The 219,503-nt window shown below is 44.8% G+C and overlaps 3 protein-coding genes, 3 long non-coding RNA genes and 1 pseudogene across 50 annotated transcripts; 4 read left to right on the top strand and 3 right to left on the bottom strand.

Moving 5' to 3' along the window:
- Nucleotides 1–17,032: 17,032 nt before the first annotated feature.
- Nucleotides 17,033–170,514, bottom strand: S100B (S100 calcium binding protein B). 45 transcript variants are annotated; one of them, XM_050784363.1, is made up of 4 exons: nt 170,511–170,514; nt 23,037–23,106; nt 20,351–20,489; nt 17,033–17,575 (listed from the first exon to the last, which is right to left on the bottom strand). In XM_050784363.1, exons 3-4 carry the CDS (start codon nt 20,486–20,488, stop codon nt 17,435–17,437), a joined length of 279 nt encoding a protein of 92 aa, XP_050640320.1. In that variant the 5' UTR covers nt 20,489; nt 23,037–23,106; nt 170,511–170,514; the 3' UTR covers nt 17,033–17,434. The 45 variants fall into 45 exon arrangements, with proteins under 45 accessions (XP_050640320.1, XP_050640313.1, XP_050640327.1 ...); XM_050784356.1 differs by lacking the exon at nt 170,511–170,514 and adding an exon at nt 165,059–165,062; XM_050784370.1 differs by lacking the exon at nt 170,511–170,514 and adding an exon at nt 164,549–164,552.
- Nucleotides 40,471–53,942, bottom strand: LOC126950609 (uncharacterized). Its single transcript, XR_007724226.1, has 4 exons — nt 53,789–53,942; nt 52,445–52,566; nt 44,129–44,267; nt 40,471–40,964 (listed from the first exon to the last, which is right to left on the bottom strand). It is a non-coding gene; the product is annotated as an uncharacterized LOC126950609 (long non-coding RNA).
- On the top strand, nt 53,973–84,603 carry PRMT2 (protein arginine methyltransferase 2). Its single transcript, XM_050784341.1, has 11 exons — nt 53,973–54,159; nt 55,308–55,402; nt 62,003–62,107; nt 62,778–62,960; nt 67,936–68,097; nt 69,043–69,207; nt 78,231–78,406; nt 80,327–80,456; nt 81,280–81,416; nt 83,060–83,231; nt 83,959–84,603. The coding sequence occupies exons 2-11, from the start codon at nt 55,364–55,366 to the stop codon at nt 83,989–83,991; spliced, it is 1,302 nt and encodes a 433-aa protein (XP_050640298.1). The 5' UTR covers nt 53,973–54,159; nt 55,308–55,363; the 3' UTR covers nt 83,992–84,603.
- On the bottom strand, nt 142,015–183,649 carry LOC126950951 (protein trachealess-like). Its single transcript, XM_050784863.1, has 5 exons — nt 183,397–183,649; nt 182,666–183,020; nt 168,374–168,561; nt 153,602–153,723; nt 142,015–142,368 (listed from the first exon to the last, which is right to left on the bottom strand). Exons 1-5 carry the CDS (start codon nt 183,647–183,649, stop codon nt 142,243–142,245), a joined length of 1,044 nt encoding a protein of 347 aa, XP_050640820.1. The 3' UTR covers nt 142,015–142,242.
- A 9,296-nt stretch (nt 183,650–192,945) lies between these two features.
- LOC126950607 (developmental pluripotency-associated protein 4-like) lies at nt 192,946–193,776 on the top strand (annotated as a pseudogene).
- An 11,343-nt stretch (nt 193,777–205,119) lies between these two features.
- Nucleotides 205,120–213,282, top strand: LOC126950608 (uncharacterized). Its single transcript, XR_007724225.1, has 2 exons — nt 205,120–208,075; nt 213,017–213,282. It is a non-coding gene; the product is annotated as an uncharacterized LOC126950608 (long non-coding RNA).
- Nucleotides 213,283–213,597: 315 nt separating this feature from the next.
- LOC126950611 (uncharacterized) lies at nt 213,598–215,798 on the top strand. The gene is made up of 2 exons (XR_007724228.1): nt 213,598–215,296; nt 215,500–215,798. It is a non-coding gene; the product is annotated as an uncharacterized LOC126950611 (long non-coding RNA).
- Nucleotides 215,799–219,503: the final 3,705 nt, after the last annotated feature.

Genomic DNA, 219,503 nt, shown 5'->3' with positions numbered 1-219,503 from the left:
AGATCAGTAGTGACATAAGATTTTCATAGGTATGCAAGCATTCTTGTGAACTAACTGCACATGCCAGGGATCAAGGTTGCACACTCCTTATAAGAATCTAATGCCTGATGATCTGAGGTGGGACAGTTCTATTCCAAAACCATCATCTTGTGCCCCCTGGTCTGTGGAATAATTGTCTTCCACAAAACCACTCCCTGGTGCCAAAAAGGTTGGGGACTGCTGCTCAATAAGATTATCAGCAGAGGCCGGGCGTGGTGGCTCAAGCCTGTAATCCTAGCACTTTGGGAGGCCGAGACGGGCGGATCACAAGGTCAGGAGATCGAGACCATCCTGGCTAACATGGTGAAACCCCCTCTCTACTAAAAAAATACAAAAAACTAGCTGGGAGAGGTGGCAGGTGCCTGTAGTCCCAGCTACTCGGGAGGCTGAGGCAGGAGAATGGCGTGAACCTGGGAGGCGGAGCTTGCAGTGAGCTGAGATCCAGCCACTGCACTCCAGCTTGGGCGACACAGCGAGACTCCGTCTCAAAAAAAAAAAAAAAAAAAAAAAGATTATCAGCAGATTTCTCATCAGAAACTAGGGGCCAGAAGGTAGTGGGCCAATATATTAAAAATGCTAAGAGAAAAAAAAAAGTCAACCAAGGATCCTATACCTGGCAAAGCAGCTCATCAAACGTGAAGGAGGCCGGGCGTGGTGGTTCATGCTTGTAATCCCAGCACTTGGGGAGGCCGAGGTGGGCGGATCATGAGGTCAGGAGATTGAGACCATCCTGGCTAACACGGTCAAACCCCGTCTCTACTAAAAATACAAAAAATTAGCCGGGCATGGTGGCAGGCGCCTGTAGTCCCAGCTACTCGGGAGGCTGAGGCAGGAGAATGGCGTGAACCCAGGAGGCGGAGCTTGCAGTGAGCCGAGATAGTGTCACTGCACTCTAGCCTGGGTGACAGAGCAAGACTCCATCTCACAAAAAAAAAAAAAAAAAAAGACATTAAAGTATTCTAAGATAAACAAGCTGAGGGAGTTTGTTACCCCTAGACCTGCCTTAGAAGAAATGCTAAAGGGAGTCCTGCTGGGTGAAATGAAAGGACACTAGACAGTAACCCAAATTCATCTGAAGAAATGAAGATGTCAGTGAAGGTAACAGAATGGGCAATTATAAAATCTGGTAGTATTGAAATGATGGTCCATAATTGCAGTATCTTTTTTCTACATGATGTAAGAGACTAATGTAGTTTTAGTAAATTAGTCTAAAAGCCAGAATTATTGTAACTTTGATTTGTTACTCCACATTTTGTTTTTTACATAATTTAAGAGGCTGAATTAAAGAATTACTAGTTTGGCCGGGCGCAGTGGCTCAAGCCTGTAATCCCAGCACTTTGGGAGGCTGAGACGGGTGGATCACGAGGTCAGGAGATCGAGACCATCCTGGCTAACACGGTGAAACCCCATCTCTACTAAAAAAAAATACAAAAAAACTAGCCGGGCGAGGTGGCGGGCGCCTGTAGTCCCAGCTACTCGGGAGGCTGAGGCAGGAGAATGGCGGGAACCCGGGAGGCGGAGCTTGCAGTGAGCTGAGATCCGGCCACAGTACTCCAGTCTGGGCGACAGAGCGAGACTCCGTCTCAAAAAAAAAAAAAAAAAAAAAAAAAAAGACTAGTTTATGTTTTGGGCTACACAGTTTATAAAGATTAATTTGGTGACATCAATAGGTTTGGACAGAGCTTTTAAAGGAGCTGAATTTGTTATTAACGTTAAGCTGGTAAAATTCAAGTTATAGTATTAGAACTTTGGGATGTTTAATGTAATCCCCCGGTAGCCACAAAGAAAACAGCTATAGCAGTGGTCCCCAGCCTTTTTGGCACCAGGGACCAGTTTCATGGAAGACAAATTTTCCACAGACTGGGAAGGGGGGAATGGTTTTGAGATGAAACTGTTCTACCTCAGATCATCAGGCATTAGTTAGATTGTTATAAGGAGGACAAAACCTAGATCCCACTCATGTGCAGTTCACTATAGGGTTTGTGCTCCTATAAGAATCTAATGCGGGCTGGTTGTGGTGGCTCACGCCTGTAATCCCAACACTTTGGGAGGCCAAGGCGGGTGGATCACGAGGTCAGGAGATCGAGACCATCCTGGTTAACATGGTGAAACCCTGTTTCTACTAAAAATACAAAAATTAGTCGGGCATGATGGTGGGTGCCTGTAGTCCCAGCCACTTGGGAGGCTGAGGCAGGAGAATGGTGTGAACTTGGGAGGCGGAGCTTGCAGTGAGCTGAGATTGCGCCACTGCACTCCAGCCTGGGCGGCAGAGCAAGACTCCGTCTCAAAAAAAAAAAAAAAAAAAAAAAATCTAATGTGGCCACTGATCTGACGGGAGATGGAGCTCAGGTATGCTTGCTTGCCTGCCACTCACCTCCTGCTATGAGGCCTGATTCCTAACAGACCACAGACCAATACCAGTCCATGGCCTGGGGGTTGGGAGCCCCTGAGCTGTAGAATACAGTCATGTGCACATAACATCTTAATAAACAATGAACCACTTATACAATGTTAGTCCCATAAAATTACAATGGAGCTGAAAAACTCCTGTTGCCTAGTGATGTTGTAGCCATTGTAACATCATAACAGCATGCATTACTCATGTATTTATGATAATGCTAGTATAAACATGTTACAGTGCTAGTGGTATAAAAGTTTAACACCGTTATGTACAGTACATAATACTTGATAATGTATATCTTACTAGTTTATGTACTTACTATACATTTTATTGCTACTTGACTGTACTTATTAAGAAAGTTAACTGTAAAACAGCCTCAGGCAGGCCCTTCAGGACATATTCTAGAAGAAGGCATTGTCATAGAAGATGACAGTTCCATGTGTGTTATTGCCCCTGAAGATCTTCCAGCAGGACAAGATGTAGAGGTGAAAGACAATAGCATTGATTATCCTGACCCCATCTAGGCCTAGTCTAATGAGTATGTTTATGTCTTAGTTTTATTTTTTTTATTATTATACTTTTAAGTTCTGGGGTACATGTGCAGAACATGCAGGTTTGTTACATAGGTATACACATGCCATCCTGGTTTGCTGCACCCATCAACTCATCATCTACATTAGGTATTTCTCCTGATGCTATTCCTCCCCTAGCCCCCAATCCCCCAACAGGCCCCTGTGTGTGATGTTTCCCTCCCTATGTTCATGTGTTCTCATTGTTCACCTCCCACTTATCAGTGAGAACATGTGGTGTTTGGTTTTCTGTTCTTGTGTTAGTTTGCTGAGAATGATGGTTTCCAACTTCATTCATGTCCCTGCAAAGGACACGAATTCATCCTTTTTATGGCTGTGTAGTTTTCCATGGTGTATATGTGCCACATTTTCTTTATCCAGTCTGTCACTGATGACCGTTTGGGTTGGTTCCAAGTCTTTGTTATTGTGAACAGTGCTGCAATAAACAAACGTGTGCATGTGTCTTTATAGTAGAATGATTTATAATCCTTTGGGTATCCCAATAATGGGATATATTGGGATATAATCCCATTATATCCCAATAATGGGATTGCTGGGTCAAAAGGTATTTCTGGGAGAGGAACTGCCACACTGTCTTCCACAGCGGTTGAACTAATTTACACTCCCAACAGTGTAAAAGCGTTCTTGTTTCTCCACATCCTCTCCATCATCCGTTGTTTCCTGACTTTTTAATGATTGCCATTCTAACTGGCATGAGATGGTATCTCATTGTGGTTTTAATTTGCATTTCTCTAATGACCAGTGATGATTTTTCATCAAACACTGTTCAACAAACATTTTTCATATATTTGTTGGCCACATAAATGTCTTCTTTTGAGAAGTGACTGTTGATATCCTTTGCCCACTTTTTGATGGGGTTGTTTTTTTCTTGTAAATTTGTTTAAGTTCTTTGTAGATTCTGGATATTAGCCCTTTGTCAGATGGAGAGATTGCAAAAATTTTCTCCCATTCTGTAGGTTGCCTGTTCACTCTTACGATAGTTTCTTTTGCTGTGCGGAAGCTCTTTAGTTTAATTAGATCCCATTTGTCAATTTTGGCTTTTGTTGCCATTGCTTTTGGTGTTTTAGTCATGAAGTCTTTGCCCATGCTTATGTCCTGAATGGTATTGCCTAGGTTTTCTTCTAGGGTTTTTATAGTTTTAGGTATTAGGTTTAAGTCCTTAATCCATCTTGAGTTAATTTTTGTATAAGGTGTAAGGAAGAGGTCCAGTTTCAGTTTTCTGCATATGGCTAGCCAGTTTTCCCAATACCATTTATTAAATAGAGAATCCTTGCCCCATTGCTTGTTTTTATCAAGTTTGTCAAAGATCAGATGGTTGTAGATGTGTGGGGTTACTTCTGAGGCCTCTGTTCTGTTCCATTAGTCTATACATCTGTTTTGGTACCAATGCCATGCTGTTTTGGTTACTGTAGCCTTGTAGTATAGTTTGAAGTCAGGTAGCATGATACCTCCAGCTTTGTCCTTTTTACTTAGGATTGTCTTGGCTATGCAGGCTCTTTTTGGTTCAATATGAAATTTAAAGTATTTTTTTCTAATTCTGTGAAGAAAGTCAATGGTAGCTTGATGGGGATAGCTTTGAATTTATAAATTATTTTGGGCAGTATGGCCATTTTCACGATATTGGTTCTTCCTATCCACGAACATGGAATATTTTTCCATTTGTTTGTGTCCTCTCATTCCCTTGAGCAGTGGTTTGTAGTTCTCATTGAAGAGGTCCTCCTTCACATCCCTTGTAAGTTGTATTCCTAGGTATTTCATTCTCTTAGTAGCAATTGTGAATGGGAGTTCACTCATCATTTCACTCTCTGTTTGTCTATTGATGTATAGGAATGCTCGTGATTTTTGCACATGATTTTGTATACTGAAACTTTGCTGAAGTTGCTTATCAGCATGAGATTTTGGGCTGAGATGATGTGATTTTCTAAATACACAATCATGTCATCTGCAAACAGAGACAATTTGACTTCCTTTCTTCCTATTTGAATACACTTTGTTTCTTTTCCTTGCCTGTTTGCCCTGACCAGAACTTCCAATAGTATGTTGAGTAGGAGTGGTGAGAAAGAGCATCCTTGTCTTGTGCCACTTTTCAAAGGGAAGCCTTCCTAGTTTTTGCCCATTCAGTATGATATTGGCTGTGGGATTGTCATAAATAGCTCTTATGATTTTGAGATATGGTCCATCAATACCTAGTTTATTGAGAGTTTTTAGCTTTTAATAAAGTTTAAAATGTAAAAAATAAAATTTTTAGGAAAAAAGTTTATAAAGATGTCTAAAAATGTTTTGCACAGTTGTACAATGTGTTTTAAGCTAAATGTTTTTACAAAATAGTCAAAAACTTAAAAACATTTGAAAGTTTATTAAGTTACAGTAAGCTAAGGTTAACTTATTGAAAAAAATATGTTTAGTGTAGTCTAAGTGTACAATATTTATAAAGTCTACAGTAGTGTACGGTAATGTCCTAGGCTTTCACATTCACTCACCACTCACACCCAAAATAACTTCAAGTTCTACCAGCTCAATTAATGATAAGTACTTACTATGATTTGAGTGATACCCAATGTGGCAGTATTGAGAGGTGGGGCCCTTAAGAGGTGATTGGATTAATCTATTCAAGGATTGATAGATTAATGGATTATCATGGGAATGGGGCTGATGGCTTTGTAAGAAGAGGAAGAAGGACCTGAGCAAGCATGCTTAGCATCCCCACCATATGATGCCCTGCACTACCTTGGGAGTCTGCAGAGAGTCCCTACCAGCAAGAAGACCCTGACCAGATGTGGCCCTCAACCTTGGACTTCTCAGCTGCTATAATTCTAAGAAATAAATTCATTTTTTCTTATAATTTAGCCAGTTTCAGGTATTCTGTTATAAGCAACATACAATGGACTGAGTGCCCTACACAAATGTACCGATTTTTATCTTTTATACTGTATTTTCACTGTACCTTTTCTATATTTGGACATGTGTTTAGATACACAAAGAACATTGCATTACAATTGCCTACAGTATTCTGTACAGTTACATGCTGGACAGGTTTGTAGCCCAGGAGCAATAGGCTATACCATGTAGCCTAGGTGTGTTGTAGGCTAGGTTTGTGTAGATACATATACACTCGATGATGTTGCCCCATTGATGAAATCACTTAACAACACATTTCTCAGAACATATTTCTGTTGTTAAGCAATGCATGGCTGTATGCACAAAAGGAAGTGAGAAAGAGATTTAAATGTTTCATTACCAAACAAACAAACACACACACAAAAGAAAGGCACAATACAAGAAATGAGGAAAAAGATATAAGGCATATAGAATATGAAGTGACCAAAGTCTCTCCTTATTGATAATTACTTCATATGTAAATAGATTAAATGGACAGAGATTGGCAGAATGGGGAAAAAAACAGGAGCTAACTGTATGCTGTCTACAAGAGACTCACAAAGACACAGTATTAATATATTGAGAGTGACAGGATGGAAAAAGATATTCGCTGGGCACAGTGGCTCATGTCTATAATCCCAACACTTTGGGAGGTTGAGGCAGGTGGTTTTCTTGAGCCCAGGAGTTTGAAACCAGCCTAGGCAACATGAAGAGACCACATCTCTACAAACAAACAAACAAAAAACACACACACACACACAAAACTGGGCATTTTGGCTTTCTCGGGAAGCTGAGGTGGGAATATTGCTTGAGCCTGAAGGGTGGAGACTGCAGTGCACCAAGATCACACCACTGTACTCCAGCCTGGGAGACAGAGTAAGACCCTCTCTCACAAAAAAAAAAAAAAAAAAAAAAAAAAAAAATTCCCATACGAATAGTAATCAAAAGGGGGCAGAGGTAGCTATACTAATATACTTTAAATAAAAAAGGATTACAAGAGATGATGGACATTAGTAAAATATTCAATTCAGCAAGAAGATGTAACAGTTATAAACATTGACACATATAAAGACAGATCATCAAAATATATGAAATGAAAACTGACGATTGAAGGGAGAAAGGAGAAATAGACAGTTCTGTAGTAATAGTTCAAAATGTCAGTGCCCTGCTCTGAATAATCAATAGAACAATAAGACATAAGTAAGGAAATGGAGGCTTTAAACAACACAATAAACTAACTAGATCTAACAGATATACGCAGAACATTCTACCCAACAATAAAAATAGAATACACATTCTTCTCAAGGGCACATGGAACATTTTCCAAGATAGACAACATGTTAGGCCACATATTAATAGATTTAAATAGATTTAAAAATACACAAAGTCTTTCCTTAAACCAAACTGGGATAAAGTTAAAAATCTATAACAGAAGGAAAATTGAGAAAATATACAAATCGTGAAAATTAAACACACTTTCAAACAACCAATGGATCAAAGAAGAAATAACAAGAAAAATTAGAAAATACTTGGAAATAAAAACAATATACCAAAACTTATGGGACCCAGCAAAAGCAATGCTAAAGAAGGAATTTATAGCTATAAATGCTTACATTAAAAAACAAGAAAGACCTCAAATTAACAACCTAACTTTAAACTTAAGAAACTAAAAAAGAAGACCAAACTAAACCCAAAGTTAGCAGAAGTAAGGATTAGAGCAGAAATAGATAAGAGAGACAATAGAAAAACAGAAAATCAAGAAAGCCAAAAATGGTTTCTTTGAAAAGATCAACAAAATTGACATTTTAGTTATATGAACCAAGAAAAAAAGAAGACACAGATTACTAAAATCAAATAAAATCAGAAACATTACCAATTCTACAGTAATAAAAAGCATTTAAAAATACCATGAACAATTGTATGCCAACAAATGGAAAAACCCAGAATAGACAAATTCCTAAAATCACAAAACATATCAGGACTAATCATGAAGAAATAGAAAATCTGAGTAGACCTATAGCTAGTAAGGAGATTAAGTAATAAAAGATCTATTGACAAAAACCTGATGGCTTCACTGGTGAATTCTACCAAACATTCAAATAACTAACACTAATCATTTTTAAACCTCTTCAGAAAATTGAAGATGAGGGAAAACTTTCAAACTTACTCTATGAGGCAAGCATTATCCTGATACTGGAGCCAAAGACACTACAAAAACAGAAAACTACAGTCCAAGATCCCTTCTGAACACTGATGCAAAAATCCTCAACAAAATACTAGCAAACTGACTTCAGCAGCATATTAAAAATACTACATAGCATTATAAAGTGGGGTTTACTTATGGAATGTAAGGATGATTCAATATATGAAAACAATGTAATACACCATATTAATGGAATGAAGGTGAAAAAACACATGTGATCATCTCAATGCAGCAAAGGCATTTGGAAAAATTCAGTACCCTTTAATGATTAAAGAAAAAAACAACTAGGAATAAAAGGAAACTACTTCAACATAATGAAGTCCATATATGAAAATCCACAACAAACATCATAGTAGTGAAAATCTGCAAAAGCTTTTTGTGAAAAGATCAGAAACACAGCAAGGATGACTACTTTTGTCACTTCTACTCAACACAGAACTGGAAGCTCTTAGAGCAATTAAGCAAGAAAAAAAGGATTCTAAATTGGAAAGAAATAATTAAAATGATCTCTGCCAATGATATAATCTCATATCTAGAAAGGCCTAAAGGTTCCACAAAAAAAGCACTAATAAATTTAGCAACGTAGCAGGATACAAGGTTAACACACAAAAATAAGTTGTATTTCCATACACTAACAATGAACAATTTGAAAAGGAAATCAGGAAAACAATTCCATTTACAATAGCATCAAAAATATTTAGGAATTAACCAAGGAGATGAAAGACTTATAAAATGAAAAATACAAAATATTGAATTGAAAACATCGAACAATACAAAGAAATTAAGTGGAAAGACATCCTATGTTCATGGATTGGAAGTCTTAATGTTGTTAAGATGGCAGTACTACTCAAAGCCATCTACAGATTCAAGGCAATCCCTATCCAAATTCTAATTATGGTTTTTGCAGAAAGACTTACTTATTCTAAAATTCATATAGAATCTAAAGACACTCTGAATAAACAAAGCAATTTTGAAAAAGAAAAACCTATAAGACATTTCTCCAAATAAGATATGCAAAAAGTATACACCTTTGAAAAATGAAAGCAAAATAGGGGCATTCTTAGATAAGCAAATTTTGTTGTTGGCTGACATCACCATAAACACTAAACAAAGTCCATCAGACTGAAAGCAAGTGATCCCGATGATAATTTAAAAAAATTTTTAAGTTCTGGGGTACATTTGCAGGATATGCAGGTTTGTTACATAGGTAAACATGTGCCACGATGATTTGCTGCACCTATCAATCAATCACCTAGGTATTAAGCCCAGCATGCATTAGCTATTTTTCCTAATGCTCTCCCTCCCCCAGTGTCCCCCTCAACAGGTCCCAGTGTGTGTTGTTCCCTTCTGTGTGTCTATGTGTTCATAATGTTCAGCTCCCACTTATAAGTGAGAACATGTGGTGTTTGGTTTTCTGTTCCTGCGTTAGTTTGCTGGGAATAATGGCTTCCAGCTTCATCCATGTCGCCGCAAAGAACACGATCTCATCCTTTTTATGGTTGAATAGTATTCCATGGTGTAAATGTACCACATTTTCTTTATCTAGCCTGCCATTGACAGGCATTTGGGTTGAGTCCATGCCTTTGCTATTGTGAATAGTGCTGCAATGAACATACAGGTGCATGCATCTTTGTAATAGAATAATTTATATTCCTCTGGGTATATACCCAGTAATGGGATTGCTGGGTCAAATGGTATTTCTGGGTCTAGGTCTTTGAGAAATTGCCACACTGTCTTCCACAATGATTGGACTAATTTGCATTCCCACGATTACTGTAAATGCATTCCTTTTTCTCTGCAGCCTCGCCAGCATCTGTTGTTTTTTGACTTTTTAATAGTTGCCATTCTGACTGGTGTGAGACAGTGGTATCTCATTTGTGGTTCTGACTTGCATTTCTCTAATGATCTTTTTTATTACAAAAGGATTAGACATTGAGCTTTTTTCCATATATTTGTTGACCACATGAATGTCTTCTTTTGAAAGGTGTCTGTTCATGTCCTTTGCCCACTTTTTAATGAGGTTGTTTTTTTCTTGTAAATTTGTTTTAAGTTCCTTGTAGATTCTAGATATTGGATCTTTGTCAGATGAATAGATTGCAAACATTTTCTCCCATTCTGTGGGTGGTCTGTTTGCTCTGATGATAGTTTATTTTGCTGTGCAGAGGCTCTTCAGTTTAATTAGATCCTATTTGTCAATTTTCTTTTGCTTTTGTTGCAATTGTGTTTGATGTTTTCATCATGAAATCTTCGTCCATGCCTATGTTCTGAATGGTATTGCCTAGATTTTCTTCTAGGGTTTTTATAGTTTGGGATTCTACATTTAGGTCTTTAATCCGTCTTGAGTTAATTTTTGTATAAGGTGTAAGGAAGGGGTCCAGTTTTAACTTTCTGCATATGGATAGCCAGTTCTCCCTGCAACATTTATTAAATAGGGAATCCTTTCCCCATTGCTTGTTTTTGTCATGTTTGTCGAAGATCAGATGGTTGTAGATGGGTGATCTTACTTCTGGGTTCTCTATCCTGTTCCACTGGTCTATGTGTCTGTTTTTGTACCACTACCATGCTGTTTTAGTTACTGTAGCCTTGTTGTATAGCTTGAAGTCCAGTAGCATTATGCCTCCAACTTTGTTCTTTTTGCTTAGGATTGTCTTGGCTATATGGGCTTTTTTTGGTACCATATCAATTTCAAAATAGCTTTTTTTTCTAATTATGTGAAGCATGTGAATGGTAGTTTAATGGTAATAGCATTGAATCTATAAATTACTTTGGGCACTATGGCCATTTTCACAATATTGATTCTTCCTATCCATGAGCATGGAATGATTTTCCATTTGTTTGTGTCTTCTCTGATTTCCTTGAGTAGCAGTTTGTAGTTCTCCTCAAAGAGGTCCTTCACTTCCCTTGTTAACTGCATTCCTAGGTATTTTATTCTCTTTGTAGCAATTGTGAATGGAAGTTCACTTATGATTTGGCACTCTGCCTTGTCTGTTGGTGTATAGAAATGCTTGTAACTTTTGCACATTGATTTTGTATCCTGAGACTTTGCTGAAGTTGCTTATCAGTTTAAGAAGCTTTTGGGGCTGGGCGCGGTGGCTCAAGCCTGTAATCCCAGCACTTTGGGAGGCCGAGACGGGCGGATCACGAGGTCAGGAGTTCGAGACCATCCTGGCTAACACGGTGAAACCCCGTCTCTACTAAAAAATACAAAAAACTAGCCGGGCGAGGTGGCGGGCGCCTGTAGTCCCGGCTACTCGGGAGGCTGAGGCAGGAGAATGGCGTAAAAACCCGGGAGGCAGAGCTTGCAGTGAGCTGAGATCCGGCCACTGCACTCCAGCCTGGGCGACACAGCGAGACTCCGTCTCAAAAAAAAAAAAAAAGAAGCTTTTGGAGGCTGGGCTGGTGGCTCACACCTGTAATCCCAGCACTTTAGGAGGCCAAGGCAGGCAGATCATGAGGTCAAGAGATCAAGACCATCCTGGCTAACATGGTGAAACCCTGTCTCTACTAAAAATACAAAAATTAGCCAGGCGTGGTGGTGCATGCCTGTAGTCCCAGCTACCCAGGAGGCTAAGGCAGGAGAATTGCTTGAACCTGGGAGGCGGTGGTTGCAGTGAGCCGAGATTGTGCCGCTGCACTCCAGCCTGGCAACAGAGCGAGACTCTGTCTCAAACAAACAAACAAACCTACCTTTTGGGCTGAGACAATGGGGTTTTCTGGATATAAGATCATGTCACCTGTGAACAGAGACAGTTTTACTTCCTCTCTTCCTATCCGAATATCCATTCTTTCTTTCTCTTGCCTGATTCCCTTGCCAGAACTTCCAATATTATGTTGAATAGGAGTGGTGAGAGGGGGTATCCTTGTCTTGTGCCAGTTTTCAAGGGGAATGCTTCCAGCTTTTGCTCATTCAGTATCATATTGGCTGTGGATCTATCATAAATAGCTCTTATTATTTTGAGGTATATTCCTTCAATATCCAGTTTATTGAAAGTATTAGCATAAAGGGATGTTGAATTTTATTGAAGGCCTTTTCTGTGTCTATTGATATAATCATGTGGTTTTTGTTTTTAGTTCCATTTATGTGATGAATTATGTTTATTGATTTGCATATGTAGAACCAGCCTTGCATCCCAGGGATGAAGCTACCTTGATCATGGTGGGATAAGCTTTTTGATGTGTTGCTGGATTTGGTTTGCCAGTATTTTATTGAGGATTTTTGTATGAATGTTCATCAGTCATATTGGTCTGAAGTTTTTGTTTTTTTTTTTTTTAATCTCTGCCAGGTTTTGATATCAGGATGATGCTTGTCTCATAAAATGAGTTAGGGAGGAGTCCCTCCTTTTCTATTGTTTGGAATACTTTCAGAAGAAATGGTACCAGCTCCTCTTTGTACCTCTGGTAGAATTCAGCTGTAAATTCTTCTGGTCCTCGGCTTTTTTTGGTTGGTAGGCAAGTGATTCAGTCTTGGGAGGGTCTGTGTATCCAGGAATTTATCAATTTCTGCTACATTTTCTAGTTTATGTGCATAGAGATGTTTGTAGTATTCTCTGATGGCTGTTTGTATTTCTGTGGGGTCAGTGGTGATATTCTCTTTATCATTTTCATTGTGTCCATTTGATTATTCTCACATTTCTTTATTAGTCTAGCTAGCAGTCTATCTATTTTATTATTTTTTTCCTGGATTCATTGAGTTTTTTGAAGGGTTTTTCATGTCTCTATTTCTTTCAGTTCTGCTCTCATCTGAAGGGGTGGCCTGCCCCTCCACACCTGTGGGTATATCTTGTCAGGTGGGACGAGAGACTGAGAAAAGAAATAAGACACAGAGACAAAGTATACAGAAACAACAGTGCCCCCAGGAGACTGGTACTCAGCATACCAAGGACCTGCACAATCAAAATGGAACTCAAGATTAAGAAACTCACTGAACACCACACAACTACATGGAAACTGAACAACCTGCTCCTGTATGACTCCTGGGTAAACAATAAAATTAAGGCAAAAATCAAGAACTCATTTGAAACTAATGAGAACAAACAGACAACATACCAGAATATCTGGGATGCAGCTAAAGCAGCATTAAGAGACAGTAACAGTCTGATCTTTCTTTCTTTTCCCTACACTAATCTTGGTTATTTCTTGTCTTCTGCTAGCTTTGGGGTTTGTTTGCTCTTGGTTCTCTAGTTCTTTTAGTTGTGATGTTAGGATGTCAATTTGAGATCTCCCTAGCTTTTTGAAGTGGGCATTTAGTGCTATAAATTTCCTCTTAATGCAGTGAGCTGTAGGGGGCCATGGGACCCAATATGCCCTCTGTAGTGTCCTCCACCTCCTCACCGAAGAGGAAAAGTTTGGGACTGGCCTCCTGAACTCCTGAGATGCACCTCAGGGATCTGTATTTCAAATTAGGGGTGCTGGGGTAAGGAGACATCAGAAAAGTCCTTTCTAGCCCAGCCAAGTCTGGCCTCCTTCCTGCAAGGTTTATATCCTGGGGGCTTTGGGCTATTTTCCCAAGGAGAGCGCAAGCCTCATCCTTAGCTCTCTGCTCAACATCCAGCCCTGTGTAAAAGCTCTAGGCTTGCCTCATGCTAACTTGCTTGAATAATGTGTATTTTCTGCACTCCTTCAGAGAGAGGCCGGCCGTTTTCTCCCTAAATGCAGTGAAAGGAGGTTGTGCCATTGTCGTGCCTGCCAGGTTCCGGTGGACATGGCTGTGAGGGTCATAATTAAGGGGGGTCTCAAGACGGAGAGGCCAGGCATCCCTTGTGCTCACCCACCTGGTCCCCAAGGCAGCCCAGTTCTTGGTAAACAAAAACCGCCAGGGAATATCTGGGCTCTTGTGGGACAGGGCTAGTGGAACCTACTTGGGAGTCTCAATTGTGGGCAGAAAGTAATATCTGTGTGTAGAAGTTCCCACTGGATGAAGGGCCAGTGCAACCTTCCTCTGATGCCCAAACACTTCCATCTATCTGCAATTACAAAAATCTGATTTGTGTCTGTACAAGATAAGGGTGGAATCCCTAAATTTAAGAACCCCAAAACAAAAGCAAACAAACCCAGGTGTCTCCCACAACTTCCTAACAAGAGTCTCCAAACCCTCTCCAGGGTCTTGGCTGGGGGCATGTAGGCTCAAGGGTCCCCATCTTGCCTTGGAGACCAGGATGGGGCCTCACAGGGCAGAGCTGCAGGGAACAGTCATGGGCCCATGGGGCTCACAGGGTGTCATGCTGTGGAGACAAACTGTCCATAATGGAGATACCCAAGTAGGGCCCCAGCCAGCCTGGGGGGTTTTCCTTGTTGGTTGCAAGAGAAGCAGGGTCTGGCTGAACAGGCCTGGGGCCCTGCAGAGGTGGGGAGCTGAAACAGTGGGCAAGAGAGAGCCAGAGCTTGACAGAGTGCCAGGGGAGCCCAGGATCACCCACTCTCCACTTCCCTCCTCACTGCTCCCTTTCCCCAGACAGAGGCATGGGGTCAGGAAAGCACAAAGCCCAGGGCTTGACAGCCCAATAGCCTTCCTGCTCTGTCTGTCCCCGCTGGTGGGTACAGGTGGGGTATGGCCAGATACTGCCTGGGGGCCCAAGGCCTTACCCCCCACAATCCCAATTATTAGATGATGATTCCTCCTCTTGGTAGCAGGAAAGTCTGGCAATTGTGTTGCTTGTACTTCTGGCAGGGACAACAGCCCCTGCAGAGGATGGTCCACGGGGTCCAGAGATGGTGGGTTCTCGCAGCCCAACTTCTCAACAGCACCTTCTCACTGCAAGTCAACAAATGGGGTCCTCAGCTTGGCCCCAGAGTCTCCACCCTGAGAGACCAACACTGCTGGCAGGGACAGATTTGCAAAGTGGCTGTGACCCAGAATCTTGCGGATCAAACGGACAAACTGATGGAGCACAGAAAATTCCGTGGCTGAACTGGGCCATGGAAATGGCAGCCTGGGCAACAGATTCATGAAAACAGACTCTTCACACCTTGGTCCTGCCCTTCAGGTCTGAGCGAGCTCCATGTGCTCCTGGTCAAAGCTGGGGGCGGGTTTCCCCCACCTCCTTGCCCAAGCCCATCCCCTGTCTACCTGGGGATGCTGGAGGTAGCCTTTGGGGTAGGCTGGGCCTGTGCTGGCCACCAGGCTGTGGGGACTACCACCACCCACTCATGGAACTGGAAGGTGCCTCTGGGTGAGGGTGGGTCACGCTCAGCTAGGGATTGCCAGGAGAGGAGGGTGGCATTTACAACTTGGAGCTAACGGCATTTCATTGGAGGAGACCCCCCGAGACCCCCTTTGGATGGTGGAGGAGCCCCCCTGTGCTCAGAAGCTGCCCTGGGAGTCCCTGAGGGATGGGGCTGGAGCCAAGCTCCTTGGAGGGCCAATGTTCTCCCTGTCTGGTTTGGAAGCAGAGTAGGCTTCTGGGGACTTAGTCACCTTGGGATTCTTGGATCAATGTGGGCAGAGGAGGCTCTGGAAGGGCCGATTCAACTTTCGCCTGAGGCAGCAGAGCATCCTCTGGGGAGGAATGCAGGTGGCAGGCGGGGATCTGCATCAAGGGCAGCCCAGAGCTGCCCCCCGGCAGCAGCGCCCCTCCTGCCCCCCAGCTCACCGTCGCACCCTGGGCCTCTCAAGCTTGGCCTCCTGCCCCCCAGCTCACCGTCGCACCCTGGGCCTCTCAAGCTTGGCCTCCTGCTCCCCAGCCTGGAGCACGCACCAGGACCAGCCTTGCAGGGCCCAGCGCAAAACGAAAACATCACCCCTTGGCCAAAAGTAACCAAGAATTTTCAGACGGTGAGAGCTGAGCGAGAAGTGAGCACCTGGCCCTGGGGACTCCCCATGTGGCAGGAAGAAGTGGCCTCGCTGGGACCCCTCTGGCCGCTCCCAGGCCCCTCTCACCACCCCATCTCTCGGGCATCACAGCTGTGGTTCCTGCCTCTGCCCCACCCAGCCTCGGGCCCTGTGAGCCTCTGGGCCTCCCACACTGCCTGGGACAGGCCAGACTTCCTGTTTTACCCACGACTGTTCTGAGGGCACAGAGGGACGCTGAGGAGCGTGACGTTTCTGAGATGGAGGCCACCGACCGGGGAGCACAGTGAACACCCGTAATGGGGCTGGTGGCCCAGGTGCATCATGGACAGGCACGTGACTGCCCCGGACCATTGGCAGCTCCCCTTCCCGGTGATTGGCTTAGGGAAGAGCACGTGACTCAACCCACCGGAAATCCCCTGTGGAGTGGCCGGAAGCCCCTGGGGAAGCCTCCCTGTCGCGGGGGCACTGGGGATCCACGTTCGTTGCTTGCGTTCCCTTTCGATGGCGCTGGGGCGCTGTTGCTGCGCTTTTTTTTTTTTTCCTGAGACGGAGTCTCGCTCTGTCGCCCAGGCTGGAGTGCAGTGGCGTGATCTCGGCTCACTGCAAGCTCCGCCTCCGGGTTCAAGCGATTCTCCTGCCTCAGCCTCCCGAGTAGCTGGGACTACAGGCTCCCGGCACCACACCTGGCTAATTTTTGTATTTTTAGTAGAGACGGGGTTTCACCCTGTTGGTCAGGCTGGCCTCCAACTCCTGACCTTGCGATCCGCCTGCCTCGGCCTCCCAAGCTGTGCTCTTTTTATTGAACGCAGGCCCTCTTGGTGGCTCAGAGCCCCCTGTAGTGCCCTCGGAAGCCGCATGTGCTGGAGGCACATTGGAGGCGAGGATCCTGCAGCTGCGACTTGAGTCTCATGGGGCACGGAAGCGGCTGGAGCCCCCAGAGCTGGCTCGGGTTCCAAGTTCTGACCGAGTTGCTTTTTCCAGGAGGGCTGCCAGCATTGAATGTTCACCTGGTGGTCAGGCGCATCCCGGGAAGCAGGCCGAGGCCACCACGCCCTTGCAGGGTCACACCAGCCAACCAGGTGTTACCTGCATGGATGAGGAACGCGTTTAAAGAACAGCAGTGTTTTCCAATGATGCTGGATAAGGCTTTGTTTTTTAAAGGTAACGGATGCTTTAAGGGTGCCCCAGGGTAATTTCTGTAGCCAGGGTTCCCTCCGGGTTAGGGTCTACACGGCCATGGCGGGCTGCACAGTGCACGCTTTATCACTGAGAACTGACTCCTAAGTGACTGTTAACAAGAGTCCATGGGGCCAGTCAGCTTACACACAGGCCTAATATAGCAGAAAGAATGATGCAGGCTGTTAAAACAGCCTTTGGAAAGAGGTTTTCAATTTTTCACTCACAAAGCAAATCAAGCTTCCTAATTAGCTACAACACGGCTGGAAAGCTCAGCTCCTACTAGGCCGCAAGCCCTTGCTGTCTGCTTTCTTGTGTGACCATCTCTGTTACGGGAACGGCTTGGCTGTTTTCTAATCTCACTCGTGTTCAAAGAACTCGTGGCAGGCAGTGGTAACCATGGCAACAAAGGCCATAAATTCCTGGAAGTCGCATTCGCCATCTCCATCACTGTCCAGTGTTTCCATAACTTTGTCCACAACCTCTTGCTCTTTGATTTCCTAAGAGAGATAAAAGAAGTTGCCAACCTTGTTTTTAAATGGAATTGTGGACCATCAAAACATGATTAAAAGTTGAGTGACTCTGATAATTTGTGTCTGCAGTAAGCTGAGAACATCAAATGCAAAATATCAGGAAAGATGTCTCATGTGACCAGGGGGCTGTTGTCCAAGTAGACGTCTCTGGGGGTCAGTGTCTGGCCCTGGGCTACTGGAAAAGGCTGAATGGAACAGCCAAGAGGTGAAAAACTGTAGGTTGTTATCTTACTTAAAATACCTGAAAAAAATAAAAATAAAAATAAATAAAAAGAATATCGTCTAGATCAGCCCTAGCAAATGTCTTGAAATAAAAATAAACTTTTGGCCCTCCTAAACTTTTCATGGGTTCTGTGTGTGGAAGTCCCTGTCTTAAAGACTTCCAGTGGAACGCAATGTTTTGAAAGTCGTCTTTGTTGCTGAAGTAACTCTTGGGAACGTCCTAGATTTGTTAACCCTGTATTCTTCTTCCCACTCGAATTGCTTTCTAGGTGTCATGAAACTTTTTCCTGACAGTTCTGCCTGACATTGGAGCTGAATGAATGGCGTGGCTATTAAGTGATGTACAAAGCCTCAGAGGAACAACCACAGTGCAGGGCTACAGATGTAGTGAGAAATATTTGGGTATTGAACACTGATGAAGAGCAGAGTAACAATTCCCCGGGACAGGAAGGCTTGGCCTGAAGAAGTCAAGTGTGATGTATAACAGCCACCTTGGCTATAAGACACACAGGGGCCGGACGTGGTGGCTCACACCTGTAATCCCAGCACTTTGGGAAGCTGAGGCAGGAGGATCACTTGAGCCCAGGAAGTTTGAGACCAGCCTGGGCAACACAGGGAGACTCCATCTCTACAAAGAAAAAAAAAACAATTATCTGGGTGTGGTCCATATGCCCATATTCCCAGCTACTCAGGAGGCTGAGGCGGGAGGATTGCTTGAGCCTGGGAGGTTGAGGCTGCAGTGAGCCAAGATTGCACCATTGCACTCCAGCCTGGGTGACTGAGCAAGACCTTATCTGAAAAACTAAATAAACAAAACATACAGAAGATTGTAACTCCACGGGGGTAGGGGTGGGGAGGCACCTGTGGATGGGCAGGAGCAGGGCACTAACTTCAGTTACATTATAGATCTGCTTCTGAACTGAAATTACCTTGATAAAACTAGGGAGCAAATGTTCGTGATGCCTTGAAATGCTTATCATGAATTATTTATCATTTACAAATTGAGATTCCCACATGCTAAGCTTTTTCTATGTATAAAAATAATTAATAATAGCTACTATTAGTTGAGCTTTCACTATATGTTAAGCACTTAAGCACTGTCCCGTTTCATCCTCACAACAGCCCTTGTTCAGAAGAACCTGGGACTTTCAGTTCAAGTCAGAAGGCATGATTGGTGGAACTAGAAAACTGCGTCTGTGAGTGGGACTGCTGTCACTCTGTGGACTTGAATGCCTGAGAAAACCAGTCCTGGAATCAGACGTGGGGATGCCCCCTGCAAGCTTGCAGGCCTGTCTGCTCCACTCTGAACCATTCACAGTGGTGCGGTGTTTGGTGGAAGTGCGGACAGGAGAACCAGCCAGCCCCCATCCCCCTGCCCTGAAAACATGGACTGCTGGGCTGCTGGAGCCCAGGGCTTGCTGTCTTGCACTGAGAGGGTTGGCCAGCTTAGGAGGGCAGCTCCCCATTCCCATGCAGCAGAGCCCTGCTCTAGTATTTACGCTGGAATCAGGACTTGGTGAGACACTAGTGCACTGGCTCATTTTCTGGTCATTTCTCCCTTTTGTGATTGCTCATATCGGTGACCCAGGAAGCCCTTCATTGCATCTCACACGTGCACACCACCAGTGCTTCACTCTGGCTCAAGGCATGCCTCAAGCCAGCCTTGGTTCTAAGAGAGCATCAGGTACCAGGGGGATCACAGTTCACTTCCATGAGGGCATGAGGTGGGCAGTAAAGACAGGTGGGTCTGATCCAAGGACAGCGGAGAGAGTGGGTAAGAAAATGAGTCCTAATGCAAGGGTCTGGACATACTTCCACCACAAGCCACAGCAGGAACTGCCTGAAGAACAGGGCTTGCCAGGAACCCTCATACAGCTTCCAAAAGTAGGGGCCCCAACTAAAGACAGTTCCTCACCAACATATGTTACTCCACGGAGCCTCCTGCAAAGCCCCAGGGCTTCCAAGAATGTGTACAGACCCCTGTCACGCCCTCAGTTAAGCCAGTCATGGTCATTCATCCATGTGCCAGGGTGGGTGCCCCAGAGCAGAAGCCATGACTGTCATGCCTGCATATCTCACAGTTCTTAATTAGTGCTCAGTGTTTACTGAGTGAAAGTCTGGCATGTCTTATCTCCATAGTAAATACTAAACATCTAGCTAAGCCAAAATACATCCTTTTCCTAAAAACTTTCCCAAAGCTTATTTTTAACAGTTTCCTTTTATGTTCACTTTGGCCCATGGTAAGTAATGAGTCCAGCATTATTTGGGAAGCTTTGGCCTTTGGGACCTTGATGCACCGATTGTACACAAGATGGTTGATAAGGACATGAAAACAAGGGGCCTATATGAGCCAGTCCCACACTGAAGGTTCCGTTACTCAAACAAGTTTGCAGAAGCAGCCCAGGAGTCCTGGAAGGAAACTGAAATCACCTTCAGTGCAGCTGAGAAGATAAAGCCAGTGTACCGGTGGCTTTTTAAGAGGAGATGGAGAAGGTGTCAAGTGTAAAAAGCAAGACTCACCTCTAAGAAATGGGAAAGCTCATTGTTGATGAGCTCCTTCAGTTCGGATTTCTTCAGCTTGTGCTTGTCTCCCTCCCTTCCAGAATATTGGTGGAAAACGTCGATGAGGGCCACCATGGCTTTCTCCAGCTCAGACATCCTAGGGGCTCGCAAAGGAAAGATGCCTTCTCATCTATACCTCATCATAAAACATTTCACAGGTTATCAATACAGACCGCAACCCAGACAAGGGGGATGGACTGGCCCTGGCACTCTTTTCAAGCTCAGAACAGCAGGCATGACCTGGAGGGGCATTCTGGGAATTTGTACCTTTATCAATCCTTCCGCCTGCCTCTTAGACAGATGTGAGCCTTCTCTGTCTCTGTGGGCCACAGGGATATATTCCCATGCCCTCTGGCTTCTGGTTGGGTTGGTCCAACAGGGAATCTTTAGCAAAAATACAGACGCAGAGCAGCAAAGGAATTCACGGGTTAAATTTCTGCTTCCTCCCCACAGGGTCCCTCTCTGTTCTTGTAAGGCTCCAAGATGAGGTGGTAGAGTGCAGGTGAGCAAACCATCGACTACAAGCTGTTAAAATCAATCTGAAAGTGAGACAGTGACTAGGAGCAAAATAAGACAAAAATCAAGAGCATTCCTATATTCTATCAATAAAGAAATAGAAAATCCAGTGCGAAATATCCTATTCATATAGAAATAGCATGTGATCTAAGACTAAGTTTAGGAAGAAAAATGCAGGTCCTTCCAAGAGATTCGGAGGAACATAAAATGTAGGAAGTTTTTCCTTTAAATTCATATGTAAATTTAAATCATTTTTAATAAAAATGATGGAATTTTTTTTGGATGTGTGACATGACAAAAACAGCTGTAAAATTCATCTGGAAAAATAAATATGGTAGAATTGCCACAATCTTTTTGAAGAATAACAGTGAAAGTTATTTGATCTACCAGGAAAAAAAATGTATCCTAAGTTTAACTGATTAAATGCGTGTGGTTCTGTGGCAGGGAGGGACAGAATCCAGCAGGAAGCTGAGCTGCTGAGCCTGCATTCTACCTCCAGTGCAGGGAAAGGTTGGTGACTGGGACGGGGCAGGAATAGGTGTTTCTCTGCAGCTGTCAAAGTAAGAGCCCTCCGACCTCCCTCACAGCAAGTACCTTACGCCACAGCCTGCAAACCAAGGAAATATCTCATCAGTCTGGGAATGAGGCGCCTTCTACAAAGGATGCCTTGTCAGTTGTCTCACAAAACAGATGGGCAGGCCGAGAAATTTACCAGCTTTTGGCCTTGAGTTCTAATCATCAAATAAGAACATTTGCACTGTTATAATTAAAAATAAATTAATAAATAGTGTTGAAAAATCATTCCCATGTTGAATATATGACTTACATCTTAAAAATAATTTGGAATTAGATGTTAAAAATTTTATTTATTTCTGATGCTCCAAAGGAAACAGGATTGAAGATTTTTTTGTGCTGGCCAGATCTTTGCTAAAGGCATTCTATTAATAATCAGTGTACTTTATTTTGTTCTTGAGTCCCTAAAAATTTGGTAATTCATAAATAGAACAGTTAAGATGGATTAAAATCTTTAACATTTCATGCTTTTCTTATTCTTTGCACTCAAGTTTTCAATTATTGATATATGTGTGTGTATTTTTTTTGAACAAAACAAAACAAGACACTTTTACATCATTCTGATGCTCCTCAAAGTCCATGATGATTTGGGGAAAAGGAGGTTAAATTGTTTTTCTATGAACTATGACTAACGAGATTATTACAAAGGAAAGGCATAAAACATGTATTCCATATATTAGAACACTAATAGAAACCACTAGAAAATATGGTTTTCTTCATAACCACGCTACAAATCAATTAAAAAATTCTTGTTAAATTTTTCCCTTTGACTTAATAAATAGTTGATGGTTTATAGTTTATCTTTTAAGAGAAATGGAAATAAATATCTGTTTATTTCTCACATTCTGTGAATGTCCTACATTAATCTTTTAATATTGAGAACAAGAGAACATTTGAACTTTAACTCCTTAGAAAGACACGTTACCTAGCGTGTGAGGATCCCTCTAGGGGTTCGACCTCCCTAAGAAACTGTGAGACTGAAGAAAGTTAAAACCCACCAAAACCCCAATTTCTTTGACCCAATTTATTTGTAACTGTTACGTAATTTCTGAGTGGCGTCCTGGGGCTGTTGTCACCCTGGCACTTCAAACTGAGGGAAACTGGAAAACTGAAGAGTTACTTACCCAGGGCGGTGGAAAAAATAACAAGGAGAAAAGGGGTTTATTTAGGATATGGACTAAACTAGCATTAGGTTCTCCATCATTTCCAGCTGCAGTGGGAAGCAAAATCTTTACTCTTCAAGTAGTTACAGGAGAGGTAGTATTTGTAGCACCACTGGGAAAATGTCAGCAATCACTTCTGGGCCGAGACCTGAGGTTTCTCTGATTTATGAAAAATACCTCTAGCTGCCTAGGGCTGATGCAGTCAGGTGTCCACAAAGAAGCAATAATGTAGAGATTAAAACACATCATCCTATTGACACTTCTGAAGTGCTGCCAATTGTCCTAAAGGGGGTTTTTAAGCTACCATTTAGTTTCTACCCCTCCATTCCCTTCCACCCAAACGAAAACAACCATTTCTTCCTGAGCGTCCTCTTGGCCTGGCTCTTTCTCACCTCTTCCTTGTCTCACCCCTTCCTGGTCTCCTTGCTGCAGGCCTCGTCTCTGCTGCGGGTCCTGGGCGGCAGGTCTAGTGGGCAGAGGCAGCCTCTTATTCCGTCTGCCCAGGGAGGACGGATGAACCCTGGTGCAGCCCACTGCAGGCCATGGCAGCCAATGGGGGCCGAGGGCGGGGGTGGCAGGGCTGCCAGGCCTGCACACAGGGCTGCATTGACCAAGCAGCCCTGGGGACTTGCTGGGAGCCAGGATTGCACATGGGCTGAGGAAGAGAAAAGGGCCTGTAGGGCAGGAAGTGGGGAGTCAGCTTTTTGTGTGATTTATTTATTACATGAATATTGATGTTCCCCTAAAGGCAAGGTTGGGGGTAGGGAGAGGAGAGAGACTTGGATTAATTGATTCAAACAAAGCAAATGTGCAGCCAAGAACAAGCAGCTTGCAAGTACAGGCTGAGCGTAGGAGATTAAGTGGCCTGCAAGCTGGTTTCTAATGGAGAGGCCCCTGGAGCTTCTCTCCTCTGCCAGCCTCCACGTCTGGCCCCACCGGGCGTGAGGTTCTGTGGACGGTAGTGCTTGTCTGTGGTCGGCCCTGGGCTCAACGGGGCTGCCTCAGAGAAGCTGCTGAACCCAGTGTCTGCAGGGACTAAAAAGGGTGGTACTTTTAGGGGAAAACATGATGTGTGGATTGTATCCCAAGGCCTTTCCCTCCATCCCAGGGTAGAAGGTCACAGACTGTCAGAGTTGGACAATGCCTTAGAGATGTCCTGTTCGAATGCTGTTTTACAGAGGCGTGTGGACGGTGTACCCCTTGCTGAAGGCTCCAGCCAGCCTGAAGAAGGAGAAGTCCAGCTGTCCCCTCAACTTGTCGACCTGAGCCTCTGAACACGGGGGCCAGTTTGTGGGTTCTTCCTCACAAGAGTGAGGAAGTAGGTGTTCCTTCTGACAAATTACACAAAAGCATTTTGTTTGTAGAGCCCAAACTCTACAAACGTGTCCATGGTCCCCAACCGATGCCTGACCCAGCATCAGGTCCTTCTCCCAACCCAGTTTCGAAGTGGCCGTGAAAGGGTTTCCCACGAGATATCTGCGTACACGGCTGTTTTGCTGTCATTGCTTTATCTAGGAAGTTCTCTACCATTCAGGATCTATAAGTGTGCCCTGGAAATAGCACAGGGCCGAGAGCTGTGGTCTTGCGTGGGTCAGCCTGCCCCAGGCTCCTGTGAGGAACGGCCTGAGCCGGTTGGTTGGCCCTCACTTCCTCTTAAGCTTCACCACCCCTGGCTGTGGTCTCTGCTGAAGGATCCGCACAGGCTTGCTCTGTGAAGCACAGAGCTTGCCCAGGCCCAAGGAAGGCACAACTGTGCTCTGTGCCCCTTCCTCGCTCAGATGTTGGAGGGACCATTCCGGTAAGTGCTGACCACTTCCCCAGAGTGGCAGCCTGAACTCTGGATTCACCCTTCAGTAGCCATAGAAAACGCTCCAGCCTGCTCCTGCAGGGGTTAAAAACAGTTTGAAACCCACTCATGCAATGACCGTACACCTGTGCCTGGGACACTGCGTTCAGCAGGAGGGCCCAGGTGGGCCTGCCCTCAGCACACTGCAGCTTCCTGGGATGGCAAGTGCTGGGCAGTGGGTCCACCCTGTTCCCAGGTCTTGGGAGCAGGCTGAGAGAGAGGATCTGCCACAGGAAGGAGAGGGACTTCCAAGCACTCTGGGGCCCCAGGATGGTACTGTCTGCCCAGGCTCCCCGGGAGCGCGTGGACACAACCTCACCAGCTTCCCACAGACGCCTACAATTTCTGGGTCTGAATCTTGGCTCCACCATTTAACAGTGGTTTGACTTTGGATAAATTACTAAGCCTTTCTGTGAAAGGGGTGACCATAGTCACCTTGGCAGGATTGTTCTGCGTGTTTTTCCCTGACCTTCACACGTCCAGATCACCCTGGCTTACTCGTCCTGACCCCTCAGTTTTGATCTTATCTGTGACTCGCACATTCACCCACCCCCTGCAGCTATATTCCACAGGAAGACCCTTCACTGAGTAATGCGAAATGCATTATTGAGTGAGTGGAACACCTGAAAAGTTCCATGGTCTATAGCCTACATATGACCATATGGATTGCTGGACTAGACCTCTGATTTCAGTGGGATGATAATATTTCAGAGTAGCAGGCTCAGACAAGGTGGGCATGTCAGCCATAAACAGCAGAAGGAACACACCAGTAATCAAAACGCCTTGGTCCACAGAGATTTTTGGCAGTGGTCAATTGCTCACGGTGTTCCTCAGAATGAAGAGATGGACAGTTGCTAGAGCGGTCTTTAATCCACACAACAGGAAGACCTCTAGGTCTGGTCACCAAAATACCTACCTTGAATCACCACAGTGGAGATCATGGGCTCTCTCCAAGTTTCCAGACCTAAGTTGGGTCAGACCTAGGGCATCTTGATTGAAGGGAAAAGCCAAGGCCACTTGAGAAAGAATCTGTGCTAGCGAGAAAGAATACCACAAACCCTCCTCCACACCTGTTCTGAAGTGCCCTGCAGCCATCAACTAATGAAAAGGAAATAACCTAGATGTCTCAGGGATTGCCTCCTTTGACATGAATTCCTGGGAACCAAAAATGTCACTGTGGCTCACCAGTCAAACTAGGAACTTGTGATGGTCGGGTCTTCACTTGATAGAGGTTCTAACTTGAGACCGACTCGCAGGGGGCCCAGTTGGTACACTATTCTCCCTATAGTTAGTTTTTCAGTTCCTGGTTGTATAATTGAAACAAACATACACTAGCTAAATCCCCTCACTCACTCTCTTATGTATGAGATGAGGACCATGATGGTAGGAGAAGTTTGGTGAAAGTCCCAGAACTTCCCCTTCTTATCCAGAAATAGTGAATCCCTGGAAGAGCTTTGGAGATTAATGCCACCCTTAAAGAGCTGAAATAAGCAGGCGCTGTGACACTTCGTTCAAACTCATTTAACTGGCCACTTTGACCTGTGCAAAACTCATACTGTTACCAGAAAAAGGGGTCTCGATCCAGACCTAAAGAGGGTGTTCCTGGATCTCACGCAGGAAGGAATTCAAGGTGAGTTGCAGAGTGAAGTGAGAAGAGAGTTTATTGAAAGCTCTTACATTCCATTACAGAGTAGGGCATTCTCAGAAAGCAAGCAGAGGAATTCACTGTCTTTAAGTTTTTCTTATATAGAGGTTTTGTCTATAAAGATTCAACTCAGCTGTGACTATATGCGGGCGAGCAGACAGCATGGCAAAATTATTATTCTATTGATCCAAAGAAAACTATCCTTAAGATTTTAGCGTGTGCATACATTAAAACATAACTCTTGTTATCTTGAAAGCGTACATTGTTTGGGTATTGGGATGTCTGCAATCTCCGTTGTGTCCTTGGAGGTATCGTTCAGCTGTTTCCTCAGCTATAAACATCTTAGGTCTGTGGGTTTTGACTGCAAGAAATGTGCCTTGTTAGTCTCAAGGTGGAGCTGAACTTAAAGTGGCATTACTCTGACTCTCCTAGGCGCCTGCTTCTCCAACAATATGGATTATGAAGAATGTGGACCATTGCAAATGTAATCAGCTGGTGACTTCACTTACAACTGCTGTGCCAGATGAGAAATCTCTACTGAGAAAATCAACATATTCCCTGGCACTTTGCATGCAGCTACTGATCTTACTAATGCTTTTTTTCTCAAACCAATTTGCAAGAACCACCAGAAGCAGTTTACCTTTACCTGACAGGGTGAACGGTATACACTCACAGTGTTGCCTGAAGGACATGCCAGTTCTTCTGTTCTATGCAATAATATTTTCTCCAGAGATCTAGTCATCTGGTCAGTTCACAAAACATTACACTGGTCCACTAATATTCACAATATTATGCTTATTGAATCTGATAAACAGGAAGTAGCAAAGGTGGGAGATAATCTCCACAAAATGTAGGGGCCCTCCACCTCAGTGAAGTTTCTAGCAGGTTCAGAGGTGTGGAGTATGTTGAAATATCCCCTCCAAGTGAAAAACAAGTTGATATATTTTGCACTGCCTCCTGTAGAAAAGAAACACGATATATATTTGGGCTTTGGGGATTTTAGATACGACATATATTATATTTGCATGTGCTACTTTCAGCCTATGAGGCTGGAAGTTTCAAATGGGGGTCAGAGAAAGTTTAGGCTGTCATGGAAGCTGCTTTACCACTTCACTCGTAGGATTCGGTAGATCCAGTGATATTTGAAGTGCCTGTGGCACACTGAAATGCAGTGTGGACCATCTGACAAGCATCCACAGGAGAATTGCAGCACAGAACTCTGGGATTTTGGAGTAAGTCTATGTCCTCTTCGGCAGCTAACTGATCTCATTTTGAGAATCAGCATCTGGCTTGCTACTGGGCCATAACCATGGGACATCAGGAGACCACGCAGCCTAAGTGCTATCTGATCTACCTGGCCATAAAGTTGGGTGTGGGTGTAACAGCAACGTAGCATCACATGGAAATGATGTATGAAGCTGATCTGAGGCAAATCTGAAGGTGCAAAATGTGGCATGAGTAAGTGACTCAGACTCCTTTGACACCAACTCCTGTTACATTGCCTCCACTGTCTCAATCCATGTCTATGGCCTCCTGGGTTGTACCTTATAGCCAGTTGATTATGGAAGAAAAAAGCTCACGACTGGTTTACAGATGGGCATGATATGTTGGTACCACCCTGGACTGGACAGCTGCAGCACTTCAACCACAATCAAGGATTATCTTGAAGGACAGTGGTGAAGGGAAATCCTTTCAGAGGGCAGAACTTACACTTGGTTGCCCACTATGTTTGGAGTGAGAAGTGGCTGAAAGTATGGATCAGTATTAATTCATCAGCAGTTGCTAATGGTTTGATTGGTTGGCAACTTCAAAGGAACAGGACTGGAAAAATGGTGACAAGGAAGGCTGTGAAAAAGAGCCATGTGATGGACCTCCCTGAAGGGGCTTACATTCCTGCTTCTAGTGGGACATGTTTTGCTTTGTCTCCTACTTCACAGCCCATCATGGTGCTTGTGCATGTGTATATCTGGTGGTGCTCTGTTCCAGTCACTTGTACAGAGACGGCAGCCCTGGGTGACCTTGCAGCCTGGGCTGGGCCTGTAGCTGACCACTGCACACTCCAGACCTTCAGCTACCCAGCTCCTTCTGCATGTCCACCCACCGGCCTCAGCTTGCCTGTGCCCTAGGGTGTTGTTTCCTGCTGCACTGTCCAGGCTCACGTCCACAACTGGACCCTGACACCTTTAGTGCACCCAACCCCCAGCCTTGGCTCACCTGTGCTCTACAGGATTGTTTCAAGAACTGTAAATGCTCTGAGATTTTATTCTGCTCACGAGCCAAAATGTAGACCATTATAGATGCTGGCAGAAGACATGAGGTTTGTGGGTCAGAGATTACTCATGGCAAAATTAGTAGCCAGAGTTTCATGTTCATGTTGGTTTCCCGTTGCCCCATTTTGTCCCTTTGTCCCTCCACGATGATGCAGATGAGCCTAGATGAAGGTGTGCACATGCCATGAGTTGTGCTACAGTCGGCAACACTGAGCTTAGGGACTTGTGGATTTCATAGAGAGTGGTGATGAGACTTCTCTTTGTCCTTATTTCTTGGTATTTCTCACTGCAAAAACAACTCTAAGAAGTGACCTGGGTAAATTGCTGTAAGGGCTTTGCATTCCTGGCTTACATAGCAACAGCCTGCAGGGATACTCTGCGCCATGGCAGTTGCCTATCCCAACCAGTGTTTTCCTGCTGCCTCACAATTGTGGACCAGCCCTGGCCTGGGCAACCAGCAAACTTTTCCCACAAAGTATGAACCCTGGCCTTGGGGAGGGTGGTCCCTCTTCTGAGTGTGCCTTCCTCGGTTGTTCTCTCTCAAGCCCAAGGTACCCTTTAGATTTCTCTTTGTAGTTATTGTCCTATCATAGTTTTATCATTGTTTATATTGAACTTTCCTGTTTAAATTACTGTGTGGTTTCTGTCTCTTGATTGCACCCAGACTGATGTATCAACTAACAAGAAAAATAAAAAGTTTGATAAAATTTTGAAATCTTTTGTCAGTCTAAAATTATTTTTAAAAAATTAAATAATTTAAAAAATAAAAATAAAAAAAGTAAATAAATGTATGATCATATAAAAAAAATTAAAAATCCTGGTCAGGCACAGTGGCTCACGCCTGTAATCCCAGCACTTTGGGAGGCTGAGGCAGGCAGATCACGAGGTCAGGATATCGAGACCATCCTGGCTAACACAGTGAAACCCCGTCTCTACTAAAAACTACAAAAAATTAGCCGGGCATGGTGGTGGGCGCCTGTAGTCCCAGCTGCTTGGGAGGCTGATGCAGGAGAATGGTGTCAACTTGGGAGGTGGAGCTTGCAGTGAGCTAAGATCATGCCACTGCACTCCAGCCTGGGCGATAGAGCAAGACTCTGTCTCAAAAAAACAAAAACAAAAACAAAAAAAACCCATAATACATGGAAAGAGTAAAGGTAGAAGGGACAAAATAAAACAATAACACTGATGCATAATCAATAGTTATTTGTTTATTCTGCTTATTTTGGATTTAATTTGCTCATTTTGTAGTTTCCTACAGTAGAAGCTAAGATTATTGATTTTATATTTTTCTTATTTTCTAACACATGCATTCAGTGCTGTCAGTTCCGCTTTGAGCATGGCTTTTGCTGCATCCCTCAAATTTTGTTAAGTTGTGTTTTCCTTTTTACTTAGTTCAAAATATTTTAAAATTTATCTTCAGATTTCTTCTTTGACCCATATATTATTTAGAAGTGTATTGTTTAATCTCCAAATATTTTGGGATTTTCAGTTATCTTTCTGTTATTGATTTTTGTTATTGATTTCTAGTTTAATTCCATTGTGGTCTCAGAGCATATGTTTTATAATTTTTATTCTTTTAAATCTCTTAAGGTATGTTTTATGGCCCAGAATGTGTATCTTGGTGAGTGTTCCACGTGAGCTTGAAAAGAATGTATTTTCTACTGTTGTTAGGTGATGTAACCTGTAGCTGTCCATCATATTCAGTTGATTGATGATGCTGAGTTCAATTATATTTTATTGATTTTACATCTGCTGGATCTGTTCATTTCTGATAGAAGGTTGCTGAAATTTTTAACTATAATAATGGATTCACCTATTTTTTCTTGCAGTTTTATCAGTTTTCCCTTGTGTATATTGGCTCTCTCTTATTAATGCATACAGGTTAAAATTTGTTATGTCCTCTTGTAGTATTGACCGCTTTGTCATTATGTAATGCCCCTCTTTATCCATGATAACTTTCTTTGCTCTGAAATCTGCTTTGTCTGACATTAATATAGCAACTGTCACTTTTTTGGATTCGTGTTAGCATGGTGTATCTTTCTCCATCTGTTTGCTATTAAATTATATGTTTCTTTATATTTAAATTGGGTTTTTTGTAGACAATATATAGTTTGGCCTTATTTTTGATCCACTGTGATAATCCCTATGGTTTAATTGGGGTGTTTAGATAATTGTTGTTCAAAGTAATTATTGATATAATTGAATTAATATCTACCACATTTTTCTGTTTTCTATTTGATGCCCTTGGTCTTGTTTTTGTCTTCCACACTTTCTGCCTTTTGAGGTTTTAAGTGAGCGTTTTATGATTCAATTTTTCTTCTTTCTTAGCATATCAATTAGTACTTCTTAAAAATATTTTTAAGGGTTGCCTTAGAGTGTGTAATGTATGTTTACAGGTAATCCAAGTACATTATCAAATTACACTATATCACTTCTTGGATAGTGCAAGAACCTTATAATAACAAAAATGAGATTTACCATCACTTATTCATTCTCTGGTGCTCTTCCTTTCTTCATATAGACATGAGTTTCTTTTTTAAAAAACGTTTAAGTTCAGGGGTATATATGTGGATTTATTATATAGGTAAACTTGTGTCATGGGGGTTTGTTGTACAGATTATTTTGTCATCCAGGTATTAAGCCTAGTAACCATTCATTATTTTTCCTGATTGTCTCCCTCCTCTCACCCTCTACCCTCCAGTAAGCCCCAGTGTCTGTTGTTCCCCTCTATGTGTCCGTGTGTTCTCAACATTTAGCTTCCATTTATAAGTGAGAGTATGTGGTATTTGGTTTTCTGTTCCTGCATTAGTTTGCTTACGATAGTTTCCCTATGTTCCTGCAAAGGACATGTTCTTAGTATTTTTTATGCTTGCATATTTCATGGTGTATATGTACCACATTTTCTTTATCGAGTCTACCCCGATGGGCATTTAGGTTGACTCCATGCCTTTGCTATTGTGAATAGTGCTGTAATGAACATACACATGCATGTGTCATTATGATAGAATGATTTATATTCGTTTGAGTATAGACCCAGTAACAGGATTGCTGGGTTGAATGGTAATTCTGTTTTTATGTCTCTAAGGAATCACCACACTGTTTTCCACAATGGTTGAACTAATTTACATTCCCCCCAACAGTGTACAAGCATTCCTTTTTCTCCGTAACCTTGGCAGCACCTGTTGTTTTTTGACTTTTGTTTTGTTTTGTTTTTTGAGACGGAATCTCTTTCTGTCACCCAGGCTGGAGTGCAGTGACTCAATCTTGGCTCACTGCAACCTCCACCTCTTGAGTTCAAGCAATTCTCCTGCCTCAGCCTCTTGAGTAGCTGGGATTACAGGCACATGCCACCACATCAGGCTAATTTTTGTATTTGTTTAATAGAGATGGGGTTTCACCATGTTGGCCAGGCTGGTCTTGATCTCCTAGCTCAGGTGATCTGCCTACCTCAGTCTCCCAAAGTGCTGGGATTACAGGTGCAAGCCACTGTGCCTGGCCATTTTTTGACTTTTTAATAGCCATTCTGACTGATGGGAGATGGTATCTCACTGTGGTTTTGATTTGCATTTCTCTAACAATCAGTGATGCTGAGTTTTTTTCTTTTTTTTTTTTTTCATATGCTTGTTGGCCACATGTATGTCTTCTTTTGCAAAGTGTCTGTTCATGTCCTTTACCCACTTTTTTTTTTTTTTGAGACGGAGTCTCGCTCTGTCGCCCAGGCTGGAGTGTAGTGGCCGGATCTCAGCTCACTGCAAGCTCCGCCTCCCGGGTTCACGCCATTCTCCTGCCTCAGCCTCCCGAGTAGCTGGGACTACAGGCGCCGGCCACCACGCCCGGCTAGTTTTTTTTTTGTATTTTTTAGTAGAGACGGGGTTTCACCGTGTTAGCCAGGATGGTCTCGATCTCCTGACCTCGTGATCCACCCGTCTCGGCCTCCCAAAGTGCTGGGATTACAGGCTTGAGCCACCGCGCCCGGCCCCTTTACCCACTTTTTAATGGGATTGGGTGGTGGTGTTGTTGTTTTCTTTTCTTTTTTTTTTTTCCTGTAGATTTGTTTCCTTATAGATTCCTTATAGATGCTGGATATCAGATCTTTGTTAGAGGCATGGTTTGTGAAATTTTTCTCCCATTCTGTTTACTTTGTTGATAGTTTTGTGTGTGTGTGTGTGCTGTGTAGAAGCTCTTTAGTTTAATTAAATAGATTACATTTGTCAATTTTTGCTTTTGCCGCAATTGCTTTTGGAGTCTTTTTCATGAAATATTTGCCCATTCCTATGTCCTTAAAGGTATTACCTAGGTTGTCTTCCAGGGTTTTTATAGTTTTGGATTTTACATTTAAGTATTTCTGTATGTTGATTGTTGTTCACAAACAGGGTTAGTCTGACTTCCTCTCTTTCTATTTAGATGCCCTTTATTTCTTTCTTTTGCCTGACTGCTTTGCCTGGGACTTCCAATACTATTTTGAATAGGAGTGGTGAGAAAGGGCATTCTTGTCTTGTGCCAGTTTTCAAGGGGAGTGCTTCCAGCTTTTGCCCATTTAGTATGATGTTGGTTGTGGGTTTGTCATAGATGGCTTTTATTATTTTGAGGTATGTTCCTTCAATATCTAGTTTATTGAGAGTTTTTAACATGAAATGGTGTTGAATTTTTATCAAGAGTCTTTTCTTCACCTATTGAGATGATCATGTGGTTTTTGTCTTCAGTTCTGTTTGTTTGATAAATCACATTTATTGATTTGCATATGTTCATCTAACTTTGCATCCCAGGGATAAAGCCTCCTTGATCATGGTGGGTAAGTTTTTTGATGTGCTGCTGGATTCAGTTTGCTAGTATTTTGTTGAGGATTTTTGCATCAATGTTCATCAAGGATTTTGGCCTAAAGTTTTTTTTTTTCTTGTTATGTCTCTGCCAGATTTTGGTATTATGATGATACTGGCCTCATGGAATGAGTTAGGGAGGAGTCCCCCTCCTGAATTTTTTGGAATAGATTCAGCAGGAATGGTACTAGCTCTTCTTTGTACATCTGGTAGAATACAGCTGTGAATCCATCTGGTCCTGGATTTTTTTGGTTGGTAGCCTATTTATTTCTGATTCAATTTCAGAGCTTGTTATTGATCTGTTCAGGGAATCAATTTCTTCCTGGTTCAGTCTTGGGAGGGTATATGTATCCAGGAATTTATCCATTTCTTCCAGATTTTCTAGTTTGCATATAGGTGTTCATAATATTCTCTGATGGTTATTTGCACTTCTGTGGGGTTAGTGGTAATATCTCTTTTGTCATTTCTAATTGTGTTTATTTGGATCTTCTTCTTTTCTTCTTTATTAGTCTAGCTAGTGGTCTATCTTATCAATTTTTTCAAAAAACCAACCCCTGGATTTTTTTATCTTTTGAATGGTTTTTTGTGTCTCAGTCTCCTTCAGTTCAGCTCTGATTTTGGTTATTTCTTGTCTTCTGCTAATTTTGGGATGGATTTGCTCTTGGTTCTCTAGTTCTTTTAGTTGTGATGTTAGGTTGTTTGACCGAGAGCTTTCTAACTTTTTGATGTGGACATTTATTGCTAAAAATTTCCCTCTTAACACTGCCTTAGCTGTGTCCAAGATATTCTGGTATGTTGTATCTTTGTTTTTATTAGTTTCAAAGAACTTCTTGATTTCTGCCTTAATTTCATTATTTACCCAAAGGTCATTCAGGAGCAGGTTATTCAATTTTCATATAATTGTATGGTTTTGAGCAATTTTCTTTCTTTCTTTTTCTTTTTTTCAGATGACGTCTCAGTCTGTCACCCAGGCTGGAGTGCAGAGAGGCAATCTGCAACTTCCACCTTTTGGGTTCAAGCAGTCTTCCCACTTCAGCCTCCTGAGTAGCTGGGATTACAGGCATGTGCCACCATACGTGGCTCATTTTTGTATTTTTAGTGGAGACAGGGTTTCACCATGTTGGACAGGCTGGTCTCAAACTCCTGACCTCAAGTGCTCCACCCGCCTTGGCTTCCCAAAGTGCTGAGATTACAGGCGTAAGCCACCACGCTTGGCCTTGAGCAATTTTCTTGTGCTGTGGTCCAAGAGAGTGGTTGTTGTGATTTTAGTTCTTTTGCACTCGCTGAAGAGTGTTTTATGTCTCATTCTGTGGTTGATTTTAGAGTATGTGCATGTGATGATGACAAGAATGTATATTCTGTTGCTTTAGGGTGGAGAGTTCTGTAGATGTCTATCAGGTCCATTTACTCCAGTGCTGAGTTTAGGTCCTGAATATCTTTGGTAATTTTCTGCCTCAATGATCTGTCTAGTATTGTCAGCAGGGTGTTGAAGTCTCCCACTATTATTGTGTGGGAGTATAAGTCTCTTTGAAGTGCTCTAAGAACTTGTTTTATGAATCTGGGTGCTCCTGTGTTTGGTATATATATACACACACATATATACACACACACATATTATGTATATACTTAGGATAGTTAGGTCTTCTTGTTGAATTGAATCCTTTACCATTTTGTATGCCCTTCTTTGTCTTTTTTTATTTTTGTTGGTTTAAAGTCTTTTTTGCCTGAAATTAGGATTGCAACTCCTACTTTTTTTGGTTTTCCACTTGCTTGGTAGATTTTTACCCATCCCTTTATTTTGAGCCTGTGGGTGTCATTGAATGTGAGATGGGTTTCTTGATGACAGCATACTATTGGGTCTTGGTTCTTTATTGAGCTTGTCACTCTGAGTCCTTTAATTGGGGGCATTTTGCCCTTTTACATTCAGGGTTAGTATTATTATGTGTGGATTTGATCCTGTCATCATGATGTTAGCTTAGACCTGAGTTTCTAAAATATCATTTTCTTTTTCTCTGGAGAACTTCTTTTAACATTTCTTCATATCTATTAGCAACAATTTTTGTTTGTCTCAGAAAGTCTATTTCTCCTTTACTTTTGAAGGATAGTTTTGCAGAGCACAGAATTCTATGTTGGTGGGTGTATTAGTCTGTTCTTACACTGCTAATAAAGACATACCTGAGAGTGGGTAAATTATAAAGGAAAGAGGTTTAATTGACGCACAGTTTAGCATGGCTGGGGAGGCCTCAGGAAACTTACAACCATGGCAGAAGGGGAAGCAAACACATTCTTCTTCACATGGTGGCAGCAAGGAGAAGTGCCAAACAAAAGAGGAAAAAGCCCCTTATAAAACCATCAGATCTCATGAGAACTCACTGTCATGAGAACAGCAGCATGGAGGTAACCGCCCCCTATGATTTAATTACCTCACACCAGGTCCTTCCCATGACACATGGGGATTACAATTCAAGATGAGATGTGGGTGGGAACATAGCCAAACCATATCAGAGGGTTTATTTTCACAACACTTTAAATATAACCATGTGTCATGTAACAACATTTTGGTCAATGACATTGCATATGCAATGGTAGTCTCATAGATTATAATGGAATGAAAAATTTCTATTGCCTAGTGATGTTGTAGCCATCATAACATTGTAGAGCAATGCATTACTCATGTGTCTGTGGTTATAGTGGTGTAAACAAACCTACTGTGCTACAAGTCACATAAAAGTATAGTACATTAAATTATGTACGATACCTAATACTTGACAACTATCATAAATGACCATCTTACTGGTTTATGTATTTACTATACAATAACATTGTATTGTTATTTTAGACGGTACTCTTTCTATAATGTATGTATATTCACACACACCCATATATGTGTGTGTGTGTGTGTGTGTATATATATATATATATGTAAAGTTAGTTAACAGTTAGTTACCAGTAAAATAGCCTTGAGCAGGTCCTTTGGGACATATTCTAGAAGAAGGTGCTGCAGAGAATGACAGCTCCATATGTCTTATTGCCCTTGAAGACATTCCAGTGGGGAAAGATGCGATGTAGAGGTGGAAGACAGTGCTATTGATAGTTTTGACCTGTGTAGGCTTAGGCTAATGTGTGTGTGTTTCAGTTAAAAAAAAAAAAAAAAAAAAAAAAGGAAAAAATTTAAAAATTGTTAAAAATAGAAATAAGCTTATAGATTAAGGATATAAAGAAAGAAAATATTTTTGTATAGCTGTACAATGTGTTTGTATTTTAAGCTAACTATTATTACAAATAAGTCATGAGAAAAAAGTTTATAAAGTAAACAAGTTATGGTAAGCTAAGTTTAATTTATTATTGAAGAAATAATAATATTTTTGGTTTTTTTGTTTGTTTGTTTTTTGAGATGGAGTCTTGCTCAGTTGCCCAGGCTGGAGTGCGGTGGTGCAATATCTTGGCTCACTACAACCTCCACCTCCTGGGTTCAAGTGATTCTCCTGCCTCAGCCTCCCAAGCAGCTGGGATTACAGGTGTGTGCCACCACACCCAGCTAATTTTTGTATTTTTAGTAGAGACAGTGTTTCACCATGTTGACCAGGCTGGTCTCAAACTCCTGACCTCAAGTGATCTGCCCACCTCAGCCTCCCAAAGTGCTGGGATTATAGACGTGAGCCACCATGCCTGGGAAGAATATTTTAAAATAAATTTAATGTATGACTGGATGCAGAGGCTCAAGCTTCTAATCCTAGCACTTTGGGAGGCCAAGGCAGGAGGATTGCTTGAGGCCAAGAGTTCAAGAACAGTCTGGGCAATCCAGTGAGACCCTATCTCTAAAATAAATAAATAAATAAATAAATAAATAAATAAATAAATTTAGCGTAGCCTAAGTGTACAGTGCTTATAAGCCTACAGTAGACTACAGTGATGCTTATAAGTCTGCAGTAGAATACGGTAATGCTTGTAAGTACTACTACTCTAGTAATACTACTACATTAGTAGTACTACTACACTAGAGTACATTAATACTTATAAGTCTGCAGTAGAGTATAGTAATGCCCTGGGCATTCACATTCACTCACCAGTCAAGCACTAACTCACCCAGAACAACTTCCAGTTCTGCAAACTCCATTCATCATAAATGCCCCATATGGGTGTACCGTTTAAAATCCTTTATACCATATGTTTACTGTACCGTTTCTATGGTTAGATGTAAAAATACTTACTATTGTGTTTCATTGCCTACAATATACAGTAGTAACATATTGGACAAGTTTGTAGCCTAGAAGCAATAGGCTGTATCATACAGCTTAGGTGGATACTAGGCTATACCAGCTAGGTTTGTGTAACTGTATGATGTTCGCATAAGGACAAAATTGCCTAATAAAACATTTCTCAGTATGTATCCCCAACATTAAGTGATATATGACTATATTTCATTCCATCTTCTTCTTGCTTGCATAGTTTTTGAGGAGAAGTTAGATGTAATTTTTATCATGCTTCTCTATGGTAAGGTGTTTATTTTCTCTGGTTTCTTTTGAGATTTTTTCCTTTATGATTTTCCGAAGCTTGAATATGATATGTTTAGTTCTAGGGGGGAACGGGCATTTATTCTATTTGTGTTCTCTGAGCTTCCTGGATCTGTGATTTGGTATCTCACATTAATCTTGGGGAAATTCTCAGTCATTATTGCTTCGCATATTGCGTCTGTTCCTTTCTCTCTTTCTTCTCCTTTTGTTCTCATTATGTGTATGTTACACCTTTTGTAGCTATCCCATTGTTATAGGATATTATGTTCTGCTTTTCCTCCCCAGCTTTTATTCTCTTTGTTTTTTAGTTTTGGAAGTTTTTATTGTCATGTTCTCAAGCTCTCAGAGATTTTTTCCTCAGCCATGAGTCTACCAATGACTCCATCAAAGGGATTCTTCATTTCTGTTACAATGGTTTTCAAACTCTAGCATTTATGTTTGATTATTTCTTAGAATTTCCATCTTTCTGCTTTTGTTGCCCATCCACTCTTGCATGCCATCTGCTTTTTCTGTTACATCCCTTAACATACTACTCGTAGCTTTTCAAAATTCCTGGTTTGATAATTTCAGCATTCCTGCCATATCTGATCTGCTTGTGATGCTTTTTTAGGCTCTTCAAACTAGTTTTTGTCTTTTAGTGTACCTTGTAATGTTTTTTGAAGGCTGGAAATGAAGTCTGCCTAGAAGGAACTGCTGTCAAAAGACCTTTAGTGATGTGGTGGTAGGTGTGGGGGAGGGAAAGCATTCTACAATCCTACGAGTAGGTCTAGGTCTGTGGTGACCCTGCCCCCCTGAATTGTGACCTTCACAAATGCTCCTCTATCCTGTAGGTGGGACAGGATGACTGCAGGCGGCTGGAATTGTGTATTTCCTTTCACCTGCATGGAAGTCTGGAGCCACCTGGAGTTGGTAGGTCAGGCTCTGATGTAACCTAGCCAGTTTGGCTGGGATAAAACAGACTCCTGAGGACAGACATTGTTAAGGACAAAATGCCCTATCTCAAGATGGTTCCTTTTTTCTTCCCCCTGCCGAAGCACAAGGGAATTTTTCTCCAATAATCACTGTGAGGACCTGGTCAAGCTCCTGGAGGTAAAATTCACAAAAGTGTAGGGGCCCTCAGGACGGGGGTCCTCTTGGAGTTTTTGTCCCTCAGACTTGCAGCACTAAGCCTCCAGCAATTTTTCAGGTTTTCCTACCCTGGCACTGGAGGTTTCTGCTGGAGATAAGTTGTGATTCTCTCTACCCACTTGTCTGTCTCTCCAATGTTGGGAACAATAGTTTGTCCTGTAACCTCACTTCTCTACTGGATCTAACTTCTCTAGTGGATTAATTTTTCAGTTTGTTCAGCTTTTTACTTGCTGTTAGAATGGAGCAAAGATTTCTTAGCTCCTTATATGTTGAACTGGAAACAAAAAATGAGTACTTTCTGAAGATAAAAAATCCCCAAAGTAATATAATATCACAAATGTCACTAGTCCACCTGCAAAAAAATATGTACCACCTGTTCCTCCCAATAATAAAAAAGCTTAAGGAGACAACAAGGGTGCCAAGAGGCAGCTGGTTGCTGGAGAGCAATCACCACGGTGTTTCCCCGGAGAGTGAGAACATGCACTCTTTGGCTTGGGAAGAAAGGTGCCATTGTGAGCAACGCTGCCATGACTCTGTGGCCAAGAGCCATCACTTGACTAGTGGTCATGGCATTGTGGAGAGCTGCCTGGCATTGCAGCCTGTGAAACTTTGGAGATAATTGGGAGGGGGTGGAGGGGGTGATGGAGGCTCAAGGCCCATGGTGTCTAGTCTACTACACCTTGAATGCCAAAGGCACCCATGTGGTTCACCCTCTGTCTAGTCTGCAGATGGAGGGAAATGGGTTGATGTGGCTCCAGGTTCCCAGATGACGACCTGCCATGACAGGAAGGGGCTCTCCTTCCCAAGCAACAGTGCTGCCTGCCCAGGACAGAGCATGAAGGAGCTTGTGGGTCAACAGGGACCTCTATTTGAATGTATAAATCTTCTGTTAAGATCTTCTTCAGTCGCTTGGATGTCCCTTCTCCCTTCATCCATTCAGCAGACTCTTGGCTCCAATCAACTAGGCAGCCAGCCCCGGGCCTTGCTGGGGCTGGTCAGGGGGTGGGAAGAGGTCATTCCAGAAAGGCCTGGGCAGCAACATTGTTTTCTCCCACAAAGGACGGTGCCATCCGCCACCAAGCCACTCACGAGGCTGATTCCAGTGACTGATGGCCACAGGCAGAAAAGGAGGCTTGTGTTCTGAAGGAATGCGAAGAAGAGACAAAAAGCTTCTGTTGTAGCAAATGCAAGTATTGATGCAATGAGAACTCACTGCCTTTCCTGTTCTAAAGAATGCCACTCCCAGCCAGCAGGCAGCCGTGGGGTCAGGGCTTGGGTGCTGGAGCCTTGGAGCTGGGTTCAGATCCGACCTCTGAACATACCTTGTCAAACGACAACCTTTCTCAGCCTGAGTAAAAGAGGGAAAAAGCTGCACCCCTGAGAGGGCTGTCGGAGTAGTAAAGGAAATTGACATGCACATACACGTGCACACATACAGACACACGTGAAGTGCCCAGAAATGACATGCACATGCATGTGCACACAGAGAGACACATGTGAAGAGCCCAATGCACTCACGTGGGAGTCATTATGATTATTATAAAAGTTACTGCTCTTGTCTGCAGAACCTGGAGCTGTCAGGAGGACTCCTGGGGCGGGAGTCAGACCAGGCAAAGCAAAGAACAGCAAATAGCAGAGGGACAGAGACTGCTTTCTAAGCCAGATACATTAGGTCTAAAAGGGCAGAGTGAACCTGCCGGCTACTTTAGAATACTCTGAATCCAGGAGGCCCCAATCTGGCAAATTGAGACAGAATATCAGCATTTCATGGGTATCACGTTTTATTATTTTTGAACCATGTCACATTCCATGAATTCATTTGGGTTCTAACCAGTCATTCCGAAGTCCGTGCTCCCTTCCAGAAGTGCAGGCCCAGTGTGAGCTGAGCTGGGGGCAGAGCGGGAGCATCGCTGTTTGCCCTGGGTCCATGGCAACGCCAGAGCCCAGCTCAACACAGCAGGGCTTTTGTTTTCATTTTTCAACTTTTTTTCGAAGCTTTGAGAAGGAACTGGAGATTGGAGTGTGAAGAGCCCACCCCACACAAAGCCGCTTTTCATGGCACTTGCTGTTTCTTGCTGTTTCTTGCTCAGGAATTGAGTCCTGGTGAAATATGAGAGGAAGTGTTTGAACTGATGCTGGGGCAAGATCTCAAAAGGAAAACTGAGTTTTGTCTTTTGTAGAACTCTGCCACAGATATTTATTTTGGTTATACTTTTTATAACTTTTAAGGATTCTTGGAAATTTGCAATAAAATCATGTCAGTTTAAATTTTTTAAAAATCACAAGATTAGCCTATTTGTTTTCTCACTCAACAGGAGTGTTTTTCATTTGACGACTTCAGAAGATCCCACGTCTTACGGCCCATCCCTTCCTGTAGGACGCTGTGGGCCAGGACAGCACAGTACTTGGCCACATGCACAAGTGAGCAGCCACAAAAGCCTAATCAATTGATTGTTCGAACTACTTAACTCACGTCTGTAATCCCAGCACTTTGGAAGGCTGAGGCGGGCGGATCACTTGAGGTCAGGAGTTTGAGACAGCCTGGGCAACATGGTGAAACCCTGTCTCTACTAAAAATACAAAAATTAGCCAGGCGTGGTGGCACATTCTTGTAGTCCCAGCTACTTGGGAGGCTGAGGCAGGAGGATCCCTTGAACTCGGGAGACGGAGGTTGCAGTGAGCAGAGATCCTGCCACTGCACTCCAGCCTGGGCCACAGAGAGAGAACTCTGTCTCAAAAAACAAACAAACAAACTCTGTTTAACAAGTGAGGATGCATACGCCTTGACTGTAAAAATGCCTTTGTGGAATTGAACCACCTCCACGGCAACGACCCAGGAGGTGGAAACGAGTTATTTTATTTTAGCGATTTAAATAAAGAATGTACCAAACAAGAGAAGAGGAAAGCTGAGAACCTGAAATCTGGAAGCTCGGTTGGGCACAGTGATTCACACCTGTAATCCCAGCATTTTGGGAGGCCAAGGTAGGCAGATCACCTGAGGTCAGGAGTTTAGGACCAGCCTGGCCAACATGGTAAAACCCCGTCTCTACTAAAAATACAAAAAAATTAGCCAGGCTCCTGTAATCCCAGCTGCCAGGGAGGCTGAGGCAGGAGAATTGCCTGAACCCAGGAGGCAGAGGTTGCAGTGAGCTGAGACTGCACCATTGCACTCCAGCCTGGGCAACAAGAATGAAACTCCATCTAAAAATATATATATATAAATAAATAAAATTTTAAAAAATCTAGAAGCTCAATTCCTAGCAGTTTTGCTACTGCAGAACAATAACCTCTTTTTTTTTTAAAAAACAAACTTTAAGTTGAAAACACTGTGAATAACCTGGCACTATATTTCAATTTTTAGGGTAACTGGAATACATCCACAGGTGTATTTAGCAACTAGTAGTTCTATTGAGTGCTAACGTAAATAAAACTTAAATCACAGGAGGAATACACTGTTTTTGGAATTAAAACTTATTCAGACTCCATAATAAAATCAATTCCTGATGTAATTCCTGTAACATATGTATTAACCTTAAGTTCAACATTTAAAATTAATGATCTGTTATTGTGTATTAATTTATAAAATTAATTGCAATCTTCTGAACTCTGCCTTTGGGGTTCCCTGGAACGAGGCCCAGGGGTCGTGTTTGCCTGAGTCACATGGGTGCACCTCCCTTCCCCAGGCGAGGCCCACTTGGCTGTGCGTCCCCCCACAGCTGGGACCATGAGAAGCAGAGGTAGACAAGGACAGTGTCTTGGTGATCACAACTTTTAAAACAAAAAACTCAGATGCCCGGGATGAGAGAGTGCACACCCCATGCTGACACCCCACCCTGACCTTGCTGCTGCCGTGATGATGACCACAGAAGGACACCTGTTCACGGAGCCCTGGCTGAGCTCGTTCTGTCTTCAGCCTGTGCAGCTGGCCAGGTCCCTTGGCCGTAGGAAGGCTCCAGAGGCCTCTTTGGGTAGAAGAGTGTGGGATCAGGTCAGTTGCTCAGCACACCAAGGAGCCAGGCCTCACAGGGACTCTCTTAGGGACAGATGTTGCAACTCAAGTGACAACTACTCCTGCCCCTGGAGTGGGACTCGTGTGCTCCAATGCCCCGCAACATGTTGGCCTTCAGGTGCCCTGCCAGGTCCTGGGTGTTCAGTGTGCTCTGGTTCCTGGGAGGAAGGTAAGACACTGAGTTCCGAACTCTGGAGGTGGAAGGGGGCTCCTTGGACAGTCACCTGATTAAGCACAGCCCTGGCCCCATCCTGGTCACAGGGGTGTGAGTCTCCAAGGACAGGGCTCCAGAGCACCATGTGACAAGTCACATGTAAAGGAAACCTGGGCAATGGCATAAATGAGGACCTCCCCTTAGTGGGGAAAGGAGCTTAGCAGGCTTCAGAGCCTCAGCCTGCATAGGAAACATGTGTTTCTTCATCATCATGGGGGAAACTGAGGCTCAGAGAACTAGTTCACCCAGGTTGCATCATTCAGTGTCAAAGCCAGGATTTGAACCTGGGCCTGCCTCCACAGTCCAAGTCCCAACCACATGAAATGCTGCTGTCGTGTATCGGAGCAGGAGGAAACACCCTGCGCTGAATCAAGGAGGTGCTTTTACTCTGCTTTTTTTTGTTTTTGTTTTTGAAACAGAGTCTCGCTCTATTGCCCAGACTGGAGTGCAGTGGTGCAATCTCAGCTCACTCCAGCCTCCTTCTCTAGTGTTCAAGTGATTCTTGTACCTCAGCTCCTGAGTAGCTGGGATTACAGGCATGCACCACCACACCTGGCTAATTTTTGTAATTTTAGTAGAGATGGGGTTTCACCATGTTGACCAGGCTGCTCAAACTCCTGGCCTCAAGTGATCCACTTGCCTTAGTCTTCCAAAATGTTGGGATTACAGGCATGAGCCTCCATGCCCAGCCAGACTCCACTTCTTGATGGAGAAATGGCAAGAGCAGAGCATGTGGGAAGGATTGCTGAAATCGCTATGGCTAACTTTGGAAAATACATTCTGCCCTCTGGCTGCACCCCCCACACATTCAAAATAGACTCACCCAGACACCCATGGCCTCATGCCATTATGGCAGCCAGAACTCCAAGTCTCACCACCTAACCAAGTCCATGCGGGGTGAGGCTCTATGGGCACGGCTCCTCAGACACAACCTCTTCAATGTGTTTCCTTCTCAATCCACAGACTTGTGACCTCAAGAGCCAAGCACCTGACCCCACCTCTTCACCCTATGTCTAATGGGGATGGAGATAAGACAGATACCTCGGCCCCTGCCACTCAGAAGGGCAAAACTGAGGCAAAAAGCAGGCAGTCTGCAGAGATTCTGAAATCCAACCTGACCCAGGTCAACAGGTCTGCCATTAGGGCCCAGTGTTGCTCCAGGGACTGATTCTCTAGGCACCTGAGAAGAAAATAAAAGCCAGCTTGGATTAAAAGAACCAGATAGCACAAAATGAAAGGAGGCCAGTGGGCCCCTGAATTTCTACAGGCTAAGACTGCTCAACCACAAACGCAGGCTGCTCTTATTTTTTCTAGTACACTTCCCTTAATAACTTTGTGGGTTTTCTATGAATTTTATTGAAGTTCACTCCATTAGACAAAACCTGCACCCCAGATCTCTTTTAAATAGTCTCTTTACTATTGGGGGTCCGTGTGTGGCTGTTGTGGAACAATGCTCTTAAGATTCCCAGAAGGTCTCCTTAATAGGGACCTGGGAGGCACATGCATACGGTCCCTGGGAGGTCCTTTGCATCTGAAAAGGCTGGCAAGACACCAATTGAACTCTTTCTGCATCTTAACAGAGGGTTTTATAATTCAACCCTTAACTTCGTGTCTGCTCTGAACCCGCATATTCCCTACAGGGCTGCGGGTCCCAACTTTGCTCTGAGCCCTTTCATTCTTTGAGAATCTTCTGCTGGGAGAAACTGTGGATGAAAAATAGTTTCATTGTTGAGCCCAGCAAATCCTGGCTCCTTCATGTTTTTATAAGTTCTGTTTGAAAACCCCATCATTCCTTCTCCAATGCCTCTTTCCCTACAGTGCCTCTCTCCCTAATCATTCCTCATGATGTGCAGGTGAAAGAAGCCAGTCATTCAATGACAAGAGCCTTCTTTACTTCACTTGCTTTTCCTCAGTCCCTTGCCAGCTGCCTTCTCATGCCTGCCAACCTCTTCTCTGGGGCTGAGTCCCACAGCCAACCCCCCATGTTTTTTGGCTTTTGTCATGGTAGCATCCCACTTCAAAGTACCCGATTCTGTTCCAGTTACTATTGCGGCATAAGCAACCACTATCTAATAGCGTAAAAGCATCAGCTGTTTTATTTTTCTCCTACAGCATGATTGATTGGCACAGGGTGCTGGTGTGGCTCCGTGTCTAGGACCTCAGCTGGGGAGACAGAACAGCTGTGGCTCTGCGGCTGGGGTAGAACCATCCCGAGGTCACGTAGCACCAGGTAGGAGAGAACATGAAGGCTGGGCTCAGCTGGGACTGACATCTGCAGCACTGTGCATGGTGTCTCTGAGAGGCTGGATTCTGAGGAGTGTCCCAAGAGCCTGCATTCCTAGAGGACTGAGAGAGCTGCATGGCCTTTCCTGAGCTGCCTTGGGAGCCACTGCAGGCCTCGCAACTTAGTGACTACAGCAGACATTACAAGCCCAAGACCAAGGGGAACGAAGGTGGATGCTGTTTCTCAGTGGGAAGATGTCAAAGAATGTACAGCCATTGGGAAAAAAAAACAAAAAAAAGCACCACAGCTTACTCTCTAGCCACACATTATTTACATATTAGTCCATTCTCATGCTGCTATAAAGAAACACCTGAGGCTGGGTAATTTATAAAGAAAAAAATTGACTCACAGTTCCTCATGGCTTTGGATACCTCAGGAAATTTACAATAATGGCGAAAGATGAAGGGGAAGAAAGGCACCTTCTTTACAGGGTAGCAGGAAGGAGAAGTGCTGAGCAAAGGAGGAAAAGCCCCTTATAAAAATCATCAGATCTCATGAGAACTGACTCACTATTATGAGAACAGCATGGGGGTAGCCACCCCCATGATTCAGTGACTTCCCACAGGGTCCCTCCCACCACACATGTGGATTATGGGAACTAAAATTCAAGATGAGATTTGGGTGGAGACACAGCCAAACCATATCAGGGACTGAATTATGTCCCCTACCTCCAAATTCATATGTTGACCCCAATCCCCAATGTGACTGTATTGGAAGATAGAGCCCTTAGCAAGGTATTCCAAGGTGAGCAGGTCTATGCAAACCTACCCCCAAAGACCGAGGAGGCTGAGAGGCTGAAGAAAGAGGCTGACAAATCCAGTTTCTTAGGAACATTTAACAGGGACTTATGAACAGAAGCTATGTCTGTGTCTTAGGCAGCAGTGAGGGAAGCGGGTGGATCTCCTCACTGTTACCCTCCCAGACCCAGGGCTTATAGACCATAGGGGAAGAGTATGCAGGCTTCAGAGGCGATGTGTAGGATAACTGTATGGTAAGTAAGATAATGTCAAGGTTGTTTTGCCCTAAGGGCAGTAAGTGCATGCTTTTACACAAGGATCAGTAGTTAAAATACAAATCTTACAGGCATTTCAGGAACTGGGGTTAATTAGAAGTCAATGTGGAGGATCAGCATCCAGGGCAGGTCGCTAATCTGATAGCACCTAATCTGGTGCCCTTATAAGAAGAGGAACAGATACTGGAGTGCTCTCATTGCATGCACACAGTGGAAAGGCCATTTGAGGACACAGCAAGAAGGTGGCTGTCTACGAGCCAGAAAGAGAGCCCTCACCAGAAATCTAATTTGCTGGCACCTTGATCATGCACTTCCAGCCTCCAGAACTGTGAGAAAATAAATTTCTGTTGTTTAAGCCTCCTAGTCTGTGGCATTTTGTTAAGGCAGCCTGAGCAGACTATTGTATGAAAACCAGCTATCATCAGATAGAAAACAAGCAGCCATACCTGGTTGTTGGAAGAATTGTTTTTTGAGGTTGTAGGACTGAGGTCCTTAGTTCTTGCTGGCTGTTGGCTGACAGTCTCACTGAGTTCCTACAGGCAGCCCTCAGTCCTTGCCATGGGGAATGTCCCCAGAATAGCCACACATGTTCCACGTGTACCTGAAAATAACATGCACTCTGCTAGGGGTGGATGAAGTGGATATACTGATTTTATATATTTGTGTACATACGTAAGTCTCATGATGTAAGCCAACATGACGTGTGTCATGTTGGTTAAATGAGCTGTTTGAATCTCTGCTGTCTGCCTTCTTGTTCTGAGTTATGTGATAGGTGTGTTAAATCCCCCAACTACAATTATGGATGGTTCTATTTCTCCTTTGAGTTATATTAATTTTTGAATTTCTGGATTTTATATTTTGAAGCTATGTTATAGACACACAAATTTGGGGCTGCTATTTCTTTCTACTGAATTGACAGTTTATCATTATGAAATAATTCTTTTATTTTTGGTAATACCGTTGGTAAAGTCTGCTTTTTACAATATCAGTATGGTTTGTGTTGGTGTGGTATTGCCTCCCCCATTCTTTTACTTTCAACTAAATGTTTCTTTATAGGTAAAGTATGTTTCTTATAACTATCATTTAGTCAAATCTCTAAAAGAGATACTTAAGAATATTGGCATTGGCCGGGCATGGTGGCTCACACCTGTAATCCCAGCACTTTGGGAGGCTGAGGTGGGTGAATCACTTGAGGTCAGGAGTTGAAGATCAGGCAGACCAACATAGTGAAACCTAATCTCTACTAAACATACAGAAAAAAAAAAAATTAGCTGGGAAGGGTGCTGCACGCCTTTAATTCCAGCTACTCGGGAAGCTGAGGCATGAGAATCGTTTGAACCCAGGAAGCAGAGGTTGCAGTGAGCTGAGATTGTGCCACTGTACTTTAGCCTGAGCGACAGGGCTAGACTCTGTCTCAAAAAAAAAAAAATTGGCATGTTTTCTATCTTTACATTTAATGTTGTTAGAAATATAGTTGGGTTTAAGTCTGCCATCTTGCTGTTTATTTTTATTTTTTTTAATTATACTTTAAGTTCTGGGATACATGTGTAGAACGTGAAGGTCTGTTACACAGGTACACATGTGCCATGGTGGTTTGCTGCATTGCTGTTTATTTATCATTTGTCTTGTCTTTTATTTCTGTAGTACTCTCTTAATGTTTTCTTTTCCATTTTTTAAATTTATTTTTTTCTTTTATCTTCTATTTTGCTTTTTGTCATACATCATTGTAGTTTTCGAGAGCTCAATATGCACTCTTGACCTGCCTGAAGTTATTAGAATACTTTTGCTTTGTCCTAACAAAGATCCAGCACATTACGATAGTTTATTTATCCCCTTTGCTCTGTGTGCGGCTGTTGGCATATATTCCACCTCTACACATGATAAACCTCACAAGTCATAATAATTGTTGATTTAAGGACAAATTTAAAAAATATATTTATCCATTTATTTACACTTTCTAGTACTCTTCTGTCCTTCCTGCAGTTATGAGATTATCTTATTTTAGCCTGAAGTTCTTCTTTTAGCTTCTTAGTGCATGTTTCCTTCAGTCAAATTCCGTTTATCTGAAAATGAATTTATTTTGACTTCCTTTGTAATGGATATTTTTTCTTAGGCTTAGAATTATACATCAGCAGATTTTTCTTTTTTTATCATTATACTTTAAGTTCTGGGATACATGTGCAGAATGTACAGGTTTATTACATATACACTTGCCATGGTGGTTTGCTGCACCCATTAACCCACCATCTACATTAGGCATTTCTCCTAGTGCTATCCCTCCCCTAACCCCCCACCCCCTGACAAGTCCTGGTGTGTGATATTCCCCTCCCTGTGTCCACATGTTCTCACTGTTCAACTCCCAGTTATGAGTGAGAACATGCAGGGTTTGGTTTTCTGTTCCTGTGTTAGTTGCTGAGCATGTTGGTTTCCAGCTTCATCCATGTCCCCGCAAAGGACATGAACTCATCCTTTTTATGGCTGCATAGTATTCTATGGTGTATATATGCCACATTTTCTTTATCCAGTCCATCACTGACGCGCATTTGGGTTGGTTCCAAGTATTTGCTATTGTAAACAGTGCTGCAATAAACATATGTGTGCATGTGTCTTTATAGTAGAATTATTTATAATCCTTTGGGTATATACCCAGTAATGGGATTGCTGGGTCAAATTGTATTTCTGGTTCTAGATCCTTGAGGAACCGTTACACTGTCTTCCACAATGGTTGAACTAATTTACACTCCCACTAACAGCGTAAGAGTTCCTATTTCTCCACATCCTCTCCAGCATCTGTTGTTTCCTGATTTTTTTTTTTTTTTTTTTGAGACGGAGTCTTGCTCTGTCGCCCAGGCTGGAGTACAGTGGCCAGATCTCAGCTCACTGCAAGCTCTGCCTCCTGGGGTCACGCCATTCTCCTGCCTCAGCCTCCCGAGTAGCTGGGACTACAGGCGCCCGCCACCTCGCCTGGCTAGTTTTTTTGTACTTTTTAGTAGAGACGGGGTTTCACCGTGTTAGCCAGGATGGTCTCGATCTCCTGACCTCGTGATCTGCCCGTCTCGGCCTCCCAAAGTGCTGGGATTACAGGCTTGAGCCACCGTGTTTCCTGACTTTCTAATGATTACCATTCTAACTGGTGTGAGATGGTATCTCATTGTGGTTTTGATTTGCATTTCTCTAATGACCAGTGATGAAGAGCTTTTTTTATGTTTGTTGGCCGCATTAATAGCTTGTTTTGAGAATGGTTCATTTCTTTTCATTCTTTTTTTCTCTAATCTTGTCTTCACACTTTATTTCATTAAGCTGATCTTCAGTCTCTGATATCCTTTCTTTTACCTGATTGATTTGGCTGTTGATATTTGTGTATGCTTCATGAAGTTCTCATGCTGTGTTTTTCAGCTCCATCAGGCCATTTATGTTCTTCCTTTTGTAACCCCTATGCCAAATGTTGACACCTTATAGTAATTGGCAGGGATAAGTAGGAAATTGCTTGATAAATAAATACAAACAAAAATGTATGCTGGCAATTCTTAAGACATTTCTAATATTACTTTGCCACTAATTTTAAAGTTAACTTATTTATTAAAGACTTTAAGTAAACTTAACATTTGACTAGTCTTCCCCTTTTTCTAATAAAGTATTTTATTTGAGCACTTTTATTTTTCTTTAAGCCAATTAATTAGAGCTCTTTTATATTTTTTAATAGAGAAACATGGGTACACAACACATAAATTACATAGAGGTATTAGGTATACCGATAGAAGCACATCTTATACATTCCTAAGACCTCCTTTTTTTTTTTTCTATCTTAGACTTGCAAACTGTCAATAACCTGTGTCACTGCCCCGGAAATTGTCAGCTAAATAGCCCTAAATCCGCATATTGAAAGAAACTCTTAGACGAAAAATTAGATAGCAAAATTTACATTTCAAGGTACACAGAGAAAAAGTCTGGTGGTGCTAAAGACAGATTAAAGATGGATGCCAAATGAAACATAAAATTATGAAAATCTATCACAGGATTGTATAAGGAGACCAATTTTATTTAGATAGAGACTACCTATATTTTAACTGGATCTCTGAGCTCTGGGCAGACCCTACACAGAATCCTGGGTCTCCAAAAAGCGAAAATTATTGTGAGGTTAGACCAGGTCATGCTTTTGCACTGCACTTAAAATTTTTTTTTAACAAAGACATTTCTATGCGTCTAAACTACACTATTCCTCAAGAATTCAAGAGTAGCCTCTGTTGCAGTAACTATTTTAGTTAAAAAATTAGGTAACACCATACAAAAGCAAGCAGTTTAAGAGCTGAGATGAACTTGTCTGTTTACGCTCTTGCGGTTCCATAAGGAAACAGGTTTCTCCTCCAAGGGGAATCTGGTACCTTCTCCATTTTCTGTAAGGAACCCTGGGTATTATAAACTATATTAGGTTCCTCATGAAGCAGAGGGTGCAAGAGGAAGAAGAGACGGCAGAAGTAAATGAAGAAAACAGAAGCCAGTCAACTAAGAAAAAAAACTTTTGCTCAAAAAGACAAGGTCCTAGAAGAGAAAAACAAAAACAAAAACACAAAAACCAAAACCTGAAGGCCTTTTAAATACAAACACACACACAGGCACACATACACACACATGTTGGATGTTAGCTTCTAATTAAGCTGACTTTTAACCATTGAGCTCCTTAAAAAAAAAACTTTTTAAAACTCTTTGAGGAGAGAGACCCTCTCATATTGTTTTATATTGTTTTATACTCAGTACCTGTTTTAAGAAAAAAACAAGGAAGTAAAACCAAAGACAGGCAGCCCGGTGCCAGGCCTGGAAACAGGCCTGGGTCTGCCTGGCCTAAATCCAGTAGTTAAAAATCAACTCATGACTTAGAAACCGATATTCCTGACATTGTATAGAACACTGTGAAACTCCCTGCCCTGTTCTGTTTCACTCTGACCACAGGTGCATGCAGCCCCTGTCACGTACCGCCTGCTTGCTCAAATCAATCACGACCCTTTCATGTGAAATCTTTAGTGTTGTGAGCCCTTAAAAGGGACAGAAACTTTGCACTCGGGGAGCTCAGATTTTAAGGCAGTAGATTGCCGATGCTCCCAGCTGAATAAAGCCCGTCCTTCTACAACTCGGTGTCTGAGAGGTTTTGTCTGCGGCTCGTCCTGCTACATCATTACTGGCTGGGCATGGTGGCTCACACCTGTAATCCCAACACTTTGGGAAGCCGAGATAGGCGGATCGCTTGAGGTCAGTTTGAGACAGCCTGGCCAACATGGTGACCAAACCCCATCTCTACCAAAAAAATACAAAAATGAGCTGGGCGTGGTGGTGCATACCTGTAATCCCAGCTACTCAGGAGGCTAAGGCATGGGAATCACTTGAACCTGGGAGGTGGAGGTTGCAGTGAGCTGAGATTGTGCCACTGCACTCCAGCCTGGGCCACAGAGCAAGGCTCTGTCTAAATAAATAAATAAATCTCATTATCATATTTCATCTAGGACAAATTGCTGTTATTTCAGAAGTACCAAGTATCAAACCAGAAAGGGCTTGATTTAGGAACCAAACCCAGGCTGTCGTGGTGGAAAAAAAGAAGGCAGAATCCTTAGGTAAGGAACTGCAGCATGGGATGACAGTCATTGCTCTTTTTGGTTGGTCTGGCTAGCAAAAATGTGGCCTTGTTATATTAAAAAAGTCCCTTAAGTAGTCAAAATAAAAAATCTTTTTTTTTTTCCCGTTTGCTGGCTATTTTTCTTCCCCCACCACACCGACCTTTTGTGTGTGTGTGTGTGGTGGGGAGGGGGGGAAACTTACCCAGTTCAGAGGCCTTGGTTCTCATAATTTGGAACTTCCCTTTGGATTTGATCAAGTCAGACAGAGTTGGTCAAACTCAATGGGAAAAAGACAAAAGAACAAAAAAAGGAAACAACAACAACAAAAAAAACCAGTTAAGCGAAACAAAGGATTGGACAATTTATAAGATTACTGAGTACACTCATGGTAAGGAGAAATTAAGACCAGCTGGTTGTTAATCTTAGCCAAGACAAACCCCAATTCAGTTACTTACCTACGGATGGGTCTCAGGCTGAAGATTGCTCTCTACCATCCTAGGAGCAGGGGAAGAAAACCCCTCATCTTTCCTGTGGGAAGCGAGCTCAAACTCCATAAGTTACCTGCCTTCCACTGTCACTGAAGCAAGAAAAAACTTGCCTTCCTTATGTTGGAAGAGAGTAAACCACCCCCGTCCCCTCACCCCACACACACAAAAGGAGTTGTACAGCAAAATAAACTAGATCTTGACCAAATCTGGGTGGATCAGGGATTCTCTGGAGGGGGTTCTTCGAGGCCTCAGCAAATTATCCTATTGGTTTGAGCCATAAAGATAGCTCAGGCTGGTACTAAGGACTGACAGGAGATTTGTCAAAGGTCAGTGGCACCTCTACTAGGAATCGCTTTGTGGTTACTAAAATGTGAACCTTAAATATCTGAGTCAGATCTCAGTCAACTTAGGAAGTTTATTTTGCTGAATTTAAGGAGGCACGCCCATGACACGGCCTCCGGAGGTCCTGATGACATGGGCCCAAGGTGGTCAGAGCACAGCTTGGTTTTACACATTTTAGGGAGATATGAGACATCAATTAATATATGTAAGATGAACATTGGTTGGTCTGGAATGGCGGCACTACTCGAAGCAAAGGCAAGAGGGAGCTTCCAGGTCAAACAGTTGCATTCCCTTGAGTTTCTGGTTAGCCTCTCCAGAGGTGGTAATCAGATATGCATTTACCTCAGTGAGCTGAGAGATGACTAAACCGAATGGGAGGCAGGTTTGCCCTAAGCAGTTGCCAGCTTGACTTTTCCCTTTACCTTAATGATTTTGGGACCCCAAGATTTATTTTCCTTCCACATTTTTTTTTTTTTTAAATCAGACTTAAGGTCTCCCTTGATGTTAATGCCGGAGAAGTATAACAAGGCACGTGTAACTCTTACTTCCCCTCAAGGCCAGAACAGTCTCTCAGGTTGAACTTCGGGGTTCCCTGGTAAAGGAGGGAGTCCAGTCCGCCTCGGCTGCCGGGGCCGGGTCGGGGTGGGGGTGGGGCTTCGAATTTTATTTCTGTTTTACAGGCATTAGTGCCACCCATTTCTCCTTAACCCCAAACTTCCTCTCCCCAAAACAGAAACGTCACCATTCTGCTTCCACTTGTCCAGAAGAAAGCAGAGGGCGCGCACTGAGCAGCGCGGATGGGAAAGTTAACTGAATTATTTGACGGAAGACACGAGGAGGTAGGGGTCCCCCAAGCCCCAGCCATTTTGTGGCTCGTACGGGTTGTCGCTTCCCAGGCCCTGAGGGGCCCAACCCCGCCCCCCGCCCCAGGTCGGCCTCCCGCCCCGCGCCCTGCACCGAGGGTCAGACCCCACACCGAGCCCCCCGCGTCGGGGCGGGGCGGTTGGGGACAAGCTCCACACAAGGGGGCGCTGGGCCTCAGCTCTCAAGAGCGCGGGAAGCTCAGACGTGAAGCGCGCTGCGCAGCCCAAGCTGCAGACGGTCTGTGAGCGGCGCGCCTGCGCGAGTCCAGGGCGGTGGCTCGGCTCCCCTGGAAGGGGGGCCGTCTGAGCACTGCGCCTGCGCGGGGCGCCGGACACTGGGCGGGACTTCTCGGCTGACGGCCTGCGTGCACTGCGCTTGCGCGGGTTGAGGGCGTTGGCTCAGGCTCCTGGAAAAGACCGTCGGCCCCTCCGCGCTGGCGGTGTGGACGCGGAACTCAGCGGAGAAACGCGGCTGAGGTAGGTGTCCTGATGGGCCGCTCAGGTGACTGGACTGCACGTAAGGAAGGACAGGCCAGGTGAGGCGTCCTCGCACTGCGTGTGCGTCGCTGGCGGACAGAGGCCTCCGCCCCCTTTTGGGGCCTCCGAGCGCCTTCGCGATCTCTGCCACCTGCCCTGGCGTCGTAACGGGCGCTGGGTCCCCGTCACAGCCTTCCCTGAGCGCCGCGCCCCTTCCCGGCCACTCCCACCATCCAGCGCTTTCCATGGCCTCGCCCTCTGCGGCCACGCCCACCCCACCATCTCTGCCACGCCCTTCGCGACCACGCCCACCTGCCTGACGGCCCCTGTCCCGTAGCTCGCGACGCTCGCCCAGCCTGACCCTCTCGTGCCCCTGCGTCTACGCGCGGCCCCCTCGCTTCCTGCCCCCTTCTCACCCCGCTTCATTGGCCGCTTGTTCCCACCCTCCATGATCCTGTTCCTTCCGAGGGCGTCTTAGGAGAGCTGGATCCTGCACGCACCCCGGCCTCCTCTCCGACCCCTTCCCAATTTGGACCCAGGTTTTCCAATGAAAATGTAATTATGTAAATCAGTAAGCATTTGTAACTACGAATATCACAAAAATAAGCTTCAAGACTGGATTTAGAAGTGAAGCATGCATTTTAAACAAAGAATTGCTATGCAATTGAAAAAACACATTGATCCCAGAGCAGAGTGTGGATTACACTGTCACTGGAAAAATAAGAATTGAGAAGAAGGAAAAGACTGGAAGATGCAGACTTTGGTTCCTGTTAGTGGAAACACTGTAAAGTCCCGGGTAGGGACTTTTAATTGGAATTAAAGCTATCACAGTTCTAAGAAATGAATGAATACTGATTTATTGCCTTAAGTCGACACCTGATCTAACAGAAACTAACAGGCTTCAGCAAATGAATAAGATTAACACCTTTCAGACTAGTGAAGAAAACACACTATTTGAAGTTTATGATTTTTAAATGCTTTTGTCTCTGTAAAGAATTGTAAATTTTCATTTCTATACTATTCTTTACACATACACATTTTACTTCTATTTGGTAGACGACATTTATCATGCCCCTTAGAAGTTAAGGGAACTTAATTATTAAGCAATATAACAAGTACTTTGTGTCTCCTTCTCTTTTTAAAAGTAGAAATGGAGAAGAAAATGAAATAAAGCAGCAGTTATGAGGCAGAGCCTAAGAGAACTATGGCAACATCAGGTGACTGTCCCAGAAGTGAATCGCAGGTAATTTCGGTTCCAGTTCCTAAAAATCTGTGTTTAATGAATGTGAACATTACAGAGAGCTAAGTGTCAGCTCACAGATATGGTGGAGCTTGACTTGTGCCTTGGAAGGTGGCCACCAGCAGTAGAATGCTTAAATGTGAAGATTGTGAGGCAGAGGAAACACAGTGTCTCTAAGGTGACATCCTGCATTGGGCACCATAACACTTCTAAGGAAATACTTAGGCCCTAAACATCACCATCATTTAGGGTTCCATTTTTGATATGTGAAATGGCAAAGCAAGTGTATTTTCTGAGCTGTTCAATACAATTTCAGGCATAATACCAGCAATATATTGAAGGCAAGTTGGACACATTAGAAAAGATTTATGTATTCATACTGTTTCTGCCTAGGGTACTCATGTAGTTTTGTTCAAGTTAGCAGTAAAAAAAACCCTCAAATTTTAAGGAATGTTGATTGTGTAAAACTCACCAACTGAATAATAGATACTATTTTTAAACATTTCTGTATCTGTTATGTCAATTTTAATATTTTCTTTTTTTTCTCTTTCATTCCAATGATCTGTTTTCATTTGGGTTTTTATATATAGGAATTTTATTTATAGTCAGCATCTTTCATTGATTTCTTTAATTATTCATAAAATGTTTTAATTCCGTGGACATCTTATTTTTCTTTTGATAAATTTAACAAATATTAGGACATTTCCAGAATGATATTGTAAACATCAAGTGCATTAAACAGTGTACATGAGGTTATATATATATATTTATAAAATAAAAATACTGTCGGATGTGTCTGTAGTTCAGCTACTCAGGAGGCTGAAGCGGGGGGATCACTTGGGGCCAGGAGTTTGAGGGTGTTGTGTATTCTGATTGTGTCTGTGAATAGCCACTGCATTCCAGCCTGGCCAATAAAGTGAGACTTCATATCTTAAAAAAGAAAAAGCAACCCTCTAGATAAAGTTTGTTCCCCAATCTCAGTCCTATTTTTCCTCTTCTCTTTCTAGAGGCAAACACTACTGTGAATCCTGAATCTGTTTTGTGTCACTGCACCATTTTTTATACCTCTGTGGCTTATATAGATATCCTTGAATGACATACGATATTGTTTGTGTGTGCTTTTTAGAGTTTCCATAAGTGGTGTCATACTCTCAGTGTCACCTGTAGCTTGCCTATTCATTTAACTTTACCTTTGGGGAATTTGTCCTTGTTGATATGTGTGTAATGCTGGTTCAATCCTGCCACTGTAGGGTGCTCCTGTAGTGTATTTCTTCTCTGAAAGTATAAAGTATCCTAGCTGTAATTATGTGTATGGGCCTGTTGCAGTCTCACTGCTATACAGTAGGCATATACCCCATTTTACTTATTCCCCTTTTGTTGGACACTTAAGTTGTTTCTAGTTTTTTCTATTTCAAACAATGCTGTAGTGACCATCCTTCTCCATGCCTCTGTGCTCCAATAATGGCATTGCAGGGTGCAAAGGACCGCAAGTTTCAGTTTTACTGGGTAATGATCAGTTGTTTCCCACAATGACTTTACTAGTTCACAGGTCAGTAGCCCACAATAGTGCTTGCTAACACTTGACAGCATCAGACTTTTAAGTTTTGGTCAGTCTCATGGGTTAAAAAATGGTATCTTGTTACTTTAATTTTGCTGACTACTTAAGGGTCATGGTGGTACTTCAGTAATACTTGTGTTCATCCTGTTAATACTACCCTCCATTATAGAATAGATGTCTGATAATGGTAATTTGTATTTTATCTCCTTTTTTCCCACTTGATCAGTCTTTTTTTTAGGGTTTTATCAATTTTATTTTTATAAAGAACCAATTTTATCTGTGTTGATTTCTCTGTTTTTCTATTTCATTGATTTCTGCTTTTGTCTTTATTTCCTTCTGTTGTATTTGGGTTAATTTTTGTAGCATCTGAGAGAGAAGCTTAGATAATCGATTTTAAACCTTTCTTTAATAGTCTTTAAAGCTATGACTTTCCTCTAATCACTGCTGTAGTTATACGTCACATATTTAAATGCATTGCATTTTCATTATTCAAAATATTTTCTAATATATTCAGTGGAAATTAGAAATTTTCTGGACTATTTGAAAGTATGTTGACCAGTTTCTAAACATTTTGGAAATTTTACTTTTTCTTATTTAATTTTGCTTTAATTAGCTTAGTTAGAGAACATAACATCCTCTATAATTTCAGTCTTTTGAAATTTATTCATACCTGCTTTATATTCTAATCATATGGAATATTTTGGTGAATGTTCCATGAGTACTTGCAAAGACTATGTATTCTGCAGTTGTTGAGTATAGCATTCTATACATGCCATCAAGATCAAATGTGTTATTAGTATTGTTCAAAACTCTATGTCTTTTCTGATTTTTTTTTTTGCCATTTTCTGTCAGTTACTAAAAATTCTCCACTATGATTGTAGATATATCTATTTTTCCTTTTGGTTCTATCACTTTTTGCTTTGTATATTTTGAGTCCCTGTTATTGGGTGTATATATTTAGTATAGGTTTTATTTTCCAGATTAATCGACCTTATTTTTTATAAAATATCTGTCTTTTTACCTGTTAATAAATACTTCTTTTCTTGCATGTACCTTTTTTTAGTGTTAATATAGCTATACCGGCTATATTATTATAGCACTCCAGCCTGGGTGACAGAGCGAGACTCCATCTCAAAAAAAAAAAAAAAAAAGCCAAGCAAAGAAAGAGCCTGGGTGTGTGTGTGTGTGCATGTGTGTGTGTGTGTGTATGTATGTGTGTACACAGGGGTTTGTGTATGACATGGGCATGGTGGGGGTGTGGAAGGCCGCACACCGGGGGATTAGTAAGGGTTGCCTGGGCTGGGTGGATCAGTGATGGGGTGGAGAGCAAGCAGAGGGCATTGCTGCCTTGTGAGTCATGCTCCTGGCATAGGGAAATATTCCCATTCTTAGGGAAATTATAGAAAATAAAGTATTTTTTATAATAATATACTTTATTTTCTATATAATAAATATAAAAATATTTTTATAATAATAAAGAGTGTGTGTGTGTGTGTATTTTTTTTTTTCCCTCCAGTCCTTATGTTTAAAGCATTTTTCTTGTAAAGAGCTAGTCGGGTCTAGCTCTTAGGTCTTTTTTTTGTCGCTCTGTTAAACACAATTTCTGCCTCTTAATTGGAGTATTTAGTCTATTAACATTTAATGTAATGACTAATATGATTAAGTGTAACATCTTGCTATTTGTTTTATGTTTGTCACATTTCTTTTTTGTGCATGTCTGCATTCCTGCCCTCTTGTGGATTAATAAATATTTTCTATAATTCCACATTACCTCCTTTACTAGCTTGTTAGCTGTATCTTTTCATATTATTTTAGTGTTTTCCAAAGAAATTGCAATATGCATCCTCTCAATTTCAGTCTTTTTTTTTTAACCGCTTCATAAGGTAAAGATCTTATAAGTTAGTTTCATTTACCAGCACCCATATTTTTGTACTGTTGATGTATCATTTTAATTTTACATATGTTGTAAACCCCACAATAAATTGTCATTGTTGAGTCTTTTTTTAATAAAGTTAAATAGTCTTTTATGTTTCCCCACATATTATTTGCCTTTTTTGAGATCTTTCCTTTTTTCCTGCATTCTGTGTTTTCATGTAGGATCATTTCCCTTCAACCTGACAGCTGTATGTTTATATTTACTAGTGTGAGTCTGCTGTGTCAAACTATGAAATGTGTTTTGCCTACATTTTTGAAGAATAGCTTGATTCGGGATTTTAGGTTTGCAGTTTTTATTTAACACTTTAAAGATGCCATTTTACTGTCTTCTGGCCTCTGTTTCTGATGAGAAGTCAGCAATATTTTACTGTTGTTCCGCTAAATGTAATGTATTCCTTTTTCACATTGGCTGCATTTAGGATTTTTCTCATTTTGGGGTTTTTTACCAGTTTTCTTCTTGTTTTTCCCACTTAGGATTAGTTGAGCTTCTTGAATCTGTGAGTTAATGAGTTTTTGTTTGTTTGTTTGTTTTGTTTTGTTTTGTTTTGACACGAAGTCTCGCTCTGTCACCCAGGCTGGAGTGCAGTGGTGTGATCTCAGTTCACTGTAACTTCCACCTCCTGGGTTCAAGCGATTCTCCTGCCTCAGCCTTCCAAGTGGCTGGGATGACAGACACGAGTAACCACGCCTGGCTAATTTTTTGCATTTTTAGTAGAGACGGGGTTGCACCATGTTCACCAGGCTGGTCTCAAACTTCTGACCTCAGGTGACCTACCCACTTTGGCCTTGATGATCTTTTTTTTGTTAATTTTGGAAATATCTCCACCATTATCTCTTCATTTATTTTTTTTCTGCCTCATCCTCTCTCTTCTTTTTTGGGGTCACCATGTAAACATAAGTTAGAATTTTTGCTGCTGTTTGACATGTCTCATGCTCTATTCTTATTTGGTTTTTGTTTGTTTGTTTGTTTGTTTTTCTTTTTGTGCTTCAGTTTGGAAAATTTCTGTTGACCTGACTCTTGAAGTTGCTGATCCTAAACAAGATAACTGGGAAAACAATATGTTTGTAAAAAAATTTCTTGAGATGTCAAATCGGATCTACATTATACGAAGAGTAGTCCCAGCTACTTGAGAGGCTGAGGTAGAAGGATTGCTTTAGCTTGGGAGGTGGAGATTGCCATGAGCTAGGATCGTGTCACTGCACTCTAGCCTGGGTGACAGAGGGTGACCTCATCTAAAAAAAAAAAAAAAAGTATTCTTCAACCTTGGCAATCTATCCCGCAGAAATAAAATGTCATCAGATAAGCTTATCTGTGCACAGACTTCTTTTGTTGCAGCATCAGTTATGCTGGTAGAAAACTGGATCCCAAGACAAAGTCTATCAATGGGGGATGGCTGAAGAATCAAGCGAAGTTCCTGCTATGGAATATCGTATAGCCATTGAAAGTAATAAATCAGGGTTCTGACAGTTGGAGAGTTTTTCCAGAAGGTATTGTGTAAGAAAAGCAAAGTGCAGTTCAGGCTTGGTGGCCCACGCCTGTAATGCCAGTACTTTGGGAAGCTGAGGTGGGCAGATCACTTGAAGTCAGGAGTTCGAGACCAGCCTGGCCAACATTACAAAACCCCATCCATTTCTACCAAAAATGCAAAAATTAGCCAGGCATAGTGACACACACCTGTAGTCCCACCTCTCGGGAGGCTGAGGCACGTGAATTGCTTGAACTGGGGAGGTGTACGCATAGTCTCAGTCCATCAAGTTCATGTTCAGAAACTTACCCTAAGAAGATTAAGGTACACGCAGAATGATTTATGTTGAAGGAAGTTCATCTTAACATAATTTAGAATAGTAAAAACTGAGAAGTCCAAATGTACGAGACTAGGAAACTGGATAGGTAAGTCATGATAATTCATAGACTGGAATACTCGACAGATACTAAATAGTGTTAGAAGTATATTTAATACGAAAAATGTTCAGAGTTTATAGAGTGAAAACCATAGGTCACAGGCTTATTGTGTGAACCCAGTGAACGCTTTGTACTTGTGTTACATGTCCACTTTTTTAAAAGTCTGAAAGTATAAATACCAGTGTGTTGTCTGTTATTATCTGTGATCAGTGAGTGAAATTGCAGTGAAATTTTCTTCTGTGTACTTGGTGTTTTCACACATTTTCTAAAGTAAACACGAATTACTTTTATGTTTAGGAAAATGTGTTTAAAGTGTTTGTGTTGAGACAGGGTTGATTCATTGAACTGGAGTGTGTGATTTGAGGTTCTGCCCTCTGCAGTGGTGTCTTCCAGGCAAACTTATTCTTGTATAAAGTGGACGGCCAGGCATGGTGACTCATGCCTGTAGTCCTAGCACTTTGGGAAAATGAGGCAGGTGGATTGTCTGAGCCCAGGATTTCGAGGCCAACCTCGGCAACATGGCAAAACCCCATCTCTACTAAAAATACAAAAAATTAGCTGGGTGTAGTGATGCACACCTGTAGTCCCAGCTACTTGGGAGGCTGAGGCATCAGAATCGCCTGAACCTGGGAGGCAGTAGAGGTTGCACTGAGCTGAGATCATGCCAGCCTGGGCAACAGAACTAGACTCAGTCTCAAAAAAAAAAAAAAAAAAAAAAAAAAAAAAAGGAGGGGTTGGGGGAGGCTCCAAGGAACCGTGTGGGTCCAAGCTGGGCTCTGCTGCCTCATGGAAGTTTGTGCCCTGCCATCAGCTCTTTCCACAGGCCCCTGGCTGTGCCTGCCTGGGACGCTGGGCCCCCGGCTCTGTCCTCACACTGGTTTCTCGTCGTGGGGTTGATGATCACGTTCAGGAAGCATAGCCGGTGAAGGACAAGGGCTCCTCACCAGATAGACACTGGCAGTGCCTGTTTCTGACTTCTTGCTTTGATGTTCTCTTTTAGGGTCCAACTCATTTTTTTTTTTTAAAAGAAATTTAGAGTGAAGGTGACAGCCTTTGATTATAGTAGTAAAGATGATCCAAATGGTTTGTATAATAAATACTTCGACACATGAATCTGTATTTGAAATTTGAAACCATCCTAATAACATAGCCAAAAAAAAAAAAAGCTCCCACGTCCTCTCCTCACCCTTTCCTTGTTTTTGAGCAGGAAGAAGAGCCTGCTGAGTACAGTGAGGCCGGTCTCCTGCAGGAGGGAGTCCAGCCAGAGGAGTTCGTGGCCATCGCAGACTATGCTGCCACTGATGAGACCCAGGTAGGCATGCGTGGTGGCCAGTGCTTTGTGGTTTTCAGCATGTTCAGTGGCAAAATGAGATAAATTTTGCAGACGTCATATCAAAGTTACATGAAGAAGTATTCAGATGCTTAGGGCCACACAAGACCTGGGTGTGAAGCTCACAGCCTAACCGGTACTGCCCCAAGCACATGTGAAAATACCAGGTGTGGAGTGGGGACCCTCAGCCAGGGGCAGAAGCACCTGTTCTGGTTTCTCCTTGGAATTTAGAACCCACCCAGTTGATGAAAAGTAAGGCTACCAAATATATCAAGCTATATCTCCTTGGATGTAGCTTCGTTTACTTTGTGACAGGAATTTCTTAGCCTAAGCCTCCAGTAAGTCAGTTGGCATAGTTGAGTTACAAGGAAGAGGCTGTTGAGAAATTCTCTCCTAAGCCATTTGAAAAGGTTTACTCCTTTTTAAAAAAAATATCAGTTAAGCTGTGCCCTCCTTTCAGGTAGATGTTCCAGAGGTATCGCTAAGTTGTGGTGTCACTTGCAAACGTTCTTAGTTGCTGTCATTACCCACTGACTCCTGTTTGAAATCTCTGTGATTTTGTCACCATCGGTGGGATTTATTACTGAGCCACACTTGAAATACCAATGACTGGTTTTCTTATTGAATTGAATTTTAACTTTTTTTTTTCCAGCTCAGTTTTTTGAGAGGAGAAAAAATTCTTATCCTGAGACAAACCACTGCTGATTGGTGGTGGGGCGAGCGTGCGGGCTACTGTGGGTACATTCCGGCAAACCATGTGGGGAAGCAGATGGATGAGTACGACCCTGAAGACACGTGGCAGGATGAAGAGTACTTCGGCAGCTACGGAACTCTGGTATCGTTTTTTTAATTCCCTGTTCAGCTGGCCAGGCGGTGGGTTCTCTCTAGCTTTAGTTCCTACTGCATCGTTCAGAGCAGGTCCATAGTCTTGCAGGCCAGAGCGTCTCTGTTGCGGCTACTCAGCTCTGACATGGTTGTGTGGAAGCCACTGTGGATGACACACAAAGTGTACAGGGTTGTGTTCCAATAAAACTTTATTTATGGACCCTGAAATTTGAATTTATACTATACAGTTTTCATGTGTCACAAATTATTCTTTTGATTGAATGATTTAAAAGTGTAAAAACCATTGTTAGTTTGCAGGCCATCCAAAAACAGGTGGTGGGCTAGATTTGGCCCGTGGCTTAGTTTGCTGACCCCTGGCTTAGAGATACGATTTTGAGCAGTGAGATTATGTGCATGGTCTCTCAGCATTTTTTTTTTAAAGTAGTAAATTTTACTTTAAAAATGAAATTAGACTGGGCGTGGTGGCTGACACCTGCAATCCCTACGCTTTGGGAGGCCAAGGCAAGAGGATCGCTTGAGGCCAAGTGTTTAAGACCAGCCTGACGACATAGTGAGAAAAAATAAAAAATATAATTTGTCTCTACAAAAAACTATATATATATAATTAGCTGGGCATGGTGATGCATGCCTGTAGTCCCAGCTACTCAAGAGGCTGAAGTGGGAGGATGGCTCAAGCCTTGGAGGCTGAGGCTGCAGTGAGCCATGATGGTGCCATAGCACTTCAGCCTGGGCTACAGAGCGAGAGCCTGTCTCAAAAAGAAAAAAAAAAAGAAATAATTCTATAAATCTGTGAAGAATAATACTTAGGTCAGGTGTGGTGGCTCATGCCTGTAATCGCAGGACTTTGGGAAACTAAGGTCAGAGCATCACTTGAAGCCAGGAGTTCAAGGCTGCAGTGAGCTATGATTGCGCTAGTGCACTCGAGCCTGGGTGATTGAACCAGACTCTGTCCCTTAAAAAATAATAAAAGCCCAACTTCTAAACAGCTTACTGAATTTTTTTTCCCCACCATAGAGAAATTGCCTATAACCTGATGGTCTAGGCAACAATCTCTGGTTACATTTTAAAACTAGATGAAAACAGTTACTTGCAGGGTGAATGTTATAAAAATAATGTTAGGTGAAAGAAGGAATAGGGCAAAGAATCTGTAACGTTTGACTCAATTATATAAAGTTAAGAGGCCACATTAGAAGGTTTTTTGTTTGTTTGTTTTGAGACAGAGTTTTGCTCTGTTACCCAGGCTGGAGTGCCGTGGTGGGATCTCGGTTCACCGCAGCCTCTGCCTCCTGGGTTCAAACAATTCTCTTGCCACAGCCTCCTGTGTACCTGGGACTACAGGTGCGTGCCACCATGCCTGGCTAATTTTTGTATTTTTAATGGAGGGGGTTTCACTATGTTGGCCAGACTGGTCTCAAACTCCTGGCTTCAAGTGATCCTCCTGTCTCAGCCTCCCAAAGGGCTGGAATTACAAGCATGAACCATCGTGCTTGGCCAGAAGGTACTGTTTGTGAGTGCGCCTGGGTGGTGAGACTGAGGGCGGGAGTGGCTCCCCTGAGAGTTGGTTGGAGGTTACGTGCTGGTGGGGGAGGCTCTGGGACCAGCGTGGCTGAGTCAGAAGTTCTGACGTGCTGGCAGTGTTCTGGGGTTGGATATAGATACAGAGTTGTTTGGATATACAGGTGTTTGCTATACAACTATACTTAATAAACTGTGCAGATACTTTTTATTGCTTTTTATTGCACTTTTTTGTAGGCATGCCATATTTCACAGTTAGAAGTGTTAAAAACTATTCATGTCTGTACATGGTTAGTGATTTCTATCCATTAAGGAAAGATACATAATGAAAAGCCAATGCCAACCTCCCAGCTCTGCCGCCTCTCAGCTCAAAGAACCACTGCCCACCAGATTCCTCTGTGCTTATGAAGTCCAAGTGACACCTAATTTATTTTATGTTTTTAATGTATAGAAAAGGCGTTGTTCCAACACTCAGGTCTTCACCTTGCTCTTTTCACGTAGCTGTATTATTTTGAAGATCTCTCATATTGGCACCTGTCACTCTTTATAACAGCTGCAGAGCATTGTGTTACTCTAAAAGGATCCTGTTGCTATTTGGACAGTGGTTATTTAACAGCTTTTTATCATGATAAATAATGCTGTAATGGAGTCCTATATAATCCTGTTAAATGCTGTTTAGAATTGCTATAGGGTAAATTCCTGGGGGGTGTGTGTGTGGTGTGTGTGTGTACACATGTGGTTTCCTTAAGTGGATGTTGCCAATTCGCCCTCCAGAAAGATTTGCTAATTACACACGACTAAGTGTGTAATTTAAGTTTGTGCTGCTGTAACAAAATACCTTAGACTGAGTAAATTATGAAGAACAAAGCTTCATTTCTCGCAGTTCTGGAGGCTGGGGGGGTACTGGCATTGGTGTCCAAGATGGCGCCTCATGGCTGTCCTCACAGTGAAGGTGGGAGGGCTGGGAGTGCCTTTTCCACCACAAACCCTTTCATAGTAACCTCCAAAGGTGGCCTCTTAGTGCCATCACACTGGCGATTAAGTTTTAGCACATGGGTTTTTGGGGACAGTTCAGACCATGGCATGGATCCACTGACGGTGTGTGAAAGCCCATTTCCCTACCACAAATCGAAGTGAAAAAGGACTTTGATCTTAAAGGTTGAATATGGCGTCTTTTAATTTTGATTTCCATTTTTTAAGTAAGATTGATCATCTTTTATGTGTTTGTTGGCCTTTTGTATTTTTCTTTTTTTGTAAACTTTCATATTATTTGCCCCTTTCTTTTGATTTTTGTTGATTTATGTGTTAGCCTGAATTTGTGAATTTTTGTGACTGTGTGAAATTTTTTCCCACATAGAACTTTTTTATTTGTATAGCCTAATATGTTTTTCTTTTATTTGTGATTTCTTTTTGTTTTCTTTGTGAAAAACCTTCCTCACTATAAGATTATAAATACCCACACTTTTTTTTTTTTCAGAACTGTTATGATTCTATGTTATTTTTACTTTTTATGTTTTTTAGAAATGGTGTCACACTCTGTCGTATGACTGGCTGGGGTGCAGTGGTGCAATCATAGTTCACTGTTGCCTCAAACTCCTGGTGTAAGGGACCCTCTCACCTCAGCTTCCCAAAGTGCTGGAATTACAGGGGTGAGGCACCCCGCCTAGCCTTCTGATCCTATTTTAAACTGTGAGATTTCAAATCAATCTATAACTTATTCGTTGTAAAAAAATAATGTAAAATTCCGCCCTAATTTATGCCACAAATATCCAGCGATCCCAGCCTCAGTTACTGGACGGTTCCCTTCCCATTGATGTGAAATGCTGCATTTGTCGTGCTCTGGATTTCAGGGGTCTGCTGCAGAATCGCTGCTGTTTCACTGCTCTGTTTACTGCAGTTCCCAGTGCTTCATCATTTTCATCATTGCACCTTTGTAGATCTGCAAGAGCTAGGTCTCCAGCAGTTCTTTTTTTTTTTAAAGCATTTTCCTCATTAGCCTTGGGCACTTACTGTTTTGAAACTAATTTTATTATTCTGTTGTGGTTCCTCCTTTAGTAGGTACTACATGGAATGTTTATGTTAATTTTGGGAGAAGTGACATCTTTATAACATTGATTCTCAGTCTCCCATTACTTCAGCTTTGTTTAATATCTTTTAGCATTTTAAGATAAGGATAATAATCTCTTTATCATACATGGTTTTACACTTTTCTTGTTCAATTTGTTCCTAGATATTTTTTATTATTACTATTATAAGGGGTTGGGTGAAGTGTTCTCTAAATACCAATGAGATTGACTTGGTTGACAGTGATGTCCAGGCCTTCCACAGTCTTACCAATTTTTCTGTCTTCAGTCGGTTACTGAGAGCACACTGTTGAAACCTCTGTGATAACTGTGAATTTATCTGTTTCTTCTTGCACCTGTATTGGTTTTGCTCTATGTATTTTGAAGATCTGTTTTTAGGTACAGAAATATTTAGAATAATCATGTCCTCTGGGTGAATTGATTCCTGTGTTGATGTGAACCGATGGGAATCTGGTTTGCTCTGAACTGTGTTCTGTATGGTGCTGACGTAGCTGCTCCAGCTCTGTCTCCATTGGTGTTGGCACTGTAGGCCTTTCCCATCCTTTGCTTCCGGGCAGGAGAGTTGGGCCTTGCTTTGTTGTCTGTGCCTCCCACCTCCTCCCACCTGTCCCTTTGTTTTTTATTCCGCGCAGTCTTGGGAGGCTCCAATGTGGGCTCTGAGGGGCTCGTGCAGGCTCCTGTCTGCTGGTGTGGTCTGGGCGCGGTCCTCGCTCTGCTCCTGGCTGCTGCCTGTCTTCTTTCTGGCGATGCTGTTTCTACGCTGGGCCTTCTGCAGCTCGAGAGTGCTGGTGGGAGGGGTGCAGCCTCTCCTCCAGCCCGCGGCTTTGCTGGCTGCCCTGAGCAAGCCTTTCTCTGCCTCCTTTCAGGGTGGCTGATTCTCATGTAGGTGTCCTTGGGTTTCAGGCATTTTCCTCCCTCAGGACAAGGCTGGGTCTCTCACTTATCCCTCGGGGCACTCCCCAAGAACAGGAGGGGTGAGCTCATGTGTGCAGAGGACTTTGGGGGACCCCCTGCCCACCTACGCTGGCCCCTCTCTCATGGTGTATTGCTGTTTTCTGTAGTCGGACACCTGGCCCTGGGGAGTCTCGTTGGGATGCGGTGGTCCCTCCAGCCTCAGTGGTCCGGGCGACACTGCACCCCTGTGTGCACAGTGCTCCCTCTTGCCTGTCGGCTCGCCTGGCCGTGCTGTGCTGAGCTGAGGGACTCCAGAAGCCAGTACTGTTGCTCTTGTGTGTTGCTCATATTTTTAGATGTGGGGTGGCGGGGTCAGGGGTTATCAGCTGTGGCTCTGATCCTCCATCTCAGTCCAGAACTTGGCATGGCTCTAGGTCACAGGCAGTGATTCTGAATGTGCATTTCTTCCAGAAACTCCACTTGGAAATGTTGGCAGACCAGCCACGAACAACTAAATACCACAGTGTCATCCTGCAGAATAAAGACTCCCTAACGGATAAAGTCATCCTGGACGTGGGCTGTGGGACTGGGATCATCAGTCTCTTCTGTGCACACTATGCGCGGCCTAAAGCGGTGAGTGGGGTCTCGAACGCGTCCCGGGTGTTTGTGCCAAGGCTGGTGATGTCCGAGGTGGCCTCTGAGTGTGCTAACTCGTGACCCTGAGCTGTTGAGGGCTCACTGATGACTCCGTGGTGTTGGTGAGCATCCTTGCACGTGCAGCTCAGGGTCGGTAAAACAGCAGTGTGTTGAGACTGCATGCTAGAGGCTGTGGCGCCCACGTAATGAGTCACAGCACAGACAGGAATAGAGCAGAATAGAAAATATCCCATGAATTGCACAGGGCGGGGTATGTTCTGTGAGACATTTATTTCAGTTGAGTAGACAAACAGGTGCACCCACATGTCTGTGCTGGGCCTTGGGTATGGATGGTCCCACGGGGATGGGAGGGGTGCACACGCTGGGCCCCCTCCCCACTCCTCTTGGGCCGTCTGTGCTGTGCTGAGCTGAGCCGAGCTGCAGCCTTGGAGACTCCTTACACAGTGGGTGGGCTCGCAGCACAGTGTCCACCCAAGTCCAGGCTCTGCAGGACCCAGGGCCCAGCACTTGGGCACTTCCCACCAGACCCTTCCCTGAGACCCTGGGTTTGAAACTGTCTCACAGGCCTCAGATGTGGCACAGACCAGCATTGTCACTTGGGTGCTCAGAACTTGCTGTGCTGGTCATGGATTAAGATTGCTGTGCGTGTGGCAGCCGACTCGGGCATGCGAGGCTTCCGCCCACTTGCAGCCCTGCGTCTGTGTCTTGTGCAGGAGGTGGGGGCAGTCGGGAGGGTTAGAGGCGGCTCCTTTCTGGGTGTCCCTGGAGGGGCAGGTGTGGCCCAGCCCTCGCTTTCTCTGCTGTCTGGAATACTGCTTCCCTCTTGTGTCATTGACCATTTCTCGTATGCTGGTTGTGACTCAGGAGAGTAGATGACGGGCCGAGGCCGGGCGTGCACTGACGGTGCTTCTGCTGCTGCAGGTGTATGCGGTGGAGGCCAGTGAGATGGCGCAGCACACGGGGCAGCTGGTCCTGCAGAATGGCTTTGCCGACATCATCACCGTGTTCCAACAGAAGGTGGAGGACGTGGTACTGCCCGAGAAGGTGGATGTGCTGGTGTCCGAGTGGATGGGGACCTGCCTGCTGGTGAGGGGGGGCGTGCGGGCAGCTGGGGGCCAGGGCTGGGGGGCTTCTGAGCACAGGCTCGGCTGGGCCAACCTCAGGATCTGAAGAGTCATGCATGATTCATTTTGATGTTTTCCCTATTGTGAGGTATAATTAATTTCTTGTGTGCACATTGGCTCAGTGTCTTGAATTTTCACCTGATTTAAAAAATGCCTTTATGAGAAATTTAAGTCAAAGTTCATGTAACATTTTCATGAGTGATTTACATGAACTGTGTTCTCGGGAATCTGTAAAAATCCTGTGCCTAACAGGTAAGGCTGTTTCTTTAACGCCAGTAGGGCCTTCGTCCCTGGCCAGGGTCTTCTTACCTTAGACTGGCCCCAGTGACGCTGTGAAGCCACTTGGGCATCTGTGGGGCCAGCATGTGCCTGGCCTGGCCTGGGTCGTTCACCCTGAGTTTCACATGTGGGTGGAAGTGGACTGTTTTCTGGTTGCTTGCAAATATGCCCTGCACAAACACTGTCTGCTTGGAGGGAAAGCGACGGGAGTGTGGCTGGACGCTGTCTGCCCGGTGCTCTCCTCCTGGGCTCAGCATACTGGAACACAGGACATCGGAGTAGAGCATCCCAACCTGAAACTGCGTCTCAGTGTAGAGACCCAGAAAGATGGGGTCTGGGTGAAGGAGTGTGAAATATGGCTGCTGCTTCTCCAGGAAACGGTTTCCCGTGGTAACAGATGGCATTGGCTTTTAGTCCTGTTGAAATTTTGTTGTCAGAAGATAAATGTAAATAGACTCAATGTCCATGCTGTGACTTGGCTTATTAATAACGTCTGTGGAGCCATAAGGTGACACACTAGAGAAACGGGCTCCACTCCCAATCCCTGAAGGGGCTTTCACCTTTGCCCCTGAACAGCTGTGCCCATTCAATAAGTGTCTGTTGACAGCTCGTGCCTGGCTACGGGGACAAAAAGAGGACAGAAGAGGAGTGAGGCTGTGGTGAGGCCAGGGGTGTGTGGGCACTGATGTGGGGAAGCCTGGCTGCTGCGGTGTCTGGCTGTGCCCTGGGTTGGGTGACAGGGACACAGGAGGGACGTGGGGCAGAGGGAGGGGAGAGGAGTAGCCACTGTGTTCACCATGTTGCTGTGTTCCGGGGCTGCCCAGTGGCCAGATTGGCCAGACTGTGTTGCATCAGGGAGGCAGAGGCCAGATGTAGGGTACTGTGTGTCTGAGGACTTTGTGCCACATCCTGGACACCGAGGGGAGTGCCAGTGGTGTGTGTGAGTGATGGAGTAAGAGGTGGGCTGTGTTTTGGAGGCCCCTGGGTATGTGTGGCTGGGACTGGAGGCCAGGGACTGGCTGTGGTCCAGCCCCAGCATGCAGAGGCCTGGGACAGCCTGTGTGAAGGGAGGCCCCTCTGTGTGGGAGGTGCACAGACTTCCAGGACTGACTGTGGCTTTACTGTCAAGATGTAGGAGCCAGGGCTTGGCATGGCGCAGGTGTGGAGATGCAGAGCAGGGCCAGCAGGCAGGATGTGCCGTTGGGGGCTTGGCGTGAGCAGGACGGTGCCTCCCAGCCCTGATCCGCAGGGAGTGGGCCACCAGGACGGGCTGGGGGCCAGGGTAGGGAGGACCTTGGGGAGGGTGAACATCTGTGTGGGTCTTGAGCACAGGATGCACATCCGATGTGCAGGACCAGCTATTGATTGGGCAGGGGGGACATGGCTGGGGTCTTGGTGGGCGTTGGCCTGGAGGGGCCACCCTGAGCAGGACATTCGGAGGAATGCTGGGGCAAGTTCAGACAGGACCATGTGGTGGTTTCTCCTGTGCAGGCAGTGCAGGGGGTAGGCGGAGCTTTGCAGGTGAGGGCTTGAGGCAGCTCCGACTTCAGACTCTCCCTGGGGGGATTGAGGGAGCACCACCATCATTACTCAGCCCAAGGAGGCCCAGAACAGGGCAGACGGGGCTGCAAGAGTTCCTGTGGTGATAGTTATTGGGGTACAGGGTTGGAGGCTTTGAGGGAGGGTGGGTGTGAATTTGGGAGTTGTTGATGCAGCTGCACCCACCTCCACTTTCCGTCCCCAGGCTGCCCCTCTCCTGAGCTGCCGCATTCTTCCCTGCACCTGTGCGTCTGGCCCCCTTCACGTCCTCCTTGCCTGCTGTCTGCCTTTCCCCTGCACCTGTGCGTCTGGCCCCCTTCACGTCCTCCTTGCCTGCTGTCTGCCTTTCCCCTGCACCTGTGCGTCTGGTCCCCTTCACGTCCTCCTTGCCTGCTGTCTGCCTGTTCTCAGAGCCCCTCAGCCCTCAGGCCTTCATCTCTAATGGTCCATCTTCCTACTTGGACGCTGACATGTAGTAAAAGTCTGAGACAGGGAAGAGTGCATGTGCGTTTAGCATAGGAGGGGCCAGCTTTCAGTCAGTGCAAGGGCATGCAGTTATTCAGAGATGGTGCTGGGACGATTGATTTGGAGAAAAGAGTCCCTTCTTCACACCATCTGCTAAAATAAACCTCAGACGGGCTCAAGAGTTAAATAGTTAAGAAAAGAAGGAAACATAAAAAAATTGCTAAAAGTTTATCTGTTGTTAGGATGGGAAAGGTCTTTCTAAGAACCAAGTTCATAATGAAGCTGTCAAATAAAATATTTGACAAAAAATTCCCCTTCATACATTAGCACAGCTAACAATTATTAAATGGTAAATGAAACTAAAGAATTGCAGCTTGCGTGACATAGAGAGTTGCAGTAAGAAAAACATAAAAAGATACCTCATGGAAGGTGAGCAGGGACTAAAAAGGCAGAGAAATGCCAGAGGCCAGAAGGTTGAACATTGTTTAATGTCACCAGCAATTTAAAAGTAACCTTAATAGTTTTGACCTGGGAAGTTGGCTGAGCAGTCCTCTAATATCTGATGATCCCCAGGCTGGGGTTGTGGGGAAATGCGCACTGCCATACACTTTTTGGCAGTGTGAATTGATAAAGCCTTTTGAAGGAAAATAGGACAGAATAAGTCAAAGAGCATTACAGTTTTTTTGTTCTTCCATATTTTATTATTCCAGAAGCAGCAAAGTTCTGAAGGAGAGGCAAGTAAAGATACCACAGGTGTCCTAGATTGTCAACAGACCATTTAATCATTTTTGTTAACAAAGCAGGTGACAATGGAGCCCTAATTTGCGTTAATCATTAGTTGTTACAGGATCTTGCTTGTTCTCCTGAGGACACACTCAACAGTCTCCCACTAGCCAGTGGCACTGTAGGTGCAGAGAATGCCTCCTGGATTTCAGGACGCTTCGCAGGGTCACTGAGGGTTTCCGTTACATATTTGGTAGAATTCAAAGACTGCCAGACTCAGTCTTACTGTTGTTAGTGTATTAGTGCTGTCATATGTGATGAGGACATACTATATTCCGTTATTCTGTTTAGCTCAAGGAAGAATAAAGAATTTGGACCAAAATTCCAACCACATTATGACCAATTTTCTAAGCAAAAGAAACGAAGTAACTGCTGAGGTTACAAAGATGTAATAATTCTCTTCACACAGCCTTGTACTGTTTTATGGACTGTATTATTACAAATGCTGAGCTTAACAAAAATCTTTATAAGTCAGCTCATGAAAACAGGCACGTGGCCAATAAGAATTTAATTTCACACCAATAAAACTTTAGACTTTGGATTTATTTAGGGCTGTTTGCACATATTTATAGAATGTGTAGTTTAGGTGATGGGACAGCTCCCCATCAGTAAGACCCTGGCCGAAATGTATTTGCCTTATTTACACAACAAGAGAATGACAGTAAACACAGGCACTTTCCGTTTGTGGCACTGAAGGACGATCTACACAGAGCACCCTGCAGAGGCCACAACCAAGGCCACCTGACTTCCCAGTGGGACAGGCCCAAGGGAGGGCTTCTGGCCCCTTTACTTGTCATTCATGTTTTATGCCTTGATGTTTCTTTTTGGTTGCATTCCTGGAGCTCATGTAGATCATTTTACTTTTCAGAGGTGTTAGTTCTGGTGCCCACACACACACACAAAACCATCAACTCTTCTGGATTCCTTGGTTTTAAAGCTTGCCTCATGCAAAGTACAGAGACACCTTTTTCAGGAAACATTGCCACCACATGCTTGAAGGACCACTTATGGCTGCACCTACATCTCCAACCAAGGTCTCTTCACCGCCTTCTACAACAACGCACTTTGTCTGCACTGAGACAAAAAATGACAGCCTTTTTTCTTTTCTTGATTTTTTTTTTTTTTGGCCTCGAGCATTTCCGAACTTTCATGTCATAAAAAATGCAGCATAGTTAATTGGCAGCTTGCACTTCTGAGGGCACATTCACCTCAGGGGAGGAGGAAGGAGGAGGAGCTGGTGGGTGCTGAGACTGCAGAATGTCTTCCTTCCCAGCAGCTGGACCCAGAGACCAGGCACCAAAATTTTTTTGATGAAATTATCCTAAGGAAATAATCAAATTTGTACAGAAATTTATGTTAAAAAATGTTTATGGCAGCACCATTTACAATGGGGAGACAATTGGAAACAATAGAATTGTAGCAATACATACGATCATTAAAAATTATGTTTTAGAAAGATTTTTAACGAACTTTGGAAAAAGTTGGTGACATGTTGCTGGTTTTTAAAAAAGCACAAGGAGTATGTACAGTATGATTCCAATTTTGTGTTTGAAAATTAGACATAGTGGTAACCTAGCTTCAATTCCAGGTAAGATGGAGAAGGCACACTCCTGTCATCTCTCCCACTGAATGCAGCTATAAATCCTGGAGACAGGGAGAAACTATTTGAGGACTCTGGAACAAAGACATAGTAGCAGTTGATTGGTGAAGAAGACAAGAATTTGAAGTACAGTCAAATATTTGTGGGCTCCATATCTGCAGATACAACCTACATGTATTGAAAATATCTGAAAATAAAAATAACAACACAACAACAAACATCAATACAAATAACAAACCAATACAGTAACTAACAGCTAGTTACATAACATTGACATTGTATTAGGTAGAAGTAATCTAGAGATGATTTAAAGTCTGTCGGAGGATGTGTGTAGCCTGTATGTAAAAACCACATTATTTTATATGGGGGACTTGAGCATCCAAGGATTTGAGTATCCACAGGGATCCTGGAACAAGTCCCCCATAGACACCAAGGAACAACTGTATTCCTGAAATACTCTTGAGTTATCATTTTCCCTCTTCTCCCTCTATGTACATACATAGAGTGTATGTTCATAGAGTGGGAAGCAAAGAAGGGCCATGAAACGGACCAGTTCTTTTGAAAACTGCAAATTACCACAGTTCATCTAACATGAAATAGATAACCTGAATGGTCCAATAACTAGTAAAGATATTGAATTAATAGTTTAAAAACCTTCTGAAAGGTAAATCTCTAGCCTAAATGATTTCACTGGTGAATTCTGTCAACACATTTAATGAAGAAAAAACTCCAATTCTAAATAACTTCTTTCGGAAAAGAAGAGGGAACACTCCCTCACTCATTATATGAGGTAAGCATTGCCCTAATATCAAAACCAAGGTTAACACAAAATGTGAAACCTACAGACCAATAACTGCTTCATGAACATAAATGTAAAAATCCTCAAGAAAACATTAGCAAATTTAAACCAGCAAGATATAAAAGGAATAATAATACACCATAACAAAAAAGGAAACTATCCTTGGAATGCAAGGCTGGTTCAATATTTGAAAATCAATCAGTGTAATCTACCATATTAACAGTCTGAAGAAGAAAAATCATGACCATATCAATTAATACAGAAAAAAATTGACAAAATTCAACATCAGTTCATGATAAAATGCTCAGCAAACTAGAAATGGAAGGAAATTTAACATGACATAGGACATCTACAAAAAAACCTACAGAAAATCCTAAGGAATCTATGAGAAAATTTCCTAAAACTAGTAAGGGAGTTTAGCAAGGTCATGATACAGAAGTCATTTTTATATCTTTGCAGTGTACAATTAGAAATTAAATAATATTATTTACAGTAGCTTCAAAAATATGAAAGGCTTAGAAATGTAACAAAACATGATCTGGATGCCGAAAATGATGAGATGATAATGAAAGAAATCTCAGAAAACCTAAATAAATGGAGAGATAAGACTCAACCTAGTAAAGATGTATGTTCTTCTTAAATTGATCTGTAGACTTAATAAAATTCCAATTAGAATCCAAGCAGGATTTGTTCTTATAGATAAGTTCATTATGAAATGTATGTGGAATGTAAAGGAACTAGTGCTATGGTCTGTCCCCACCAAATCTTATGTTGAAATTTGATCCTCAGTGTGGTGGTGTTGGGAGGTGGGGCTTAGTGGGAAGTGTTTGGGTCATGGGTGTGGATCCCTCATGAATAGATGAATGCCCTTCCTCGTGGGTAAATAAGTGAGTTCTCGCTCTCTCAGGTCCCAACAAGAGCTGGTTGTGAAAAAGAGCCTGGCACCCCCACTTGCCTCTGCTCTCACCCTGTGGTCTCTGCATGTGCCAGCTTCCCTTTGCCTTCCTTCCACTGTGAGGGGAAGCAGCCTGAAGCCCTCACTAGATGCCCAATCCTGAACTTTCCCAAACAGCAGAACCATGAGCCAGATAAACCTCATTTCTTTATAAATTACCCAGCCTCAGATATTCCTTTTTGGCAACACAAAAATGGACTGAGAGAACTAGAGTAGCTGATACAATTTTTAAAAAGAAGAGTAAAGTTGGAGGAACTACACTACTGGATTTTAAAGCCACAGTATTCAGGACAGTGTGGTATTGGTGAAGGGACAGACATGTAAGTCAATGGAATGGAGAAGAAGAACAGATTTCTACATATACAGTCAATTGATTTTTTAACAAAGGGACAAAAATCAATTTAATGGAGAAAAAGTCTTTTCAGCAAATGTTACTGGAATAGTTGTCATCCATATGTAAAAAACAACACCTCAACCTCACACCCTATCCAGAGCTGAACTTAAAATTGATCATAGATCTAAGTGTGTAAAATATAAAACTATAAAGCTTCTTGAAAAAATCATAGAAAATCTTCATCACCTGGACTTGGGCAAAGAGTTTTTAGATGCGACTCTAAAAGCATGATCCATAACAGAAAACGTTGATAAACTGAATTTCATCAAAACTAAAAACGACCGCTCTACAAAGGGATGATACTAAGAGAATAAAAAAGACAAGCTAAGATTAGGAGAAAATATCGCAAAGAATATATCCAGTGTATGTTCTGAATATACAGAGAAATCTCAGAACTCAACAGGAAGAAAACAAGCCAATTGAAAATGGGCAAAAGAACAGACACTTTGCCAAAGTGGATATACAGATATCAGATACACACATGAAAAGATGTTCAACATTGTTAGCCATGAGGGAAATACACATTAAAGCCACAGTGAGATATCACACCTACTGAAAAATGACTAAAAAAAAAAAAAAATCTGATGCTAATACCAAGTGCCATCGAGGATGAGGAATAGCTGAAAGTCGTGCATTGCTGGAGGGCTCATGCCACTGTGGAAACAGGTGAGTGCTTTCTTACAGAGTTGTATGTGCACTCACCTTATGCCCAGGAGTCCCTCTCCTGTGTATTCAACCCAGAGAAATGCAAGCTGTGTTCACACAAATACCTGTATGTGAATGATTATACTAGCTCTCTTTATAATTGCGAAAAAAAAAACTGGAAACAACCCCAGTGTCCTTCATCAGGATAATCCTTAACGATAAACTGGTACATCCACACAGCGGAATACCACTGAGCAGTGAAGAGGAGCCAGTTATTGAAACAGGTAATTTGGAGGAACCCCAGAAACAGTACAGTGAGTGAAAGAAGCTTGCCTTGAAAGGTTATATACTGTCTGGTTCCATTTATACGATATTCTCAAAAAGACACAAGACCATGGGGATGGAGACCAGATTGGTGGCTTGAGAGGCTGGGGTGGGGGACGGCATGACCACCAGAGATAAGTGTGAAGAGTGTTTTGGGGTGGCAGAGCTGTGTGTATGCTGGCTGTGGTTGTGAGGACAAAATCCACACAAGTGCTAAAGTTCGTAGACTGTACACCAAAAAAGCTCAGTTTCACTTTATAACTGAAAAAATGAGATTAAAAAATTAGATGTATATATTTTTTGTGTGCATGTGTAGAAAAATACTTGAAGGTAAGCTGCAGAGTGATAACAGTGGTTCCTTCTGGGTACTGGGTTAATATGTGATTTTTATTTTTGTTTGAGTCTTCATAGTTTTTCTACATTTTCCATACAAAACATATACTACTTCTATAATAAAACCGGCTTGAGATTATTTAAGGGAAGCAAAACACTTCTGTTGTTTCTCGTCAACTACAGGATGAAGTGCAGGCTCCCAGGTGGCTTGCAAGGCCTTGGCCCCACCTCGCTGGTGCTCCCTCTACTCCTTTCTGTGTTAGAAGCAAGTTCTGGTTCCGACAGAAGGCCTGGCCTTTGAGGGTGCTGGGTCCCCAATTCCTCAGTCATAGATGTGATGTGCTTCCCTTGACTTGGGACCTTCTGAGGGATGCAAGGTGGACCAAAGGACCATGTGAATGGCCAGGGCATGCCTGCGTGGCTTTCGGTTTCTTAAGGAGTGATTTCAGTCTACTTAAAGGGCTGTGGAAATTTGGAGAGTACTACAGACCAAATATATTTTATTTAACAGTTGGGATCCTGCAACACTTCAAGGCTCTTTCAGAATCTGGTAGTTACGAACTCTTCAGTGACTGAGACGGGACAAGAGTGAAGATTTGTCCTTGCTTTTAGCTCCTCTCCAGTTCTTAGTTCTAATGGGAAATTATGTGACTTAAACCCAGGCTGTGAGATGCATCAGTGACCATTACATGTGGGCATAAAATAAACCCTCGAGATGTTCTCTCGCATGGTACACTGGCCTAGGCAGGAATATTCTTGAGGCTAAAACTGTAGAACTCTTGGACTAGTGTTATTAAAGTGGTGGTGAGAGGCCTGTGCAGCCACAGGGCCTGTGATGTGTCTCCTGTGTGTCTTTCACTCCTATGCAGTTTGAGTTCATGATCGAGTCCATCCTGTATGCCCGGGATGCCTGGCTGAAGGAGGACGGGGTCATTTGGCCCACCATGGCCGCATTGCACCTTGTGCCCTGCAGTGCTGATAAGGACTATCGTAGCAAGGTGCTCTTCTGGGACAACGCGTACGAGTTCAACCTCAGCGCTCTCAAGTAAGTGTCCACAGCTAGGACTGGCACTGTCTTGTGGGGCCTCCTGGTCCACAGTCTGCAGGTGGGCCAAGGCCCTGGGAGATCACACACTATGGTCGGATAAATGAGGGTACCTGTGCACCCAGAAAGGACAATCTGTTATAGCATTGGAGTAATTAAAACAGTATGGAGCTATAACAAGAAAAGACAGATGAGCAGAGCAGAGTAGAATGCAAGGAACAAAAATTTTTTTCGTATGTGAAAAAGGTTGCATTACAATTAGGAGGGAGTGAGGGCCGAGTCAGCATATTATTCTGGAGCAATTGATTAGCTCTTGTTCTCTCACGCCATACGTGAAAACTTAATTCTGCATGGAATCAACGTCAACGACAGACATCCATGGGGGCCTGTGTGCACCATCTTAGGTGGAGAAATGAGCAGCAACAATGGATGGAATGGACCCTGTGCTAGATAGAATCTGGCAGTCTATGTGGTAGAAATCAGCAAAAACGCGACTGTGAAAGCAAACAAGTAATTAGAGAAATCATGTGCTGACAGGTCTTGGAATCAATTAGAAAGAGATGACTAGCCAGATGGAATTACAGCCCAATCACGTGAACAGGCAAACTACAAAAAATAAAATTACCAATAAATTATGAAAAATTATAATGTTGTTAGTAGTTAAAATGCAAATTAAAATACATGCTGTTTTCCCTACCCGACAAGCAAAGAGTAAATTAAAATAGTAGCCTGGGCTTGCCTGGCAGTGGCAGGGAGGTGTGGCTGCCGGGGCCTTAGAGGTTGGCATCAGGCCGCCCACCCCAGTCACTGCCAGAGCCTCCCACCTGAGTGTTCCTCCGGGCACTGGAAGTCAGTGGCCATCTAGAGGAACGTGGTTGAATTGCTGTGTATCCATCTGGTGGAGCACTGCGGTCCAGCTGCTGAAAAAGAAACCATAGGTTTTTAAGGATGTGTAATGATATTTAGAAAGGGTTTAAGAGACAGTAAAGCTTGGCAGAATAAACCATGTATACAGAATGGATGTTAGTTTGCATAAATAAATTTATATAAATATGTCTGGGGGATAAAAATATCACAATGCTAAGACAAGCATATGGGGAATTTAAACTTTTCTTTGTACTTGTCCATTTTTTCCAATTTTTAAATTCGTAATTTTTTATCAGAAAAATAATCAGAAATATGTAAATATAGTGAAATCTTTATTAAAACATTCACTTTTATTTGCTATTTCAGAAGTTACTGCTTTGCTTATTTTTTAAAACATTTCTGTGGTAAATAATAGGTGACTTACTGACAAGCCCAGTGCAACCAGTGATGGCGGTTGGCAAACGGTGACACACAGGGGCCATGTGGCATCTAGTGTCTGTTTCTGTGTTGAATTTGTGTAACAACAAAGGAAGTATTTCTCCTGAAACTCGGACTCACTCAGGCCACCTCAGCTCTAGTTCCTTAACGTTTATTATAGAGTAACCTACAGCAGGAATACCGCTTTCATTTACTGTTAATAGAAAATCCACAAAAGATATTTTGAAATCAAATAGATTCTAAAACTAGGCAAGACACGCTGCAACTCCCCTTGTCCTCTAGGTTATGAGGGGTAAGCGTTGGTTTCCATGTGCTCAGATCCCATGAATGAGACGTCACAGGGAAGCGCCCAGTGACTCGCAGGCTCCTGAATGCCTCCAGGTTAGGCTCGGGAAGGCTCTGGATGCCTGGGTAGGGTCTGGGTCCTCTCAGAGTGGGAGGCACCCAGAGCCTCTGGAGACCTGAGGGCTGCTCTGGGGGTCCAGGGCCCCCAGACGGTGGCTTAGCATCCTGGTGACACAGAAGAGAAAGCACTCACCGCGGTCCCACGTGTGTGTTTTGAAGCCTGAGATGTTTGCAATGACTCTCAACAGTTGCTTTGACCTTTTCCCCTAGATCTTTAGCAATTAAGGAGTTTTTTTCAAAGCCCAAGTATAACCACATTTTGAAACCAGAAGACTGTCTCTCTGAACCGTGCACTATATTGCAGTTGGACATGAGAACCGTGCAAATTTCTGATTTAGAGGTGAGAAAAAGATGAATTGCTCCTTACATTAGATAATCAGTGACCATGAAACAGACCAGATTATCATAAACCTTCAGTGAGCGCTGGGGGTGTGAGTAACTAATTATTTTATTATACAAATAAGTGAATTTATAAAACGTTTGCTACTGATTTTTTCCGGTCTTTTTTCTTCTTTACGTTCTATTTTGATTCTTTCATATTGTACATCATTTTCTTTATAGATGTCTCTAGCGTCTTCATTTTAGATTTATGTTTAATATTCTCAGCATCTTCAAAATCAAATAAATTATATTTCGTTTCATTATGGTATTTGCATTACAGTTTTTTTTCACGTGTTTTTAGCCACCCTTCATGACAGAACTGTTAAAATTCCCTCCACGAATCCCTGTCTGTGGCCGCGCGGTGGCGCTCGTGGGTTCTGGGCGGGATCCCCGCGCCCCGCCCTGCCTGGCGCCCAGTTGGCGCCGCGTCTGGAGATGGGGTGGGCGGCGCGGGCGCAGCCGTGGTTTTTAGTTGGTTCTGCGTGGAAACGCCCAGCCTGGAGCTCTCCAACGCCTTAGGCTGAAGAGCTGAGCGCCGAAAAGATTCCGCAGGAATCTGGGGCAGAAAACTGGGCGCAAGCAGCTCAGATTGCTTGACACGTTTCTGACTGAAGCGTCTGAACTCGTGATGCGGGTTTTGGGGGTGGTTTCCCAGGGCGGGGGCTTTTCTGCGGTTCCTGACGCGTTCAGCGTCTGCGCGGGGCGCGCGGAGGGGGCCGCCCCATCCCGGCCCTGCGGTGCCACGCGGTGCCCACGCGTGCCTTGTCGTCTGCTTGACCCAGACCCTGAGGGGCGACCTGCGCTTCGACATCAGGAAGGCGGGGACCCTGCACGGCTTCACCGCCTGGTTTAGCGTCCACTTCCAGAGCCTGCAGGAGGGGCAGCCGCCGCAGGTGCTCAGCACCGGGCCCTTCCACCCGTGAGTGTGCGAGGCGGGCGCGGGGTGCGGGGTGGGGGGCGCGGAGGGCGGGGCGGGCACGGGGTGCGGGGGGGGGGCGCGGAGGGCGGGGCGGGCGCGGGGTGCGGGGTGGGGGGGCGCGGAGGGCGGGGCGGGCGCGGGGATGGGGCGCGCAGGAGGGGGCGGGACGCGGCGTGGCGGTCGTGGCGGGTGGGCCACGTGGGGTGGGGGCGGCGCGCGTGGGGGCGCAGGGTGGTGTAGACACCGCAGCCTGTGTGCCTCCTTCCGGGTCTCGCCCCCACTCTGGGCCCAGCCTGGGGCGTCCACCCCCACCCCCAGCAGCCCCAGCGGGAGGAGCTCCCTGTTTTCCCGCCCCTGAGGAGCACCCACGGCTAATTCATGGTCCGACCCAAAGCGCCTCCGCAGGACGTAGGGGTTCACCTGACGGCTTTGGAGGGTTTTGGAGGGATGGTTGTTTTTTGGGACACATTTCCCCTCCAGCGTCCTGGACACGCGTGGCGGTGGAGCCGCCTTTGGGGCCCAGCAGGCCTTCCCTTTGGAACTGGGGTGGGGTTGGCTGCCCCGCTCTGGCACCTGCCCCGCCCTGGCACCTGCCCCGCCCTGGCACCTGCCCTGCTGACTCCCCAGCGTGATGGCCCCACGAGGGGACCCCGGCTCCAGGGAGGTCGCAGACGTGTGGAGTTGATGCCCTGGCCTGGCACGTGGTCCCCATCACAAGAGTCCTGTGGTAACCTCTGTAGTGCCGTCACCGAGTGGAGGTGGGCAGCTTGGAGGCTGGTTATACCCACCCCCGAGTCTGGGGGCATGGAGGGAGCAGTGACCTGGGGCACAGGCTGGGGTGAGGGGTGTGACCAGAGTCAGGGAGAAACTGGAGACCTGAGGAGCCCCCCATTTCACTGTTGGCCCCACTGTGGACAGTGGGAGTTTGAGGGGCGGCAGAGCCTGAAGAACTTAGAGAAGTTTCCAGCGCAACCCAGTGCAGAATCCTAGCGTTTTACTATTTTCCCCCAAACGTGACAGTGGTCCTCACATTGTAGCCATCACAGAAGCGACTCCTTGGACCTGATTCCATCCGTGTACACCACAGTTTAATGGCAGGAGCTAGATCACCAGCCTCTGCAGCTTAGGCGAGGGCACAGGAAGGGGGTGCCCAGCCGTCCTCCTGGCAGGCCGGAGAGTCAGACACCACACAGGACCTTTAGTGCAGCCGTGTGTCCCCTGAGCTTCCACATCCTCTGGGCCACCCAGGGTGAGCCGTCCACACCTCCAGGAATCTGAGTGGTCTCAGGAGCAGCCTTGTGTTTGGCATTGGCAGGATCTGTCTCACCAGCGTAACTTTGATCCCAGTGTATCTCATAGAGTCCCTTTAGATCACAGGGCTGGGGGTGTATCTGCCCCCTGAGTTAGCCTGAAAAGTCAAGCTTTGTGTCCCCAGGCCCTCAGGGTGGACTGCCAGCCACGTGGGTTCTGCTGAGGGTGAGAGCCAGTGCGAGCCTGAGTCAGCGCCCCGAGGGCCATGTGGAGACTGCCCTCGCCCAGCCTCCAGGTCACACACACCCGTGTCTTGCAGCATCAGTGCCCCGAGGGCCATGTGGAGACTGCCCTCGCTCAGCCTCCAGGTCACACACACCCCTGTCTTGCAGCATCACACACTGGAAGCAGACGCTGTTTATGATGGACGACCCAGTCCCTGTCCATACTGGAGACGTGGTCACGGGTTCAGTTGTGTTGCAGAGAAACCCAGTGTGGAGAAGGCACATGTCGGTGGCTCTGAGCTGGGCTGTCACTTCCAGGCAAGACCCCACATCTCAAAAAGTAAGATATGTATTTGTAAGATTCTGTCCTGTGGGTGCCGGTCCTCAGGGAGACAGGCCTGGGTGGTGGTAGTGATGGCAGATGCTGGCCCACGCTGGGGCCCACGCGTTTTGCGCGCGAGTGATTTAATACACAGAAAGTGCATGCTGTTACTGGCTTCGTTTCCCATCTGACAGCACAGGAAGTGGAGGGCTCTGGCAGGGAAGTCATTTCCTCAGGTGACACAGTAAGTGAGGGAGAGCAGAGACCCACATCAGCCTGAGGCCCCTCGTGCCATGTCCAGAGGGGTCCCCAGATGGGCAGAAGCCTGAGCTGTGCCTCGGCGCTCCCTTTACACAGGCCTCTGTGGCTTCCCAGGCAGCAGTTCATCTAGGTGTGTTGTCCGTGATGTGTGTTCCGACTGGCAGCCTTTGGGTCCGTGCATGAATTCATGTGTAGCTCGCCCAGCTCACTTGGGCTTCCTGTCTCAGAGGCCGCTGAAAATGGAATGTTCTTCTTTGGACTCAGGATTAATGTGGCAAAGAAAATAAAAATAAATGGTTTTCCTTCATTTTTTATATTTGTTTTGTGCTTAGCTTTGTGATAATTTTTTGTTAAAAGTTTGTCATTTAAGAAAATTCTGCACCTGAATATTGCTTTCTTGTCCAATATCAAACCATTAGGAAATGTAGTGTGTTAATCATATGATTTATTATCTGACTGACCTGTTGTCATTTATCTTTTTCAGGTTGGAGAAAAAGTGTTCCCAATCTGGAGATGACAGTTGAGGCTTTATTTGGAAAGCCGTGTGCGTCTCCTGAGGGGTGACGAACACAAGCAACCCAAGATGCACCTGGCTGCTGCACACGCCTTCGAAGTCGGTGAACGTTCGTGCCACACTGACCCCTCCCCAGCCTGGCAGGTGACGTCAGGGCCCTTCACAGACAAACACGCTTGGGCTCGGCAGGAGCTGCCGTGGCCACCCCCGCTGCCCAGTGTCTGCCCTCTAGAAGTAGGCTGTGTTTCTAGGTGTTCACCCGTGGTGTCCACATGCTGACCCGTGGCTAGGTCAGAGCTCCATGTTCCTAAGCTAGGTCTAGGTCCACACTCCTAGAACGCCCGCATATCCGCCTGTGTACCCTGTGACAGTGACTGTTCCCGCCTCCTGTGTTAGTGGTGCCCTTCCTGCCATCGCTCATCCGCTCGTGTGGGATGTAGGATTGCACAGGGCTGTGCCAGTGCTGTGTAGGGAACACCGCCCTGGCTCAGCGTGGGAGCTGAGGTGGCGATGCACGCGATGGGACTCTGCATGGGATAGTTTTGTAGACGTCTTCCAAATAAATTATGTGTTGGCGCATTGCATATGCTCAATAAATATTTTTAAATGAGTGAATGTCATTGTGTATCCTGTTTTATGCATATGTGTTATTTTTTGTAATTACAGGATCATACTATATGCATTGCTTTGTAACTTTTTCTCAGTATTGTGAAAAAACTTCCATATCAGTAGATACATTTTTTTGTGTGTTTTGATTTTTATTAAATTTTATTGAAATATAGGCTGAGTGCAGTGGCTCACCTCTGTAATCCCAACATTTTGAGAGGTTAAGGTGGGATGATTCCTTGAGCTCAGGAGTTCAAGACCACCCTGGGCAACATAGTGAGATCCTATCTCTACAAAATACAAAAATTAGCTGGGCATGGTGGCATGTGCTTGTAGTCCCAGCTACTCGGGAGGCTGAGGTGGGAGGATCACTTGAGCCTAGGCGGTTGAGGCTGCAGTGATCTAGGATTGCACTGCCGTACTCCAGCCTGGGTGACAGAGCAAGACCCTGTCTCAAAACCCAAAAAACAAAACTGAAATATCAAATATATATTGAAAACAGCGCTGGTCGTGGGTACCTAGATGATGGCATTTTATAAAGTGGATGCACATGTAACCAGCCTCCAGTCCAGGACACGCTACTGACTCCCTGATTCCCCTTCCGCTCAGTGCCCACCCTCTCGAGGGTGGCGTCCTGACTTGTAACGGTCGATTACTCTTGCCTGAATGGAATTGTACACATGTTCTTTTGTGTCTGCCTTCTTTAATTAAACATTGTGAGACTCATCTATGAGTTTCAGACAGTGTGGTTGTGGCTTACTTTTTCACTGTGGCATAAGTATTCAACTGCATGAATAGACCACAGTTTATGAATCTTATTTCACATGGTGTCCTTTTGGGTTGTTGCCAGGGTTTAGCTATTATGATTACTGAGACTGTGGACATTTCTGTGTGTGTGTTTTGGTGCGTGTATGTACACATTTCTGTTGGATGTACACTGTATACCAGCTTTTCAAGTCAAGGAATCTAACATCGCTGCCAGCTGTGCATGAGAGCTGGCATCCTCATCAACACCCAGTGTTGTGTTTTGCATTTTACCTGCTCTGGTGGGCATGTGGATTTGGTATATATTTCACTGATGACTAATCCAGTTTTGTAGATTTGCTGCTCATTTGGATATCCTGTTTTTGAGGTGCTTGTTTAAGTCTTTGGCCCATTTTACTATTAGGGTTTTTTTTTTTCCCTAGTTCTAATTGAGATTCCAGGTATTCCTGATGCAGTCTGGCTGAGTCCTGTAACACATATTTTTGTGAATATCTTTTTCCTTTCAGTGGCTTTTTTTTTTTTGAGACAGAGGCTCGCTCCATTGCCAGGCTGGAGTGTAATGGCACGATCTCGGCTCACTGCAACCTCCACCTCCAGGGTTCAAGCGATTCTCCTGCCTCAACCTCCCGAGTAGCTGGGATTACAGGCGCCTACCACCATGCCCAGCTGATTTTTGTATTTTTAGTAGAGATGGGGTTTTACCATGTTGGTCAGGCTGGTCTCGAACTCTTGACCTCAGGTGATCCACCTGTCTCGGCCTCCCAAAGTGCTGGGATTACAGGTGTGAGCCATCATGCCCAGCCTCTGTGGCTTTTTGTGCTCTTAATAGGAGTATTTTGATAAGTAGAAGTTCTTAAATGTTATATTGTCCAATTTGAAATTATATTTTCTTTTATAGCTTGTATTGTTTTCTCTTGCACTTAGATCATATACTCCACCTGGAATTGATTTTTGTTGTTCATGTGAGGAGAGGGGTTAAACTTTATTTTTTTCCCCCTAGAGATAGAAGCTTAAATCGTTGATTTCAACCTTTCTTCTTTCTAATACATAGATCAGAACTCTTAATTTTCTTTGAAATTGCTTTAGATGCAACAATGAATTTTGATATATTTTCAGTATCACTCAGTTTCAAACGTTTTCTGATTTCTGTGACAATTTCTTCTGGTGTACCATGGGCTTTTTAGAAGTAAGCATGCGGCTTAATTTTGAAAGGTGGGATTTTTTAGTTACTTTTTCTTATTGATCTCTGGCTTAATTCCACTGTGGCCAGAAAACAAATTGAGGAATGCTAATCCCTTGAAATTTGTTGAAACTTGTTTTATGAGTCGGTACACGTCCGCTATTCGTATGCACTTGAGAAGAAAGTGTATTCTGTTGTTGAGTGCAGGGCTCCAAATACGTAATTTAGATCCAGCTTACTACTTGTGTTGTTCACCTAGTTGGATATTTACTGATGTTCTTGTCTGCTTGTAGAGTCTCTGTCTTGGTTCAGGCTGCCATAACAATACCACAGACTGGGCAGCTTAGACAGCAGGAATTTATTTCTCACAACTCTGGAGGCTGGGATGACCAAGACCAAGGTGCTGGCCTCAGTTCCTGCTGAGGCTGCTCTTCCTGGCTGGCAGACAGGCACCTTCTCCCTGTGCCCTTACTTGGCAGGAGAGAGAAAGGGAGTGCTCTTGCGTTTCCTCTTGTAAGGGCACTAATCCTGCTGGATCAGGGCTTCATCCTATGGCCTCATTTGACCTGAATGGCTTCTGTAAAGGCCACATGTCCCACAACAGTCACATTGGGGATTAGAGCTTCAACACAGGAATTTGGGGAGACACAATTCATTCCATAGCATTCTGCTTCTGGCCCCTCAAAATACACATAGAAAATACATTCCACCCCAGCAGCCCCCAAAGTCTTAACTCATCTTTAGATGCTCTATAGTCTAGAATCTTATTTAAATATCACCTAAATCAGCTGTGGGTGAGACTCGAGCTATGATTCACCCTGAGGCAAAATTCCCTCTCTGGCTGTGAGCCTGTGAAACCGAACGTGCGATGTGCATCCAGAGTAAAAAGATGGGTCAGGCCTGGGGTAGACACCCCCGTTTCAAAAGGGAGACGTAGAATGTGTGATGTGCATCCAGAGTAAAAGATGGGCCAGGCCTGGGGTAGACACCCCCATTTCAAAAGGGAGAAGTAGAAGGAAGGGATCACAGGTCTCAAGCAAGCCCAAAACCTAGCAAGACAATTTCCATCAGATCCTAGGGCTCGAGAATGATCCTCTTTGGTTGGTGCTGTGGCCCCGGGCCCCTGGGGTGGCAGTGTCACAGCCATGACTTGGCGAGGCCACCCTCACCTGGTTTCTCTCTGCAAGGGCAGCCCACTTTACAGGCCTGCAAGACCAGGGAGGCCATCTTTGAAACAGGAAGAAGTGGTCTCGTCCCTTGGGTCTGGGGTGGAAGTGGTGGCTCTGATGCTCTCTGTAGCACCTTACGGGTCATTCCTTCCCTTCTTTGGAGAGTGGTGCATGTTTGCAGCCCAACAGCTCTGTGGGTTGGTCCTGTGGAATCCAGAAGTCTGACAACCCAACACTGTTCCACCCCCTTCCTCTGAGATGGCTGATTAATGAGCTGTACCATGATTTCTTTATCAAACAATTGTTCAGTCACAACCTTAGTGTTGTCTTCAGAACATGCTTTTTCATATTTTTGCGGTATGGATAGACTGAGAATTTTCCAAATCTTCAAGTTCTGATTCTGTTTTGCTTAATAATTCCTTCATCGATTCATCTCTCTCACGTTTTATGACAAGCAACCAGGAGGAACCAAGGTGTCCCTTCAACACTTTGCTTAGAAATCTCTTCAGCTAGGCTGGGTGCCGTGGCTCATTCCTGTAATCCCAGCACTTTAGGAGGCTGAGGCAGGCAGATCACCTGAGGTCAGGAGTTTGAGACTAGCCTGGCCAACATGGAGAAACCCCATCTCTACTAAAAGTACAAAATTAGCCAGGTGTGGTGGTGTATACCTGTAATCCCAGCTACTCAGGAGGCTGAGGCAGAAGAATTGCTTGAACCCGGGAGGTGGAGGGTGCAGTGAGCCAAGATTGTGCCACTGTGCTCCAGCCTGGGCAACAAAGTGAGACTTTGTCTGAAAAAAAAAAAAAAAAAAAGGAAAAGAAAAAAAAAAAAAGGAAAGGAAAAGTAAAGAAAGAAAACAAAAGAAAAGAAATCTCTCCTCAGCTAAATATTCAGTTTCGTCACCTTTGTCTGGCCTTCTGTAAAACACTGGAACACAGTCCAGCCAAGTTCTTTAAAGTTCTTTGCCACTTTCTAACAAGGATGGCCTTTCCCCCAGTTTCCAATAACATGCTCCTCAGTTCCACCTGAGACTCATCAGAATCACCCTGATGTCCGTATTTCTAGCAAGCTCCTTAAAATGATTCCAGCCTCTGCATATGACTCGATTCTGAAGCTGCTTGCATGTATTTAGGTGTTTGTTTCAGTAGCACCCCACTTCTTGCTAACAAAATCTGTATTGGGGTTTTCTAGAGAAACAAAACCAACAAGGTGTTCGTGTGTGTGTGTGTGTGTTTGAGAAATGGGGGTGGGAAGAAGAAAACGTGATCTTGGTAGGTGCAACCAGTCATCTTGGTAGAGCGTGTTTGTAGAATTTGGAGATCTACCAGAGGGAGAGGTTGCTGCTTCCTGAGGGAGATTGGAACTGAAGCTCCAGAGTGAGAGGTCCCAAGTCCTGGAAGGGCTGAGGAGTGCCTTGTCCTCGGTGATGACGAGAGTGTTGTGGAAGTGTGGGGCAGGGTTAGGTACTGAAGGCCTCATTGGAGGTTCCTGTCCCTCTGCAGTGAGAGTTATCTGCAGGCAGCGAGGAGGGTGAAGCTTGGGGAGGAAGTTTGAGGAGAGTGTGAAAGGCATAAGTAACAGCCAAGGAGCATGACGAGGATGTGGCGTCTCCAGCCAGCTCGGCCTGGGAGTGGGAGCCTTCAAGCTGTTGCAGGGCCCGGCGGTGGAGGGCCATGGTGGAATGGACAGTGAGCCCAGGATGGAGGATCCCTTCCTCACCACCCACCTCTCACCGCCCAGTGGAGGGGGGTAATGGTGCGTGAGGGTGTGGGTTTCGTTTCTGACACTTTGCTTGTGAAGAGAAAGCCTCGGCTGGCTGGCCTTGTGACGTAAGCGCCTGTCGGCAGCTGAATACTTGCACTGAGGGTGGTGCTTCCTGGGACCCCACATCCAGCCAGGGCTACCCAGACACAAGTCACACCCCTTCCCTCGGGCAGTGGCCAGGCCCAGCATACAGCGGCCCCTTGGCCCACTCAGCCCTTGCTTCTCGTCCAGTCAGGACCTGCAGCAGTGTCCCGAGGGACCAGGGAGGTGTGGAGGGGAATTCCCAGGCCCCCAACCACAGACAGTCCTTGGAAAAGCAACTGAGTGAAACCCTCCCTCTCCCCTTGGTTAAAGATCTCACCACCTGTCTAGATGTAAAATGCCCCTTTTATCCATAGTGAGAGGATGTGCAAATATTTACAAGTCTAAAAAGTGATGGAACAAATTATTACATTTTAGTAAGTTTTAATTAGGTAAGAATAGATGCAACCTAAACATTCTCCTTTTCTTTTTTTTTTTTTTTAACTTAAATCAGTTTTACGAATTTCCAACATAGACAACTCATAAAAAGCAGCCAAGCACAGGACACAGAACTGCAGCAAACAGCATTCTTATGGGTAACTGATGGACACTAGAACTTCCACCCTTCTTTGAGACACCTGTGCTCACTGGTGACCTCTGCTTGCAAGTCCTCCTGCAAAGCACACCTGGGAGGTGGAGGTTGCAGCGAGCCGAGATCACACCACTGCACTTCAGCCTGGGCGACAAGAGCAAGACTTCATCTCAATAAAAGTAAAAATAATAAAAATGAAAATAAAGAAAATACGTTTTTCAGGAAGTGACGATTGAGCAGACACCGGAGGAGATGAGGACTCCAGGAAGGGTCTACACAGTTCCCGGGGTGGGGGAGCCCACAACCTCTGGTGCCTCCCTGGTCTTCTCCCTTCAGTCCCTCATGGCCTCCAGGTAAAGTGGAAAAGCTGCAGAGCCCCACTGCATGTCACTCAGAGTCAGAACAGCCATGGGCCACCCAACTCCTGTAAACCCAGCTGTGCCAGGGGCTGACGCCAGCCCTTAGGGAGGTCCTAGCTGCCAATTCCCTCCCAGCCTTGAGCCACACACAGCCTCCCTGGCTGAGCACACATGAAGCTGTGGGCTCACGTTCATTCAACACCAGACTCATACTCCTGGTGGTGAGGTGCTATATTGATGGGCTTCTGACACATAGTTGCTCCCCCACCTTTCCGGATGGCCTATTGGTGACCCACCAGAGCCCCTAGCCCTCCTGTCCCCCGTCCTCCCCTCACCTCCATCCCAGCCTCCTCTGCAGTGGACCTCATGAATTCCTTAAGCATGCCTGGTCGTCGGGCCTCCAGTGGGGCTACTGGCCTCTCTGATGTTGCTTTCTCTCCCGTGGGAGAGGCCAGCAATGCAGGAGACACCTTTCTCGCCTTCATCCATAATACACAAATGGTAGGCAGGGCTTGCCAGACACTCTAGAAAAACCAGAACCACCAAAACAAAAGGCCAAGGTTAACAGGCAATCAAAGTAAGAGGAGAGAATCTTTTAAAAATTCTGAGTATCCTCACAGACCTTTAAGAAGTGGCTGCGTTCACAGAACAACATCTTCTGAGAAAAAGGAGCAATCTGAGGATTAGAGAGTTTGTTCAACTTTTTAAAAAGTTGTGAAATGCAATCTATTTACAGATGAAAGGCATAAAACAGTTGTGCTACTCAACAAATGATTGCAATAAAAACCCCCCTGGGAACCACCACCCAGGACCAGAAATAGGTTACTGTGACCCTCAAAGTCCTGATTGCCTCTGCCCAGTCCTACCCCAAGTTGAATAAAGTGGCTGGAAACATAAAACAAGGAATTCTGCCAGAGTGCAGAGAAAGAAATATAAAGACATGGAAAACATGAACAGATGTTGAGAGACCAAGAGAAGCAATTAGAGGCCCAATTTCCCCCGAACTGGAGAAGAATGGAACAGAGAGAACAAGGGGGAGAAATAATCTGTAAGAAGAGAAGAAGAGATTAAGAAACAGTTAAAACATGGGTCTTCAGACTGAAAGGCTTTCCAAGCACTCTGAGCATTGTGGGAAAACTGAGGGAAAAACACATCAGAAAAATGTTCATGAAATTTTAGAATGCCAGTGACAAATAGAAGTCTCTACAATTTTCCAGGGGCAAGGGAAAGGAAGTTGAGAGTTACCTATGAAGACATAAAAATCAGAACCAGGCCAACACCAAGCTTTTCACAGGCAATGTGATTGTGAACCTCGAATTCTATACCTGGCCAAACTATATATGTGAGAGCAAAATAAGGACGTTCTTCTGACCCCCACAGCAGAGGTTCTTCCTCTGCTCAAATGTTACATCCCACAGTAGCCTTTTCTGTCACTGGCCCACAGAACTCTTGGTCTTCACACAGATTCTTCCAATTGATGACTTTATGTCTTTACTTCTTTGCTGCGTGTTTCTTCACTAAATGTAAGTCCTGTGAAGGCGGTCACTCTGCTTCTCTTGTTTCTGCTCTATCTGAAGAGATATGGCACATTCTCAACAAATGGTTGTTAAGTGAACAAACAGTGTTTTTGTTACGGGGGAACTCAGAACAGTGTGAACACAGAGGGAAATGTTTAGTGTCTTTCTCAACCTAGGCTGGATCACAATACAGACACAACACACCAAAACAAAAGCAAGCCAATAAGCAAAAACACCATCTTCTAAGCTATTATAGGGCAGAAGGACAATAAAAACCGCAGTTACAGACACGCGATTGCAAACAATGGTAGTAGCAAAGGCACACATGATAACCTAAAGGATCAGCCAAACTTGTAGGTAAAGCAAATTCATGAATGTTTTGCATATGTTTTAAGAACCTTAAAAAAATTTTTTTTAAAAAGAGGCTCTTGCTCTGTCACCCAGGCCGGAGTACAGTTGCCACAGTGATAGCTCACTGCGGCCTCGAACTCCTGAATGCAATTGATCCTCCCACCTCAGCCTTCTGAGTAGCTGGGACTACAGGTGCGCACCACCACACCCGGCTAATTTTTGTATTTTTTGTAGAGACAGGGTCTCACTATGTTGCCCAGGCTCATCTCAAACTCCTGGCCTCAAGCAATCCTGCTCCCTTGCCCTCCCAAAGTGCTGGGATAACAGGCATAAGCCACCACACCTGGTCTTTTCACCCATTTAAAGTGCGCAATTCAATGTATTTTTGTGTATTCATAGAGTTTCGTGGCCGTTATCACAATCTAATTTTAGAACGTTTCATTACCCCCAAAAGAAACCCCCAAGCCCATTAGCAAACACTCCCCATTCTCTCCCAGGGCCTGGCAACCACACATTTATTGTCTGTCTCTATAGATTTGCCTGTTCTGGACATCTCATATAGACTGGATTGTACAATACACGATTTGTTGAAGGGGTGGCCTGCCCCTCCACACCTGTGGGCATTTCTCATCAGGTGTGATGAGAGACTGAGAAAAGAAATAAGAGACAGAGACAAAGTATAGAGAAAGAAAAGTGGGCCCAGGGGACCAGCGCTCAGCCCCAGGGGACAAGCGCCAGCACCAGTCTGAGTTCTCTCAGTATTTATTGATCATTATTTCTACCATCTTGGAGAAGGGGATGTGGCAGGACAATAGGGCCCAATTTCCCCTATGGTGGGGAGAGGGTCAGCAGGAAATCATGTGTCCAAAGTCTCTGTGTCATTAATAAGTTTAAGGAAAGGTGCTGTGCCCTGATGTGCAGGTATACAAACATCTCCGTGCATCAAAGAGCAGTATTGCTGCCAGCACGTCTCACCTCCAGCCCTAGGGCGGTTTTCTCCCTCAACTGCAAAGAGGCCTTCCTCCTTCACTAATCCTCCTCAGCACAGACCCTCCCCTCCCACAAGGCCATATCTCAGGCTATCAGATGGGGAGAAACCTTGGACAATACCTGGCTTTCCTAGGTCCCTGCCGCTGCAGTATATTGTGTCCCTGGGTACTTGAGATTAGAGAATGGTGATGACTTTTAACCAGCAGACTGCCTTCAAGCACTTTTTTTAACAAAGCAGATCCTGCATAGCCCTGAATTCATTAAACCTTGAGTCAACACAGCACCTGTCTCTGCAAGCACAGGGTTGGGGCTAGGGTTACAGATTAACAGCATCTCAAGGCAGAAGAATTTCTCTTAGTACAGAACAAGATGGAGTCTCTTATGTCTACTTCTTTCTACATAGACACAGTAACAGTCTGATCTCTCTTTCTTTTCCCCACATTTGTGACTGGCTTCTTTCATTTAGCATCGTATTTTCAAGATCTCACTGTAGTATGTATCAGAACATTCCTTTTTTTTAGCGGGGCAGAGGGGGACGGAGTTTCGCTCTTGTTGCTCAAGCTGGAGTGCAATGGCGTGATCTCGGATCACTGCAACCTCTGCCTCCTGGGTTCAAGTGATTCTCCTGCCTCAGCCTCCTGAGTAGCTGGGACTACAGGCACCTGCCACCACGCCCAGCTAATTTTTGCATTTTTAATAGAGACAGGGTTTCACCATGTTGACCAGGATGGTCTTGATCTCTTGACCTTGTGATCTGCCCACCTTGGCCTCCCAAAGTGCTGGAATTACAGGTGTGAGACATTCCTTTTTATGTATGAATAATATTCCATTGCATGGATATACTACATTTTGTTTATTCATTTATCTGGTGATTGGCATTTGTGCTGCTTGTGCATTTTGGCTATTATGAACAATGCTGCTGTAAACATTCACCTACAATTTTTTTTTTTTTTTTGAGACAAAGTCTTGCTCTGTCACCCAGGCTGGAGTGCAGTGGCGCGATCTCGGCTCACTGTAAGCTCTGCCTCCCGGGTTCACGCCATTCTCCTGCCTCAGCCTCCCGAGTAGCTGGGACTACAGGCACCCAGCACCACGCCCAGCTAATTTTTTGTATTTTTTTAGTACAGACGAGGTTTCACCGTTTTAGCCAGGATGGTCTCGATCTCCTGACCTCATGATCTGCCCACTTTGGCCTCCTAAAGTGCTGGGATTTCAGGCATGAGCCACTGTGCCCGGCTGAGAAAACAGGTCTTAATTCAAAGTCACGAAGATTTACTCCTATAAACTCTTCTAAGAGTTTTATAGTCTTAGTTCTTACTAATGGGAAAATACTGAAAGCTTTTACTCTAAGATCAGGAGAAAGTTAAGAATGCCTACTTTTGCTACTTTTATTCAACACAGTACTGGAAGTTCTAGCCAGAGCAATTAGGCAACAAAAAGGAATGAAAGGTATGCAAATTGGAAAGAAACATAAAATTATCTGTCTGCAGGTGATATAACTGTGAATATAGAAAACCTTTACGATTCCACATACACATAAAAAACTGGTAGAACTAATAAATGAATTTAGAAAAGTTGCAGGATACAAAGTTAGCACACAAAAATCAGTTGCATTTCTTTACACTAACAATGAAGAGTCTGAAAAGAAAATTAAGAAAACAATTTCATTTACAACAGCATCAAAAAGAATAAAATACTTAGAAATTAACTTAACCAAGAAAATGAAAGGCTTCTACAATGAAATCTATGAAATATTTCTGAAAAAAAGGAGACATAAATCCCGTGTTCATGGATTGGAAATCTTAATATTGTTAAGATGTCAATACTACCTAAAGATTCAGTGCAACCCCTATCAAAATCCCAATGTTTTTTTGAAACCCATTCTAAAATCTATATGGAATCTCAAGAAACCGCAAGTAGCCAAAACAATCCTGAAAAAGAACAAAGCTGAAGAACTCACACTTTCTGATGTCAAAATTAACTACAAAGCTACAGTAATTAAAACAGTGTGGTATTGGCATAAAGACAGATATATATATATATATACCAATGAAATAGAATAGAGCCCAGAAATAAACTCTCACATGTATGGTCAAATGATTTTTGACAAGGGTGCCAATACCATTTAGTGGGGAAAAGACAATCTTTCAAAAATGGTGCTGGGAAAACTGGATAGCAACATGCAAAAGAATGAAATTGGATCCTTAGCAAGACCATATACAAAAACTAACCAAACTAAGGACCTAAAAGTAAAACCTGAAACTATAAGACTTATAGAATAATACACAGGGCAAAAGTTTTATGGCACTGGATTTGGCAACGATTTTTTTGGATATGACACCAAAAGTACAGGCAGCAAAAAACAAAACAAAGCAACAAACAAGTGGGACTTTCTAAAAATAAGAAAAGTGCATCTTAAGACATTACCAACGAAGTGAAAAGACAACCCACAGAATGGAAGAAAATATTTGTAAGTCCTATATCTGATAAGAGATTAATATCCAAAATATATAGAAAACTCTTAAAACTCAACAACAACCTGATTCAAAAATGGGCAAAGGACTTCTAGACATTTCTCCAGAGAAGATATACACATGGCCAATATGCCCATGAAAAGATATTCAACATCACTGAACATTAGGGAAATGCAAAATAAAACTACAAAATGACAATGAGATACTGCCTCATGCCCATTCAGATAGCTATTATAAAAACTAAACAAAATTAAACAAAATTTTTAAAGATAGCACATGTTGGTAAGATTGTGGAGAAATTAGAAAACTTGCACACTGTTGGTAGGAATATAAAATGGTTAAGCTGCTGTAGAAAACAGTATAGCAGTTTCTTCAAAAATTAAACAGAATTATATATGATCCAGCAATTCCACTTCTGAGGATGTATTAAAAAGAATTGAAAGCCAAGTCTCAAAGAGATATTTCTACACTTCTAAACCAACGAATATCTGAGACAGGTCTCAATCAATTTAGAAGCTGATTCGAAGTTAAGAAGTTAAATTGTCGCTTATTTGTTAACTTGTTTAGAAGTTAAGTTTTGTTTACAGTCTCTAGCCAGCTGTCCATGGAACCACAGTCAAGCCTCTTTGAATGCTGCCTGCTGGTGCCAGCCCTTGCTCTGTCCTTGCCGACAGGCTGCTCCCGGCCCCATGAGATCCCTGCCCAGGGGATAGGTTACCCTCATGTAATTAGTAGAACAAGGTGAGTTGGTGTTAAAAAGACAGGCATGGCTGGGCGCTGTGGCTCACGTCTGTAATCCTAGCACTTTGGGAGGCTGAGCGGGACAGATTGCCTGATCTCAGGAGTTTGAGACCAGCCTGGGCAACACGGAGAAACCCTGTCTCTATTAAAATACAAGAAATTAGCTGGGCGCAGCAGTATGTGCCTATAATCCCAGCTACTCGAGATGCTGAAGCAGGAGAATTGCTTGAACCCGGGAGGCGGAGGTTGCCATGAGCTGAGATCATGTCACTGCACTCCAGCCTGGGCAACAGAGCACAAAAGACAGGCATGATTTTGTACTTATCGCTCAGCTTTATAACCACTGGGGGCCCAAATGCTCACCTGGATTCTAACTTTGTTGACATCTGGGCCGAAAAGCCCTGATGCAGGTGAGCAATGTGCCTGCTGGCCAGGGCTCTGTGCCTGGTGGGCTCTGTGCACCTGGTGGGTTCTGTGCCTGCTGAGCTCTGTGTGTCTGGTGGGCTCTGTGCCTGCTGAGCTCTGTGTGTCTGGTGGGCTCTGTGCCTGCTGAGCTCTGTGTGTCTGGTGGGCTCTGTGCACCTGGCGGGCCCTGTGTGCTCCTGCTTTTGGCTTCCTGCCTCCCACCCTGGTTTGTTGCAGATGCTGTTTCAGGAATTGCAGGTGTGCAGTTTCTCTGGATAGATTTTGGCCAGGACAGATGGTGAATGGATGCCTCTGGTTACGCTGTGTTTGGGCTGGAGGGTTTATGTGTGTGTGGTGAGAACATGGGAATGTTAGCATGATGGGATGTGTATGTCACATGCACAGGAGTGGCGAGTCTGGCCTGGGGTGTGGGACACAACCCCTTGGATATCCCCAGCTCTGTTGAGCCCCTGGTAATGAAACTTCAGTTCACAAAGTATGGTGCTTATGATGTTTTGTTTTGTTTTGTTTTGTTGTTGAGATGCAGTCTCACTCTATTGCCTATGCTGGAGTGTAGTGGTGCAGTCTTGGCTCACTGCAATCTCTGCCTCCAGGGTTCAAATGATCCTCCGGCTTCAGCCTCCCAAGTAGCTGAGACTACCAGCGCACGCCACCACGCCCAGCTAATTTTTGCATTTTTAGTAGAGACAGGGTTTCGCCATGTTGGCCAGGCTGGTCTTGAACTCCTGACCTCAGGTGATCTTCCCGCCTCGGCCTCCCAAGTGCTAGGATTATAGGCGTGAGCCACCACGCCTGGCCTATGGTGCATTTTTTATATTATTTTTTTTGTGGATGTTTTTAAAAATCAAACCTGCAGTGAATGTCTCAGACTCAAACTCGGGAACGTGGGAGAAACAAGCTCCAGTCCCGATGGGGCCCAGGTGAAGACACTGGCTGCCACCCACCAGCTCTGGGGCGGCTCGCTGGTCCTGGTCAGTGCTGGGTTAAGGTGACTTTCCAGCCTGCGCCCTGCCATGAGGTTTCTGTGCCACTGAGTCCTTCATGTCTGCAAGCTGACAGCTGGAGTGTCTGACCCCAGAGGCCACAAAGCAATCTCAATATTGTGACAGGAAGGCCCCATCCCAGACACACTTGACTGGATCTTTACAAAATATGCTACTCCACACACACGCAGACACATGCCTTGCCGTGCCCCGAGGGGTCCAGACGGTGCACTTGAGGCCCCTTTCTCTGGAATTCAGCTGTCAACCGCATCAGCGGCCTTTTCGCACAGCGGGGAGTTTGCTAATGTGTGTGCAGCCAAATGAACTAGGATAAAACCCCAGACAGCCGGGTACCTCCAGCCACCACAATCTCTCTGCAGAGTAACCATGAGAAATTACCCGGAAGGGCTTTCAGCAGCAGGTTCTCCATGCTGGAGAACCCACCTCCACTCCAGACCTTGCACTGGAAGGCCAGGCATGTGCAGCCTCTCGGGTGCTGCCTTCACCGTGGTCAGTCCCCTCACCCTGTGTTCCCTGAGTGTGGTGAGCTTGGCCTGGGGGACTCACCAGCCTTGCACCTCACTCGCGTGTGGAGTACTGAAAAGTGAGGGACCTGGTGAGCCAAGGCTGAGGCCTTGTTTTTAGTCCTGGAGTGCTGAGTCCTCTACACTAGAATTCCCCACCTGGCACTGAGGACATGGGTACAGCACAGGTGTCAGCGTGAACAGCACAGGTGTCAGCGTGAACAGGACAGACGAGGCTGAGCTGCGGCCAGATGCCTTTGTTGACCTCGAGGCTTGGTCCATCACCAGAGGATGCTCAGCCCACAGCCTCCCTTAGTACAAAGACAGTCACCTCCACTGCACAACCCATGTTTTTAGAGACAAGGTCTCACTTTGTGGCCCAGGCTGGAGTGCAGTGCCATGATCATAGCTCACTGCGTCTTTGGCCTCCAAGCCTCAGCCTCCCAGGTAGCTGGGACCACAGACACCTGCCACCACGCCTGGCTCCTGCAACTTTTAAAAACAATTATTTTTATTTTTTGTAGAGACAAGGTCTCACCGTGTTACCCAGGCTGGCCTCCAACTCCTGGGCTCAAGTGATCCTCCTGCCTTGGGCTCCCAAAGTGCTGAGATTGCAGGTGTGAGCCACCGTGTTCAGCCCTACTGCAACTTTTTAAAAAGTCAGTGGGAGCAAGTGGGTTCTTGGCCTCAAATGTGCTTGGGGTGGTTTTCCTTTAACTGGGAGGCTCTTGGAGGTTGCCTTAGTGAACTGGATCCTGGCCCAGCCTGGAGATGACCTAGAGATCAGAGGTTGATGAGGTCATCCTGACTGTGGATCAACCTCCCTGTCCCGACCTGCACCTCCCCAGCTGTTGGCCTGTCAGAGTCCATCTGGACGTTCCATGGGTGTCTGGGGCACCATCACACTTTATGGCCAAACAAGGGGGGAGTCCCACTGTCAGCTTAAGAAGGTGACTGACCCCCATGTGTGACCCACTGTCCTTCTCTCCCTCTCACTAATCACATCATGTGCTGGGCCCCAGCGGACACTATGGCCCCTGCCAACAGGGGCCTGTGGAGAGCTTATCATGAGAACCTGCAGGAGCTGTAGGGCCACCGGAAGGACAGGATGAGGCAGTTGCCTCTGTCTTATTGCTCTCATTGGACAGAAGCAACCAAAACTGAGGCTCCAGGAGACTGCTGGAGCCACCCCTGCAGGCAGCACACAGGATGCAGAGGGGCTGAGGGAGGGTCAGGAGGCCAATGGGGGGCATCCTGGTTGGTCACCCCAGGACAGGCCAGAGGCGCTTAGCAGCCCCATCAGGTGAGTGGGCAGCCCTTTGCCCACCCCAGCACTTGCACCTCTACAGGGAGGCTTTGGGTTTTTGGTAGGAGCTATCAGTGGCCAGTGCCTGGGGAGGGCCTGCGCCCATCACCCCTCTGTGGGCAAGGAGCAAGCTCACTCCTAAGAGTGTGTAGGGAAAACAAGGAGACCAGGGGAGCCCCATCCCCCAGGAGTAAGTGGGTACGTGTCGGGGGAGGGAGTCGGAGGGAGTCCCACGGACCGTACCTGAGGAAAGAGTGGGAGGGCCGCACAGCACATCGGAGCTTCCCCATGGGTGTTCACTGTAGGCTGATGTCATAGGCATGATGGGTTTAGTGGCCTCTAATTTGTCTATTTGTTTTGAGTTTACATTGAGTTTATATCAGTATATATTTGTTATATGATTAAAAACAACTTAGCTTGGCGTTAGTGAGTTACGAGATTTTTTTTTTCTTTAGAAATTGTCCGTGCATGATTCATACAAGAAACACTGGGCTTGCATGACACAGGACCCACGTCCCTGGCTCTGTAGTGCAGGGGCTGCCAATCAGGATGTGCTGCACTTTGCTGTGAAGACCAGTACCCACCTCACCGGGATCTTGGGAAAGGTTTTCTTTGAAGGGCTCTGTTCCTTCCCTTCCTGCATCTCAGGGATGTAGTAAGGATGAAGTGTATGGAAGTGCTTAGGAATCTGCATGAGAGACACACTCCAGCCCATCATCTGTCAATCTATCCGTCCATTTGCCAAATCTCTATTGAACACTCTTAATCCCTCTGCTAGAGGCAGGCCCATTCACACTTAGGGATGCCCACAGAGCCCTGAAAGTCACATTATTCCTCATTTACAGATTAATAAATGGAGCTTGAAGAGGTTAAGAGGCTTCCCCAAGGTCACCCAGCTGCCAGGCAGGCACCAGACTGCCCAATTGTTGTGACAGGCACTGGAGTGATGGATGGTGATTTCGGGTATGTTAAGAGCAGGTCCCCTGTGGGATGGAAAAGGGGTGGGATGGGCAGGTATTGGCTTCTCCATTGCCTCTGCAGGGCTTGCCTTCCCCCTAATGCACAGACCTCATTTGAGTTGTTCTGCTCTACTGCACATGGCCCAGGGGGCCGTGAATAATGCTGGAGGAGCTGGGCCCTGGGGAGAGCGAGGGATCGTCTTTCAGGGAAGACTGGCCACATCAGCTGGAAGTACTGTAAGTGTGGCCTCACAATGAGTGAAATTAAAAAAATACAAAATGAAATTTTATTAGCCCACTCTGAAAGTGAGTACATCGTCTGCCACATGAGGAGCTCTGAACAGATGCAGAGCAAAGTAAATTGAATGGTGGCGGTGGAGACGCTGTGTTGGTGGTGACGGTGAGATGAAGATGATGTGAGGCTGCTCCTGATGACAGTGGTGGTGACGGTGATGATCACGACGGTGATGAAGGTGATGATGGGGTGGCAATGGTGAGGATTATGATACGAGGATGATGAAAATGGTGGTGGTGATGACTGTGAGAATGATGCTGATAATGATATTGATGATCACTATTGCTCATTGCTGCTTTGGACCAGACTTTATATGGGACATCAGACTGGAGTGCAGTGGCAGCATCAGAGCTCACTTGCAGCCTCCACCTCCCTGGGCTCAGGCAATCCTCCCACCTCAGCCTCCCGAGTAGCTGGGATTCCAGATTCTGCCCTGTTCTGTCTGAGGTCTTCCTCTGCCTGTCTCTTGTAGGGACACTTGAGATTTCATTTAGGGCCCATTCAGAGTCTAGGATAATCTCTACATTGCCAGATCTTCAACAATCATTTGCAAAGGCCATTCTTTCCCAATATAATGTAATGTTTACAGGTTCCAGGGACTAGGACCTGATATCCTGTGGGGCCATTTGTCAGATTACCTCAAACCACCAGTCCCACAGCTGAGCACCAGCCAACTATGGGTGTGGAAGAGAGTCCAGATGAGGCAAACTGAGGAATCCCATCTAACCCAGCTAGAATTGATAACCACAGAATCCTGAGCTAATAAATGAGCACTGTTTTAAACCATTAAGTTTTGGAGAAGTTTGTTATGCAGCAAAAGCTAACTGATATATAATAATTTGTTTGACTGACAGTACCTAAAACCCACTTTTAACTCCAACTTCCCCGCTGGATTTAGTTTATTTTTACAACATGCCTTGTGAAGACACTTGTTTAAGAATTTCCTTAGTAATTAGAGGCAACCTTTTCCCACTTCTGTCTTTGTTTCTGTAGGGAAAAGAGAGATCAGACTGTTACTGTGTCTGTGCAGAAAAGGAAGACATAAGAAACTCCATTTTGATCCGTACCCTGAACAATTGTTTTGCCTAGAGATGCTGTTAATCTGTAACTTTAGCCCCACCTGTGCTCATAGAAACATGTGCTGTATGGAATCAAGGTTTAAGGGATCTCGGGCTGTGCAGGATGTGCCTTGTTAACAACGTTTACAGGCAGCGCACTTGGTAAAAGTCATCGCCATTCTCCATTCTCAATTAACCAGGGGCACAATGCACCGCAGAAAGCCGCAGGGACCTCAGCCCAGGAAAGCCGGGTATTGTCCAAGGTTTCTCTCCACTGAGGCAGCCTGAGATATGGCCCCGTGGGATGGGAAAGACCTGACTGTCCCCCAGCAGGACACCCGTGAAGGGTCTGTGCTGAGGATATTAGTAAAAGAGGAAGGCTTCTTGCGGTTGAGATAAGAGGAAGGCCTCTATCTCCTGCATGCCCCTGGGAATGGAATGTCTCGGTGTGAAACCCGATTGTACATTTGTTTTGTTCTGAGATAGGAGAAAACCGCCCTGTGGCTGGAGGCGAGACATGCTGGCGGCAACGCTGCTCTGTTACTCTTTACTACACTGAGATGTCTGGGTGGAGAAAAGCATAAATCTGGCCTGCGTGTACATCCAGGCATAGTACCTTCCCTTGAACTTATTTATGACACGGATTCCTTTGCTCCCGTGTTTTCTTGCTGATCTTCTCCCCACTATTACCCTGTTCTCCCGCCGCATTTCCCTTGCTGAGATAGTGAAAATAGTAATTAATAAATACTGAGGGAACTCAGAGACCGGTGCCCATGCGGGTCTGCCGTATGCTGAGAGCCGATCCCCTGGGCCCACTGTTCTTTCTCTATACTTTGTCTCTGTGTCTTATTTCTTTTCTCAGTCTCTCGTCCCACCTGACGAGAAATACCCACAGGTGTGGAGGGGCTGGCCCCCTTCAGTTTCTCATCAGTAAAGTCATAAACTAAGCTTTAAAGAATAAAATTAGTCTCATACAGGCAACATAAGGAAGCAGGAAACACCTTTCTGCAACAACCACGGTGATTCATGTTCGTGTGTGTGTATTTTTTCCTAAACAAATATCACACGAATATGATTGTTTTGAGACACAAAATGTAGTTGACAGCAGGTAGCTGCCTGGTCATACAAGAGATGGTTTTCTAGATTGGATCATATTAACACCAAAGAGTTATTGCCTGTGTATGTCCTTATAGACTTCTCCCCAGAATCAGATGTTGGCTCCAGTCCCAAATCTGTGTGTCTCTGTGGGGTGTGTGTGTGAGTGCATGTATGGAGTGCTGTGAGTGTGGGGTGTGTGTATATGTGTGGTGTGATGTATGGTAAGGGGGTGTGTGTGTGTGTAGTGTGGTGTGGGGTTTGTGTGTGAGTGTGGTGTGTGTGTGTTGTGATGAGTGTGGTGTGGGTGTGTGTGATGTGTGATTTGTGGGGTGATTTGTTTGTGTCTTGTCCCCGACTGACTTCTCGGGTGCCTGACTTTCACCCCACACCTGACAGCTCCCAGCCCCAGTCGACCTGGACTTTCTCATCTTTTTTCTAGCCTCTGTCCCTTTTGGATTGTGATGTCTTCCTTCAATCCAAATCCTATTTGCATCTGATATTTTAGGAATTCTAAAGGAGTTATGGACCTATTTATTGGAAGTTTTAAAAGGAAAATCTTCAGTTGAATTAAATGTAAGACTTTAATTGAGCAAAGAATGATTCGGGGATCAGGCAACCTCCCAAGCCAGAGCAGGCTCAGAGACTCCAGTGCAGGCACGTGGTGGGAGAAGATTTACAGACAGAAAAAGGAAAGTGAAGTACAGAAAACAGAAGTGAGGTGCAAAAACGGCTCAGTTGGTTTGCGACCAGCCTGGCCAACATGGTGAAAACCCGTTTCTACTAAAAATACAAAAAGTAGGCAGACGCGGTGGTGTGTGCCTGTAATCCCAGCTGCTCAGGAGACTGAGGTACGAGAATCACTGCAGAGGTTGTAGTGAGCGGAGATCCAGCTACTACACTCCAGCCTGGGTGAAGGGAGTGAGACTCCATCTCAAAACCACCACCACCACCACCACCACCACCACACAGCTGGACTGGTGATAGCTTGGCGTTTGCCTTATTTGAACATGGTTCAAACAGTTGGCCACATTTGATTGGTCAAAACTAGGTGACTGGCACAAGAGTAGGCCGTGGTCTATTTACACCTCCACTTGTTATAGTTCACAACGTACAGAAAAACCTTTAGGTCTAACTTAAAATATGTTAGGAGGCAGCGTTAGGCTGAACTTGATTTAACAAAAGCATACCTTTTCTGTCATTTGCAAGGATTTGGCCATGAGGGGGTGGCTGCCATGCTGGCTTGTGGAGGCTCATCTATGGAGGGAGCATGGTTCAACTTAACAGGATATGAAATACAGCATGGACAAGGTGCTCTTCAGTACCCTGCGAGCCTGGGTTCCCCTGGGACCTCACACACGACCATGGCACTGGCATCTCCTGGGTCTCACCCATGCCACTGCCCGGACCCTCCACCCCTAGAGCCGCATAGTGCTGCAGTCCCCTTTGAGTTTTGTGGACATTGGTGAGTCTGCCCTGTGTCTTCCGCTGAGAGCCCTGCTGAAATCTCTGCTGTGAGTCCTCCCCTCCAGGGAATGGCCATGTCCAATGTCCATGTAAGCCTCTTCCCCAGACCTGGCAAACCCTCTGTGTGAATTGCCCAAACATACCTTGAAACATGAAGTGATGTTATATTGTTGAGTGAGATGATTTTTTGGATTTGAACCAACTGTAACTTTATGCTATATGCCTGAAAGTGATTTTTCTACTGAAACTCAGGCACTCTGTCATCTGCCTGTTGATTCTTGGCTTTCCTGTTTTCTCTAAACATTGCTTTTTTGTGTCTTTCCATGTCCTTGATTTCTTAAAACACAAGGCATTTGTGTGTGCATTGGGCCTTCCTGCAGACTCGGGGCAGCAGAGATGGCTGTCAGAGCAGCCCCTGCCACCACTGCCAGGTTTGCAGAAGCCTCCATGCGCTCTCAGTGGGGCTCCACCCCTGTTCCTCCACTGGCTCCTCCCATTCCAAGATCATGGATACTTCTCAGACAAAGTCATTCACATCTGTTTCTCTGATTCCTTCCAACCCTCGGGAGCCACAGCTTTCACATCCAGATTAGATTATCAAATGTTTTTATGGTTTTGTTTTTGTTGTTGTTTAGTAGGAACAGACTAAGAAGACAGCCACCTCCATGGAAGTCGTTTTCTTTTCTGCATACGCACACACACACGACACACACACACACACACACACGACACACACACACACACAGACACACACACACGACACACACACACATACACACACACACGACACACACACACACACAGACACACACACACACGACACACACACACATACACACACACACACGACACACACAGACACACACACACACGACACACACACATACACACACACGACACACACACACATACACACACACACGACACACACACATACACACACACACACGACACACACATACGGTTAGAAATCAATATCTGAGGGCCAGGTGCAGTGGCTTATACCTGTAATCCAAGTGCTTTGGGAGGCCAAGGGAAGAGGATCACTTGAGGCCAAGAGTTTGAGAACTGCCTGGGCAACTGAGCTAGACCCTGTATCTAAAAACATTTAAACAATTAGCCAGCCATGGTGATATGCACCTGTAGTCCCAGCTACTCAGGAGGCTGAGGTGGGAGGATGGCTTTAGCCCAGGAGGTGGAGGCTGCACAGTAAGCTGTGATCGCACCACTACACTCCAGCCTGGGCAACAGAGAAATACACTGTCTCTGAAAAAAAACCCGATATCTGAGGCTACATCTTCACAAATGTGCAGTAACATATGCACAAAGTTATTAATTGACACCTTATTTTGTAATAGCAAAGCACTGGAGTAAGCTTGATGACCAACCACAGGAGAATGGTTGAACTAATAGGTTCATCCCCACAATGGAGCACTATGTAGCTGTAAGGAAGCAGGAGCATTGTTATAACCCGAGAAGGCGCGATTCCCAGGTTACGTTGTTAGGTGAAAACAGCACAGTGCAACAGAGTATACAGAAAATATGAATAAACACAGATATGGATTTTTTTAATCTTCCAAAAGAAACCCATGAAGGATGCCCCAGAAACTAATGAAAATGGTCATCTGCAGAGGTGCTGGGGACAGGGTGCCCCTCGGAGCTCTGCAACTGTGGCTCCTGCGGAGGATGCAAATATGAGGGCCCTCAAGGCAGACGTCACGGCACTACTTGTATCAAATGGGCTTCTGGTTGACAGCGAAAAATATACAGGTGACCCAAATTCATAAATTTGCATCTTTAAAGACATTATTCCAAGTAGTCAAGCAAACCTGTGACTACAAGAAACAGAAAAAGTGGGAGTGCTCTTTTAAATTTTAAAAGGTACGTCTCGTACACAAGCATTTTTGATAGCTGGCTACCTTCTTCTCAAAACAGCTTCCTCAGATCGCCTGCTGAGTAACAAGAGTGTCACTTTATGTACAAGCAGAGGGAGGTAGGTCTCCCAGAATATACAACGGCTACACCGTAGAAATGGACAGGGTTATTGGACCTCTTTCAGATTTCATTTTCCTCATGGAGTTCCCTTGAATGGAGCAATAAAATTTGAGCCACGGAGCTTAACGGGGAGCAGCAGGGGTGTTCAGCAATTCTCCAAGCTTTCTCATCATGTGAAACCTCTTTTGCCAAAAGCACAGAAGTGCATGACTGCGGGAGCCAGTACCAGATGGAGGAGTGAGCCTGAAGGTGGGGAACCCGTGTCAGAAAAGAACATTCAAAAATTGGTTGAGCACTCCTTTAGTATTTTTCCCTGTTGTGATTGTTAAAAAGTTTTCCATGGCCGGGCACGGTGGCTCACGCCTGTAATCCCAGCACTTTGGGAGGCCGAGGCGGGCGGATCACAAGGTCGGGAGATCGAGACCATCCTGGCTAACATTGTGAAACCCCGTCTCTACTAAAAACACACACACACACACACACACACATACACACACACACACACACACACAAAATTAGCCGGGCGTGGTGGCGGCGCCTGTGGTCCCAGCTACCCGGGAGGCTGAGGCAGGAGAATGGCGTGAACCCGGGAGGCAGAGCTTGCGTGAGCCGAGATCGCGCCACTGCACTCCAGCCTGGGCGACAGAGTGAGACTCTGTCTCAAAAAAGAAAAGAAACAGCTTTCCATTACACAATCAAGGCATGACTTCTATAGTCTACTTGGGAAATACAGTGATGTCAGAAAGAAAAAGAAATCCCTGATGGTCCTGCCCCCAGAGACTCCTCCCCTCCACTCAGCCAGTCTCTAGGAAGTGGACTGCCCCATTTCACACACCTCTGTCGTCTTTGGGAGGCCCCCGTGCAGGGCTGCACCCCCACAGTCCACTGGGTCCCTGCAGTGCACCACACACTTGGTCTAGGCTGCCTCCCCCAGACCCTCTCCTTCTTCCTTCCCTGTAGGGGACCTTCCGGCTTCTCGACAACCAGCTCTTGAAGACTCTCCATACAGCCTCAACAACCCCAAAGACCTCAGGCTTTCTCCTGAGCTCTAGGCCTACGAATCTGGTGGTCTCAGGACTGGTATCCCAAGTTCCCTGAGTGCTCCAGACTTCCTGGCTCAAGTCTTGACTCTGCCTTGAATGAGTGGCTTTGCTGCACCATGCCTCAGTTTCCCCATGTGTAAACTGGAGATGACATACCTTCTCCAGGTGGGATTCACTGCAGTGCCGAGAACACCCACAGCCCCTACGCTCTCTGCCGCCCTGGATGTAAAAGTGGTGACATGCGGGCACCTTTCTGATGGCACTTACAGGTTGAGATCTACACCTGAGCTGAGAGGCTGAGGGGCTGCAGGACACAGCAGGCCAGGCATCCCCTTTACTCAGCCTGGAGCCTGGCTCAGAGTCCTGGTAAACCCAGGGCCTGGCTGCCCCTGAGCTAAGCCATCTGGTTGGGATGTGGTCACCTCTCCCAGAGCTCTTCAGGGACTGTGGCCAGGACTGAGTTTAGGGCATGGTGGACAGGGGAGGCCCAGTGATGCCCCCAGAAGTAGTGGACTGGGGCCCGTGGTCTCTTGGGCTCTCAAGGCCACCCAGGGGCAGCTGCTTGGTGGGCCTGTTCCTGTGTCCTGGGCACAGCCAAGCTGTGAGGAGCTTTCTTTGGGAAGCTTCTGCACCAGGAGTGAGCGTGCTGGCTCCAGCTCTGCTGTGCCTCAGTTTCACCAATGAGACCTGTCGTGGGTAGTGACTATCTGGGGCTGGTAGTGTGGGCAGAAAAAGAATTTACCAAGACAGTTGTAGGTAAAGAAAGGCAGATTTATTAGAGAAAGTAGAAAAATATGTTTTAAGGAAGCAATGGGCAAGTCAGCAAGAGAGGAGCTGACAGCAAGGAGATGAAGGCTTGCTGGGGCTTTTAAAGGATGGTGCTAGTGCTGGAGAAGGCTACATACAGCAGTGATAACGCCAAGGTTGCAGCGAGCTAACTTGCTGTTTCTATCAGCCAAGGGTCTGGTGATAACTGGGCACAGGAAGACTGTGGGTTATTTGTGCCAGAGGGCCATGTGTCTTGGACTATGAAGAAAGGCAGACTTACAGCTTATCTGCCTTCGCTTTTTGCTTTCTCCTGCTCCTCTAAGCCTGACTTGTTTTCCTTAATAAGGACTCCACAGGACCTACATATTTACTGTCTGTTTCAAATGATTGTTGTGGGAATGAAACGACATGTGAGTGGGCTTTGTCCATACCTGGAAAGATACACACGGGTCACCCCCACCCTTGGGCTGGGGCTGTGTCCATGCAAGAGGGACCGCCCCCCACTCCAGGTAAACTCCTGTGGCCAGGGGGCCATCTTCATGGCCACACACAGTTCTCAGGAAGCCACTGATGAGAAAGGCCCTGGGCCCTGGAGGGGGCACTACCTCATGTAGTAAGGAGGGAAGAGAGGGTCTGGGCAGCCTGTGGCTTGGTTTGGGTGGGCCACGTGTGCGGTGCTCCTCTCACTGTGTGTGCAGACTGGGCAGGGTGGGATCAGAGCCTGGGGAGCCCTCTGTCTGCTCATGAGCCCTACTGTGGCCACGTGGCCCTTGGCGGCCCTACTCCAGTGCTGGACATGTGTGGGTGGGCAAAGTATGTGTGGGGTGGTGGGGCCTATGACTTCTCCCACCCTGAGTCCCGCCTGGATGGACCAGAGCCTGGTAGAAGTGTGGGCCCATGAGGGCTCTCCAAAGATATGAACCAATAGGAGATAGCTATATCCATCCATTCATCCATGCATCCATCATCCATCTGTTATCCATCTATCCATCCATCCACCCATCCATCCACCCATACATCCACCATCCATCCATCCATCATCCACATCTATCCCTCATCATCCATCCATCCATCCATCCATCCATCCATCCATCCATCCACCATCCATCCATCCATCCATCATCCACATCTATCCCTCCATCCATCCATACATCCACATCTATCCCTCCATCTATCCATCATTCATCCATCATCCATATCCATCCATCCGTCCATCCATCTATCATCCCTCCACCATGGTTGTGATATGTGACTGAGACGTTCTGAGCCCGGCTTTCTAACCTGGAATGACTGTGTCCCTCTGCTTTTCCATGAAGTGTCCGTGGAAGGCCAGCTGCCCACAGACCCCAGGTTGGTGGGCTTGCTGACCTCCAGGTGGTGGACCTACAGATGTCCCTCTGTCTCGTTATGATCTTTATGCCACAGAGCACAGGCAGATAAATGAGAGCCTTTGAGTAATTCTGGAAAAGGCAGGGCCATGTAGGAAGCTGGGTTAGAGTCAACGTCTTCTGCCTCACAAGACAGACTTCCCCGCCCCTGTGTTTTAGGAAGTGCTCTAAGGAGAGTGTGAAAGGGGCCCCACAATCATGAAGCTAAAGGAAAAAGTCAAGCCGGGAACTGCTGAGGGCAAACCTCCTTCCCATTCTATTCAGTCACCCCTCTGCTCACTGAGATCAATGCATATCTGTGCCTCCTTTGGAGAGGCTAATCAGAAACTCGAAAGAATGCAACCATTTGTCTATCTACCTACCTGGAAGCCCCTCCCTACTTTGAGTTATCCGCCTCTCCAGACTGAACCAATGTTCATCTTGCATATATTGATTGATGTTTCGTGTCTCCCTGAAATGTATAAAACCAAACTGTGCTCTGACCACGGTGGGCACATGTCGTCAGTACCTCCTGAGGCTGTGTCAGGAGTGTGTGTCCTCAACCTTGGCAAAATAAACTTTCTAAATTGACTGAGACTTGTCTCAGATTTTGGGGGTTCATGAGAGGTTGGTGAGTCAACAAACACCCTCTTAAAAACATAAGGCTTCAGGGAAGGCTGAGGGCACAGCAGCCTTTTGTGCCTTTGTGGATTTCATTCAGTTAGGCGCTCACCTACTGTCTTCTCTCCTGATTTCTCAGCCAGACGTAGCGAGGGGCGTGGGCAAGGCTGTGGTCATGGCTGTGGCAGCAGGAGGGACCTGTGCTCTGAAGAAAGGGAGAGGCAAAGGAGACAGGAGGTGCACAGGGGAGGGCCCCACAGCTCAGCTAAGCCCAGGTGAAGTTTCCCCTGAGGACCACCCTGTGTCTGGAGATGAGACAGAAGCTTCTCTCCCCACCCGTCTCGTGCTCCAGGAGCCCCTGTCCTCAAGGGTTAGCCCTGCCACACCATGAGTTAAGTGGACCCTTGTAGCCTGGTTCCTAATGTAATACCCAACCTTGTTTTCCTATGAATCGACTCTCCCTGAGCTGAGACAGCCGGACGGACTCCATCTGGCTCCTGCATTTGCAAGACATCAAGGGCTCCTCACCCACCCGCTTCCTCAAGGACGTACAAGCTGACTCCCAGCACATCAGAGTGCAATTAACCGATAAGGTACATGGCAAGCTATGTCCGCAGTTCCCAGGAATTCGCCTGGGTGATAGTACCCAAGTCCCCGCGTTTGTGTCCGGGACATAGCACCCAAAGCCCTCCCACCTATCACCCTGTGATGGATTTAAAGCCCCTGCACCTGGAACTGTTTGTTTTCCTGTAGCCATTTGTCTTTTTAACTTTTTTTTCTTTTTGCCTGTTTACTTCTGTAAGATTGCTACAGCTAGGCTCCCCTTCCCCTCTCTAAACCGAAGTATAAAGGAAAATCTAGCCCCTTCTTTGGGGCCGAGAGAATTTTGAGCGCTAGTCGTCTCTCGGTCGCCGGCTAATAAAGGACTCCTGAATCAGTCTCAAAGTGTGGCATTTCTCTATAACTCTCTTGGTTACAATACTATAGCTCACATTCAAATGTGTGTGATGGGCACCACTCACCTGGTAACCTGGAGACTGCTGTGCGGCTGCGAAGGAAAGCTGCTAGTGGGTCCTCATGAAGCTCACCTCCCAGTATTTATGACCCTGTGCACCGCTCTCCACTTTGAGTCAGTGCTTAGCCCTGAGACTTGGCTTGGCCAATGGGGGTCAGCACATCTGCCCAGAGGCCTGATAAGAACGTGTACACTGGGCTTGCCTTCTTGGAGCATGCTGCAGACAAGAAATCCTGGATCTCTGTCTGGAGAAGCCACAAGCGAGATAACCAAGGGTCCCCCGCTGACACCAGGCTAACTGCTAGACATGTGAGTAAGGCCATCTTGGACCCTCTAGCCCCAGCTGAGGTGCTAAGTGACCACAGTCACATGAATGACTGGTGAGCCCAGCAGAACCACCAGCTGAGCCAAGCCCATATTGCAGCATGATGAACAAATGGATGACCGACGCTTTAATCTACGAAGTTCTGGGCGTGGTTTGTTGCTCAGCAATATGAAACAGCGGACCTATTCGCAAGAGCTGTGTGTTGACTCTCACTGTTTTATTATGGTTCATGGCAGTACCCGAACAGCACAGAGAAATGACATGTACATATTAATTGTTACATACATGTCATCAATCCGCACTGCACATGAAAGTCTTTGAGCAGTTTCATAAAGCTTGTGACCACATAAAAAAACACCATAGGACAGCTTTTCACATTAAGACTGACTTCACAGTGTTCAGGCACACGCACTGTTCTGTGATTAAACTGATTTTTTTGGACAGAGAGTGTTGTACCCGAGCAAGTTAGAGAAACGCCACACCTTGAGACAAATGTAAAAGTCCTTTATTAGCTGGCGACAGAGAGACGGCTAACGCTTGAAATTCTCTCCGCCTGGAGGAAGGCGCTTGATTTTCTTTTATACTTGGGGTTAGGAAGGGGAGGCGGAGCTCAGTTGCAACAATTCTACAGAAGTAAAAACATGCAAAAAAAGTTAAAAAGACAAATGGTTACAGAGAAACAAAGTTTCCAGGTGCAGGGGCTCTAAATCTTTCATAAGATGTTATATATGTGGGCTCTGCCAGACACAAACTCAAGGTTTTATTGTTATCTCTTGAGTAAAATCCAGGGAACTTCCTACCTTGCTTGCTTCAGTACCTTATCAGTTAATTGGATTCTGAAATGTTGAGTCAGCTTACACAAGTTAACTCCTTGAGGAAGGGGGTGGGTAAGGAGTCCTTGAAGCCTGGCAAATGACGGAGCCAAATGGAGTTCCTCCGTCCAGCTTTCTCAGCTAAGGGAGAGCTTATTCATGTGGAAACAAGGCTAGGTGATTAAGGGAGAAAGGGAGAGTCTACAAACAAAGTTAGTAAAAAACAAGGTTAGGTATTACAAGAGCAGGGCAGAGGAAAGCATAAACAGCACTCCAGTTAGACCTCTGCCTGTTAGGGCACAATGCTGCCCACATTCAGGTTCTACGTGAGATTAGAAATCTAACCTTACCTCACAATGGGACATTTTTTTCATTTGAGGGAGAGGGTTAAAGCATGACTGAGTTCTGGTCATTGTTTCGGTGTTTATTTTCACCCCTCTGTGTCAAGATGCTGGGCTTTGTTTGTTTGATGTCTCAGTGTTTTTTGGCTTAAGAGTCCAAGATAACAGACTTCCTGTCATAAAACAACATCATCAACACCCAGGAATCCACAATTCTGTTGAAAAATGGGCAAAAATGGCTTCCCTCTTCTTTCCCCTGCTGTGTGCAGCTCAACAGTCTCTAACGAGCAGTGGACAAGAGGGGTCCCCACCTGGGCTCTGCACTGGGTGAGTCCCTTGACCTCCTGGTCTTTAGTTCTGTGGTTTCTTTGTCCACTCATCCATTCATTCCCTCATTCATTTGTTCACATACAGAACAAATATTCATGAAGCACCTACTGTGTGTCTGCTTTTGGGTGACAGTCGTGAGCAGGACAAATGGTCCCTGGCCATCAGGTCATGCCTGTGGACCCATGCTAACTAAGGAGGTCTTACTGGTGATATTCAGGGCTCATTTTAGCTCCTAAACAATGAATTCTGTGGTTCTAAGTCACAGTAGTAAATGGAAGTGCCTTTGCGGTTCTGAACCCTTTATGGAAGGAGAAGCAGTGGCTATCTGAGCCTCGCCAGGCTCTCTTCTTTTGCTCTGCAGTGGGACTGAGGCCCCACACACCCTGCATTTCAAGGTGTCCTGTGGCCTAAATGTTCCAATCAACCCCATCCCCGCACCCCCTTCAGACTGGACACCGTCTTCCTGTGGCCTAAATATTCCAATCAACCCTATCCCTGCACCCCCTTCAGACACTGCCTTCCTGCACACAGACTCCGCAGACCACCCAGACTCCGCAGACCAGCCCCTTGTCCTGTGTCCAGATAGTGAATTATGAGCCCCTTTCAGGTGTCTAGGCCAAAGGCTCACTCTTGCCTTCTCTGTCTGCGGCCGTCAGGTCAGTGCCCTACGGTGATCTGAGAACTGGGCATCCAGTGGCCTCTACCTGGCAGAAAGGAGGCCGTGTGGTCCCCCACTCATTCGATGCTGAGCCTCAGCCCTCAGCTTAGAAACATGGTCACCAGACACCACGGTTGTGGGGCCCCTTCCAGGTGAATGTCTGGGCACGTCTGCTGGTGCATGCTCCTCGCATCCCTTTCCTTTGAACATTTTTGTGGGTTCATAAATAACTTTTTAAGCAAAGAGAATTCTGTATGCATTTCCTTTAGTATAAAATGCATTGAATTAAATGAAGTCGAAAAGTATATCTTTGGAATCCAGAGATTAAGCTTTCAAATATGTGTAATTATACCCATAGAAATAAGTTAAATATTCACCCAGCAATCTGAGAGTTTAAGAAACTTTAATCTCAGGGAAAATGTCAGTAGTTAAGGCCCCAAATCTCTCGTGTAGACGTGCAAAGCACAACATCATCTTACGTCAGACCTGGGAGAAAAATGTCTTTGCTGTTGGGCCTGGAACCCCCAGTGCCATCTTGCGGCCTTCGTTTTGGGAACACCGCTGTTAGGAAAACAGGAAACTGAGTAAGAACAGATTTGCTGAAAAGAGAAGAGGGCTAGTTCGAGGAGTCTAAAATTGATACTTGCTTATTCAGGCTTTGATTAGGAATCTGTTTATTTTGGTTTCAGGAAAGTTTATCAAATCTGGTCTTCAGATTTTCTAACCTACAACAGATGAAAACAAAACACTGGGAAGAGAAGTGAGCAGGGACCCTAGAGATGGGCAGCCTGAGATCCCCGAAAGCAGAAGTGAGGGGTTGCAGTGTCCAATGAGAAGGGACAGAAAACCCAGCAAAGTTGGGAGAGGACCCAAGATGTGGCTATTTGGGGCCACTTAGGGTTCAGGGAATCAGCTATACATCCCTGCTCAGTCCTGAGGGCATCACCCAGAAACCACGACAGGAGCTGAGGGAAGCAGCAGCACTCTCATGTGATTTCCATCCAAAGCTGCATTTCTGGGGGAAGGTTAGTCACCTGAAGACTTCATGCCTACAGAGGGCCTCAGTTCCCAGCAGCACCAGGCAAAGGAGAAGTGCCGGTCTCTGCATGGGGTGTTGGAAGTGGTGCATGCAGGGAGTTGCAAGAGGACCACATTCAAATCTCTATGACTAATTCAAGTTCTGGGGGTCCAAAGCTAGGCTACATTATGGGGAGCATCCAGGCTGCTCAGCAATGGCCCAGGAGACACCAAATGGGGCCCTCCAGGGGGCTGTGGTTGCCACCACTACTGGCTTCACATGATCCACATGGCAGTAACCTGCTACCTTTGCAAAATCTCTCTGTGTCCCCACTCTGGACCCCACAGCAACCCAAGCCAAGGCTGGGCCAGTTCCATTGCCCCTCCTTGTACTGTCTGTCTGGGCTAAGGCCCTGACATGTCCACGTTTGCCAGCAGCTCTGTACTTGACCTGTGTGGTGGGGTGCCCTTCCCTGCCGGTCCCGGTTTTCTGAGACCCTGTGTACCAACACCCACCCGGAGCCTAATGTCATAGCTGCCCTGCATGGACGTGGGAGGCCAGGCCAGGTCAGGGGGGCAGATAGGCTGGGCCAGGCTAGGTGGCACCTGTGGTCTGTCTTTGACTTGTCTCATAAGCTCTGCTGGGCTGCTGTAGTGGCTGCCACCTGAATGTGGGGAGCTGTTGGCAGAGTCAGGAGAGGGGAAGGGGTTCTGCTGAGGAGCCTGGGGAATGGCATCTCTCAGGTGGCCAGCCTGGTGATGGACACGTGGTGCCCCTTCTCTTACCTGCCCACAGTGCTCCTGGCTCTGCAGCACCCCCTGCACCCACTGCTGCTGCTTGGTGGCTGGGTTGGGGTCTGCAGTGTAAGAGCCCTGCATGGCTGAGGATCCCGGAGGAAGTACTTGGGAAGGACAGGCTGGACTCCTGGAAAGCTGGTTTGGCCCCAGAGAGTGGGGTGGATGCTCCCCCTCTCCAGATTTTTCCTCTGGTGTCCCAGTTGCCCCCTGCACAGATGGGGGCTGACCTCTGTACAAGCTGGGACTGGGTGGCCGTGTCCATGGAAGGCAGGGGTCAACCATCCATGGGCAGCTGAAGGGGTCAGGCTGGGCCTGCCCTGCTTTCTGCTCTGCCACCACCTCCATGGGGACTGCAACTGGGTGGCCCTGGATAGGGGAATCCCAAATGCTGCACAAACGGTGGGTACCACATGGGTTGACACATAAAGTGGGGTCTGAGGGGATCAAGGACCCTTGGCCCTGACCAGTGTGTGTGGAGGTCCAGGGCACAGATTCCTTGCAAAAATTCAGAACACCAGGGCCTGGCGGAGCCAGGTGTCCAGGAACATTTTCTCCTAAAGAGAGAAAAGGTGTGTGGCTTGGCTGAAAACCCTGAGCAGGCCGGCTTGGGCTGGAGGCCTGAGGCAGTGGGCTGAGGTCAAATGTTGGCTTCTGACACATCTCAAAGTTCGAAGGCACTGCCTGGCTGTGCCGAGGCCACCACTGTGGGGGGCCCTGGAGGGGGTTCTGGAGTGTGGGGCCAGGGATAGAAGGACCAGTGATGAGACAATCCTGGGGATGTGCTTGAGGGTAGCTGGGCACCAAGCCCACGTTTGGAGGTGAAGTTACTTCTGTGGCTAGCTGGGCTGAGCCCTGAGAAGATGGTGGATTCAGGGTCTGTGGAGAAGTCATGCTGGCTGGTGGGGGCAAGCCCACGTTCCCAGTGTCATAAAACTGGGTCTCCTTCTCCCTGTGGAGTTTTCTTCCTTGGCTGGGTGGTGGCAGGTGGCAGTTCTGAGGTCCTGCAGGGCCCGAGTCAGCTCCTTGAAGCTTCTCTTCCCACAGACGCTGGTTGAGATTGGTGACAGCCAGGTGCTGGAGGGTGGAGCAAAGGTCAGGCTGTTCTTCCTTGTCCTTCTCCAGCAGGCTCTCGATGAGGGCCAGCAGGGAGCTGCCTTCCTCCTTCTCTTTCTCTTCCTTGTCCTCACATCTGTTATCAGACCCCTGCCTCTCGAAGGGTGAGCCCTGGAGGGTGGGAGCAATGCAGGACAAGTACACGGATTCATCTTGCTGCATCATGGCTCCAAGGAGAGATCCGGGGCACGAAGAGTCCTGGCCAGCTGCAAGACCCTTCCTAGCCCTGGTCCTCTTCCTGGCTGGGAGGGCAGTCAGGGCGCTTGGGAGGCTGCTCTCATACAGGAGGGCCTCCCCCGTAGTGAAGGTGAACGGCAGCTGCAGGGCCCGTTTGCGCAGGTGCTCCTCCCCCTCCAAGTTCCTGTGGTTAAGGAAACACAAGCCCACATCCAGGAGCTGGTATGTGAATGAGAAAGGGGCAGGACACCATCTTTTCTGTCTTTTCCAGCTAAAGAAGAAAGAAAAGCCACAATGGCAAGTTCACTTGCTTTTCTCTTGCATTTTTTGGAGTACAGTATTCTTCATAACTATTCTCTATCTTGTATTATGAAATAGTCTCAGAGAAAACTGCTTATGTGTGGGATGAGTATTCCAAAATTCCAGGTAGGAATTCCCTAAACTTCAAGTTTACTTTGAAAATAAATCATTACACAAAAATGATATATGAACCATTTATCACTGGGAAGAATGATTTCTCCCTTCATCGCTCCCTCCCTTCCAACAGACTCATGGGAATGGCTATTATCAGGCTAGCCTGAGAGTCACTAACACTGTGACTGTAACATGACCAGCAAGGTTGGAACCTTCCTTCAGTGATCTGTCACTGCTTGGAGTTGCACATTTTGTTTGAAGTTTCATAAAGGAAAACTGGCTGAATTAAAATGTAATGTCTGGCAGAAGCTGACCAGAATGATATGGACACAGGACACTCTATCACTGGATGAACCTTTCAGGAGGCTGAAGCCCACTTCACCCCTTTTGTTATACCCTTTGTCTTTAAATTTGCTTTGTCTCATGTTGATATAGCTACTCTGGTGTTCTTGTGCTCACTGCTTACATCTTATGCTTCTTTACATCTAATTACTTTCAATCTTTTAGTGTCATTATTTAAAAATGTGTCTTGTTTAGAAGGCATACAGTTAGGTCCTGATTTTTAATCCATTCTGACAATCTGTGTCCTTTAATTGGAGTTGTCTTAGTCTGTTTCGTGTTGATATAATAAAATACCTGAGACTGGGTAAGAAAAGTTTATTTGGCTCACAATTCTGGAGGCTGGAAAGTCCAAAATCGGGCAGCCTACCTAGTGAGGGTCTTGTGCTGCTTCAATTCACGGTGAAAAGCAGAAAAGGCAAGTGTGCATGTGCACAAAGACCAAACACAAGGAAGAACAACCTGCTCTGTAGTAATGAATTCAGTCCTGCAAGAATGAGAACTCATTCTAGAGAGAGAATGAATCTATTCATGAGAGCTCCACCCCATGGCCCAAACACCTCCTATTAGGCCTCATCTCTCAGCACCACCACATTGGGAATCAAATTTCAACATGAATTTTGGCAGGGACAAACCACGTCCAAACAATAGCAGAAGTCTTTTGTCTATTAACCTGTAGATGTAATTATTGATATGGTTGAATTTGGGGCTTCTATTTTACTGTTTGCTTTCTGTTTGTCACCTCTGCTTTTTATTCCTCTGTTCTGCAGAAAAAGTCCTGCCTAGAGAGAGGATTTTTTTTTTTTTTTTTTAAAGAAACTCATCTCAACTTACCTACTTTTTGGCTACACCTTTTGCATTATATTTTTATGGCTGTTCTAGGAATCACTTTTCACTATTGACTTTTCATTGTCTACTTAGAATTAATACTGTGACACTTTACATAAAACATATGCACCTTGCAACTGTATAGTAAACACACCCTTAATGCCTGTTCTTTATGTTAGAGTTGGCAGATTTACCACATCCACATGTTATAAATCCTGCAATATGCTACTTTTTTTTTTTTTTTGCTTTAAGCAGTCATTTGTACTTTAAATAAAGGGGAAAATAATCTTTTATGTTTATCCACCTGTTTACCATTTCCCAAACTCTCCATTCCTGTCTCAAGTTTCAATGTTTCACCAGGTATTCTTTCCCTTCGTCTTGACAAATTTCTGTTAGCATTTCTTGTCTATTTTTGGCAACAAATTATTAGCTTTTAAAATTCAAATGATACTGTCATTCATTACAAAATTCAGAGTTGACCATTTTTAGGCACTTTAAATATATTGTTCTAATGTCTTCTGATCTCCATTGTTTCTGACAAGAATTCTATAATAATTGTAATCAGTGTTCCCTATGTATAATGTACTTTTCTCTCTGATTGCTTTCAAAGCTTTTCTCTTTATTTTTGGTATTTGACGGTCTGACTAGATATGCCTTTGTATAGTTTTCTTTGTATTTATCTTGTTTGGAATTTGATGATTGTTCTGATCCATAAAGTTACAACGTTCACTAAATTGGGAAAGTTTCCAGCCATTATTTCTTCAGATCTTTCTTTTCTCAGCTCTGTTTGATCTCTGCTCTTCTGGGACTCTATTTGCCCATATATTAGACCTTTTATTATTGTCCCGCAGATCCCTGAAGCTGTTTATTTCTTTTTTCAATCTCTTAAAATCTTTGTTCTTCAGACTGGATAATTCTATTGCTCTATCTTCAAGTTCACAAACTCTCCTGCCATCTTCAATCTGTTATGTACACCCAGTGAATTATTTATTTGTAGATATTGTTCCAAATATTCTGTTTCTATTTTTTTCTGCTGAGATTTCTTATCTTTTCATTCATCATAAGTACATTTTCCTTTATGTCCATGAGCATAATTATAATAGTTGCTATCAAATTCTTACCCAGCTGGGTGTGGTGGCTCACGCCTGTAATCCCAGCACTTTGGGAGGCTGAGGCGGGTGGATCACGAGGTCAGGAGATCAAGACCCTCCTGGCTAACACAGTGAAACCCTGTCTGTACTAAAAATACAAAAAATTAGCCGGGTGTGGTGGCGGGTGCCTGTAGTCCCAGCTACTTGGGAGGCTGAGGCAGGAGAATGGCGTGAACCCAGGAGGTGGAGGTTGCAGTGAGCCGAGATCGAGCCACTCCACTCCAGCCTGGGTGACAAAGTGAGACTCTCTTTCAAAAAAAAAAAAAAAAAAAAAAAAAAAAAAAAAAAAAAAAAAAATTCTTATCCAATACTTGGGTCATCTTAGGATTGGTCTCTATTGGTTGCATTTTCTTTTGAGATTTTCTTTCCTGTTTCCTCATATGTCAAGTAATTTTGGATTATATCCTGGATATCATGATGACACACTGTAGATTTTGGATTCTATTCTATCCTTCCAAAGAGTATTGATTCTTTTGTTTTGTTTTGTTTAACTGGATGACTTAAAATGCAAATGCAAACTATGTTTCCCTTGTGGTGGGCAACAGTAGAAATCTCTGTTCAGTTCTTTTGATCTTAAGTTGGTTGCTGTAAGTCTATCTCAATGCTTGCATGATTCAGGGGTCAGCAGAAATTTAGATTGAGTTAATTCATAAAATATAAAGGCTCCTCTTTTCTGGATCATTCATTTCTAGCTTTGCTCCTTCATTTGCAGCTGCTGCAGTTACCATAATCTATGTTCTCTGGTTCTTGAGACATTAAGATGATGAGTCAACATTTCAGTTTTTAACTGCCCAGCACCAAGTAGAGTTCTTCTCAGACAAAAAGCAGTAAAAAGCAGGAAACTCAACAAGGGCCATTCCTTTCTTTCAAGCATTGACTCTCCAGTGCCTCATTTTAAAACAATATTTTGGCCAGCCATTTCAGCTATAGTTATTATGGCTATTACTTATGAGAGGGTTGATGCAAAAAGAGCAACTTCAACATTACCAGTAGTGGAACTGTTCCAGAAGAGTTTAACAAAAAGAGTACCATATCTGGATACATTTTTGTGGTAAAAGGTATGAGGTAGGGATTTAACTTTCCTCCCCCAACTCCCTGTAAATGGCTAAACTGTTGTCCCAACCTTACTTACAACTTTGTCTTGTCCTCATGGGTTTAAGATACTTCTTTAATTTAACAATTCAATCTTCATACCTCCACCTAGATCTGCTTCTTGACAACCTGCCTCTTCATCACTCTGTCTATCTGAGGCTAGGATGATTCTGTGCTAAACCTGTATTGCATTAAGCCTGGCCAGAGAATAATTTGGTGTAGGCTCTCTGGAGAACAATTTGACAATAGTATCAAAGAATTTTGAAATGCTTAAATCCTTTGACCTAAAAGTTCCACTCCTGAGATTCTAAGGAAACTGGAATAGCAGCCAGCTATTTACATATAAAATTTCCATTTATCACAATATCTTCATAGTAATTTTAAAAGCCCAACCCTAAATTTCAATATTTAATGAAAGGCCATCATGTATCTGTATGGGAGCATATGAAACAACAATAAAGGTATTTATGGATAATTTTGATATGAAAATTGCTTTCAATTTTTTCTCATGTGGAAAAAGTAGGATATGAAACATAGTGTATAATTTCAAATATAAAATTTAAATGTGTCAAAACTTACTTGAAGTAAATGTATTAATATACTGACAACATTTTTTTCTCTGACTAGTAGCATAAGAGCTATTTCACTGTTGCAGTGTTTTCATTTTCTAAATTTTCTACAATGAGCATGTATTATTTTTGCACTTGATGAAATAAACACTATTTAACAAAACTATTGATTTATGAACGTCTTGCTTAGTAAATCCAAAGAATAGTAGAGCTTGTAAGAGCCATAGAAAATGTACACTAAAGCCCTCTCAGTTTTGCATGGCAGGAAAGTGAGGCACATTTATAAGGTGGTTTTCTGAGACCAGAGTGGAATCAAGCTCAGAATCCAAGTTATTTGACACAGTTCTGTGATTTTCCCACGATCTAAATATTTCTCAGCAAGGTTTCAGGCTCCAAAGGCAGGAAAGTTTGTTACCTATGGCATATTTTCACATTACTGGATCTCTGATCACTGTTCATAATGTGGCACTAATGGGAATGGTCCAGATAGCTTCTCTCGGCTCATTTGTTTATACAGTTTGAATATTTTTCCCCTCCAAAGCTCATGTTGAAACAATCCCCAGTGTGGCAGTATTGAGAGGTGGGGCCTTTAGGAGGGGATTGGATCATGAGAGCTCTGTCCTTATGAATGGATTAATCCACTAATGGATTAGTGAACTGATAGGTTATAATAGTGGGGGGGCTTGGTGGCCACACTGGAACTCTACAGAGTCCCTACCAGCAAGAAGGCTGTCATCAGATGCGGCCCCTGGACCTTGGACTTCTCAGCCTCCATAAACTGTAAGAAATAAACTCTTTCTCTTTATAAATTAGTGAGTTTCAGGAATTCTGTTAAAAGAAACAGAAAATGGACTAAGACATTCATCATCCCCTACATTTCCCATTTTGACCATCCATTTTATAAAGACATGCCACAGATCTATATGGGGGCTGGGCCATGCTGGTTCACTAGTTGGAAGATAACATTGTGTGGTCTGATATCCTGGCAATGTAAAAATAAATAACAACAATGAAATATTTTCTGTTAGTATGCACATTATAGTTTACAAAGTATGTTGTAGATTGACAAGACTTCAACATGGAATCTTGGTCTTCTGGAAGTTAATGACAGACACTCTGCCTCACCCAGAAAGTGTCATGGGAGCTGTTATTAGCCTGCCCTGCCCTGAGATGCGTCTACAGAGTGACAGCTTTGATTCCTTTCCTCTTAAAAGACCACATGGCACAGAATTACAGCAGAAGTGAGGAGGGTAGGTTGAAGGAATGCCATTTCTGAGGAGGCACATTTTTAGTGTAAACCAAAGAGTATATGAGACAGGTCTCAATCAATTTAGAAGTTTATTGTGCCAAGGTTAAGGACATGCACCTAGGAGACAAGTCTCTTCAAAGATGATTTTGAGGGTGTCAGTATTTAAAGGGGAAAAGCAGGCTGGAGGGGAAAGAGGGAGGGTATGGTCATATTACTGAATCCACATGTTGCAAGAGAAAGGGAGCAAGTAGGGGGAATAGTCAATATATATTCATCTCCCACTCAGTAAGATAAGGTGAACTTAGAGTAGCTACTTGTGGAGATATTTAACTTTTTATCTATAACTATCTACTCAGGAACAAAAGGAAATGCAGCTTCTTGCATGACTCAGCTTTCAGCTTAATTTTTCCTTTGGCAGAGTGAATTGGGATCCCAGGTTTTTATTTTCATTCACATTTCATTTTTGCAGCATGCAATGGAAGACAGCAACTTCTGCTGAATATGGTTGATGGAAGATTCTAGATTAAGAGTTTGAATTCTGGGCAAATGGAGTCTTGAATTCTTTGCAGTTAGTATTCAGGGCCTCAAGACTTGTAGCCATTTTGGTAGAGGCCTAAGAATTTGGCATATTAGTGTAACTGAGTAATAGAGCTTCAAAATACATTAAAAATATTTTTCTTCTTTCTCCCTTTTCTCCTTTTGTTCCCCCCAGTTTCAAGGTGTAACCTTGAAGCAAATTACAGAAGCCTTTTCCTTAGTCTTAAAATATGGCCGTGAAATGCACTTTAAAACTCCACTCCCTTCTCTTTCCCACCTTACACTCCCTTGCCTTGTGCACATTTATCTAACTGAATGCTTGTTAAACTCACACCATGCACACTTATCTAACTATATGTTTGTTATGAAGTACCAGAGGCTAATTTAAAAAGAAACAAGCATAAACACCCAGCTGTTGAATTCTCTCCTTCTTACAGACTCTCTCAAGATGAATAAACTACCGCCCAGTCACTGTCAAGATGGCATCAGCCTGAAGCTCCAGGTGGACCACAACTCAAGACAGGCACTGGGGCAAGACACACATCCATTGAATCCTGCACAACTCCTGCATGCCTCCCATATCAAGGTTCCCTTTTTAAAATCGCTTCCCTCAGCCCAAACTTTTGAAGTGGTTTCTAGAGGCATACACCAGTTGCTTCTCCACTGCTAGCTTTGGAAAATAAAGTCACTTTCCTTTCACTGCACTTGGTCCTTGTCGTTGGCTTTGCAAGCAGTGAGCAGCCGAGCCTGCAGTACAGGAGGAAGAGAATCAGTGAACCCAGAGAATGAAGTTTCCCATTCTGGATGTCAGAGGCATTCGAACCAGAGTGACTCTATCATGAGTGAGGGCGAGGAAAAATGAGGCTTGGACTTGCTGGGCTGCATTTCCAGGAGGTTAGGCATTCCTAGCCTCTACATGTTTATGGTTAAAGGAACAGATTCATAATGTTTACTAAACAGACCCAGACTCAGGAATGTCCCAATATCCCAATATCTTGAGATCAAGGACGTTCCTAATTTTGCTTTAAAGATAATAGTATTGATTCTTGCAAAATATAGTAATTAAAAAAATCAATCCTTTATCACAAACCCTTGTATTAATGGTAGAGCACATCCCCACATTTTGTTATCCTATATGTAAAGAAATATTGTACCTAGGGTGGGCATGTTCCTCCTCTTACTTTCAGGAATGCCCTACTCTTTCTATACAGTAGCTTTTCTTTCACCACTCCACTTTCTTAATACATTTGCTTTCGTTTTGCACTGTGAACTCTCACTGAATTCTTTCTTGTGCGAGATTGAAGAACCCTCTCTTGGGGTCTGGATTGGGAACTCTTTCCTGGCAAACCCCATGGGGATTCTACCGAAGAGACCCTCCACCCAAAGGAAAGTCATCTGCTTGCAACATCAATTGGCCAACTTTGGGTAAGTGGGGTGCCTTTACTTGGGTAGAGGATGGGATTGGGTTAGAGGCTCAATTAGGGGAGTTAGAGTCTCTCCTAAGACAGAGAGGGTTAAAGGCCCCTCTTTAAAAAAGGTAAGTACGCTTGACTGAACCGGCATTTGAGGCCCAATGTAGGAGGTTAGAGTCCTTCCTAAGATTTAGGGGGTTGGAGTAAAGTCCCTCTCAGCTAAGAGAGGGTTTGGTATCACAGGATGTTAACTGTTATGCTCTTAGTATGAATCTGCCTTTCCCTCTTTGCTGCATGAATCAATTTCTTGGTTGGTATCTCTGTTTCACCATCATTTTCAGAAGTTTTCATTTAACTGGTCTTAGGGATTTTAACCTTTCTCTTCTCCTGTGTACCTCCTGATTTCTGCCTGTCTGCTTGTGAAACACTGGGGGAAAAAAGGCACTGCAGGATTTGGTTTTCTTTGGGTTATTTTAAGACTCTAGCTGCTTAGGCTTCACCCCTAAAATTGCTGATTGAGATCTGGTATTTAACAGCTATGAGCAATATGATTAGATAGGTGCGGTTGTGTTTTGTTGGAAATCAGGGGACTTTTCTCCTTGCTGTTTTGTTCCATTTGCACACTAAAAAACTTCTTTCCTTTCCTGGATCCGGGCAAATTGTCTTTGCTTGTCCAGCCCACGCTGGCACTACTGGCCAGAGGCTGCTTGCTCTGGTCATCCCCATCTAAGTTCTCTTCATTTCCTTTGCCTTATTCAACATTTATTTTGTCAGATCCATGTTGTGGTTAATCTAAGATTCATGGCTCAGCTCATTTATGTTATTTGGATAGTGTGAATAAGAGAATTTGATTTTCAGCAGGGATCCCCTCATTAATGCAGCTGGCCTTAAAAACCTCTCTTATTCTTTTTAGTGGAACTCGGCCAGTAACAATACAATCTCGTAGGTTTGGAACTTTTCTATCAACGTCACCTGCCTCCTTCTCAGGAACCATGACATTGATCCCAAAGGACTCACTGCTAGGATGTATTCTTGAACACTGGAACTGTTTAAACTAAATGGGCTTAAGAAGAGAACACTGATATTTCTATGTAATACTTTTTGGCCTCAGTATTAGCTGGAAAAATAAGAGAAATGGCCTCCCACTGGAACTATGGCCTTTAATACTATACTTCCATTTGATTTGTTTTGTAAGAGAGACGAAAATGAGATAAAATACCATATGTTCGAATATTTTGGCTGTTCAGTCGGGATAAAACCCTGCAACAGGCATGTGCATGTTTAATGAGAGGAAATGAAGAAAATGAACTAGACATACTAGATATTAGTGATCCCTTGATACAAGCCCCCAGAGTTCAGTAAGCATTTCTGAATGGAGCAGAACCTCCTTCTGTCATCTCTGAAGGTTCAGGTGCGTTGACCCTTTCTCTCTCTAGTTGACCTGGAAGTTCTATTGAGACCTCTTTGTCCCCACCTCCTTACCCGCCTAGTCCCACTCTATATCCACCACTCCCTGAGGAACCTAGCCTTGTGAGGACTACTCATAGTGGAGCCTCTTATTAACCTCCAAAGGGAAATCTCTGTCCACTTAGAGAGGTGGCAAATGGGGAAGAAGGCACTGTGAAAGTACATATCCCCGACTGGGTGCAGAGGCTCGCACCTGTAATCCCAGCACTTTGGGAGGCCGGGGCAGGTGGATCACAAGGTCAGGAGATTGAGACCATCCTGGCTAACATGGTGAAACCCCGTCTATACTAAAAATACAAAAAATTAGCTGGGCGTGGCGGCATGTGCCTGTAGTCCCAGCTGCTGGGCAGGCTGAGGCAGGAGAATGGTATAAACCTGGGAGGTGGAGCTTGCAGTGAGCCAAGATTGCGCCATTGCACTCCAGCCTGGGCGACAGAGGGAGACTCTGTCTCAAAACAAAGCAAAACAAAACAAAACAAAGAAAACAGAAAACCAACAAACAAACAAACAAACAAAAAAAACAAAAAAGAGTACATATCCCCTTTTCCATGTCTGATTTGACTCTATGTAAAAAGAAGTTTGGTCATTTCTCTGAAGATCCAGGAAAACTCATAGACAAGTTTGAGAAATTAACTCTGACTTATAGTTTAACTTGGAAGGATCTGCATGTTCTGTTGTCTCTGTGTTGTACAGTGAAAGAGAAACAATGCATCCTAGGGACAGCTAGGATCCATGCTGATGAGTGAGGACTTAGGGAGGAGAGATCATATGGTCACTTGTTTGTTGGAAGGGATGAAGAAGTGTATGACAAAGCCTGTTAACTATGAAAAGGTTAAGGAAGTTCCTCAGGGTAAAGATAAGAATCCAGCTTTGTTCCAACAGTGTTTAGTTGGGGCTACTAGGAAATATATTAACACAGATCCTGACTCAAGGGAAGGACAGACCCTTTGGGGAGTACATTTTATAACCCAGTCTGCCCCTGATAACTGTAAGAAACTACAAAGCACAGCTATGGGTCCCCAGACACCTATAAATCAGCTTTTGAATATGGCATTTTTTGTTTTTAATAACAGGTACAGAACAGGGGAAGCAGAAAGAGCAAAAAGAAACTCCTACAAGGTGTAGCTCTTGGCTGCAGCCTTAAGCTCACCTCCAACATGAGGTTACCCTTTTGGCTCTTGACCTGAACTAGTGAAGCAAAAAGGTGGAAAGCCCAGAGCTGGGCATCTGAGTTACCATGCCTTGGATATTCATCAGTGTGTATACTGTAAGAAAACTGGCCATTGGAAAAGGGAATGCCCAGCATTCCGAAGGGAGCCATTGGCACCCAAACCAATGATGGCCAAAATAGCCAAGCAAGCCCAAGAGTGGTGGGGCCCAAGACGTTCTTACACACCTCCTGTTGGACAACTAGCCACATCTTCAGAGGAGCCTCAGGTAACCCTTGAAGTGAAGGTAAGAATATTAACTTCCTTCTGGATACAGGAGCTGCTTACTCTGTTTTGACCATTATAATGAGCTTCTGTCACCCCAAAAGTGTATGGTCATGGGGTTAGATGGACAAGCTCACCGATGCCACTTTACCTATCCTGTAAGCTGCCCATCAGGGACTTCGGTTTTCTCAGTTGCCTTTCTTATAATGCCTGACTGTTCCACCCCTTTATTGGGAAGGGATTTGTTGATCAGCTGCAAACAGTGGTACCTTTTGGAAATAACAAAGCAGATGAAAGATTGCTCCTTCTCCTTTTCTGTGATAAGGGAGGAAAGTTAATAGGTGACTTATCTAGCTTACCTATTGAAGTAACCCCCCAAGTAAATCCTATAGTATGGGACACTGAGGTTCCAGGCAAAGCATTAAACAGTCGCCTGGTTTGCATCCAACTTAAGCCTGGTGTCCTGTACCCCTGGAAGAGACAATACCCTTTAAAGCTCGAGGCACAAAGAGGGATTGGACCATTAATAGCCAAGTTTTTGCAATTCTGGTTGTTAAGGCCCTGTGAGTCTGCTTGTAATACTCTAGTCTTGCCAGTTGGAAAGCCAAACTGCGACTATAGATTTGTTCAATAGCTTCAGGCTTTCAATGATGCTGTCATTCCCATATATCCTATAGTGCCCAATCCCTATGTGCTGTTAGCCCAGGTCCCTGGGGATGCTGACTGATTTACAATCTTAGATCTTAAAGATGCCATTTTTTTTGGCATTCCATTACACCCTGATTCATAATTCATCTTTGCATTTGAACAGACAGATCCCAAGTTAATTGAGTCATTTGGTTTCTCAGTTAACTTGGACGGTTCTTCCCAGGGAAGGCTCTCAGGCAGAGCCTTCATCTGTTTGGAAATGCATTGGCTAGAAAATTAAGGCTATTACAATTGAATAAGGTCACTATTATCCAATATGTGGACGATTTGTTGGTTGCTAGCACAACCAAAAGAGACTCAGAAGAAAACACCATTAAGTTGGTAAATTTTCTGGGAGCTAACGGGTATAGGACCTTGCTGCATAAGGCCCAGGTTTCTTCTCAAGAGGTTAAACACTTAGGATATATATCAACCCCTGGCACCTGGGCAATAGCCCCAGCATGAAGGGAAGCTATCCTGGGCATTCCAGAACCCAAAACCAGAAAGCAGCTGCAGGCTTTCCTAGGGCTGGCAGGATTCTGCTGTTTATGGGTGCCTGGATTTGAGCGTATGGCCAAGCCGTTATACGAGGCCCTGAAAGGAGCAGATGTAGATCCTTTTGAATGAGATAGCAATTGTAAACAAGCTTTTAATCCTTTCAAGGAGAAATTTGGATCAGCTCCAGCCCTGGAGATCCCTAATCTTGATAAGCCATTTTTCCTTTATGTGGCTGAAAAACAAGGAACTGCTTTGGGTATCCTTGTCCAGAGGCTGGGAGATATCTCCCTACAAGTGGCATATTTTTCTACAATTAGACCAGGAAGCTTCAGGATGGCCTGGATGCCTCAGGGCAGTTGCAGCAGCTGCTCTTTTTGTAGATGAAGCCAATAAACTGATTTTAAGACAACATGTGGAGGTTTTTAACCCCACATCAAGTACAAGGAATCCTAGAAGCTGAAGGACACCACTGGATGACAGGGGGGTACTTAGTGAAATATTAGGCTTTGTTGCTAGACACTCCTGCTGTAACTCTTAAAGAATGCCAGATTTTGAATCCAGGTACCTATCTGCCTGATCCCACAGGCCCTCTAGATCATTCTGGTATACGAGTTATGGAGTAAGTTTATTCCAGCTGGCCAGATTTAAAGGATGAACCTCTAGATAATCCGGAGCTAGAATGGTTTACAGATGGAAGTTGCTTTATGCACCAGGGAAGCAGAAAAGGTGGGCATGCAGTTGTCAGTCAACACGAGGTAATTGAATCTTAGGCCTTACCAGCTTCTATCTTAGCTCAAAAGGTGGAATTAATAGCTCTTATTAGAGCCTTGCAATTGGGAAGGGACTTAAGAATTAACATTGACACTGATTTTAGTTATGCCTTTCTTCATGCTCCAGCTGCTATCTGGAAGGGATGGGGACTCTGTCTCAAAAAAAAAAAAAAAAAAAAAAGCCACAGACACTTTCTCCAGTGGCACTCGGCCTCCAAGGCTCTGCACGCCAAGCCTGGAAAAAGCGACCCATCCCGCTGGCTCCACATCAGGAAACCACCCGGAGGGTGCACTCTCCCTAGTCTACAGGAGTACCTGAGGCCGTGAGGGGTTCAGCCTTCCCTCCAATGTCAAACAACTAGACAAGAGGGGCCCCGCGGCCATCGGCTCAGGCCTGGAGGCTACTGAGGGACTTCTGGGGTGGCGGTCTCACGGTGCTCGCCGCCATCAGCCCGCCTTACGTCCGGCTCTCATTTCCGACCCTCAGGACAAGGCCCGGACTAACAGCGCGGCCTGCGGGGCTTCACTTACATCTCGCCTGGCAACGGCCCTTACATCGGAACCTCACTCACGACGGCGACCCGGCCAAGGGATCTTCATGTACTACCGGCCGGCGGAAGCTCACTGGGGACCCGGCTCTCACAGGGAACCGCCAGGGGGCTCCACTTCCGCCAGGGGGCTCCACTTCCGTCAGGGTGCGCCTCGGAGATGCGACCGTGACTTCCGCCAGGGCGCCCTGGCCACTTACGTGAGGGCCCGCTGTCGGGCGACGATGCACTCGGGCCGGCCGCCGCGGAACACCAGGCGCGCGTTGGACTGCACCCACAGCCAGCGCCCCTGCTTGGTGAGCAGCCGGAACACCGTGAGCCCGCTCTCGCCCGTCCTCATCACTGCAGGAAGACAGACGAGGCTCGTGTCCGACGCCGCCGCCCACCACCCCGCTCGGAGCCCTCGGGAGCCGGCCCCGCGGGAGGTGGGGAGGAGCCCCGGGCAGGGTGCAGGGGTCTAGCCCGCCTCCCACGGGGCAGTGTGAGGCCCGCAGGGTGCCTCTGGAACTCACTTCGCACGTGGTTCTCGGCGCAGTACATCATGTCTGCCGCGTGGATGAACTGGTAGCCAGATCCCCTCCTGCAGAGCTCGCTGTCGGTGTAGCCCAGAATCACCTTCCCTCTGCGTAGAGGAGACACCGCACATCCTTTTATTTCAGCCCGGAAGCGGAATGCCAGAAGGAATGAAGAGTCACTGCCCCACCCCACGCTTTGCACAGCTCCTCCCAGTTCTCATTCACAGTTCTCACCGAGCCAAGGAGGAACCTTAGGGCCCCCTCTGGAAACCCAGGTCTGGGAAGGGCACCCCTCCCCCCATCAGCACGGCTGGGGCGAGAACTTTAAGGGGCTGCCACACTGAAAAGATTGTGGTGTCCTCTCGGACACTTTTGCCACACATGCAGTTTCAGAATTCTGCTTTAAGCCTGTTTTTATTTGCCTGTGGTGTAGAGCAAGCGTTCTTGTCCTGGAGTAAAGAGAATCCCTGAAACTGTACACAAAATTGTGCTTGTGGGAGAACAATTGGAATTTCTGTTAAGAAGTTCCACAGCTTTCATCAAACGGGTGACCATTATCTTAGCAGAAAAGGTAAACCTTGCAAGTCATACTACTTGCTCTTAAGCCAGTGTTTTCTAGACTATGTTCTAAGAAACACTGATATTGTTGCATGTTAGTTGATGGTCGCCCAAGAAGGCTTCCATTGTTAAATAAGTTTGAAAAAAAAAAAATGAATCGAACTAATTAGATTTCTTCCTAGTGGGACTTCTTGGGGCTTTGCTATGATCTGTTAATGGAAGTCTCCAAGAAGGAGATAAACTTTTCCCAAGATTTACTCTCCGTATCACACTCTCACTCAAATGCCGTATCTTACATGGAAGATTTGGTACATTGTCTCTCTAAACACAGCATATTTTCTACTGACTCATTTCACGAAACCTATATGGACAGGACTAGCTAATTATTCGTGCTTTGCTTTCGTTCTAGGCTCAGGATTTGCGCCATAACTAGTCTTGAAGCACTACTCTAAGGGTCATGATTTTCAGTCAGAGGGATATACCTGGAATCACAGGCTATAGGTGTGAAATCCAATTTGTGTTTTGTTTGGAAAATAAATGTTTTGTTTTGGAGCTCCAGGATGGTGAGAGGCTGACGAGGTGTTGCAGTGGCAAACAGGGTAAGGTGAGGAGACAGGAAGGTGCCGTCTTCTGACTTAGTGTTCTGCCCAGGGAGGAATTTGAGATGGCCCTGGAAATTCAATTCCTGGAAAAAGAAAACCGCAAACATAATGAGCACAGAAGGTAAGAGGATGTTAAGTAGCTAAAACTGTATAGAACTTGCCCCCTTATGGAATTCAGAGGAGTCCAGTATCCTGCTGGGAGCCAAACAGGCAGAGCTCTCCTTGAACCCCCAACATAGCACAGGTGTTTGCAGGCCTAGAATCTAATTCTTCTGGCCTGCCCAGCAGGCACTCATCATTTTTCATGGCTCCTCAGCCCTCCCTCAGGGCCCTGCCCCATACAGCCCTTTTCCCAAAGCTGCAGAGCATAGTGTTAGTTAAGCTGTGAGGGGATATACAATTCCAGGTGATGGTGAAGAAGATGAATGTTAACATCCTGAGTTCACCAGGGACGTAGGGCTGTACCAGAGGTAACAGGTGTATCTGAATCCTAAGTAAACATATCCCAAGTCTTAACTAGGCAGAGGAAGTTTCAAAAGACAACTGCATCTTCAACAGGCTGACCCTCTGAAATGTTAGTGAGCTGAAGGCCTGCGGACCCTTCCTGGGGTGGTGAGGAGGCTAGGCCCAACCTTTGGGCAGTGTTCCACCTGAGCAGACTTACATACTGGTTTTGCGAGTCCTGACCCTGTAAAGACAATATGTTTACCAGAAACCCAGAAGAATTGTCCAGCAGGCAGCGGAACCGACAGACAAAGCTTCTCTCCAGGTAGGAAGGGTCTTCCAAGGGCAGATGCTGAACGCTGGCAGGAGGGGTGCCACTAAGTGGGAGGGAACTCTCTCCAGGCAGAGCTGGAAGGACAGAGACACACACTGAGGAGACTCCACCAGTGCAGCCATCGTCACAGAGGTGAAATACTATAACTATGGAAGCAGCTGGTGGGTCAAAAAATGGGTCACAAGCCCTGTGGCCAAGTGAACTGTGACCTTCACTTGGCTGGATGACTTTGATCAGCCACTCAGGCTGGATTTCTCACACATCACATGATGCTGGTAGTCCTTCCTGCCTGCCTGCCTTTGCCATGTCATGAGGACCAAGATAAAAATGGGATGATGCACTGTAACATATATATCCATCCATTGGTTACCCTGTTGGCTCCACTGTTGAGCTAGAGCATAGAGCCAACCACTTGTCATCCCCTTCACCTCTACTGTGCTGGTCAGTTTCCTTGTCATGAGATGAGCAGAACATTATGGTGAACCTGGACCCAGACTGGAGCCTCACTTGTTTTGTGACTCTGGTTAGGTTTTTTAACCTCTCTATGGGCCTCAGTTTTCTCATCTGACTTAATAAGGTTGCTAGGAGAATTAGACAACTTTATATACGTAAAGCACTTGGAATAGTACCTAGTACATTATAACCTCTATAAGACTTGGCTGTTACTATCATTTTTTTTCTTGTCTTAACTTTGTCATTGCATTCTAACTGGTATCCCTGCATCCACCCTTGCACCCTACCATCTGTCCTTCACTCAGCTGCCATAGCGACATAAAATATGTCACATCATGTCATTTATCTGCTTAGAACTCTCCAGTTACTTCCCACCTGAGAGTCTTCATAGTGGCCTGAGAGGCTAACCTAATATGCACTCTCAACCCTGCAATCTCTTACCAGTCTTCCCTTCACTTTGTGACCTCCCTGCACTCCTTGGTATTCCATAGCTATGCTAAGTGCACTTCTGCCTTAGGGCCTCTGCGCCCTTGCCAGTCCTTCCACCTGCATTGCTCTCCCCCAATTTATCCATACCTCTTTATTTTTAATTGACAAGTAAAATATGTATATATTTATGGTGTAAAACTTTTGATATATGTATACATTGTAGAATGGCTAAAGGAAGCTATTTAACATATGCATTACCTCACATACTTATTTTTGTGGCTATCCATACCTCTTCAAATGATAGTGTGCCCATCCAGTAACTTTTCTCTTTCCTTAATTTAGTTTCTTCTTGGCACTTCCCCACCAGAAACATTACATATTTATTCATGTCTTTATTTTTGGCCCCCTTACCCCATTGAAATTTAAGATCCATCAGAATAGGTACTTGGTCTATTTTTCTCTCTACACTGTGCCTAGAACATAACCTGGCACATAATAGGTGCTCAGTAAACATTAAATGGAAAACTGAACCAAGTGTGGTAGAAGTGATAATTTTCTCCTTCTCATTTTCTAGAGTGAATGTCAGTTACTGCTACTTCAGCAGGAAAAGAAAACATTAGGCACAGAAAAGTGACTGGATAGTCTCTCTTACCAGGAAAAAACCACTTTTGTGGAGAATGCTACTTTCATCTTTTTTGGAGTGCTGATTCAGCCTCCTCTCTTTCCCATCCGAGGAATTTGTAGAGAAGTCCTCTCAGAGAGTAATAAGAGGAAAGTCAAATTCTTGGGGTTAAAAATGAAAGTCTCATTTATGCCTCATTAGAAAGTCAAGGATGCAAAACCCAAATTGTTTTGCTATAATTCTCAATGTGACAAGTCTGATTATATGTACACGGATGGTTCTCCCTGTGTCACATAAAAATTTAATTCATCTAGACTCAAGTTTTGTGGAAGAATAAGATGAAAGCAAGCTTGTAATAGATTAGCAATCCTAAATGTTTTCATGGGAGGGATGAAGGGAAGAATTTAATCAGAGTCTGGTAAGTTTTACTACTGTTTCTCCTTAATCTGATTTAATAAGGCCCTTAGCACAGTGCCTGGCATGTGGTAGACCCTCAGTAAATGTTGGAACATATACACATGTGCATAAAGTGTACATCAACTGGAATTTGGGTTAGATGGAGTGGTCTTTAGATGGTTTCTGGCATGTTTATAGCACTGTGATGAAGGTTTTACTTGTATTTCGAGGACTTGTTTATAGCACTGTGATGAAGGTTTTACTTGCATTTCGAGGACTTGTCATGCACACATAGACATGGAGGTAGATTACTGCGTAGTTTCTGCGACTGTGGCAGCATAAGGGTATAAAAGGAATTAAAAATGTGAAATTTTATGTAAAATTTCAGAATATTCACTGTTAAGGACGTAATTCAAACTTGCTGCTGTCAGGATGTGTGCAAAATCCTGCAAATTGTGACATTCACAAATGTATTTTGACTATGGTTTAAAATCCAGGAAACTCTTCTTAAATGGGGATGAAAATTCCAATTGGGGTGGAAAAAAGAATGAAAGATTCCAGGGAAGTGAAATCAAGGATTATAATGGTACATTGTAAATTTACCTTAGGGCTTGCTGCCTCAGAGTATATTTATGCCTTACATATAAAATAAGGCATAAATAAAAGTGATAGTATTTCATACTTGACTTCAAAGTGCTAGGAATGAAGTGAGATAATTTGGAGTATTGTTGACCTCACTATCTTTTGAACAAATGCCAGAACTGTTAGGGCATAGCTATTCAATTTATTTAACAGAAAACCTGTTGAGTTATTACTAACAGTGTTTTAAGTTTTCTCAAATATTTTAGATTTATGTATGAAAATATAGTTGGAACACGAAGTTACTAGTTTCTTTGAGAAAGAAATGAATAAACATAAGGAACCACTAAGTTAGACACAGTAACAATGTAGGACCTAGTGAGGGGTGAGGATACTGGACTGTTGGTGTTGTGTCTTGGCCTTAGACTACTTGGGTGGCAGAGATCCCCACTCTGCTCTGATGCTTTGTTTCTAGAACTCTAACACAGAGGAGTTGGAGTAGGTGCCCACTCCACTCCCACAGCCCAGTCTGAACTTCAGACCTCTGTTCCTTCCCCTCAGACCCCTGACCAGTCAATGTGGACAGGGTGGGACACAGAATGAGTCATCACACAGAGGTGCAAAGCTCAATGCTGAGGATAAGGATCCTGACTGACTTCAAGGAGCTGAAAATCTGATGGGGGGTGAGGAGGAAGAAAGTAAAGATATATTTTGTGATAAGTAACCACCCAGTTGACCTTAGGCTGGTTGAGAGAGTCTTGTGTGGAACTTCTAGAGAGGAAGCAGCTTTGGAGAAAGATGGATTAAAATTTTCACAGTAGTCAAAGTTGATCTGAATTAAAGCCAAGTCTCCAGAAGTCACACAACTATACTTATAGTGAGCGTTGTAAGTTCATTTTTGTTTAATATTTTAGACTCCCTACCATGAAAAAGACATCATTAGTGTGCAGATATTGGCCCATGGCTTCATTATCTTTCTTCGTCAAACCTCCAGTTTTGAGTATTCTTTTCTGATCATCATTCGCAACAAAACAGCAAAGAGCCTTTCCTTCCGTCCCGTGTGGGTGCATAAAATGCACTCTAAATCCCTGGAGAAGGGACCTGTGTCTGTGCTTACAAAATGGCATTTACCTGTAAATAACAATATTGCCTGTTGGTGAGTGTCTGTGGTTTCCCAACAGCCAATGGAGTAACACACATCTAGGGCATAATGGCCACCCACCTGTGTGCTCATCAGATACACAGATGTGAGACTCTTGGCCACCTGAACACGATTTAGGGGATGCAGGGCATTTCCTCCAGTGTGAGTCCTGCCAGATGGACCCATATGGGCAGCGTCAATCTCCTCATCTGTACATTCATTCATTCAAGCAACTAATATTTACTGAGTCACTGTGCGTCAGGTACTCTGCTAGGCACTGAGGATATATCAGTAAACAAGACATCAAAAATCCCTTCCTGCATCCTATTGGTAGTAAACACAACAGAAATTCATGCCACATGTATGTTTTCCAGTTAACAGAGGACCAGATGAGTTCAGAGATATGAGAGATTCTAAAAGATGCAGAGTCCTGTGTCAGCACATACTACTTCATTCTTGGTTCATCTCGTCATCAAGGACATGTAACTGAGCCAGTGTTGTTATGCTTTCTGAAATAGACCCTCCAGCTGAGAATGTCCAGCTCCCTAGTCTACTTTCCTTCTCATGGACTTCAAGGGTTGAAACATAGGTACAGGGTTGAGTTCATTTCCACCCCAGTTTCCTCTGAGATGGTGACTTACGGCTGGTGTCCGGATCTGCTTCTCTGCTGACTGATGCTGTGTCTGGAGGCCAGCGTAACTGGCTCTGGAACATGGCTCTGTCCTCCTTGTGGATCAGCTCGAACACACTCTGGTAGATGACATCTGACTACAAAGACCAAGGGGCAGAGTCATACTCCTAAAGATTTCTTTTTTTTCTTTTTTTAATTTTTTTATTTTTTGAGACGGAGTCTCGCTCTGTCGCCCAGGCTGGAGTGCAGTGGCCGGATCTCAACTCACTGCAAGCTCCGCCTCCCGGGTTTACGCCATTCTCCTGCCTCAGCCTCCCGAGCAGCTGGGACTACAGGCGCCTGCCACCTCGCCCGGCTAGTTTTTTGTATTTTTTAGTAGAGATGGGGTTTCACCGTGTTAGCCAGGATGGTCTCGATCTCCTGACCTCGTGATCCGCCCATCTCGGCCTCCCAAAGTGTTGGGATTACAGGCTTGAGCCACCACGCCTGGCCTCACTGAGTTTCTTTAAGATCATTATTTTGAAATCCATTTTAGACATTTCTAGATTTACTTTTCTTCAAGCTCTATTACTGGAGAATTATTGTGTGTCTTTAGAAGGGTCAGTTTTCTTCTTTTTAATGCATCTTGTGTCCCTACATTGATATCTGTGCATCTGGTATAACAGTTGCTTCTTCGAATTTTATAGGGTAGCTTGGGGGAAGACTTTTTTCTGTAGATGTATCTATAGTATAATGTGGGTAGGACACACTGGCTTTGGTTCTGGTTGGGCACGGTAGCATAATCTCTATATTTCTTTGGCTGCAATCAATGTCAGTGGTGTCTATGAGTTCCTCAGTGGCTTACAAAGGTTGTTTCTGAAGGCTGTGGCAAGGCTTTACTGGTGGTGGGGATGCTAGTGGACCAGATCTCTGGGTCCTGGTGGGCACTGGTAGTGGTAGTGGTCAACTTTGGGTGGGCCATTCCTTGGGCTCCTGCGTGATGAGTGCAGGCACATGGCAGCTCCACTGTTAGAGTGGACAGGATTGCTGGTGGTGGTGATAGTGGGCCCCAGAAAGACCAGTTCTGGGCCCCCCAGGTGGTGCATGTGGGTGCCAATTGTCGTGGTGGTGGTGGGCCCTGAGCAGGTTGGTTTTCTGGCCCCCAGCAGCCCATGTGGACACCAGCTATGGTGGCAGCTGGCCCTAGGCAGGCTAGTCCTTGGGCCCCTTGGCTGTTGCACAGGTGCTGGCTATGGTGGCAGTGAGCCCCAGAAGGGGTGGTCCTTGAACCCCAGATAATGTGCATGGGGAGCTGGTGGTGGCAGTGGTGGGCCTGGATGAGTCAGTTCTTGGGCCCCCTGGTGGCCCATGCTGTCACCAGTGGTTCTGACAGCAGGCCCTAGGTGGTCCAGTCCTCAGCCCCCAGGTGGTATGCATGGGTGTGCAGTAGGCCCACTGCTGGACATTGTGGGATGGCTGCTGGTGGCAGCAGCCTTGAGCAGATGGCTCCGAGGCTTTGGGGATTGCCTTCTTTGGCTCTGTATGAACTGAGAGTAGCCCTTCTGATGTGCTGGACTGCCTGTTCCCCAGTGTGTAGGGTGCTGATAGGTTCAGGTGCCAGGGATGTGGCCCACCTCTGCGTCTAGCTAGTACTGCAACACTGCAGCCCTCTGGGTGGATACAGGGGGATGTTAGTGGGGCCTGTGATGTGGAGATGCAGAGGCTACTGGGCCCCAGGGCAGGATGTGGTCTGGTAGTGGCTCTACTCTCAAAAGGGTGCTGGGTTATAGCAGCTCGGGTTCCAGGGCTAGGTGGGACCCAGAATGAATTCCTTCTCTGGAACGATGCTGTTGTGTGGACTCCAAGCAGCTCCCTATACTAGGCTAAGGGCCTGTGAGGGTTGAGGGACTTTCCTGTAGCTAGGATTGCCAATATCTGTGGTGGGAATGCAGACTGCTGTGGATCTCCTGCTTATCTTTTCCTGGCAATGGACGATCCCTCCTTTGTCTGAGCCCATCCCAGCTGGGTGCTTTACTTACCTCTCCATGCTGCTGTTTTGAGTTTCTGCACTTCAGAGGGTCATTGTCACTTTCCTGCTGAATTCCATTGTTCTCCCTTAGGTATTTTATTCAGTATGTGATTATCTTCTTGCTGTTTTGGTCTTTCTTTGTGGAGGAGGTGAGTGGTGAGTGCCTATAGTCAGCCAACTTGATGATATCTCCTATTGCTATAGAATTTTAATAAATCCTTTCCACTGCATGGCATTCTTGGTGTATAAGGTGCTTGCGTATGCATTGCTGTTATTCAGTCTGCACAACAGTACTGTGAGGTATGGAATATCTTCCCTCAGTGGTGGTAGTTAAAATGCAGATTTCCAGCTGCAGGGAGTATAACTAAGTCATGCCCTCAGCTGCTGCACTCTGAAATGCTGTGGCTTTAAGACAAGCATGGTCCTGGTAGACACAGGACTTCTCTATGGGAACTCTGGCTTGAGGGCTCCCCTTTGGCCTTGTCAAACTTCCTTAGAGCTGTACTACAGTCTAAGACTTTCCCATGTAACCTTCCTCTTCCATCCCTCCTTCCTTCACAAGGGCCAGATCTGCACTTCTCAGGACTCAGGATTTCACGCCCTAGTGAGGACCCCAGAAAATGGGGCAAACTCATTGCTGGGGTAGCTGCTAGAGTTCTGGGAAAAGCCAACGGTTGGCAACATGGTAGTACCTGAGTTGTCCTGGCAGATGGCAGAAGAAGGAATAAAGGGGCTGAGAGAAAGGTGTGTGCTGGAATAAATGCATTTTATGACTCCAGAAGACCCATCAGAAATTATAGTTCCATGGGAGGACCCAGGAGCCACACCACTCTCCAAGGCCGTCAGGAGTGCAACGGGAAGGACACCAGCGTCACTGTGAGGTCTGGTGGCAGGCAGCTCTTCTGTGCAGCTCAGCACTTTGGCAGGAGAAGCAGCCACAGAGTTGGGCTCATTAATATCCATAGAGACAGTGGAGCCCTAAAGTAATAGAGGCCAGGTGGTGGCACTTGCCTAGCAGAAGCCAGCAGGCTGCAATTACAGTGACAACTGGCAAGGCTGAGGCACAGCCAAGAGGCTTGGCCCATAGGGAGTGGTGGAGGTGGTTAACAGAGAGCGGGGCCCCTAGGGGCAGAAGAGATGGCAGCCAGCAATAATGCTGCTTAACAGAAAAAGAGCCAGCATGGACGTTAGAAGGCTGAGGGCTTTTGCCTCAGTGAAAAGTGGCAATCTCTTGCTCAGTTTTGAATCTGAGACAATTTCCAGACCTGTAATTCATTGACTGAAGATCTGGCAGGGTCCCTAGGAGTAAGAGCACTGAAATACCATGGCAAGACATTCACTCAGGTGACCACACCTTCTGTCCAACAGATGAAAATATCTGGATATTCTCCTTCCCCCCACTGTACGGTCACCTGAGTAATATCTGCAGGTGCATTTAGGGAATCCTCACAGTACATAGCTGCCACTGTAGCTACTCTGCCTACTGCCCATCGTGCTAGTTCTGGGGCAGCCAGTGATGGAGGTGGGCTCATGCCACGTGGCCCAGTCATCCTGTCTGCTTGGCTGAGTAGTGCCTTTTCTACGGGGGCTTCTTTCTGTGAACACTGATGAGTGAAACAAAAATCTTCACCCTTGGCACCCACTCTCATACATTCAGCAACATGCCCTATTTCAGACATCCTTGTCTCTGATCTTCCTGCTTTTTCCTTCCAGGCCCCAACGTGACAGACAGACCACTGGCCACTGCTGAAGAATCTAGATACATTTGCATTGTGGCTCACATCTCCCTCCACATGAGGCTGACGACCAGGTGCTCTGCTCTCACCTCTGTCCCTTCAAAGCCGGCAGCCTTCTTTCACTTTGGAGGGGACCTGACCACTGGACCCTGAAAAACTTCCCCAAAGTGCAGCTCTCTGTGTTTTAATAGGCTCATCTGCCTCCCACCGGGGCAACCATGTCTGGAGGCCTGCCCTCCCTAATCTCCTCTGGCTCCTCCTGCCCAATCAGCATATCATTGTCACTGTAAATGGTCAGTGTCATTCCTATGGGATGTCCAGGTCTCCTCAGATTGTGTTAGGACACAGGGGAAGGGTTAACATGGCCTTGAAGCAAATGTTTAAATGAATATTTTCTGTCCCACATGAACATGGTTTTTTTTCGGATTTCTCTTTAACTGTAATGGGAAAGAATACATTTGCCAAATCACTGGCCACATACCGTGCACCTGAGGGCCTGTTAATCTATTTGAGCAGTGATAGTATGTTCTGCTCACAGCTGAAATCAGGCCCACGGTTTGGTTACATCTAAGCAGTCTAAAGTAATCACTGGGAACCTTCCGTTTCTTTAGGGCCCACATGGGGGAATCCAATGGAAACACTATGGGTCCAGGAACTCTGCGTTGTTTAGGCTTTCATGATGGCCTGCTTTCTGCCACCTCCCTGGGCATGACTTACTATCTTGGTTTCAGAGATTCCCCTTGGCTTTGTCCACTATGATGCTTCTGACTCCATAGGTCAAGGATCCAGTGTGGAAGTCAGTCCAACTGTCAATCAACTATATTGATCCCAATGATAAGTGCAGGGAATAGGTCGGTGACCACTGGGTGGGTCCAGGGACTCTGTGGGTTTGTGTTGGCCAGACTGTAGCTTGCATTTCATTTATTTTCTGGCCCCCAGCAGCCCCCACCCTGATGTGGGGGCCACAATGACGCTTTGAGTGTCTGTGCTCAGACCCACAGGAATGAACATTTGGGTCACACCCAGGGGAGCCATCAGCACATGCTAACGTGAGGCTGAGGGTAGGTGGGTTCAGAACAGGGGTTGGGGAGGGAAAGTTTGCTACCCCGAGATCAACTGCACTGACTGGGGGCTGCAGTTTGCCCCACTAACCTCTCCTTTTTGGGCTTCCCTCAGGAAGAGAGACTCACGGGAACTGAGGAGGGAGGAGCTGCTCCGCACACCCACAGGGAGAACTCGCTCTCAGTCGCGGAAATGTGCCCTAGGCTCTGACTGTGGCGCTCGTGCCTACTACACCTCACGGCTCCACCACCGTGTTCAGGGCCATGATCCTGCAGTGTCCCCAGCCAGTGACTGAGTATGGCAGGGACACCAAGGCCGGCCTGTTCCCAGGGGACTCTGATCGCCTCTGATGGGCAATTCGGGATTAAGAACTTCCCATCAGCCTTGCCGAATTCTCTTAGAACTTCCAGCCGTACACATTTCTCCTCTGTCTCCTGCCCAAGGGCCAGACCTGCGTGGAAGTGTGGCAGCTCCCCTGTCCACAGCTGCCTCCCCGTGCTCTGCTCCTCAGAAGATGCTCCCTGAGGAATCTCGCTCATCTCATCCTGTGTGGCATCTGCTTCTTAAAGGACCTGGCCTAACATGCCCTCCAACAGGTGAGGAAGCCGGCGTGTCGGGAAGGTTCATTTCCAAGACATACAGAGTGTGTGCAGGAGGGACTGAGACTTCCATTATAGCCCCTCAGAGACCAGGCTGCATATGGCCCATGGCCCTGTCCCTTCCCCAACTCACTCACTTCCCTGAAATGAAACAAAACTGCTCACTTGATGAAATCCCAGGTAGTCCTGGACTGTGGGAGAGACGTAAAAGATGTAGCCATCCTCTGTGACTGCCACGAGGAAGCCGTTGAGGGCCTGGGGAGAGGCAGAGAAGAGAGTGCGTTCAGACTGGTTCATTAATTTGTCTCGCTTCTGGGCATGTGGAGCTCCTGAAGGCCCCGGTCCAGGCCCTGGGTGTTTCTGCGGAACTACGTTGGCATTGACTGCCACCACATCCTGGGCTGTCCCTTCCAAAAGCAGGGCCCAGGGCACCCTCAGAAAACGGGAGGGTGGGGAGTGAAGGCTGTCCAACTCTTACAGAGGATGACAGGAAGCCTTACTTTACCTCAGATGGGTTTGAGGGAGCCCAGAACTGAGAGCATCTGAGGTTCTGTGAGGCGATAGAGAAAAAAAGGTTTGTGTTTCTGTATGGTTAGGAATGCTGGGAAAATCAGAGTGAAACTTGGGACCTGGGTAAAAGAGCAGCAAGCTGCAGAAGTGAATTCACAACTATCACTTGTGAGAACTCCAAAGAGATTTCTGGCTCTGGTGGTATTTGTTATTTCATTTTCTTTTTTTCTTTTTTTAAGAGATGGGGTCTGGCTCTGCTGCCCAGGCTGGAGTGCAGGGGCATGATCCTAGCTCACTGTACCCTCAAACTCCTGGCCTCAAGGGATCGTCCTGCCTTGGTCTCCCAAAGTGCCGGGACTACAGGGTTGTTTACATTTCAAGGGAGGCTGAGACCTAGGACCATGGTGACATCCTGGGTTATAAATCTGGAGACAGAAGGTCTTATCTTTCCCTTGGGAAGATCTATTTCATTCTAAATGGTTAAAGTAATAACTCAGGATCCTTTTCAAGGTTTTTGTCCCTCCTTTCAGTAGGGGAGGGAGAAAATATGTATATGAATGCCCAAATTTATATTTCTGCATTTCCTGCAAGCTTGATGAGTAGGATAACCTCTGCTTTCATTGCATTGTCTAGAGGTAAGGAATGGGGGCACAAGAGAACCAAACAGTTCTTGTTTGGTTATAAGTAAATAATTCTTGTTCACTTGTCAGTAAATAATAATCTGCTCTGCTCTTGTGTGTACGTTCAGGGTTATGGAAACAAATGAAGACCAACCAAATGAGAAAAGCAAAGGCTATTTCTTCAGAGCTTTCTAGAGTAAGGGAGTCAGCCACTGTCACTTTTTGCATTTTGGCAAAGACTTCAATGCAGGCAGAGGAGTGGGAAGTTTTATAGAGTAAAAAAAGGGAAGGTTTTAGGGGTGCACTGATTACAGGCTGCTCGTGGGGGAAGCTGTGGAATCATGAGCTCACTGGAAATGGGCTTCCTGTGTAGCAGCGTAGGCTGCACATTTGGCTTTCTCTGGTTGGTTCTAAGTTGGAAGCAGGGGCAAAAATCAGGGAAGCTGTCAGTTATTAATGAAGTCCTGGCCATTTGGGGCCAGTTGTTGTAGAAGTTATTGTTTAGCTTCCTGGTTTGTTATTGGAGATGGTCTTACCTCCTGTAAATCTGACTTACAGCAGGCTGGCCTTCTGGGCTGTTCATTGTAGACAAGGGACTGGTTTCCTGTGCAGGCTGTGGGTCAGAGTTCTGTTTTTATATATGGTCTAGCCATTGTTTGTTTGTGTATTCAGTCTCTCAGAGTAATATTAATGAAGATAGATATTTAAAGCTTAGCCATTTTCCTTCCCTGGTAAGATTTAAGAAGTGATTTCCTGATGAGTCTTGGCAGAGGGTGCCTGGGACATATCAGAGTGCTACCCCAGCCTAGAATGGGCAGGAGAGCTTGATGGCCCTGGGCCGTGAGGATACTAGTGCTCAGGAACAAGGGAAGTTATCAGGGTCTGCATGGATGCACATCCAGAGAACAGGAAGGGAGCATGAAGCCTGCAGAAATGGCCAGCACCCTGAACAGGTGCCTTCCAGTTCCCAAACCTTGTCACCATGCAGGTCTTCATGAACTTAGATCAGTTTCAAGAAAGAGGGTAGGAACTCATGAATTGATAGAAATTTATGTTTCCACTTGGAAAAATAAAGTCTTAAAATGTTAAGTTATAGAAGAACAGAGAAAACTATGGTTCTTGCATGCCTCAGTGTGTGACTTGAGATGGTCACACTGCCTTAATTATAATAATGATAACAACAATAATAAAAACAGTAATGATAATCATGTTGAAACACATTACATTCTCCTTTAGTATTATAGTTTTACTATATATCTATCATTGTAATGATTCCTTTGTGTACATCCTCAAATCCTATGTTCTCTTGATTCACTGAACTCAATCAGGATTTGTGACTGTGTACCTCAAATGGCCCCTAATGCCACCCATAAATCCTGATACATTTCCCTGGTGCATTCACTTTCCCATTCTCTTAGATGACTGTTTCACATCATTTTCTCTGAAACCATCAATACCTCCTGCTTTCTCCTTATACTCAACTTTGCTTACTATTTCTCTGAAAAGAAAATGCAGTCAGAACTTCTACATACTCCCACTGATATGGTTTGGATCTGTGTCCTTCAACCAAAAATAAAACTGTAAGCCCCCCAACCATCTAAATGGACCTCTCCTCTTGGCCAAGGGTATTCCAAAGTTAACCTGTAAAACTAGTTTAGGCCATGATGGGAATGGGAGGTTGGACATACCTCTTTACCGTTAATATCAACACAGACCTTAAGACTGATAGAACAGACTCTTTAAGTCTGATAGGAAACATTTACCATCTATTCTCTTTGAAGCCTGCTACCTGGAGGCTTCCTCTACGTGATAAAACCTTGGTCTCCACAACCCCTTATTATAACCCAGACATTCCTTTCTTTTGATTCCAGGTCTTTAGATGATAACTCAAGCAGCTGCCAATCAGAAAATTTTTGAATCCGTCTATGACCCGGAAGCCCCCAGTTCCAGTTGTCCCGCCTTTCTGGATTGAATTGATTGACGTCTTAAGTCTCCCTAAAATGTATAAAACCAAGTTGTAGGCTGACCACCTTGGGCCCATGTCATCAGGACCTCCTGAGGCCGTGTCACAGGCGTGTCCTTAACTTCGGTTAAATAAACTCCTATATTACTTGAGACTTGTTTCAGATACTCTTTGGTTTACAGTCTCCACCCAAATCTCAGGTGAACTGTAATCCCCAGTGTTGGAGGTGGGGCCCCGTGGGAGGTGACTGGATCATGGGGGCAAATTTCTCATGAATGGTATAACATCATCCCCTTGGGGCTGTCCTCACAAGAATGAGTGAGTTCTTAGGAGATCTGGTTATTTAAAAGTGTGTGTGGCACCTCCCTCCTTGCCCTCTTGCCCCTGCTCTGGCCATGTGACATGTCTGCTCCCCCTTTGCCTTCTGCCATGATTGTAAATCAGGCTTCCCAAGAAGCCAGAATGTTGCTTCCTGTACAGCCTGCAGAACCGTGAGCCAATTAAATCTCTTTTCTTTATAAATTACTCGATCTTGACTGTTCCATTATAGCAGTGAGAGAATGGAGTAATACAGCCACCACTCTCTCCTACCTGTTTTATAGGCTCTGCTTCACCTCTTGTTACAATGCGTGAACTCTCCATGCTTCAAACTAAGCCCAACCCCTACATCCCAGTTGCGTAGGCAATTATAAGCAATGTAAATATATATCTTAATACTGTTATTCCTAGTTATATGGAATGGTAGAAGGAGAATTTAAACAATTAAGCAGTTCTTACATAGGAAATATGAGAACAATGCAGAATAACAAATAAGTAAAACTGATATTTAAAAGTAACTACAGGCTGTGTATGGTGGCTCACACCTGTAATCCCAGCACTTTAAGAGGCCGAGGCAGGCAGATCACCTGAGGTTAGGAGTTTGAGGCCAGCCTAGTGAACATGGTGGAACCTCGTCTCTACTGAAAATACAAAAATTAGCTGGGTGAGGTGGCGCATGCCTGTAGTCCCAGCTACTTGGAAGACTGAGGCATGAGAATCGCCTGAACCCAGAAGGCAGAGGTTACAGTGAGCCGAGATTGCACCACTGCACTCTAGCCTGGATGACAGAGCAAGACTTGTATAAAAAAAAGTAAATAAAATATAACTGTAGGCATTTTTCAACTAAATCAAGGATGACAATTTTGGTAAAATAAAATACCTCAATCCAAGCTTATAGGACACAGATACAAAAATGAGCAAAGAACTGCCTTGATTTAAGGACTTTTAAAAAGAAACTTCTGAACATTCTATCTCTTCAAGGGGGTGGTATTAAGTGACACCAATCTGCATATAATACTTCTGTTTTCTAAATTGATTGATACATAGTTTACATACATCGAATTGCACATTTCCTAAGTGTACAACCTGATAGATTTTTGACAAATACATTCACTTTCCCTACCAAGATATAGAGTATTTTCCAGAAAGTTCCATCATGACCCTTCCTAGCCAACCTCTACCTCTCTCCACGCTTGATGACATACCCAATACTTTATTTTTTATTATACTTTAAGTTCTAGGGTGCATGTGCACAATGTGCAGGTTTGTTACATATGTATCCACGTGCCATGTTGGTGTGCTGCACCCATTAACTCGTCATTTACATTAGGTATATCTCTAAAGCTATCCCTCCCCGCTCCTACCACCCCACGACAGGCCCCGGTGTGTGATGTTCCCCACCCTGTGTCCAAGTGTTCTCATTGTTCAGTTCCCACCTATGAGTGAGAACATGTGGTGTTTGGTTTTCTGTCCTCGCAATAGTTTGCTAAGAATGATGGTTTCCAGCTTCATCCATGTCTCTATGAAGGACATGAACTCGTCCTTTTTTATGGCTGCATAGTATTCCATGGTGTATATGTGCCACATTTTCTTAATCCTATCTATCACTGATGGACATTTGGGTTGGTTCCAAGTCTTTGCTATTGTGAATAGTGCCACAATAAACATACAACACACCCAATACTTTAAATTAATTTTACCTGTTGTAGAATTTTGTACACATGAATTTAGTATACATCCTTGTGTTTGGCTTTAATTCAGCACAAAGGCTTTAAGGCTTATGTATCTTGTTGCATGTACTAATGATTCATTACTTTTTTATTGTTGAGTCCATTATACAAACACACCAAAAATTGTTTACTCTCCTGTTTTCAGAAATTAGACTAGAATAATTTGGTTTCCTCTGTATTTATCTTGCTTCAAGGTCATTGAGCTTTATGGCTCCATGGGCTAATATTTTTCATCAAAGTTGGAAAAAATTCAGCCATTATCTATTGATATCCTTTTTTCTGCCCAATCTCTCTCTACATTCCTTTTGTGACTCAATTACATGTATGTTAGGCTGCATGATAATGTACCACAGACCACCGAGACTATTTTAATTTTTTTCATTTTTCTCTTTGTGATTTTATTTGGATAGTTGCCATTGACCTATCTTCAAATTCAACGACCTGTTTTCTTCCACTGAATCTAATCTGCTGTGAAGCATATGAAGTCCTTTTTTTCTAGTCAGATGTTCTGTTTTTCAGTTCTAGGATCTCCATTTAGTTCTTTTTATAGTTTCCATTTCTCTTTTGAGACTTCTCATCTGTTACTTATTAGGCCCATCTTTTTCTTTAAATCATGGAGCATATGTACAATAACTGTTTCAAAGTATTGATCTGTTAATTCCAGCTTTGGTATCATTTCTGGGTCTTTTTCTTATGTCTTAGCTTTTATTCTTTTTCTTTTTAACTGTGAGCTTAATATGGGCCAAGCGGAAATAACAAGCTAATCAGCTGTAGTCCTGGCCTCACAAAGATCACTTTCCAGAAGAGACAGACAATAGTCCAAGGATAATACAAATACATGTTTTTAATAGTAAGCAAAAATACAAGGTGCTATGAGTGTGTAGAATAGGAGGACCTGACAGAACTTAAGATTGGGACTCAGTCAGGGAAGATTTCCCTAAGTAAGTGACTTTAGAGCTCAGATTTGAAATAGGTAGCTGGTACTAGGCAGAAAAAACGAGGAGATGGGGTGAAAGAGTTACTAGAGTGAGAAAAATCATTATATGATTGAGAAATTAAAAGAAGGTCAGTATGTCTTGCTTCAGTAGTAAGGTGTGTTCATAGACAAGAACCAGATCATATAGGATTTTGTAGGGTATGTCAAGGTCTTTAGTCTGTCTCAGAAGCAACGGAAAAGCATTCTAAGTTTTTCATTTACTGTGGGATCAGAGCAATTTAGCCTTTCTGTGCCTCAGTTTCTTCTTTTTTTTTTAACTTTTAGGTTCAGGGATACATGTGCAGGTTTGTTATACAGGTTAAATTGTGTGTCATAGGGCTTTGGTGTACAGATTATTTCATTGTTTATTGTGTAAGAAATTAGTCCAACCTCATTCTTTCATATGCAGATATATAGTTGCCCCATACCATTTGTTGAGAAGACTGTCCTTTCTCCACTGAATTTTCTTGGCAAAAGCCAACTGACCATAAGTAAGGGTTGATTCCTTGATTCTAAATTCTATTGATCTATATTTCTATCCATATATCAGTACCACAATGTTTTTGTTTTCATTTTGAGACAGTCTCGCCCTGTCACCCAGGCTGAAGTGCAATGGCACAATCTCGGCTCACTGCAATCTCTGCCTCCTGGGTTCAAGCGATTCTCATGCCTCAGACTCTGGAGTAGCTGGGACTACAGGCATGCACCACCATGCCTGGCTAATTTTTGTATTTTTAGTGGAGGTGGGGTTTTACCATGTTGGTCAGGCTGGTCTTGAACTCCTGGCCTCAACTGATCCACCCACTTTGGCCTCCCAAAGTGCTGGGATTACAGGCCTGAGCCACCATGCCCCACCAGTACCATAATGTTTTGATAATGGAGGCTTCTGTAGTAGATTTTGAAGCTGGGAGTGTGAATTCTCTAATTTTGTTCTTTTTCAAGTTTATTTTGGCTATTGCAGGTTACTTGCATTTCCATCTAGATTTGAGAATCAGCTTGACAATTTTTTCAAAACAAAACAAAACAAAACTCAGCTGCGATTCCGATAGGTTTTGTGTTGAATTATGTAGGACGATTTGGAGAATATTGCTATCTTAACAATATTAAGACTTCTGATCCATAACATAGGAATTCTTTCCATTTTTTATGTCTTCTTTAATTTCTTTCTACAATGTTTTAGTTTTCAGTATGCAAGACTAGCTTAGTCAGCCAAATTTATTCCCACGTATTTTATTATTTTTAATGCTATTGTAAATGGAATTGTTCTATCAGTTTCATTTTTAAATTGTTCACAGTAATGTATACAAATGTAGCTGGTTTTTGCTTATGATCTTGTATCCTGCAACTTTGCTAAACTCTTAGTTTCAATAGTTTTGTAATATATTCTCTAATATTTTCTATACATGATATGACATCATCTGCAAATAGAGATAACTTTATTTCTTCATTTCCAGTATGGAAACTTTAAATCTAATTTTTCTTGCCTAATTTCCCTCGAACCTCCAGTACTATGTTATGTTAAGTGTACCAATATACATGTAATGGGAACACCAAAAGAAAAGAAGGGAGAAAAGGAGCAGAAAAGATATTTAAGGTAATAATGGCTTAATATTTTTTCAAGAGTAATCCTAGGTATACATTTTTCAGGCTCTGTTCCAAATAATATCAGTCCCCTTAGAGAGAACTGAACAGATCTCTGTTCTTACGACCTATCTTTCTCCAGTGCCACTGCATTGGAACTGGGATCGCGGGTGGCAGTTGCTTCTCTCAGTTATAGCTTCGCTCTGTGGCTGGGGTCCTGGGCATGGACAGTAACCCCTGATCATCTGGGCTTGCCTCTTCTGGTTTGGATTCTCCCTGCTACACGTAAGCTGAGTTGGGGAAATTTGGGGCCAGTATTTTCAGCCTGCTGTGCCTGGGATAGAGTTTCTACCCTATGAGTTGGGGCTAGGTGGAGAAAGGGAGTTCCAGTCTTCTCAGCCATGTTTTCCTGGAGAGGAACTTCAGCAACACAAGTGAGGAGTGATGAAACGTGTCGGCAGCCTGCCTGGGTAAAACCATAATCCTAGACTGGGAACTTGGAAAAAGAGAGTCCCATTTTCTTGGCTCTTGGCTGCACCCATCACGCTGAGCTGGGGGTAGGGGCCATCTGTTAAGCTTCTCACATTGCCAGTCCGGAAACCCCACCTCTCCACATCCTTTTATTTATTTACTTATTTTGAGACAGGGTTTTGCTCTGACACTCAGGCTAGAGTGCAGTAGTATGAACTTAGTTCACTGTAGCCTTGACCTCCCGGGCTCAAAGGATCCTTTCACTTCAGCATCCCCAGCAGCTGGAAATACAAGGTGTACACCACCACACCCAGCTATTTTTTTTTCTTTGTAGAGATGGGGTTTTGCCACATTGCCCAGGCTGGTCTTGAACTCCTAGGCTCAAGCAACCTGCCCGCCTCCGCCTCCCAAAGTGCTGGGATTACAGGTTTGAGCCGCTGTGCCGGCCTCCATATCATTATTACAACCAAACAAATAGAACAGCAATAGATATTCTATTTGGATTGCAAATCATTCATATTTTTTCTGTTTTTTAAAATTCCTTTATACTTTATGTCTGGTCTTTGTTCACAGTATCTGTGTCCGATGTACTTTTAGAAAAAATAGAATAATTTAAATTCGATTTGATTTTAAATCCTAAATATCTGAATGTGTTCCCACAAAACGAAGTTGAATATTTCTTTATCAGTTTAAACAAGATTTTTGACTCTAGCAACTGAAACTAATTCTTGTTAACAGCCACTTAGGAAACACCTAAATATAAAGCTGTGATGGTTAATTTTATGTGTCAATTTGGTTGGACTGTGATGTCCAAATGTGTGATCAAATATTAGTCTAGATGTTTCTGCAAAGGTATTTTTTGATTGACATTTGTCTTAGTCCATCTGTATTGCTATAACGAAATACCTACGACTGGGTAATTTATAAATATTATAAATTTATTTGTGTCTTAGTCCATCTGTATTGCTATAACGAAATACCTATGACTGGGTAATTTATAAATAATATAAATTTGTTTGTCATAGTTATAGAGTCAGAGAAGTTCAAGATCAAAGCACTGGGAGGTTCAGTGTCTGGTGAGGGCCCCATTCCCTGCTTCCAAAATGATGCCTTGTTGCTGCATCCTCCAGAGGAGACCGATGCTGTGCGTCTCCAGAGGGGACCGATGCTGTGCGTCTCCAGAGGAGACCGATGCTGTGCGTCTCCAGAGGGGACCGATGCTGTGCGTCTCCAGAGGGGACCGATGCTGTGCGTCTCCAGAGGGGACCGATGCTGTGCGTCTCCAGAGGGGACCGATGCTGTGCGTCTCCAGAGGGGACCGATGCTGTGCGTCTCCAGAGGGGACCGATGCTGTGCGTCTCCAGAGGGGACCGATGCTGTGCGTCTCCAGAGGGGACCGATGCTGTGCGTCTCCAGAGGGGACCGATGCTGTGCGTCTCCAGAGGGGACCGATGCTGTGCGTCTCCAGAGGGGACCGATGCTGTGCGTCTCCAGAGGGGGCCGATGCTGTGCGTCTCCAGAGGGGGCCGATGCTGTGCGTCTCCAGAGGGGGCCGATGCTGTGCGTCTCCAGAGGGGGCCGATGCTGTGCGTCTCCAGAGGGGGCCGATGCTGTGCGTCTCCAGAGGGGATGGATGCTGTGTGTCTCCAGAGGGGGCTGATGCTGTGTGTCTCCAGAGGGGACTAATGCTGTGTGTTCATATGGCAGAAGGCAGAAGGGCAAAAAGGGCCTCAGCCTGTTCCTCCATCCCTTTTATAAGGCACTAATCCATTCACGAGGGCAGAGCTCTCATGTCTTAATTACTCCCCAAAGGTCCCCACCTCTTAATATCAGCACAATGGGATTAATTTTCAACATGGATTTTGGGGGACACATTGAAACATTTAAATAAGCAAACTTTGAGTAAAACAGATTCGCCTTTATAATGCTGGTGGGTCAAATCCAATCAATCAATTGAATCCCTTAAGAGAAACAGATTGAGATCCCCCAAAGAAGAAAAATTCTGCCTCCAGACAGCTTTTCGACTTAAGACTGAAGCATCAACTCTGCGCTGGGTCTCCAGGCTGCTGACCTCTCCTGCAAATTTTGGACTTATCCCACAATCACATGATCCAATTCCTTAAAATTTATCTCTCTCTTTCTACACACGCAAACACACACATCTTATTGGTTCTGTTACTCTGGAGAATCCAGATTAATACAGAAGCCCTATTGGGAATTTTCAGCCAAACAAACTAATTCTAAATAATTCTTAGGAATTCCATTTCAAGAGATCTTGTCATGTTAAATTTCTATTTTAAAGGAGAAATACAAAAGATTTCAAACTTACAAAAAAGTGAAGAGAACAATATAACCTATGCTCAGATATCTTAACATATACTAACACGTTGACAGGGTCTTTGTAGCAGATCTCTTTTGAGTTTTTAAAAAGATCCCTCACCTTGTGGTTGGGCACCTGAAACTACAGACTTTTGAGACAGAGTATGCTGAGACTAAACCCGCAGCCAGAGAAGAGCCTAATGATTTGCCAATAGATAAATAAGCCGTAACCAGATAAATGAAGATGGAGTGTTCTTTCATGCCACCTTCTCTTACCTAAAGAAGAGACCCACCTGCTTCTAATCATAATCCTTGAGGGAGTTCACAGGGGATGACCAATCAACCAGTGGTTATGTATGTTCTTTGTGGACTGTCTGCTGAAGTTTCATACTTCTGGTGTGTAAGGTAAAAAATCTGCTATTTTTATGACACCCAGAATGTGGATTCCTTGGTGAGGTAGCAGGAATATATCGTATTTAGATACAAAATTAAAGAGAAAGAAATGTTTCAAATGCTCAAAGTAGTAAAAATGAAATATGGTATAGTAATGTTTTTCATCTACACACAATTCTTCCTTTGTACAGTTGTTTCATGACTCAGGACATGATGGCTTACAGCATGATTTTCACATATATTCCTACATCTGAGTCTCACAGCCCCTGAGGTGTATAGAGAAGATGGAGTATCACTTTTGGGGAGGTAGTGACTACCACTCTACTAGCAGGTGACCATCAGGGACTGATATCTAGAGTTTCTGACTCTTCCTACCCCATGTATTCTGACTCTTCCTACCCCACCCACATTGCACCATGAGTAGAGATTTGTCCAAAAATGGAAAATTAGATATAGAGTACTCGATTCAACCAGAAATTTAACATGATAATTAAATATATATTGAGCAAAAGTTGAAGCAAAATATTTTCTAGAAAACTCCGAGGCCTGATTCTGTTATAGTTATAACCACTGACATGGAGTAGAGATGGTCAATATTGTACAGTACCTGAAGAAGCAAGTCCCCTTCAGAAAACAAATCTACATTGACTTGTGGAAAGGTCTGTTCACTTCTTCCTGGGTTCATGGGTGGGTCAGCTGAGCAGCCTGCATTGTTGTCCTTTAGGGTTGCTGAGAAAGAAAAATGGTGTTATTGTGAACATGTGCCATCCCACAGGGATGAAAAGGAGAATCCAGGTGACCCTGGTTCTCAGTTTCAGGATAGCCAGTGTCACTCTGTGTACTGGCACCTTGAGTTCTTCCAAGGTTCCAGTAAGAGCAGTCACATCTGATTGAACACTTACCTCCTCTAGCTGGGAAAAGAGCCCCATTTTAACTTTTGTCTGAGCTGTTCTTACTGTGGCTTCTCTACAGGCAAAATATTAATTCAGTTCAAATTCTGCTTCCTCTGAGGTGCCCTTGCTATTTCTCCTGAGGAAAATTTGCTGCACCTCCTTCGACTCCCTTAGCATTAAAGTCACTGCCATTAACACTGACTTGGTGTATGATGATTTCATTTTTGCCTTATCTATCAGATCAGGTGTAAGTGAATGACATGACCTGTTACAAAAAAATTGCAGATCCAGACCCTTACCTGTTTCACCACCTCTACCACTACCATCCTGGTCTGAGACATTATCAACTCTTGCTGACCTTCCTACTTCGACTTCTGCCCCGTGTAATCAATTCCCTGAACAGAAGTGTGCATGACATTTCTGAAAAATTATATAACATATAATATCACCCTTCTGCTCCAAAGGCCTCATATATGCACAAAACCCTCCAATGGCCTCATATACACAAAAATCTTATGTCCTGACCATGACCATTAGTTAAGATTCACTTTTTTGTAACTAAAATTCCCCAAATAACAATAGCTTACAAGATAAAAGCATATCTCATGCTCATACTGTATCAGAATAGTGCAGTCGGAGATGTGTGCAGCCCTGTCCCATGAGGCTCCATGGGACCAGCTCCTTGGAGCTCATCCTCTGCCTTCCTGGACTCAGCCTCAAGGCCTCACCCCTTCTGCTCCCAGGAGGAGGGATCTGCAGAAGAAAGGGTGGCACCATCTCTCTCAAGGAAGCTGCCCCCTGACTCCTTTGCCAATAGCCTATTGGTCAGAACCCCGTCACATGACCACACTGGTGCAAGGGAGCCTGGGAAGCTGGCCTTTTCCTGATGCCATGTTTTCTCCTGAAACTGCCCAGCTCCCACCAACCTGGCCATGCCAGTCACACAGCCTCCTTCTGACTCCTAGCTGTTCCCAGAAAAGACAGGCCCTTCCTGTTCTTTGCTAGGAGCTTTGCAGGTGCTGTTTTCTCTTCCTGGAAGTCCCCTCTTGCCATTTTTCACGTGGCTTCTCTGTCACTTCCTTGTTGCTCAGATACCTTCAGAATGGCCTCATCAGCAGTGTCTGCTGTTCTCGCCTCTTGCCCTATTTTCCCCCCTCAGAGGCTTTACCCTGTTTTATATTGTACACTTGTCTCCTGACACAGGGGCTGTGTCTTCCACTTGGATGTAACTGTTGTGCCGATAAGGTTTTGTTCCCTCCTGTGTCTCCAGCACCTGAAGCAAAGTCAAAGGCCCAGGGGTATTCAGCAAGGGCAGCGATGCAGATAGGCAGGTGCGCCTCCTGGACCTTCCTCCAGGTGCTGCCCGGGGCCGGGGGCATCATCACATTTGTATACAAGCAAGTCAACAGGGCTTTGGTTGTGGGGTCACAGACAAAGGACTAACAAGGGAAGGAGGAGCTTATGGAACAAGGTACAGGGCCCTGGGTCCCTAAGTAAGCATCCAGTTTTTCCTCTGTCCTCATCCTCTGTTCCATAATCCAAGGAATTCCAAACTCTATTTCTGTACAAATGAAGGGAATGTGGCCCCCACAGGTGCTCACAGCTCTTTTCTATATACAAATCATACCTAGAGGGTTCTGGCCTGAAAAATAAGCCAAGAGGTCTTTGCCATTTCACATTTCTAAATGTTACTTTAAGCATGAATAAGTTTGTACAAGTCTGAGGAATATTTAGCTGGGTAAGCAAAATTTATCACTAGTAAAGAAACAAGCTGGGTGCGGTGGCTCAGGCCTGTAATCCCAGCACTTTGGGAGGCTGAGGTGGGTGGATCACGAGGTCAGGAGATCAAGACCATCCTGGCTAACACGGTGAAACCCCGTCTTTACTGAAAATACAAAAAAAATTAGGCGGGCGAGGTGGCGTGCGCCCATAGTCCCAGCTACTCGGGAGGCTGAGGCAGGAGAATGGCAGGAACCCGGGAGGCGGAGCTTGCAGTGAGCCAAGATTGCACCACTGCACTCCAGCCTGGGCGACAAAGTGAGACTCTGTCTCAAAAAAAAAAAAGAAAAAGAAATAATTGTATAGTTTGCTTGACAGTGAATGACATTCCAGTGCATACTCAGGAAATACTTCCCCACAAAATTATCAGCGATATTGGTGGATCTATTTGCTTCTAAGTTGAAGATTAAAAAACAAGAAAGAAAGCTCATCTAAAAAATCCTATTTAACCGTAATGTGCATAACTTGGGGATAAGATGTTCAGCATGAAAAACAAGCCCGGATAGCAGACATTTTCATCTAATCAAGTCCTCAGTTACACAGAAAACAGCACCATTAACTGCATCGCAAAAGTCATTAGGGAAGGCTCGTGGCAAAGACGCACTAGTAAGCTTGTTAAAAGTCATTGGAAACAGTGGCTTTCTGGTTATCACAGGGACTCGGCAGTGAAGTGCGAAGCATGGCCATCGGGGCATCATCCTCCCTGTCACAGGCGGGACCAAGGGGACCGGGTGAGTACTGCTTTCTAACCTTCTTATGATTGGCTGTCTGATTCCCTAAATTCTGAAGGAATTTTTGTAATAAAGGGATTTAAGGCTCAAAATACCCACTAATTCAGGCATCATTTTATTATCATTTTGTGTATAGCATGTATTACCCCTTCTAATACAAGCTTCCCAAAAGAGGAAAAGAACAGGTTACCCATGGGAAAACTCCTCTCTACCCTTGTTTTTCCTTTGTTATTCACTTTTGGTCTCTCTCAGCCAAAAAATGGTCAGATTTCTCTTTGTCCATAAACTTAACGCTTTGCCAAATGATTTTTTTTTTACCTCCTAAACTTCATGAAGGAAAAGCATTTGAAATTTGACAAATAGACAAACTACTATTTGTTTTCCGGCTTTTCATTAAGCTGATATTTCACTCAGGCCCCCAAATATTTTCTTCACATTCCACTTAAATGCTAGGGGAGGCCAGGCGCAGTGGCTCACGCCTGTAATCCCGCGCTTTGGGAGGCCGAGGCGGGTGGATCACGAGGTCAGGAGTTCGAGACCAGCCTGGCCAACAGGGTGAAACCTTGTCTCTACTAAAAATACAAAAATTAGCCAGGCGTGGTGGCACGTGCCTGTAATCCCAGCTAATCAGGAGGCTGAGTCAGGAGAACGCTTGAACCTGGGAGGCGGGGCTTGCAGTGAGCCAAGGTCGCGCCACTGCCCTCCAGCCTGGGCGACAGAGCAAGACTCTGTCTCAAAAAACAAAACAAAAACAAAAAATGCTAGGGGTAAAGTCCCCTACAAGAGCAGAACTCCCCTGAAGGATGCTTCAAGCCTGTTTTCCTCTTTTAAGAAGTGGGCAACTGAACTGTGTATCCGTAATAATGTATAACTCTCCATAAGTCCTAGATAAGAAAAAAGATCCAAAGATCAAAGTGAAATAAGCAAAACAGATATTTAATCTTGTTGACAAAGTTCTATTTAAGAAAAGTAGTGTATGGCCACACACAAAAATACTTAGTAAGTGATCCGTCTCTGATTCTTAGAAAGAAATCCAAGGGGTATTGGAGCTGCTTATGCTTGTCCAAGCCAACATCAAAGACAAAACAGCTGAGAGAAACTGCTGAGGCTGGCTTGAAATCAGGTAAGAGTCATTTGTGCAAAGAAGTCTGAGTCATTTTACTGTTTAGTAACTTACAACAAACAAGCACCCTGCTCTGTCATCACAGAGCCCAGTGGAAACCGGGAGCATTTCCACTTCCATGTCCTGGAGTGGCCCTGGGTCAGCTGCGGCTGGAGCCCTGGCTGGTTGTCAGGGAAGAAAAAAGGTGGGAGAAAGGGGAGGAGGGGGCTGGGGAAGGAATTCAATCCAAGATCAGCCTCACACTGATATTCTGAGAAACAGGACCTTCCTCTCCTCAGATCCAGAACCATCACCCCAACGGCAATGTTCCACCTCTTCTTAGGCTCCTGTGCTTCCTTTGCCACACTGAGCATTCATGTGCTCATTCACCGGACAGGGCAGCCCAGCTGTTCATCCACTGCAGTTCCCAAAGGAATAGGAGCAGTGGGTTCCTGTTCAGCTGGTGGTCTCTGTCTTTGGTGACAAGATGTGACAACGTGTTTTTCCCCCCCCCGCCATCGCTCTAAAAGAATCTCCTCATCTACATTTTCTACAAGATAACGAGGCCCAGGAAGCCTGAGACCCAAGTGATGGACCATCCAGACTCCTCCAGCTCAAGCTCATGGCTTCAAACTACCTCATTCCAAACGGAAAGAGGCTCCGCCCAGTGCAGCAGGTGCAGGTTCGGTCCTGGCTCGGTCTCACTGCTGTTCCCCCTTCAGAGAGCCCTTGACTCCACTGAACCTCTTTTATCTTGTCTATGCTGGGAGATGATGAAAACTCACTGAGTGAAATAACTGAATAAAAAGTCTGGCTCATAGAAAATGTTCAATAGACGGCAATTCTTTCTCACGAAGAGTAAATTACGTTGGTGTAAACGTTAATTAATGCCGGCTAGGCGAGGCGGGCGGATCATGAAGTCAGGAGATTGAGACCATCCTGGCTAACACGGTCAAACCCCGTCTCTACTAAAAATACAAAAAAAAAAAAAAAAAAAAAAAAAAGCCGGTCGTGGTAGTGGGTACCTGTAGTCCCAGCTACTCTGGAGGCTGAAGCAGGAGAATGGCATGAACCCGGGAGGCGGAGCTTGCAGTGAGCCGAGGTCATGCCACTCACTCCAGCCTGGGCGACAGAGTGAGACTCTGTCTCAAAAAATATATATACATATATTATGTAATGCCAAGTTACAAAGAAAGGGGGCAATGGGATCACCAGACTATGGTGAGTATAGGTCAGATGAACATGGGTTAACAATTTAGTTTTAGTTTTTTTTTTTTTTTTTTTTTTTTGACCATTCTGTCACTCAGGCTGGAGTGCAGTGGTGCAATCATGGCTCACTGCAGCCTCTATCTCTTGGGCTCGAGTGATCCTCACACCTCAGCCTCCCCAGTAGCTGGGACTACAGGCGTGTGCCACCACACCTGGCTAATGCGTTTGTATTTTTTGTAGAGATGGGATTTTGCCACATTGCCCAGGCTGGTCTTGAACTCCTGGGCTCAAGTGATCCTTCCGCCTTGGCCTCTCAGAGTGCTGGGGTCATAGGTGTGAGCCACTGCGCCTAGCCAGCAATTTAGTTATGAAGCTGTTGACACACGGCCCCTGTCTTGCTTGCTGTAAGTGGGTGGGGGCAGGGAGATGCTCCCCAGAAGCAGCTGCACGTATCTGTCCCATTTACTGACCCTCTGGGGCCTAGATAGGAAAATGGCACTAGGAGAGGTGACTTCGAGGGTTGGGGAGAAGGATCCTGTTGACACGCACATGGCCGGAACATACAAAATCAGAAGATGCTGGAGAATATTCCCACGGCATACACAGATCTTGGTTCAAGGCCCATTTAGGTCAACTTTACACACAGAAAGACCCCGTTTGTTTCAGTGATTTCCAGTTACAGTGGGTCAGAAGAAGCAATGCACAGGTAACGGGGAGCAGCAGGGGCAGGGATGAGGGTGGCCACCTGGTCTGTTCACTGTTTGGGCCTGACTCACTAAGACAGATTATTCCAGCATGTTCTGTTTAAGGATGCAAAGCCTTCACATGACATATTAGAAGAATGTCCCCTTAGAAATGATCAAACACTTAAGTTCACATGTAGAGAGTGATAAGCCATAGATTTAGGTTTTCCTAAATATAGTTTCTCCCACTCCAGACCCTAAATATCTACTACATGCACATCTCCAGGAACAAATTAGGCACCACCTGAGGGATACGGAAAAGCAGGCACCAGTGTGCGTGTCCCAGTGGGGGCAGGAGGCCACAGCAGCCTTGGACTGCGTGACCACGGGCTGAGCAAGAGGAACTGAGCCTGACATGTTTGGCTCCAAAAAGGCGAGTTCTTCAGAGTGAACAAACCATGTCCAGTCTGTCCTCTGATGCCTTTGTCGCTCAGTCCGCAGGTCTGCATGTTTCTGCTCTCACGTTTCTACTCTTAGTGAGGCCACCTGAAGAGACCCTCATCTCCACCCACCTCCAACTTGTTAGCTTTGCTCCTCACAGGAAGAAATAACCCAGCAGCCCAGAGAATGCCAGCACTCGAGGGAGGTGGCCAGGAGCAGCGACCTGGCTAGTGGGGAGGCTGAGACTGGCAGTTAGCAAATGGCATTTCAGGACACAGTGCATCTCCTGGCACCCGCTGGCTCTGCTCTGCAGGAAAGCCATTTGCCCTGTGTCTCAGTGTCAGTGTGCAGATGCTCTCAACTTCTTAGAAGGATATCACTGTTCCTTTTGCTGACAATAATACTAACTGCCCTGCTGTGGATCTACTTCCTCTCAGGGAAAGCTCACCTCCCTTGCCGCCCCTCAGCAGCTGTGCTCTGTGCTCAGGGCAGAGCCCGGCCCCCTTGAGCTCGAAGGCGCAGGCAAAGCTCAGAAAAGGTGAAGGCGGTGGGGGATTTGCTGATGAGGGTCCTAGGTTCAGGGGCTGGGGAAACTGGGAGTGGGAACTGGGATGGGGATGCTAAGAGCCCTGTGGTGAGGGGTGGCAGGGGTCCTGGGTCTGGCTGTCAGTGGAGAAGAAGCCATGAGTGTGGGAGGGAAGGAGGGATGGGGTCTCAGGCGAGCAACATACTGAGTCCGACACACACCTGCGGACAGAGGCCTGGGGTCCTGCCAAGGGCTAGGATGGGGTTGGGGATGTGAGGTGGGTCCCTCCTGACTTTGCCCCGACTGAGGGGTCCAGGCTGGCAGGGCCTCGACGTTCTCTGGGCTCTTTAACGTTGATGCAGGGAGACAGAGGCAGGAGCCGACAGCCTTTTGCCTGGAGAGACCCAAATGAGGTGCCTTCTCTGCAGCCACTCTCCTGACACAGCGGGATTCTCCAGAAATGCCCCAATATATATTTAACTGTATGTCTATGTGATTTAACCATTGACTTGCAAAATTCCTGAAAATATAACAGTTGATTCTAGAGAGCTGGTTCAAGCCAGTTGCAGCACACCACCGCCCCGCAGCCACAGCCAATCCCTGCTCTAGCCCCCACGTCTGCGCTGAATAAACAAAGACTGCAGCCCTGGGTGTAAATGGGAAAAAGCCTCAGCCAGTGGCGGCTGTGCCCTCCAGACACACTGAATTTTGCACACAGGTTCTCTATCTCCTACCTGCCTAAGATGGACTCTGTGATGGAAGCTTGGCCGTGGTGGCTGGATGGCTCCCAGTCACCCTCTTTTGCTCCTATTGTAGAGATACTGCGTTTTCTCATACGTGGTTATGGATACGCTCCTGCTTCTCGCCACACCCCACACATCATTCTTGCAGATATTAACCACCTCAGGGTGGCCAGGCCTTTGATTATAAGCTTCCCACAGGTCAGGTGAGAACTTCACCAAGAGAGGAAGGAGGTACGGAAGCTCTAACTGCAGATCCGTGGGTGAAATTTCACGTCCTCCCTCCCTTGAACCTTCGAGAAGTTCAGGACTTTAAAAATGAACGCACAGTGCTGTGGACTGAAATCTGTGCCCACCTCATGATCACATGCTGATGCCCTAATGCTCAAGGTAACGGTGTCAGGAGGTGGGGCCTTAGGGAGGTAATCAGATCATGAGGGTGGAGCTTCATGAACGGGATTAGGGCCCTTGGAAGAAGAGACATGAGAGAAATGAACTCTGCTGTGTGAGGACAGAACAAGAAGGCGGCCAGTCCATGAAGACAGCCCTCACCAGGAGCTGAACCCGTTGGCACCTTTATCGGAGACTTCTGGCCTCCAGAACTATGAGAAATAAATTTCTGTTGTCCACTCCCCCCAGGTCTGTGGGATTTCTGTTATAGCAGCCAGAGCTGACTAAAACACACCTCAGTTCTTCCAGTGGTTATTCTGTGCTTCCCAAGTTCCAGGCACTGAACTGGGGTTTCCAAGATGAACAAGCCACACCCCTTCCCTTGAGGAACGTGCTGCCTGGACCAGCATCCACACTCGCAGCATCTGTGGGTCACATGTGGACTCCAGCTCACGGTAAATTAAAAACAAATCAAAGACTCATCACAATTTAAAACAATGCAAATTAAATGTGATTTAAAATAATAGCTTTATACAAATGAAGGGGTGATACTGCTTACAAACTTTCACCACTATGACAATGATCCGATGAGGCATTTTTTCTTACTCTTTATTTTTATTACTTTAGAATATTCAGTACATTAGAAATGGCAGCAAGTGTTCGGTGGTACTACCAGATACTTTAGATATTCAGCTTAAATGTGTGCTCAGAAAGGATAGAGAGCTTTCTCTGTACGGACTGTTTTCAGAACTCCACCAGCGGCTACCACTGGCCTGAGAGCTGGGACGCTGGACCTTCCAGCCCAGGAGTCAGGGATGCAGGGGTTCCTACAACACTCAGTTCTGCTTGATTCAGCAAAGGATTTCTTCTTGTCCTCTTAAAGAATTTCGGTGTGGTCTGCAAAATAGGCCTAATAATAATTTTCAGTTCTGTCTTGGCCACTGAAGAAAATCAATAAATTATCAAGAGTCAGGAAAAACACGAACGTCCAGTGACCATACCGGTTGTGTCACAACGTGGATTTAAGGAATCTTGGAACTGTAGCCTCCACCTTGCGAGTCTTCAGAGTTACTTACGGACTCACTGAGATGCAATGAGGAAGCTGCCTGGCATCATGGAACAGTCTGTACGAATGATGCCAGTGTCAGAGGCAATGTTTTAAAATCTTTCCCATTTTAGAAGCCCATGTGAGTCAGCAGCACTGCAGTGACCTCCAGCTTCCAGCCTGTGAGGTTTACTCCCTGGATGTACGTGTCCAGTTGGAGCTGGATACATCATATTATCATGATTATCTCTGAGTGACTGGGTTATAGGTGAGTTCTTAATGTTTGTTTTTTCTTTTGTCTTTTTATACATTCTGAGATTTCAGCATTAAACCTGCATTGCTCTGTAAATGCAGGAACCCCACACTAAGGAAAAGAGAGCGTGGCCCACGGGCAGACGTTGCTGGACTTCCTTCCCATCCTCTCCAGCAGCCCACCCCTCCTCTGCCATGCAGTGGCTGTGCTGGATGCGCACGACCAGGCCCCTTGCCAATGCCTGTCTGCAAATGGACACGTGGAAGGGAGCTGCTAGGAGCGTCCAGGAGGACAAGAGCAAAGAGCAAAGGGGCCCTCACTGCCTCCAGTCCCCTGGTGCCTGCACACGACACCTGGAGTAGAAGCAGCCTCCTTGGGGACACACAAGGGGAGGAGCCAAAGCTGGCAGAGCAGATGGTGGGAAAGGACTCAGATCTCTGTGTCACCGTAGGCCGACTTCTGCCTCATCTTGGGAGATAATGCACTTTTATTGTGGTTGAAGTTGTTTCCTAAAATAAGACAGGCTTCTTTCCAGTACCTGGTAGCTGAGAGCTTCCCAACCGAGCTATACCAAGGAGAAATAGACTGAACCCCTGGGCTCATTTCTTCAGTGAGAAGCCACCTCGGCAGGTCTGGGTCAGCCCAGAGGAGGGGCCAGAGACACCCTCCTCTCCGTGGCACCATCCCCACCCTCCCGCTCCCCAGCCTGGACAATGCTGCCATTGTTGCAGTGTTGCATTGGAAGATTCTCGGCAACAAAATTTCAAATCTATGAAGAGAAAAATACTATCTAAAAAGTTATTTTTATACCCGAATCGGAAAAACTACATTTCTAAGACTCTCTTGGAACTAGATGGCTGTGTGATGCCAACTGACCAATGAGAGGTAAGCAGATGCCAACCAGGGGGCGCCAGAGATTGGCATCACCACTTATTTCTTGTTTCTTCCCTCCTGCCTGGAACACCAACCTAATGGCAGGGGACACGAAGCCACCTGGCAACCAAGAGGGAAAGGCCAGGGACCTGCAGGCCTGGCCCTGGCACCCTTGAGCTCAGAGTTGATGCCAGGCTGCACCTGCCTCAAAAGAACTTGCATCAGTGTGCGGCAATGTGGTTACACAGCAGGGCCGGCCCCCTGACAGAGACAGCCAGTCAAGTCTAGAGAGACAAACTGGTCAAGAAGTACCTCCTGAAGAAAATATGGATTTATACTTGAATCTTCCATTCTAACTGTTAGTCAGTTTTTTTTTTTTTTAAGTATGTTCCTGTTTAGAACATCAAAAATTCTAGAGAAAGAACAGAAACCTGTCCTCTGAATGCTGGGCAGGCAGGCAATCTTCTGAGATGGCCACAGGTTACCCTGCCCTGACAACATCGTCTTCATGTTCACTCCAGGCCTCCGGACACCACCTGGCAGACCCCATATCACCTGCTAGTCCTGGCTTTTCCTTTGCTAAGTTGTGTTGTGATTTTGGATGCTAAATTTGACTGCACAGCTTTCTGTGCCAGATGGAGATGCACAGCATGACTGGAGCCTGCGGTCTAACCCAAGGGAGTTGCCCCAACAGAGCGAGTCTGTGGGTCTGGCACCCTCGTCCTTCGGGCTCAGCAGTGAATCAGAGCAGGTTCTGCCTGGCTGTAAGAGACAAGTGTTCCTCCCCTCGGGTAGGGCGCAGGCACGGTCAGCTCCCAAGAGTGAACTCAGCTGCCCTGACCTCTCTTCTCAGCACACAGGCAATCGGTCACTTGTCAGGCCTGCCCATCCCCCAGACCAACCTGGCCCCAGTGTGGGGCTGCACTCAGGGCTTGGGGGCAGTGTCAGCTGTAGCGCCAGGCACGGGTGCTGAGCCAGCCTAGGGTGAGGGGCTACCACCTGGAGGTAACCCCCAGCAGCAAATGCCCTTTCATCCACCTCAGTGCTTGGTCTGCCTGGTGGACTCCCTGCCTCACCTAGCACCACCTCTGATGGACAGAGGACGGCTAAGGCAGGTGCCAGCCCCTACTTCCAGCCTTTCTCCACTGTTCATGGGCACTGAATGGTCAGGACAGACAGACACCTGCCTTTACAGCTGCCTAGAAGGAAAAGCAGCGTCACACACAGACACTTTGGGCCAAGGAAAGCCAGGCCTGGCCACCTCCAGAGCCTAGCAGGAGCTGAATGGCCAGAGCCCCAAGGGGTGTCCTGGTGGTGGAGAGGAAGGCAGGGAGGGTGGTAGGGTACCCAGCGGGAGGTGCGGGGACAAGGACACGTGGGGAGCCTGAAGGGCATGAGTCCCCCTCTGCCCCCATAAGTTGGGCTCAGAGACCACCTGCACCCAGCCCCGTGAGAGCAGCTCGATGCTGCATGTCTCCCCTGAGTCAGGGGCTCACTGAGGAGGGATGAGGCCTCATCAGGAACACCAAGCCTGGTGCTTAGCGGTGGAATGAGAGAACCAGATCACTAAGAAGGATGGGCTGGGCCGGGCGCGGTGGCCCACGCCTGTAATCCCAGCACTTTGGGAGGCCAAGGCGGGTGGATCACAAGGTCAGGAGATTGAGACCATCCTGGCTAACACGGTGAAACCCCGTCTCTACTAAAAATATAAAAAATCAGCCGGGTGTGGTGGCGGCGCCTGTAGTCCCAGCTACTCAGGAGGCTGAGGCAGGAGAATGGCGTAAACCTGGGAGGTGGAGCTTGCGGTGAGCCGAGATGGCGCCACTGCACTCCAGCCTGGGCACAGAGCGAGACTCCGTCTCAAAAAAAAAAAAAAAAGAAAAAAGAAAAAAAAAAAGAAAAAGAAGGATGGGCTGTGACAGTAACCTCTCGGGGAGTGGAAGGGGAGGAGGCCAGCCTGTGACTTCCCTGCTCACAGCTGGAGGCTGGAGAATGTCCAGTCTTACTCCAGGAGAATCGGCTGGATCCACATCTAAATGTCTTCAACTTCTCTCCAGGGTGCTGACATCACTGCCCAGGTCATTAACAGATGGGCAGACGCCTGTCGCCTCATCCCTGAAGGCGCAGGACATCCACACGGCCAGCAGAGCTGACCAGGGCAGGCCCCCTGGCAACACCCTGGGCTCGTCTGCACTCTAATAAGCTTCTAAGGTCCCCTCCAAGGGTGTTAGAAGGGAAAAGACTTTGAATGTGCATTTTTAAAAATCGAGGTGAACTTCACATAAGAGTAACCATTTAAAAATAAGCAATTCAGTGGCATTAAGTACAGTCACCATGTTGTGCAACCACCACCTCGTTCTAGTTCCCAAACGCTGTCATCACCCCAAATAAAACCCACAACCTGGGCCACCACCTGGAGTGTGTTTGGTCCTCGGAGGACATTCCATATTGTTGTGGGGAATGATTAAATAATTGCTGCTTTTCTGCAGTTACCATTGTACTTCGAGCAAAAGTTTCGTAAGTTTCATGAGTTTTCAGACTATATTATCTGGGTTGACTGGATCCAATTTTAGTTTTTGAGTTTCTTTTTTGAACAGCTGCAACAATTTTAAAGATTAATATATCCTGACTTTTGTTCTTTATTAGAGGTCTTCCAAAGAACAAAGATACATGTATTTTAAAAATAGAATAAAATTTATCCTGTCTTACAGTGATCATGTGAGTCCATTTAACCCATATATAAATCTAAGATACATTCATCTTAGTGATTTTATTTAGTTTTTTAAATCTTGGAACATTTTGCTATTTTATCATCCTAAAAACATTTCAAAGTTCATCATTAAGGATTCTCAGCTTTGCCACGAAGACTAAAATAATATGAAAACAGAAGGATGATGGAACACAGAGAAAGATAACGTGATGCAGAAATCAGCATTCTTTGGTATTACCCTCCAGTTTTGTTGTTGCCAAAGTTCTATTCAAGAAGATGCATCTGAAGAAATGGAGATAGTGAGGGCTGTTTTGTCTTTAATTAAATACAGTGGGGGGTTCAGAAGTTTCCATCTTCTTTCCATAGTGGCAAAGAGAAGACAACTGACAGAGAAAGAGGTTTCACAATTTTAGATGAGTTGGAAGATAATTTCCCAGGGCGATCAGTGCTTTCCCCTGTGATAATGGAAATGGCTTCATATCTGCTGTCCCAGCCACATGTGGCTACTGAGCTCTGAAAATGTGGTTGGTGTGACCAAGAAGCTAAGATTTTAATTTTACTTAATTTTAATTGATATAAGTTTAAATTTAAATAACTATATATGGCTAATAGCTACCATACTGAATAGCAAAATTCTTGACTCTAATACTTAAAGTGAAAATGATCATATAAATGAAAGCTCAGCAGAGAAATGGAGCTATAAAAAGAACCAAAGAGAAATGTTTGATCTGCAAAATATAATACCGGAAATAAAAAATACATTTAATAGGCTTAACAGCAAAATGAACACTCGCAGAGAAAAGGACTGATAAGCTTAGAGACTGGTCAGTGGAAATTATCCAAAATGAAGCAGCAATGAGAAAACTGAGCAAAGAACCAACGGCCTGTGGCACAGCATCAAGCAGAGTCTAAAATACATGTAATTTGAGTTCTACACAGAGAGGAGAGAAAGAAGACTCAGAGAAAGTATTTGAAGAAATGATGGCCAAAACTTTATCAAATTTGATGAAAATGATGAATCCACATTTGTTCTTATTGGAGTAGAGCTGGGGAGGAGTTTATAAAAAGCTTCAGAGATGATGCTTACTTGGGAGATAACTTTTCTAAGTTGATGGTCTCATTATCAATCAACTTAGATATAAATTTAAATTTCCCCCAGATTTTCTCCCAAATTTCCAGCAATTCTAAAAAAGCTTTTTGAAAATAAAATAAATTTCATGAGAGGATTGTGACCATTTTTTAACCTTTTGTTCAAGCCCAGAGTCTGCCTCCCTTGTCCATCCTCCCAGGACATGTCTCTGAGCTACAAAGGGGACACATTCTCCCTCATGAGAGGTGACGCTGCAGGGAAGACAGGAGGCCACAGACTCACCCGTGTTCGTTCAGCGTCACTGAATACAAGTTCCACTTGCGGGAATGGGTTAGAACATCTGTCTTTAAGTAGCAACACAGTTAATGAGCAAGCAGGACAAGGAAGAATAGATTGTGCCCTCTGTGTAATAGAGAATTTTAGGAGGAAAAGTTTTCAAGAAAACAAGAAGAAATAATATCCTAGATCCTATGTTATATTCAGAGAAAGAGGACCTTTGTTCTGAACCAAAGTTCTATAAGGTAGAGGAACACTTGGATCCTCACAAGAAATGACAAAGCAAAGGGAGGCAGGAGCACTGTGGTCGCGTTAAGGACTCTCCCTGGAGAATAACAGAGCCAGGCAAGGGGACTGGTGCCATCTCTTTCCACGAGCAGCCTGGGACAGCAAGGAGCCAGGGTTTGCACCTCGGACAGGCACACTCCCAGGTGAGCACCTGGCTCACCTAATGCACCTGTGTCGAGCAGGTGCCTCTCGCCTCTGCCTGAGGTCTGAAGGCAATGGTGCAGCTTTCACCAGGACAAAGGGTCAACCCAAGTTACCCTTTTTCCTCTTGTGGCCACAGCCTCCACCAGGGTCCCAGCAGGTGCCAGGGGGCCTCTCACCCTCGCTTTGTAACAGCAGCCACCACTTGCCTGCAAAGTAGTCCTTCACCTTCAGGTAGCCCACGATCAGCCTGAGGACGGACAGCTTGTCCAGCCGTGCACGCACGTCCTCGGGGAAGGGTAACAGGTTGGTGAGTCGGCTCAGCTCTTCATTCAGTCGGTCCCGGTGCCTTTTGGAAGGGTTGGTCTTGGCTCCCTCTGGAGGCAGTGGCTTAGGACTTGGGGGAGAGAGAAGAATGATCATGGCCCCACTTTCCACTGCCATTTCACTCCTGCATCACCCCAGGGGTTCCAACACCATGCCCCGCACTGTGCAGCCCAAATCCCTGGTGTTCAGAGGCAGAATCCCTCATCCTGTAGTCTCAGGTTCTGCTCATCCACGATGCCCCACCACTCCTCTGCCCTCACCCCTTTCCTCATCTGTTGGCCGGAGCCCCACTGGGCCCTGGGCACCTAGAAGGCTCCTTCACACCCAAGCACGAGGGTTAGACCTGGCAGCCCTCAAAGTATCAGGGCCGGCCCACTTTCCCTCCCATTTGCCCCTGGCCCAGTGCATTTGCATCCACATGTAATTTTTAAATGAGAAAATCTCTGTATCACAATTAACACTGACCAAACTGAAACTCCATTTAGGAAAGTATAATTTGTTAGGAATTGAGCATATGCACACGCACACACAGAGAGATACTTAACATGTACCTATGTGTGTGCTTTCTCTTTTCTTCTCTGTGTATAAAACACACACACATGCTCATGGACACAGGGACATTATCTCTTTCCATATATACATATGTACGCACATATAAATTCTCTGCGTGTCCATCCGTCTCTACAATCTTCCATCATCAACATGCAGGGAAGAATGATTCCTGGGAGGCTGTAGTCACCACTCATCCATCTTTATTCTTACAGGCTTCTCCTCTGGGTTTCACATTCAAAAGTTTCCACATTTCCCACAGATGAAACCAAAGTTTTCATGTGTAGCTTTGAAAGAATATCTGGAGGCTCTGTGTTCCCAGTGCCCCGACCCTCATCCCTCAAAGCCCAGCACTGGCCCACAGGACCGGGTCCACCAGCCATGATTTCAGCGACATTCATGAGCAGTTAGTTCACCCAAGTAGCACGACCGAAGCTATTTCTACTACCTCACCTCCAAAGCAAAACACAGTAGCACTCCCTAGAGGACAGAAGGAAGTTTAAAACATGATAAGCAGCAAAATATAATTTTTTAGAAGGCCAGGTCGGGTGTGGTGGTTCACGCCTGTGATCCCAGCACTTTGGGAGGTGGGAGTTCCAGGTCGGGTGTGGTGGTTCACGCCTGTGATCCCAGCACTTTGGGAGGTGGGAGTTCCAGGTCGGGTGTGGTGGTTCACGCCTGTGATCCCAGCACTTTGGGAGGTGGGAGTTCCAGGTCGGGTGTGGTGGTTCACGCCTGTGATCCCAGCACTTTGGGAGGTGGGAGTTCCAGGTCGGGTGTGGTGGTTCACGCCTGAAACCCCAGCACTTTGGGAGGTGGGAGTTCCAGGTTGGGTGTGGTGGCTCACGCTTGTAATCCCAGCACTTTGGGAGGCGGGTGATCACCTGAGGTCAGGAATTCAACACCAGCCTGACCAACATGCTGAACTCCTGTCTCTACTAAAGATACAAAAATTAGCTGGGTGTGGTGGCACATGCCTGTAACCCCAGCTACTCCGGAGGCTGAGGGAGGAGAATCGTCTGAGCCTGGGAGGCGGAGGTTGCAGGGAGCTGAGATCTCGCCACTGCACTTAAGCCTGGGTGACAGAGCAAGACTCCACCTCAAAAAAAAAAAAAAAAAAAAAAAACAACAACAACAACAACAAAAAAAAAAACAGAAAAGAAAAGAAAAGAAAAAAGAAGCCAAACATAAAAAATACAGATGCTGTACTCAACTTTATCTAGATAGATAGATAGTAAGCAAAAATAATGAATGAAGTTGTTTCTGCCTCATTTATAAAACACACTGACAGCCTCCGTCTCTCAGGGCTGCTACGCAAGAAACAGCCAGCCTGGCTCAGGACACAGTACCTCAATGCCTGTACACCTTTGGTAACAGGATGTTAAAATAGGGGTCTCCAACTGAGCTGACAAAACTCCTGGGTATGAGTGTAACAAAAGGAATTTCAAGAACCAATTTGGCAACTCTAGACCCCATACTCAGGAGGATAGAAAAAGGGGTGGGAAAGGATTTTGTGAAGAAATTTCCTTGGAAAAGAGCTGTACTTTTATTCCATCTCTACTACTGCTCCCCGCAAAAGGAGCTGGAGAGTCACAGAGCCCTGGGATCTGACTTCGTCCTAGCAGAGGGATAGGCTCTTCTGACAGTAGATCACAGGGACAGACCTTGTTGGTGAGACAGCCCTGCAGAGCTATCTTAGGTCCTACCCAGAAGGGTATGAGGAGACATCCAACATTCTTGTGACAAGAAAGAGGCATCCTCCTACTTTCCTGGAGACCTGTGTGTGTGTGTGTGTGTGTGAGAGAGAGAAAATGTCCAATGCTCTTTCAAAGAAGGTAACAAAATCCAGACAGTGTAACATTGCCAATGTTCATCATCCAACCCAAAAGCACTAGACATGACAAGAAGCCAGAAAATGTGACTTGTAATGAAAAAAAATCAATCAAATCAAACTCAGAAATGACAGAGGTGATGCAATAGACAAACACTTCAAAGCACTTTTTACAACTATGCTGAAGAATTTAAAGCAACACATGAACATAGTGAGGAGAGAAAAGAAAGTTATTAATCAAATTGAACTATGGAGATAAAAAACACAATATCTGAAAATAAAAGTTTGTGAAATGAGCTTAACAACAGACTAGACTCTACAGAAGGAAAGATTAGTCAACTTGAAGACTAGCATGGAAATTATCCAAACTGAAGCACAGGAACAGAAAAGGCTTATAAAAGGTAAATAGAGCCTCAACGACCTTTGAACTATATTAAGCTGTCTAATATACACGTAATTTAAGTTGCAGAAAGGCGAAGGGGCAAAAAATTTTCCACAAAGTAATGGCTGAAAAATTTCCAAATTTGACTAAGCCCAAATTACAAGGAAGGAAGTAAATAATAAAAACAAAAGCAGAGCAATAAAATATAATGGGCAAACATAAAATAAATCAGCCAAACTAAGGTTTGAAAATATCAATAAAATCAATAATCATTTAGCTGGAATAATCAGTCCTGTCCCCCCAAAAGAGAAAGTGCAAATTACCAATAGAAATTAAAGAAGAGAAATAACTAAATCCTATAGGTATTAACAGAGAAAATTTCACATACTTGGAACATGGCAAGATTTCTTATGTCACAAAAGCACCAAGTATAACAGAAAAAAAATTGGTAAGCTGGACTTCAAACAAATTAAAAGACTGAAAACACAAGCCATGGTCTGGGAGAAAATATCTGCTGTTTCTCTCTCTCTCTCTCTCGCTCTCTCTCTCTCTCTCTATCTATCTACCTACCTACCTATCTATATTTGACAGAGGAATTGTATCCAGACTATATAAAATACTTTTACAAACCAATTATAAATGAGCAAATAATTTGAACAGACACTTTGCTAAAGAAGATATACTAATGGCCAAAAAGCACATGATATCATAGTCAACATCATAATTCATTAGAGAAATGTGAATTAAAATAAGATACCTGTACACACATATTAGAATGGATAAAGTGAAAAAGATGGACACCACAAATGTTGGAGGGGATCTGGAGTGACTGGAACTCTCATCCACTGGAAAACTATTTCACAGGTTTTAAAAATGTTAACCTTGATCAGCTATTCCACTCCTAGGTACAGTAGTCCCTCCTCATATGTTCCAAGACCCTCAGTAGATGTCTGAACTTTGGATAGTAACAAACTCTATATGCACTATGTTTTTTCCTATATAGTTGCATTGTATAGGGCAGGTAGTGTATACAGCGTGGAGATGCCGGATAAAGAGACGAGTCACATCCTGGGTAGGACACAGCAGGACAGCACGAAATTTCATCATGCTACTCAGAATGGTGCACAATGTAAAACTTATGAATTGATTTTTCATTTCATATTTTTGGACTGTGGTTGATGGAGGGTAACTGAAACTGTGGAAAGTGAAATCTTAAATAAGGAGAGACTAGTGTACTTATTGGAATGAAACGAAAACATATGTGTACAAAAAGCCTTATACAGAAGTATAGTCTTTTATTCACAATAACCAAAGCCTGGAATCAACCCCAATATTTGCCTACAGAAGAACAGCTAAGGGAAAGAAACCCTGGTATATTCATAAAACATACTATTATTTGGCCATGAAAAGAACCAAACTACTGAAACATGCAACAACATGGATGTCTCTTAATCGTGAAAGAAGCCAGACACAAAAAGTACACACTGTACGATTCCACTTAAGGTAAATTCTAGATTAGGCAAAACTAACCTATAGTGCTAGAAATCAGACCACAGGCAATGGTGGCAGGGCAGGAAACAACTTTCTGGGGTGATAGAAATGTTCTACCTCTTGGTATCTTTTCATTAAATTGACCGAATGGTTTACTTAAGATCTGACCATTTCTCTCTATGTAAATTATATCTGAAAAATGATAAACAAGAAAAAAATTAAAAAATTCTTTCCACAAAGAATACCCTTGGCTCAGATTTTTTTTTTTTTTTTTTTTTTTTTTGAGATGGAGTCTCGGTCTGGTCTGTCGCCTAGGCTGGAGTGCAGTGATGGGATCTCAAGCAATTCTCCTGTCTCAGCTTCCTGAGTAGCTGGAATTACAGGCACCAATCACCACGCCCAGCTAATTTTTGTATTTTTGGTAAAGACGGGGTTTCACTATGCTGGCCAGGCTGGTCTCAAACTCCTCACCTCAAATGATCCACCAGTCTCAGCCTCCCAAAGTACTGGGACCAGCAGCTCAGAGGTTTTAAAGATGACTTCTGTTGACTATGCAAGGAATACAGATTTCCAAGCTTTACATGAAGAAGAAGAGAAAAAGCAAAAGATCTCTAAATCATTTTTTTCTGTTTTTTTTTTTTTTTTTCTTGAGAAAAGGTCTTGCTCTGTCACCCAGGCTGGAGTGCAGTGGTGTGATCACAGCTCACTGCAGCCTCGAACTCTTGGTCTCAAGCAAGTTCTTGTCTCAGCCTCTGAGTAGCTGGGACTACAGGTGTGCATCACCACCCCTGGATAATTTTTACAATTGTTTTGTAGAGACTTGCTATGTTTTCTGTAGGTCTTGCTATGTTGCCCAGGCTTGTCTTAAACTCCTTGCTCAAGCCATCCTCTCACCTCAGCCTCCCAAAGTGCTAGGATTACATGTGGCAGCCACCACACCCAGCTCCAAATCATTATTATGGGGCCAGCATAACCTCAAACTCCAATCTAGTAAGGATAGTTCTGTAAATAAAAAGTACAGGCTAGTCTCACTCACAAACAAAGATGCTGAATCATAAATTTAAAAATAAACCAAACGCACCGATAAAGGGACTGCATAGTACATTGTGATCAGGTAGAGCTTATCTCAAGATTCAATTTTAGTTTAACATTAGAAAATCACTAATGTAACTCACTATATTAAAAGACTAAAGGAAAAAATGTGATAATCTCAGTAGATGAAGAAAAGCATTTGATAAAATTTGGCGTTCTTTAATGATTGTTTTTTCAAAAGTCTTAGCAACTTGGAATAGAAGGAAATCCCCTAACCTGCAAAGGTCACTTGCAAAAACCAAAAAAACAAAAAACAGAAACTCACCGCAAAAAGCACAGTTGATAGTAAACCACTGGAAACGTACTCTTTGAAACCAAGAGCACAAGAATGCCCACCATTACCGCTTGTTTCAACATTAGACTGAAGGACCTAGCCAGTCCGTTAAGGGAAGAAAAATAAGTGCTACGGTCTGAATGTCACCCAGAATTCATGTGTTGAAACTGAGCATGAGTCTGTGATAGTATTAAGAGGTGGGGCCTTTAGAAGGCAGTGAAGTTATAGATGGGATGAGAGCCCTTGTGAAAGGTCTTGAGGGAATGGGTTTGCCCTCTTCTCCTCTTCCTGAATGTGAAGATGCAGGAAGAAGGCCCTTGCCAGACACCAAGTGGCCGCGCCTTGATCTTGGACTTTCTGTTCCTTATAAGTTACCCAGTCTGTGATATTTTGTTAAAGCAGCACAAACAAATTAGGATATAAAGGCCATTAATAGAAGATTGTAAGAGTGTACCTGGGAGGCTCACAAACTTTCAGCCTGTCAGTCACCCCCTGTAGGGCTTGTGGCCCTGCCCACACAGTTCAGGAGATCTGGGGTGAGGCAGGACTGTCTACATGTCTAATGAGCTCCCAGGTTACCTAGTTCTGCTGTTCTGGATCCACACGTTAAGAACCACTGCTCTAAACAGAAGATTTGTAGGTTACTATGGGCTGCATTTTGCAAAATTCATTTGTTAAAACCCTGAAGTACCTCATAATGTGACTATATTTGGAGACGCATTAAAGAGGTGGTTAATTTAAAATGAGGCCTTGGAGTGGGCCCTACTCCAATGTAAATGGTGTCTTTATAAGAAGAGAAGATTTGGATACACAGGGAGAGACACGAGACACATGCACACACAGAGGGAAGACCCCTGGAGCTCACAGGAAGAAGACAGCTATCTGTAAGCCAAGGAGAGAGGCGTTGGAAGAAACCAACCCTGCTGACACCCTAACCTTGGACTTCCAGCACCCAGAACTGTGAGAAACAAATTTCTGCTGTTTAAGCCACCTGGTCTGTGGTGCTTTATTATTGCAGGCTTAGCAAATTTATGCAAAGATATATTGTTAGAATTAATAATAGGGTTTAATAAAGTTGGTAGATAAGAATCAAGATTCAGAAAACCATTACATTCTTATATACCAGCAACAATGAACTGGAAAAGGAATTTTTAAAAATACATCCTTTACAATTTCATAAAATTTAAAATGTTTAGAAATAAATATATTGTAAGGTATGCAAGGCCTAGAGAAAGAAATTTAGACAATATAAAGGAAGCCACTTTAAAAGACCTGACTATGTGTAGAGACAGGTGATGCTTCAACAGGGCAAAGATGTTGATTTTCCCCAAAGACATTCGCAGATTTAATTCAGTTTCACTCAGCATCTCTAGAGGCTTTGTTTTTGTTTATTTTTCTTTTTTTCTGAGGGAACTTAATAAGCTGATTCTATCTCATGATTGTTCTAAAGTTAATATGGATGTGCAGAGATCACAAAAGAGTCAGGCCTTCCTGAAGATGAAGAAACGTGTTGGGGCCATTAAAACTTATTGCAAAGTGGTGAACTTGGTCTGGACTGGGATCCAGGACCCAGGAACACAGCCATGCACACAGAGAGCCGGATTTACGACAGGGTGGGAACTGACAAGCCCAGTCAAAGGCTGGACTTATTGATGACTGTGTTGGCACAATTGGCTTTTCATATTGGAAAAAAAATTGAAATGGGATTCTCATCACACCACATCAAAAAATTACTTAAGGTGGACCATGGGCTTAAAATGTAAACAGCCAAACTATGAAACATTTGGAAGATAGTAGAGGAGGCTTTTTATGACATCATAGAAGGGAAGGACTTGTAAGCAAGACAAGAAAGTTCCAACCATGAAGGAACAGATTGATACATTTAAATGATTTGAAATTAAGAACTTCTGCTAATCAAAAATACCATGAAGAGAGTGAAAAGACAAGCCACCAACCATGAGAAGATATTTTAAACACCTGGGTTGCTTTACTTGGTCCACACATGTTTAAAGAGAAATATTATATTCTTCTCTCTTCTCACTTCTTCACCCATCCATGTGTCCAGTAGCCCTTGCAGGCTTCTCAGTCTGAATCCCAGATGCTTTGCTACTATTTAGATCACTGTTCACATGTTTTTTTATTATAGCTAAGCTGCCACAATGTCCTCGTAAGTAAATATGACTGCACATCCTTAGGTAATCCTCTGAGGATACATTCTTAGAAGTGGATATGCTGAGTGAAAGCAAAAAGACATTTTTAAGGCATTTGATAATTATTGACTAATTTTTTCCATAAAGGCTGCAGTAAGTTATGCTCTCATTAGCAATTTGAAAATGCTAGCTTCTTCCTAATCTAGAAAATTAGGTGCTATCAATATAAAAAGTCATTTTAAAATGCACAAAATATAAATGTTCACATTAACACATTCATGTCACCAGGATCCTAGACAGTCTCCTCCTCAAAGGTCACTGCCATCCTGGTTTCTAATACCGTAGATTAATCTTGCCACTTGTGAGCCCTGTGGAAAGGAAGCTGCACAGCTTGTGCTTGCTGGTGTCTGGTTCCTGTCACCCAACGTTATGTCCGAGAAAGTCACTCACGTTTTATGTGTAGCCTAGTTCATGTTTGTTGCTGAGTAGTATTCTACTGTGGAAACAGATGTTGCTTGATGTGTCCATTCTACTGTTGAAAGAAGTCTGGTGGCCTCCATCATGACATTTTCGTACATATGTACACATTTCTGTTCTCTCCAAATGGAAAGCGAATTTGCAGGGTCAACTTTAGTAGGCACTGCTAAATAGTTTTCCACAGTACAAGGTGCCTTCCTACTGGTTGTGCACGGTGGCTTCTGTTATTAATGTAAAAAATGTATCTCATATTTGTCTGTTTTATTTATTTAATTACTAATAATGCCTTTCATATGCTCATTGGCCATTGGTTTGTAAATTGACTGTTAATGCTTTTGCCTATTTTTCATAGTTCTTTCATCATTTTGTATGAGCTAATTTTCTACTAAGCATATTAATCTTATACATGTTACAAATTTTGTTTGCATCTCGATTTTGTTGATGGTGTTTGTGTATGTATTTTCATATCACCTCCATTTTTCTGTTTATCTTTCTTTTTAAAGAGTATCTATCGCCTGATCATTGTAAGAAAAATTTAAAATTCAAACACAATCACTGGAAGTGGTGGCTGTTGATCTTTTGGTGCACACTCTCCCAACCTTGTCCCATGTGAACATAGAAATATGTCACTGCCTGTTGAGTGCCTGCTAGAGGCCAGGCAGAGTGGATGTGGGAAAGCAACAGAGTCATGGAGGAGGCAGGCGGCAGGAAGGAAGGTGTGGACCTTGAAGCCCTCTGGAGCAGAGCTCTGCAGCTGAGCGGGGCCTCAAGGGTTCTGGCCAGAGGGAAAGAGAGGCCTTGCATCAAGAAAGTGCTCCAACTAACCTCCTGAGGGGGCTGAGGAAAGGGAAGAAATGAAGGGAGGGCCCAGGGACCCGGAGAAGCTTCCATTTCTTTTCTAGGTGGAATGAGGAACTGCTGATGGGAGGCACTGCTTTCATCTTTTACAAGATCCTTTGGGAATGGGAGGAGACTGCTAATGGGTATGGGATTTCCAAAAATTTGGGGGTGGTTAAAATGTTCTGGAACTAGATAGTAGGGATGGTTGCACATTGTGAATGTACTGATGTACTTGTACATTGTAAGATGGTTAAAAAGGTAAACTTTATATCACGTGATTTAACACAATGAAAGAAAAAAGACCCAATCTGCTACAGTATGATCAAACCAGAAGAGGTGAGAGCAGGAGATGCAGAACTTCCCAGGAGCTGCTATAAGGGCCACAGGGGATGACGGTAGCCCTGGGCACAGAAACGGGCAGACTGGATATCCTGGGGTGGAATTAGCAGCATTTGGAATGGTTTTCCAGAGGGGGAAGGACAACTCCAGGTTTCTCCACGGGAGGATGGTGACAGGTAGGACAGGCTAGTTCGGATGGACTAAGCTTGAGTTGAGATGAAAGAGGGTAGATGTCACCTCAGTGAATTTGCCCAGGCCAAACCCTGACTGCCATTCAGACTCCCCTCTGTCTTATACCCATATATAATTACTCACCAAATCCTATCTGCATTTTCTTCAACCTACGTGCAGATTCCAGCCACTTCTCACCCTCCATGATTCCCTGTCAAAAAGGCCACCAGGGCCTCTGTCTGGAGTCCCAGGTAGTCCCCCACTGTCCTCTTGACTTCTACCCTCCACCTATCTCTCTCCCTAAAGCAACCAGAACCATCCAACACACCATTCCCCTGCCAGAACCTTCGGCGATACTTTTCCTGAGCCTTCATCTCTCTGCTGTTTCTACCACTCAGCTCCAGTTTTGCCCCAAGCGAAGCCCACCTCAGGGAATTTGCATTCACACTCTCCCCTAGATGGCTTGTATCACATCCTGATGTGTATTTATTATGTTTAGGATGTAGGCTACAGAAGGGAAGGTTTTGTTCTTTGCTGGATTCCTCATGCCTAGGACAGGGTCTGGCAGAGTCAATGTTCAGAACGAATCTGTGAAATGAGTGAGTAAGTGAAGTTTCTGACTCCTCCCCTTTCCTTATGCTCTGACATTCTTAACATGTTGACTCTTATCTTCCTGCCTTATGGCCACTATGTGGCTGGAGCTATGGTATTGCTTCTGCATCCCAGGCAGAAGTTGGCCATGCCCATTGCCTTGGATCAGGAGAGCAGAAGCCTTCCCAGAACTCCCAGAAGACTTCCACTTGGGTCCCATTGGCCAGAATGAGGTCACATGTCTACCCTCAGCTGCAAGGGAGCCTGGGAAATGGGCCTTGATATGTTCCGCCCATCCTGGTCCATTGCCTGGGCCAGTTGCTCTGCTGCCGAAACCTTGTGCAGATTTGACCCTGGGGAGAATGGGGTTGGAGGTGTTTTGATGGCAGAGGCACATGTTTTGCATGACATCCTTGCACCTTCACTGAGGTCCTCTGTTCCTAGACAGATATGAGTGTCTTTTGCACCAGAGGGTTGCAGGGCTAAGTGCCAGCTTCCATGTTAAGAAAGAAACATCCCCCAAGGTCACGCTAGCTACAACTTGTTCTCTATGTGGTATGAGTAAAGAAACCTGCCAAGCTGGAAAGCTTAGTGGATGCTGAGAGACCTCACAGCCTCTCTGACTCCCCAACCAACTCACACACTAAACCTGCTCTGGACTTGACTTTACCTTGCAAAGGAAGATCAAACCTGTGAGAATAGGCAGCCAAGTCTGCAGGTCTGCACTCCAGCCCCTGATCTCTCCTGGTTCAGAATCTCACCCAGGGGAGGACAGTCTTCTCCTAGCACAAGCCTCACACTTCTTCTGTGGAAGAAGACCTCATGGTTGTTCTGATGACCAAGTCCAACTCCCATCAATACATGTACAGATTCTGAGGGTCTGATGGGAAAATATTTTCCAAGAATGAATCACCTGCTATGAAAAAAAAAAAGTTGTTTTAATCCCACTCAAAGGGGAACTGCTGCAAAGATGCTTCTGTTACAAAAGAAATAATATTTAACAAGAAAACAAATAAGAAAAGAGTCATGAAATACTTTTTCCGCCTTAAGGAAAAAAATAATGAGGGCACTTCATGTAGAGAGAGTTTGATAGAAGGCAGTGTCCTTCCATGTGACACAGCAGCTCAAAGCCAAGGCAGGAACCAGAGCTTGAGGCTGGATGGAGCTTACCCCAGCCCTGGGCTCTTCAACTGAGCGGAGCAGCGAATTCTTTTAAGAAAGCTTGGCAAGACTTGAATTCTAAGTATAACTTTGCAGAGATTTGTGGCTTTAGAATTAGGCTAATTTTCAACCACATGCACAGCCTGATTTCAGCGGTGGACGGAGGAGGTCGCCACACCTCAGCTACATCTCCAGGTTGATAACGAGCGACAGAAGGTCTTCAAGAAAGCATTTGAAAAGACAGTGACGTGTGCAGGTGCTAGAAGCCCAATGTCTGCCTTACAAACCTCGCCCAGGCTCTGTTGCAAAGCATTTTATGCAGATTTTACAAATGATTCTACCCAAAGTCCTTAGAAGTGGGTTACATCTTCCAGTGCCCTAAACCTTTCAAATGCACAATGGCATCCACATTTCAACGTTATGCAGTGACCCAACACAAGGGTGAAAATTGTTGGCAAACCACCACAAAGCTGGTGCAAGCTTCTACACTGTGGTGTTTACAGCAGGTCAGGAGGGAGCCATACCAGGAGGGAAGGCAGCTTGGCAGGTGCCACGTGGGCTCCCAATCAGCTGCCACCAGCTTCAGAGGAGGATGCACTGCCAAGTTGGGAGGGGCTTTGAATCGCTCTCCCCATTTCCCCACCCCATCCTGAGCCCGAGGAGCCCCTGGAGCCCTGACTTTAGCATCCGCGACGCTGTCCCACGTGGCCTGCCCAGCCTTGCCAGCAGGACCAGAGTCTCTTCCACACGGCCATGGGGAGTGGGGGGGAAGAGGCCTAGCTGGGAAGCTAAGACCCAGGTCCAAGCCAGAAGGCCATGCGGCCACCCCACCACCCAGTGAGTCACAGAAATCCCTAAAGCAATGCACTTGGAGCAACTCAGGAAACAAGACAGCACAGTGTTTGCAAATGAGGCCAGTTTTTACACTAGATCACTGTTAACCAACCGCTTAGCTCAGTCCCCCATCAACTGGTTGCAAACCTAAGACGTCCACAGTTCACCATGGTTGGACTCCCCAGACGCCTGGAACTCTGTTTCCATCAGGTAAGCTGTGTACTGACCCCAAATCACTGCTAAATGTCCCCACGCCTTCTAATTTCAACTCTTTCTGTTATGATTGCTAATGAAATGAGAGCAAAGAGAAAGTGTTGTTTCTTAGTGAACTATGCTGGATGCTTTGGAAAGACTCGCAGTGTGGCTGCAGAAAAAAAAAGTTGCTGGTGAATTAGTCTACACGTCAGGATCCTATTGAGATGCAAGTGTCTTTAAACTGAAGACAGTACCTTGTGGGTGCGATTTATGCACACGCACACACACACACACACACACACACACACAAAAGAAGAAGAGGACCCCAACCAGCATCAGAGGATTAGCAAATTGATAGCCATTGATATTTTCAGTTAAAATAAAATATTTAAGGTATTTGTAACACTCTTAAAAATTTCCCATTTTGAACATCTTTTTCAGTTATCCAATGATTACTGGTTCTACTGCCCTGGAAAATAAACTTCTCCTGAGGAGTATGGTTCTGAGATATCTGTGCCCCTACTGAAAAGTTTCATGAGCTTTTGTTTATTGTGGTAAAATACACAGACAAATTTCACCATTTAAAGGCAGTAGATGCAATCACAATGCTGTGTAACCATCACCTATAGCGAGTTCCAGAACACGCTTAGGAAACCCGTCTCCCCTTAGCAGCCACTTCCCCTCTCCCCGATATCCTCCCCCCACCCCCATCTGCTTTCATACTCCCTGGATGTCCGTTCTTCTGGACATTTCATATAACACTTGTGTGACATTTCATATCTGCACTTTCTTATCGGGCTCCTCTCCTGGCATTTTGTGTATTTTTAAATTACACGGAATGAGAATTGATATCTTGAGATCTTTCGCAAGTTTTTCGGACGCGGACCAGCTTTCTGCATTTGGAAGCTCGCGCGGGGCAGCCGGGCCGTCCCCGGGGTCGCCACGTCCCTCGGGAAGGTTCCAGGACCCGAGCTCTGAGGCCAGCGGGGTCTCCGCAGCCATCGCGGCTAAGTTTCGCACAACCTCTCCCAGGCCCCAACCCAACCTCTGGGCACTGGACGAAGACTCAGGGATTTGTGTCTTACACCGGATTTCCCATTTACTATTCCTTTAAGGGCGTCTGCCCAAGCCTGGGGCCGCAGCGAACTCGGCGGGGCTGCCTTCCCCATCTCCACGCAGCTCGCTCGGGCCTGACCTGGGGACCCGGAGGGGACCCTGACCCGCCGGGGTCCTCCACCCCGCAGGGCCTCGCATCCCCGTCCCTGTGCATGCGGTGGGGGCTGCCCGCTTGGCCTCTCCGTCGCACCTCCACCTCCGTGACTCGGAGACCTCCGTCCCTGCTGCTGCGCACACCCTGTAAACCCAGCCCTGGTTTGAGGCGCAGGGTCTTGGAGGGCGCAGGTCACAGAACGCGGGAGACCCCAGCACGCCCTTTCCAGAAAGCTAGCGACCCCGGCCGACTCGTGCCCGAACGAGGTGTTGAACTTACTGTCAAGGTTCAAAATCCCCAGCGGCAGGTTCAGGGGTGGGGGTGTCTTTAAAACGAAATCCTTTCTCCCCAGGCTACCCAGGAGCTCCGCGCCAGCGCGCCGCGGGGGCCTCAGAATTCGCCGCCAGAGCCTCAGGGAAGGGCCGCGGACTGGGGGACAGGCCCGGCTCGGGGACCGCGGGAGGACGCAGGGCTGCCCCCGCCTTCCTCTCTGCACCCCGGGCCCGGCCGCCCCCACTGCCCGACGCGGTCCCCATCCCAGGCTCGGTCCCCAGAGGCGCCGCTCGCGCCCCCTCGGCCCCGCGTACCTCCTCCGCGCCGGCTTTCTCCTCCTCTTGCCGGCGTACTTGGCCCCGGTGGACAGCATGGTGTCTGCAGGCGGCTGCTCCCCTCCCGGCCGCACAGAGGGGACGCGGTGGCCGTGGGCTTGGGCCGGGGGAGCGGCTGCCGGGCGCCCGGGAAGGTGCGGCCACCCCCACGCGGAAGGCGGCCAGCGGGTCCCGGTGCGCGCGGCTCCCAGCCCGGGGTCCCCAGCTCTGGGGTCCCAGCGCCCCGCCTCCTCCTGGAGCGACCAGCGGGACCTGCCGTCCCCCGCGGCCGCCGGGCCGGGACACCCCGAGGGATCTGCGCGCGCCTGTTTCCGAGACGGGAAGGCGCTGGGGGCTCGGCAGCCAGAGGGACGGGTTCGGGGAGCGTCCGGTGAGCCTAAGACGCGCCTTCGCCGGGGTCGCCGGGTGTCTGCCTCTCACTTAGGTATTAGGAGCCGTGGGACAAATCTCGGTTTTCCTCTAGGGGTGGGCGGAGGCTCAAAACTGGACGGCGTTCCCCTGGAGGACTCTGATCAGACAAGTAGTGGTTTCCTCATCCCCAGGTGTGCGCGAAGGGTGCAAGTGGCCAGCAGGGACAACACGGGGCGAATTCGGAAAGCCGGTGCGTCCGTGGACGGTCCACTTGGAAGGAGTTGGGAGAAGTCCTTGTTCCCACGCGCGGACGCTTCCCTCCGTGTGTCCCTCGAGCCACAAAAAGCCCAAACCCTAACCCGCTCCTTTCTCCCGCCGCGTCAGTGCAGAACCCCGCGGTCCCCGGGCGGGGAAGTCCGCAGGCGTCGGGAGAGACACGTCCTCTGGGAGCACAGAGCCCCTCCGAGCGAGCAGCGGGGACGCTGGGCAGACAGGGGACCGCGGGGTCCGGGTGGAGAGGACCCGCCCTCGAGCCGGCCCAGCCCTGGCGCTCAGGACCGCCTCCAGCGGGAGGCCTGCGCCCTTCTTTAGACCCTTCTTGGGAGAGTTCATTGCCGTTGTTTTGCAAATACCCGCTGCGCTTGGACGGAGGAAGCGCCCACGCGTTGACCCCTGGAAACGAAGGCCTCCCTGATGGGAACGTCTGCGTCCAGGAGCCTTTATTTACTCTTTATTCTGCCCGATGCGTGCACGTGTGTTAAATGCTTCAGATGCTTTTGGGAGGGAGGTGTTACACAAATAATGGAAATGCCTCCTGGTCTCGCCACGCTAGGTGACAGCTGAGGTGCGGCTTCTCCAGGGCGGAGCCTCCTGGTTGTCCAGAGCTGCTTGTCGAAGTCTTCCCAGGGCCCCTGACTTGCACTGGAAACTGCTCACCTTGGCACCGGCATGTGGAACAAGAAATGCTTCTGTTTTCATTCGTCCTAGTGTTCATAAAATGGAAAACAATGAAGGACATACAAAAACATTAATAAAATAAATTCATGGAACTAGATTCTTCAGAAAGTACAACAAACACAAAATCCAAGTATTGCCATGTAGGCAACACATTCCTATTTTAAGTTGTATGAAGTTAATTGGAATAGTGAAGAACAAAAGTGGATGTGGGGCAGATCTGCGTCCTGCATGCGTCTTGCAGCCAGACTGTTCCAGCTGCTCCAGACCTCAAAATAGAGAGGACCCAGGTTTTCTAAGATCAAGTCGCTTCGCTCTTAACTGCAGTGGGTGGAGTTTGGGGATGAACCTCTCCTCAGCTCCCATCGCCCCTCTCCAGCGTCCCTGGGTGCAGCCCCTCCGCCGCCACAGCTGGAGACTTCCAAAGGAGGCAAGCAAGCCTCAGCGATCCCACGGAGGTCCCATCGGCCCTTTCCAGGCTTTTCTCTCTTCAAGCTCCTCCTCCTTCTTCTTTGCTCTCTTCATAATCGAATCTCGGCAAGGATTTCAGTCTGAGCTTTGACCAAGGACAGTAACTGGGTCCAGGGATGGAAAACTTTGCTTCTAGGTCCCGTTTTGCTACAGCCTGGCAAGAGGACTGTGATCAGGCCTCAGTTTCCATCTCTCTAAACTGAGGAGTGCTGTGCGGGGATCTCTGCCTCCTTTACAGTATTTCCTCCAGTTATGTCTTCGTTATTAGAGCCGCTGACTTCAAATGACGTTTCATAATGATGACCATCTCTTTTGTGTCATCCGGAGTCCTTTTTCTTCTGATATCTCGAAAATAGATAAGAAAGATAATACGAATATCAAACTGAGCCCTTTTCTTTGGACTTTGTAACAAGGAAAATTCCTAGTAATGGTAAAGTACGATCTAGTAACGATCAATGAATCTGGATGTGAGCTTAAATGAATCTGGATGTGAGCTTTATTTTATGATTCGATTAGGGTATATCCACGAGTCTTGGACTTATCTAAAACTTTAATTTATCTAAAAGTATGCAGTGTTCATTACTTAGCAAAGGTGTCATGGCTTGGTGTCTAGCATTCCGGGTAGAGAGCCATCTCTGTGTTAGGGAGTGTTGGCTCTTTATTGAGGCCATCGGTGAGGCAATGCAAGACAGACAAGTGTGGCTTCGGTCCTAATATGACAGCAGACAGCCACCAGCTGGAAAGGTGTACTGAGATTGTAAAGATGTGCTCACTTCCTGAGGCTAGGGACCAGGGCCACTTACAGCCCCATCATCATCTTTTTGAACTGTAAATCTGAATTCTTTTCTCCAAGACAAAATTGGGCAGGGAACCATCAAACTGGGATTCTGGAAATCAGGATGGGGGAGCAGAGAATCCTGCACCCTCACAAACCCCTTTTGCTGTGTTTGCTCCTGGTGCAAGTTCTCACTTCTCCATGGCTTGGGGGCTGAGCAGAGTTCCTGGGGCTGTTGGTGCTACCTCAGCTCTCTGTTCTCACTGCTTGGAGTCAGAGAGGAGGCAGGGACAGAAGTCATGGACTAAAGGCCTAGAGACAGGGCAGGAAGAACGGCAAGATTCAGAGGAAAATGTTTGTTTACAGCCAGAATCAATTGATAGGCATCAACACAATGTTGGAGAGAATGTTGCAGCACAGTGCCCTGGCCTGGCATGCAGGAGCCTGTGACCGTTCCGTCCCCTGGGCCACCTCAGGCTCCTCACCCCCACCCTCAGAGTGTGGGCTTTCATGGCTGCTCTATGCTGGGCCACAGCCCTTCATGAGGCTCCTCTCTGGCAGGGCCACAGAGAATAAAAGGGAGCAGAAACCACATCCTCCACACAGACAGAACCTGCATCAGCCAAATTGTCCATCTGACCAAGGGTCTCCCTTCCTCATTGCCCAGGAGGCTACAACATGTTGTTTGGACCACCAGTTACTGTATCAGACTCTCTTTAATTTTTTGGCTCAAATTGTTTTCTCTCCTTGATTAGATGAGGTACCTTGGTAATAGTTAAATTTGTCTGGAGCCTAGAGGTTGCAAGATCATGAAACTGCAGTTATACCTTCCCAGAGGGGTGGATGGCATCCTCAGATCCTCGACTTGCAGAATGACCTGTGTGGATCTGACTCTAGGCCATCTCTCATTGGAAGAAGAGGAGGGTTTTTATGGTTGAAAGAAGGACCATTGCATTATAATAGGTGCAGTCATTTTGGAATTCTCGGTATGGGAAGAGGCATGTGCTTGTGTATGTGCACACAGGCATGCTTGTTCAGGAACCAAAGGGGTGGACTGCAGTGACATATGTCATTATTTTTGTTTATTCTGCTGCTGTATTCATTTTCAATTGCTGTTGTAACAAATTACTACAAACTTTGTTCCTCAAAAGAACACAAATTTATATTTTTACAGTTCTGCAGATCAGAAGTCCAGTAGTGTCTAAAATCAAGGTACCAGCAGTGCTGTGTTTGTTCCTGGAGGTTCTAGGGGAGAATCATTTCCTGCCCATTTGGGCTGTGGGCAGAATTTATTTCCTTGTGGTTGTAGGACTGAGGTTCCCATTTTCCTGCTGGATTAGGGCCATTCCCAGCTTCTAGAAGCCACCCGCATGCCTTGGCTTGAGGCCCCTTCCACTATTTTCAAAACCAGCAACGGTAGGTCAAAGCCCTCTAACAGGTTCTTCTTCCTTCGTTTTTATGAACTCATCTCATTAGGTTTGCAGCCACTTGAATAATCCCAGATCATTTCTCTATTTTAAGGTCAGATGATCAGGTCAACTGAATTCTACCTATATAACCTTAATTCTTTTTTGCCATGTACGGTAACATATGCATAGATTCTGGGGCTTAGTATGGAGACATACTAATTACATTGTAGCTAGATATTTATGTTGGGGGGGTGCATTATTCTGTACCTAGAAGAGAGGGGACTTGTGGGGATGTAGGGTGTGCATATGTTCAGTGTTAACCGATTCTGCTAAGTGGTTTTCCAAAGAGGTATGCTCACTAAAACTATTCTCTTTCATTGGTCTGTTTATTTATTCTCATGTCCATATCATACTGTTTGAATTACTGTCTTGATATCTAGTATTATAAATATTCTTTGTTATTCTTGGAAATTGTATTTGCTTTTTTAGCTTTTTGCATTTCCATATAAATTTTAGAATCAACTGGTTAATTCCCATAAAAATACCTGCTGGGATGTTGAATGGTATTGCTTAGATTCTACAGATTATGTGAGGAATAATTTATATTTTACAGTATAAAGACTTTCAGCCCGTGAACACGGAATATCTCTTTATTTATTTGGAGATACTCTTCTTTAATTTATGTCATTTTTTTATAGTTTTCTTGCACACAATTCACTAGTTCCTAAGTGTTTGATATTTTTAATGCAATTGTAAATGATGTCATTTAAAAATTAATTTTCAGGCCAGGTACAGTGGCTCACTCCTGTAATCCCAGCACTGTGGGAGTCTGAGGCAGGAGGATCACTTGAGGCCAGGAATTCAAGACCAGCCTAGGCAACATAGGAAGATTCCATCTCTACCAAAAAAAAAAAATTAGCCAAGCATGGTAGTACCTGCCTGTAATCCTAATTACTGGGGAGGCTGAGGTGGGAGGAAGCTGAGGTGGGAGGAGGCTGAGGTGGGAGGAGGCTGACGTGGGAGGAGGAGGCTGGAGCCCAAGAGTTCAAGGCTGCAGTGAGTTTGTGCCACTGCACTCCAGCCTGGGTGACAGAGTAAGATACTGTCTCAAAAAATGATTTTCTAATTGTTGCTATTGTTTCAAAATACATTTGATTTGTGTATACTATCTTGTATCTAATTACTTTGCTTGTTAATTATAGATTTCTTTGGATCTTTCATGTACACATCCTATCTATCCAAAGGAATAGAAATCAATACATAAAAGATATACCTAAACTTGGAATGTTTATTGCAGTACTATTCACAATAGCAAAGATATAGAATCAACCCGTTTTTATCAACAAATGAATGAATAAAGAAAATGTCATAAATATATGCAAGGGAATTCTATTCAGTCATAAAAAGAAGAAAAGCATGTCATTTGTGGCAACATGGATGGAACTGGAGAGAATTATCTTAAGTGAAGTAATCCAAGCACAAAGAAATAAATATCACCTGTTCTCGCTTATATGTGGGAACTAAAATATTTGATCACATGGAGGTCAAGAGGGGAAAAATAAATAACAGAGATTGGGAAGTGTGGGAGAAAAGGGAGGAAGAGGAGGACTGGGTTAAAGGGTACAAACATATGGTAAGACAGAAGGAATTAATTCCATATTTGATAGTGGAGTAGGGGGACTGTACTTAACCAAAATCGATTGTACTTGGGTGATGGCCATGCTCAATACCTTGACTTGACTTCTGTGCATTATATACATGTAACAAAATTTCTTATGTTCCCCATAAATTTATATAAATAAAAAACAGCAAAAATTGTATAAATAATGTTCAGTTATCTATTTGTATTTAATTTAGAAGCAATCATCTAGGTAAAAGACCAGTGGGAACAACCCTAATATAGCTAGTTATAGCATGCCTACTCTGATACAGAAACCTGGCTAAGTGTAGGTCAGGCAAAATCTCACTTCATCCTACCAATGACCCTATAAGGTCGGTATTATTATTATCCCTATATTTTAAATATGTAAAGGTAGTAGTAGCCTGACCAATGTAATGCCAAATGGCAGAATTGGGACTTAGGCCTAATGTACCTGACTCAAGAAGTAGCAATTTAATCTGTATCTCCACGTCTGTATATGGACCAAGGAGAAGTAAATTTTGTGTTTGCGAGTACACTTAATTCTTTCTGTCCATCCTAAATATTCTAATCCCCAACCCCATGCCATGAGTGGTTTTTCAGGGAAAGAATTACGACCATGTTGTAAAATCTTGTAAGCTGCAGTTTGCAGGATTAGTATTGGACCAACAATGTCCTTCCACTCAAGTGGCGTAATGGTAGAAAACACTGTTACTAGATAGAGGTGGAATCTCAGGGGAGAAACCTATAGTCTAAACTACAGAACCCAGATTAAAATAGAAAAATTCTGTACTTTTCCTTAAAATAATTTGACTAAATTTAAAAAAAATTTTTTCTGAAAATAAACAGTATTATAAAGTGGTATATTTAAACAAATAAATATCTAGCTACGATGTAATTCTTTTTTATCTAATCTTGAACTAGTGGTTCTGGCACCATCTTACCTTGTCATAGTCTTTGGAACTCTTCTTGAATGCTTTTTTGGAGTTGCACCTGTTCCTTGGTTTATATATGCTCCAGCTGGCCATGTATAATTCTTGTCAGCTGGCCATAAGACATGATCTGGCAATTTGTCATTCCATTGACTGTATTCATTTAGCTGCTTAAAATGGACACTTACGGATACTTTAGTTTGAAGAATCCTCCTTATAGCAGTGGGCTTTCACCATCTCCTTCCTATGCCATGCAGAAATAATCCTCCACAAAATAAGCACAGACGAAAAATCAGGTTGGTGGAGAACAAGTAAAGAAAAGGAGGAGAGGGTAGGTGAGGTGGGGAGGAGGAAAGGGAGGACCTGAGAAAAGCGAAGATGAGAAAAGCCTCTGCTGCCCTCCAACCCGGCTTGGCCTCCTCCAGCCCCAGCCAGCAGTGCAGAGGCCACCACAGGGAGTCCCCAAGTGTCCGCACCCCTGGGCCTGCCAGGGGCCTCCGCCTGCTGGGCTGCCCTCCCTGTGCGCAAGGTGTGACGACATGTGCGCAAGGTGTGAGGAAATTCTTGGAGAGGGAGTTCCCCTGGGTTGCAGAGTCCTGATGAAATCTCACAGGAAAATTTCATGGCCCCCAATGTCCTAGGTGTAGCATTCATTTCAGTTTTTCCAATAGAAATGTCTCCCTGAAGGCTCATATCTGTGCCTTGAGAAAAGAGAAGGCCATCATCACAATAACCCTCCGTTCTGACCAGGATGGAGTTGGAGTTGCTATTGCTCAAAAGCTTCCAGAACCTTCTGCTCCCACTCAGAGTAAACCCAGAACCCTTGCCTGACCCAGAAGCCCCTTGGGGATCTGCCTCACAGCCCACCACCTCACCGATGGCTCTTCTCCCACCAGGCCCTTGCTAATGGCCCTCTCGCTGCACAGCCATCTACTCTTCAGACCTGCCCATCCCTCCTGTCTCAGAGCCTCCAATCTTCTGTTCCCTCTGTCAGAAATCACCACACACAACTTTGTATTGTCTCTCTCTCTCTTTTTTTTTTTGAGACAGGGTCTTGCTCTGTCACCCAGGCTGCCAGGCTGTAGTGCAAGTAGTGTGATCTTGGCTCACTGCAGCCTCCACCGCCTGGGTTCAAGCTACCCTCCTGCCTCAGTCTCCTGAGCAGCTGGGACTACAGGCACCCACCACCATGCCCAGCTAGTTTTTGTTTGTTTGTTTGTTTGTTTGTTTGTTTTAAGTAGAGACAGGGTTTCACTATGTTTGCCAGACTGGTCTTGAACTCTTGACCTCAAGTGATCCGCCCACCTTGGCCTTGTCTCTTTTTGTAAGTCTCTGTTCAAATGGAGTCTCATCCCAGTGGCCTTTTCTAACTACTCTACCTAAAACAGCAGCTTAGACCATCAGTATCCGTTGCTTACTCTACTTGATTCCTGCCCTGTACTCTATGCTGACAGTGCTGTGTGTCTATTTTCTGTCTTCCCTCCATGGAAGTGAGCCTCGTGCTTGTAAGGGCTTTATCTTGGTTTGTTTGGTGTGGTGTCCCCGTGCCTGTAGCAGTTCCTAATACAGAAAGGATGCACATCAAGCATGTCATGAATAACTATAGAAATTACTGGACTAACATGTGTGTTTGGTTTTTTGTTAGTGTTTTTCACTCAGAATGATTCCTTCCTGGGGGCTTCTGAGTCTCCTCCCTACCCCATTGTCTAGCCCTTTAAATACATTTGACAATAAAGTTCTGTCTGTTCACCAGACATATTTGGACATGTCTGAATCCCAGCAAGAGAAGTAGTTTGTTTTTACCCCTGAAGGCTTCCAGCTGTGTGCAAGCAGACTTCTAAAGATGCCACATCATCTCCTTAGCAGATGTGTTTTGATATTTCTAAATCCACCTAACTGTAAGCTGAAAATCCTCCATTGTGTTAAAAAATTTGTTAATTTGTAACTATTTTTATTTCCAATGTAGTTAACATTTCACTCTACTTTTAAGCAATATTCTTTTGCACTAGATTTCTAATTGAAAGTTGTGAAGAATTAGTTGACATCCTAAACTTTTATTTTTATTTTTTGTTTTTTGTTTTTTTACAAAAATTTTGATTTTTAAAAAATGATTTGTTTTACTTGGACTCGGGAAGGGGAACATCATACACCGGGGCCTATCATGGGGAGGGGGGAGGGATTGCATTGGGAGTTATACCTGATGTAAATGACAAGTTGATGGGTGCTTACGAGTTGATGGGTGCAGCACACCCACATGGCACAAGTATACATATGTAACAAACCTGCACGTTATGCACATGTACCCTAGAACTTAAAGTATAATAATAATTAAAAAAAAAAAAGAAAAGAAAATGATCTGTTCTGCTGCTGCTTTTTTTTTTTTTTTCTGTCTTTCTTATACTTTAATTTCTGGGATACATGTGCAGAACATGCAGGTTTGTTACATAGGTATACACATGCCATCGTGGTTTGCTCCACCCATCAACCCATCATCTACATTAAGTATTTCTCCTAACGCTATCCCTCCCCTAGCCCCCCACCCCCCAACAGGCCCTAGTGTGTGATGTTCCCCTCCCTGTGCCCATGTGTTCTCACTGTTCACCTCCCACTTACGAGAGAGAACATGCAGTGTTTGGTTTTCTGTTCTTGTGTTAGGTTGCTGATAATACGGTTTCTAGCTTCACCTATGTCCCTGCAAAGGACAGGAACTCATCCTTTTATATGGTGCATAGTATTCCATGGTGTATATACGTCACATTTTCTTTATCCAGTATATCACTGGTGGGCATTTGGGTTCGTTCCAAGTCTTTGCTATTGTGAACAGTACTACAATAAACATATGTGTGCATGTGTCTTTGTAGTAGAATGATTTATAATCCTTTGGGTATATACCCAGTAATGGGATTGCTGGGTCAAATGGTATTTCTGGTTCTAGATCCTAGAAGAACCACCACACTGTCTTCCACAATGATTGAACTAATTTACACTCCCACCAACAGTGTAAAAGCGTTCTTGTTTCTCCACATCCTCTCCAGCATCTGTTGTTTCCTGACTTTTTAACGAGCGCCATTCTAACTGGCGTGAGGTGATATCTCATTGTGGTTTTGATTTGAATTTATCTAATGACCAGTGATGATGAGAGCTTTTTTTCATATGTTCATTGGCTGCATAAATGTCTTCTTTTGAGAAGTGTCTGTTAATATCCTTTGCCCACTTTTTGATGAGGTTTTTTTTTTGGCTTTTTCTTCTAAATTTGTTTAAGTTTCTTGTAGATTCTGGATATTAGCCCTTTGTCAGATGGATAGATGCAAAAATTTTCTCCCATTCTGTAAGTTACCTGTTCACTCTGATGAGAGTTTCTTTTGCTATGCAGAAGCTCTTTAATTAGATCCCATTTGTCAATTCTGGCTTTTGCTGCCATTGCTTTTGGTGTTTTAGTCAATGAAGTCTCTGCACATGCCTATGTCCTGAATGGTATTGCCTAGGTTTTCTTCTAGGGTTTTTTTTTAAGGTTTTAGGTCTTACGTTTAACCCTTTCATCCATCTTGAGTTAATTTTTGTATAAGGTGTAAGGAAGGAGTCCAGTTTCAGTTTTCTGCGTATGGCTAGCCAGTTTTCCCAGCACCATTTATTAAACAGGGAATCCTTTCCCCATTGCTTGTTTTTGTCAGGGTTGTCAGACATCCTAAACTTTTAAATTTCAGAATTTGCATTTTTTTTTCATCTTGCGAGGCTCCGTTTCCTTTACAAGTATGGAGAAGGCAAAAGGCAAGGACACTTCCACAAAGAAGTCGAGGGAAGAGAATCAGCAGGCTTCTAATCAACCAAACATGATTGCTTTGCCAGGAACATCAGCAAAGGGAACAAAAGAAAAAATGTGTCAAAGGCGATAAAGTGCTCTGCCCTGAGAAGAAGGCAGAGTACACTGACAACCCTGGACCTCAGAAGAAGATACCAATTCCTCCATTACCCTCTAAACTGCCACCTGTTAATCTGATTAACCGGGACATCCTGCGGGCCTGATGCCAACACTTGAAGCTGAGTTCCAAAGGTCAGAAGTTGGATGCATATAAGCGCCTGTGTGCCTTTGCCTACCCGAATCAAAAGGATTTTCCTAGCACAGCAAAAGAGGCCAAAATCCAGAAATCATTGCAAAAAAAATTAAAGGTGGGAAAAAGGGAAACGTCGCTGCAAAGTTCTGAGACACATCCTCCTGAAGTGGCCCTTCCCCCTGCGGAGGGGCCGCCTGCCCTGGAAGATTCCACTGCCCTCCTTGACGGAGTTAATACAGTTGTGGTGACAACTTCTGCCCCAGAGGATTTGCTGGCCTCCTGGGTGAGAATTTCAGCCAGGGCGAAGATGCCAGAGGCAGTGGAATCTCCACAAGAGGCCTGTGGTGTCCGGTGGCGTGTGGTCCATGGGAAAAGTCTCCACAAGAGGCCTGTGGTGTCAGGTGGTGTGTGGTCCATGGGAAAAGTCTCCCTGCAGTCACAGATGGTTGGGTTCACCTGCAGTTTCATGCTGGTCAAGCCTGGGTTCCAGAAAAGCAAGAAGGATAAAGTAGAAATCATTTAAATGGCTAACAGTATAAGGAGGGTTAAATCAAGCATCCAGGTGTGGAAATAGCTGATTTACATATATAGTTTATGCCATGTGAAACGTTTATGATTTAACATTGGATGAAAAAACAGATACAATATTTTATGTACAGTATAATCTAAAATATCTATGTTTAGTTAAAAATGCAGGAATATAATTATCAAAATTTGAGCGATAAAATTATAAATAATTTTTCTTTCTTTTATAACTCATTTTGTATTTACTAAAGATCCTCCAAAGAGATTATACACTTTTTTAGTTAGAAAAAAAGTTCTTTGTTAAGGAGATCATAAATGATATAATATTTTAAATAATTTAAAAGTTGAGATTGTGAGGATTTCCAGGGACTCCTGCCCCCAGCCCAGCTTGCATCATTGTTTACATGGAAATGTTGGGACTGAGGTGACCTCATGCCTCTCAATTCCCAACCAGCTTTCTCTCCCTCTGGTTCTTAGCCAGCCTGTTAAACAGAAAATAATCAGTGAGACAGATAAACTACACCCTAGTGTTCTAACAAGTTACACATAATTATTTGCTTACCAATTGTCTCCCTCAGAACTTTCTTTTCCTCATAGAGTCAATATAATCATCTATTTTAAATTCAGCTTTTGCCATTTTACAATCTGAGATGCAGGACTTTGCATAGGGCATGGATGGGTTTCCACAATCTGCACAAGGATGGGAGGAGAACAGGGCAGATCCAGCCCTGCTCACTGAGTTCTGGCTGGAGTTACTTGGCTGGACCTCACTCCAGAGAGAGGAGACCTTCCTCTGGACCAGCTACCAAGACAGCCCCTAGTTGGAAAATCTTTTCTTCTAAGGTGACATGCAGCCCCCACTGGAGAGGAAAACACCAGAGAGTTTTAAAAAGGAAAAACCAAGGAAAGCTGAGGAGCTTCTTGATAGGGGACACAGCAGAGTCCGCCCAGCTGGGGTGAATCGCCACAGTTCCCCAACAGGACGGCAGGCTGGAGCCCCAAGTCACTGGCCGCTGCAGCGTGGGAGCAGTGTGAGCCATCTGCAGTGACATTGTCTCCTCCAGCAGCAGCCTCCATCCAGAAATCCATCTCAGGGTCTGTCCTCACAGGAACCTGATGCCAGAGCTGTGCGCTGAAAGTATTTGGACACAGGTATTTTGTGGAACTGGGCATTTTTCAGGTCTTGCTGGAGGTCATGGTGTGTGAACTTGATGGAGCTCTTTCTCATGGGCTTTTTTTCTAAGTGTAGGAGAGCATGGCCTGCTTGACTGCTGGCTTCCAGCACGTGGCTTGCAAACCCAAGCCAGGGTGTGTAAGTCACTGTAGCCCTTGACAGAACAGCAGGGGATAAAGGTTGTTTTTTGATCTTCTGTTTATTACCCTCAGCCAATTAACTTCTATCTACAGTAGAAGATATTTTGCCAATTGTTTTTTTCAAAATGGAAAAATATCTTGCTCTTTAAAAAGTCTTTTAGAGGCACAGACTTCTCAATTTCATTACATTAAAATCACTAAAAGATAGAAAAAAGTGAAATTCACATGTGAAAGAAATTTTCTTTTGGCAAAATACTCTGTTTTGGTTTGAAATGTTTGTGAATTTTCCGTGCATGTGTCCAGACGCATATGGAGTTTATTCATTCAATTAAGTTACAACATTAGATAACATGGTACATTCAAAAAGTAGTGAGGACACATTTTGTTTCTGTCTCTTTAACTGAGAAAACTGGCTGATGCCTCCTGTGTGAGAGCACTGTGTGGCTGATGCAGATACGGAAACCGAGGTTTTCTTACTTCCTGCCGCTGGCCTGGGCACTGGAAGTTGACTCCAGGAGGGCAGGGTGTCTGTTTTTATTACCACTCAGCAAGTGTCACACAGATACACACAGGTGTGTCTGTCCTATAGTGGATGCTGGCAGGCACTGTTCTTATTACCACTCAGCAAGTGCTGCACCAATACACACGGGTGTGTCTGCCCTCTAGTGGATGCTGGCAGGCACTGTTCTTATTACCACTCAGCAAGTGTCACACAAATACACACGGGTGTGTGTGCCCTATAGTGGATGCTGGCAGGCACTGTTCTTATCACCACTCAGCAAGTGTCACACAAATACACGGGGGTGTGTCTGCCCTCTAGTGGGTGCTGGCAGACACTGTTTATTACCACTCAGGAAGAGCCACACGAATACACACGGGTGTGTCTGCCCTCTAGTGGATGCTGGCAGGAACTGTTCTTATTACCACTCAGCAAGTGTCACACAGATACACAGGGGTGTGTCTGCCCTCTAGTGGATGCTGGCAGGAACTGTCCTTATTACCACTCAGCAAGTGTCACACAAATACACACGGGTGTGTGTGCCCTATAGTGGATGCTGGCAGGCACTGTTCTTATCACCACTCAGCAAGTGTCACACAAATACACGGGGGTGTGTCTGCCCTCTAGTGGGTGCTGGCAGACACTGTTTATTACCACTCAGGAAGAGCCACACGAATACACACGGGTGTGTCTGCCCTCTAGTGGATGCTGGCAGGAACTGTTCTTATTACCACTCAGCAAGTGTCACACAGATACACACGGGTGTGTCTGCCCTCTAGTGGATGCTGGCAGGAACTGTTCTTATTACCACTCAGCAAGTGTCACATAGATACACAGGGGTGTGTCTGCCCTCTAGTGGGTGCTGGCAGGCACTGTTCTTATTACCACTCAGCAAGTGTCACACAAATACACACGGGTGTGTGTGCCCTATAGAGGATGCTGGCAGGCACTGTTCTTATTACCACTCAGCAAGCGCCGCACAAATACACACGGGTGTGCCTGCCCTCTAGTGGATCCTGGCAGGCACTGTTCTTATTACCACTCAGCAAGTGCCGCACAAATACACACGGGTGTGTCTGCCCTCTAGTGGATCCTGGCAGGCACTGTTCTTATTACCACTCAGCAAGCGCCACACAAATACACACGGGTGTGTCTGCCCTCTAGTGGATCCTGGCAGGCACTGTTCTTATCACCACTCAGCAAGTGTCACACAAATACACGGGGGTGTGTCTGCCCTCTAGTGGGTGCTGGCAGACACTGTTTATTACCACTCAGGAAGAGCCACACGAATACACACGGGTGTGTCTGCCCTCTAGTGGATGCTGGCAGGAACTGTCCTTATTACCACTCAGCAAGCGCCACACAAATACACAGGGGTGTGTCTGCCCTCTAGTGGATGCTGGCAGGCACTGTTCTTATTGCGACTCAGCAAGTGCCGCACAAATACATGTGGGTGTGTCTGCCCTCTAGTGGATGCTGGCAGGCACTGTTCTTATTGCGACTCAGCAAGTGCCGCACGAATACACAGGGGTGTGTCTGCCCTCTAGTGGATGCTGGCAGGCACTGTTATTACCACTCAGCAAGTGCCACACGAATACACACGGGTGTGCCTGCCCTCTAGTGGATGCTGGCAGGCACTGTTCTTATTACCACTCAGCAAGTGCTGCACCAATACACACGGGTGTGTGTGCCCTCTAGTGGATGCTGGCAGGCACTGTTCTTATTACCACTCAGCAAGCGCCACACGAATACACACGGGGGTGTGTGTGCCCTCTAGTGGATGCTGGCAGGCACTGTTCTTATTACCACTCAGCAAGCGCCACACAAATACACACGGGGGTGTGTCTGCCCTCTAGTGGATGCTGGCAGGCACTGTTCTTATTACCACTCAGCAAGCGTCACACAAATACACAGGGGTGTGTCTGCCCTCTAGTGGGTGCTGGCAGGCACTGTTCTTATTACCACTCAGCAAGCGTCACACAAATACACACGGGTGTGTGTGCCCTCTAGTGGATGCTGGCAGGCACTGTTCTTATCACCACTCAGCAAGCGTCACACAAATACACACGGGTGTGTCTGCCCTCTAGTGGATGCTGGCAGGCACTGTTCTTATTACCACTCAGCAAGTGTCACACGAATACACACGGGTGTGTCTGCCCTCTAGTGGATGCTGGCAGGCACTGTTCTTATTACCACTCAGCAAGCGCCACACGAATACACACGGGTGTGTGTGCCCTCTAGTGGATGCTGGCAGGCACTGTTCTTATTACCACTCAGCAAGCGCCACACGAATACACACGGGTGTGTGTGCCCTCTAGTGGATGCTGGCAGGCACTGTTCTTATTACCACTCAGCAAGTGTCACACAAATACACAGGGGTGTGTCTGCCCTCTAGTGGATGCTGGCAGGAACTGTTCTTATTACCACTCAGCAAGTGCCACACAAATACACACGGGTGTGTGTGCCCTATAGTGGATGCTGGCAGGCACTGTTCTTATTACCACTCAGCAAGTGCCACATGAATACACACGGGTGTGCCTGCCCTCTAGTGGATGCTGGCCGGCACTGTTATTACCACTCAGCATGTGCCGCACAAATACACACGGGTGTGTCTGCCCTCTAGTGGATGCTGGCAGGAACTGGGAGCAAATGTGACCATAAAAAAATGAACGACTTAAAAAACACCCATTATCTCCAGAGGGGATTTAATTCTAACAAGAGGCTTTTTTTTTTCTTTTTTCAAATGGACTGATGGGTAAAAATAATAACTTCATGAACCAAAAACAAAGTAATATACTTTAGAAAGGAAGCAGGCTAGAAAACCCACAGTTGCAAAGTGAATAAAATTTCCAATTGCCTCTTTGAGTCCCTTGCTGGAAGTAGTCACAGCCGATTTCCTCCTCTGTTTTTTGTTTGTTTGTTGTTTGCTTTTTTGTGGGGTTTTTGTTGTTGTTGTTTGCTTTTTTTTTTTAAATCCCTTTCCCTGCTTTTTTGTCACAGAAGCCTTTGTCACTTCAAACACTGCAAGTGTTCTTTTAAAAAAATTATATCAACCTTTCAATTAAAATGCAACATGTCTGCAACCTGGTATCTAGAGAGGTAAGACGGACAAAGGAGCCCTTGTTACTGCATGTTTTCTTGCCGCAGCCTTCACCTTGCACACAGCAACAGACAATGCACAAAGCCACTTCCTTATGGACTGAAATTCTGATCCTTTTATGACCAGCCTTTCCATCCTTTGCCTTTCCCTCTCCCATTCTGTGAATGATTGTATTGGACATTTTTGTTTTAATCTCAGTGACAGGGGAACACAGGTAGCTCTAATATAACTGTGACCCAGATGCTTCTGTTTCTAGCATGTATTTATTTTGTAGCAAACATTTACATGCATCATTTTTCACTGTCTTTGGAAAATAATTAGGCAATATCTCATCTGAGGTAGAACGTTTCTAGTGGTTGTGTTCTGAGGGAAAAAAACTAATCTGTTCTCTATCCACTGTATTCCAGGAACAGTAAGAGGACCTTTTGCTTGAATAATTTTTATCCACACTACAGAGTGGGTAATGAGCAGATTATGTAAAAACAATTCTGCTTCACTTCAGTAACAGCCTCCTCAACTCATTTTTTCTCAACAAACTTATTTTTCCAGCAGAAGAATCCCAGGCTTCTTAGAGAACCCAGTGACTTTTTGCACCTTCAATCGGTGAAATCATCATGTTTTCTTCTGCCGTATCCATAATTCAAAGATGAGGCAAAGCTAGACTCATTCCTGAAGGAACCCAAGAAATTCCTCCTTTCTCTCTCTGGAATGAAATGAATTCTCTAGACCATCAGTTCTAACCTTCAAAAACCAAACCTGTTTGTGAGATCTCCTTCAAACACTACTGTAGACCCCAGTGTTTATTCATCAAATTTTTTGAATATTTGTGTTATTTGGAATCAATTTATTTGTAAGTTTAGTATTTGTATTAATATAAGGGAGAAATGTTTAAATCTGTCTATGTCATATGTGCCTCTGGCTTATTGCCCAGTTAATTTTAGCCTCAGGCTAAACTTTGGTTTCTGTCTTTAATTTTTGTCAGAACAGATATAAGTGATCTCAAAACATCTGCTTTTATTGTAGGGACTCATGCTGCCATCTCCATTCCTCTCTCTTTTGTTGTAATCTGGGTGGAAATTCTTTAATATGAACATTTCAACCACCTTCACTCTCTCATGTCCACTATCAGCATAGTCAAACTTATCCAGCCAAGGCTGCCATCTTAGGCCAGGGATTTTTTAGGAATCTATTTTGCTGTGATATGGCTGGCAACCCTTTGACTCACTTTATCACCCCAGGGTTCTTTTCATTTTAGAAGCCCAAGAGGGCAGAAAAAGAAGTAGGCGAGCAATTAAACCCTCTGAGTCAGGAGCGTCTCCCCTTGTGTTAAGCAGCGTTGTAGAATATCGTATTTAGTAAGCTCCTAGCAGATGAGCCACGTGACTGCTGAGCACACATGCCTGCTTGCTGCTGTGAGCTCAGACACCATCATCATTAGTCCTTTCCACCTCTGGAGGGAATTATAAGGGCCACTTAATAACCTGTAAATCATAGAGAGTTAAAGGTGTTTCCCCAAAATGCTGATGACAGAATGAAAGGTGAGGAGTGTTAGCCACAGGTCAAAAGTTCAGGAAAGTCTCTCAATGTGGGTTGTTGAAGAAATGTAGGTCTTTTTTCTTTTGGAAGTCTCACTAGAATGGGGTCAAGGACTCTGCCCATTCTAGGATGAAAAATTGGGATATTAGACACCCTCAGATATTTATCCCAAGTCTTCATTTAGGGCTTTTAATTAGTTTGTTCAACCATCACAATCTCAAATGCTAAGCAGGGCATTTGAATCTCTCCACAGTCCAAATCAGCACCGTCTTTTAAAGTTGAGTTTCTCATTATTCTCACCTGATATACCTTATTTATCCCACACCCACCCAATAACATGTCGTGCTCACTGTTATCTTGAGATAACACTTGAATTTTACTCAACCTGGAGTGCTCTTCACATGTCTTGTCCAGATCCAGTTTGGACTCATTCTTCAGCCTTGCATCAGTCAATGGGAGCTAGGTTAAACTGTGGTGACAGACAACCTCCAAATTTCAGTGGCTCAAAAATCTTCTTCCTCATTTATATACATCTCATCATGGGTCAGGTGAGAGGTAGCTCTGTGCTGTATCATCCTAACACAGGAATCCAGATGGAAGGAGGGACCATCAATAAGATCCCCATTGCTATAGAAAAGAGAAAAAAGCATGCGGAATAGAACTCTGTTTCTTGGAAATTTCTCCTGAAAAAGTCACATGTTATTTTCTTCTCACCTCCATTGGCAAAGAAAAAAAAAAAAAACAGTCATGTAGCCATGTGAAAATTTAAGTAGGTGGGATGGAACAGTCAGAATACATTCATAAAAAGTGAACTGAAAATATTTGGAGAACAGCACCAATGACTATCATGAATGCCAACATGCATCCCAAACAACCCAGTGCTGTCACTCTCCAAACTTTTTATGTCTCACAAAGTATTAGAAATTATCTGAAGCCATACCACTCAGAGGGACTGCAAAATACATAATGAAATCTCCTTTAGGATGTCCTTAGAGAATTCAAGGAAAAGAAGTTAAATAATTTAAAAGTGCGTTTGGGTACAGATATTTACCACTAGAGGGTAAGACTAGAGATAGATCGTAAATATAATAACAGGGATTATGCTCAGAGTCAGGGCCAAAAGTATAGTTTGAGGTGGGGTCATGGTCAGGGTCAAGATCAATGTCAGGATCAAAGTAAGGATCAGAATTAGGAACCAGGGTAGGGATCAGGGTTTAGGTTCAGGGTCAAAGTCTTGGGACAGGGTTAGGGTTAGGACCAGAACCAGAGCTTTGTTCTCCTCGGGACCCACCCGAGAGTGAGTCACCATGGCTTTGGAGACACACCTAGTAGCGTGTCCACCTTGAAGACCAGAGTTTCGTTGTCCTTAAAACTGACCCGGGGAGATGTGGCTGCAGGCCATTGAGGAAGGTGAGGCAAAAGCTTCCTGTCTGCTCCCCGCGTGCTGAGGAGGGAGCTCTGCTATGGGCTTTACTTTCACATGTTACATTCTACAAGTCTTGTTTTACAAAAGCCTCTCTGCCTTAAGGCTTTGGCTGCTCGTCGCTGTTCATCATCAGAGCGTGCCATAACGTATGGTAAGATTTGGGCTTGTTTCTGGGGAGAGGTCTTGGTACAGAGAAAGGAGCAATGCTTAGAGCCATCAGGACAGTTGGGATGAAAGCTGGGGATGGGCAGAGGCTGGAGGAAACATGTGCACCCCCTGTAAACGCTTTTATTCATGTTTTAATTACTAATTTTTATTCATGTTTTAATTACTAATTACAGTGTTAAAGTAGTAAAAAATAGTATTTAAAAATTGAAAAGTAGCCATATTAAAACTTGCAACATTATTTAAGTTTAAATATATTATTTGTACCTCATCAACATTTTTTATTTTGTTGAGAAAGTCCAAGGTTAATTGGCAGCATATTTGTAATAGTAGATAGAACAATGTCTGTTTTATAAACATTGACATCCTACGTTACATGTGTGAACCCTGAAAATCTGAGACAGCTCTCAGATTTTTTAGAAAGTGTATTTTGCCAAGCTTGAGGATGCGCACCTGTGATGCATCCTCAGGAGGTCCTGACAACATGGGCCCAAGGTGGTAGGGGCTCAGCTTGGTTGTATACATTTTAGGGAGACATGAGACATCAATCAATATGTGTAAGATGTACATTGGTTCAGTCCAGAAAATTCAGAAGGCCAGACAGGGGGCTTCCAGATCGTAGGTAGGTAAGAGACAAATGGTTTCATCCTTTTGCATTGCTGATTACTCTCTTCAAATGAGGCAATCAGATATGCCTTTCTCTCGGTGAGCAGATGGGTGAGTTTGGATAGAATGGGAGACAGATTTGCCCTCAGCAGTTCCCAGCTTGACTTTTCCCTTTAGTTTAGTGATTTTGGGTCCCCAAGATTGATTTTCCTTTCAAAAGGTCTAACATGTTTTCCTATGAGCATTAATTATTCATTGCTTATTTTATTACACAAATAAGGCACAGATTTTAAAAAAATCATCAACTTTGTGGCTAGCTATATAGACATAATTACACAGAAGCTCAACTAAATTTGCAAACATTCCAGAGTTTGGGTTTCCAATAATTCTTTGTGATTCTTTAAAAGGTAAAAGTATTTTTTTTCCCGTAAAACATAGCAACATCTAAAATCACCTGTAGAATGTCCTGCCATTTTTGTTTCCTTAGTTTCCTCATTTTCTGCAAAGCCTCACTGAGGAAATTGACTTTGAATATCCTTTTACACTCTTCTGTTTTAGAAAGCATTGTGGTAAAACATTGAATCATCAATGTCATAAGTTCTCTCCACATTCTTTCTTTCTTTGAATATTTTTTCCCAGTGGCTAATATTTGATTCTGTTGTATTATGACTAAAAGGTAGGCATGGGCACAAAATAAAGACAAGAAGTCTTTGGAATAAGTGATCCCATCACAACGAATCAATTTTCCATTGGAACATATTTTTACAAAGTCACTCTTTTGAAAATATTTAGCCATGAATTGAAACAGAGTCTATAAGGTTATTTTTTTTCCTGGTCTAAGGCAAACGGCATTTTAGAGAATGAACCTGGGACACAACCACAACACAAGAAAAAAATATGATAATTAAGTTTACACATATGTGTGACTACTCTAACGGAAAGCATGTAAAGAGCATTTGTTTTGATTTATATATCAATCTGCACTGTTTAATTTTTTGTGTCATAAATGCTCTTATTTTTAAAAACAGGACTAGTTAACAGTGTCAATTACTAGTAATTCATGATATAAATAATTAAACAAGGAAGTGTTAAAAAAATATAACTTTTAAATAAAGTTTTATTTTACATCATTTTTTTACTTACTCAGAAATTGCCCCCCCCAAAATGCAGAGATTTCCCATGTAGCTGCAACCTAGTTTCATCTCTTATTAACATCTTCAGTGTATCTCACATGGCTTATTAATATCTTACATAATTTGTCATAGTTTATGAACCAATACTGATAGACTATTATTAACTAAAGTTCATATTTCATTTGGATGCCCTTGGTTCTGTCTTACTCTGACCCAGGATCCCATCCAAGATCCCACATGACATGTAGTCATCACGTCCCTGTGGGCTCTTCCTGGCTGTGACAATGTGTCAGGCTTTCCGTGTCATGATGACCTTGACATTACTGAGGAGGATTGGTCAGGAATTTTGTAGAATGTCCCCCATTGTGACTGCATGTTCTCAAGGTGAACTGTCACCTTTGATGTTCACTTGGATCATTTGGCAGAGCTACTGTTTGTCAGGTTTCTCCACTGTGAAGTTATTTTTCCTCCTTGCCCATACTGCATGTGTTCTTTTGGAGCAAGTCACTGTGCAGAGCCCACACTTACGGAGTGAGGAGTTGGCTCCACATTATTGATGGCTGAGTGTCTACATCAATTACTTGGAATTCTTTTGCAAAGGAGATTTCTATGCAACTCTGTTTTCTTATTCACCTGTGTATACAAATACAGACACCTAGATAATTACTTTCAGCTTTAGTTATTATTCAACACTACAATTCATTCCTGTGTTGGCCATCAGTAGCTGTTTTTATTGGCTATTATTTTTCTTTGATATATTTTAATTTTTTTTAGTACTTACTTTCTGATACTTCAAGATTATCCCGACTCCTATATTTACTGTCCCGGTTCTAGTATCAGACATTTCTCCAAAGAGCCTCATTCCTTTCAGAATGGTAGGAAAACTTACATCTGGCTGCCAAATGAGCACATTGTTGAATAGCACTTGTTCTTCATTAGCAATGCTAGGAAGTATATATGTGTGTCTAACCTACCTATACACACCTAATTATAAAGTTTCCTATGTAGAACTGTGTGTATCTATATTAAACTAAACATAAGTTTATGTTCATGTCTCCACCTCTGATCTACTATCACATGAATCATTCTAGCCTTCTCCCCTTGCTAATTTGTAACCTCCCACTTCAACAGTGAGAAACCTGGTTCCTACCATCTGTGACTTATGTAAGTCATTGCTTTATTCCAGATACAGATACTGTGGTTTTACAATTGTTCACAATTGCTTCTGTTGGAAAGAACTTTATAAAATGGAATCCAGTGATGAAGTATAGTTCATTTGCCTTCAGCATACGGATTCTATTCATTTTCAAAGTGACTTAGGTCAACACCATTTTCCCTACACCTTCAGTGAGTTTTTTCCTACATTTGTGTCTTAGTCTGTTTTGTGCTTCTGTAACAGAATACCTGAGGCTGGGTAATTTATAAGTAAAAAAGGTCCTTTTGGCTCACAATATTGGTGGCTGGAATGTCTGAGATTGGGCAGTTGCATCTGGTGGAGTCTCAGTCTTTTTCACCTCGTGGTGGAAAGTGGAAGGGCTAGTGCCTCCCAATCCATAGGTATTCAGCGTCTGTTATAAGCCACACATTGTAGCAAGGAATGAACATAAGGGGAATTTGGCCCATATTGTCCAATTGCTTGCTTTAAGTCTTTTAATATTTTAAAAGGAAATGGCTCCCAGCACGCTTGAGTAAGTTCTCTGGCCTCCTCAGCTGGTGAAATAATTACCAGAAACTGCCAAGCATTCAAATCCCCCATTTCTTGTGCCTGGCGAATGGATGCCTGGATTGTCCCTGTGCCATATTTGTATTTGGACCCGCTCGCAGCACTCCTCTACCATAACTAACAGGTGGGCAAGCCTGGATCATTCCCTCATCCTAATTGGCTGTTGGACAAGCCTGAAGCTTCCCTTCGCCATAGTTACTGGCGGGGCCTGCAACAATAGGAGCGGCAAGGCGCGGGTCTCAGGCTCCCCTTCCAAGTATTCACGAGGCTGGCCTGGGGGTGGCCATTCCAGACCTTCCCCTAGAGGCGCAGTAGGTGGCACAGTTTCTTTTATAAGTCTTTGGAGATTAGTATACATACCTTCCCGTTTCTCACCCTTTTTTAAACGAGACTGTCATGGTTCACTTAGCTGATAATTAGACTCCTGATTATTCAACTTTCCTATGTCATCCTGAAAATCCTCCTTCTCCTCCTCAGTGTGGAAGGGCTCCAGGGCTGTTTTAATTGCAGACCACACAGACCAAGCAGAGACGGGAATATCGCGGCCCTCTTGTTGTGCTGGTTTTAAGTCTGATCCCACCTTGTCCCAATCTTCTACATTCATGGTTCCATATTCCGGGAACCAAGAAGAATACTTGTCTACCAGGCGGAACAAAGATGTGAGATTTTGGGTACTGACAATTACCCCTCCGCGGCGCAGTAACTGCTGCACAAGGCTTAAGTAATTAGCGAACTTACTCTCAGCTCCACCCACATTTTCCCGAGGTTTCCCTGGAATTCCCCGAGCGCCCTCCTTACCCTAGAGCTTGAAGTGAAAACCTACTCGGGAGTCCTTTGTCGGTCGTCCTCAGCTTTCCACGCTCTGGTGTTCCTTCACTGGATTATTTGTAGAGATTATGGGGAGCCCTGTGTTGGGCACCAGAGACAGCCTGGGCAACCGAGGAAGACCCCGGTTTCTACCAAAAAAAAAAAAAAAAAAAAAAAATTAGCAAGGTGTGGTGTCGCTTGCCTGTAATCTCAGCTACTCCATGAGAAGTCAGACGAAACCTGCCACCAGAGACTGATTTTCTTCTAAAATGCTTTCTCCAAAATATTTTTAAAACAAAAGGGGGAAATTGGAAAGGAAAATATTTTGGGCCCCGCAAATCACTAAGATAAAGGGAAAAGTCAATCTGGGAATTGCTTAGGGCAAACCTGCCTCCCATTCTATTCAAAGTCATCCGCTGCTCGCTGAGAAGAATGCATATCTTATTGACTCCTTTGGAAAGGCTCATCAGAAACTCAGAAGAATGCAAGCGTTCCTCTCTCACCTGCCTGTGACCTGGAAGCCCCCTCCTGGCTTCGAGTTGACCCACTTTTGCTTCAGGTTGTACCGGATCAAACCAGTGTTCATCTTACATATGTTGATTGATGTCTCCTGTCTCCCTAAAATGTGTAAAACTGTCAGATACAGTCAGTTTCTCTTCCAAGGTTTGGCATGTTAACGTTCTTGTGTTTTGTTCTCGAACTCAACTTTCTTGTTCTCCATGCCTCCTTGCCCTTAGTTACTGTAAACAACCTTCCCCCCGTCAGTTCTAATCAATAACTCACATCTGTTCCCTTGGTTACCTGCTCTGCACCCATTTCTCCCTTCCAAACCACACATCCCACCGTTGTAACTCACGACTTCCTTCCCCCTTCCTTATTTGGGAAAGTGTTCACAAATAGCCAACGGGGTCAGTGTAGATCTTGAGGTCTGGCCCCAGCCCATGCCAGAGGTAAGGATTGCATTAGGAATAAAAACCCCTGCTTTTCTTTGTTCCGTGTGCTCTTGCGATTGTGATTGATGCGAGCAGCACGCTTCCACAGAGGTAAATTGCGTTGCTGAGAAAACTTTTGCTTAAGTGCTAGTTTCACTTTGCGTCACCGAGCATTTATCTCCAACAAAACCAAGCTGTGCTCTGACCACCTTGGGCAACTGTCATCAGGACATCCTGAGGCTGTGTCATGCACAAGCATCCCCAACCTTGGCAAAATAAACTTTCTAAATACTCTTTTTCCCAAATGCTCAGGGAGACTGATTTGAATAATCATAAAACTCCGAGGCTGCACTCCAGCCTGGGCGACAGAGCAAGACTCTGTTTCAGAAATAATAAAATGAAATGAAATGAAATAAAATAAAATAAAAATCAAATCTCCGGTCTCCTGCACAGCCGACTCTGCGTGAATTACTCCTTCTCTATTGCTATTCCCCCCAGTCTTGAGAAACCGGCTCTGTCTAGGTAGCGGGCAAGGTGAACCCACTGGGCAGTTACAGAATTGCCATTATATTGCTTGCAATTTTATATCTTATTACGCAAAATAGCCATAATCTTGTATACAAGGTTAAATGCGAATGTGCTCCTTGCGTGGTCAGATCCCAGCGCAGGAAGGATGCACGCCCTACAAACCGCTAGGCCAAAACGGTCATTCTGGCCTCATCCAGCCTCACGTGAGATCGCAATCTCCTGTCACTCAGGGCCTGAGGGGGCGGGGCCTGAAGCCCCAGACAATCAGGGACGCTGGAGTGGGGGCCCGTCAATCAGGCGCGCCGCCGGAAAGGAGAGGGCGGCTTCCGGGATCCGGCTGGCGGGCGCTTTGTCTCGCCTTCGCCACCGTAGGCTCTTCCTGTGAGTCTCCGCTGCTACTTCCTTGGCTCTGGGAGGCCCGGTGGCTTCTGCAGCAGGCTCGGCCACCCTGTGACCTGCGGGTGTTGGGACATCCCTAGCTGACGCCGGGACACCCGGGAAGCCGAGGAACGGTGAGTGGACTGCGCCTGGCTTCCGGAAGTGGGGAAGAGGGCTGGGTGAAACCTGCTGGAACCAGCCATCGGCTGCGGAACCTGCGGACCGAGTCGCCGCGGCGCAGCCGGGCCTCAGTCCCCTTCTGTGCAGGGCCGGGCGGTGCGGGCAGCGGGACCCCTGCGTCCTGTCTGTACCTGTGGGCGCCACTTCCGCCGGCCGGAGCCCTCTCGGGAACCCCGCGCCTCCCCCACCCAGGTAGTGCGGTGACCACGGGAGGGTGATCCGGGAGATCCCGACTCGGTGTGCGGGATTCCAGCGTGGGAGGAGCTGTGGTTCATGGAGCTTCCAGTCCCACCTTTCTCCCCCTAAAATTAACCTGAGGCTTTGTTAAAACGTTAAAGGGCGTGTTTGAGCAAACGCGATTCATAAACGGGTACCGCAGTCATGGTTTGTGGTTTGGGGTCCACGGGAGGGGCGTAAATGAGAGTCTTTGATAAGGTGAATGAGGAAGCAAACCATACATATATACACACACACATATATATACATATATACACACACACACACATATATATATATATATATATATATATTTTTTTCTTCTTTTTTTTTGAGACGGAGTCTCACCCTGTCGCCAGGCTGGAGTGCAATGGTGCAGTCTCAGCTCACTGCAACCTCTGACTCCCGGGTTCAAGCGATTCTCCTGCCTCAGCCTCCCAAGTAGCTGGGCTTATAGGCGCCACCACCACGTCCAGCTAATTTTTGTATGTTTAGTAGAGACAGGGTTTCGCCATGTTGGCTAGGTTGGTTTCGAACTCCTGACCTTAATTGATCACCCTCCTCGGCCTCCTAAAGCGCCGGGATTACAGGCGTGAGGCACCTTGGCCAAAATATTTTTCTGTTTCCAAACATTTTACATGAGAGGAAAGCGGAGAATAATCATCTGACACTCTACTGTAAAAAAAATCTTTGTACCTCTCTTCTTTTCATCTTTCCTAAGTGTACATATTACCAAAATGTCTTTAGGTTGAGGTCCCCCTGTGAAAACTTGACAGGGTGTTGTGTCCTCAGCCACTCTCCTGTCTTTTCCTAGTCCTGGCATTTTAGAACTGTCTGGGGATGACCCAGGATACCCACAGTGGCCATGTCTATTGGAGGGTCTAGTGAGTATCAGCCCCCGGGGTCATCTCATCCCCAAGGACAGCCTGAGGTATGGGGTAGAGTCTCTCAGGGGAGCAGCTGGATGCTCTTGGCCTTAGAGGAATCTCCTGGTATAGTTTCATCTAAAATGGTGACCCCTTAGGGTCATTAAAATTTTAGGACATTAAAATTAATGGACAATACAATGTAATGTCATGAAAGTTAGGTCATTAAAATTATTCCTCCGGCCCGAGTTTTTATTCCTCGAAGACACATTGATGGTTTGCCAATTGGATGCTGATATTGAGAGGAAAAGGCAGAAATGATTTCTGCTCTCTAGCTTGTCTCAGACCTGTGAAGAGAGAAAAACCGTCCCAAAGGACAAGGAAAACCCACCCCAGAGAGGATGTGCAAGAACCTGAATATTAAAATGCACTTAAGGCACACAGGAGGACAAAGAGCAGTGCCAGTGCCTCGTAGGTGGTCATTGAGTACTTTACTGAACAGGATGGGTGTCCTAAGGGATAGAATGGCCTGCCGTGACACTTAGAAAGGTCTGCGTTGGAGTCAGTACTGCCTCTCCCTGAGTTTGTTACCTTGAAAAGGCTTGTCCTCTTATTTGAGTTTCAGGTTTTCACTGACTGTAAGATACATTTTGTCAGTACAGCTTGAAAGATAAAAATACTATTTCCAAAGAGGTAGGGTAAAATGATGTATTTCATTTGCTAAAAATTCGTATTTATTTCTTCCCCAGAGTGAGTGTAGTAAGTTTTAAAGTTCTGTTCTTTTTAAGGGTAATTTCAAATGGAATTGTAGGACTTAGCTTTGTAAATGCTACTGGTGAAATAAAAGTGTGTTAGATAAATTGATGATTTATAAAGATTCACCAAAATGTCAGTTCCCCTCTTGTAGCTTGGTGAAGAATTTATGACAGTGGACACATGTGTATCCTCTTATCTGGGTGTCTGAGTGTTGTTTTTTGTTTTTTGGAGATGCTGTCTTGCTCTGTAGCCTGGCTAGAGTGCAGTGGCGCCATCTCTGCTTACTGCAACCTCCGCCTCCCGAGTTCAAGTGATTCTCCTGTGTCAGCCTCCCGAGGAACTGGGATTATAGGCACCCACCACCACACCCAGCTAATTTTCATATTTTTAGTAAACACAGGGTTTTAGGCCTGGCACGGTGGCTTATGCCTGTAATCCCAGTCCTTTGGGAGGCCAAGGTGGTTGGATCACGAGGTCAGGAGTTCCAGAGCAGCCTGGCCAACATGGTGAAACCCTGTCTCTACTAAAAATACGAAAAAATTAGCTGAGCATGGTGGCAGGCACCTGTAATCCCAGCTACTCGGGAGGCTGAGGCAAGAGAATTGCTTGAACCCAGGAGATGGAGGTTGCAGTGAGCCAAGATCTTGCCACTGCACCCCAGCCCAAGGGACAATGCGAGACTCCGTCTCAAAAACAAATAAACAAACAAACAACAAAAAGACGGGATTTTTGCCATGTTGGCCAGACTGGTCTCAACCTCCTAACCTCAGGTGATCCCCTGCCTCAGCCTCCCAAGGTGCTGGGATTACAGGCGTGAGCCACGACGCCTGGCCCACTCTATTTTCCTTTTATCCCCTAAATTTTAATATGTTTGAGTTTGTCTGTTCCTTTATCACTTTTTTCTTACATAAAAAAAATTCTGCCTAATCCTTCATTAAAAAAAAAATCTTCCTGTGACTTCTGAAAGTATTCTGGTTTTATCTTTTGTATTTGAATATATAATAAGATGATTATTGTTCATGGAATAGAGAAGAATGCAATGCATTTTCCCAAGTAGATGCCAGCCTGGTTTGCCTCATATTTTAAAGTGCATGTAATTTCTTTTTCTATTCTATAGTGCCTACTCTATCATTCCTCAACTTTCCATATAGATGCTGGGTCATTAAGACTTTTTTTTTCCTTTGGTCTGCTTGCTCATCTCTTTGCTAACACTGTGCTGTCCTGAATATTTTTGCTTGAAAATCTTAGAAGTATGTTAGACAAGCCATCACTCTTTTTTTAGATGACTAAAAATGATTAGACATTGGTCATTTTTACTGCATATGAAAGAGTAGCTTTTCTTGCCTAAAACCACCTGATTTGGGAATTTATGTGGTTTCATAGGAATAGCATCTGGAAGTGGTGACATTAATGTCATTTTAAAAAGCATGTGTCCTATTTCCTCTTATTCCTTTCTGCCTTGATATTGTGCAATAGAAATTTGAAAAATTGTTGTATTAGTATTGTTAAATATCAATTATTGGTTTTATTTACTACTCAATTAAATTTAATAAGCCTATTCTCTCTTGGTGTAATCACGTGGAATGGGTTCACTTCCACAGTTAACAAGTGACAGCACATGTAAAATATTGTCTACCAGGGAAATTCATTGAACACTTAGTGTTCAGACTGTGTTTTTGTGTCTGGTTCCCTAAGCACCACTGCAGTGACACAAAATAATAGACTTTCAGCAGAAGAAGTTTTGGAAAATATACTGCATAAGCCATTTAGATGCAGTGAGTCATTCTTATTACTTGGGTTGGTGGAATCCCTCTCAAAATGTAAGTTCCTAATACAAACAAAGATTGAACTTTGCGAGCAGGTATTTTTAAGAATAAGTAGTCTCAGGACTGATAATATTAACTCACTTATGCACATCAGGTAGGACTTTAGTATGACAGGTACTAGAAATGTACAAAGTGAAGTTAAAAGGTAACTCCTAGCAGCATATCGTAATCTCACTCCCTGGATTCTCTAATGAGATGGGTGTTTCTACTTTGCTGTTGCCTTTTTGAATAGTTCAATTCTAGCATTAGTACTGCTGTGTGTGGAGGGAGTATGTGTGAACAGAGTAAGAGTTGTGACAATCAAGTCATAGAATAAATGCTTGGAAATTTTAGAATCATGTAAACAGCTTATGAATTGAGTATACATTCCCAGTGCTCTCAGTCTCACTCATCCTTCTATCCACATATGTGGAATGTTTTAGGACTCCATGGCTTTTGAGGATGTGGCTGTGAACTTTACCCAGCAGGAATGGGCTTTGCTAGATTCTTCTCAGAAGAATCTCTACAGAGAAGTGATGCAGGAAACCTGCAGGAACCTGGCTTCTGTAGCTAAGAATGACAACACATTTCACTTAATTACAGAAGTATTTCCCTATCATCAGTGCTATTTGTGATTTGGAATGGGGCAAGGGAATGATTTGGTGAATAAATCAGGCATGGGCACTGTGTACAATGAACATGAAATCTAGTAATGTTTCTATAGTTTGAAATAATTCATGATAATTTTGTGCATCTGCATTTTAGGAAAAAACGGAAAGACCAGAATATTGAAGATCACTTCAAAAAACGGGAAAGATAGAAGATAATTTGCACCGAGAAGAGGAAATAAAGTCCTCTGAAGGAATCTTAGCATGTCATGAATTTAAAAACAAGCAATCAAAGCAAATAAGAGTCACTTGAAATTCATTTCCTTTTAGAAAAATTTCACCCAAAATGTAACATACATCAGTGTAGCAGTCAGTGTTTGGAAAACAGTTTACTTGAAAATAGTACTACAAAATTGTATATATGAATGTTACTATTTTGGTCATAGCCATGTAGGTGGTAGCTGTGTTTTCAGTAGTAGCCCATTTACTTTCAAATAATTCAGTCATGGCACAAAAACAAAAACAAAAACAAAACAAAAATGCATTTTCCCTAGTATTGGTAGCAGTGTAAGTCGAAGACCTATGAATGAGTAGAAAGTTATTAAACCAACCAATAATAATGTGCTTGTCATTTTTTTTTACAGAAATCATATGGTACAGAGACTGTGTGAAAGCAAAGAAGGTAGTCAGTATGGACAAGCTGTCAGCCACATTCCAAATCTTGATCTGAATGAGAACATTTCTACTGGATTAAAACAATGTGAATGCAGTATTTGTGGAAAAGTCTTTGTACATCATTCCCTCCTTAATAGGCACATCCTAGCTCACTCAGGATACAAACCATATGGAGAGAAGCAATATAAATGTGAACAGTGTGGGAAACTCTTTGTTTCTGTTCCAGGTGTTAGAAGACACAGGATAATGCACAGTGGAAATCCAGCTTATAAATGTACGATATGTGGGAAAGCTTTTCATTTTCTCAATTCAGTTGAAAGACATCAGAGAACTCACACAGGAGAAAAACCCTATAAATGTAAACAATGTGGTAAAGCGTTCACTGTTTCCGGTTCTTGTCTAATACATGGACGAACTCACACTGGAGAGAAACCCTACGAATGTAAGGAATGTGGGAAAACACTCAGATTTTCTTGTTTTAAGATGCATGAAAGGACTCACACTGGAGAGAGATGTACCAAATGTGATAAAGCCTTCAGCTGTCCTTCCCTTCATGACCATGGAAGCATTCATACTGGAGAGAGACCCTATGAATGTAAACAATGTGGCAAAGCCTTTAGTTGTTTGAGTTCCCTTTGTAACCATAGAAGTACTCATACTGGAGAGAAACCCTATGAATGTAAACAATGTGACCAAGCCTTCAGTCGCCTCAGTTCCCTTCACCTCCACGAAAGAATTCATACTGGAGAAAAACCCTATGAATGTAAGAGATGCGGTAAAGCCTACACTCGTTCCAGTTACCTTATGCGCCACTAAAGAAGTCATGATATAGAGGTTGGGTGTAGTGACTCAGCCTATAATCCCAGCACTTTGGGAGGCCAAGGTGTGTGTATTGCTTGAGCCCAGGAGTTCATAACCAGCCTGGATTAAAACAATGTGAAACAACCTGGGCATCGTGATGAAACCCTGTCTCTACAAAAAATAAAATAAAGCCGGGCCCGGTGGCTCATGCCAGCTACTCGGGAGGCTGAGGCAGGAGAATGGCGTGAACCTGGGAGGCGGAGCTTGCAGTGAGCCGAGATCGCACCACTGCGCTCCAGCTTGGGCGACAGAAGCAGACTCCGTCTCAAAACAAAAACAAAGAAAATAATTAGCTGGGCATGGTGGCACATTTCAGTTGCCTTAGTTCTTTTTCAAGGACATAAAAGGCCACAGGGGCTTGGGGGGAAGCCCTGTGCATGCGGATCACGAGGTCAGGAGATCGAGACCATCCTGGCCAACATGGTGAAACCTCGTCTCTACTAAAAATACAAAAATAGCTGGGTGTGGTAGCATATGCTTGTAATCCCAGCTACTCAGGAGGCTGAGGCAGGAGAATCACTTGAACCCAGGAGGCGGAGGTTGCAGGGAGCTGAGATTGTGCCACTGCACTCCAGCCTGGCGACAGAGTGAGACTCCATCTCAAAAAAAATAAATAAATAAATAAAGCCCCTTGAATGTAAGAAATGTGGTAAAACATTTACTCTTTCCCATTCCCTCATAAACATGAAAGAGCTCACACTGCAGAGAAACCTTAAGAATGTAGGAAATGTGGTCAAGCCTTCAGATTTTCCTGAAGATTTGGGAGGGGTCAGAGTGGAGAAAAGGTTTTGAATTTAAATTTATGGTAAGGCCTTCGGTTGTATTAGTTCCATTTGAAGACATCAGCTCATTCCTGAGAAAAACCCTATGAATGTCCAGAATGTTTGAGTGTTTCATTTCTCTCATACCCACTCAAGGACATATGAAAATGCACGCTGTAGCTGGCTGGACCTTGTAAATACAAGAACGTACACAGGATTAAAACTCTAATAGTTTAGAAACTGCAAGAATATTTTCAGTTTTAACATTTACTTGAAAAGCCGTGTGAAAACTCCCATGGAAAGAAGTTCTATAAGTGAAGCTTTTCTAATTTGGAAAGCCTGATGCAAATTAATTATCGTGCAGTGCTTGAAAAAAATCTATGAAATGTTACACAAGTTACAAGTATATTGTTTTTATCAGTGGCCCATTCTTAAAGAGTCTTGAGTATGCATTTCACCTTATTTTGCGGGGAAACCTTGAGGTGAGAGTTCTGTAAATGTTCTTTAAGCAGTAGTACTTGAATTTCATAGATGATATTTTCTTCAGTTTGTTGGTAGAATTTTTGTCTATTCATTTGATAATGTGCTGGATTCATGGTTGAATTTGGATGTTTTTCTAATATGTAGGTAAGTTTAATTTTTTTATTTCATTATTATTTCTTTTTGAGATGGAGCCTCACTCTGTTGCCCAGGCTAGAGTGCAGTGGTTCGATCTCGGCTCACTGCAACCTCCGCCCCCTGGGTTTAAGCGATTCTCCTGCCTTAGCCTTCCGAGTAGCTGGGACTACAGGTGAACGCCACTACATCCAGCTAATTCTTTGTATTTTTAGTAGAGACAGGGTTTCACCATGTTGGCTAGGCTGGTCTTGAACTCCTGACCTCATGATTTGCCTGCCTCGGCCTCCCAAAGTGCTGGGATTACAGGCATGAGCCACTGCGCCCGGTCAGGTAAGTTTCATTTGTATGTATTGTCCTGTGATTAATGGACCAGTGAATAATGATTGTGAATTCTTGGGATTGTCTTACTAGCCTCATTTGGCAAATTTTGATTATCCCTTGTCCATTATACACATCCCACCTATTTTTATTAAATGAAAAACTACTCTTGATGTAAAGATATTTATTTTTTGCTAATAATGAGTTGGTATTAATTCCTAAGTACATACAGTTTACCCGGGAGACGGAGCTTGCAGTGCGCCGAGATCACACCACTGCACTCCAGCAAGGGTGACAGAGCGAGATTCTGTGTCAAAAAAAAAAAAAAAAAAAAAAAAAAAGGAATATCCTCACTTTTTAAATGCTATACCACTCTCTACGCTCAAGTTAATCCCTGTTTGGGCCTGTGGGAGCTTACACCATCCTCCTGTATGTAATTAATAACTGATATCTGGCTTATCTGTTTAGTAATAGATGTTATGTGTTTAACGGTGCCAGTAAACGTAGGGTGCTAATTCCTTCCTCACCAGTGGGGTGCATGAGACGCTATTGAAACAATTGGCAACACGAATGGAATGGACCAGCCCTCATGCAGGACACCAGCTCAACTTGACCTACCTGCTGTGGGCTGACTGTTCCGTAACACATCAGCAGTCACCTGGGTCAGAACCGTGAGCTGACGATGGGCGTTCCCTTTGGTCTGCACAGTGTTTTGTGGTCTTCAGGTGTTGTCATCTTCTTCCACACTAAAATGCTCTCATCTCCTAGACATCAATGTTTAACTGCACCCCAGCATGACCTTTGGCCTGTGCTTAGCAGGCAGTTTTGAGGCCCTGGCTTATGAATGCACAAAAGCACAGCACGTAAGCCAACACATAAGTCCTAATTAGCAAGAATCAGGCTGTATGTCTGTAGTCCCTGCATCTGCTCTGGTCACCATCTCTGTGTGCTTAGGGCAGCCATGTGAACATTATTAATTATTTTACACTCCAAGACAATAGTTATTATGTAAGCAGAAGTAGTGGCCTTGTTTGTTTCTTGTGCTGCTGCTCCCCTTGCTGCTGTACCATACACCCTCCTGATGAGGTGTACATCTATGGTGCCTCATGGTTCAGGCACTGCTGAGTAAAGAAAATGGGAAGAAATAGTTTGATATTAGCCCCTACCGAAGCATATGAAGAAGCGTCTCAGCTGCTTTCATTGAAAAATTCCTGACCAGTGTGTGGGCTTTTCTTATCACTGCTGCTTATCAGCATGTCAAAAGTCTCATCTTCGGACTGCAAGTCTTGACGGCCTTAGTTATAGTGGCCTTACTGCATGTGGAGCTAACCCCAGGAAGATGGAGTGACACTCTCTGGAGGATTAGGTGGTCTCCTCCAATGTGGGTTGATGGGCTTCTGAACTCTTTCCTTTAACCATGCAGAGAGTCTACACTGCCAGTGATCATGTGCCACAACTCTATAGATGTAGAAATTCAAAATATTCTGAAATAGTTTCCATTGAAAGGAAATAGAAAAGCGGTCTGGTGCCACGCTCCGGTTAAGAGAACTAGTAGATGGCTCACAAGAACACTCTGTCGCTACTGTCTGTGCCTCTGTCACAGCAAATATCCTGATCCTTCAGTTTTAAGGGTGCAGGGCCATTTTCTTCCCTTTCTTACTGGTAGTTCTCAAGATAACTGTATGGTATGCTGGGAAGGCAATATCCTGATAATCAAGTGACATTGGTCAGAACAGCCCAGCCTCTGTTATAGGCCCTGCTCGAAACGGAATTGCCTTTAACGCTTGTGTCCAGCAAACCACATCCTGGGAGAAAACCCAATGTGGGCTTATTTCTGGGGTCCCTCAGTTGTAGTGCAAGTGAAGCATTTATAGTCAAAACTCCATCCATCTGCTCTGGGTAGCCTTCCTGATCTTGTGGTAGTGGTTCATATTGAATCCTAGACTTCTGTTGTCTTTTGTTTGCTATTTGTAAGTAATAAATTCACTTCATGGAATTTATCTATGAATGTATTTGGCCTCATTGTGCTCAGAAAAGTTGGTAGCCATTGCACAGTGAACCCGCTTCATAATTGGTGAAAACACCTATGGCCCCCTTGTGCCACAGCAAGGAGGTTCATTCAGCCAAACATAAACTTCATGTTTATAAAACCCTGTAGCACAATTATTACCATGTGGGAGGCCTTTAACAATGGTGATGCTGATTTGAAAAACTCTGAAGGAAGAAATTTACCCAAATGGGTTGGGTACATGGGAGTTCCTCCTAATTCCAAGAAACCCTTACTCCCCTCCACCTAAAAAGAGTGGAGAGGCCGGGTGCGGTGGCTCAGGCCTGTAATCCGAGCACTTTGGGAGGCCGAGGTGGGCAGATCACAAGGTCAGGGGTTCAAGACCAGCCTGACTAACATGGGGAAGCCCCATCTCTACTAAAAATACAAAAATTAGCTGGGCGTGGTGGCAGGCACCTGTAATCCCAGCTACTCGGGAGGCTGAGGCAGGAGAATCGCTTGAACCTGGGAGGCGGAGGTTACAGTGAGTCGAGACAATGCCACTGCACTCCAGCCTAGGTGACAGGGCAAGACTCCGTCTCAGGGGGGGGGAAAAAAGTGGATAAGAACTGAAACAGGTTAAAAATTTCAACTAATTGGAAATGCAAGTTTACAAAAATAATATTTAAAATAAAAGGTTAAATGAGTGCTCATTGAATTTTATGCCTCCACAAAATAGGTTGTGAGTTAACTTCCACATTTATTGAAAGCCACCAAAGTTGGGAAGCCTCCGTGTCTGAAATTCACAGGTGGCTCAAATAAGAATTATACCTCGGGATACCCCAAAGTTTAAATATGGTATCCCCTATGATATTATGAGGAATTACTGTACATAAATCAGGTTGTCTTCCTTTAACTCTGAAAATCATATTATCTTGCCTAAATTCTCCATAACGCATTGCTCCGCAGTATCCTATAATGGACATGGCTTTTCTGACCAATGAGCACTAAAATTAAGTGTGTGAGACTCACCTATGTTCTTATCAAAATGGAAATCCCTGAATCCCACCAGTTAGAATAACATGACAGAATGTCAGATTTATGGAATATATAAGTTTTCTGTAAGGTTATTAGGTATTGATTCCATTTTATTAATAGATATCAATATATATAGATTACCTATTTCTCCTGTGTTTTAGTATTAATAGATTGTGTCTTTTAATTCATCCAGTTGGTCTAAGTTACCAAGTTTGTGGGTTATGGAGATTGTAATATTCTTTATGATTTTATCATCCATGGGCTCTCTAATATAAAGGCTTCTTTTAATTCTTAAAGTATTAGGTTGGTGCAAAAGTAATTATGGTTTTGGACCATGAATTTTAAATTTGTATAACTAGGCTGCAACACATCTTTATTAATCAAAATAGAACCCATTACAATGGGCTGGGCACAGTGGCTCACGCCTGTAATCCCAGCACTTTGGGAGGCTGAGGCAGGCGGATCAGGAGGTCAGGAGTTTGAGACCAGCCTGACCAACATGGTGAAATCCCGTCTCTACTAAAAAGACAAAAAGTAGCCGGGAGTGGTGGCATGTGTCTGTAATCCCAGCTACTCAAGAGGCTGAGGCAGGAGAATCTCTTGAACCCAGGAGGCAGAGGTTGCGGTGAGCCGAGATTGCACCTTTGCACTCTGGCCTGGGTGACAGAGTGAGACTCTGTCAAAAAAAAAAAAAAAAAAAAAAAAGGAAAAAGAAAAGAAACCATTACAATGAATACATTTTTGCCAATGAGAAATAAACTTGTTTATTCTGTGCTTTCAGGGTTGGATGAACTCTTGAAAAGCATTTTCTGCATCCTGCTGGTTGTGTACTTGTTTTCCCTGCAAAAAGTTGTCAAGATGCTTAAAGAAGTG

Source organism: Macaca thibetana, chromosome 3 (genome assembly GCF_024542745.1).
Source record: "Macaca thibetana thibetana isolate TM-01 chromosome 3, ASM2454274v1, whole genome shotgun sequence".
NCBI classification, from domain to species: domain Eukaryota; kingdom Metazoa; phylum Chordata; class Mammalia; order Primates; family Cercopithecidae; genus Macaca; species Macaca thibetana.
Note: the sequence above shows the minus strand (reverse complement) of the source record. Positions and strands in the feature narration are given on the sequence as shown.

Coding starts and splice junctions, on each gene's coding strand:
- PRMT2 (XM_050784341.1), top strand. CDS start 55,364: ATGGCAACATCAGGTGACTGTCCCAGAAGTGAATCGCAG. Junction 68,098..69,042: donor ACTATGCGCGGCCTAAAGCG/GTGAGTGGGGTC, acceptor CTGCTGCTGCAG/GTGTATGCGGTGGAGGCCAG. Junction 69,208..78,230: donor GGATGGGGACCTGCCTGCTG/GTGAGGGGGGGC, acceptor ACTCCTATGCAG/TTTGAGTTCATGATCGAGTC.
- S100B (XM_050784348.1), bottom strand. Junction 20,490..23,036: donor AGGGGTGAGACAAGGAAGAG/GTGAGAAAGAGC, acceptor GCGAGCCCCTAG/GATGTCTGAGCTGGAGAAAG. Junction 17,576..20,350: donor AGCTTTCCCATTTCTTAGAG/GTGAGTCTTGCT, acceptor TATCTCTCTTAG/GAAATCAAAGAGCAAGAGGT.
- LOC126950951 (XM_050784863.1), bottom strand. CDS start 183,649: ATGAACTCTCCCAAGAAGGGTCTAAAGAAGGGCGCAGGCCTCCCGCTG. Junction 183,021..183,396: donor GCGGCGGGAGAAAGGAGCGG/GTTAGGGTTTGG, acceptor CTGGCTGCCGAG/CCCCCAGCGCCTTCCCGTCT. Junction 142,369..153,601: donor AAGGGGACTTGCTTCTTCAG/GTACTGTACAAT, acceptor GCCTCTCCCCAG/GCCCTCAACGGCTTCCTCGT.